This window comes from Salmo trutta, chromosome 17 (genome assembly GCF_901001165.1).
Source record: "Salmo trutta chromosome 17, fSalTru1.1, whole genome shotgun sequence".
In the NCBI taxonomy this organism is placed as follows: domain Eukaryota; kingdom Metazoa; phylum Chordata; class Actinopteri; order Salmoniformes; family Salmonidae; genus Salmo; species Salmo trutta.
In genome coordinates this window covers 54,056,927-54,307,963 of record NC_042973.1, presented here as the reverse complement: position 1 = coordinate 54,307,963, position 251,037 = coordinate 54,056,927, and the positions used below count along the sequence as shown (strand labels likewise).

General features: G+C 42.8%; 2 protein-coding genes across 5 annotated transcripts; both read left to right on the top strand.

Moving 5' to 3' along the window:
* The first annotated feature begins 97,501 nt into the window (after nt 1-97,501).
* LOC115152432 (tetraspanin-18) lies at nt 97,502-209,392 on the top strand. The gene is made up of 9 exons (XM_029697309.1): nt 97,502-97,801; nt 169,587-169,666; nt 184,887-184,982; nt 197,772-197,966; nt 198,360-198,434; nt 198,570-198,668; nt 206,374-206,550; nt 207,682-207,765; nt 208,301-209,392. Exons 2-9 carry the CDS (start codon nt 169,664-169,666, stop codon nt 208,346-208,348), a joined length of 777 nt encoding a protein of 258 aa, XP_029553169.1. The 5' UTR covers nt 97,502-97,801; nt 169,587-169,663; the 3' UTR covers nt 208,349-209,392.
* A 7,951-nt stretch (nt 209,393-217,343) lies between these two features.
* Nucleotides 217,344-249,829, top strand: caprin1b (cell cycle associated protein 1b). 4 transcript variants are annotated; one of them, XM_029697306.1, is made up of 17 exons: nt 217,344-217,543; nt 223,111-223,260; nt 225,100-225,162; nt 226,159-226,245; nt 226,600-226,847; nt 233,234-233,316; nt 241,216-241,377; nt 241,624-241,676; nt 241,916-241,999; nt 244,478-244,678; nt 245,015-245,188; nt 245,899-246,009; nt 246,254-246,370; nt 247,688-247,847; nt 248,083-248,292; nt 248,609-248,721; nt 249,101-249,829. In XM_029697306.1, the coding sequence occupies exons 2-17, from the start codon at nt 223,111-223,113 to the stop codon at nt 249,188-249,190; spliced, it is 2,106 nt and encodes a 701-aa protein (XP_029553166.1). In that variant the 5' UTR covers nt 217,344-217,543; the 3' UTR covers nt 249,191-249,829. The 4 variants fall into 4 exon arrangements, with proteins under 4 accessions (XP_029553166.1, XP_029553164.1, XP_029553167.1 ...); XM_029697304.1 differs by having other exon boundaries at nt 223,111-223,284; XM_029697307.1 differs by having other exon boundaries at nt 217,345-217,543; nt 223,111-223,284; nt 244,511-244,678.
* The last annotated feature ends 1,208 nt before the right edge of the window (nt 249,830-251,037 follow it).

Below are 251,037 nucleotides of genomic sequence, written 5' to 3'. Positions count from 1 at the left end.
GCCTCGATCCTGACTAGTCTCCCAGTCCCTGCCGTTGAAAACATCCCCACAGCATGATGCTGCCACCACCATGCTTCACCGTAGGGATGGTGCCAGGTTTCTTCCAGATGCGCTTGGCATACAGGCCAACGAGTTCCATCTTGGTTTCATCAGACCAGATAATCTTGTTTCTCATGGTCAGAGTCTTTAGGTGCCTTTTGACACTCCAAGCGGGCTGTCATGTGCTTTTTACTGAGGAGTGGCTTCCGTCTGGCTACTCTACCATAAAGGCCTGATTGGTGGAGGGCTGCAGAGATGGTTGTCCTTCTGGAAGGTTCTCCTATCTCCACAGAATAACTCTAAAGCTCTTGATCACCTCCCTGACCCAAGGCCCTTCTCCCCAATTGCTCAGTTTAGCCGGGCGGCCAGCTCTAGGAAGAGTCTTGCTGGTTCCAAACTTCCATTTAAGAATGATGGATGCCACTGTGTTCTTGGGGACCTTCAATTCTGCAGAAATATTTTGCTACCCTTCCCCAGATCTGTGCCTCGACACAATCCTGTCTCGGAGCACTGAGGACAATTCCTTCGACCGCATGGCTTGTTTTTTGCTCAGATCAATGGAAACAGGATGCACCTGAGCTCAATTTTGAGTCTCATAGCAAAGGGTCTGATTTTATTATTTGTTATATATTTGCAAACTTTTCTAAACCTTTTTTGCTTTGTCAGTGTGGGGTATTGTGTGTAGATTGCTGAGGAATTCTATTTATTTAATCCATTTTAGAATAAGGCTACAACATAACAAAATGTGGAAAAAGTCAAGGGGTCTGAATACTTTCCGAAGGCACTGTAAATGGAGAGCAGGCTGAAATGTGGCCAAGGCAGGATCAGACAGCTGCAATAGTGAACACAGCCAGAAGATAGCAGCATAGGAACCAAAGTCAATGTCTGTCTGCCCCAGCTGACCAAAGAGTAATGCTGAAAGCCTGGGCCTATATTCATAAAGCGTCTGAGAGTATAAATGCTGATCTAGGATCAGTTTTGTCTATTAGATAATAATGGATTAAGATTACATGGACGGAGAAGTCTGATCCTTGATCAGCACTGCTACTCTGAAACGCTTTGTGGATACTGGCCCTGGTGGAGCAAGAGTACAGGAAAAAATCAGAGGGAGGATCCTGGTTTGCTTTGTTTAATTGTTGCCCATGTACAGTATCAGAATAGACCATAGATCATAACTTGCATTAATTTCAAACCTAGCAGAGGGTATGCCTGTAGCCTATTTGTAAGGTGTGCAGATATACAGTTCTCTTTGTTGTAACATATGCAGGTGCCCTCATCTTCAACCTGTGCCCACCCTGTTCACTATGATAACCTGCATATGGTAGGTGTTAACCCATGATTGAACTGACTGAAGTAGGCTATTAGGATCTCATTCATCACTCAACAGTGTTTCAAAGGACTTCTTACTGATGTAATCTGTGTCAATGATAAAAACCCTGCTCCTTTTTTAAAGCAAGAGCCTTGAGGGAGAAAACAGAATGAGAAATGTTGACTGTTTTTATTTTGAGTCCATCTCTGTTTTGTGTTACTCTTTCATTTGTCTTTTTGATGGAACTCTGGTTAGTTTCGTGTCTGGTTTGTGTGTATGTGTGTGTCTGAGGGGTTCTGGATGGATTCAGCAGCACTCGGCCATGGCCACGAGCCCACTCACAGCACAACACTCACACACATCATACACTCAGAGGAAGAAGGAAGGTCTCCTCTCCTCTGTTTCTGTCACTAGGGCCAGGAGGTGGGACACCTGTATTGGCTCTAAACGATCCTTCAGACAGAGCATGAGATAATGGGAAGGTTATAGAGTGGTGAAGGCTAGAAGCCTATGAACAGTGTACAATCTACTCTTTTGAGCATGTAGGAACAGTGCTATGGTAGAGGTGTGAATGTAGCAGGTTATATCAGGTTTATAACCAGTGTGTAGATATATTTGATGTAAGTTAGCAATGCTAAAGTTTTAACATGTAGCTAAAATTGAATCTAGCCAATGGCTGCAAGGGTCAGGGTTAGTTGTAACAAGCCTAAGGAGTGCAGTGCTGGGAATGCAAATGATGGACCCACCAAGCCTGTACCCCAGGACTACCATACCACTGTCACAACTGACTGGTTGATTGAACATGTCTAACATTCACTCACTTCTGGCCGCGGGTCCTATGGCTGTGGGTGATAATCCAACCCGGATGTAGGTATAGGGTTAGTGCTGCTGCCTGCTGCCCCTCTTCCTCTCTCACACACACTTCCACTCCCACAGCAGTGTCCCTTACTATAGTGCTCACTATAGCGGGCATCCTCAGGCTGGACCCCCCTCACGCTACAGTGGTCACCGGTGGCACCCCACCACCTCCACCTGGTGGCCTGACTATATTGAAGCCAAGATCAATGATATAAAGAATGATGGGGGGAAAAAACTTTAGAGTACTTTAAATGAAATTATGAGCAGAAAGACTAATTCAACTCCATCTTTCATTGAATCTGATGGCTTAATCGTCACAAAAACATTTAATGTTGACAATTATTTTTGGCAAAGTGGGTAAACCTAGGCATGAAATGCCAACATGAACAGTGAGACATCGTAATCATGCATAGTAGCAATATCAAAAACAGAAAGTGTCCAGATAAAAATATTTTATAATTATAATTGACTCTTACCCGACATACTTGTCTAAATTGATGGGTCATGTGAAGGAAATGCTATAACCACTCCTCACCCACATCTAGCTAAGTGGATGGGTTACTATTGTCTAGACATGTACACATGTTCATGAAATACAATAGATGGCCTAAATCACCCCCAGACACACCTGGCTATGTAATAATCCGGCCAAAGCGGAGTCTTTTGTTTAGACAAGTAGCTAGCATAATCCCAACTCATACTGCTACCAATACAAACATTGTCATAGCTGTAGTATGAATCTGCAGGAAGCTAAAGCTAACAAACTAGGTTCAATGTCAGCTAGCTAACATTAGGCTATAACTAGCAATGCAAATACATTTCTGATTCAAGTAATATTACTACAAGTTTGTAGTAATATTACCACAAGCGAGCCAGCATGCTAACATTCTCTAGCTAACTAACAGTACACTTTAACTTGCAATAAAAACAATTTTTTGACAAAATTTGAAACTATATCTAAAAATGTAGCAAGACTCTTACCCGCATACATGGATGAACGCTTCAAGGCAGACTGGAACCACTTAACTCTGTTTCGTTTGTAGCTACAGTGTGTTTAACTCTGTTTTGTTTGGCCAGCAGTGTGTTAAGTCACTCTGGTTCACACTTACTGTGGCGTGTGCAGAACGTAGCCCATCACTTTTTCCAACTGACCTGTCAACAGCACCTGCTAAATTCAGGTCATCAATGTTGTTGAGAAAAGTTGCTAAACTTTTGTAGTTCTCGACTAAAGTTATATCTTTCAAAAACAGCGTGGTAGAAAGGACTATCAAGGCCTCTCGAGTGGTGCAGCGGTCTAAGGCACTATGACTGAAGCGTCACTACAGACCCGGGTTTGATCCTGGGCTGTGTCACAACCGGTCGTAACCAGGAGTCCGGCTGTGACACCCCCCCCCCAAAAAAAGGACTATCCACACATACTTGTCACGTCCTGACCAGTAGAGGGGGTAGTTGGGTCAGGACGTGGCAGTGGGGAGTGTGTGTTTTTTATTGTTTCATTGATTTTGGCCGTGTGACTTCCAATCAAGCACAGCTGTAGAGGGTTGTGGTTGATTGGGAGTCACACATAAGGTGCCTACTTTGCCTTGTGGGGTGGTGGGTGAATGTTTTTTACACTGCTTGTATAGCCTGTAGAACTGTCACTGTTGTCACCCTTTTGTTGTTAAGTGAATGCTCTACTCCTTTATTTGAAATTAAATATGAGTATTCACATACCTGCTGCGCCTTGGTTCATTTCAGAAGACAGCCGTTACAATACTGAACAGCTCACGTTACAGACAGAAGCATGCTACATGGCAGACCAATCCAATCTCATCTCCCGGCATGTCCAGCCCAGCCATTATCTCAGCCAATCATGGCTAGTGGGAAGGTTCCTAACTTTTTCCGTGGCTACACCAACTAGGCTTGTAATTTAAATTGTATTTGTATTTACGGATGGAATACAAGTTTGTTATTAAGGCACATAAAGACATTTCAGAAGGCATTTGCTAAAAAAAAAACGTGTTTTGATAAAAAATAAATGTTTACGTTCAAATCCTTCTCCTGTGAAGTAATGATGTGTGACATACACCTACTTTTCTGAAACGAGTCACAAATGACTGATCATTGGTTGAAAGAAATGTATTATAATAATAAGATTGTGGGAGATGTACTGTTACTGTAGCTCAGAATCCATGATATGGTACAGAAATCTATCTAATAGAACACAGAGGGTTTTCTTTAATGGAGCTTCTCTAATGTTAAACAAAGTGGAGTGGAGTGTACTGCAAGGCAGCTCTCTTGGCCCTTTACTGTTTTCTATTTTTACCAATGACCTGTAACTGCATTAAACAAAGCATGTCTCCATGTATACTGATGACTCAACTTTATAAGTGTCAGCAACCACAGCTAGTGAAATCACTGTTTTGGAATGGGAGGCCAGTAATAAACTGGTCCTGAACATCTCTAAACCTCAGAGCATTGTATTTGGTACAAAATACCCTAAGTTCTAGATCTCAGCTGAATCTGGTAATGAATGATGTGGCTGTTGAGCAAGTTGAGGAGACAAAATGACTTGGTATTACTTTAGATTGTAAACTGTCATGGTCAAAACATATTGATTCAATGGTTGTAAAGATTACATTTACATTTAAGTCATTTAGCAGACGCTCTTATCCAGAGCGACTTACAAATTGGTGCATTCACCTTATGATATCCAGTGGAACAACCACTTTACAATAGTGCATCTAAATCTTTTAAGGGGGGGGTTAGAAGGATTACTTTATCCTATCCCAGGTATTCCTTAAAGAGGTGGGGTTTCAGGTGTCTCCGGAAGGTGGTGATTGACTCCGCTGTCCTGGCGTCGTGAGGGAGCTTGTTCCACCATTGGGGTGCCAGAGCAGCGAACAGTTTGGACTGGGCTGAGCGGGAACCGTGCTTCCTCAGAGGTAGGGGGGCCAGCAGGCCAGAGGTGGATGAACGCAGTGCCCTTGTTTGGGTGTAGGGCCTGATCAGAGCCTGAAGGTATGGAGGGGCCGTTCCCCTCACAGCTCCGTAGGCAAGCACCATGGTCTTGTAGCGGATGCGAGCTTCAACTGGAAGCCAGTGGAGAGAGCGGAGGAGCGGGGTGACGTGAGAGAACTTGGGAAGGTTGAACACCAGACGGGCTGCGGTGTTCTGGATGGGGAGAGGTCTGTACATGATAAAGATCCTGAGTATTGTCAAGTGCTGCAAAGAAGGACCTAGTTAAGCTGCATCTGGCCCAGAACAGAGCGGCACGTTTTACTCTTCATTGTAATCAGAGGGCTGATATCAGTACTATGCATGCCAGTGTCTTTTGGCTAAGAGTTGAGGAAAGGCTGACTGCGTTGCTTCTTGTTTCTATAAGAAACATTGTGTTGGAAATTCCAAATTGTTTGCGTAGTTACATATGACCAGGGGTCTTTTCACAGTCCCCAGTTCCAGAACAAAATTAAAGAAGCATATAGTATTATACAGAGCCATGATTGTGAGTAACTCATATAGCATAAGTGGCCTAGTACAATAGCATTACAATAGCAATACCTAGTATGGCCTAGTACAATAGCATTAATACATGCACACACATAGGGGGAATGCACACAAACACACACACACACACACTAGTGATGGACAGGGTAACTCATAACCCGGTTCAGAGCTGGTGGTTTTAGGGTCATGAAATATTGTCTGGATGAAAGGCAGGTGGGTGGCTGGCGGGTTGAATAAAGAGAAAACAATACATAAAACATCCCAAAAATGTATAATTCTTGTGCAATTTATATCTACAGGCTACATTGAGGTTTTTATTTAATTAAATCTGGCATTAGTGTGTAAACCTAAGCTTTAGGACCTAACTGTACAAGCACCAAATAGCCTACACGCCAATGGCCAAATGCTTTTGGGAACGCGCAGAACAAGTATGAACACTAACCACTTTTCCATCTACAGTTTTTATGTGAATAAAGTCATACCATATAAAAAAAAATCACTACAGGAAGTTTTGGGTACAGTTTTATAAATGCAGGCAAATCAGTTCTTCGTTTGACATGGTGGGATCGTTTCGTGTTGATATAATACATTATGTGACTAATGGTGTTGGAAACACCTTTATGTGCAAATATTGATATAATAACCATGATGTGGAAGTAAACTTGGAGTCACTCGATATGGTGTGTGGTCCTCCCACTACGACTCGGGAAGCATCGATCATCATGTCACCAGAATAAGACCCTCAATATTTTTGTAAAGGAGCATCAAGCTCTTCACCTTGCACATTCACCACCCTGTGAAGTTCATCATCATTGATTTAATCAGTAGCCTAATAAACTGCATGCTTTCCTGAGTCGTAGTTTCCACCGCCATTTCTCACATAATTTATTTTACCGACAAAAAAAGATCCTACCATGTCCCAACAATCAACAAATTGTCTGTCGGCATTTATAAAATTGTACCACCATTTCATGTTTCCATCAGCCCGGTCGTGACTTTTTTTATGCATAATGTAATTCATCCACATGAAATGGTTGAATGGAAACATGGCTAGTGGTGGAAAAATTTGCATAGTTTCTTAATGCGGATTTTATAATATTAGCATGAAAATCTGTTGCCAATTGGATGGAAACCTAGCTAGTGTCAGAGTTTAATTCAATAAGAGAAAAGCTGCGAAATTGAGATTTTAAAATAAAGAGAAGGGAGGGACAGAAAAGCAATGTTTGGGAATGATTTAGTGAAGTGATAAAAGAGGATGATAGCAGTGAATGTTACGTGTGATGATTGTGAGACGCTATTCAAATTTGACAGTAACAAGATGGGGACTTCAAATAGGCCTATGGCACGTCAAGCGAACTGTAGCCTACTGTTCAGATGGGTAAAATGGAAACTGAAATCTGGACACTGACTGTAGGTCTATAACCTCGCACATAGCCTTAATATTAACTATCTTTATCACCATCATAAAAGCTGATAGTATTTCAACCACATAAAATATGCATCCAAGCCAAACTGAAATCTTATCAGAAACATGTTGGGTCATTTTTACAGCTTGCTATTTCCTTACAACCAGTCAAACTGATGTAATTTGAAAATGTTGCACAAAGCATCATTCCCGTTTTCTTTTCATTATTGCATTCCCGGTCCCTAAACATCTTTGCTCTGCGAAAGAAGCAGAGCTGACAGAGAACTTTACCGATGTCAACTAGAGTGAAGCATTCATCGATTCATGGCATTATTCAGGTGAGCAAGGGCTTATTTAGTCTTCTAGGGCAACATATAATGACAGAAAAGAAGCAGAAACATCTAAATTAGGCAAAATATATCCTGCACACTGTCAAAATATTGTTCCGCCATCTCTGACTGTAGCATATATTTGCTGTTAAGGTCGGGTGCGGGAATCAGAGTTTCACTTTATCACATACGGGCATCAGAGTATAAATGTATCACATATAGTCGGGCGGTTGCTGATGGGTTATTAGCAACTGAGGGTGGCGCACCACTAACACGTATACACACTCAGAAGCACATGCCTCAAACACACACACTCATATGCAAACATACATACACACATATATACTCTAGTTGTCCAAGAATCACTGCCCTTGCCAGATTTAGATTGCCTTAAGCCTGGAGGTAACAGAGATGTGCTCTGAGTCACTGTCTGAGCTCACATACCAGAGAGAGAAAGAGAGGGAGAGGGAAGAGGAGTCTGAGGAGGGAGCAAGAGAGAGGAGAGAGAGTGAAAGAAAAAGAGAGGGAGGGAGAGAGGAACAGAGAGAGAGATCAGTCTCATTCCATTAGCTGTTTAAATTGTTCCTCTGATAGGCAGTGAGGCATCGTGTCTCGGGTCCCAGATTAGTGGCTGCTCCATAAGCCTCATTTCCTGCTCAGCAGCCCACCATCACCTAGCATGGAGCTCAAAATGACTCACAACACCCTCCCCAATCCCCACACAGCTCCTTTCTTTCTCACAGGGCTACAGTCTGTCCAAAGTGACTTACAGTACAGTGAGTGCATACATTTTAGTATGTGTATGTGATCCCTGCAGGAATTGAACACACAACCTTAGAATTGCTAGTTAGTGCCAGTCTCTTACCAACTGAGCTGCTCAGGACCTGAAAGCAAGATCGCAGTCATCCTTCCTTAACATGCAGCCTCCCTGTCTGTCCGTGTGTGTGTGTGTGTGTGTGTGTGTGTGTGTGTGTGTGTGTGTGTGTGTGTGTGTGTGTGTGTGTGTGTGTGTGTGTGTGTGTGTGTGTGTGTGTGTGTGTGTGTGTGTGTGTGTGTGTGTGTGTGTGTGTGTGTGTGTGTGTGTGTGTGTGTGTGTGTGCGAAATGAATATAGTGTAGCTCCAGCCCTGCCAGATATCAGGGAACATCAGGAATATGAGTCTGTGAAAGCATGCTGTTTGCAGCCTCGCGCTGTAGAGAGGGTGAGAGAGAGAGAGAGAATTGGAGCCAGGTCCAAATGAACACTCCTCCTCTCCTATATATCCCATACAGAGTGACACATGTGCATGATTTACATTTGACTTTATCTGGATAAGTCTGTGACTTTTGATGGATTGACATTGCAGTTGGGTGTTGTTATTCCTGCTTATCTCACCAGCGCTAAAGAAGTCGATTCATTTGTATGGCTCAGATTACACCCAAGATGTATTAAAGCTTCATAAAAGTTCATTTAAACTGTAATGTGATGTGATAGCTCGCAGTTAGGGAGTGTGTGTCTATCTCTTCTGTACAACTCCAACCACATGACACTGATTGATGGAGGTGGGTGTAGAAAGAGTAGAGAGTATCTTGTGAGAGTAGAGTTGATTGCCACTACAGGCAGCAGTGTTAGGATTCTCATTAACCTATGGTAATGCATCTGTCACACTGATCTGATCGGCTGATCGAGCCTCACAGCACAGTTGTAGGGGATGGCTATCCATGCTCAGCTATCTACGCTTCAGTTGTCTCTCTCTCCCTCTCTGTGTGTCTTTCTCTCTCTCTGTTGCATACGCACACACACATATCCCTATATCCCCAGTTCTTCTCCAAGCAGTGTGTGTGTGTGTGTGTGTGTGTGTGTGTGTGTGTGTGTGTGTGTGTGTGTGTGTGTGTGTGTGTGTGTGTGTGTGTGTGTGTGTGTGTGTGTGTGTGTGTGTGTGTGTGTGTGTGTGTGTGTGTGTGTGTATGTGTGTGCCTGCCTGTGCATGCATCCATGTGTGTGTATCCCCTATATTCCCAGGTCACCTCAACACAGCAGCAGCTACAGATTCTAATGTAATCTATGCTCAGTAACCCAATGAGATCCCAGCATGGTCCCAACACAGTAAGCCAATGAGAGAACAGCACGGCTGCATGGTGCCAGACCAACTATAACCTGTAGATAGCAGTCCACATGAACACATGGCTCTGTTTGCTCATGAACTTAAGTTACACCAGGGCCTCACCAAAGTGGCTTACATGCCTTTACACCACATACAGTAATATCTTAGAACCCAGATCCAAATCTTGCACGTACTAGCTAGCTAAAATGTATATTACAGCTGGCTCTCACAGTCTCGTGTCAGAATTAGACATTCAGCCATGTTTCTTAAACGTAAAATGTTGAAGTTGTTCCAAAGGTCAAATTTCGAAGTGTTTAAGGTTAAGTTTAGGCATTAACTCATTAACTTAATTTTTTAAGTTTATGTACCGAAAACACTGTGAGTCGAGAAGCAGCTGCAGGTGAAACATTTAATAAAACAACAAACATGAAACAAGACAACGTATCAGTGGTGTTTACGCATGAACACAGGAACAATACTGACTGAGGAAGGAACCCAAGGGAGTGACAGATATATGGGAGGTAATCAGGAAGGTAATGGAGTCCAGTGGAGTATCACGATGATCTGCAGGAGCGCGTAATGTTAATGATATGAAAGAGAGGTTGAAAAGGCTAGTAATAGGGGTTGCAACAATTTCGTTTGGAGGCTGAGCAGTTGCCATACCAGGCAGTGACGCAACCAGTCAGGATGCTCTCGATGGTGCAGCAGTAGAACCTTTTAAGGATCTGAGGATGGGCTTACAGTAAATAAATAAATAAATAAACGTTCTATCGCTGAATTTGAACATGCAACATTTGACACCAGAGGCAGATGCTTACGCCCATCCACCATCCTTGTACAGCAAAACCAAAACCTACTTGAAGGTAACAGCATTCACTGTTGCCCCTAGTGGTCGGTTTCCACTTCATCTCCCGACATCCTCTGACATTACGTTAACAGTCTGTCACAGGAGACTACACCACATACAGTGGCATCTCAACACTGAGGAGAGGGAATCAGTGCTCGGTGTTGATGTGATGATTGGAAGGACTAATACGTTTGAACATAGACTGTCCTGTAAAAATAAAATCCCTAGAAGAGACAAAGACCCTTTGACCAATATTTGACTGCAGTTGAAACTATTTGTGACTGTCCAACAGGCTCTAATAGAGAAGCTCCAGCCTCATCGCCATCACCAGATGTCTTCCATTTCTCTCTTCTCTCTTCTCCAGGGGGACTGTGTGATTTATTTATCCCATCCGCACAGTGCCAGGAACACACCCAGGTTGGGAGCAGACAAGACCATGGGAATTCCATGGGAATGGTGGGGACAGGGACCAGGTGCAGTGCCTATCAGAGAGTCAGTACATCACACAGAATTAAATAGGACACATACTGTAGGTATGTATCTCTATGGTACATCACTGAGGATATTGAGTGAGTCCGCCATATCCTCCTTGTCTTCCAACAGCGTGTCATATCACAGAAGAAGACAGAAGAGAGACAGAAGGAGAGACAGGAGGAAAGTAGAACATACTATATATGTGCTAAGGGTACAGAGCATTTGGTCTCTTTCTCAATACTTTCTTTTTGAAGTCTTGTCACAATGGCTTGGGGCTTTAGGTGTGTCAAGGCTGTGCTGTCCTCATAAAGGAAAAAGAGAAAGGACAGTCAGTACACATAAAGAAAAGGACATCCTTGTTTCACAGAGACAGCGCTTCCTGCCTTCACCCACGCTTCACTTCCTGTTGTCCCCTATAATGTGACACATCTGACTGACAACCTATTGACCCTCCTTTGTCCTGGATGTTTTAGAGAAATAAACCTGTCTTCCTGTCCTGGCTTGGGCTAATCAAGGTTACTCTCTTCTGTGAAGGCTGTGTTTCTGAGTGCACACATCCTGTCATCTCTTGTTTTGTGACAGGATATAGGCTACATCTTCACAAAGAGACTGCGATTCCAGGTTGTTTTTGTAAAAGATCATTTGTTCTCAATAACTTACCTGGTTGAATAAAGCCAATGAATGAAACGGCAAGAACTGTTTCCCAAAAAACTGCTATAACTTGATTTCTGACTGTACCGCCACATTTGAGTGTCACAGATAATAATGTTCATGAGTGGTTTGGTTCCCTTAATCTCGTAAACTGCAATTTGGAAAGCACAGCTTTGAGCTTGGACTGCGTAACGATTTCAAATGCTCATTTGCAGGCCTAAAATGGTGGAAAAAAATTCCCCGCAATTATCAACCAAGCGTTTATAATGGAGGTATATGAGTATGCAACATGGGCATGGGTGTTTTCTAGTAAGATAAGGACAAGTTATTGTGACTGACAACAGTATGCAACAGTATGTAACAGCTCCATTCATAACAGCAGCTTTCTTCAGGGGACATTTTTTATCAGAACTTTTGCATTTTATGAATTTATGCATTAGTGACTTCTAAATGAAAAGGGGAAGAAAGCAAAATAGAAAGGGTGTTGGAGCGGTTGGGGAGGAGCAGCCATGAGTTCGTAGAATATTCCTGGAGACTGATTAGAGAAGATGTTAATGATATTCATTGGCACAATCTAATATGAACAGAATGGCCCCTGCTGTGACTGTTTGTTCCATCTGTTCTGCCCCCTTCTCTTCCCTCGATCCCTCTTTATCTGTCTCTTTCTCTTTCATGCTTTTGTTCTATCCATGCACCCTCTATCCCCCCCATGGCTCTCTCTAATCTCTCTTTCTCTCTCTCCCTCGCTTCTCCCTTTCTCTGTGGTGTATCATGTTTACAGCTGACTAAACCACCAGGGGATCCTTGCTGCCACATCCCCGTCCTCTCAGCGGAGGCGTTGGCATGTGTGCGTGCGTTCGTCTGTCTTGGTGTGTGTTTGTCCTCTGTGTTCCCGTCCCTGGTTCACAGCGATGTCACCTTTAGTCCCCCACACTACACTGAGCCCCCGTCTTTACTTCTCCCAGCAGGGGAGTGAGGAACAGAGGATGCTTTATAAATGGCACCCTATTCCCTATGTAGTGCACTACTTTTAATTGGCCCTGATTAAAAGTACTTCACTAAATAGGAAGCCATTTGGGGTGCAGACAGACACAACCAGCAGCACTGTACCCTGGGTATTTTGGAGCAGAGCCATGTGATAGGGAGACAGCTGGGCCACATTACATGGAATGACAAACGTGTCACCATGTTGGTTCTCTCTAATGCTGCAATGCATTATGGTACACCCAAGTACTGACTGTCGACGGAGCAGAGTAGTGTGCTCTGAGCTACAGGAATTTTACAAAAGGAATGCTTGGTAAAAATACTAAAGGATAAAGTACTTCTGCGAGGCGATAGATAAGTGTAGCCGATCCTACGCCACTCCAGGTCTAAATAAGAGCATGGGAAGCTCTGCCTAACATACAGTGCATTCGGAAAGTATTCAGACCCCTTGACTTTTTCCACATTTTGTTACGTAATAGCCTTATTCTAAAATGGATTAAATACATTTTTACCCCTCATCAATCTACACATAATACCCCATAATGACAAAGCAAAAATAGTTTTTTTGAAAATGTTGCACATTTATAAAAAAAACTAAAACAGAAATACCTTACTTACATAAGTATTCAGACCCTTTTCTATGAGACTCGAAATTGAGCCCAGATGCATCCTGTTTCCATTGATCATCGTTGAGATGTTTCTACAACTTGATTAGAGTCTGACAATCTGTGGAAAATTCAATTGATTGGACATGGTTTAGAAAGGCACACACCTGTCTATATAAGGTCCCACAGTAAAGACCAAGCCATGAGGTCGAAGGAATTGTCCGTAGAGCTCCGAGATGGGATTGTGTTGAGGCACAGATCTTTTTTTTTATTTTTTTTTATTTCACCTTTATTTAACCAGGTAGGCAAGTTGAGAACAAGTTCTCATTTACAATTGCGACCTGGCCAAGATAAAGCAAAGCAGTTCGACAACATACAACAACACAGAGTTACACATGGAATAAAACAACATACAATCAATGATGCAGTAGATGTGAGATAAGGGAGGTAGCAAATGATGTGAGATAAGGGAGGTAAAGGCAAAAAATGCCATGATCTGGGGAAGGGTACCAACACATTTCTGCATCATTGGAGGTCCCCAAGAACACAGTGACCTCCATCGTTCTTAAATGGAAGAAGTTTGGAACCACCAAGACTCTTCCTAGAGCAGGCCACCTGGGCAAACTGAGCAATGGGGGGAGAAGGGCCCTGGAAAGGGAGGTGACCAAGAACCCAGTGGTCACTCTGACAGAGCTCCAGAGTTCCTCTGTGGAGATGGGATAACCTTCCAGAAGGACAACCATCTCCGAAGCACTACTCCAGTCTGGCCTTTATGGTAGAGTGGCCAGATGGAAGCCACTCCTCAGTAAAAGGCACATGACAGCCCGGTTGGAGTTTGCCAAAAGGCACCTAAAGACTCTCAGACCATGAGAAACAAGATTCTCTGGTCTAATGGAACCAAGATTGAACTCTTTGGCCTGAATGCCAAGCGTCACGTCTGGAGGAAACCTGACACCATCCCTACAATGAAGCATGGTGGTAGCAGCATCCTGCTGTGGGGATGTTTGTCCGCAGCAGGGACTGGGGAGACTAGTCAGGATCGAGGGAAAAATAAACAGAGCAAAGTACAGCTAGATCCTTGATGAAAACCTTCTCCAGAGTGCTCAGGCCCTCAGACTGGGGTGAATGTTAGTCTTCCAACAGGACAACAACCCTAAGCACACAGCCAAGACAATGCAAGATTGGCTTCGGGGAAAGTCTCTGAATGTACTTAGCCAGAGCCCAGAATTGAACCCAATCAAACATCTCTGGAGAGACCTGAAAATAGCTGTGCAATGATGCTCCCCATCCAACCTGACAGAGCTTGAGAGGATCTGCAGAGAAGAATGGGAGAAACTCCCTAAATACAGTGCCTTGCAAAAGTATTCATCCCCTTGGCGTTTTTCCTATTTTGTTGCATTACAACCTGTAATTTACATAGATTTTTATTTTTATTTCATGTAATGGACATACACAAAATAGTCCAAATTAGTGAAGTGAAATGAAAAAAATTACTTGTTTCAAAAAATCTAAAAATACAGAAAAGTGCTGTGTGCCCCTAAATAAGATCTGGTGCAACCAATTACCTTTAGAAGTCATATAACTAGTAGATTGCACACAGGTGGACTTTATTTAAGTGTCACATGATCTCAGTATATATACAGCTGTTCTGAAAGGCCCCAGAGTCTGCATTACCAAGGAGTTCTCCAAACAGGTCAGGGACAAAGTTGTGGAGAAGTACAGATCAGGGTTGGGTTTTAAAAAAAGATCAGAAACTTTGAACATCCCACTGAGCACCATTAAATCCATTATTAAAGAATGGAAAGAATATGGCACCACAACAAACCTGCCAAGAGAGGGTCGCCCACTAACTCATGGACCAGGCAAGGAGGGCATTAATCAGAGAAACAACAAAGAGACCAAAGATAACCCTGAAGGAGCTGCAAAGCTCCACAGCGGAGATTGGAGTATCTGTCCATAGGACCACTTTAACTTTTTAGTGACAGGGGGCAGTATTCGGGAAATTCTGATGAATGACGTGCCCAAATTAAACTGCCTACTACTCGGGCTCAGAATGTAGGATATGCATATTATTAGTAGATTTGGATAGAAAACACTCTGAAGTTTCTAAAGCTGTTTGACTGATGTCTGTGAGTATAACAGAACTCATATGGCAGACAAAAACCTGAGAAATAATCCAACCAGGAAGTGACTTGTAGTTCTTCTATCTAATCCCTATTCAAACTACAGTGTCTGTGGGGTTATTTTGCACTTCCTAAGGCTTCCATTGGCTGTCACCAGCCTTTAGAAACTTGTTTCATCCGTCTACTGTTACTGGGCAGAGAATAGGAGCTCAGTCAATCAGTGGACTGCCTGGGACCAGTGAGTTGTTTACTGCGCGGGCATGTTGGCACGCCTCTCCTTCTTTTTCCTCTGTAATAAATACGCTGTTGTCCGGTTGGAATATTATTGACGTTTTATGTTAACCTCTTGACGGTCGCCTAGGATAGGGGGCGCTACAGCGATTTTTGAAAAAAAATTGTGCCCCTTTTAAACGGCATCCTACTCAAACTCAGAAGCTAGGATATGCATATAATTAATACTTGTGGATAGAAAACACCCTAAAGTTTCTAAAACTGTTTGGATGGTGTCTGTGAGTATAACAGAACTCATATGGCAGTCAAAACCCCGAGACCGATCGTAACAGGATGTGGAATTCTGAATTGCGGACTCAACTTCAGCACCTTGCCTATAAATCACACCGTGAGCAATAGTTCATTGAGCACTTCCTATTGCTTCCACTAGATGTCCCCAGTCTTTACAAAGTGATTTGAGCCTTCTACTGTGAAAACTGAATGAATGAGACGCAGTGGAACGTGGTCACACGGAGAGGGCCATCACCATTATGACGCCGGCGCCCCTGGCTAACCTCCCCTTTCGAAACGTTTTGAAACACAATGCAATCGTCCCCCTTGAATCTTATTGGAGCTCTGGTTGAAAAAGGCCCTAAAGATTTATGGTATACAACGTTTGACATGTTTGGACGAACCTACATTTTTTTTAAATGCATTTTGTTGAGAGAGAAGTCCCGCAGCCGACAGATGTTTTGGAGCAGCCTTCAGAACGCGCTAACAAGAACAAGCTATTGGGACGTAAAGGATTAACTTTTTTGAACGAAAATACATTTGTTGTGGACCTGGGATTCCTGGAAGTGCTTTTTGATAAAGATAATCAAAGGTAAGGGATTATTGACAATAGTATACAAGAGTAGATTTGATATGCGATTGTTCCAAGATGGCGCTGACCTGTAACGGTAGCCTATTTTTCTGAGTATCGCATCCCCTTTTATCGCAAAGTGTGATTACCCAGTAAAGTTATTTTTAAATCTGGCATTACAGGTGCTTTCAAGAGATATTCATCTATAAATCTTAGAATGACAATATTACATTTTAAAAATGTTTTCGAATAGTAATTTAGTAAATTGTAGTGCTGTTTCACCGGATGCATTTGAGGGAAAATAGTTAGTCAACGTCACGCGCCGATGTAAAATGCTGTTTTTATATATAAATATGAACTTTATCGAACAAAAGAATGCATGTATTGTGTAACATGATGTCCTAGGTGTGTCATCTGATGAAGATTGTCAAAGGTTAGTGCTGCATTTAGCTGTTTTTTGGTTATTTGTGATGCATGTGGTTGGTCGGAAAATGGCTATGTGGCTACTTTTACGATATACTCCTCTAACATAATCTAATGTTTTGCTTTTGCTGTAAAGCCTTTTTGAAATCGGACAACGTGGGACGGAGCCCGACCAGGGGAAAGACCCTAACGATTGATTGTAAACATCGTTTGACATGTTTCTATGAACGGTAATGGAATTATTTTACTTTTCGACTCTGGTTCTGCGCTCTCGCATTATGCCTTTGGATTTGTGACCTGAACGCGCGAACAAAATGGAGGTATTTGGAAATAAATATGGAGTATTTCGAACAAAAAGAACATTTCTTGTGGGAGTCCTGGGAGTGCATTCCGACGAAGATCAGCAAAGGTAAGGGAAGATTTATAATACTAATTCTGAGTTTAGTTGACTCCAGAACTTTGATGGCTGAGCTCTGTACTCAGAATATTGAAAAACGTGCTTTCGCCGAAAAGCTATTTTAAAATCTGACACAGCACTTGCATTAAGGAGTAGTATATCTATAATTCTTTCAATAACTGTTGTAAAGTTTATCCTGTTAGGGCTAGGGGGCAGTATTTACACGGCCGGATAAAAAACGTACCCGATTTAATCTGGTTACTACTCCTGCCCAGTAACTAGAATATGCATATAATTATTGGCTTTGGATAGAAAACACCCTAAAGTTTCTAAAACTGTTTGAATGGTGTCTGTGAGTATAACAGAACTCATATGGCAGGCAAAAACCTGAGAAGATTTCATGCAGGAAGTGGCCTGTCTGACAAGGTGTCATTCTTCTTGTCTCTGTTTATTGAAGAGTGAGGATCTTAGCTGTAACGTGACACTTCCTACGGCTCCCATAGGCTCTCAGAGCCCGGGAAAAAGCTGAACGATGACGAGGCAGCCTCTGGCTGAAACACATTATCGCCTTTGCCAAGTGGCCGATCAGAGGACAAAGGGCTTAGGCTCGTGCCCGAGTCGACCCCATGCTGTATTTTCTTTTGTCTGTTTACCTAATTGCAGATTCCCGGTCGGAATATTATCGCTTTTTTACGAGATAAATTGCATAAAAATTGATTTTAAACAGCGGTTGACATGCTTCGAAGTACGGTAATGGAATATTTCGATTTTTTTTTGTCACGAAATGCGCCGTGCGCGTGACCCTTATTTACCATTCGGATAGTGTCTTGAACGCACGAACAAAACGCCGCTGTTGGAACATAACTATGGATTATTTTGGACCAAACCAACATTTGTTATTGAAGTAGAAGTCCTGGGAGTGCATTCTGACGAAGAACAGGAAAGGTAATCAAACTTTTCTAATAGTAAATCGGAGTTTGGTGAAGGCTAAACTTGCTGGGTGTCTAAATAGCTAGCCCTGTGATGCCGGGCTATCTACTGAGAATATTGTAAAATGTGCTTTCACCGAAAAGCTATTTTAAAATCGGACATATCGAGTGCATAGAGGAGTTCTGTATCTATAATTCTTAAAATAATTGTTATGCTTTTTGTGAACGTTTATCGTGAGTAATTTAGTAAATTGTTAGTAAATTCGCCGGAAGTTTGCGGGGGGTATGCTAGTTCTGAACGTCACATGCTAATGTAAAAAGCTGGTTTTTGATATAAATATGAACTTGATTGAACAAAACATGCATGTATTGTATAACATAATGTCCTAGGTGTGTCATCTGATGAAGATCATCAAAGGTTAGTGCTGCATTTAGCTGTCTTCTGGGTTTTTGTGACATTATATGCTAGCTTGAAAAATGGGTGTCTGATTATTTCTGGCTGGGTCCTCTGCTGACATAATCTAATGTTTTGCTTTCGTTGCAAAGCCTTTTTGAAATCGGACAGTGTGGTTAGATTAACGAGAGTCTTGTCTTTAAATAGCTGTAAAATAGTCATATGTTTGAGAAATTGAAGTAATAGCATTTCTAAGGTATTTGAATATCGCGCCACAGGATTCAACTGGCTGTTACGTAGGTGGGACGATTTGGTGCCACCTGCCCTAGAGAGGTTATCAATGTTTATGATGAGTATTTTTGTAAATTAATGTGCTCATTTACTGGAAGTTTTGGTGGGAATACATTTTCTGAACATCACGCGCCATTGTAAAATGGGGTTTATGGATATAAATATGAACTTTATCGAACAAAACATACATGTATTTTGTAACATTGAGTCCTGGGAGTGTCATCTGATGAAGATCATTTTAGCTGTATTTGTGGTTTTTGTGACGCCTGTCCTTGCTTGGAAAATGGCTGTGTGGTTTTTCTTGTCAAGGTGATGTCCTAACATAATCTAATGTTTTGCTTTCGCTGTAAAGCCTTTTTGAAATCGGACACTGTGGTTAGATTAAGGAGAATCTAATCTTTAAAATGGTGTATAATACTTGTATGTTTGAGAAATTTGAATTATGAGATTGTTGTTTTGAATTTGCCGCCCTGCTATTTCACTGGCTGTACCGCAGGTGGGATGCTAGCATCCCACATAGCCCATACTAGTTAAGGAAAAAATAAGCAAACACGTTTGGTGTTCGCGAAAGGCATGGGGGTTACTCTCCAAACATATGGAAGAAGTTATGCTGGTCAGATGAGACTAAAATTGAGATTTTTGGTCATCAAGGAAAACGCTATGTCTGGCGCAAACACAACACCTCTCATCACCCCGAGAACACAATCCCCACAGTGAAGCATGGTGGTGGCAGCATCACGTTGTGGGGATGTTTTTCATCGGCAGGGACTGGGAAACTGGTCAGAATTGAAGGAATGATGGATGGTGCTAAATACAGGGAAATTGTTAAGGGAAACTTATTTCAGTCTTCCAGAGATTTGAGACTGGGATGGAGGTTCACCTTCCAGCAGGACAATGACCCTAAGCATACTGTTAAAGCAAAACTTGAGTGGTTTAAGGCTAAACATTTAAATATCTTCGATTGGCCCAATCAAAGCCCAGACCTCAATCCAATTGAGAATCTGTGGTATGACTTAAAGATTGCTGTACACCAGCGGAACCCATCCAACTTGAAGGAGCTGGAGCAGTTGTTCCTTGAAGAATGGGCATATGTCCCAGTGGCTAGATGTGCCAAGCTTATAGAGACATCCCCTTAGAAACTTGCAGCTGTAATTGCTGCAAAAGGTGGCTCTACAAAGTATTGACTGGGGGGGGTGAATAGTTATGCATGCTCAAGTTCAGTTTTTTGTCTTATTTCTTGTTTGTTTCACAATAAAAAATATTTTGCATCTTCAAAGTGGTAGGCGTGTTGTGTAAATCAAATGATACAAACCCCCTAAAAATCAATTTTAATTCCAGGTTGTAAGGCAACAAAATAGGAAAAATGCCAAGGGGGTGAATACTTTCGCAAGCCACTGTACAGGTGTGCCAAGCTTGTAGCGTCAAACCCAAGAAAACTTGAGGCTGTAATCACTGCCAAAGCTGCTTCAACAAAGTACTGAGTAAAGGGTCTGAAAACTTATGTAAATGTGATATTATACATGTGCAAAAAAATTCTAAAAACCAGTTTTTGCTTTGTCATTATGGGGTATTGTGTGTAGATTGATGGGCGAAAGAGGGAGAGGAGAACCCAGATGTTTGATGGGTGAAGTCCTGTAAGATAGGTGAGAGTAGAGGAGTGAAATGCAGGGGAAAATGAAGAGGGGACAACCCAGATGTTTTCTCTCTCCTATGATGGACCCGAGGGCGAGTAGGGGGCTGGTCCAGACAGAGTTGGAAATCCCGGATGATGTTGGGGACCAGGATGTCCGCCACTGGGACCCAGGAGCACTCCTCGGGACCGTACCCCTCCCAGTCTGCTAGGTACTGGAGCCGACCCCCACGACGTCGAGAGTCCAAGAGTGACATAACAGCATAGGTCCCCTCAATGTCGATGGGAGGCAGTGTGGTGTCATGGGGAACGGCGTCAGCCAGGGGACCTCGCACCACCGGTCTGAGGAAGGAAACATGAAAGGAAGGTGAGATCCGGTAGTTGGTGGGGAGATTGAGACAATAGTTAAATTTTCTTAATTTCACCTTTATTAAACCAGGTAGGCTAGTTGAGAACAAGTTCTCATTTGCAACTGCGACCTGGCCAAGATAAAGCAAAGCAGTTCGACACAGACAACAACAGAGTTACACATGGAATAAACAAACATACAGTCAGTAATACAGTAGAAAAAGTCTATATACAGTATGTGTAACTGAGGTAGGATAAGGGAGGTATGGCAATAAAATAGGCCATGGTGGCGAAGTAATTACAAAATAGTAATTAAACACTGGAATGGTAGATGTGCAGAATATATATATATATATATATATATATATGAAATGTGCCGGTAGATCCCAGGTTACCTTGAAGGCCCCACAAACCGGGGGCTCAGCTTCCGGCAGGGCAGGCAGAAAGGGAGGTTCCTGGTGGAGAGCAAGACAGGATGGAACACCGGAGCCTCACTGCGGTGGTGGTCCACATGATCCTTCTGACGGCGGAACCACTCATCCTCTGCAGGGCGTCAGTCTGGCTCAGAGTCCATGGAGCCAGGGCCGGCTGATATCCCAGGACGCACTGGAAGGGAATCAGTCCAGTGGAGGAGTGACGAAGTGAGTTCTGGGTGTAATCCGCCCAGGGAAGGAACAGGGCCCCACTCACCTTGCCGGTCCTGGCAGTGACTCTGCCAGTACCCGGATGTGAGGCTGACCGTGACCCTCAGCTTATCCATAAAGGCATTCCAGACCCGCAACATGAAACGGGGGACCACAGTCGGAAACGATGTCCTCCGGAAGGCCATAGTACCGGAAGACCTGCTGGAATAGGGCCTCAGTGACCTGGAGAGTGATAGGTAGACCAGAGAGAGGGATAAAATTACAGGATTTAGAGAATCTGTCAATAATGACCATAGTGGTACAACCATCAGAAAGGGGGTGATCAGTTGCAAAGTCTATGGACAAATGAGACCAGGACTGCTGAGGCACGGGAAGAGGAAGTAGTTTCCCTGCTGGAGCATGCTGGGGAGATTTGGATTGAGCACGAGTTGACATTGTAGGTGACGTCCTGCGCCAAGGTGGGGCACCAGTACTTTTCGGAGAGGGATTGGATAATGCGGGTGATACCTGGGTGTCCTGTGTGTCCAGGTCAACAATCGATCTCTTACTCCTGTGGGAACGTAGATGCACTCCGGAGGGCAGGTGGCAGGAGTGTGTTCCCGCTCCAGAGCCTGGCGGATGTATACATCTACATCCCAACACATGGGAGGACCAATTGACGGGCTGGTGGACACTCACAGGACCCTCAACCGGCGTGGAACCACAGGGTACGGGAAAGCAGGTCCTCCGCTATCCTGCTCCCTAGGCGGAAGTTGTCATACTCGACCTTGTGATGGTGGGATTGTGACGTTGGAGCCACGGGAGGCCGAGGATTACCTTGTGTGCAGGTGTGGAGGTGATGAAGAAGGGAGGGCTTCCCATGTGCATGGGTCCCTCAGTGAGGGTGAGTGGTGCGGTGATGTGCATAACTGTGCCGGATTCCAATGGTCGTGTGTCCAGAGCTTGGATAGGAAAAGGAGAGGAGAGCGGGTATGAGGTTAAGTTTAGGGAGGAGGCAAGGGCCTGGTCGATGAAGTTCCCAGTGGCACTGGAGTCCACTAGAGCTGTAGAGACAACACTTGAGGGACAGACAGCCAGTGGAATCTCTGAACAGAGCTATGAACCTCTCATAGGAGCCCAGCTTCTCCTCTCCTCTCTCCCAGATGGCCGTAACCCACGGTCAGCAGGGAAATGACTGTGGCAACCTTGGGCCTCTCGGTGGTGGGGGCTCCTGTCTGATAGGTGAAATAGAGGAAGCACTGGAATAGCAAACCACGGCATTTTGATGGAGTTCCGTCATATTTTTCCAGAAGAGATAGTCGCACATTGCTGACCTGGGCGGACGGCTGTGTAGGCTGGGGGATTGGCTCACTGTGACGACCCGTGGTAGGAGGCCTTCTGATAGGGTTATGGAGAACCTCACTGGTGGTGGAGGCGGTGGAGAATGCGAAGGAGAATGCGAAAGAGAATGCGAAAGACCTCCTCCATGGCCATATCCAGTTGCGCCAGCTGGTCGTTGTGTTCGTTGACCATCTGGAAGATGCTTTTATCCTCTGCTCCTTCTATATTGTTGAGGTGTTCTTCTGTAACGTATACGCTGGGAGTCAGGAAGCAGGTGCAGAAGGTGAGTTTATTATAGAATAGCCTTTGTGTAGAAGCCTATCTCAATCATGATCCCTGGCCTCCCCTGCTCTTACAGGTTAAACCCTTTTGTGCTGCCTAACCAATGGCTGTGCTGTATACAGTGGCACTTCAAGAGGCGAGTCAAAGGCTTCTTTGGCTTCTTTTTTAAAAACAATATCTGTGTGTGGACTTGGCCTACTGATGTCCTATTCAGTTTGACAGGGAGATGAGGAGGACCGGAGTTAAGCTTGCTACTGCTATAATTGATATGAATAAAAACAATATGTTTCATTGCCCATAATGAAGCTATTTATCAGAGTACTTGACCTCACCATAAGCCATATTTGACTAAGTTACATAACTTACAATGAAGCGGCAGCCGTAGAGATGGACAGGCATGGTTGCTGAAGCTCTGGACTGGGAACTGTCGCCGGAAGCTCTGGACTGGGAACAGTCGCCCGGAAGCTCTGGACTGGGAACAGTCGCCCGGAAGCTCTGGACTGGGAACCGGAAGCTCTGGACTGGGAACAGTCGCCCGGAAGCTCTGGACTGGGAACAGTCGCCCGGAAGCTCTGGACTGGGAACAGTCGCCCGGAAGCTCTGGACTGGGAACCGGAAGCTCTGGACTGGGAACAGCCGCCCGGAAGCTCTGGACTGGGAACAGTCGCCCGGAAGCTCTGGACTGGGAACAGTCGCCCGGAAGCTCTGGACTGGGAACAGTCGCCCGGAAGCTCTGGACTGGGAACAGTCGCCCGGAAGCTCTGGACTGGGAACAGTCGCCCGGAAGCTCTGGACTGGGAACTGTCGCCGGACTGGGCAGGCGCACTGGAGGCCTAGTGCGTGGAGCCGGGACAGGTTGCACCAGACTGGTGACATGCACTTTAGGGCGAGTGCGAGGAGCAGGCACAGGACGTACTAGACTGGGGAGGCGCACTGGAGGCCTGATGCGTGGGACCGGTACAGGTGGCACCGGACTAGTGACATGCACCTCAGGGAGAGTGCGAGGAGGAGGCACAGGACATACCTGACTGGGAACACGCACTTCAGGGAGAGTGCGGGGAGCAGGCACAGGACGTACTGGGCTGTGGAGGCGCACTGGAGACCAGGTGCAGAGAACCGGTGCAGGATAAACTGGACCGTGAAGGCGCACTGGAGGTCTGGAGCGTAGAGCTGGCACAATCCGTGCTGGCTGAATGCTCACTTTAGCCCGGCACGTGCGGGGCGCTGGCACAGGACGCACCGGGCTGTGAATGCGCACTGGCGACACAGTGCGTAGAGCTGGTGCAGGATATCCTGGACTGAGGAGACGCACCAGAGAAAAACATATATTTTTTGGGAACTGCCTCTCGGGCTTCCGTCGTTGCCGTGCTAGTTCCTCGTATTGTCGCCGTTCCTCTCTCGCTGTCGCCGCCTGTCTTGTCTCCTGCCATTACCTCCTCCCAGGTCCAGGATGTCCTCAATTCTCTTCTCTCCTAGGCCCAGGATCCCTGCTCTTCCTGTGCACACTGCTTGGTCCTTTGGTGGTGGGAGATTCTGTCACGGCTGTCATATGAACGAGACCAAGGCACAGCGTTCGTATCGTTCCACATCTCTATTTATATGTGAAACTATGCAATACATACAATAAACTATTTAAAAATAAAAAATAAAAAAACTTAACGAAGAGGTACAACATGCATTAACTCAAACAATCTCCCACAAAACCTGGTGGGAAAAACAACAACTTAAATATGATCCCCAATTAGAGACAACGATGACCAGCTGCTTCTAATTGGGAATCATACAAAAACCCCAACATAGAAAAAAGAAACTAGAACCAACATAGAATAAATATACTAGACAAAATCCCCAACATGGAAAAAAGACACTAGAACCAACATAGAAATAAATAAACTAGACAAAACCCCCAACATAGACAAAAGAAACTAGAACCAACATAGAAATAAATAAACTAGACAACCCCCCCAGTCACGCCCTGACCTACGCTACCATAGAAAAATACAAGTTCTCTATGGTCAGGATGTGACAATACAATAGATAAGTACACATTTTTTAATAAATGCTTCTTAAAACAGATAACAAAAAATAATAATTATAAATATACAAATTAATTGATCAGTTATCATTAAAAAATATAAATATATTTGTTTTGTTTAAATATGTGTGTGCATGTGAGTGTGTGAGAGTTAGGCTATATGGAGGAGATTACTGAGTAGTTTGGTTCTTCAGGCTGACCCCCAGTCTTCACTTCAGTTAATGAGGGGTGAGTATGGCCGCGGTTATGGGTGGTCCCAGTAACATGGTGGATAAAGTCCATAGAGCTCAAATGATTCCGAAATTCAATGGCCTTGGAGTCAGTCTCTTTGTCAACATGAATATTAAATTCACCCAACACAATGATTTTATCATAATTCTCAAGGACAATAGACAGTAGTTCAGAGAAATCAGTAAAGAAAGTGAGGCAGTGCCTTGGTGGCCTACAAAGGGTTATGGCCAGCACTGGTGGCTGACATTTAAATAGTATAGGATGATGCTCAAAAGACCCAAAGTTGCCAAATGAAATGTCCTTACAGCTGAGAGCATTAGTAAAAATAGAAGATCTCCCCCCACGCTTTTTCCCTTTTCCGAGCATAAAAAGACTTAGTCCGAGGGGAGGCTTCAATAAGAGCAGCATTACAGTCTGAAGACAGCCATGTTTCAGTGAGAAACATGCAATCAACTGCACTCAGTAATGAGGTCATTCACGAGAAAGGTTTTAGTAGTGATTGCTCTTACATTTAAAAGTGCCATATTCAATGAGTGTGGGCCACTCTGCCCCTCTGGCATCTGCCTAGAGGTAACCAATGGAATAACAACCAAATTATTAATGTTACAACCAGGTAGCCTTGGTTACAGCGTTGGGCCAGTAACCGTAAGGTTTCCGTTTCAAACACCAGTGCTGTGGCATTGAGCAAGGCCCTTAACCCTAATTGCTCCAGTGGTGCTGGATAATTAAATAAAAATGTAGACATAGCCTATTTAAAACAAGTTATTGTTTCATTTTATTAGAATTTCATTAGAATTACTCACTGTCCTTTTAGGTCTTATCAACAGTGAATTTAATGTTGCTCATTGACAAAGTTTGGCATGTCCATGGCTCAGACAAAATGCATTTTACAGTAGGCCTATACCAGTGTGAATGATATGTTAACAATATCTTACATATTGAAGCCATGCAATTACTGTTAAAAAACATGTTCAAAATATTAAGGGAAGATGGGATAAGGCTACATTTTGTTATTTTCTTTCTTAGGCTATTTAACAAGCTAGGCTGTAACGGACTAACATTCAAATTGGAGTTGATGACAATGCAATACACAACTTGAAGCAACCACATATTTAGCCATGGAGCACATTCTGATTGGCCAGTGAGGGGTCAATCCTCGCCACACCTTCAACTTGTTTATTCATCAAAACCCAGCCCTTTCACGCCACCATCAGCTACTGCGCCTATAATTCTGGTTGTGAAAATAAGAAAAATATTTCTGACACCCCCGAACCAATAGTGCTACCGCCAGCACTTACATTTACAATTGTAAGGTTTGTTAAAGTAAAGCCCTATACGTCCTACAATTCGTATTATATTGTACAACCGTTATTGTACTGAACAAAAATATAAACATAACGTGCAACTATTTCAGAAATGTAACTGAGTTACCGTTATAAGGAAACCAGTCAATTTAAATAAATGAATTAGGCCCTAATCTATGGGTGGGCCTGTGAGGGCATAGGCTCACCCACATGGGAGCCAGGACCACCCATTGGGGAGCTAGACCCAGTCAATCTGAATGAGTTTTTCCCTACAAAAGGCTTTATTTCAGATAGAAAAACTCAGTTTCATCAACTGTCTGGATGGCTGGTCTCAGACAATCACGCAGGTGAAGAAGCCGGATGTGGTTACACATGGTCTGCGGTTGTGAGGCCGGTTGGACGTACTGCCAAATTCTCTAAAACAACATTAGAGGTGGCTTATGGTAGATAAATGAACATTCAATTCTCTGGCAACAGCTCTGTTGGACATTCCTGCTGTCAGCATTCCAATTGCATGCTCCCTCAAAACTTGAGGAATCTGTGGCATGGCGTTGTGTGACAAAACTGCAAATTCTACAGTGGCCTTTTATTGTCCCCAGCACAAGCTGCACCTGTTTAATGATGCTTCTTGATATGCCACACGTGTCAGGTGGATGGATTATCTTGGCAAAGGAGAAATGCTCACAAACAGGGATGTAAACAAATTTGTGCACATTCATTTGAGATAAATAAGGTTTTTGTGTGTATTGAACATTTCTGGGATCTTTTATTTCAGCTCATGAAACATGGGACCAACACTTTACATGTTGTGTTTATATTTCTGTTCAGTATACCTTGATAGGCCAATGTAATGTAACCTAACTTAAAGTAACATATCATACTAAATGGAGAGGCACGGATTTTTGTAAAATATAATATGTTTTGCAATGAGACCAGGATAGGCATTCATTGGCAATTCTATTCTACTACACTATATTATACATTGTGCTCACTATATTATACAACTGCATACCACCAAAAATAATTGAATGCAGCTCAGATATCTCCTGGCTTGGGTCATAGGCACAAAAGGTAAGAAAATGGACTGAAACACGTATGAACTACTATACCTTAACATTTGCCCTAATGAACCTTATTCCTATCCCAGATGGTCTATTATAACGGCAAGGTTATAGGCGAGGTGTTGATCTGTTTTAGGAGAGGTGTGGTGTGGGCCTCTCCTCTGAATGACAGGAGAGGAAACGATAAGCTCATCTCTTAGGTCACCAGTCACTCTTTCCCTTCTTTACCATATATGTCCTTCACAGTCCGCTGGAGCCATCCAATCATAAACACTTTCCTTTCAAAGCCATCCAATCACAAGCTAGTTCCTCTGAAAGCCATGCAATCAGAAGCCAGTTCCTCTGAAATCTGCCCAATCGCTGGCCTGGAGGACTTCTGGAGGCCAGCCTATCATGTGAGGCTTGTTAACTGTTTTAATGAGTGCAGACCAAACAGACAGGGAGAATGGAACCAAGGCAGACAGGGTTTTATAGATTTTTGGGGGATAGTGTGGAAGATAGTGGTGTTCCATCCCAACCTTATTAAAGTCTTCCCCAGGCAGGCTCTCAAGGCCTGTGTCGGGGCCACACTGCACCTGGGGTCTGACTCTCTGAGACTGGACTTAACCCTTTCTCTCCTTTTCTGGCCATCACTATTATGGTGATGTATTGGTTAGTGTCCCATACTACCTCCGAAGGTGGCCTGGGAAAGAGAAATTTGAAACTCCAGTAGATCCGTCTCTTTACACTATAAACGTATTTTGTCCAGGAACTAGTATGTGTCGTCAAAGTAGTGTAGGGTAAAGAGCCTCTTAGTTGGTTAGTGGTTGGCCTTGGTTGGGACAGCACTGGACCTGGGGTCTGGCTCCCTGGCCTTCTGACTTGAGAAATTGACTTACCCTTTCTCTCCTCTGTCCCATCCCATCTCCCCTGTCCCCTCTCCCCTCTCCGTGTGGCTATTGTGGCGAATGAATGGCCACCACTCTTTAATCTGGAGTTTGTGGTAATGAGTTGGTTAGATTAGTTGGTTACTGGCTGTAGTGGTTAGTTGGCTTGAGGTTGCCTTGTGGTCACAGTGAGTGGAGATGATAAGTAAGCACAGCTGATCTTACTGACCCTCCCGACCTACACCTCCTCTCTTTCCACTAACTGTGTTTTATGTGACACATGTGTGCCCATAAAATGTTAAGTCTGTTTCCTCTGAAGGAACACATGGTCCAGTTAAACCTCATAGACTTTATAAACTCTAACCCTCTAACAGGGAAAAAGAGGTTAGACAGCTGGACAGTTTTGCCTGGCTGTTGTACACCTGATTGGGTACTTACCTTTTAAAACTACATGAATTTTGACAGCTATTATTCCTCTATATAGCTATTCTTCTTTGTCGTATTCAAACCTGCCCTTGGCTACCTAGCCAAGATCCCCCCCCACCCCCTTCACCCCCTCTCCCCTTCACCCCCTCTCCTCCCTCTTTCCTTTTAAAGCCAAACCACACACTCCTTCACATACCTGCATATCAAGGACCCAGTCTCCTGCCCAGGGAGAAAGAAGTAGAATGTTCCACTTGATTGGCCTTGTCACTTTGATTCATGTGGGGGTCTGGGCGCCCACCCTCCCCCGTACCTCCCTGTACCCCTCTCTGGGGGAGCGGGTAAAATGGAAATTATAAATTGTGAGCAGCGTATTATTATTTTTTTTGCTTGCTTTCGAATCTGCAGGCGGCTGATTGAAATGTCACTGTCTTTACTGCACTGCAGCTGTGGTGTCTCACAGACAGAAAGAAGAGGGAGAGATGAAAGGAAGGAGAGAGAGCAAGAACGAGAAAGGTAGCTGAGCTTTTCATTGCAGATTGTAGGCTACAGTAGGGTAAATGATGCCAGACATTACAGCCTCTTTTTCACCTTTTCGCGTCAGTGTGTTTGTTTCACAAGCTCAGCAGGCGGTTCTCATCAGCCTCTGTTTGCGTGTGTGTTTATGTGTGTGTGTTTCACAGCTGTGGTGGGGGTTTCTCACCTCAAGAAGAGTTCACACCAAGTCAGGTCAGATGCCTCCCCTCCTCCATTTCTCAGGCTGGCTGTATCATGAGGGTTAACCAATGTGACAGACTTGCTGATGCACTGACGTTACAATCCTCAGGTGTTGTTGCATTTGTGAATGTGTGAATGTCTTTCTTTTGCTTTTCTGGTGGATTGTTTAGCGCAATTAGGGGCATGAAAGGTGAGCTTCTACATTTGCATTGCTTGCTGTTTGGGGTTTTAGGCTGGGTTTCTGTACAGCACTTTGTGACATCAGCTGATGTCAAAAGGGCTTTACAAATACATTTGATTGAATTTGATTGAAGAACAAAAATAATTTTTCATTTTTTTTTTTTTATATATGTTTATTTTATTAAAATTGAAATTGTTTTTATATATACACTACCGTTCAAAAGTTTGGGGTCACTTAGAAATGTACTTGTTTCTAAAAGAAAAGCACTTTTCTCGATCAGAAATACAGTGCAGACATTGTTAATGTTGTTAATGACTATTCTAGCTGGAAACGGCAGATTTTTTATGGAATATCTACATATGCGAACAGAGGCCCATTATCAGCAGTTCCAATGGCAAGTTGTGTTAGCTAATCCAAGTTTATCATTTTTAAAGGCTAATTGATCATTAGAAAACCCTTTTGCAATTATGTTAGCACTGCTGAAAACTGTTGTCCTGATTAAAGAAGCAATAAAACTGGCCTTCTTTAGACTAGTTGAGTATGTGGAGCATCAGCATTTGTGGGTTCGATTACAGGCTCAAAATGGCCAGAAACAAAGCACTTTCTTCTGAAACTCGTCAGTCTATTCTTGTTATGAGAAATGAAGGCTATTCCATGCGAGAAATTGCCAAGAAACTGAAGATCTCATAGAACGCTGTGTACTACTCCCTTCACAGAACAGCGCAAACTGTCTCTAACCAGAATAGAAAGAGGAGTGGGAGGCCCCGGTGCACAACTGAGCAAGAGGACAAGTACATTACAACAGATGCCTCACAAGTCCTCAACTGGCAGCTTCATTAAATAGTACCCGCAAAACACCAGTCTCAACGTCAACAGTGAGGAGGCGACTCCGGGATGCTGGCCTTCAAGGCAGAGTTCCTCTGTCCAGTGTCTGTGTTCTTTTGCTCATCTTAATCTTTTCTTTTTATTGTCCAGTCTGAGATATGGCTTTTTCTTTGCAAATCTGCCTGGAAGGCCAGCATCCCAACTCTGCCTTTCAAAGCACTTCATAGCTGCAAACATGAGTGCTACGTTTCGGTGGTAATTTTGGCAGGTTACCTTCGTGTTCTTGGGCAGAAGGACTATGGTGGTCTGCTTAAAACATGTTGGTATTACAGACTCAGTCTGTGACAGGTTGAAAATGTTAGTGAAGGCACTTTCCAGTTGGTCAGCACATGCGGAGTACATGTCCTGGTAATCCATCTGGCCCTGCGGCCTTGTGAATATTGACCTGTTTAATGGTCTTACTCACATTGGCAACGGAGAGCGTGATCATACAGTCGTCCGGAACAGCTGATGTTCTCATGCATGCTTCAGTGTTGCCTACCTTGAAGCGAGCATAGAAGTAATTTACCTCGTCTGGTAGGCTCATGTCACTGGGCAGCTCGCGGCTGTGTTTCCCTTTGAAGTCTGTAATAGTTTGAAAGCCCTGCCACATCCGACGAGCGTCAGAGCCGGTGTAGTATGATTCCATCTTAGTCCTGTATTGAAATTTTGCCTGTTTAATGGTTCGTCGGATGGCATAGCAGGATTTATTATCAGCATCCGGGTTAGTGTCCCACTCCAGAAAGCGTGAGTTCTACCCTTTAGATCAGTGCGGATGTTGCCTGTAAATCCATGGTTTTTGGTTGGGGTATGTACGTACAGTCACTGTAGGGACGACGTTATTGATGCACTTATTGATGAAGCCAGTGACTGATGTGGTGTACCTCTCAATGCCATTAGAAGAATCCCGTAACATATTCCGGTCTGTGCTAGCAAAACAGTCCTGTAGCTTAGCATCTACGTCATCTGACCACTTCTTTATTGACTGAGTCACTGGTGTTTCATGCTTTAGTTTTAGCTTGTAAGCAGGAAACAGGAGGATAGAATTATGGTCAGATTTGCCAAATGGAGGGCATGAGAGAGCTTTCTGTGCGTCTCTATGTGTGGAGTAAAGGTGGTCTAGAGGTTTTTTTCCTCTGGTTGCACATTTAATATGCTGGTAGAAATGAGGTAAAACAGATTTAAGTTTCCCTGCATTAAAGTCCCCGGCCACTAGGAGCGCTGCCTCTGAATGAGTGTTTTACAGCTCATTGAGTTTGGTTTTAGTGCCAGCATCAGTTTGTGGTGGTAAATAGACAGCTACGAAAAATATGGATGAAAACTCTCTTGGTAAATAGTGTGGTCTACAGCTTATCATGAGATACTCTACCTCGGGTGAGCCAAACCTTGAGACTTCCTTAATATTAGATTTCATGCACCAGCTGTTGTTTACAAATATACACATATCACCTCACCTTGTCTTACCGGAGGCGGCTGTTCTATCTTGCTGATGCACCCCACCAGCTGTATGTTATTCATGTCGTCGTTCAGCCACAACTTAGTGAAACATAAGATATTACAGTTTTTAATGTCCCGTTTGTTGGATATTCGTCATCTTAGCTTGGCTATTTTTTTATCCAATGATTGTACGTTGGCTAATAGGACTGATGGTAGAGGCAGATTACCCACTCGCCGTCAGATCCTTACAAGGCACCCCGACCTACGTCCTCGATATCTTTGTCTCTTTCTCATGCGAATCACAGGGATTTGGGCCTTGTCGGGTGTCTGATGGCACCCTATTCCCTTTATAGTACTTTTGACCAGATCCCATAGCTGGGCCACAGTGACAGGCTAGACTAGCAGTGCATCCCAAATGGCCCCCTATTCCCTTTATAGTACACTACTTTTGACCAGATTCCATAGCTGGGCCACAGTGACAGGCTAGACTAGCAGTATGGCCCAAATGGCCCCATATTCCCTTTATAGTACATTACTTTTGACCAGATTTCATAGCTGGGCCACAGTGACAGGCTAGACTAGCAGTGCATCCCAAATGGCCCCATATTCCCTTTATAGTACACTACTTTTGACCAGATTCCATAGCTGGGCCAGAGTGACAGGACAGACTAGCAGTATGGCCCAAATGGCCCCCTATTGCCTTTTTATATTATACTACTTGTGACTAGATTCCATAGCTAGGGCACAGTGACAGGACAGACTAGCAGTACGGCCCAAATGGCCCCCTATTTCCTAGTGCACTACTTTTGACATAGCCCTGCCAAAAGCTAGGCCCCAGTGACAGGAGATGTCAGTGTCCTCAATTGGGGTCCATTATAAATCAATCATATAAAACCTTATGTTTGACTCCATTCCATTTATACCATTCCAGCCATTACAATGAGCACGTCCTCCTATAGCTCTCCGCACCAGCCTCCTCTGGTCTGTGTGCATGTGTGTATGTGTGAATGCGTGTGGTTAATGGAGAGAGAAAACTCTGTGGAGGACGCCTGTGTTTTTCTAACTCATCTGGCTTAGATTAGGACCAGCCCGCTCTCCACTGTCTCACTGAGAAAGGAGAGGAAGACAGATAAAGAAGGGAGAGAGAGAGATGGGGAAAGGAAGGGGGAGGAGAGGAGAGGAGAGGAGAGAGGCAAAACAGAGAGAGGGGATGAGACCTAAGAAAGAGACCAGAGAGAGAGAGAGTGTATGGAAAAACATTGATACAGGATGAGAGCAGAGTGAGAAAAGGGAAATGGAGAAAGAGGTTTGTGCAGGGTTTAAGGCTTTGTGACAAGAGTTGGCGCTTTTCAAACAGTGCTTAGAGGAAGCCACAGGAATAAACCCTTTAGAAGGCCTTGAGATACAATGAGAAGAGAGAACTGTCTTAGATTAGAACACAAAGGACATCAACGCAACTCAGGGTTTGGCACAGAGCTTACACGAGACAGCACAACAGCACAGAGTTTGACACAGGGTTTATAGGACTAAATAGGATTGTATGAATGTGTGCCCCCTGGCACTTTCCATCTTCATGCCCACTAACTGAGTACACATGCCTGGGCTGGCACAGAAGCCACGTAGGAAAACTTTACCTTTACCTTCAGAACATCCCACCTCCACATTCTCTCCTTCTCCTACTTTCTCTCTTTGTACCACTCGCCTCTGTCATACTCCTCGATTCAGAATCTTCTCTCCCTCTGCTAATTTCCCCTTCTCCCTCTACTGACTCTTTCTATCTGCTCTCTTCCTTTCTCCCTTTCTCCAGCCCCTCTCCCCCTCCCTTTCCCTCCCCCTCTTTACTATTTTGCTAATGGTCTCAAGATTGTTACACACTGTTGTTTCACATGCAGATTGCCTTTGACACCATAAGCTGGCTCTCTGATCCTCTCCAACCTGATCCTCTCCAACCTGATCCTCTCCAACCTGATCCTCTCTAACCCGATCCTCTCTAACCTGATCCTCTACAAATGAAAAAAAAAATCATATCAAATCAAAGCGTATTTGTCGCGTGCAAAAAAGGTATTAGGTGAACAATAGGTAAGTAAAGAAATAAAAACAACAGTAGCGAGGCTATATATAGTAGCAAGGCTGTAAAAGTAGCGAGGCTACATACAGACACAGGTTAGTCGGACTGATTGAGGTAGTATGTACATGTAGATATGGTTAAAGTGACTATGCATATATGATGAACAGAGAGTAGTGGTAGCGTAAAAGAGGGGTTGGTGGGTGGCGGGACACAATGCAGATAGCCCGGTTAGCCAATGTGCGGGAGCACTGGTTGGCCGGGCCAATTGAGGTAGTATGTATATGAATGTATTTTTAAAGTGACTATGCATGGTGTCCTGAGTGGCGCAGTGGTCTAAGGCACTGCATTGCAGTGCTAGCTGTACCACTAGAGATTCTGGGTTCGAGTCCAGGCAATGTCGCAGCCGGCCATGACCGGGAGGCCCATTGGGCAGAGCACAATTGGCCCAGTGTCGTCCGGGTTAGGGGAGGGTTTGGCCGGCAGGGATATCCTTGTCTCATCGCGCACTAGCGACTCATGTGGCGGGCCGGGCGCAGTGCATGGTGACACGGTCGCCAGGTGTACAGTGTTTCCTCCGACACATTGGTGTGGCTGGCTTCTGGGTTGGATGGGCATTGTGTCAAGAAGCAGTGCAGATTGGTTGGGTTGTGTTTCGGAGGATGCATGGATGCATTCGCCTCTCCCGAGTCCGTACGGGAGTTGAAGCGATGCGACAAGACTGCAACTACTACCAATTGGATACCATGAAACTGGGGAGAAAAAAAGAGGTGAAAATACAAAAAAAAGGGACTATGTATATATGATAAACAGAGAGTAGCAGCAGCGTAAATGAGGGGTTGGGGGGGGGTCACACAATGCAAATAGTCCGGGTAGCCATTTGGTTACCTGTTCAGGAGTCTTATGGCTTGGGGGTAAAAACTGTTGAGAAGACTTTTTGTCCTAAACATGGCACTCCGGTACCGCTTGCCATGCAGTAGCAGAGAGAACAGTCTATGACTGGGGTGGCTGGGGACTCTGACAATTTTTACTGCCTTCCTCTGACACCACCTGGTGTAGAGGTCCTGGATGGCAGGCAGTTTAGCCCCAGTGATGTACTGGGCTGAACGCACTACCCTCTGTAGTGTCTTGCGGTTGAAGGCCGAGCAATTGCCGTAACAGGCAGTGATGCAAACAGTCAGGATGCTCTCGATGTTGCAGCTGTAGAACCTTTTGAGGATCTCAGGACCCATGCCAAACCTTTTTAATTTCCTGAGGGGGAATAGGCTTTGTCGTGCCCTCTTCACAACTGTCTTGGTGTGTATGGACCATTCTAGTTTGTTGTTGATGTGGACACCAAGGAACTTGAAGCTCTCAACCTGTTCCACTACAGCCCCGTCGATGATAATGGGGGCGTGCTCGGTCCTCCTTTTCCTGTAGTCCACAATCATCTCCTTAGTCTTGGTTACGTTGAGGGATAGGTTGTTATTTTGGCACCACCCGGCCAGGTCTCTGACCACCTCCCTCAGGAAGTCCAGGATCCAGTTGCAGAGGGAGGTGTTTAGTACCAGGATCCTTAGCTTAGTGATGAGCTTTGAGGGTACTATGGTGTAGAACGCTGAGCTGTAGTCAATGAATAGCATTCTCACATAGGTGTTCCTTTTGTCCAGGAGGGAAAGGGCAGTGTGGAGTGCAATAGAGATTGCATCATCTGTGGATCTGTTTGGGCAGGATGCAAATTGGAGTGGGTCAAGGGTTTCTGGGATAATGGTGTTGATGTGAGCCATTATCAGCCTTTTAAAGCACTTCATGGCTACGGACGTGAGTGCTATGGGTCTGTAGTCATTTAGGCAGGTTGCCTTTGTGTTCTTGGGCGCAGGGACCATGGTGGTCTGCTTGAAACATGTTGGTATTACAGACTCAATCAGTGACATGTTGAAAATGTCAGTAAAGACACCTGCCAGTTGGTCAGCACATGCCCGGAGCGCACATCCTGGTAATCCATCTGGCCCCGCAGCCTTGTGAATGTTGACCTGTTTAGAGGTCTTACTCACGTTGGCTATGGAGAGCATGATCACACTGTTGTCCAGAACAGCTGATGCTCTCATGCATGCCTCAGTGTTACTTGCCTCGAAGCGAGCATAGAAGTGATTTAGCTCGTCTGGTAGGCTCGTGTCACTGGGCAGCTCGCGGCGGTGCTTCCCTTTGTAGTCTGTAATAGTTTGCAAGCCCTGCCACATAAGGCGAGCGTCAGAGCCAGTGTAGTATGATTCAATCTTAGCCCTGTATATATGCTTTGCCTGTTTGATGGTTCATCGCAGGGCATAGCAGGATTTCTTATAAGCTTACGGGTTAGAGTCCCGCACCTTGAAAGCGGCAGCTCTACCCTTTAGCTTAGTGCGAATGTTGCCTGTAATCTATGGCTTCTGGTTGGGGGTATGTACATACAGTCACTGTGGGGATGACGTCCTCGATGCACTTATTGATAAAGCCAGTGACTGATGTGGTGTATTCCTCAATGCCATCGGAAGAATCCATGAACATGTTCCAGTCTGTGATAGCAAAACAGTCCTGTAGTTTAGCATCTGCTTCATCTGATCACTTTTTTATAGACTGAGTCACTGGTGCTTCCTGTTTTAATTTTAGCTTGTAAGCAGGAATCAGGAGGATAGAGTTTTGGTCGGATTTACCAAATGGAGGGCGAGGGAGAGCTTTGTACGCGTCTCTGTGTGTGGAGTACAGCTGATCTAGAATTTTTTCCCTCTCTGGTTGCACATTTAACATGTTCATAGAAATTTGGTAGAACTGATTTAACCTGTTACATCTAGGGGGCAGTAATTTCACGGCTGGATAAAAAACGTACCCGATTTAATCTGATTATTAGTCCTGCCCAGAAACTGGAATATGCATATAATTATTAGCTTTGGAGAGAAAACACTCCAAAGTTTCTGAAACTGTTTGAATGGTGTCTGTGAGTATAACAGAACTCCTATGGCAGGCAAAAACCTGAGATGCTTCTGTTCAGGAAGTACCCTGTCTGAACATTTCTTGCCCTTCTTTATTATCTCTGTCGTTTACAAAGGATCTCTGCTCTTACGTGACACTTCTCACGTCAACAATGGAGTCTCACAGCCCGGGAAAAACAGGAATGATGTCATTCAAAGCCCTGGCTGAAGCACACGAGAGCAAATGCTGAGTGGTCAGTCAATGGACTAAGCCTTAGGCGCGTGACACGCCCCGCCCCCGGCTTTTGGTTTTTTCCTCAGTTTACAGACAGGCAGATTCCCGGTCGGAATATTATCGCTTCTCTACGAGATAAATTGCATAAATATTGGTTTTAAACAGCGGTTGACATGCTTCGAAGTACGGTAATGGAATATTTCGAAATTTTTTGTCATATTTTGCGTCATGCTCGTGGCCGAGATTTAGCGTTGGGATAGTGTCTAGAACGCACGAACAAAACGTCGCTGTTTGGATATAACGATGGATTATTTGGGACCAAACCTACATTTGTTATTGAAGTAGAAGTCCTGGCAGTGTATTCTGATGAAGAACAAGCAAGGTAAGAACATTTTTCTTATAGGAAATGTGATTTTGGTGAAGGCTACACTGGGTGGGTGTCTAAATAGCTAGCCCTGTAACGCCGGGCTATGTACTTACATTATTGCAAAATGTGCTTCATCCGAAAAGCTATTTTAAAATCGGACATATCGAGTGCATAGAGGAGTTCTGTATCTATAATTCTTAAAATAATTGTTATGCTTTTTGTGAACGTTTATCGTGAGTAATTTAGTAAAATCACCGGAAGTGTTCGGTGGGAATGCTAGTTCTGAACGTCACATGCTAATGTAAAAAGCTGGTTTTTGATATAAATATGAACTTGATTGAACAGACATGCATGTATTGTATAACACAATGTCCTAGGTGTGTCATCTGATGAAGATCATCAAAGGTTAGTGCTGCATTTAGATATGGTTTGGGTTTATGTGACATGATATGCTAGCTTGAAAAATGGCTGTGTGATTATTCCTGGCTGGGTACTCTGCTGACATAATCTAATGTTTTGCTTTCGCTGTAAAGCCTTTTTGAAATCGGACAGTTTGGTTAGATAAAGGAGAGTCTTGTCTTTAAATAGCTGTAACATAGTCATATGTTTGAAAAGTGTAAGTTTTCGGATTTAGAGGAGTTTGAATTTCGCGCCCCGCCCATCATTGGATATTGGAGCAAACGTTCCGCTAGCGGAACGTGTAGATGTAAGAAGTTAAGTTTCCCTGCATTAAAGTCTCTGGCCAGTAGGAGCGCCGCCTCTGGGTGAGTGGTTTCCTGTTTGCTTATTTGCTTATACAACTGACTGAGTGTGGTCTTAGTATACTTAATATACTCCACTTCAGGCGAGCAAAATCTAGAGACTTCCTTAGATTTCTTGCACCAGCTGTTGTTTACAAATATGCACAGACTGCCCCCCCCTCGTCTTACCGGAGTGTGCTGTTCTATCTTGCCGGTGCAGCGTGTATCCCGCTAGCTGAATATCCATGTCGTCATTCAGCCACGATTCTGTGAAACATAGGATATTACAGTTTTTGATGTCCCATTGGTAGGATATTCGTGATCGTACCTCGTCTAATTTATTGTCCAATGATTGCACGTTGGCGAGTAATATTGACGGTAACGGCAGCTTTCCCACTCGCCTTTTGCAGAACCTTACGAGGCCTCCCATTCTGTGTCCTCTGTACCTGCGTCTTTTCCTCTTGCAAATAACTGGGATGTTGGCCTTGTCAGGTGTTTGGAGAATGTCCCGTGTGTCCTGCTTGTTGAAGAAAAAATCTTTGTCTAATCCGAGGTGAGTGATCGCTGTCCTGATATCCAGAAGCTATTTTTTGCCATAAGATAAGGTTGCAGAAACATTATGTACAAAATAAGTTACAAATAACGTGAAAAAAACACACATAATAGCACAATTGGTTGGGCGACTGTAAAACTGCTGACCTTTTATAAGGTGTAAGGGAGAAAATAACGACAGACACACAAGTTTTGAGGACATCCACAACCACACGCAATAGTTCCATCCCGGCTCAATCACTCACTTCTGGTTAGTGTAAAGACTTTCTTTCCATACTTTCTCGATTGAGCTTGCCAGTGCGTAATGGAACCAATCGAATAATGCCAAAAGTGCAAACTCCACCCATCTGGCAATCCAGAGGGGCTCAATAAAACTCTCAAAGTTTATGAAAGAAAACAAATTCTATTTGAACCCAGGATGCTGTTCAGTCTCAGAAGGGTCACAGCTTACCTTGCAGTGCAATAAGCAGAATTCACTGCATGTGTAACTAATTGCATGAAGTTGGCAGTAGTCGTTTTGCTGACAAATGCATAGAAAGAGAATTCAAAGGCATTGATTTAGTTGCCTAATTTTGACGTCAACACTCTGCCCATATCTGTATGTTCGTCTGGATGTGTGTGTGTGTGTGTGTGTTTCCATATACTTTTATATATATCGTGTATGTATATAGGACACCCCTTCAAATTAGTGGATTTGGCTATTTCAGCCACACCCGTTGCTGACAGGTGTATACAATCGAGCACACCGCCATGCAATCTCCATAGACAAACATTGGCAGTAGAAATGGCCTTACTGAAGAGCTCAGTGACTTTCAATGTGGCACCGTCATAGGATGCTGCCTTTCCAATAAGCCAGTTCGTCACATTTCTGCCCTGCTAGTGCTACCCCAGTCAACTGTAAGTGCTGTTATTGTGAAGTGGAAACGTCTAGGAGCAACAACGGCTCAGCCACAAAGTGGTAAACCACACAAGCTCACAGAACGGAACCACCGAGTGCTGAAGCATGTAAAAATTGTCTGTCCTCGGTTGCAACACTCACTACCAAGTCAAACAGCCTCTGGTAGCAACGTCAGCACAAGATCTGTTCGTTGGGAGCTTCATGAAATGGGTTTCCATGGCCGAGCAGCCGCACACAAGCCTAAGATCACCATGCGCAATGCCAAGCATCGGCTGGAGCGACGCATGAGACCCTGTCTGAGGCCCTGTCTGTGTGTGTGTGTGTGTGTGTGTGTGTGTGTTTGGGGGGGGGGGGGTCAATGCAGCATGTCTTCTCCATATAGTCCCACTCCCACACACACCAAGTCTAGGTGAATGATGGAAACAAAGGATGCAATCTGTCAAATACAACATTGAAAGAATAAATAAATAATCCCCACTGCTGCTACTGTATATTCTGTCAACTGTCAGTTGTGGAGGAGGAGTGGGCGAGTAGCTCTGAGGAGGATTTGATTTGGAATACATTTCATGTAATAAGATTAACTTTTTATTTTTGTATCATATTTCAGAACAGCAGATTTCTGACTATCTCCTTCTCCACACAGACAGGAAATTGCCCCATAATCCTCCGGCAGGCAGACGGTGTGCGTCTCTATGCGGTGTGCGGGGAGCAATGCTTTGAGAGTTTGCGAGTGAAATTGGAAGTTGGAATTAGTAAGCCTTTCTTTCAAGACCTCTCTTCTCTCCTCCCCTTCCTCTGCTCAGCATCCCAATCCTAGCGGGGCTGCACTGTTCTATCAGAAACACATACACTGATAACACACACACCCCACATAGCGAACCCCATCCCTGTTCTCTCCCAGGGGAGATATAAAAGCAAAGAGAAATCATGTCTGTGTTCACAAAACTTCAGGACTGACAGGCTCACTCCGGAACCCTGACTGAGCTGTGTGTGTGTGTTCATGTGTTTGGGCCGAATTTCCCCCCTACATATTCTCAAAGGCGAACAGCAGTAAATCTTCCACACCTTGAAAAGAGGATGTTTAGGAGTTGTGACTCAAACAGAGAGACTTTAGGCTGTGGACTGTAATGGTGATATCTGGTAATCCTTTACATCTGCTATACACTGAAAACACCGACAAAATATCTTTGTATTTGGATTGTAATCTGGAGTGTAATCCGCATCTGAAATATTTACAAAGCGTTTTCCCCTGTTTCAGTAAAAGCTGAGGGATGGGGCAGGAGAAATGTAATCACTTTCAAATGAATTGACAGAACTATCCATCACTGACCATCCATGATGTCAAAATTATAGTTTTGAGGCTATATAGTGTATATTTACATTTACTTTGCAAACATTGGAGAAAAACAATCTAATATTTTGGGTTTTCATGGAGTGTGACAGTTAAACTAAGCTCATGAGGCATTTATAAGTTTTATCTTTCAAGAATCAATGGGTACACATCATTAATTTATAAGTCTGAAAATAAATGTTGCAACTGCAGATTGCCCCTTTAAGAAGTAGTGGTTTATGAATATTGGTAATAATTTTGACTAGGGGTAGAAACCGGTTCAGGGAACAGAACCGAAATCCAAAGAATAATAACATTTTCTGAAGAATGGAAACAGAACCGGGAACGAAAGTGATCTCTAGTGTTTTGGAACAGGACTGTTCTTTTTAGTAAAAAAAATATTCCTAATGTCTAGTATTTAATTCTGTAATTATGTGAATTTATAATGCTAGTAATAGCCTAAACACATTCCAATTCACGTCATGTAATGATGCTCTGCACTTCAAGCCACCTCCTTGTCCCTTATGTTGTCCCTTACCTGTGAAATTCAGTCACATCTCGCACCTGCACTTATCTAAATAAATAACAATATATGCCATTTAAGCAGACACTTTTATTGTCACGTCCTGGCCAGTATAAGGGTTAATTAGTATTGTAGTTTGGTTAGGACGTGGCAGAGGGTATTCGTTTTATGTGGTTTGGGGTGGTGTGTTTTGTTGAAGGGGCATTTGGTTTAAGTATTCCGGGGTTTTTGGGCACTGTTTGGTTTTCAGGTATTCTATGTTTAGTCTAGTATGTCTGTTTCTATGTTTGGTTAATTGGGGTTGGGACTCTCAGTTGAAGGCAGGTGTTGTCTATCTGCCTTTGATTGAGAGTCCCATATATTAGGGTGTGTTTGTTATTTGTGGGTGATTGTTCTGTGTTTAGCCTTGTGCCTTACCAGACAGTTTTTGTTGATCGTTCATTCTTTGTTATTTTGGTGTTCATTTTGTATTTATAAAAATCAAGATGAGCATACACATACCTGCTGCGTTTTGGTCCTCCTTCACCGACGACAAGCGTGACATTTATCCAAAGAAATGTAAAGTCAGGTGAGCATACATGTTTAACTACAACTACAAGAAATGTCTGACCTCTGTGATTGCCAACAAGGGTTTTGCCACCAAGTACTAAGCCATGTTTTGCAGAGGGGTCAAATACTTTTTTCCCTCATTAAAATGCAAATCAATTTATAACATTTTTGACATGTGTTTTTCTGGATTTTTTGGTTGTTATTCTGTTTCTCACTGTTCAAATAAACCTACCATTAAAATTATACACTGATCATTTCTTTGTCAGTGGGCAAACGTACAACATTTTCCCTCACTGTAGATACCTTATTTACACAAGTATTTAGACCCTTTGTTATGATACTCGAAATTGAGCTCAGGTGCATCCTGTTTCCATTGATCATCTTTGAGATGTTTCTACAACTTGATTAAAGTCCACCTGACGTTGCTTGGACACGATTTGGAAAGGCACTCACCTGTCAATATAAGGTCCCACAGTTGAGGGCGCATGTCAGAGCAAAAACCAAGCCATGAGGTCGGGATCGAGGGAAAGATTGAGCAAAGTACAGAGAGGTCCTTGATGAAAACCTGCTCCAGAGTGCTCAGCACCTCGGACTGGGGCGAAGGTTCACCTTCCAACAGGACAATGACCCTTACCACACAGCCAAGACAACGCAGGAGTGGCTTTGAGACAGGTCTCTGAGCAGCGACGCTCTCCATCCAACCTGACAGAGCTTGATAGGATCTGCAGAGAAGAATGAGAGCAACTCCCCAAATACAGGTGTGCCAAGCTTGTAGCGTCATACCCAAGAAGACTCAAGGCTGTAATTGCTGCCAAAGATGCTTCATAAAAGTACTGGGAAAAGGGTCTGAATACTTACAGTACCAGTCAAAAGTTTGGACACACCTACTCATTCAAGGGTTTTTCATTATTTGTACTATTTTCTACATTGTAGAATAGTAGTTAACACATCAAAGCTATGAAATAACACATGGAATCATGTAGTAACCTAAATATATTTTATATTAGAGATTATTCAAAGTGCCACTCTTTGCGCAGATGACAGCTTTGCACACTCTTGTCATTCTTTCAAACAGCTTCATGAGGAATGCTTTTCCAACAAGGAGTTGCCACATATGCTGAGCACTTGTTGGCTGCTTTACCTTCACTCATTGTTGTCGGGCGTACCACTGTTGTGTCATCAGCAAACTTAATGGGGGTGTTGGAGTCGTGCGTGGCCATGCAGTTGTGGGTGAACAGGGACTACAGGAGGAGACTAAGCACGTACCCCTAGGGAGCCTCCGTTTTGATGGTCAGCGTGGTGGATGTGTTGTTGCCTATCCTCACCGCCTGGGGGCAGCCCATCAGGAAGTCCACGATCCAGTTGCAGAAGATGTTTAGTCCCGAGGTTCTGAGCTTGGATTTGCGCTTGGAGGGCATTATGGCATTGAATATTGAGCTGTAGTCAATGAAAAGCATTCTTACATAGTTATTCCTTCTGCCTAGGTGGGTGAGGGCAATGTGGAGTGCAATAGGGATTGCCTCATCTGTGGATCTGTTGGGGCGGTATGCGAATTGGAGTGGGTCCAGGGTGTCTGGGATGATGGTGTTGATGTGAGCCATTACTTTCAAAGTATTTCATGGTTATATTTGTTTTTTTAGTTTTTTATTGGACCTTTTTTTTAACTAGGCAAGTCAGTTAAGAACAAATTCTTATTTACAATGACGGCCTAGGAACAGTGGGTTAACTGCCTTGCTCAGGGGCAGATGACAGTACCTGCCACTATAGATGTGTGTGCTATGGGGCATTAGTCATTTAGACAGGTTACCTTGGCGTTCTTGGGGACAGGGTCTATGGTGGTCTGATTGAAACAAGTTGGTATTACAGACTGGGTCGGGTTTAGGTTGAACATGTTAGTGAAGACCTCTTTAAAGATCTTAGTCACATCAACTAAGAAGAGTGAGATCAGTCATTCAGAACAGCTGGTGTTCTCATGCATGGTTCAGTGTTGCTTGCCTCAAAGCGAGAATACAATGGTTCCTCCTTTAAAAGTTACAAACTTATGCCTCGACTGTTAGTGGTAGATGGTAGCATTCTGTCATTGCACCACACTATCACAAGGGGGAGTTAGAACTCTGATCTATCGGTAGTCTAAACTGTGGCACAAATTGACTCTTTTCTTAAATTAATGGAGACGTTTTCAGTCTGAGAGTCTCTCTTCTCTGGCACTAGAGTCCTGCATCAGGCAACAACAACAAAAAACTGTTGGTGGTCCTGGAGTTAAGAGAGAACTTGGGTAAATACAATGGGGGAATTACACTTGACATGTGGACTGACGATTTTCGAAAAATAAGCACGGTGGGATTTTGGTTTCTCTCCCTCTAAAACAGAAATAAATAGTTCTAAATAACAAACTGGCTTTATTTACAAATTGGTTAGAATGACTCACCCCATGTTCAAGAATGGCTGTTTTCCCTTTATTCGGATTACAACCGCTCACTTTTGGTAATTTAAAAACTAAATAATCTCCAAAATATCGTTATTTTTTAACAAGCCAGAGAAAGTTGGTTGCAATTTCAGTTTAATCCACCAGAAAAGACAGAACAAATAATACAACAAATATTGTGGTTGAACTCAAATATACTAATTGATTAAAAAAATGTAATCAATTGGAACGTTTATCAAGTGGAAGGGGGGAAAAAGTAAGGAACTTTTCTGTCGGCCTTGCATTAAAGACCAAAATTGGTTAAAGAAAATTGTGATAAATAAAAATATATACCAGTTTAATTTAAAGAAAATTGACAGCTGTGCCATATAGATTGCAAAATAGTTGGGAAGAGATTTTCGATGTACCGATTTCATGGCACATGGTTTATGAATTGACACACAATTTTCTGTTCCTCCTGAAACCCTAATCTGCTAATTTAAATTAATAGAGATCCTCGTCATGGTACGTATGTTGTTACAGCATAATCCAAGTGAGGACAATCAGCGACCTTCTGTATACTTATGGCCTATTGTAACCTGAAAGTCACACCTTTCCAGTACTCCTCACCCTGCCCCAAACTCCACCCTTAACACAGTTACCATTAAAAGACGAGCTGTTTATCTAAAAAAAAAAGACCAAAAGAGAACAGGCGAAATGAACAGTTTTCATCAAGCCAGTTTCTTTCTATGGTGCTACCCATTTCAGGGTTAGGACTGTAACCACCAGAGGACTTGAAAATTATGTTGTAAACTCTGCAAACAATGTTTCCACTTTGAGAATGGTAAATGACTGTAATTAATACATTCATGCAATACATTGGAATACAAAAGAGGCCACCCACGCATGATGGGCTTTTAGCAGGACAATAGACTCTTGCCAAGAAGGATGGTAGGGGGAGCATTGTATTTAAAGACACTGCACAGTAGCCTATAAACATATGCATTTTGAAATAGTGAAAAAAAAATTGAATTCAATAACATATTTCTACCACGGCAGATGCTGTGTTTTTGGTTGAGGGCCAAGGGTTTACCTTCTGAATTAATGATTATATTGAAGATAGAAGCCGCCTCTTAATGAGTTCCAAGAGCCGATCTGTTATCCAACGATAATTACTATTATGATTAACCCAGCGTTATAATTATATAGCCTCTTAGATATTAGACATGTTTCCCACGGGGGACCAGTACGGGAACAAAAAATGTATGAAATGAAATGTATGCACTCACTACTGTAAGTCGCTCTGGATAAGAGCATCTGCTAAATGACTAAAATGTCAAATGTAATGTTTTCAAACACTTGTTTTTCACAAGGGCTATTAACAGGACAATAGGCACGATGTGGTCCCAAAAACACCTCACTGACATAGGGTCCAGCATATCTCTTGATGATGTCATTGAATGTCTCTTTGATCCATGCCTGGGCCTGCAGCACGCAAAGTTCTTTGTCAGACAAATCATTGGGTCGAAACTACAGAACAGTACAAAACAAGAGAACACACATATAAAATGTCTTAGAGCCTTTCCATATGTCCACTCAAGTTTCTTCAACTGTCTTCTGACTGTGATTAGAGCGATGTTGATGTTGTGCCATGATGCCAGCAGATTACAGATGGCCTTTGCTGAACGCTCATCATCTTCATTCATCAGTGAGTTGATAGCTTGAATAGTCTCGCTGGAAATGGAATACAATGTAAAAATTTGCAGCATACAGTAAAGACCAGCAGTCGATTTATTTAAGCATCATCTGGCCTACTTTACAGTACTGTAGTCAATTGGTATAATAGGATTTGAAGCAATAGCCTACCCGGTGTAATCAACTATTTCAGCACCTTTTCGTGCTGCTCTGAGACAAGCATGGGGACTGGTCTTCACAAATCAATTCGATTTTTATTTTCACAGAATTTTTGTTTGGGAACTGGTTAGCCTACAATTAGGGTGTGGAAATGTTAGGATTATTTTGCTCTTCACTCGCAGTCACTTAGTAGCCTACTCCTGACCAGTCACGTTGTACCCTGAGGGTTTAGTTTTTCATTTTTCTTGGAATAGAAATACCATAATATCATATTAATTAAGCTACATTTCTTAAAATCAATCCCATTATACTATGTTCTTACAAAAAAGGTTTTAAATTCTCTAGTAAATTCTCCAATATTAAAAACAGTCAAATGCTTCTCAAAGATGCCCTTGGTGGTCAAACTAGCACTAACTAGAATTAATGGCAACAATGGTTGACACTTAAATAACGTGCCATAGAATTCTGCGGCAGCCCGTAAGCTGTGCTGCAGTACGACACAACTTAAAGGAAGAACCACTGTAGAAGGCATTTAGCTCAACTGGTATGATCGTGTTGCTGGGCAGCTCGAGTCTGGGTTTCCCTTTGTAATCTGTGATAGTTTGCAAGACCTGCCACATCCGTCGAGCATCAGAGGAGCGTAGTTCGCTTCGATCTTAGCCCTGTATTGAGGCTTTGTCTGTTTGATGGCTTGTCGGAGGTCGTAACGGTGTATCGATGTACGTTGAGAGTCGGGAAGCAAGTTCAGGGAGTGATTACATTTAATAAATTAAGAAACACAAACAGCACACCGACATGACAGAAACAATGACGACTGGGGAAGAAACCAAATTGAGTGACATATAAAGGGCAGATAATCAAGGAGGTGATGGAGTCCAGGTGAGTGTCATTATGCGCAAATGAGCGTAACGCTGGTGACAGGTGTGCGCGCTAACGAGCAGCCTGGGGACCTAGAGGCCGGAGAGGAAGCACACGTGACAGTACCCCCTCCCCGACGCACGGCTCCAGCTGCAGGACGACAAAGATGACGATCCTGGGGATTGGGGGCGGACTGGTCACCTGCTAAGGGGCGGGAACCTGTCGATCCAGCTGAGTCGCGGGAACATGATGACCTAGTACGCCGGAGAGAGAGCATACGTGACAGTACCCCCTCTCCGGCGCATTCGGCTCCAGCCGCAGGACGCCAACCAAAGGGACGATCCCGGGGATCCGTAGCGGACCGGTTGCCTCCACTGAGGCGCAGAAACCTGACGAACTGGCTGAGGAGTGAACCTGATGAGCTGGCTGAGACCTCCCCATTGCCTCGGCTGAGGCACGGGAGCCTATCGAACCTTCTGAGGCATGGAAGCCTACAAACCGGCTGAGGCCTCCCAGGTAGCTCCGGCTCCAACACCTGGACACGACGTCATCCCCAACACAAAAAAAACAAAAAAAACTCCCTAATGCTTCCCTTTGTTGAGTCATCATTCTGTAACGATGTACACTGATTGTCGGGAAGCAAGTCCAGGGAGTGAATACATTTAATAAATTGTCACAGGCCGGCTCATAGCCTGTGGCAAAAATGAGAGGACATCAACAACCGGTATAGGCCAATTCAAAAAGTTATTTATTATAAAACAAAACTAATTCTAAACAAAGAAAAAGGAATGAGGTGTGGACATGTCATAGTGTAAGGTGTATGTAGGGTGCATGGACGCGTGAATATGTGTGTGTGAACATGACTGAGTGGAAACTAAATAAACCAACAAAGTAACAAACAAAACAGCATCATACCTGGAGGAGCAGGGAGAGTGAGAGCAAGCAAAGCGAGCCAGAAGAGAGAGAGGTTAGTGGAGCAGTTTGTTAAATACCCTGAGCCCAGGTGGCTCCAATCACACCAGCTGCAATCACTAACGACCCTCCTCTGCCTGCAGGGGGAACCGCCCCTGCACTGCAGAGGAGGAGCCGTGACAAAATAAATGAACAAAACAAGAAACACAAACAATGTACCGACATGAAAAAAACAGAAACAATGACGACTGGGGAAGAAACCAAAGGGAGTGACATATAAAGGGCAGGTAATCAAGGAGGTGATGGAGTCCAGTTGAGTGTCATTTTGCGCAAATGTGCGTAATGCTGGTGACAGGTGTGCGCCCTAATGAGTAGCCTGGAGACCTAGAGGCCGGAGATGGAGCACACTTGACAAACAGGATTTCTTATAAGCGTCTGGATTAATGTCCCACTACTTGAAAGCTCTAGCCTTTAGCTCAATGAGATGTGTGCAAACCTGGTGGCCAACTACAAGAAACGTCTGACCTCTGATTGCCAACAAGGGTTTTGCCACCAAGTACTAAGTAATGTTTTGCAGAAGGGTCAAATACTTATTTCCCTCCTTAAAATGCAAATCATTTTATAACATTTTTGACATGCATTTTTCTGGATTTTTGTTGTTGTTATTCTCTCTCTCACTGTTCAAATAAACCTACCATTAAAATTATAGACTAATAATTTCTTTGTCAGTGGGCAAACGTACAAAATCAGCAAGGGATCAAATACTTTTTTCCCTCACTGTAATTATGGTCTGATTTGTCAAAGGGAAGGTGAGGGAGGGCCTTGTATGGGTTTCTGTGTGTGGAGTAAAGGTGATCTAGAGTTGTGTCACCTATAGTAGCAGGTGACATGCTGGTAAAAATGAGGCAAAATGTATTTCAGTTTTCCTTCATTAAAATCACTGGCCACAAGAAACGTCGCCTCTGAATGTGTATTTTCTGGTTTGCTTATGGCCCTATACAGCTTGTTGAGTGGGTTCTTAGTACCAGCATTGGTTTGTGGTGGTAAATACAGTAGACAGCTAGTATGGTCTGCAGCTTATCATGAAGTATTCAAATTCATGCGAGCAAAAACTTCCTTAACAATAGAGATCGCGCAACAGCTCTTGTTAACAAAGCGACACACTCCTCACCTTACCTGAATCTGTCGTCCGTTCTTGACGATGCATAGAAAAACAAGGTGGGTTGTATATCCATGTCCTCGTTCAGCCACAACTCTGAGAAACATAGGATAATACAGAATTTCAGGTCCCGTTGATAGGACAGTCTCAAACGGAGCTCATCCAGTTTGTTCTCCAGTGACTGCACGTCCGCCAACAAAACAGAGGGCAACATGGTGGTCTACATGCTTGCCGACGTAGTTTCGTCATGACACCACCTTGCTTGCCTCTCTTTCGCCTCTTTTGAGTCCTGGGGATCAGGGCCTGGTCCGGTGGTAAGCAGAATGTCCAGAGCTGCTGAGTCGTTGAAATAGAAATCTTAATCTAATTTGAGATTAGTGATCGCTGTTCTGATGTTCAGAAGCTGTTTTCGGTCATAGGAAATGATGGCGGAGACATTACGTACAAAAAAGTTAAAATCAGCGTTAAAAAAACACTAAATAGCAGAACTGGTCAGGAGCAGCTATCCACTGCAGCATCATCTTTCCATCTTCCTATGAGGTGGACAGCCTTATGTATCAGGACAAAGAGGACTAAATAAGTAAGTAAGATATCATACAGTATAAGAAAGAATGGATTTATTTGATGTGCTTTCCTCTTGTCTCTATGGATTAAAAGTATATGTTTGTGACATAAATACATTAAAAGTATAGTAGAGTACATCAAATGCTGCACTCTTGTTTTGCTTGTGATGTGTACATGTTGTTACTTTTTTTTTCTCAGAGACAGGATCACACATCCTTTGTCTCACACACACACACACACAATCTCACTCACACATCCTTTATCAGAGCAAGGTGTCGCTCTCTACGGTGACAGGGCCAACTCCCCCTTCCTGCCTGGCTCGCTCCATCGCTCGCTGAGTGAACTCTGTTGTCATGGCGACAGAGCCAGTTGTCGTGGCACTGACTTGGAGTGCATCTCCTCAAGAACAAAAAATGAAGACCCATCATCATCGCCATAGCAGCAGCATTATGCATATACTTGCCCCGTTTTTGTTAGTATTCAAGTTGATAAATATTTATTTGGTTTGGATGAGTTAATGAAATGTGTGTGTGTGTGTGTGCGTGCGTGCATGTTTCAGATTGCCCTCTCTCCCTGCCTCTCTCAGAGTACTGAAGAGATATGAGGTATAAGAGCAGCACATGTGTATCTATTTCAGGGGTGGGCAACATACAACCCATGTAATCCGGCCCGGGGGACATTTGAGTAAAAAATTTATAAATACAAATGTTTTTTGTTTCTTTGGAAGGAAATTATTATTTTAGGTTAAACAAAAACTCCAGACCACTCTTGAATGTTTAAAACTAGATAGAAAGTATGTTGAATTTACAATGGACCTATACTGTACGTTTTCAAATTACTGCCCTTTTCGTGGCCTGCAAATTGCTTTTGATGAACAGTCTGGATAAAAATCTGTGCGGAGCTGTGGCCCCCAGGTTGAAATGAATGCACATCCCTGATGTATTAGGATACATTACTGTTTCCTTACAGTTATAATGGGGAATCATAGCACAGTCACAAGGGCTACACAACATTTCAGTGTTTACATTGCCATTTGTAAGTGCAAGTGAAAACATTGGAATTTATCTGTGATCAGAGTTCAATAGTAAAAAGGAGTAGAAAGAGATAAAAAAAATCTTATCACTTTATAAGTAAATACAGATCTCTGCTCCCCTAACTTCACTCCCCCACTGTTCCTTTGTCTCTGTATTTACGATGCATAATAACAAACTAAAAACTGTCCACGTTTATTTTGTACACAGATGTGCACAGATAAAGTCCACATTTAGAGTGCCCTCTCCCAATATTGGGCATTCAAGATTAGCCAAGTGAACTGTTCTATATTTCATGTGTTGCACACTTAATTGGAAGTGGCTTTTGCCTCTCTCTCTTACTCATTTATTCTCCCTCTCTTTTTCTCGCTCCCCTCCACCTTCTCTCTCTTTCCTTTTCCCTCTTTCTCATCTCTCTCTCTATCTCGCTCTCTTACCATCTCCTCCTCGCTCAATTTTCCTCTTTCGCCCTCTCACACACACAGGACCTATATTCTCTTCTCCTCTGTCCCTGTTGGACTCAGTTAAATCTGTTCCATTATTTGACAGGAGAGTGCAGAAAGCGAGTCACCCCCTAAAGGCTCTCATGCTGTGTTCACTTCTCAGGCAGATTAAATCATAAGCAGAGCCTGTGGAGTCTGCTCCATCTGTGTGTGAAAAAGAAAAAAAGAGGCTTATTTCATTTGCATGTTTTTCTCATCACTCCTCCCGGTCCTCTCTTTTCTCTTTTTCTTCAACATGACCCGCCTCCTACGGCAGTTTGACAATACATCCTTTCTGTAATGACTAATTTAAATGTCTTCGATAATCCGTTAGTGTTATGAATTAAATAGACATCAGTCAAATTTCACTGAGAGAGAAGTGGAGGAAGGAGGATGTGGCATGAGACTGAATAGTGTGGTCTCTCTCTCTCTCCCCCCCTTTTGCTTTCTCTCTCTCCATATCACTCTCTCGGTTCTTTCTTTCTCTCTCTTCCCACCATCTCTCTCGATCCACTGAGAGATCAATGTCCTATTCTGTTCCATTTTTCATCTGTAAAACAAAAGGTCTCTATAACAATGCCATTGGTTTTCCCTTTGTTTCAATGCTACTTTCTACAATGTAAGGTTCACAGTCACAAACCGAACATAGGAGTCACAGATCTGGGACCAGGCTTAAGGTATCCTCTGTGTCTAAACCCTGAGTGTCAATGACTTGGGGTGAGGGATTTAGCATAGAGGCCTGTGAAACTAAACAATTAAGGGCACAATAAAAGGCATCTATCCTTGTTTCAGATCAGTTTGTGTTTTCGAGCCAACTGTTGTCTATACAACTTAAACTGGGACCAGGCTAAAATACATCCTGTGTTTTTTGAAGGGTCATGATAAAAGCCTCCATAAGCCTGTATCTCAAGTTAAATCTGATAACTGATGTAGACTCCTGGGTGGTCTTGTGTTCAGTACAGTAGGTGTTCCAGTTTGCCAGCTTGCCCAGTGTTGTGCAGTCTGTCACAAACCCTCCAGGAGAGGAGGGGAAACCAACCGGCTTCCATTATTAAACAAACCCCTCTGGCGACCCAGCAGTGTGTCTCTGTGTGTGTTTGTCTGTCTGACTGTGTGACTGTGTGTTGTTAGCAGTAATTAACAATGCAGTGTTCCTTGAGGGTAAACAGTTTAGTAGGAGGAAGGAAACAGGAGATGGTAATAGAAACAGCAACAAGACGGTAACAAACTGTAAGGTGGGCTAGGATTTATGAAAACATGTCTTCCTGGTAAAACTGAAAAGGAAGATAGAAAGAAAGAGTTTCAGTTCAGAAAGGTTTTTCTGTGCTTGTGCCAAAATCTGTGACTTGATGATGAGCTCTGGGATCTTGGTCTCTACCTTTGATGTTAAAATGAACCTTTATTTAACTTAAACTGATCCAGTCAGGTGATTCCCGTGAAACTACCCTACTGGGTTCGAATGGTTCCAACACAGAGACATAGTAAACGAAAGCTTTACACTTTTTCCTTTTTCATGGATTTGTCAGAACCTTTTATAGGAAAATAATTGTGAAAATGATTATACTAAAGCTTGCATAGTCAACAATACTATGATTCATACTAGTGTGTATAAGGGTGTCTTAAAGATGGAGTAGAGAAACAGCGCCATTGTCCGCCCCATTACCTTTGGTATTGTTTTGGTTTTGTTGGCGTAGCAGAGATGAGGAGTGTTGTGTAACGTGCAAAAAAAAATTGCAGTACATATTCTATTGTTCTATCTCTGTTCTTACACACGTGCAATGACGTCCGAGGGAAAAAACCTGTGTTTGTTGTTTGTAGTCACTTCTTTGTTAATATCACAAGCTGGAATGGCAGTTTCAACATTAAGGACTCCAACTTTGACACCACTGATCCAACTGAAGGATAAATGCTAATTTCAGACTCTCACACCTTCACCTTGCCTGTCTCTGTCCTGTTTATAATTAATCCTTTGTGTTGTGGCACATTTCCTCTACCTATCTCATTACAATGACAAACTCTCGCAGCCTGTGACAACATTTTTAATCAATCAAGGACGTTATCTTGGAAATTGGAATGTTTACACACAGTGTGTGTATAGGCTGGCCACAGATCCAGTTGTTAATGAATGTGTCACAGACACATCAGACATAGGGAGTCATCTGTGTTCTGGTGGACACATAATCGCCAATAGTGTGGAGGTCCTGTCCATCTTGTCACTCAATGATAGGAAGAGAAGGAGTCATAACCTTCAAGAAACAGTCAACAGCTCACATGGAGCTGGTAGTCATGATCCATTATCCCCACATCAACATGATCATCATTAGTAATGCTTCATACCCTTAAAAGGGAAGCAGCTGTGTCCTAGAGTTATTTCTTGGTCACTGACTTTAGGTATGACATCACCATCCCTTTCCTTTCCATACAGTTCCTGTGAATGTATAGACAAGTTAACATTCTTCTTCTATTTTATTATAATTTTTCTTCCTCCAATAGCACAACTGTATCTCAACTATAACACAATAGAGTCATTATTTCAGTCTTGTGCAATTAAACTTATGCTATGATTATAATCCAGATGATTTTATATACATTCATCACACAAGAGGAGCAAAATATTTCATGCAGTTAGTTTATGAGTTAATGTTGATATGCAATGAAACTTTGTTTTGTCATAGCAATCAGATGACTATATCCATGACTATTCTCTAGGGATGTTTGTGGTGTATCCTTTGTCTGTGGTAAGGTATTTACACCCTGATGGTCTATTGAGTTCAAAGCGTTGGTATAAAGTGCCATTTAATCTGTAGAGCTTCAATATCACCAGTGTGCTGGAGTTTCTTTTCATTAAAGTGTTTACGTTCATGAGAAGACAGCTGTGCTTTAGTTTGATGAGCAGAGCTTTTGTCTGTGTTGTTCTTGCCCACACACAGTGGTCGCTTTCGAGCGGATCCCTTTTGTCAAGTCAGTGACCATCTTTGGTCACCACCTCTCAAAGTGTGTTGCATTATCGTGACAAAAATGATTGGACTTGCGCCTACATGTCGACTGCGTGAACTTTACATAAATCATGTGATCAAAGCTCATGACATTTTGACTGCAAGTTTCTGCAGTTGCTCTTCACCAACTTCATCCTGCAGAAATCGGCTGTATTGTGGATGGCTCTATCGTCAACCAATCATTAGGGTGTTTTTGTTGGACCTAAACGAATGTGACCAAGGACGTGACTGAAACTGGAACCAACTTTGCTGGCATTAATGTATACAGTGGATATATACAAATTAATGTGATATTTTTAACTCTGTATCACTAATTGAATACACACATTTGATTTCAATTTGTGAGTGTGTGATATGGGATTTGGAGGCATGTTTATTTAAATATCATAAAGAAAACCTTTTATTAACAATGTCAACACTGCCATGTTGATCTGAGCTGGTTGGAAAACCACATTGGTGTCCAACTTTCGGTTGTTGCAGATGCACCTCCCCAACTTTACTCCTCGACTTTCATCTACAGTCGGTTACTTCAGCCTTACCACTCAAACGAGCCCAAACACTCTCATAGGTTTTGTGAAATGTGTTATTTTACAAGGTCAACCATAGTAGAACGACACCCCTGGAGCAAATTAGGGCTAAGTGCCTTGCTCAAGGGCACATCGACAGACTTTCACCTTGTCGGCTCGGTTACTGGCCCAACACTGTAACCACTAGGCTACCTGCTGCACCACACATCCACATGAAAAAATACAATAGTTTACTATGGTCTAAATACTGTAGTATTACTATATTTAGTGTAGTGTTTTTGCGGACTTACTGAAGCATTCACTGTAGTGTTTTTGCAGACATGATGAGTATACTACAGTATTCACTGTAGTGTCTTTGTGGACATGACTGTAGTATACTGTAGTATTTACTGAAGTGTTTTTGCGGACATGATGGTAGTATACTATAGCATTCACTGTAGTGCTTTGCGGACTTTACTGTAGTATTCACAGTAGTGTTTTTGCAGACTTTACTGTAGTATTCACAGTAGTGTTTTTGCAGTGTTTTTGTGGACATGGCTGTAGTATTATAGCATTCACTGTAGTGTATTTGCAGACTTTACTGTAGTATTCATTGTAGTGTTTTTGTGGTCGAAGACTGCCCGGAAGCGGCGGGTGAACTCCTCGAAGTGGTCCAGCGCCGCATCTCCTTCTACCCACACGGCGTTAGCCCACTCCAGGGCTTTCCCCGAGAGGCACGAGACAAGGGAGGACACACTCTCACGTCCCGAAGGAGCCGGGTGGACGGTCCCCAGATACAGGTCCAGCTGCAGCAGGAACCCCAGGCAGCCTGCCGCCGTCCCATCAAACTCCCTGGGAAGGGCGAGACAAATCCCACTGGGACCAGGTGCAGTGGAGGCGAGTAGTGGAGACCCCTATTGTGCTGGTGGGGGCGCTGGAGGGACTCCCTGTCTCTCCCAGCGGTCCATAGTCTGGACAATGCGGTCCACGACAGCGCTGAGATGGTGAAGCATCGCCATGTGCTCCTGGACGCGCTCCTCTACCCCTACAACAGGGGCACCCGCTCCTGCTGACTCCATTGATCGGTGTGGAATTCTGTAACGGGGTGAGTGACTGGTTGCCGGGAAGTCAGGCGCAGGAGAGCAGAGATGGATGATAACAGGAGAACTTTAATATACACCCTGGCCCAAAGGCACAGGTGAGGCAGCACAAAGCACAACCACGGTAACATGAACCGAATTAAACAAAACAAACAAACCTAGGTTTGAAACAAACCTGGTGCAAGCCAGCCTGTAGCGTAACACACTACATAAAGAACAATTCCACACACAGACATGGGGGGAACAGAGGGTAATATACATTTAGTCTGATGAGGGAATGTGAACCAGGTGTGCGGGAAAACAAGACAAAACAAATGGAAAATGAAAGGTGGAGCGGCGATGGCTAGAAGACCGGTGACGTCGACCGCCGAACGCCGCCCGAACAAGGAGAGGGACCGACTTTGGCGGAAGACAACTTAACCAACCCTAAAAATGTTAACAAAATGATTGAACATTAATAAAGGTAGTTGTGGCGTCAGCAACTTGAACCAACACTAAAATATATATTTAGCAGTAAGATTAATTTATACCCCCCTTGTTCCTGCTTATTCCAGGTTGAAGGACATCCCACCAGGGCTGGCGTTATGGGCGGGCCTTAGGGGGCCTGGCCCACACTACTGTACCTCCTATCCAATCCAAATAAAATATTGATCATTTATTTGACCGAGATGCACGCCGACAGAAACAGCGCCTCTGTCTCTGTAGGTGCAGATCATGTATTTGATGCGGCCTTGACCAAAAGAGTATGGCATGTCATAGTATTTCTGGCCAGACAGCATCAGGATATATGGGCTACACATAGAGGGTTGCTGTTTCATTTCTTTTTTTGCTGAGTTTATACACCTGTTCTGAAAGGCCCCAGAGTCTGCAACACCACTAAGTAAGGGATTACCCCCCTGATTTGGACAAAATAACATGGCAACATATTGGCATAGCACGAATCATACACACGATTGAAATAACCACCCAAATCGGCCCATCTCCGGGCCAATCATATGGCAATTTTCCGATGGCAATTGCCAATTGTAACACCCCAAATTTCCTTTAGATGGCGAGCGTGCTCCACCTTGGTTTTTCATACAGCAAATGATACCCAATTCTTACCCAAGTCTCAGATTTTGATAAAATGATATTTTTTTTGAAAACGTAGCATCTTGTAAAAAAGTGGTTTCTGGACCGTTTTTCGAATTTTTTTCGATTGTTATGTCAATTACACATGTATAAGAGCTGTATGAACATGCTTCTGACGTTTTTTATTGATGTCGTTTTTTGGGTTGCTTTTGCTTGTGCGCAAGGCATATGATTTGTGCATTTTGAATATGATTTCATAGGAAAAAAGTGACATTTTTTTTTTCATTTTTTTTGCAAAATGACATATCCAATGCTTTTTTTTGTCACTTGTGGAAGTATTGCAAGTGCCAAATTACAGCAAATATCCAAAAGATAGCTAGAGCTCTCCGCAGTGAATTTTCATATTGCAAATGTAACACAATTCAAGTCCCAAGTGTCAAATTTTGAAAAAATGACATATTTTTTGAAAACTTTTCAACCCTAAAAAAGTGGTTTCTGGACCGTTTTTCGAATTTTTTTTGATTTTTATGTCAATTACACATGTATAAGAGCTGTATGGACATACTTTTGACATATTTTATTGACATAATTTTTTGGGTTGTTTTTGCTTGTGCATAAGGCATTTGGAATATGTTTTGTGCATTTGGAATATGATTTCATAGGAAGTCAAAAGTGACATATTTGCTTGTGCATAAGGCATATGATTTGTGCATTTGGAATATGATTTCATAGGAAGTCAAAAGTCACATATTTATATTTTTTGCCAAATGCCATTAGAAATGTGCAAATTAAATGTCCAATTCTTTTTTTGTCAATTATACATGTATGAAAGTATTGAATGTGCCAAATCAGTATGTTTGTCCGTTTGCCATGTACGATCATAGGAAGTCGGTTTCCAAACCCAAAAGTCAGTGAACCATGGTCCAAATGGCATTTATACTGCCCAAATGATATGTATCCCTATGTTGAGCCATCAATCAACGCAGATGGTCTACTTGTCATGTATGATGAGGGAGAAGTGGGACTCTGTTGCTTTTAACATTTTTAACAAATTTGACATGCTCAGAATGCATAATTGACTGGCCCGATGATCTCGGGATGGCCGTGCAGTGACTGTGGTTCCTCTCCATCGCTCGTTGTGTTGATTTCATCATGTCAACTTTGGTGATATTTTTTGCTGTTGAATCATCTTGCAAATGCGCGTTACATTTGCAATATTGCGCGTTACGTTTGCAATATGATTCAATGGGCATTTAGCATCACAAATTTAGGCATGCTCAAAAATACTGCAGAAATGCATTATTGACTGGCTCGATGAACTCGGGATGGCCGGGCAGTGACTGTGGTTCCTCTCCATTGCTCGTCACCCAGCAGTCAGCGTCCATCAGTCAATTAGATGTCATTTTGACACCAAACTGATAGCATCTGACACCAAATCCACTTTTTCCAACTCGTATAGAAGCCAACTATCACATATGTCAGAGAAGGCCCATAATTCACAGTGCTTTCAATTTTAACCATAAAAAAACCTAAAACACATAGTTACGTTATAGCTGCGGGTCCAGCTCTGACATTATGTGTAGGCCTATGTGAGGCGACCCCGAATCCCAAGTTTCGGCTCGATAGGTCATTCGGTGCCCGAGCAATGGCCTAATTGGTGCTGAAAATCCACTTTTTCAGGGCGTTACTACGGGGTCCCTGAATAAGCTATCGGACAGAGACATTGGGGTCCGTCTCTATGGGCCGAGGCGGTTTCAATGCACCTAGTCTTGCGACTCTGGGACATTTCTACATGTCGCCATGTCCGTGATATTCAAAATGAATTGAAAATATTGCAAATGTACGAGGCGGTTTCTCGGTCAGAGAACCTTCTAGAGCCCCATAAATCACCGTGCACTATCGACTTGAGCTCTAGAACAGGTTTCTAAAATTTCGGAGCTCTAGGTCTGACGGTTCTTGAATCGTTTGAACGAAAGTAACTATTGAAGGCGGTATAAGCCTCTAAGCCCCACACTATGTACCTATGGCCAAATTGTGTGTGTGTGTTTTTGTTTTTTTTGCAAAAAGAATAGACACACGTTGTCTTTGGGGTAGGCATATACAGAATCCTGAATATGAAGTCTCTACCTTAAGAATTGACTGAGTAACAGATGGTTGAGTTGCGTGATTTTCACTATCTGCAGGTGGCAATATGACAATAGCTCTTGGGTGTTTTTAACCACTTCCGGTTGTCACAGGAAGCTCTTGCTTCACACACGTTGTCTTTGGGGTAGACATAAACAGAATCCTGAATAAGAAGTCTCTACCTTAAGAATTGACTGAGAAACAGATGGTTGAGTTGCGTGATTTTCACTATGCGCACTTAATATGACAATAGCTCTTGGGTGTTTTTAACCACTTCCGGTTGTCACAGGAAGCTCTTGCTTCACACACGTTGTCTTTGGGGTAGACATAAACGGAATCCTGAATAAGAAGTCTCTACCTTAAGAATTGACTGAGAAACAGATGGTTGAGTTGCGTGATTTTCACAATGCACACGTAATATGACAATAGCTCTTGGGTGATTTTAACCACTTCCGGTTGTCACAGGAAGCTCTTGCTTCACACACGTTGTCTTTGGGGTAGACATAAACGGAATCCTGAATAAGAAGTCTCTACCTTAAGAATTGACTGAGAAACAGATGGTTGAGTTGCGTGATTTTCACTATGCGCACGTAATATGACAATAGCTCTTGGGTGATTTTAATCACTTCCCGTTGTCACAGGAAGCTCTTGCTTCACAAACGTTGTCTTTGGGGTAGACATAAACGGAATCCTGAATAATAAGTCTCTACCTTAAGAATTGACTGAGTAACAGATGGTTGAGTTGCATGATTTTCACTATATGCAGGTTGTCCATATGACAATAGCTCTAGGCTGTTTTAACCACTTCCCGTTGTCACAGGAAGTTCTTACTCAACACACGTTGTCTTTGGGGTAGACATAAACAGAATCCTGAATAAGAAGTCTCTACCTTAAGAATTGACTGAGAAACAGATGGTTGAGTTGCGTGATTTTCACTATGCGCACGTAATATGACAATAGCTCTTGAGTGATTTTAACCACTTCCGGTTGTCACAGGAAGCTCTTGCTTCACACACGTTGTCTTTGGGGTAGACATAAACGGAATCCTGAATAAGAAGTCTCTACCTTAAGAATTGACTGAGTAACAGATGGTTGAGTTGCGTGATTTTCACTATATGAAGGTTGACCATATGACAATAGCTCTTGGCTGTTTTTAACAACTTCCGGTTGTCACAGGAAGCTCTTACTTCACACACGTTGTCTTTGGGGTAGACATAAACAGAATCCTGAATATGAAGTCTCTACCTTAAGAATTGACTGAGTAACAGATGGTTGAGTTGCGTGATTTTCACTATCTGCAGGTGGCAATATGACAATAGCTCTTGGGTGTTTTTAACCACTTCCGGTTGTCACAGGAAGCTCTTGCTTCACACACGTTGTCTTTGGGGTACACATAAACAGAATCCTGAATAAGAAGTCTCTACCTTAAGAATTGACTGAGAAACAGATGGTTGAGTTGCGTGATTTTCACTATGCGCACTTAATATGACAATAGCTCTAGGCTGTTTTAACCACTTCCCGTTGTCACAGGAAGTTCTTACTCAACACATGTTGTCTTTGGGGTAGACATAAACAGAATCCTGAATAAGAAGTCTCTACTTTAAGAATTGACTGAGAAACAGATGGTTGAGTTGCGTGATTTTCACTATGCGCACGTAATATGACAATAGCTCTTGGGTGATTTTAACCACTTCCGGTTGTCACAGGAAGCTCTTGCTTCACACACGTTGTCTTTGGGGTAGACAGAAACAGAATCCTGAATAAGAAGTCTCTACCTTAAGAATTGACTGAGTAACAGATGGTTGAGTTGCGTGATTTTCACTATATGCAGGTGGCAATATGACAATAGCTCTTGGTTGTTTTTAACCACTTCCGGTTGTCACAGGAAGCTCTTGCTTCACACACGTTGTCTTTGGGGTACACATAAACAGAATCCTGAATAAGAAGTCTCTACCTTAAGAATTGACTGAGAAACAGATGGTTGAGTTGCGTGATTTTCACTATGCGCACTTAATATGACAATAGCTCTAGGCTGTTTTAACCACTTCCCGTTGTCACAGGAAGTTCTTACTCAACACATGTTGTCTTTGGGGTAGACATAAACAGAATCCTGAATAAGAAGTCTCTACTTTAAGAATTGACTGAGAAACAGATGGTTGAGTTGCGTGATTTTCACTATGCGCACGTAATATGACAATAGCTCTTGGGTGATTTTAACCACTTCCGGTTGTCACAGGAAGCTCTTGCTTCACACACGTTGTCTTTGGGGTAGACAGAAACAGAATCCTGAATAAGAAGTCTCTACCTTAAGAATTGACTGAGTAACAGATGGTTGAGTTGCGTGATTTTCACTATATGCAGGTGGCAATATGACAATAGCTCTTGGTTGTTTTTAACCACTTCCGGTTGTCACAGGAAGCTCTTGCTTCACACACGTTGTCTTTGGGGTACACATAAACAGAATCCTGAATAAGAAGTCTCTACCTTAAGAATTGACTGAGAAACAGATGGTTGAGTTGCGTGATTTTCACTATGCGCACTTAATATGACAATAGCTCTAGGCTGTTTTAACCACTTCCCGTTGTCACAGGAAGTTCTTACTCAACACATGTTGTCTTTGGGGTAGACATAAACAGAATCCTGAATAAGAAGTCTCTACCTTAAGAATTGACTGAGAAACAGATGGTTGAGTTGCGTGATTTTCACTATGCGCACGTAATATGACAATAGCTCTTGGGTGATTTTAACCACTTCCGGTTGTCACAGGAAGCTCTTGCTTCACACACGTTGTCTTTGGGGTAGACAGAAACAGAATCCTGAATAAGAAGTCTCTACCTTAAGAATTGACTGAGTAACAGATGGTTGAGTTGCGTGATTTTCACTATATGCAGGTGGCAATATGACAATAGCTCTTGGTTGTTTTTAACCACTTCCGGTTGTCACAGGAAGCTCTTGCTTCACACACGTTGTCTTTGGGGTACACATAAACAGAATCCTGAATAAGAAGTCTCTACCTTAAGAATTGACTGAGAAACAGATGGTTGAGTTGCGTGATTTTCACTATGCGCACTTAATATGACAATAGCTCTAGGCTGTTTTAACCACTTCCCGTTGTCACAGGAAGTTCTTACTCAACACATGTTGTCTTTGGGGTAGACATAAACAGAATCCTGAATAAGAAGTCTCTACTTTAAGAATTGACTGAGAAACAGATGGTTGAGTTGCGTGATTTTCACTATCTGCAGGTGGCAATATGACAATAGCTCTTGGGTGTTTTTAACCACTTCCAGTTGTCACAGGAACCTTAGAATCGACACAGGTAGACCTCACAGTAGCCTGATGGATTGTTGTAGAAGACAGGTTCATAAGGCATTCATAACCCACATAGGCTTCAGGTTGAATTTTGGAGAATAGTCTATGTGTTCCTATGGGGAGAGAAGTCATTGCACACAGTTTGATCTAAACACCTTCTTTTCACTGTGAAGGGTTAATGCCACAGGGTCAAGGTTGGCTTGCACAGATCGGGAGGACCTCAGGAACGCTCCTGGTTCCTCTCCATCGCTCGTTGTGTTGATTTCATCATGTCACCTTTGGTGACATTTTTTGCTGTTGAATCATATTGCAAATACACGGATGAGCATTTGCAATATGATTCAATTGGCATTTAGCATCACAACTTTGGCATGCTCAAAACCACTGCAGAAATGCATAATTGACTGTCCCGATGAACTGGGGATGGCCGTGCAGTGACTGTGGTTCCTCTCCATCGCTCGTTGTGTTGATTTCATCATGTCAACTTTGGTGATGTTTTTTGCTGTTGAATCATGTTGCAAATGCGCGTTACATTTGCAATATTCCATGTTACGTTTGCAATATGATTCAATGGGCATTTAGCATCACAAATGTGGCATGCTCAAAACCACTGCAGAAATGCATAATTGACTGTCCCGATGAACTGGGGATGGCCGTGCAGTGACTGTGGTTCCTCTCCATCGCTCGTTGTGTTGATTTCATCATGTCAACTTTGGTGATGTTTTTTGCTGTTGAATCATGTTGCAAATGCGCGTTACATTTGCAATATTCCATGTTACGTTTGCAATATGATTCAATGGGCATTTAGCATCACAAATGTGGCATGCTCAAAACCACTGCAGAAATGCATAATTGACTGTCCCGATGAACTGGGGATGGCCGTGCAGTGACTGTGGTTCCTCTCCATCGCTCGTTGTGTTGATTTCATCATGTCAACTTTGGTGATATTTTTTGCTGTTGAATCATGTTGCAAATGCGCGTTACATTTGCAATATTGCGTGTTACGTTTGCAATATGATGCAATGGGCATTTAGCATCACAACTTTGGCATGCTCAAAACCACTGCAGAAATGCATAATTGACTGGCCCGATGAACTGGGGATGGCTGTGCAGTGACTGTGGTTCCTCTCCATGGCTTGATGGTGAGTTTTTTTTGTGATTTTTGGAAAAATGTCCAAAATGACTAGGTGCGCCCCATACTGGATGGGCACTGATGGAAGGTGCTCCCTACCCAACCGCGGACCCCTTGCACCACCCTAAAGTCATTTAAAAGCCTTCTAAAAAAATACTCCTGGTAACCCATTTCGGGTCACCATGTGCACTGATGCGCATTTGCAATATGATTCTATGGGCCTCAACATCACGAATTTGGCATGCTTAAAAACACTGCAGAAATGCAAAATGAACTGTCCCGATGAACTGGTGATGGCCGGGCAGTGACTGTGGTTCCTCTCCATGGCTTGATGGTGACATGAGAGAAGTGGGATTGTCGTTTTTTAGCAATTTTTTTGAAAAATGTCCAAAATGACTAGGTGCGCCCCATACTGGTTGGGCACTGATGGAAGGTGCTCACTACCCAACCGTGCACCCCTTGCACCACCCTAAAGGCATTTAAAACCATTCTAAAAAATTACTCCTGGTAACCCATTTCGGGTCACCATGTGCACTGATGCGCATTTGCAATATGATTCAATGGGCCTCAACATCACGAATTTGGCATGCTTAAAAACACTGCAGAAATGCAAAATGAACTGTCCCGATGAACTGGTGATGGCCGGGCAGTGACTGTGGTTCCTCTCCATGGCTTGATGGTGACATGAGAGAAGTGGGATTGTCGTTTTTTAGCAATTTTTTTGAAAAATGTCCAAAATGACTAGGTGCGCCCCATACTGGATGGGCACTGATGGAAGGTGCTCACTACCCAACCGTGCACCCCTTGCACCACCCTAAAGGCATTTAAAACCATTCTAAAAAATTACTCCTGGTAACCCATTTCGGGTCACCATGTGCACTGATGCGCATTTGCAATATGATTCAATGGGCCTCAACATCACGAATTTGGCATGCTTAAAAACACTGCAGAAATGCAAAATGAACTGTCCCGATGAACTGGTGATGGCCGGGCAGTGACTGTGGTTCCTCTCCATGGCTTGATGGTGACATGAGAGAAGTGGGATTGTCGTTTTTTAGCAATTTTTTTGAAAAATGTCCAAAATGACTAGGGGCGCCCCATACTGGATGGGCACTGATGGAAGGTGCTCCCTACCCAACCGTGCACCCCTTGCACCCTCTAAAGGCATTTAAAACCCTTCTAAAAAATTACTCCTGGTAACCCATTTCGGGTCACCATGTGCACTGATGCGCATTTGCAATATGATTCAATGGGCCTCAACATCACGAATTTGGCATGCTCAAAAACACTAAAGATATGCAAAATTGACTGTCCCGATGAACTGGGGATGGCCGGGCAGTGACTGTGGTTCCTCTCTATCGCTCATTGTGTTGATTTCATCATGTCAACTTTGGTGATATTTTTGCTGTTGAGTCATATTGCAAACGCACGTTACGTTTGCAATATAGCGCGTTACGTTTGCAATATGATTTAATGGGCATTTAGTATCACAAATGTGGCATGCTCAAAAATACTGCAGAAATGCATAATTGACTGGCCTGATGAACTGGGGATGGCCGGGCAGTGACTGTGGTTCCTCTCTGTCGCTCATTGTGTTGATTTCATCATGTCAACTTTGGTGATATTTTCTGCTGTTGAATCATATTGCAAACGCACGTTACGTTTGCAATATAGCGCGTTACGTTTGCAATATGATTTAATGGGCATTTAGCATCACAAATTTAGGCATGCTCAAAAATACTGCAGAAATGCATAATTGACTGGCCCGATGAACTCGGGATGGCCGGGCAGTGACTGTGGTTAATCTCCATTGCTCGTCACCCAGCAGTCAGCGTCCATCAGTCAATTAGTTGTCATTCTGACACCAAACTGATAGCATCTGACACCAAATCCACTTTTTCCAACTCGTATAGAAGCCAACTATCACATATGTCAGAGAAGGCCCATAATTCACAGTGCTTTCAATTTTAACCATAAAAAAACCTAAAACACATAGTTACGTTATAGCTGCGGGTCCAGTTCTGACATAATGTGTAGGCCTATGTGAGGCGACCCCGAATCCCAAGTTTCGGCTCGATAGGTCATTTGGTGCCCAAGCAATGGCCTTAATTGGTGCTGAAAATCCACTTTTTCAGGGCGTTACTACGGGGTCCCTGAATGAGCTATCGGACAGAGACATTGGGGTCCGTCTCTACGGGCCGAGGCGGTTTCAATGCACCTAGTCTTGCGACTCTGGGACATTTCTAAATGTCGCCATGTCCGTGATATTGAAAATGAATTGAAAATATTGCAAATGTACGAGGTGGTTTCTCGGTCAGAGAACCTTCTAGAGCCCCATAAATCACCGTGCACTATCGACTTGAGCTCTAGAACAGGTTTCTAAAATTTCGGAGCTCTAGGTCTGACGGTTCTTGAATCGTTTCAACAAAAGTAACTATTGAAGGCGGTATAAGACTCTAAGCCCCACACTATGTCCCTATGGCCAAATTGTGTGTGTGTGTTTTTGTTTTTTTTGCAAAAAGAATAGACACACGTTGTCTTTGGGGTAGGCATATACAGAATCCTCAATATGAAGTCTCTACCTAAAGAATTGGCTGGATGACATAGGGTTGAGTTGCGTGATTTTCACTATATGCTGGTTGACCATATGACAATAGCTCTTTGCTGTTTTTAACAACTTCCGGTTGTCACAGGAAGCTCTTACTCAACACATGTTGTCTTTGGGTTAGACATAAACAGAATCCTGAATATGAAGTCTCTACCTTAAGAATTGACTGAATAACAGATGGTTGAGTTGCGTGATTTTCACTATATGCCGGTTGACCATATGACAATAGCTCTTGGCTGTTTTTAACAACTTCCGGTTGTCACAGGAAGCTCTTGCTTCACACACGTTGTCTTTGGGGTAGACATAAACAGAATCCTGAATATGAAGTCTCTACCTTAAGAATTGACTGAATGACAGATGGTTGAGTTGCGTGATTTTCACTATCTGCAGGTTGCTTATATGACAATAGCTCTAGGGTGATTTTAACATTTTCCGGTTGCTCCAGGAACCTTAGAATCGACACAGGTAGACCTCACAGTAGCCTGATGGATTGTTATAGAAGACAGGTTCATAAGGCATTCATAACCCACATAGACTTCAGGTTGAATTTAGGAGAATTGTCAATGTATTCCTATGGGGAGAGAAGTCATTGCACACAGTTTGATCTAAACACCTTCTTTTCACTGTGAAGGGTTAATGCCACAGGGTCAAGGTTAGGCTTGCACAGATCGGGAGGACCTCAGGAACGCTCCTGAGGTTGAATTGTGCTTCTAACCCTAATGGTTCTCTCACTGTCACCCATAAGCACTTGACATATTGGTGCAGGCCTCATTTTGGGCCTAGTTTTCTCACGGTCGCTGCGCTCATACCGAGCAAGCTACGGTCAAGCGGGGCGTCTCATTGAACTCGTCTCAGCCTAGAGATAATGGTAATGCCATTGCAGGCTCTTTGTGTCTTTAAGCACCGCTCTGTGTCACTCCGTCCTTGCTGTGTGTGTGTGTTTGAGAGAGCTTTTCTTTGACATCTGATGGGATAAATGACTGATTTACAGTTCATGAGGGTTGCCTAGTCACACATATGAAGTTGTGGAAAGATCTGACCTTTTTAACCCTTCAAAGCAGCCCCTATGACACCATTATAAGGCATTTCTGGTTGACACAGGAATCTGAACGTTAGGCTCTTATAGAATATTGAGTTTTAAGTGTTTCTGTTAAGAACTGACTTATTTACAGAGGGTTGAACAAGTGTGTGTTGTTTCAGAAAATCACAGAAATCTCGCAGAGCTCCGAAACCTGCCTTAACGGACTCATCTGAACACGCTGCAACTGGATATGTAACTTTTTTGAAAAAAAAACCTCTTGTTGTTGAATATCACCAATGTGTCATTGTACAATTTCTCTGAAATGAACATTGGTAAATGCATGGTTCCTTTTCTCCTGACACCGTAGGCTCATGTAGTTTGATGTGAAGTGGTCAAATCAGCACTCTATTTTCCTGTTTGACTTTCAATCCCAGAAAAATAGCCTTAACTCGAAAAGCGTCGAGGCCTCGACTCCATCCTGTTCGGGGCCAACTGCCCATTATGCCAAACCCACGCAGACCGAGTTTCGTCTTCGAATTGTCTTCGGTTTAGGAGAAAAAGCCGTGTCGCATTTGGTGATATATGTTACATTTGCAATATGATTCCATACGCCCTCTCGTGGAATAATCCGGGACTGCAAGAAAATGACCAAAATTTGAAAATTTAATTAAACGGAAACCGAAGGTCCGAGAGACTCCGTTCGATGACTTCCTGGAAGATCCGGCCCCCGCGATCGGCCCGACGCCGTCCGCGGATTTATCGGACGTGGTCGGACGTCTAGTAAGGGAGGGTACATTTGCAACATGGACTTTCTCACTAACCATACGGATGGCGCACGCGACGTCCCTTCATGTATGCAAGGGGTACCACCAAGAAAGCGGCACCATGAGGACCAAGGAGCTCTCCAAACAGGTCAGGGACAAAGTTCTGGAGAAGTACAGATCAGGGTTGGGTTACAAAAAAATATCAGAAACTTTGAACATCCCACTGAGCACCATTAAATCCATTATTAAAAAATGGAAAGAATGTGGCACCACAACAAACCTGCCAAGAGAGGGCCGCCCACCAAAACACACAGAGCAGTCAAGGAGGGCATTAATCAGAGAGGCAACAAAGAGACCAAAGATAACCCTGAAGGAGCTGCAAAGCTCCACAGCGGAGATTGGAATATCTATCCATAGGACCACATTAAGCCGTACACTCCACAGAGCGGGGCTTTATGGAAGAGTGGCCAGAAAAAAGCCATTGCTTAAAGAAAAAAATAAGCAAACATTTTTGGTGTTTGCCAAAAAGCATGTGGGAGACTCCTCAAACATATGGAAGAAGGAACTCTGATCAGATGAGACTAAAATTGAGATTTTTGGCCATCAAGTAAAATGCTATGTCTGGCGCAAACCCAACACCTCTCATACCCTGAGAACACCATCCTCACAGTGAAGCATGGTGGTGGCAGCATCATGCTGTGGGGATGTTGTTCTTTGGTGGGGACTGGGAAACTGGTCAGAGTTGAAGGAATGATGGATGGTGCTAAATACAGGAAAATTCTTGAGGGAAACCTGTTTCAGTCTTCCAGAGATTTGAGACTGGGACGGAGGTTCACCTTCCAGCAGGACAATGACCCTAAGCATACTGCTAAAGCAACACTCTAGTGGCTTAAGGGGAAACATGTAAAGGTCTTAGAAGGGCCTAGATGAAGCCCAGATCTCATCCAATTGAGAATCTGTGGTATGACTTAAAGATTGCTGTACACCAGCGGAATCCATCCAGCTTGAAGGAGCTGGAGCAGTTTTGCCTTGAAGAATGGGCAAAAATCCCAGTGGCTAGATGTGCCAAGCTAATAGAGACATCCCCCAAGAGACTTGCAGATGTAATTTCTGGAAAAGGTGGCTCTACAAAGTATTGACTTGGGGGGGGTGAATAGTTATGCACGCTCAAGTTTTCAGTTTTTTTGTCTTATTTCTTGTTTGTTTCACAATAAAACATATTTAGCATCTTCAAAGTGGTAGGCATGTTGTGTAAATCAAATGATACAATTCCAGGTTGTAAGGCAACAAAATACGAAAAATGCCAAGGGGGGTGAATAATATTTCACAAGCAACTGTACTGTTTAATAAGGGTAACACCTAAACCAGAACATTAGACACACAGATTCTTGACAGGCCACCTATTGAGTTGGGTCAACAGTTCTGAGCAATGCAATGGACAAGACAACACCATAGCAAAGACAGTTAGTTAGACAACACCTTTAACAGTATAAATCATCAACAATCATCAGACAACCAATAATACGTACCCATATAGTGGCTTGCTTTACTCAGACAATCATAAATATGCTAGGTATTTGAAATGATCCTCTTTGACGGTATGATATGTGACATGAAGTCCTACGTTTTTATGATTGTCTGAGTAGAGCAATCCACTATCTAGGTATGTATTATTAATTGTCTGATGATTGTAGATGATTTATACTGGTAAAGCCAAAAGGAAGTGCCAGTTGGTTTTTAACCTGTTATGGCTAGGGGGCAGTATTTTCACGGCCGGATAAAAAACGTACCCGATTTAATCTGATTATTACTCCTGCCCAGAAACTAGAATATGCATATAATTATTGGCTTTGGATAGAAAACACCCTAAAGTTTCTAAAATTGTTTGAATGGTGTCTGTGAGTATAACAGAACTCATATGGCAGGCAAAAACCTGAGAAGATTCCAAACAGGAAGTATCCTCTCTGACCATTCCTTGAGCTTCTTGGCTCTGTTTAAAGAAAATTTCGGATCTTTGCTGTAACGTGACACTTCCTACGGCTCCCATACGCTCTCAGAACCCGGCAAAAAGCTGAATGATGTAATTCCAGCCGCTGGCTGAAAAACTTTAGCGCGTTTGGATGGTGGTCGATCAGAGGGCCATCAGACTGAGGCTCGTGCACGGGGGGATCCCATGTTCTTACTTTCTCTCTCTTTGTACTAAAAAACGATTTCCCGGTCGGAATATTATCGCTTTTTTACGAGAAAAATTGCATAAAAATTTATTTTAAACAGCGGTTGACATGCTTCGAAGTACGGTAATGGAATATTTAGAATTTTTTTGTCACGAAATGCGTCGTGCTCGTCACCCTTCTTTACCATTCGGATAGTGTCTTGAACGCACAAACAAAACGCCGCTGTTTGGATAAAACTATGGATTATTTTGGACCAAACCAACTTTTGTTATTGAAGTAGAAGTCCTGGGAGTGCATTCTGACGAAGACAGCAAAGGTAATAACATTTTTCTTATAGTAAATCTGACTTTGGTGAGTGCTAAACTTGGTGGGTGTCTAAATAGCTAGCCGTGATGGCTGGGCTATCTACTGAGAATATTGCAAAATGTGCTTTCACCGAAAAGCTATTTTAAAATCGGACATAGCGAGTGCATAGAGGAGTTCTGTATCCATAATTCTTAAAATAATTGTTATGTTTTTTGTGAACATTTATCGTGAGTAATTTAGTAAATTCACCGGAAGTTTGCGGGGGGTATGCTAGTTTTGAACGTCACATGTTAATGTAAAAAGCTGGTTTTTGATATAAATATGAACTTGATTGAACAAAACATGCATGTATTGTATAACATAATGTCCTAGGGGTGTCATCTGATGAAGATCATCAAAGGTTAGTGCTGCATTTAGCTGTGGTTTGGATTTATGTGACATTATATGCTAGCTTGAAAATGGGTGTCTGATTATTTCTGGCTGGGTACTCTGCTGACATAATCTAATGTTTTGCTTCGTTGTAAAGCCTTTTTGAAATCGGACAGTGTGGTTAGATAAAGGAGAGTCTTGTCTTTAAAATGGTGTAAAATAGTCATATGTTTGAAAAATTGAAGTTTTTGTATTTTTGAGGAATTTGTCATTCGCGCCACGCCCATCATTGGCTATTGGAGCAGGTGTTCCGCTAGCGGAACGTCTAGATGTAAGTTAATCTTTGTACAGAATTCTCTGCTCGGTGACGTGGATGCAGGGGAGGGCATTCGTGGCAGGTGTGTAAGTCGCTCTGGATAAGAGCGTCTGCTAAATGACGTAAATGTAAATGTAAATGTGTGCACTCTACCCATTTCTATGGTCACGTAAGGACGGAAGGCACTCGTGGCAGGTGTGCCATCTATATAACTCTATGGCAAGGTATTTATATGGGTAGGTTCGAGAGTACATCCTTTCAATCCGTGTCCTTCACCCAGACAGAGCTGAGTAGTTATGCACGACAAACAACTCTCACAAACAACAACCAGTATGTGTCATTGAAATATGAGTACAAGCCTTTTATTTAATAGAAGAGGAAAATAAAAGGATTCCCTCACCATTGTTTGTTTTGTATAGTTGATATCGGCCACTAATGACTGCGAAATGCATAATGGCTCAGTTAAACATCCATTTTGAGTCTATTGATCTGTTCTCTTTGGTACTCGTAGTGTTAATGGCATCACGTTAATTGTTGCACTTTTTGTGCATTGCCTTTGTTATGTAAGTAGGCATAATTTATGCCTATGCCTGCAACTTTTGTTAGTTTTGTAGTGTTCATTTGCTTGCCATGCTATGCTTTGTAGCCATTGATAAATTAGCCTCATAACTTCAGCCTACCATGCCACCTGCTGTTGCACCCCCTTTCTGGCCATTCATTGTTAACTGCTGCGATATTTATGATTAGCTTTACCTATTTATATGCTTACTGCATTTGCAAATTGTCATGGATTACTGCCATTAACAGCTGATTAATTATATATGATCATGCTGTTATTATTATTTTCACTTTTCTGTGTCTCCTTTTAGATAAACCATACTCCATAGAAAGCCAACCAAGTCTCAAATCAAAAACAAGTCATGTCAACAACTGTCAGTCATTCCCTGCCATGTATCATCTCCATTACCTGAATCTATAAAGACTCTTAAACTGAACTGCTTCTCTGCGCCCGCCTGCTCTTTAACTGGAGTCCCACAGTAGATGGACATCACCATAACCATCACCTACACCACAATCTGTTGCAATCGTTTAACTGAAGAATATTGTGTGACAGCCAAGGAACCAAAGTTTTGGTCAGTGTTTCCCTGGGCACCCTTATTAGGGACAGAGTTGCAGGAAATGTATTAAATAACCCCTTGGTCATGTTCATCAAAGTAGCAGAGACAGAGAGCAAGAGGAGCGACAGCTATCCGTCATTCTAAAAGAGCAACCCTTTAAGAGTAATTCCTAGTTCCTTTCTCCTTTTGGGACAGCCATCTAAGCTACCGCAAACCTACAGCTCTCGGTGTTCTACCGGATCGACCTCAAGCTACCTCAACCCAGCCACAAGGCGCTTGATTTGATCTACTTTTGCGCAAGGTATGGTTGCCTGGCTACCCAAAGTCCTTGTTCTGGCCAAAGGCTACATCACGCCCATGTCCGGTTTCTTCTCCGCAATGAGTCTGGATCTGAGTACCTCCCTGACGATTTCTAGAATGCAAACACATTCTAACTGTTCTGATTGGTCCCAGAAACCGATGGGTTGAGCCCGGACACACGGCGTCAAGAAGTGTTTTGAAAATTCGTCATTGGCTTCGATACTCTGATTGGTTAGAGATGATCCAATCGCTGATTTGTTTTGTACAAAACCCCTAATTTTGACGTCACCTCAAACAACTTCAACGATAGCAGTCTCAGATTAAAGCATGTACCGAACACGAAGCAGCAAAATAATTAGTTTGAGTTATCAGGCAAGAGGTATGGAGGAGCGTGGTTGATTAATGGGACTTGTGCAATCACAGCCACTGTTTTGCACCGAAGCACCTCCTCATTCACTGTCGGCACCTAACACAAGCCAGTCCCCTAACTTCTGTATTGTCACGTTCCTAAGAACATTATTGTCACCCGGCAATTTAGCACAGCCATTAGCACTTCGTCCCAGCAATAAATCAATAACATATTCACACCGTAGCTTACCCTCTGACCAGCCTACATAGGCTATTGAATGTTTTAAAATACATTTCCTGGCAGGATTTTATAACTAATTACTGGTTTTATACAGTTCCATCTAACATGCTTTCTACAGCTTGGTTTTATAGAGTAGAGATTTACCCCGTTTTAATAGAGTATTTTCTTAAATTCTGCTGCGCAACGCTGACATCCTTCCTCCCATAGACGGTCTGCCTGTACAAGCACCACCAAAACTTGACACAGCTAGACAAACTTATCTTTTTGAGAAGATCAGGGACTTTTGCAAAAAAGAGGCTATGGACACCAACGTCAAGGGCAGGACAGAAACAGGCTCTCAGATGGAGCAGTCATCAGCACTATCTGCAGTGCCACTATTCAAATGACTCTCTCCTAACACAAACACCATACGTTGCTGCTACTATTATTTTTTATCCTGCTGCTCAGCCACTTTACCCCTGATTGTATGTATACAACTACCTCGTCTCACTATCGTTAATGTTTATGTACATACTGTATATTATTTTATTTAAATTGACACTATCTACAGTTGAAGTCGGAAGTTTACATACACCTTAGCCAAATACATTTAAACTCAGTTTTTCACAATTCCGGACATTTAATCCTAGTACAAATTCCCTGTCTTAGGTCAGTTAGGATCACCACTTTATTTTAAGAATGTGAAATGTCAGAATAATAGAAAAGAGAATAACTTATTTCAGCTTTTATTTCTTTCATCACATCACCAGTGGGTCAGAAGTTTACATACACTCAATTAGTATTTGGTAGCATTGCCTTTAAATTGTTTAACTTGGGTCAAACGTTTCAGGTAGCCTTCCACAAGCTTCACACAATAAGTTGGGTGAATTTTGGCCAATTCCTCCTGACAGAGCTGGTGTAACTGTGTCAGGTTTGTAGGCCGCTTTTTCAGTTCTGCCCACACATTTTATATGGGATTGCCCTTAAGCCATTTTGCCACAACTTTGGAAGTATGCTTGGGGTCATTGTCCATTTGGAAGACCCATTTGCGACCAAGCTTTAACTTCCTGACTGATGTCTTGAGATTTTGCTTCAATATATCCACGTAATTTTCATCCCTCAAGATGCCATCTATTTTGTGAAGTGCACCAGTCCCTCCTGCTGCAAAGCACCCCTACAACATGATGCTGCCACCCCTGTGCTTCACGGTTGGGATGGTGTTCTTTGGCTTGCAAGCCTCCCCCTTTTTCTCCAAACATAACGATGGTCATTATGGCCAAACAGTTCTATTTTTGTTTCATCAGACCAGAGGACATTTCTCCAAAAAGTACGATCTTTGTCCCCATGTACAATTGCAAACCGTAGTCTGGATTTTTTATGGTGGTTTTGGAGCAGTGGCTTCTTTCTTGCTGAGCGGCCTTTCAGGTTATGTCGAAATAGGGCTCGTTTTACTGTGGATATAGATACTTTTGTATCTGTTTCCTCCAGCATCTTCACAAGGTCCTTTGCTGTTGTTCTGGGATTGATTTGCACTTTTCGCACCAAAGTACATTCCTCTCGCGTCTCCTTCCTGAGCGGTATGACTGCTGCGTGGTCCCATGGTGTTTATATTTGCGTGCTATTGTTTGTACAGATGAACATTGTACCTTCAGGCGTTTGGAAATTGCTCCCAAGGATGAACCAGACTTGTGGAGGTCTGATTTCTTTTGATTTTCCCATGATGTCAAGCAAAGAGGCACTGAGTTTGAAGGTAGGCCTTGAAATACATCCACAGGTACACCTCCAATTGACTCAAATGATGTCAATTAGCCTATCAGAAGCTTCTAAAGCCATGACATAATTTTCTGGAATTTTCCAAGATGTTTAAAGGCAGTGTATGTAAACTTCTGACGCACTAGAATTGTGGTACAGTGAATTATAAGTGGAATAATCTGTCTGTAAACAATTGTTAGAAAAATTACTTGTGTCATGCACCAAGTAGATGTCCTAACCGACTTGCCAAAACAATAGTTTGTTAACAAGAAATTTGTAGAGTGCTTGAAAAACGTGTTTTAATGACTCCAACCTAAGTGTATGTAAACTTCAGACTTCAACTGTTTTTCTGATATTGCAACTATGCACGAACCCATTTGCTGTACCGTTCACACCTTCTGTAAAGACTCATCCACTTAGCAAGGCTTACCAATATATTGATATATAAAATGAATTTTGATATGTATGTTCGTAACATTTTGTTACATACCACACAGACTCACTAAACACAAATGCTTCATATGTAAATTATGTCTGAGTGTTGGAGTGTGCCCCTGGCTATCCGTCAATAAAAAGAGATTGGTCTGTCTGGTTTAAGGAATTTGAAATTATTTATACTTTTACTTTTGATACTTAAGTACATTTTAGCAATTCCATTTACTTTTGATACTACCACTTTTAGTCTTAATCTTTACTACACAGCTCACTGTTTAGCACTTGACCTCACATGTGAATCCTTAAAGAGATGGGTGGGGCTGGCTTAAGAGGGTGTGAACAATGCTGAATGGGTGTAGACAAAGGAGTGCTCTCCAGTAGGTACCAAAACATTCAAAGCCCTTTTCTCAAAAGTGAGTTTACAAGTGTATCAACTTTCAAAGCAGAATTACTTTCCCATTGTTCCTCAAAAATGCAGTGTATGATATACCATTTTGTAGCTCTGAGTCTCTACTTTTTACCAATGTAAAAAACCCAATTTCAAATTTTGCTACATATAAGACCGAATCCAGGTGGTGAGTCACAACTACCAAAGCGCATAGGATCATCAGCCTAGCCACACAGCAACACACTACCTTCATCTGCATTCACTTTAGGATTAGGAAGCTGGCCTACCACTTGCGGGGTTCTACATGGATTATTTCCACTTCAGGGTGGAAAGAGCACAACCACCACCCACCAGCATCAAACAGTTCCACAAATGCCTAGAATTCATCCACAAAGCCACACACTGCAATAAGGTCAAATGCCTCCGATGTGCAGAAAACCACCACTACAAAGAATGCCCCAAAGAAAAACAAGATGCAAACTCTGCCAACTGTGGTGGCCCTCACTCATCGGCCTCCAGACCATCACACCAAGCCTCTCCAGCTCTTAGCCCCCACAGCCACCTCTAAGAACATTGCCCACCTGCAGAATGGCCTGAAGAAGATATGTGCTGATGGGGAGATGCTGAGAGTCTTAGAAAAGACACACAACCTTTTAACCAGTCTTAACTTCTTAACTTTTACCCATCCTACATAGTTTATTCCCTTTTTTATTAGATGGCTTCTTCAACCACCTGTTTACATGCATACATCAGAGGCATACGGGGGCACAAGCAGGAGCTGATCCCGCTACTCGAAGAAAAACAAGTGAAGATCGCCTCCATCGATGAGACCAAAAAATATATATATAAGATTTCGCATTCCCTGGTTGTAACATTTTAAGAAATGAACGGCCAGGGGGATTCAGAGGGTGTTGCATTGCTCTTAAAGGAAGGCATTGAGTACTCAGAAACAGTTATTAACCTCACAGAAGAAAATCACGATAAGAATGAGTACATAGCAGACAGAATCGATTTCAACGCATACACCCCTCTCCTGTCCACCTTCAATAAAACCCTCAGAAAAGCTGATCACTGCCATACTTTCATCATGGATGATTTTAATGCCAATCACACCAATTTTAACTGCAACACTACAAACCACTCGAGAAGAACATTAAGGGAAATTCTCAACAACACAAACCTCACCATCCTCAACACCAATACACATCAAATCAAATCAAATCAAATTTATTTATATAGCCCTTCGTACATCAGCTGAAATCTCAAAGTGCTGTACAGAAACCCAGCCTAAAACCCCAAACAGCAAGCAATCCATGTGAAAGAAGCACGGTGGCTGGGAAAAACTCCCTAGGAAAAACTCCTGAGAAAGGCCAAAAACCTAGGAAGAAACCTAGAGAGGAACCAGGCTATGAGGGGTGGCCAGTCCTCTTCTGGCTGTGCCGGGTGGATATTATAACAGAACATGGTCAAGATGTTAAAATGTTCGTAAATGACCAGCATGGTCAAATAATAATAATCATAGTAATTGTCGAGGGTGCAACAAGCACGTCCGGTGAAACAGGTCAGGGTTCCGTAGCCGCAGGCAGAACAGTTGAAACTGGAGCAGCAGCATGGCCAGGTGGACTGGGGACAGCAAGGAGTCATCATGCCAGGTAGTCCTGAGGCATGGTCCTAGGGCTCAGGTCCTCCGAGAGAAAGAAAGAAAGAGAGAAGAGAGAATTAGAGAGAGCATATCCACACATCCACTCCTCCACCTCCACTGCAGACACCCTCGACCTTGTCCTCTGCTCTCCGGACCTGGCTGCCAAACCCCTGAGCTTCTCCATCAGCTATGAAGTGACTACCTTCCCCTCCTTGCCTCCTTTTTCCTTAAACTAAAACAAGCACCTGCCAAACTAAAGTACAACTCCAAAAAGTAAACTGGGATAAATAGAAAAAAGACATGTAACATTACAGCAACAACACAGGACCCCCAGGAGCTGGCCCAGGTGGCAGAGAGGCTGGGAAGTGTCCTCATTCAGGCCCGGTTAGGGACTATTCCCCTTACTACTACCACCACAACAACACAGGACCCCCAGGAGCTGGCCCAGCTAGCAGAGAGGCTGGGAAGTGTCCTCATTCAGGCCCGGGAAGGGACTATTCCCTCCACACATCCTCAGCCTTATCAAGCAGAATAAAAGATACAGAGAGGTTTCATCAGAGCAAGAGCACCCCAGCCAGCTACAGAACAATATCAGACACCAACTTACCCTTCATAAACAGAAACAGTGGACTGCCTTCTACCACAAGCTAGACACCGACACCAATCCCCGGACCTTCAGGCAAAAAAATCTAAAGCGGTAACCGAAGACAAGGCCAACAACATCAAATCAAATCAAAGTTTATTTGTCACGTGCGCCAAATAAAACAGGTGTAGACCTTACAGTGAAATGCTTACTTACAGGCTCAGACCAATAGTGCGAAAAAAAAGGTATGTGTGCGCGCGCGTGTGTGTGTGTGTGTGTGTGTGTGTGTGTGTGTGTGTGTGTGTGTGTGTGTGTGTGTGTGTGTGTGTGTGTGTGTGTAGGTAAGTAAAGAAATAAAACAACAGTAAAAAGACATTTGAAAATAAGAGTAGCAAAGCTATATACAGACACCGGTTAGTCAGGCTTATTGAGGTAGTATGTACATGTGGGTATTGTTAAAGTGACTATGCATATATGATGAACAGGGAGTAGCAGTAGCGTAAAAAGAGGGGTTGGCGGGTGGTGGGACACAATGCAGATAGCCCGGTTAGCCAATGTGCGGGAGCACTGGTTGGTCGGGCCAATTGATGTAGTATGTACATGAATGTATAGTTAAAGTGACTATGCATATAAGATAAACAGAGAGTAGCAGGGGGGCAGGGGGAGGGCACACAATGCAAATAGTCCGGGTAACCATTTGGTTACCTGTTCAGAAGTCTTATGGCTTGGGGGTCAAACTGTTGAGAAGCCTTTCTGTCCTAGACTTGGCACTCTGGTACCGCTTGCCATGCGGTAGTAGAGAAAACAGTCTATGACTGGGGTGGCTGGGGTCTTTGACTATTTTCAGGGCCTTCCTCTGACACTGCCTGGTGTAGAGGTCCTGGATGACAGGCAGCTTGGCCCCAGTGATGTACTGGGCCGTACACACTACTCTCTGAAGTGCCTTGCGGTCGGAGGCCGAGCAATTTAAGTACCAGGCAGTGATGCAACCGGTCAGGATGCTCTCGATGTTGCAGCTGTAGAACCTTTTGAGGATCTGAGGACCCATGCCAAATCTTTTTAGTTTCCTGATGGGGAATAGGCTTTGTCGTGCCCTCTTCACGACTGTCTTGGTGTGTTTGGACCATTCAAATTTGTTGTTGATGTGGACACCAAGGAATTTGAGGCTCTCAACCTGCTCCACTACAGCCCCATTGATGAGAATGGGGACGTGCTCGGTGCTCCTTTTCCTGTAGTCCACAATCATCTCCTTAGTCTTGGTTACGTTGAGGGATAGGTTGTTATTCTGGCACCACCCGGCCAGGTCTCTGACCACCTCCCTATAGGCTGTCTCATCGTTGTCGGTGATCAGGCCTACCACTGTTGTGTCGTCAGCAAACTTAATGATGGTGTTGGAGTCATGCCTGGCCATGCAGTCGTGGGTGAACAGGGAGTACAGGAGGGGACTGAGCACGCACCCCTGGGGATCTCCAGTGTTGTGGATCAGCGTGGCAGATGTGTTGCTACCTACCCTCACCACCTGGGGGCGGCCTGTCAGGAAGTCCAGGATCCAGTTGCAGAAGGAGGTGTTTAGTCCCAGGTTCCTTAGCTTAGTGATGAGCTTAGAGGGTACTATTGTGTTGAACGATGAGCTGTAGTCAATGAATAGCATTCTCACATAGGTGTTCCTTTTGTCCAGGTGGGAAAGGGCAGTGTGGAGTGCAATAGAGATTGCATCATCTATGAATCTGTTTGGGCGGTATGCAAATTGGAGTGTGTCTAGGGTTTCTGGGATAATGGTGTTGATGTGAGCCATTACCAGCCTTTTAAAGCACTTCATGGCTATGGATGTGAGTGCTATGGGTCTGTAGTCATTTAGGCAGGTTGCCTTCGTGTTCTTGGGCACAGGGACTATGGTGGTCTGCTTGAAGCATGTTGGTATTACAGACTCAATGAGGGACATTTTGAAAATGTCAGTGAAGACACCTGCCAGTTGGTCAGCACATGCCCGGAGCGCACGTCCTGGTAATTCATCTGGCCCCACAGCCTTGTGAATGTTGACCTGTATAAAGGTCTTACTCACGTTGGCTACGGAGAGCGTGATCACACATTCGTCCGGAACAGCTGATGCTCTCATACATGCCTCAGTGTTGCTTGCCTCGAAGCTAGCATAGAAGTGATTTAGCTCGTCTGGTAGGCTTGTGTCACTGGGCAGCTAGCGGCTGTGTTTCCCTTTGTAGTCTGTAATAGTTTGCAAGCCCTGCCACATCCGGCGAGCGTCGGAGCCGGTGTAGTATGATTCAGTCTTAGCCCTGTATTGACGCTTTGCCTGTTTGATGGTTCGTCGCAGGGCATAGCGGGATTTCTTGTAAGCTTCCGGGTTAGAGTCCCGCACCTTGAAAGCGGCAGCTCTACCCTTTAGCTCAGTGTGAATGTTGCCTGTAATCCATGGGGTATGTACATACAGTCACTGTGGGGATGACGTCCTCAATGCACTTATTGATAAAGCCAGTGACTGATGTGGTGTATTCCTCAATGTCATCGGAAGAATCCCGGAACATGTTCCAGTCTGTGATAGCAAAACAGTCCTGTAGTTTAGCATCTGCTTCATCTGACCATTTTTTTATAGACCGAGTCACTGGTGCTTCCTGCTTTGATTTTAGCTTGTAAGCAGGAATCAGGAGGATAGAGTTGTGGTCGGACTTACCAAATGGAGGGCGAGGGAGAGCTTTGTACGAGTCTCTGTGTGTGGAGTACAGGTGATCGAGAATTTTTTTCCCTCTGGTTGCACATTTAACATGTTGATAGAGATTTGGTAGAACTGATTTAAGTTTCCCTGCATTAAAGTCTCCGGCCACTAGGAGCGCCGCCTCTGGGTGAGTGGTTTCCTGTTTGCTGTATTTCCTTATACAGCTGGCTGAGTGCGATCTTAGTGCCGGCATCTGTCTGTGGTGGTAAATAAACAGCCACGAAAAGTATAGCTGAGAACTCTCTAGGCAAGTAGTTTGGCCTGCAATTATCACAATATACTCTTCTTCAGGCGAGCAAAATCTAGAGACTTCCTTAGATTACGTGCACCAGCTGTTGTTTACAAATATGCACAGACCGCCCCCCCTCGTCTTACCGGAGTGTGCTGTTCTATCCTGCCGGTGCAGCGTGTATCTTGCTAGCTGAATATCCATGTCGTCATTCAGCCACGATTCCGTGAAACATAGGATATTACAGTTTTTGATGTCCCGTTGGTAGGATATTCGTGATCGTACCTCGTCTAATTTATTGTCCAATGATTGCATGTTGGCGAGTAATATTGACGGTAACGGCAGCTTTCCTTGTTGCCTTCTTTAGGTCCGGACGAGGCATCCCGCTCTTCTTCCTCTGCGTCTCCTCCTTTTGCGAATAATTGGGATGTCTGCCCTGTGGGGTGTTTGGAGAATATCGTGTGAGTCCTGCTTGCTGCTGTTGTTGTTGTTGAAAAAATCTTTGTCTAATCCGAGGTAAGTGATCGCTGTCCTGATATCTAGAAGCTCTTTTCTGCCGTAAGATACAGTTGCAGAAACATTATGTACAAAATAATTTACAAATATCGCGAAAAAAAACACATAATAGCACAATTGGTTAGGAGACCGTAAAACGGCGGCCATCTCCCCTGGTGCAATCATACCTGTACTTAAATCCCATCATCAACTCAAAACAACAACAAAGATAAAGCAATACTATTCAGAAACCAGCTACAAAATGTCCACCCTTGCCCCAGCGAGCCACACTTTGACCAAGACTGGAAAAACATTGACAGAGAAATAGAGAACACAACACTTACCACACAGCTGTCACTTACCTCTATCCTGGCACCAGCTGACCATCCTATCCGTCACTGTCGAAGAAACAAAGATCCACCTGAATTTTTTGTCAACAAAGCATATAGGCATATATAAAACAAGCACCTGATGAATATCTACACCTCCTCTCCAACCTCTTCACTTCATGTCTCACCCACAGCCACAGCCACTTACCCAAACCCTGAAAATCTGCACTTATCACCATGATCTACAAACCCAGTCAAGACCCATACACCCTGCTGAAAAAACATGATAGATTTCAAACTGGTCCATGCTGGCTTATGTTGGTCAGAACTGATCTGATGCTGGTCAAGCTTGTCTGACCAGCATGGGCTAGCTAGTTATGCTGGCAGACCAGCATGGTCTAGCTGGTTATGCTGGCAACATTCGTTGTGTTTTTGCTGGTGATCAGCATTCACTATGTTTTTTCTGGTGACCAGCCTTCGCTGTGTTTTTGCTGGTGAGCAGCCTTGGCTGTGTTTTGGACACTGGTGACCAAAGTAAGTGGTGTTGGAGGGCCAGTAGGAGGCACTCTTTCCTGTGGTCTAAAAAAATATCCCAATGCCCCAGGGCAGTGATTGGGGACATTTCCTTGTGTAGGGTGCCGTCTTTCTGATGGGATGCTGAACGGGTGTCCTGAGGTCACTAAAGATCCCATGGAACTTATCGTAAGAGTAGGGGTGTTACCTGATAAAATAAAGTATTCAGACACGTTCCCTTTTTCCACACATTTTGTTACCTTACAGCCTTATTCTAAAATTGATTAAATACATTTTTTTCCTCATCAATCTACACACAATAGCCCATAATGATAAAGAAAAAAAAGATACCTTATTTACATATGTATTCAGTATGCATTCTAAAAACATTGGAAAAGGCAAAATATGATAACACAAGTGATGGCAGTAGCTAACTACTGTAGCTAACTATCCAGCAAACCTCTGTAGCTAGCCAGCAAGCTAGCAAGCAACGCTAAAGGGATAGAAAACGGGTTAGCATAACTCTAGCCATCGCCAAAAAAAGTGTCATTATTAGCTAGCTAGCATTTGAGTCCAGCAAACATGTTCCTCAGAGGCTAGGAACGTATTTCCTCCAACACAATAATGAAAAGGTGCTTCTCGGTTCCATCCAGACTGAGGAGAAATCCACACACAATGCATCCTGAAGTGGTCAGCCAGATCTGAACACAATCAGACCACAAAGCGACTTTTGTGCGTCTAGACCCGTCTTTTCAATGCAATCTTTGTATTCTGATAGCAGAAGTCGCATGTAATGTGTCAAGTGTAGACACAACCTCATAATCATTCCTGCTCACCTAGGAAACATCTATGATACTTGGCTTCGCCTCGTACCAATGACTGCAGCAAAGCCGTGCTAAAAAAGTTGCTTAGCACGCCCTCTCATGTACAATTGCAATATTGGAGTCCTCCAGGTTTATGCCTTAATATGCCCTGAAAGGTATTGGTACCACTAAGTGGAGCCAGCAGATCTGTTCATTTTTAATTACATTTTTTATTATTAACCGATCCACCACCACCCCTCTTCGGAGGACACATACCTTTTTTAGATTTTTTACAGCTTTTCTGCTACATATACATACATTTTGCATACACATTTTCCATATACATTTTACATACATGGTACTTTAATATACAGCAATCACATAACAATAATACATTACTGAACACATGCTCTTTAATCCCACCTCTCAGCCACTCTCAGCCCATCCCACCCATCACCAAACCGTTTGGTTCCCATGTGCCATATATTTTTCATTTGTGCTGTGATGTTTAACATACATTTTGAACCTTTATAATCGTATAGTATCCACAGATTGTGAGCTAAAGATGAAAACCTTTCCTACCATTATTATAATATTATTTATTGACTGACTATGGCTTTCCAGATCGCCAAACACTGCTATTTGTAAGGTTCATTTTAAGTGTATGTTGTGCTTTTTTAACCAATCCTGAACCTGTGACCAGAAACCAGCTACATGGGGCAATACAATAATAAATGATCTAGTGATTCTGTCTCTTCGCAGCAAAATCTACAGAGCTGAGATTGTTGTATGCCCCATATATATAGTATTCGTTGGTGTCAATAATTTTGTATAATTTAAATTGAAAAACTGGAAGTATTGAATCAAGTGTTGTTTTTTTACATCAGTTTCTAAACCATGTGCCATGGAATCAGTACATCGGAAATCTCTTCCCATTTATTATTCAACCTGCATGGCCAGCAGATCTGTTGGTTGGTGGCCTTTCACACTGTTTTACAGGTTTGTAATGTATAACTAAACAAAATATATATTTCGCTAACTATTTCATGGGTTGTGGGATGTTTAAGGTGCGTTTTTTTGTTTTTGTCCAAGCTAGAAAATGCTGTCCCCATTATAGGATTTAACATGGAGGTGAAGCTAACAAAATGGCATCACGGACTCTTTGATGTTATAAATATTTTTAAGCTCTGGATGACTATGTTTATTAAATTCTATTGAGAGATATTTTCTGAAACCAGACAACTTTCTCTTGTCTCATAATTTAGCTTTTTACAGGAAATTTGCTTTAAAACTGCAAAGTTTTCTCTCAGACTCATGGCAAAATGTATAAAATAGCTATAAAAAAGCACATTTTTTCTCTCTGCCCCATAACATGTTGTTGTTATGTTATCTGGCTGACACTACCACACATTCATGAACATGACCTGTGCTAAATTTATGGAATTTTTGGAGCTTTTTGAATAATCCCTTTCTTATATTTTATTGATGATTTTGAACTCCTACTCAGATGAAACCTCTCTCTTGGATGACACAATTGATCAGTCACTCATCCCCCATCCTCCTGGCTGGCTGAATTAGTACTACATTGCCTATTTGATCAAATGCAAACACAACACTATTCAGGATATTTAGTTTATTCGGTATACTCACTCGCTTTTGAAATAAATCCTGAACATGCTGCAAAGCAATTGGGGTCTAACAAGAGACCATGTTTATAGTATCTGTAGGATATCCAGGGATTAAAATAAAATTCTAGACATAACTACTATACATGTCCACAACTGAATTTATTTTACCTTTCATGCTACGCAAAGATAAATAGCACACATGTTTCTAAACTAATACAATCTGTTAGTTCGCGGCTTCCGCGGCTTCCCTGTTCCATCTATTGCTGTTCACTGGACCCTATGATCACTTGGCTACATAGCTGATGCCTGCTGGACTGTTCATTTATCACGGTACTCCACTTTGTTTACTTTTGTTTATCTGTCGGCCCTAGCCCCGAACTCAGGCCCTGTGTGTAGTTAACTGACCCTTTCTGCCCATTCATCGCCATTTTACCTGTTGTTGTCTTAGCTGATTAGCTGTTGTTGTCTTACCCGTTGTTGGTGATCTAAACTGGATATGTTTAACACCCCAGCAGTCCTACAATCTAAGCTAGATGCCCTCAATCTCACACAAATTATCAAGGAAACCACCAGGTACAACCCTAAATTTGTAAACACGGGCACCCTCATAGATATTATCCTGACCAACTTGCCCTTTAAATACACCTCTGCTGTTTTCAATCAGGATCTCAGCGATCAATGCCTCATTGCCTGCATCCGCAATGGGTCTGCGGTCAAATGACCGACCCTCATCACTGTCAAACGCTCCCTAAACACTTCTGCGAGCAGGCCTTTCTAATCGACCTGGCCCGTGTATCCTGGAAGGATATTGACCTCATCCCTCAGTCGAGGATGACTGGTCGTTCTTTAAAAGTAATTTCCTCACCATCTTAAATAAGCATGCCCCTTTCAAAAAATGTAGAACTAAGAACAGATATATAGCCCTTGGTTCACTCCAGACCTGACTGCCCTTGACCAGCACAAAAACATCCTGTGGCGGACTGCAATAGCATCGAATAGTCTCCGCGATTTGCAACTGTTCAGGGAAGTCAGGAACCAATACACACAGTCAGTCAGGAAAGCAAAGGCTAGCTTTTTCAAACAGACATTTGCATCCTGTAGCTCTAACTCCAAAACATTTTGGGACACTGTAAAGTCCATGGAGAACAAGAGCACCTCCTCCCAGCTGCCCACTGTACTGAGGCTAGGTAACACGGTCACCACCGATAAATCCATGATAATCGAAAATGTCAATAAGCATTTCTCTACGGCTGGCCATGCTTTCCTCCTGGCTACCCCAACCCTGGCCAACAGCTCCGCACCCCCCACAGCTACTTGCCCGAGCCGCCTCAGCTTCTCCTTCACCCAAATTCAGATGGCAGATGTTCTGAAAGAGCTGCAAAACCTGGACCCGTACAAATCCGCTGGGTTAGACAACCCTTTCTTTCTAAAACTATGCGCTGCCATTGTTGCAACCCCTATTACCAGTCTGTTCAAACTCTCTTTCGTATCGTCCGAGATCCCTAAAGATTGGAAAGCTGCCGCGGTCATCCCTCTCTTCAAAGGGGGTGACACTCTAGACCCAAACTGTTATAGACCTATATCCATCCTGCCCTGCCTTTCTAAAGTCTTCGAAAGCCAAGTTAATAAACATACCTTCTCTGCTGTGCAATCCGGTTTCCGAGCTGGTCATGGGTGCACCTCAGCCACGCTCAAGGTACTAAACGATATCATAACCGCCATTGATAAAAGACTACTGTGCAGCCATCTTCATCGACCTGGCCAAGGCTTTCGACTCTGTCAATCACCGTATTCTTATTGGCAGACTCAATAGCCTTGGTTTCTCAAATGACTGCCTCACCTGGTTCACCAACTACTTCGCAGACAGAGTTCAGTGTGTCAAATCGGAGGGCCTGTTGTCCGGACCTCTGGCAGTCTCTATGGGGGTATCACAGGGTTCAATTCTCGGGCCGACTCTTTTCTCTGTATATATCAACGATGTCGCTCTTGCTGCGGGTGATTCCCTGATCCAACTCTACGCAGATGACACCATTCTGTTTACATCTGGCCCTTCTTTGGACACTGTGTTAACTAACCTCCAAACGAGCTTCAATGCCATACAACACTCCTTCCGTGGCCTCCAACTGCTCTTAAACGCTAGTAAAGCCAAATGCATGCTTTTCAACCGTTCGCTGCCCACGTCCGCACGCCCGACTAGCATCACTACTCTGGACGGTTCAGACCTAGAATATGTGGACAACTACAAATACCTAGGTGTCTGGCTAGACTGTAAACTCTCTTTCCAGACTCATATTAAACATCTCCAATCCAAAATCAAATCTAGAATCAGCTTTCTATTTTGCAACAAAGCCTCCTTCAATCACGTCACGAAACTTACCCTAGTAAAACTGACTATCCTACCGATCCTCGACTTCGGCGATGTCATCTACAAAATAGCTTCCAATACTCTACTCAGCAAACTGGATGCAGTCTATCACAGTACCATCCGTTTTGTTACCAAAGCCCCTTATACCACCCACCACTGGGACCTGTATGCTCCAGTCGGCTGGCCCTCGCTACATATTCGTCGCCAGACCCACTGGCTCCAGGTCATCTATAAGTCTATGCTAGGTAAAGCGCCACCTCACCTCAGCTCACTGGTCACGATAACAACACGATAACAAGTAGCACGCGCTCCAGCAGGTATATCTCACTGGTCGTCCCCAAAGCCAGCACCTCCTTTGGCCGCCTTTCCTCCCAGTTCTCTGCTGCCAGTGACTGGAACGAATTTCAAAAATATCTGAAGCTGGAGACTTACTTTTCCCTCACTAACTTTAAACGTCAGCTATCTGAGCAGCTGTACATAGTCCATCTGTAAATAGCCCACCCAATCTACCTACCTCATCCCCATATTGTTTTTATTTACTTTTCTGCTCTTTTGCACACCGATGTCATTACTTGCATATCATCATCTGCTCATCGATCACTCCAGTGTTAATCTGCTAAATTGTAATTACTTCACTACTATGGCCTATTTATTGCCTTACCTCCTCACGCCATTTGCACACACTGTATATAGACTTTCTTTTTTTATATTGTGTTATTGACTGTACTCTTGTTTATTCCATGTGTAACTCTGTTGTTGTTTGTGTCGCACTGTGTAACGCCCTGGCCATAGAGAGGGGTTTTTTGTTCTTTATTTTGGTTAGGCCAGGGTGTTACATTGGGTGGGCGTTCTATGTTCCTTTTTCTATGTTTTTGTATTTCTTTGTTTTGGGCCGTGTGTGGCTCCCAATCAGGCACAGCTGAAGCTCGTTGTTGCTGATTGGGAGTCACACATAAGGAGCATGTTTTTCCCTTTGGGTTTTGTGGGTAATTGTTTCTGTCATTGTGTTTCACCTGACAGGACTGTTTGGCTGTCAGCTTCTTGTTTTGTAATTGTATAGTGTTCCGTTTAAGTATTAAATATGATGAACACTAAGTCCGCTGCGTTTTGGTCCACTCTCTTCAGACAGCCCTTATACACTGCTTTGCTTTATCTTGGCCAGGTCACAGTTGTAAATGAGAACTTGTTCTCAACTGGCTTACCTGGTTAAATAAAGGTGAAAAAATAAAATTATAATAATTGTTGGACTTTTTGTACCCATTAGTGAAATGGCTGTTCCAGTCTAGATGGTTTAGGTAGTCTAATTTATGAATCTTTCTAACCCTGGCAGTCATTCTGAATGCAGATTGTGGGTGAATACAAGTTGAAATGTTTTTGATATCCCCAGTCAGGCTGGATTCCAATAGGAATTAGATATCACTTTACACACCAGCATAATGTGATGCTAGTTTTGCGGGTGACCAGTTTGTGTCCAAAACACAACGAAGGCTGCTCACCAGCGAAAATACAGCGAAGGCTGGTCACCAGTAAAAACACAACGAAAGGTGGTATCCAGAGAAAACACAACAAAGGCGGGTCTCTAGACCATGCTGGTCTATGCTTTTTTTCAGCATGGCAACGTCACAAGCTATAGACCAATCAGCCTCTCCAGCCACGTTGGAAAATTCTTTGAATGAATACTCACCCAAACCCTCAGCAATCACATAGAAGTCATGGGCCTCCTTGGAACCCACCAGGCTGGCTTCAGAAAGAAAAGGAAAACAGGAAATATATTAAGACTTTCTGAAGATATTCACCCTGGCTGTCTTCTTTTACATAGAGAAACCGTTTGCGGCACAATGGGCTGTGCTACAGGCTCTGACTCCAGCCTCAAACTCCCACCAGAAACATTATCACCAGCTTCCTCCACAATCGCACAATGAAATGAAGGGTCTCCACAGCAATTTCCCCATTATTCACCCCCAAGCAGGTGTCCTGGAGGGGTCGGTCCTTAGTTCATTACTCTGCCTCCTCTACATCTGACATCTATTACCCCCCAACCTATCATTGACAAAGTCTCCAAATTAGCGTATGACCTTTGCTATTGGACCAGCTCTAAATGTCCCCAGCTAGCAGTAAAGAAGCTACACCAGTCTATTGCAGATTGAGAAATGGTCCAACAAAACAAGCCAAAACATAGCAATAAAAATGGCCTACAGACTACCAAGACAACCAATACATCCACAGCATATCTGTGCAGCATCTGAAATAAATGGTTCAATCTACGGAGGATGTTCATACGGACAACATTGATTCTTCGGACGAAGCTAATTGGGAGGGAGATCCAGGTTCGGAGATCATTCTTGATTCGATCCAGGAGTGGGAGATCATTTTCCTTGAAAAGGCAATTCAGATCTGGTGTTACAAATATCCCAAATGTATCATATCCTGAAAACTTGCCGTACTGAGCAATTGTGTCTAAAATGGGAGGGATTTCTCAGGGTTGGATATGTAGAGCAAGACATTATCCAAGGGTGGCAGGTAGCCTAGTGGTTAGAGCGTTGGGCCAGTAAACGAAAGGTTGCTGGATTTTATCCCCGAGCTGACAAGGTAAAAATCTGTTGTTCTGCCCCTGAACAAGGCACTGTTCCCCGGTAGGCTGTCATTGTAAATAAGAATTTGTTCTTAACTGGCTTGCCTAGTTAAAACATTTTTTTAAATTGCGTAGAGTGAAATCTTGTGCTGAAGTCTGCCTGCAGAAACACCCATAATACTTGGATTGCTCCTTATCAACTCTGCCAAAGGCTCTGCCCCTAACAAGTAGAGCAGGGGGGAAAGCGAACATCCTTGTCTTGTGCCACGTCCCAAAGGGAATCTGTCAGAATTCAGACTGTTAGTAGTTACCATGGCATTTGGATGAGAATATAGGGACTTCATCCATTTAATAAAGTTTGGGCCCATATTGAACTTTTCTAAGCCTGAGAACAGAAAGCTCCACTCCATCATGTCGAATGCCTTCTCAGCATCCAGTGAAGCCAGCAGGACAGGGTTCTTCTGTGTGTTTACTTGTTCTAGAATATCAAAAAGATGCCCAATGTTATCAGAAGAGTACCTGTTTCTAATAAATCTAGTTTGGTACACATTTATTATTTTGGGAAGAAGAGTGTTTAGTCTTTTAGTGAGCAATTTGGTAATGATGTTGTAGTCGAAATCCAACAAGCTTATGGGTCGGAAGGACGAGCAGGACAGAGGGTCCTTGTCTTTTTTGAGCGACACTAATGCGGGCTGTGTACAGAGTCTGGGTGAGCTCCGTTTCTGGCATGAAAATAGGGCTAAGCTGGGGCCAAAAAGCTTTAGTCATTTGTATTTCTCAAATAGCGATTGTTTATGTATATGCAGTAGCTAACTGTTCTTCCTTTTCTACCATCAGAAATACAGTTTTTCATCATCTTGTGAACTTGGTCAGCTGAATCTCTGAAAGCGCTATTTCACAAAGCTACCTAGTGGAAATAACAGCTCTAAGTCATTAAACTAGCAAACATAATCCTCTAAGTTTTAATAAACTGTGCTTGTTCTTTATATCTGCCTCTGTACTGTTTCCCTTTATTGGGCCTAGAACCGGTATCTAATATTTAGATGTTACAATTGTAATAAAACATGTATATTTTTGCTCCCCTGGCAGCCCAGGGGACTCAGAGGTGAAACTCACAATAATATTAGACAGTGGGAGACAGTTTTGCAGTGCTCCAACAAAAGTTGTTATTTAATAAAGGTTGGGGGAACAGGGAGGGGAGAAATACAACTGAAACACCTTTCTTTCAGGTGTCCGGCGTGGCGGCTTCTCGGACCGCCTGTGGTAATGGACAAAAAGAGAGAGAGAGAGCGATGAGTCCCAGGAAAGGGTCCTCTTCCTTTGGGGCAAAGAAAGGAAAGAGAGGAAAGGAAAGAGAGAGAGAGAGACAGGTGAGTCAAACATTGCCTAGTATCTTTTTTGGTGTCTGATCAAGGTGCTTATCACACTCACTCTGGTTCATCTAAGGTCTAGGTGTACCTTCTGCCTGTCTGCCCAACCGCCCGAGTGACTGGGCCTCTACTTATATTCATTTGGGGTAATGAAGGACAGGTTGGACCAATTCCAGGTGCCAATTGGTTGCAGAACCTGCACTGGGTAGTATTGGTGTTGAATCACCAGCCCCTGTTGGTGCCTGTAGAGCTGTCCACAGTGATGACTCACCTTGGCCTCGCTAGCCCTCTGGAGCTGACAAAGGTCCTGCACCTTCCTTTGTAGCTCCCTGCCGGCCCCCGGGTTGCCACACTAAGGTGTTGTCTGGTCTGTTGCATTGCTCAGAACTGTTGACCGAACTTAACAGTTGGCCTGTCACGAACCTGTGCCTTATGTTCTGGTTGAGGTGTTCCCCTCATTAATCCCCTTGTAATATGGTAGTTGTGCCAAAAACACTACAGTTAATACTACAGTATACTCCAGTAATGTAGTCAAAAACACAACAGTAAATACTACAGTAAAGTCCTAAAAAACACTACAGTGAATACTATAGTATACTACAGCAATGTCCGCAAAAACACTACAGGGAATACTAAAGTATAATACAGTCATGTCCGCAAAAACATTACAAAAACACTAGTGAATACTACAATAAAGTCTGCAAAAACACTACAGCAAATACTATAGTATATAAAATATAGTAATACTACAGTATTTAGATCATGGTATACTATAGTCTTTTTTCATCTGGGTTAGCTGTAAATGTGTAACGTTTGATGTTTGAACTAGACCACAATGGAAATAAAATGTGAACTTTTTTTGTGTTATTCTCTACAAATGTCTAAATGTAAGTAGGAGTAAGAAGGAACAGTAATGAGAAAAAGGAATAACAGTGTTCCATCAATAGCTGAGCCACGAAGTTTCTGTCTCCTGTCTGCATCACACAGGCACACACACACACCCACACACACACACGCACACACACACACACACACACACACACACACACACACACACACATACACATACACACACACACACAGAGCTTCTTTCTGCATCACATATACAGAGCATTTGGAAAGTATTCAGACCCATTGACTTTTTCCACATTTTGTTACGTTACAGCCTTATTCTAAAATGTATGAAATTATTTACACACAATACCCCATAATGACAAAGCGAAAACAGGTTTTTAAAACATTTTGTCACAGTATCTAACGAAGGTGGCGCCCCTCCTCGGTCGGGCGGCGCTCGTCGTCGCCGGCCTATTAGCTGCCACCGATCGTTGTTTCTGTGTCTTTTGATTTTGTCTGTCTATCCCGCACCTGTTTTGTGTTTGTCATTAGTGGGGGGTTATTTAGTGTGTATTTTCAGTTGGGGTTCTCTTGTGGGATTGTTTATTGTCCACTCAGGACAGTTGCGAGTGTAAGCTGTTCTTTCGCAATTATTGTCCATTATATTGCCGGGCTGCACCCTGTGCGGTTTTTTTTCAGTGCCCTTATTTTGGGAATGTGTTTTCCCCTGGCGGACTTCGCCACGCGCCCTGTGCCCTACGGCTATTGCGTTTGAAATTATTATTATTAAAACACAGTTGCTCCGGCCCTCTGTCTCCTGCTCCTGATTCCACATCTCCACTGGTCCTAGACAGCCGTGACACATTTTGTAAATGTATAAAAAAGAAAAACAAATACATTATTTCTATATGTATTCAGACCCTTTGCTTTGAGACTCTAAATTGCACTCAGGTGCATCCTGTTTCCATTGATCATCCTTGAGATGTTTCTACAACTTGATTGGAGTAAATTCAATTGATCGGACATGATTTGGAAAGGCACACACCTGTCTATATAAGGTCCCACAATTGAAAGTGCATGTCAGATATATATGGTATGTCCTCGCTGTGGAAAATGAAAACCCCACATTAAAATTCCATATGACACAGAAATGAATCATTCCCCAGCACTGAATCTGATTTCTGGGGCTGGAGGAGAGAGGAAGAGGGAGGGAGGATGAGGAATGAGGAGGGGACAGAGTGGTGGTGATTCCCCTGCCCTACTTTCCTCCATTCACCAAGCTTCTCCTGGGAAAAGAGGAGGGGGATGGAGGGAGGATGGAGGGAGGCTCTTCTGCCACGCTTGGCCTGTCACTACGAGATGCCACATAGCTCAGCAAGCCCACCACACCATACTGCTCTCTCTAACTCTCATGCTCCAACGGTCAGTTTCCCAGACCCAGATTAAGCCTATGGTCCTAGCAGCTTCATTAAATAGTACCCACAAAACACCAGTCTCAATGTCAACAGTGAAGAGGCGACTCCGGGATGCTGGCCTTCTAGGCAGAGTTGCAAAGAAAAAGTGATATCTCAGACTGGCCAATAAAAATAAAAGATTAAGATGAGCAAAAGAGCACAGACACTGGACAGAGAAACTCTGCCTAGAAAGCCTCCCGGAGTCGCCTCTTCATTGTTGACATTGAGACTGGTGTTTTGTGGGTACTATTTAATGAAGCTGCCAGTTGAGGACTTGTGAGGCGTCGGTTTCTGTGTGGGTGGACCATTTCAGATTGTCAGTGATGTGTACACCGAGGAACTTGGTGTACACATCACTGTGTACACCTTCTCCACTGTGGTCTCGTTGATGTGGATAGGGGTGTGCTCCCTCTGCAGTTTCCTGAATTCCACAATCAGCTCCTTCGTTTTGTTGACATTGAGGGAGAGGTTATTTTCCTGGCACCACTCTGCCAGGACACTCACCCCCTCCCTGTAGGCTGTCTCGTCTTTGTTGACAATCAGGCCTACTACTTTTGTGCCGTCTGTAAACTTGATGATTGAGAAGGAGGCCTGCGTGGCCACGCAGTCATGCGTGAACAGGGAGTACAGGAGGGGGCTGAGCATGCACCCTTGAGGGCCTGCTGTTTTGAGGATCAGGGAAGTGGGGGTGTTGTTTCCTACCTTCACCACCTGGGGATGGCCCGTCAGGAAGTCCAGGACCCAGTTGCAAAGGGAGGGGTTCAGACCCAGGGCCCTGAGCTTAATGATGAGCTTGGAGGGTACTATGGTGTGATGAAGGCTGAGCTATAGTCAATGAACAGCATTCTGACGTAGGTATTCCTCTTGTTCATATGGGATAGGCCAGTGTGCAGTGCAATGGCTATTGCATCGTCTGTGGATCTATTGGGGAGGTAATCAAATTGAAGTGGCTCTCGGGTGTCAGGTAAGGTAGAGGTGATATGATCCTTAACTAGCCTCTCAAAGCACTTCATGATGACAGAAGTGAGTGCTACAGGATGATAGTCATTTAGTTCAGTTACCTTAGCTTTCTTGGGTACAGGAACAACGGTGGACATCTTGAAGCATGTGGGGACAGCAGACTAGGATAGAGAGAGATTGAATATGTCCGAAAACACTCCAGCCAGTTGGTCTGCGCATGCTCTGAGGACGCGGCTAGGGATACTGTCTGGTCTGGCAGCCTTGCGAGGGTTAACACGCTTAAATGTCTTACTCACGTCGGCCGCGGAGAACGAGAGCCCACAGTCCTTGGGAGTGGCACTGTGTTATCCTCAAAGCGGGCGAAGAAGGTGTTTAGCTTGTCTGAGAGCAAGATGTCGGTGTCCGCGACTTGGCTGGTTTTCCCTTTGTCGTCCGTGATTGTCTGTAGACCCGGCCACATACGTCTCGAGTCTGAGCCGTTGAATTGTGACTCCACTTTGTCTCTGTACTGACGTTTTGCCTGTTTGATTTTCTTAAAGAGGGAATAAGTACACTGTTTTGTATTCTACTATATTCCCATTCACCTCGCCATGGTTAAATGAGGTGGTTTGCACTTTGAGATTTACGCAAATACTGCCATCTATCCACGGTTTCTGGTTTGGGTAGGTTTTAATAGTCACTGTGCAAACAACATCGTCAATGTTATTCTCAGAGGCTACCTGGAACATATCCCAGTCCGCGTGATCAAAACAATCTTGAAGCATGATTGATCAGAGCAGCGTTGAATAAACCTTAGCATGGGTACTTCCTGTTGCCTATAGGAAGGGAGGAGCAAAATGGAGTTCTGATCTGATTTGTCGAAGGGAGGTCGGGGGAGGGCCTTGTAGGCACCTCGAAAAGGTGAGTAGCAGTGGTCTATTGTTTTTCCTAAGCAAGTACTACAGTCAATGTGTTGATAGACTTTCAGTAGCCTTTTCCTCAAATGTTTTTGTTAAAATCCCCTGCTACAATAAATGCGGACTCAGAATATGTGGTTTCCAGTTTGCATAAAGTCCATTATAGTTCCTTGAGGGTCGTCGTGGTATCGGCTTGAGGGGGAATATACACGGTTGTGACTATAACCAAAGATAATTATCTTGGGAGGTAATAGGGTTGTCATTTTAATTGTGAGGTATTCTAGGTCAGGTGAACAAAAGGACTTGAGTTTCTGTATGTTATCACAATCACACAATGAGTAGTTAATCATGAAACATACAACGCTGCCTTTCTTCTTCCCAGAGAGTTTATTTATTCCTGTCTGCACAATGAACTGAGAACCCAGCTGGCTGTATGGACGGGGACAGTATATCCTGAGAGAGCCATGATTCCGTGAAACAGAGTATGTTACAGTCCCTGATGTCTCTCTGGAAGGAGATCCTCACCCTGAGCTTGTCTTCTTTATTATCCAGAGACTGGACATTAGCGAGTAATATACTCAGAAGCGGTGGATGGTGTACTAGCCATTTCAGCAGGACAATGACCTAAAACACAACAGTGAATGTTCCTGCGTGGCCGAGTTACAGTTTGACAGAGCTTGAAGAATTTTGAAAAGAATAATGAACAAATGTCGCATAATACAGGTGTGCACTTACCCAGAAAGACTCAAAGCAGTAATCACTGTCAAATGTCAGACATGTTGAATAAGTCAAAGGGTATGAATACTTTCTAAAGGCACTGTATAGGGAATAGTGTGCCATTTGGGACGCAACCTGAGAATCAGCCAGTCAGTCAGTTAGTTAATACCAGACACTGTATCCATTGTTAGAGTGTGGACACCAATGCTATGATTTTATATTCTGAAAAACAGTGTTCAGTTGGTATTCCAGTAGTCATTGCCTGTACACATCTATTTTATCATGTTTAAACTTTCACTTTAGTTAAAGTTTTACGCTTTATAACTTGTTATAAGCATGTATGAGCCTTTATAATGTCTCATAAGGCTGATCATATCTTCGCCCTATGTCTGTGTAGTGACATTCAAACTGACTCAAAATTGCTAGCATTTAGTCAGGATCTTTAGTTTCTCCTCTGTGCTAGTTAATGTACCACTATATATATGTCATTCTGCATAACCAATGCCCACAATAGCCTATCTATGCCCTTTTGCCATTCACTTCAAACACAGTGAAGTTAAAGAGTGACCCAGCCCGTTACTGAGAGTGTGGTCCCTCACTGTGACAGAGTAAACACAGAGTTTACAACTCTATTGCACAGAGCCATACAACTCAAGGACCATGGAGTCTGCATCCCTGATACCACCCTATTCCCTATGTTGCGTACTACTTTTGACCAGAGCCCATTTGGGCCAAGCCCTACTCAATTCTTTGTTTCCTCTCAGGGTTAATGTGATCAATCAATATTGTCTGAAACAGTCAACTCACCCCAGGTTCTGATGACTGGAGAGTAGAGGAAAACCCAACAGAACTAACTGATCTGGTGGACTTCCCCAAAAACAGTATTTTGACCGTATTGTGTGTGACAAGTGTGGACCCCTGTCCTCTCTGAGCCCTGTGCCTAAAACACCAGACAGCTGCTATCATGTAGCTGCTATAACACACACACATACCCACATGCACACACAACACACACACTTCCATTTTGATGGTCATTTAACAAGTAGTTTCTTCTACTCAAGATCCTGACACTTTCTCTCTGTATTGAAATGTTCTTGTTAGGGTTAGGCAAGTAGAGGGGAAAGGGACAAGGAAACACACTAGTAAAAGACAAGGGCATGCAGTTGGGGGTATCACCTATGCCACAGGGGATGTCAGTGTCACGATCTTCTGAGATAAGGAAAAAGATCAGTTTGGATACCTGCTTACCTTGCTCTCCCATCTGTAGTAGATTTGTGACATTAGGGACACGCCGGAAAAGAAAACACTTCCATCACCCCAGCCGCACCTCTCTAAATAATCAGGGACCCAAATTGCATTTAATTTATCATAGTCTTTCACCTGTGAGTAAAGTTATCATTACCTTGTGTTTAGAAGATACAATCTAATTCAAGCTAAAATAAAGGAGTTAAAGGGGGCGTGTCTTACAGGCTGAGTGCACGCCCCCGGGGGCTGAATAACGTGTGCAATGACTCCAGAGCTTTACAGCATGTGGTTAGTTCAGTGAGTTAGGAAGAAAACTGTTTGCATACCAATCTTTCTCTCGTCTGGAAGACAGCATGACCAAATTGGGGCTATAGTTATCTTCGGCTCTGGAATTTATTTGTTGAAGACTGAAGTCTAAAGGCTTGTTGTTCTTTTCTTGGACACAGCCCCTACTTGGCTATTTTCTTTGAATATTTATTTTGTTTTTTTCTGCTCTGATTTTAGTGCATAATTCTAGTATCGGACATATTTTGTGGAAATAACACCAGAAAGCTTGCGCAGAGGTGTTGGACTAAGCTGCAGTTTTGAGGTAAGAACAGTCAATGTAGTCTCTCTCTTTAGTCGATCTCAATAGAACAACAAAACTATTGCGACCTGTGGAATTTGAACCGAATCCGAATGTGTTACTTGAAAAGCAATTATAGAGAGCAACATGAAGTGATGGAGAAAACTGTTATGTAAACAATGTTGTCCCATCTCTTCTAATCTTGCAACGGGGTTCTGTGGTATAACGTTGCAATATTGATAAAAATGGTACTATGCTATTCATGTCTCATTAACTGTCTATGTTGTGCGCAATGTTTTGGATTAGCCTAATGGACTAATGCAGCTGTCGACTATTGTTCTAGTTTACTCAAGTATAGGTTGTTTTTCTGACCGTCGTATGCACACTTTATTACACCACCACAACGTTTGTTCAATAATTTTAACAAGTAAATGGCTATCTGCTGAATGAAATGTCAGTTTTCCGCAAAGGAAATCTTGGCTACATATTGGAACGTTGGATTCATAAATGTATCCAATTTCTCCGGCGTCGAGCAGCGTGCATTGTTCAAGACTGTATCAGTATTAACTCAGATGAATGGATATCATTAACGTTAGGTGTGGACGTGGAGTCGCAAACGGAATTATAAAAATGCCTGTTGAACTTTCAACAATCGATTTTGCTTTAGCCTATACCTAGCCGCATTTTTCAAGATATAAAGCTTATTGTCAGTGGAGTGCATACATCATATTGAACATAATATAGCCTACTTTAACACTGTAGAATAAACTAATGATAGGATACATTCATTTTGTATGACCAATACATTTATGATGCTACCATTTATCTTGCAAGACTAAATTCACATTTAATCTCTGGCATGAGGAACACCGTTGACATATTTACCAATTAGCTTGCCTTTGAGAGAGCAGGCAGCCGGCCGATATTGGAGAGTTGAGAGTGAAAGCCGATGTTTGCCAGTCAATCAGTACATCAGTCTTCAAGATGGCATCTTTCCCACACGAAGTGACAGCGTAACGCGGGCGGCCCAGGGGTTCTGTCATAATGTGGGCCTGTCGCCCACGACGCACTTGGTAACAGATGGGAACGTCTGGAGCTGTCTCAGTTGGAGGCACCTTGGCTTGAGGGCAGGAGTTTACTAACAATTAACATTAATCAAAGACTAGCACACATGGGAGGGAGCCCTTTGATATTAGATGTAAACTGGAGTACAGTATGATAGCAGAGAGGTTTGAAACCTCTATATAGACTCCAGCCACCCAAGTCAAAGACTGTTCTCTCTGCTGCAGCACAGCAAGCAGAGACCCTGAACATCTTCTAGCCCCAAGCCGTAAGAATGCTAAATAGTTAGTCCAAGTAGCTATGGTTAACTATTTAACTATCTACATTGCACTAACTATTTTGACTCATCACATATGCTGCCTCTACTTTTTATTATCTATCCTATTGCTTAGCCGCTTTATACTTAGCTATATGTACAGTGCATTGCGAAAGTATTCATCCCCCTTGGCGTTTTTCCTATTTTGTTGCATTACAACCTGTAATTTAAATGGATTTTTATTTGGATTTCATGTAATGGACATACATAAAATAGTCCAAATTGGTGAAGTGAAATGAAAAAAATAACTTATTTAAAAAAAAGAAAAAGTAAAAACGGAAAAGTGGTGCGTGCATATGTGTTCACCCCCTTTGCTATGAAGCCCCTAAATAAGATCTGGTGCAACCAATTACCATCAGAAGTCACATAATTAGTTAACTTCTTTGGGATAGGGGGCAGTATTTTCACATCCGGATAAAAAACGTACCCAATTTAATCTGGTTACTACTCCTGCCCAGTAACTAGAATATGCATATAATTATTGGCTTTGGATAGAAAACACCCTAAAGTTTCTAAAACTGTTTGAATGGTGTCTGTGAGTATAACAGAACTCCTATGGCAGGCAAAAACCTGAGAACATTTCATGCAGGAAGTGGCCTGTCTGACAAGGTGTTGTTGTTCTTGCTTCTGTTTATTGAAGAGTCAGGATCTTAGCTGTAACGTGACACTTCCTACGGCTCCAATAGGCTCTCAGAGCCCGGGAAAAACCTGAACGATGACGAGGCAGCCTCTGGCTGAAACACATTATCGCCTTTGCCAAGTGGCCCATCAGAGGACAAAGGGCTTAGGCTCGTGCCCGAGTCGACCCAGTGATATATTTTCTTTCGGCTGTTTACCTAATTGCAGATTCCCGGTCGGAATATTATCGCTTTTTTACGAGAAAAATGGCATAAAAATTGATTTTAAACAGCGGTTGACATGCTTCGAAGTACGGTAATGAAATATTTAGAAATCTTTTGTCACGAAATGCGCAGTGCGCGTGACCGTTATTTACCATTGGGATAGTGTCTAGAACGCACGAACAAAACGTCGCTGTTGGAACATAACTATGGATTATTTTGGACCAAACCTACATTTGTTATTGAAGTAGAAGTCCTGGGAGTGCATTCTGACGAAGAACAGGAAAGGTAATAACATTTTTGTTATAGTAAATCTGATTTTGGTGAAGGCTAAACTTGGTGGGTGTCTAAATAGCTAGCCCTGTGATGCCGGGCTATCTACTTAGAATATTGCAAAATGTGCTTTCACCGAAAAGCTATTTTAAAATCGGACATATCGAGTGCATAGAGGAGTAATGTATCTATAATTCTTAAAATAATTGTTATGCTTTTTGTGAACGTTTATCGTGAGTAATTTAGTAAATTGTTAGTAAATTCGCCGGAAGTTTGCGGGGGGTATGCTAGTTCTGAACGTCACATGCTAATGTAAAAAGCTGGTTTTTGATATAAATATGAACTTGATTGAACAAAACATGCATGTATTGTATAACATAATGTCCTAGGTGTGTCATCTGATGAAGATCATCAAAGGTTAGTGCTGCATTTAGCTGTCTTCTGGGTTTTTGTGACATTATATGCTAGCTTGAAAAATGGGTGTCTGATTATTTCTGGCTGGGTACTCTGCTGACATAATCTAATGTTTTGCTTTCGTTGTAAAGCCTTTTTGAAATCAGACAGTGTGGTTAGATTAACGAGAGTCTTGTCTTTAAAATGCTGTAAAATAGTCATATGTTTTAGAAATTGAAGTAAATGCATTTCTAAGGTATTTGAATAACTCGCCACAGGATTCCACTGGCTGTTACGTAGGTGGGACGATTTGGTGCATATTTAATTAAAAGAAATTCATGTTAGCAGGCAATATTAACTAGGGAAATTGTGTCACTTCTCTTGCGTTCAGTGCAAGCAGAGCCAGGGTATATGCAGCAGTTTGGCTCATTGCGAACTGTGTGAAGACCATTTCTTCCTAACAAAGACCGTAATTAATTTGCCAGAATTTTACATAATTATGACATAACATTGAAGGTTGTGCAATGTAACAGCAATATTTAGACTCATGGATGCCACCCTTTCGATAAAATACGGAACGGTTCTGTATTTCACTGAAAGAATAAACATTCTGTTTTCGAAATGTTAAAAGGAACCACCAGCTTTCATATGTTCTCATGTTCTGAGGAAGGAACTTAAACGTTAGCTTTTTTACATGGCACATATTGCACTTTTACTTTCTTCTCCAAGACTTTGTTTTTGCATTATTTAAACCAAATTGAACATGTTTCATTATTTATTTGAGACTAAATGGATTTTATTGATGTATTATATTAAGTTAAAATAAAAGTGTTCATTCAGTATTGTTGTAATTGTCATTACAAATATATAATATATATATATTAAAAATTGTCCGATTAATCGGTATCGGCATTGAAAAATCATAATCGGTCGACATCTCACTCTCTCACACACACACACAGCAAATCAGGTTTCAATTAGACCAGCACTTGTGTGTGAAGAGATTGACTCCGGTGAATTCATTACAGTAACACAGCTCTCTGGTCAGGTGTGTGTGATAGTGCTGGACTGCTCAGCCTCTTGTAAATCAGATTCACTTATTCAGGTTTTCTGTCTCTCTGAGGCCAGTCTAGCTAGCAATACTCTCCAGCCTGCAGGGTGAGACCAAATGAGGTTAGAAAGACAATAGACTAGGTTATAGATAGCTGGCTCTGAAAGACTGACTGAGGATTGGAATCCCCTCACATCATGATTAATGGACAAAACAAAAAATGTACACCAGCAGTATATTCAACTGTACATGGCAAACAAAACTCAGGCTAAGTCAGTGGTGTAGGTATAATGTTCATTTATTCAGTGCGTGCCTATCATGGGGTCAGTGTAGCGATAGAAATCAAATATATTCTATTACTTCTATTTCTATGGGTGTAGCGCTCCATCCACATTGTAGGGTGAGAACAAAACAAGGAAAGAAGACTAAGTATTATTCAACAATTCACTGGCTCTGAATAGCTGTGAGTGACTCAGATCACATCCCCTATGATGATTAATGTGTTGGGCTAGGATCATGTACATACCCACATTTGTTTTCTCACTTTCCTTCTTTTTCTTTCTCCTTCTTTCTTTCCCAAATGTCTGGGGGCTTTTTGAGTGCTTTTTGAGGGGTGAGACACACACACACACACACACACACTGCAAAGTGCAAACAGAGGAGTGTTTTGTTCCTTGTGTGTGTTGCGGCTGGGTGGGAGAGCATTTGCCTTGTTAAAGAAAGAAAAAATAGTAGTGTGATGATGGTAGAACAGCTGCCAACACGGATGACTGAACACACACACTCTTACCACCGCCGAAAGCCTTTCTTCTCTTAACTTTCTTCACATGAGTGTTGTTGGAAAATTGTTTTGCTGCCCAGATACAGAAGTTAAGTCCACAGGATATAAAAATGCTAATGTCAACACAGTTCACAAACCCTACAATTTACACAGTCATATGCGTCAGAGAGTAGCAAAAATGCATTCAGTTTCCTCAACGGACCTTCTAATTTTATTTATTTTATTTGTATTTATTTAACTTTTATTTAACTAGGCAAGTCAGTTAAGAACAAATTCTTATTTACAATGACGGCCTACCTAATATAGCAGTGGACCCTGTAAGATAGCAGGAGAGAGATATGTGAGAATATATCTCATCTCTACCTAACAAGCCTGCATTGATTTTGCCTGCACTGCAGGGATGAACTGGATTTTTGCCATCAGTGATACCATTATACTTGTGAAACACACAATCAGCCAGAAAGAGACAGACTGGGAAAAGGGACTGTGCCGATGTGTGTTCTTTGTCCCTATCCAATCTAGACCAATCCAGGTATGGGTAGGAGATATTAACGTGTGAAATGCCCATGGCAATAATAATAATAATTTGGTGGATGCTTATTTTTGTCCTGGAGCAATTAGGGTTAAGTGCCTTGCTCAAGGGCACATCGACCTATTTTTGACTTTGTGGGCTTGAAGGTTTCAAACTAGGAAATTCTCAGTTACTGGGCCAACCCTCTAACCGATAGGCTACCTGCCACCGATCCCTTCCTGTTGCAGCTGATGAGGGAAGGGGTGACAGTGGTGTGCGCTAGCTGCCCTGGCTTAGTATCACTCATAAAAGAGCTCAAATTAAAGATGCACTCTGCAGTAATCGCTCCGCCATTTCTTGGTTGCTAAAATTCTAATAGTTAGACTAATTTAACTTTAAATGACAAAACAAGCAAGCATAGTGTAGAGAATCATTGGACCACCTAACTGCTGTGAAATATTTTTTCCAAAACGAAAAATATTGTATTTTCAGCTGTTTGAAGCAGGTGTACAAAACAAACTACAAAACCGAAAGTAAAAGAAGCAAAAACGAAACTTAAAAATGGAAATCAGAGAAATAGTGCACATAAAACAGATCTACTGCTTCTTAAATTTACTTTCAATGAGAATGACAGATCTATAACACATATATTAATTTTGTTTGGTTGCTCAAAAAGTTACACATTGTAGCTTTAATCAATCTGCGGAGGTTCCACATGGCGGGGCTAAGAGTCTCTGCTCTCTCTCTCTCTCTCTTTCTCTCTCTCGTTAATAACTGCTGATGTGGCTGTCCGCTTGGCCGGGTGTCTGATCGCTGCATGGCCCCGTTTTCACAGCCCTAATCACACCACATGATTCATACTAATTCCCCATACCCACTACCTTTCTCCTTCTTTCTTTCTCTTTCCCTCCCTCTCACTTCTATCTCTCCCCCTCTCTCTCTCTCTCTGGCCGGTCGTTTGATTGCTGCATGGCCCTAATCAGACCAAATGATTCATACGAATGCACCATACCCTTTCCCACTACCTTTCTCCTTCTTTCTCTCTCCTTTACATATCTCCATCTCTTTTCTTCCTTCCTTATCCATATCTCTCTCTTCTTCCTTACCACTTTTCTCTCTCTCTCGCTCTCTCTCTCTCCCTCTCCCCCCCACTCTCTCTCTCATCCAGCCTGAGGGCACGTCTGTATCAGTAGCGAGGGGGCAGGCAGAAAGGGGAAAATCAGGCCCGGTGGGTCATCTCTGTGCACTTTGCTTCCCGGTATCGTATCAGCCCCACTGCTCTTCACTCCGGCACCATCCACCATGCTGCAGTTCACACACGCAAGCGCACCACACAGGCACGTGCACACACACACGCACGAGCACACACACACCGTCCTCTGAGAGCTCGGAACTAAATGGTGTATCTATATATTGGCTCAATGTGAAAATTGCTTTTTTCGATCGCTGGAGGTACCTTCATTTAATGTGTGTGATGTAGGAGAGCAGAGTAGCCTGTAATGGGTTCCGTATCTTTGTTGTCGAGAGACACCAGGAAAATGACATTTGCTTTCCAGTGTTGTAGCAGAAATAATTTACACAGTCGAGGTGAGAAAAGGAGAGGAAAGGTGTGTAATTTTCCGGCACCTTGTATAAAAGGGAATAGGTGTATGTTTCTGGGGTTTTCACACACAATACATGCATTGGAATTGCACCTGTGTTCTTGCAATTGATTTGATGTTCAAAGACATAGTGGGATTTTGTAGTCTTGCTATTTCTTTAAGCTAAAGGTCACGTCATGCTGCAATTGCTTTCATTGCTGCCCAGTTCTTAAAACAATAACGCTGCCCAGTTTTAAAAACAATAACCAGTTCTTAGAACAGCCTATAGAGAACAATGGATGTTTATGTCTGCTTTTTAAATGTGTGAGGTTTGCTATGAATATGACTCCCATGAGCATGATAAAAAAATATGGAGGAAGTCAAGGACATGCACATACTGTACAGCAGGGATCATCAACTACAGTGAACAAAAATATAAAAGCAACATGCAGCAATTTCAAATATTTTACTGAGTTACAGTTCATATAAGGAAATCAGTCAATGGAAATACATTCATTAGGCCCTAATCTTTCGATGTCACATGACTGGGAATTCAGATATGTAGTGTACAGTACCTTAAAAAAGGTAGGGGCGTGGTGTCACGACACCGACGGATGGTGGCGCCCCTCCTCGACCGGGCGGCGCTCGGCGGTCGTCGTCGCCGGCCTACTAGCTGCCATCGATTCTTTGTTTCACTTTCTGTTGATTAGGTCTAGGTAGGCACGCACCTGTTTTGGATTAGTTATTAGTAGGGGGGGTTATTTAGTCTAGCAAGGTATGTCTGTGTTTGTGCGTGATTATTTTCATCAGGTTGTATGTCTGGGGAACAGGTGGTTTTTCCTTCTGCCTGTGGGTTTTGTGGCAGTGTGTTTTGGGCTGCGTCCCTACGCTGTGTTCGGGCTGTTAATGGGTATTTGTTTTACCTTGCCCTACCTGTTTTTGGCAAGTGTGGATTATTTATTAAAGACGAGTGTTCACGGACTTGTGTCTCCTGCGCCTGACTTCAACTCTCCTGCTTCCTTGAGCATTCTGACACGTGGATCAGAAAACCAGTAAGTATCTGGTGACCACCATTTGGCTCATGCAGCGCGACACATCTCCTTTGCATAGAGTTGATCAGGCTGTTGATTGTGGTCTGTGGAATGTTGTCCCACTCCTCTGGATATTGGTGGGAACTGGAACACGCTGTCGTACACATCGATCCAGAGCATCCCAAACACGCTCAATGGTTGACATGTCTGGTGAGTATGTAGGCCATGAAAGAAATAGGACAGTTTCAGCTTCCAGGAATTGTGTACAGATCCTTGCGACATGGGGCTGTGCATAATCATGGTGAAACATGAGGTGATGACAATGGATGAATGGAACGACAATGGGCATCAACATTTCTCTGGTAAGAAGAAGGGCGGGGGTGTATGCCTTATGATTAATGAGTCGTGGTGTGATCATAACAACCTTTCAGGAACTCAAGTCCTTTTGTTCACCTTACCTAGAATTCCTTACAATCAAATGCTATTCTCTTCGATTATAATCACAGCCGTGTATATCCCCTACCAAGCAGACACCTCGACGGCCCTGAAAGAACTTCATTGAACTCTGTGTAAACTGGAAACAACATATCCTGAGGCTGCACTTATTGTAGCTGGGGATTTTAACAAGGCTAATCTGAAAGCAAGGCTCCCTAAATTTCATCAGCATATCGAATGCGCGACCCGGGCTGGAAACACCCTGGATCATTGCTATTCAAATTTCCACGATTCATACCAAGCTCTCCCTCGCCCTCCTTTCGGCAAATCTGACCACGACTCCATTTTGTTGCTCCCAGCATATAGACAGACACTAAAACAGGAAACGCCCGTGCTCAGTTCTGTTCAACGCTGGTCCGACCAATCCGATTCCACGCTTCAAGATTTCTTTGATCACGTGGACTGGGATATGTTCAGGATAGCATCGGACAATAACATTGATGTATACACTGATTCGGTGAGCGAGTTTATTAGCAAGTGCAACTGTGATGTGGTACCCACGGTGACCATTAGATCCTTCCCCAACCAGAAACCCTGGATTGATGGCAGCATTCGCACAAAACTGAAAGCGCGAACCACTGCTTTTAACCTGTTAGGGCTAGGGGGCAGTATTTACACGGCCGGATAAAAAACGTACCCGATTTAATCTGGTTACTACTCCTGCCCAGTAACTAGAATATGCATATAATTATTGGCTTTGGATAGAAAACACCCTAAAGTTTCTAAAACTGTTTGAATGGTGTCTGTGAGTATAACAGAACTCATATGGCAGGCCAAAACCTGAGAAGGTTTCATGCAGGAAGTGGCCTGTCTGACAAGGAGTCGTTCTTCTTGTCTCTGTTTATTGAAGAGTGGGGATCTTAGCTGTAACGTGACACTTCCTACGGCTTCCATAGGCTCTCAGAGCCCGGGAAAAAGTTGAACGATGACGAGGCAGCCCCAGGCTGAAACACATTAGGGCGTTTGCCAAGTGGCCAATAAGAGGACAAAGGAATTAGGCGCATGCCCGATTCGACCCCGTGCTGTATTTTCTTTCGGCTGTTTACCTAATTGCAGATTCCCGGTCAGAATATTATCGCTTTTTTACGAGAAAAATTGCATAAAAATTGATTTTAAACAGCAGTTGACATGCTTCGAAGTACGGTAATGAAATATTTAGAAATCTTTTGTCACGAAATGTGCCGTGCGCGTGACCGTTATTTACCATTGGGATAGTTTCTTGAACGCACGAACAAAACGCCGCTGATGGAACATAACTATGGATTATTTTGGACCAAACCTACATTTGTTATTGAAGTAGAAGTCCTGGGAGTGCATTCTGACGAAGAACAGGAAAGGTAATCAAACTTTTCTAATAGTAAATCTGACTTTGGTGAAGGCTAAACTTGGTGGGTGTCTAAATAGCTAGCCCTGTGATGCCGGGCTATCTACTTAGAATATTGCAAAATGTGCTTTCACCGAAAAGCTATTTTAAAATCGGACATATCGAGTGCATAGAGGAGTTCTGTATCTATAATTCTTAAAATAATTGTTAAGCTTTTTGTGAACGTTTATCGTGAGTAATTTAGTAAATTGTTAGTAAATTCATCGGAAGTTTGCAGGGGGTATGCTAGTTCTGAACGTCACATGCTAATGTAAAAAGCTGGTTTTTGATATAAATATGAACTTGATTGAACAAAACATGCATGTATTGTATAGCATAATGTCCTAGGGTTGTCATCTGATGAAGATCATCAAAGGTTAGTGCTGCATTTAGCTGTCTTCTGGGTTTTTGTGACATTATGTGCTTCTGGGTTTTTGTGACATTATATGCTAGCTTGAAAATTATTTCTGGCTGGGTACTCTGCTGACATAATCTAATGTTTTGCTTTCATTGTAAAGCCTTTTTGAAATCGGACAGTGTGGTTAGATTAATGAGAGTCTTGTCTTTAAATAGCTGTAAAATAGTCATATGTTTGAGAAATTGAAGTAATAGCATTTCTAAGGTATTTGAAAATCGCGCCACAGGATTCAACTGGCTGTTACGTAGGTGGGACGATTTGGTGCCACCTGCCCTAGAGAGGTTAATCATGGCAAGGCGACCGGAAACATGACCGAATATAAACAGTGTAGCTATTCCCTCTGCAAGGCAATCAAACAAGCTAAGCATCAGTATAGAGACAAAGTAGAGTCACAATTCAACGACCCAGACACGAGACTTATCTGTGGCAGGGTCTACAGTCAATCACGGACTACAAAAAGAAAACCAGCCCCGTTGCAGACGCCGATGTCTTTCCCCCAGACAAACTAAACAACTCCTTTGCTCGCTTTGAGGACAATACAGTGCCACTGACACGGCCCACTACCAAAACCTGTGGGCTCTCCTTCACTGCAGCCAACGTGAGTAAAACACTTAACTTGTTAACCCTCGCAAGGTTGCCGGCCCAGACGGCATCCCTAACCGCGTCCTCAGAGCATGCGCAGACCAGCTGGCTGGTGTGTTTAGGGACATATTCAAACAATCCCTATCCCAGTCAGCTGTCCCCACATGCTTCAAGAGGGCCACCATTGTTCCTGTTCCCAAGAAAGCTAAGGTAACTGAGCTAAACGGCTATCGCCCCGTAGCACTCACTTCCGTCATCATGAAGTGCTTTGAGAGACTAGTCAAGGATCATATCACCTCCACCCTACCTGCTTACCGTTCCAATAGGTCCACAGACGACGCAACCACACTGCACACCACCCTAACCCATCTGGACAAGAGGAATACCTATATAAGAATGCTGTTCATCGATTACAGCTCAGCATTTAACACCTCGACCCCGCCCTGTGCAGCTGGGTCCTGGACTTTCTGACGGGCCGCCCCAGGTGGTGAAAGTAAGAAACAACATCTCTACCCTGCTGATCCTCAACACTGGGGCCCCACAAGGGTGTGTTCTCAGCCCTCTCCTGTACTCCCTGTTCACCCATGATTGTGTGGCCATGCACGCCTCCAACTCAATCATCATGTTTGCAGACAGTGATAGGCTTGATTACCAACAACGATGAGACGGCCTACAGGGAGGAGGTGAGGGCCCTCGGAGTGTGGTGTCAGGAAAAAAACCTCACACTCAACGTCAACAAAACAAAGGAGATGATCGTAGACTTCAGGAAACAGCAGAGGGAGCACCCCCCTATCCACATCGACGGGACAGTAGTGGAGAAGGTAGAAAGTTAAGTTCCTCGGCGTACACATCACGGACAAACTGAATTGGTCTACCCACACAGACAGCGTGGTGAAGAAGGCGCAACAGCGCCTCTTCAACCTCAGGAGGCTGAAGAAATTTTGCTTGTCACCAAAAACACTCACAAACTTTTACAGATGCACAATCAAGAGCATCCTGTCGGGCTGTATCACCGCCTGGTACGGCACCTGCTCCGCCCACAACCATAAGGCTCTCCAGAGGGTAGTGAGGTCTGCACAATGCATCACCGGAGGCAAACTTCCTGAACCCCAGGACACCTACACCACCCGATGTCACAAGAAGGCCAAAAAGATTATCAAGGACAACAACCACCCGAGCCACTTCCCACTATCATCCAGAACGCGAGGTCAGTACAGGTGCATCAAAGCTGGGACCGAGAGACTGAAAAACAGCTTCTATCTCAAGGCCATCAGACTGTTAAACAGCTATCACTAACATTGAGTGGCTTCTGCCAACATACAGACTCAATCTCTAGCCACTTTAATAATAAAAAATTGGATATAATAAATGTATCACTAGTCACTTAAACAATGCCACTTTATATAATGTTTACATACCCTACATTACTCATCTCATATGTATATACTCTACTCTATACCATCTACTTCATCTTGCCTATGCCGTTCGGCCATCGCTCATCCATATATTTATATGTACATATTCTTAATCATTCCTTTACACCTGTGTGTATAAGGTAGTTGTCACGACTTCCGCCGAAGTTGGTGCCTCTCCTCGTTCGGGCGGCGTTCAGCGATAGACGTCACCGGCTTTCTAGCCTCCACCGATCTACATTTCTTTTTCCATTTGTTTTGTCTGTATTTTTCATACCTGGTTCCCATTACGTTTTAATTATTTCCCTATCTGGAGCCATCATGGTTTTGTGCGTGTTTATTGTGGTCAGTTGTCTCGTTTATGTGATTCTGGATTTTTGTTCTCCTTGTTGGAAGATTGATTTTGAGTAAAGTTACTATTAGTACTCATCTCTGTGTCCTGCGCCTGACTCCGCCTTACCCACATCTCCTAGACTCTGACAGAAACACGCACCATCAAATGGAGTCAGCAGGTGACACAGCCCTCCTCTACCTATGGAGGAGCGCGTCCAGCAGCACGAGACTATGTTGCAAAGTCTCGGCACAGCCATGGATCGCGTGCTGCAACCATGGAGCGATGGGAGAGAGGGGGTTTTCCAGCAACCTCATCATCACCCCAGCTCCCACAACAACCCACACCGCTGTCCACCCCTCCTTCACCTGGATCCAGTGGGATTCGGCTCGAGCTCCCGAGGGTATACGATGGAATGGCTGCCGGGTGTCAGGGGTTCCTACTCCAGCTGGGGCTCTACCTGGCAACCGGGAGAGCGGCGGGGTAACGCTTGTATCATCTCAGACAGGGGATGAGGAGCGCACAAGACTTCGCTCTCGACTTTCAAACTCTGGCCGCCAACGCGGGATGGAATAAGCGGGCCCTGATCGACCACTACAGGTGTAGTCTACGAGAGGACCTTCGTAGGGAGCTAGCTTGCAGAGACACCACCCTTCCCTTTGACCAGCTGGTAGACCTATCCATCAAGCTGGATAACCTGTTGGCCTCCCGCGGACGTCCGGATCGGGGTCCGTCAGTTCCATCCCCCAGCACCTCAGATCCGACACCAATGGAGCTCGGAGGTGCTGTTATGAGGGGGACCGGAGGGGGGACCATTCCCTGCTCCACCTGTGGCCGCAGAGGACACGCTGCTGGTCAGTGCTGGGGAGGTTCTCCAGGGAGTCGAGGCAGCAGGCAGGGCACTGGTGGATCATCCCAGGTGAGTAGGCACCCGACTCACCCAGAGCTTCCTGTTTCGCACATGTGTGTATATATAACATTTCCTGAGTTTTCCCCGCATTCCCAGCATAAGGCGCTAGAAGATTCAGGTGCGGCTGGGAACTTTATTGATCGTTCATTTGCAATTAGAATAGGGATCCCTATTGTTCCTGTTGATGTGCCCTTCCCTGTATATGCCTTAGATAGTCGTCCTTTGGGGTCTGGACTGATCAGGGAGGTCACAGCTCCACTATGTATGATAACGCAGGGGGATCATAAGGAGAGAATTAGTCTCTTTCTGATCAATTCACCTGCGTTTCCTGTGGTGTTGGGGCATCCCTGGTTGGCCGATCATGACCCCGCTATTTCGTGGAAACGGGGTTCTCAAGGGATGGTCACGTCAGTGCTCGGGGAGGTGTGACCGTAATTAATGTGCAAGAATTGGACATAATTATGATATAACATTGAAGGTTGTGCAATGTAACAGCAATATTTAGACTTAGCGATGTCACCCCTTAGATGAAATACGGAATTGGTTCTGTATTTCATTGAAAGAATAAACGTTTTGTTTTCGAAATGATAGTTTCCGGATTTTACCATATTAATGACCTAAGGCTCATATTTCTGTGTGTTATTATATTGTAATTAATTCTATGATTTGATAGAGCAGTCTGACTGAGTGGTGGTAGGTGGCAGCAAGCTCGTAAGCATTCATTCAAACAGCACTTTCCTGCATTTGCCAGCAGCTCTTCGCTGAGCTTTAAGCATTACGCTGTTTATGACTTCAAGCCTATCAACTCCCGAGATTAGGCTGGCAATACTATAGTGCCTATAAGAACATCCAATAGTCAAAGGTATATGAAATACAAATGGCATAGAGAGAAATAGTCCTATAATAACTACAACCTAAAACTTCTTACCTGGGAATATTGAAGACTCATATTAAAAGGAACCACCAGTTTTCATATGTTCTGAGCAAGGAACTTAAACGTTAGCTTTTTACAAGGCACATATTGCACTTTTACTTTCTTCTCCAACACTTTGTTTATGAATTATTTAAACCAAATTGAACATGTTTCATTATTTATTTGAGACTAAATCAATTTAATTGATGTATTATATTAAGTTAAAATAAAGTGTTCACTTAGTATTATTGTAATTGTCATTATTACAAATATATATATAAATATCGGCCGATTAATCGGTTTCTGCTTGTTTTGGTCCTCCAATACTCGGTATCGGTGTTGAAAAATCATAATCGGTCGACCTCTACTTAAAATTCACTGTATCACATTTCCAGTGGGTCAGAAGTTTACATACACCACGGAGACTGTGCCTTTAAACAGCTTGGAAAATTCCAGAAAATGATGTCATGGCTTTAGAAGCTTCTTATAGGCTAATTGACATCATTTGAGTATATTGGAGGTGTACCTGTGGATGTATTTCAAAGTCTACTTTCAAACTCAGTACCTCTTTGCTTGACATCATGAGGAAATCAGCCAAGACCCCCCCCCCAAAAAAAAAAATTGTAGACACAAGTCTGGTTCATCCTTGAGAGAAATTTCCAAACACATGAAGGTACAATGTTCATCTGTACAAACAATAGTACGCAAGTATAAACACCAAGGGACCACGCAGCCGTCATACCGCTCAGGAAGGAGACGCATTCTGTCTCCTAGAGATAAACTACGTTGGTGCGAAAAGTGAAAATCAATCCCAGAACAACAACAAAGGACCTTGTGAAGATGCTGGAGGAAACAGGTACAAGAATATCTATATCCACAGTAAAACGAGTCCTATATTGACAAAACCTGTAACGCCGCTCAGCACGGAAGAAGCCACTGCTCCAAAACCACCATAAAAAAGCCAGACTACAGTTTGCAACTGCACATGGGGACAAAGATCGTACTTTTTGGAGAAATGTCCTCTGGTCTGATGAAACAAAAATAGAACTGTTTGGCCATAATGACCAAACAGGCAGGATATAACCCCACACACTTTGCCAAAGCACAGCCCCCACACCACTAGAGGGATATCTTCAACACCAACTTACCATCCTGAGACAAGGCAGAGTATAGCCCACAAAGATCTCCACCACGGCACAACCCAAGAGGGGGCGCCAACCCAGACAGGAAGATCACGTCGGTGACTCAACCCACTCAAGTGACGCCTCCCTCCTAGGGACGGAATGGAAGAGCACCAGTAAGCCAGTTACTCAGCCCCTGTAATAGGGTTAGAGGCAGAGAATCCCAGTGGAGAGAGGGGAACCGGCCAGGCAGAGACAGCAAGGGCAGTTCGTTGCTCCAGTGCCTTTCCGTTCACCACACTCCTGGGCCAGACTACACTCAATCATAGGACCTACTGAAGAGATGAGTCTTCAATAAAGACTTAAAGGTTGAGACCAAGTCTGCGTCTCTCACATGAGTAGGCAGACCATTCCATAAAAATGGAGCTCAATAGGAGAATGCCCTGCCTCCAGCTGTTTGCTTGGAAATTCTAGGGATGGTAAGGAGGCCTGCGTCTTGTGACCGTAGCATAGGTGTAGGGATGTATAGCAGAACCAAATCGGAATGATAGGTAGGAGCAAGCCCATGTAATGCTTTGTAGGTTAGCAGTAAAACCTTGAAATCAGCCCTTGCCTTAACAGGAAGCCAGTGTAGAGAGGTTAGTACTGTAGTAATATGATCAAATTGTTTATTTCTAGTCAAGATTCTAGCAGCCGTGTTTAGCAATAACTGAAGTTTATTTAGTGCTTTATTTAGCTTTGAATCTTCTTGGGTATGACGCTAAAAGCTTGGCAGATCCTCTCAGGCTCTGCCAGGTTAGATGGGAAGCAACGCTGCACAGCTATTTTAAGGTCTCTCCAGAGATGTTCGATCTGGTTCAAGTCCGGGCTCTGGCTGGGCTACTCAAGGGCATTCAGAGACTTATCCCGAAGCCACTCCTGCACTGTCTTGGCTGTGTGCTTATGGTCGTTGTCTTGTTGGAAGATGAACCTTCGCCCCAGTCTGAGATCCTGTGCTCTCTGGAGCAGGTTTTCATCAAGGATCTCTGTACTTTGCTCTGTTCATCTTTCCCTCAATCCTGACTAGTCTCCCAGTCCCTGCCGCTGAAAAACATCACCACAGCATGAGGCTGTCACCACCATGCTTCACTGTAGGGATGGCGCCAGGTTTCCTCCAGACGTGACGCTTGGCATTCAGGCCAAAGAGTTCAGTCTTGGTTTTATCAGACCAGAGAATATTGTTTCTCATGGTCAGAGTCCTTTAGATGCCTTTTGGCAAACTCCAAGCGGGCTGTCAAGTGCCTTTTACTGAGGATTGGCTTCCGACTGTCCACTCTACCATTAAGGCTTGATTAGTGGGGTGCTGCAGAGATGGTTGTCCTTCTGGAAGATTCTCCCATCTCCACAGAGAAACTCTGGAGCTCTGTAAGAGTGACCATTGGGTCCTTGGTCACCTCCCTGGCCAAAGCCCTTCTTTGGCCGGGCGGCCAGGTCTAGGAAGAGTCTTGGTGGTTCCAAACTTCTACCATTTAAAAATTATGGAAGCCGAAGATTTCTTGGGAACCTTCAATGCTGCAGAAATTATTTGGTACCCTTCCCCAGATCTGTACCTCGACACAATCCTGTCTCGCAGCTCTACGGATAATTCCTTCTACCTAATGGCTTGGTTTTTCCTCTGACACGCACAGTCAACTGTGGGACCTTATACTGACAGGTGTGTGCCTTTTCAGATCATGTCCAATCATTTGAATTTACCACAGGTGAACTCCAATCAAGTTGTAGAAACATCTAAAGGAAGATCAATGGAAACAGGATGACTCTGAGCTCAATTTCGAGTCTCATAGCAAAGGGTCTGAATACTTATGTAAATAAGGCATTTTTTTATATACATTTGCAAAAATGTCTAAAAACTTGTTTAACCCGGCATCACAGAGCTAGCTATTTACACACCCACCAAGTTTAGCACTCACCAAAGTCAGATTTAAGAAAAATGTTATTACCTTTGCTGTTCTTCGTCAGAATGCACTCCCAGGACTTCTACTTTAATAACAAATGTTGGTTTGGTCCCAAATAATCCATAGTCATATCCAAATAGCGGCGTTTTGTTGTTCGTGCGTTCAAGACACTATCCGAAAGGGTAAATAAGGGTTACACGCCCGACGCGTTTCGTGACAAAAAAATTCTAAATATTCCATTACCGTACTTCGAAGCATGTCAACCGCTGTTTAAAATCAAATTTTTATGCCATTTTTCTCGTAAAAAAGCGATAATATTCCGACCGGGAAAGCGTGTTTACGTTCAAAGAGAGTGAAAATAAAAACATGGGATCCCCTCGTGCACGAGCCTCAGTCTGATGGTCCCCTGATAGAGCACTTACCAAAGGCGCTAATGTTTTTCAGCCAGCGGCTGGAATTACATCATTCAGCTTTTTCCCGGGTTCTGAGAGCCTATGGGAGCCGTAGGAAGTGTCACGTTACAGCAAAGATCCTACGTTTTCAATAAACAGAGCCAAGAAGCTCAAGGAATGGTCAGAGAGGGTACTTCCTGTTTGGAATCTTCTCAGGTTTTTGCCTGCCATATGAGTTCTGTTATACTCACAGACACCATTCAAACAGTTTTAGAAACTTTAGGGTGTTTTCTATCCAAAGCCAATAATTATATGCATATTCTAGTTTCTGGGCAGGAGTAATAATCAGATTAAATCGGGTACGTTTTTTATCCGGCCGTGAAAATACTGCCCCCTAGCCATAACAGGTTAAAACCTGTTAAGGATAGGGGGCAGTATTTTCACGTTCGGATGAAAAACGTGTCCAAATTAAACCTTATCCTACTCAGAAGGTAGGATATGCATATTATTAGTATTTTGATTTGGATAGAAAACACTCTGAAGTTTCTAAAACTGTTTATATGATGTCTGTGAGTATAACAGAACTCATACGGCAGGCAAAAACCTGAGAAAAATCCAACCAGGAAGTGGGAAATCTGAGAATTGTAGTTCTTCTTTTGAATCCCTATTGAAACTACAGTGTCTGTGGGGTTACGTTGCACTTCCTAAGGCTTCCATTGGCTGTCAACAGCCTTTAGAAATTTGTTTAATCCGTCTCCTGTTACTGGGCAGAAAATAGGAGCTCAGTCAATCAGTGGCCTGTCTGAGGACAAAGGAGTTGGTTATGCGCGAGCGCGCCGTTCCTTCTTTCTCTTCTTGAATGAATACGCTATGGTCCGGTTGGAATATTATTGACGTTTTATGTTAAAAAGACCCTAAGGATTGATTGTAAACAACGTTTGACATTTCTACGAACGGTAATGGAACATTTTGACTTTTCGTGTCTGGATTTACGCTCGCGCGTTATGCCTTTGGATAGTGATCTGAACGCACGAACAAAACGGAGGTATTTGGACATAAATATGGAGTATTTCGAACAAAACAAACATTTCTTGTGGAAGTAGGAGCCATGGGAGTGTATTCTGACGAAGATCAGCAAAGTTAAGGGAAGATTTATAATACTAATTCTGAGTTTTATTGATGCCATGACTTGGCGGGTAACTGTATAGCTTGCTTTGATGGTTGAGCTATGTACACAGAATATTGAAAAATGTACTTTTGCCGAAAAGTGGGGTTTTTGGATATAAATATGAACTTTATCTAACAAAACATACATGTATTGTCTAACATTGAGTCCTGGGAGTGTCATCTGATGAAAATCGTCAAAGGTTAGTAATTCATTTTAGCTGTATTTGTGGTTTTTGTGACGCCTCTCCTTACTTGCAAAATGGCTGTTTGGCTTTTCTTGTTTAGGTGATGTGCTAACATAATCTAATGTTTTGCTTTCGCCGTAAAGCCTTTTTGAAATCGGACACTGTGGTTAGATTAACCTGTTTGGTATAGGGGGCAGTATTGAGAATTTTGGAAAAAATATGTTCCCATTTTTAACGGCCTCCTACACCAACTCAGAAGCTAGAATATGCATATTATTGTTCAGGTTTGGATAGAAAACACTCTGAATTTTCTAAAACTGTTTGAATGGTGTCTGTGAGTATAACAGAACTCCTATGGCAGGCAAAAACCTGACAAGGCTTCAAGCAGGAAGTACCCTGTCTGACAAGGAGTCGTGCGTCTTACCTCTTTTTATTGAAAAGTAAGGATCTTAGCTGTAACGTGACAATTCCCAGGGCTCCAATAGGCTCTCAGAGCCCGCGAAATAACTGAAGGTTTACGAGGGAACCTCAGGTTGAAATATATTATCGCCTTTTGTAAGTGGATGCTCGGAGGACCTTTCAATGATGCGCGTGCATGAGTCGCTTCTGAGGAGAAATTTTATTCGGCTGTTTAGGCTCAATGCATACTCCCGGTCGGAATATTAACACTTCTCTATGACATAAATGGCATAAAAATTGGTTTTAAACAGCGGTTGACATGCTTCGAAGTACGGTAATGGAATATTTAGACATTTTTGACACGCCAATGCGCCATGCGCGACACCGCGAAAAAGCATTCTAGAACTCACGAACAAAACGTCGCTGTTGGAACATAACGATGGATTATTTGGGACCAAACCAACATTTGTTATTGAAGTAGAAGTCCTGGCAGTGTATTCTGATGAAGAACAAGCAAGGTAAGAACATCTTTCTTATAGGAAATGTGATTTTGGTGGATGCTGACCTGGGTGGGTATCTAAATAGCTAGCCCTGTAATGCCGGGCTATGTACTTAGATTATTGCAAAATGTGCTTCATCCGAAAAGCTATTTTAAAATCGGACATATCGAGTGCATAGAGGGGTAATGTATCTATAATTCTTAAAATAATTGTTATGCTTTTTGTGAACGTTTATCGTGAGTAATTTAGCAAACTGTTAGTAAATTCACCGGAAGTTTGCGGTGGTTATGCTTTTTCTGAACGTCACATGCTAATGTAAAAAGCTGGTTTTTGATATAAATATGAACTTGATTGAACAGACATGCATGTATTGTATAACACAATGTCCTAGGTGTGTCATCTGATGAAGATTATAAAAGGTTAGTGCTGCATTTAGCTGTGGTTTGGGTTTATGTGACATGATATGCTAGCTTGAAAAATGGCTGTGTGATTATTTCTGGCTGGGTACTCTGCTGACATAATCTAATGTTTTGCTTTTGTTGTAAAGCCTTTTTGAAATCGGACAGTGGGGTTAGATTAACGAGATTCTTGTCTTTAAATAGCTGTGAAATAGTCATATGTTTGAGAAATTGAAGTTATAGCATTTCTAACGATTCAAAAATCGCGCCACTGGATTTCAGTGGCTGTTACGTAGGTGGGACGAGTTCGTCCCACATGTACTAGAGAGGTTAACGAGAATCTTATCTTTAAAATTATGTATAATACTTGTATGTGTGAGAAATTTGAATTATGAGATTTTTGTTTTTTGAATTTCGCGCTGTGCTATTTCACTGGCTGTTGTCAAATCAATCCCGCTAACGGGATTCACGTGTTAAGGGGTCACTAACAGGTTAAACGCTTTCCGTTTCATTTTTCTGTATTTATTTCTGTATGTATTTGTATTCTTTTTATTGCTCTAGGATTATTATTATTATTGCTGGTAGAGCTGGGCGATATGGCCAAAATCTCATGTCCCGATATTGTACATTTCATATCCCAATAACAATACATATCATGATATAGCACATTTAAATAGTTATATAAAATGACCACATGTAAAGGCCTATTTCTTATTATATTTTGAAATATACTCAACAAATAAAAGATACTTACTCATATTTGATTATTTCTCCTTTTATTCAGAACCTTTGTGCAAATTTTCAATTAAGCATTTAACAAAATATTAAATATTAATGTATAAAATCTAAAAAGGTAAATAGAAAACACTTCAACTATAGTTGCAAACAAAATAAATATAGTCCTAAAATATATATTTTTTGGGGCTTGCCTGTTTTGCATGTTATTTTGGCATTAATACGTGTCACATATCAATGTGCATCTGGTACCTGGGGTCGAGTGTTAGCACCAACTCATGAACCCCCCGTTTCTCGACCATGTAAATTGGGGCCATGTCTTTGCAGATGTAAGTTGTAACGGCAGCTGTTATCTCCTTCCATCTTTGTGATTCTTTGCCATATGGTGTGCCGCGGGGCAAAAGCCTCTTGCAACGTCTGAGTCAGGTTTGTTTTCAGCACTCGATTGTACTTTTTGGGGTCTCATCCGCAGACTCTCTCCGTACTGTTTCACATGATTCTTGCGTAGGTGGTAATAGAGGTTAGTGGTGTTTGAGCCTGTTGTCGGGACAGGCCAGCGGCATATTTTGCAGAGGACTGTTTTCTGGTCTGTGTCAGACTTTTCATACCCAAACCACGTTCATGCGACCGAAGTAGCCCCTCTTTTAGGTATGAGCTCCGTCTCTCCAAGCCCTGTGTCACGTTCACTCTCCTCCGTGTTTGTTTGTGTTGCAAATTTCCTTCCACAAGGCACGTGTGATCTAAGATTGGGCGCAGCTGGAGACCCCAGAGTTCACTGAGAATGGGAGGAAAGACACACACACGCAAAGGAAGTTTGTCTGTCCAGGGGCCTCTCTCTGAGACTCCCTCTTTATCTAGTGGAAACATGCTTGTTTGTCCTCCGCCTTGCTCCTCGTCTCAGCCACCCGGCCTAAGGATTCTTGGTGCTTATCTCACACTCTCCCTATTTCCCTTCAATAATAGCCTGGCGGAGACTTGCGGAGAGCAGGTAATTAGGTAAAAGGTATCTTACTGACAAGCTGGACCGGACAGATAGTAGCTGAAGCTGGGAGCAAGGGGAGATTGGATTCTGACAGGCGAGTCAGACGGTTTGTAGAGCGAGGAGTCATTTGTCTAAGGATGTTGAAAAACAACATGTCCACAATGTTTTTTAGTCTTAATAAGCCGTGCCACTCATGTGTCTGTTAAAGCCTACAGCCAAGCAGACAGAGGAGATGAGAGGGGAGCCAGTGGTCATTATAGAGACTGAGCACACAGAGTAAATCCTTGCTAGGCTTCATCTCTCATGTCTCCCACTAGTTTATTCATCCCCTAGGCTCAGGGCTCAGTCAGAGAGCCAGTCTATGTCCAGAGAGAGGCTTAAAGAGAGCAGGGTGTCAGCCGTCTGATAGGCATGTGTCTGTCTGGGGGTTAGATGGGATTGGTTGACTGTGGGAGATTACCTAAATGACTGTGGAAATTATCCTGTGTGATGCTGAAGATTAGGGTTGGGCGATGTCTGGAAGGACATATTGGTTATAACAGAACATTGATTTGGTGCATAATGTCATTCTTGTTCATTTAAATTGTTACAAAAGCCACAAACAATAGCATTACATGATTGTTAGGCCTGATTATGTTTTATCTAGTTTAGGCTGCAGAATGATTTTCAAATTGGTAGGGGTATTATTACTTCATCTTGATTATCTGGGTAAGCGCATTTGTGACATTCCTTATTCCATTAGGCTACTTTTAACGACAGTTTCAGACTGTAAAAACATTTCACTTAGTAACTATAGTATAACCTGCCTTAGCTAAATCAGAAAAAAACTATGGCTGTTGGGAAAGAAAAGCAGGTCTTTGCCTGTTTAGCGGTCCTTCGTTTTCAGGCCGAATGATGAAGCTGAGCCAGAAGACCTGAACCAAGTCACTTGCAGAATATGCTACAAGATTTATCAGGGCAAAGGATGGACAAACTACAAACCTCCATCATCCTGCTGAGTTCACTAATATGGGGTGAACATGCTGGTGTTCCTTGTTATGAAGAATGTTATACGGATTTGTTTTATCTGATTGTATAGTTAGGATTTTTACAGGTCAATAAGCAAAAGGCAGAGCCTTTATTTGTTTTTAGGCTAAGCCAATGTTCATTCAAGCGTTATAAAGAATGTTATAGTCTAAATAATAATTTGTTTTATCTGATTGTTGTTGACTTTTATATAAATGCACAATTTGTAAGCTATTCAAAATAAAGTTTTGTTCCCGCTTATTGAAAGTGCTTCTGAGGGAGCATTTGCTCGTCGCGCAATTCAAGGACATTAATAAACACTTTGACAATATTATAAATGTTACTGTATAAGTGTAATGTTTACTGCAACTTTTATTGATAGTAGTCTATGTGTAGGCCTATATTATTGGCTGTTTTGTTTGCAAGGAGGGATTTTCTGATAGCACAATTTATTTTGCCTACACTTTGTCAAGTAAAGCAGTAACAAGTCAGGTTTGTTTAAATTTCCTATTTGATTAGTCTATCTTGCAATTGTTTGTTATTTCTCTCATTATTAAAACACTACGTTTTTATTTAGGCTATTCACAAACAACTTTCTGAGATTGAACTCCGTTAGGTCTATAGAGTCATTCAGTGGTTGATCATGAAAGAGTAGACTAGGCCTAGGTCAACAGGTCACATTCAAATCAAATGGGGATTAGGGAGTAAAAGGGAAATTAAGATTTTAAAACAATAAGGCAGATATCGGATTGTCTGCTGCAAAAGCCGGCCCATGATCATGCTAATGCCAATAGCTAGCTAAAAGCCATTTATCTAAATGCACTAGTTAGGGCAAAGCAAACGTTGGCTCTAATACAGGTTGCTATCAGTGGTGGTGTAGATCAGCATGTTGTTTGTGCAACGGCATGCTCTTTGTCTAAGTGCAACATCTATTCAAATGTGATTAGGGTCCCCTGGGAAACACTGACCAAAACTTTGGTTCCAATCCTGTCATAACTCCTACCTGGCTTTTTCATTTGTTGTCATGCCAAACAACACCAACCGTAGAATTAGAATAATCATTATATTTCTGTGATTCCAGCAGTTTACCCAAGTCTTTTGATCTATTATCGCAAGTCAAACTTTTTTTGAAAAATCTCAATTAGATTTTGGCCCATATCATGCAACCCTACTAACAACCTGGTATATGCAAACATTTGGTGGCACAGAAAGAAAGGAAAAGGGATATCTTCTTTATGAGGTGTGCTTCAAAAGTAAGTAGGATTTATATAGGCCCAATGTAAGCTATATCTCAAATCAATTAAAACATCTATGTTTCTGGTACTCCTAAATTTGATTTGGTGCTTCTAACTTTTCTAAGTTAGGAGTACCAGTGCAACAAATGAACCGTTTTCATTTAAAGCCCTGTATATCGTAATGTTCTAGTCACTACCATTCTCCAACAGGACACAGTGGCTTGTATTGAGTAGATGTTCAGTGTTGAAAACAAGGGGAATCCCAACTGTGTTAATCCTACAGCACTGTCTGTGAGTAGGAACTCCTATTAAGCCTTTTGATATCTGATTGTTTTCCACCTGCTCCCTTTAACACTGTAGTCTTTCACTCAATGTCCTGTCGTGCCAAAATTGGCAACTTAAAAAAAGTTTAATTAAGATAAGCAGTGTAGCGACGCCACACTTCGACACTGAGTTTAATAGCAGTGTCGCCTCCCACTGCCCTTGCACACACCGTCTGGTCAGGAAGGATACCTCCTACAAATCAACACCAAGATGAAGATCGGTCGACCGTCTTCATCTTTTACACCGGATTCTGTGTGTCATCATAATTGGAGGATTGTCTCTACCCATTTAAAATGTGTATCACTGAATTAATATAGTGAAGAAGTGGAGCTTTAGTGGAATACGGCAGGCTTAGGCACAGTGTATAATTAACCATTAATGCCTGAGAACTCCTGAAGGGCAGTTCTGAGGCCCGAGGCGAAACCAAGGGCCGGGATACAGCCTTTGGAGAGTTCACACCAAAATTCCTGAGTTTGAGGGCATTATTGCTTTTATAAAACAGTTGGCAACATATTTATAAAAATATGAATCTTTCATAAATATTACATTTATTTTTGCACTCTGAAGGGCTGATCATTAGTTATTTTTTCATGTTTCGACCCAGTTATTAATGAATTAATAATTCTATTCATTTGAAGTTGCTATGCTAAACAATCATTGGCATGTACCTAGCTAGCACAGATTCAATGATGATGAGAGACAAGAACATCAATAAATAATGATTTAATAAATATCCAATAGACCTACATTCAGTAGGAAACTATTATGGTTGGCGAGTCCGAGCTAACCAATCTTGTTGGTGATGTTAACAGTGGCATTTCCGTTGATGGCACAAGAGTGGAAGAACAGCCAGTGCTTGCTTCTTATTTGGTGGAGAATCAGACATCCTACTCACATTGTTGCCAGCTAAAATGGCACTTCAGAGCTTACTGTTCTCTATGATAGGGGCTGCCAATAACTCTTGAGTGAGTTCTCACACCGATGGCCACTCAAGATAAATAAATAAATAAATACAGTATGGGGATGAGGTAGTAGATAGATGGGCTGTTTACAGATGGGCTATGTACAGGTGCAGTGATCTGTGAATGACTAAAATGTAATGCAAATGTTTGTGCCACTAGTCCTCTCCTTTCCTCTGGTCTGCTAGGCGGATGCTGTGACTGTGAGCCAGTCCTTTTTTTTACTTCCTCTCCCTGTTATGTGACTGTGACTCACTGGGCCCTAATGGCTCCATTCGCCTTCCCCTGACACACACACGCGTGTGCCCACACACACGTGCGTCCACACACATGCACCCGCGCCCACACACATACACACATATCCCCTGACTCTGGTATTCTTCTAATGAAATGGGACTCTTCTCTTCCAGCTTCTGGTCTTTTTTCTATTTCCCCAGCCACAACTGTGTCCCAAGTCTTTCCCCCTTTCGCTTTCAGTCCTTCCTCTCTCTTTATCTCTCTGGGTTCTAAAGAAGTGCCTTTGGAATGCTCTTTCAATCTGTAGTTGAGTGCAAGAAGAGTGTAGCAGTGCAGACAGACTTACTGTAGCTCAGTCATTGTGGGCTTTGTGTGTTTGTAGCTCATAGTGGTTGTTCTGTACTGGGATGCTATTGTTTTGGCATTGTAGCACTCCACTTTATACTATTGTACCTTATGTACTAGTATAATTTTTCCATAAGATAACTTCTATCAAGACTCCTGCATCTATGTAGCTGCTTATTTCAAATCACACACTAGGGCTTCAACTTTAAGTACTCAGTCACACACTCATGCTTTAGTATGCTGATTTCACTAGACACCAAACAGTTGTCTTACATGCTGACGTATGTTGATTTTGTCCATCCACACCAGACACCAGGACACGCAGGTTGAAATATCAAAACAAACTCTGAACCAACTATATTAATTTGGGTACAGAACACATTAAATATTCATGGACATTTATCTAGCTAGCTTGCTGTTGCTAGCTAAATTGTCCTGGGATGCAAACATTGGGTTGTTATTTTATCTGAAATGTACAAGGTCCTTTTTTTGCTGGATCTTTGTAGAATATTGACCCATTTTGTGTCACAAAAAATCATGTGTTTTCTACTCCAACAATTCATCCACCGATAAGTAATCTCTCCTTGTTCAGTCTTCTTCTTCTTCTGTGGATTTTAAATGGTGGTTGGCAACCAACTTTAAGGTGCATTACCGCAACCGACTGGAGTGAGGATCTCGTTCATCTTTCAGGCACCTATGTGGGTATATGCTCCTAAAAACCAATGAGGAGATGGGAGAGGTGGGACTTGAAGCGCGTCAAGCGTCTAAAATAGAACCAATTTCTATTTTAGCGCCTGGCTACGCAGACGCGCGCAAGCAGTTTGGATGAAATTATTGAATAACATGTATGTGTACATTTATTTTGCAACACTCGTGTATGCATCGCGGCCAGTGTGGTCAACATGTTACAGGGATGGATGGTTGTTAGTGATGACCCTGCCAATTAGCCTAATATTCATTCAAATTAATTTAAACACGTTTTCCAAGATTAATACTGATTTGGACCTGCCAAATGTTCTCCATAGAACACACACACAAACACACACCAGGGTTTCTGTTAGCCGGTAATTGCTGGCTTTTGGGCGATAAATTGTAGCTGTCCAAATTGTCCGGGCCTGTCTCTCATGTCCCGATTCTCATTCCTTGAGCGCTGACTTACCTGCATGCTCTGCGCCTGCTGCTGAGGTGCAACTTTGGGACCTTATATTAACAGAAGTTTGGAACCACTGAGACACTTCTTCCTAGAGCTGGCCGCCTGGCCAAACTGAGCAATCGGGGGAGAACGGCCTTGGTCAGGAAGGTGACCAAGCACCCAATGGTCACTCTGACCGAGCTGCAGAGTTCTTCTGTGAAGATAGGAGAACCTTCCAGAAGGACAACCATCTCTGCAGCACTGCACCAATCAGACCTTTATGGTAGAGTGGCAAGACGGAAGCCACTCCTCAGTAAAAGGCACGACAGCCCACTTGGAGTTTGTCAAAAGCACTTAAAGCACTCTCAAACCATGAGAAACAAGATTCTCTGGTCTGATGAAACCAAGACTGAACTCTTTGGCCTGAATGCCAACCGTCATGTCTGGAGGAAACCTGGCACCATCCCTACGGTGAAGCATGGTGGTGGCAGAAGCATGCTGTGGGGATGTTTTTCAGCGCTAGGGACTGGGAGACTAGTCAGGATAGCGGGAAAGATTAATGGAGCAAAGTACAGACAGATCCTTGATGAAAACCTGCTCCTGAGTGCTCAGCACCTCAGACTGAGGTGAGGGTTCACCATCCAACAGGACAACGGCCGTAGCACACAGCCAAGACAATGCAGGAGTGGCTTCGGGACAAGTCTCTGGATGTCCTTGAGTAACCCAGCCAGAGCCCAGAATTGAACCCGATCGAATATGTCTGGAAAGACCTGAAAATAGCTGTACAGCGACACGCCCCATCCAACCTGACAGAGCTTGAGAGGATCTGCAGAGAAGAATGGGAGAAACTCCCCAAATACTGATGTGCCAAGCTTGTAGGGTCATACCCAAGAAGACTCAAGGCTGTAATCACTACCAAAGGTGCTTCAACAAAGTACTGAGTAAAGGATCTGAATACTTATGTAAATGTGATATTTCAGGGTTTTTTTCTTTACATTTGCAAAAAAATCCAAAAAACTGTTTTTGCTTCATCATTATGGGGTAATGTGTGTAGATTGATGAAGGGGAAAAACAATTGAATACATTTTAGAATAAGGCTGTAATGTAACAAAATGTGGAAAAAGTCAAGAGGTCTGAATACTTTCAAAATGCACTGTACTCAGCTATACGCCACTATATTTTTTTGTGGGCATTACGACTACTCACTTCTTAATGCCGAGGATGCATATCAAAGTAGTTTAGTGGAGGTATACTCTGTATCAATTCACCTCTCTGGGCTAGGTGGGACGCTTGCGTCCCACCTACTCAACAGCCAGTTGAATCCCGTGGCGCGTTATTCAAATACCTTAGAAATGCTATTACTTCAATTTCTCAAACATATGACTATTTTACAGCATTTTAAAGACAAGACTCTCGTTAATCTAACCACACTGTCTGATTTCAAAAAGGCTTTACAATGAAAGCAAAACATTAGATTATGTCAGCAGAGTACCCAGCCAGAAATAATCAGACACCCATTTTTCAAGCTAGCATATAATATCACATAAACCCAAACCACAGCTAAATGCAGCACTAACCTTTGATGATCTTCATCAGATGACAATCTTAGGACATTATGTTATACAATACATGCATGTCTGTTCAATCAAGTTCATATTTATATCAAAAACCAGCTTTTTACATTAGCAGGTGACTAGCATGTGACTAGCATTCCCACTGAACACTTCCGGTGAATTTACTAAATTACTCACGATAAATGTTCACAAAAAACATAACAATTATTTTAAGAATTATAGATACAGAACTCCTCTATGCACTCGATATGTCCGATTTTAAAATAGCTTTTCGGTGAAGCACATTTTTCAATATTCTAAGTAGATAGCCCGGCATCACAGGGCTAGCTATTTAGACACCCAGCAAGTTTAGCACTCACCAAAGTCAGATTTACTATAAGAAAATGTTTATTACCTTTCCTGTTCTTCGTCAGAATGCACTCCCGGGACTTCTACTTCAATAACAAATGTTGGTTTGGTCCCAAATAATCCATTGTTATATCCAAATAGCGGCATTATGTTCGTGCGTTCAAGACACTATCCGAAAGGGTAAATAAGGGTTACGAGCACGACACATTTCGTGACCAAAAAATTCTAAATATTCCATTACCGTACTTCGAAGCATGTCAACCGCTGTTTAAAATCAATTTTTATGCCATTTTTCTCGTAAAAAAGCGATAATATTCCGACTGGGAAATCTTTTTTTAATACAAAGAGAGTGAAAGTAAAAGCATGCTATCCCCTCATGCACGAGCCTCAGTCTGATGGCCCTCTGATAGAGCACTTGCCAAACGCGCTAATGTGTTTCAGCCTGGGGATGGAATTACATCGTTCAGCTTTTTCACGCCTTCTGAGAGCCCATGGGAGCCGTAGGAAGTGTCACGTAACAGCAGAGATCCCCTGTTTTGGATAGAGATGATCAAGGAGGGCAAGAAATGGTCAGACAGGCCACTTCCTGTAAGGAATCTTCTCAGGTTTTTGCCTGCCATATGAGTTCTGTTATACTCACAGACACCATTCAAACAGTTTTAGAAACTTTAGGGTGTTTTCTATCCAAAGCCAATAATTATATGCATATTCTAGTTACTGGGCAGGAGTAGTAACCAGATTAAATCGGGTACGTTTTTTATCCGGCCGTGCAAATACTGCCCCCTATCCCCAACCGGTTAACAAATGAGGAATATTCCAAATGTGCACTTAAAAATCATAATCATTTTAATCAAAATACAGCTGTAGACAGAAGTCAAAGATCAAACACCAAACATACAACTGATGTCTCTCATGAGTTCCGCAAAATAGGAAAAGTCAAAGTTGCTTTTAATATGCTTGCAGTGAACCCCAAGTGATGTAACTGCCTACGTCGACACCTTCTACTCATGAGACCAAGCCCATGTATACAGTTGAAGTCAGAAGTTTACATACACCTTAGACAAATACATTTAAACTCAGTTTTTCACAATTCCTGACATTTAATCATAGTAAAAATTCCCTGTTTTAGGTCCGTTAGGATCACCACCTTATTTTAAGAATGTGAAATGTCAGAATAATAGTACAGAGAATGATTTATTTCAGTTTTTATTTCTTTCATCACATTCCCAGTGGGTGAGAAGTTTACATACACTCAATTCGTATTTTGGTAGCATTGCCTTTAAATTGTTTAACTTTGTTCAAATGGTTCAGGTAGCCTTCCATAAGCATCTCACAATACGTTGGGTGAATTTTGGCCCATTCCTCCTGACAGAGCTGGTGTAACTGAGTCAGGTTTGTAGGCCTCCTTGCTCACACATGCTTTTTCAGTTCTGCCCACACATTTTCTCTAGGATTGAGGTCAGGGCTTTGTGATGGCCACTCCAATACCTTGACTTTGTTGTCCTTAAGCCATTTTGCCACAACTTTTGGTCATTGTCCATTTGGAAGACCCAATTGCAACCAAGCTTTAACTTAATGACTGATGTCTTGAGATATTGCTTCAATATGTACACATAATTTTCCTTCTCATGATGCCATCTTTTTAGTGAAGTGCACCAAATAGAGCTATGGTCAGATTTGCCAAATGGAAGGCGAGGGAGAGCTGTGTATGCGCGTCTGTGTGAGGAGTAAAGATAGTCTAGAGTTTTTTTCCCTCTGGTTGCACATGTAACATGCTGGTAGAAATTTGGTAAAACAGATTTAAGTTTCCCTGCATTGAAGTCCCTGGCCACTAGGAGCGCCACCTCTGTATGAGCATTTTCTTGTTATCCTATTGCCTTATATAGCTCATTGAGTGTGGTCTTAGTGCCAGCATCGGTTAGTGGTGGTATATAGACAGCTACGAAAAAGAGTGTGGTCTACAGATTATCATGAGATACTCTACCTCAGGCGAGCAAAACCTTGAGACTTCCTTAATATTAGATTTCGTGCACCAGCTGTTATTGACAAATAGACACAGACCGCCACCCCTTGTCTTACCGGAGGCAGCTGTTCTATCTGGCCAATGCACAGAAAACCCAGCCAGCTCTATGTTATCCATGCCGTCATTCAGCCATGACACGGTGAAACATAATATATTACAGTTGTTAATGTCCTGTTGGTAGGCTAGTCTTGATCAGAGCTCATCCAGTTTATTATCCAATGACTGCACGTTGGCTTATAGGACGCATGGTAGAGGCGGATTACCCACTTGCCATCAAATTCTTACAAGGCACCACAACCTATGTCCCCAATATCTCTATCTCTTCTTCGTGCGAATGACAGGGATTTGAGCATTGTTCGGTGTCTGAAGTACATTCTTTTGCTTCTGACTCGTTAAAGAAAAGATGGTGGTTGTTGAATGTCTTGAACTTATGTACCTGTGTCACGGCTGTCCAAAGGAGCAGACAAAGCACAGCGTGGTTGTAGTTCCACATTTTTATTAAATCTGTGAAACTTTGCAATACATAAATAATTGAAATGACAAAACAACAAACCGTGAAGCAGAGAGAAACAAACACTTCTCAAAATATAATAACCCACCAAAACCCAGGAAGAAAAACCGCTACTTAAATATGATCTCCAATTAGAGACAACGAGGACCAGCTGCCTCCAATTGGAGATCAACCCCCCCCAAAAAACATAGAAATACAAAAACTAAAACATAGAAATAGAAAACATAGACAAACCACCCAAAACACCACCTGTCACGCCCTGACCTACTCTACTATAGAAAATGACATCTTACTAGGGTCAGGACGTGACAACCTGTTAGACCACTCCAGTCTGGGTCTCTGCGGGTAACCTTGTCTGCACACTCTCTACTGTTGTCTGTACATTTTACTCTTCTCTTCTTTTAACCTCTATGGGACCGGCGGGACGAATTTGTCCCACCTACGTAACAGCCAGTTGAATCCTGTGGCGCGATTTTTAAAACGTTTGAAATGCTATTACTTCAATTTCTCAAACATATGACTATTTTACAGCTATTTAAAGACAAGACTCTCGTTAATCTAACCACACTGTCCGATTTCAAAAAGGCTTTACAACGAAAGCAAAACATTAGATTATGTCAGCAGAGTACCCAGCCAGAAATAATCAGACACCCATTTTTCAAGCTAGCATATAATGTCACAAAAACCCAAACCACAGCTAAATGCAGCACTAACCTTTTATGATCTTCATCAGATGACACACCTAGGACATTATGTTATACAATACATGCATGTCTGTTCAATCAAGTACATATTTATATCAAAAACCAGCTTTTTACATTAGCATGTGACGTTCAGAAAAAGCATACCCCCCGCAAACTTCGAGGGAATTTACTAACAATTTACTAAATTACTCACGATAAACGTTCACAAAAAGCATAACAATTATTTTAAGAACTATAGATACAGAACTCCTCTATGCACTCGATATGTCTGATTTTAAAATAGCTTTTCGGATGAAGCACATTTTGCAATATTCTAAGTACATAGCCTAGCCATCACGGGCTAGCTATTTAGACACCCACCCAGTTTAGCCTTCACCAAAATCACATTTCCTATAAGAAAAATGGTCTTACCTTTCCTGTTCTTCGTCAGAATGCACTCCCAGGCCTTCTACTTCAATAGCAAATGTAGGTTTGGTCCCAAATAATCCATCGTTATGTTCCATCAGCGACGTTTTGTTCGTGCGTTCTAGACACTATCAGAATGGTAAATCACGGTCGTGCGCATGGCGCAGAACGTGACAAAAAAAATCTAAATATTCCATTACCGTACTTCGAAGCATGTCAACCGCTGTTTAAAATCAATTTTTATGCAATTTATCTCGTAGAAAAGCGTTAATATTCCGACTGGGAATCTGCAATTAGCTAAACAGCCGAAGGAAAATACTGCACGGGGTCGAATCGGGCACGCGCCTAATTCCATTGTCCTCTGATGGGCCACTTGGAAAAGGGGATTCTGTGTTTCAGCCTGAGGCTGCCTCGTCATCGTTCAGGTTTTTCCCGGGTTCTGAGAGCCTATTGGAGCCCTAGGAATTGTCACGTTACAGCTAAGATCCTGACTCTTCAATAAACAGAAGCAAGAACAACAACACCTTGTCAGACAGGGTACTTCCTGCATGAAACCTTCTCAGGTTTTTGCCTGCCATAGGAGTTCTGTTATACTCACAGACACCATTCAAACAGTTTTAGAAACTTTAGGGTGTTTTCTATCCAAACCTGAACAATAATATGCATATTCTAGCTTCTGAGTTGGTGTAGGAGGCAGTTAAAAATGGGCACATATTTTTTCCAAAATTCTCAATATTGCCCCCTAGCCCGTAGAGGTTAAATGCGATGTCATGTCAGACTGCCTAATAGGCCCGATGTTTAAACAGCAGATTTAATCTACATGATGTAGATGGTTATATTTACTGTACACCCAGGGAGAGACGATTACAGAGCAAGGCTGAAGTAAAGAGAAAGTTGCCTCATGATTTTTTTATGTCGCTTTATAAAAGATTTAGCCCGCCGCCACTTTAAAAGTGCGCTGCTCCAGGCTTTACTGTTTGTGTGCTAAAATGGTCTTAGAGTACAGCCTTCTCTGTCCTCTGGGTACTGAGCAGGTCAATGTGTGTCTGTACAGCCTTCTACAGAGGAATAACAAGTCAGTATGTGTCTGTGTAGTTCTACTACAGAGAAAGACCATGATTTCAATGTACAGTTAATAGAGGTGCAATGTGTTCTAGTTAATTCTGTGGTATAGACCTACAAGTACTACTGTCAGTGGCTCTGTTATTTAGTAGTATGCCATTTCTCTCCACTTTCAGAAGAAATAATTGTCACATCCACCAGATAGTTGTTGTTTTAAAGGGTCAGCCATAGTATTACTGCGAGAGAGAGGTAGAGAGAGAGAGAAGGAGAGCAAGAGAGAGAAGAGCGGGAGAGAAAAAGAGAAGCCACCAGACTGTTTAATGTAACCATTTGAGACATTTGGAAGGTGTTTGATATTGTTATGGCAATGTATTTCATCATCCAACCAACTAATGTTTCTGACAGCAGCATCTGTCCTCCACCATCGCTAGCTGTGTTCGCCAGACATAACAAAAACATTGCAGGTGTCCTTCCCCTGATGCCGAGGAGGATGAGAGTTGAAATTGACTGCAGTCTTCTCTTCATCGATTTAAGCAGAGTAATTAAAACAAGATTGAGCTCTTACACACACACACACACACATACACACACATACATACACATAGACACGCACACACTCTCTATTTCTTTTAAAGGTTTTATTTTCAACTGGAAGGTCAGGGAGAGAGGATGCCTTGGATGTGTTCCCAATGATTACTCATGACCTGTCCCTCTTCCAGAGAGCAGAAAGTGAAAATGGTCTAACCTATTCATCACTGTGTGTGTGTGCGTGTGTGTGTGTGTGTGTGTGTCCTTTGCTAATCAGAAAGTGAAGGCAAAAGGGCCAAGAGAAACCAGACAGTTTTAGGCAGTGCTCCAGCAGCAGTGGTGGAAAGGGTACCCAATTGTAATACTTGAGTACTTTTTAGCAAACGAGACGGCACAGTTTTATTTTTTAAATGTATTATTATTTATGGAAAGCCATGGTGAACACTCCAACACTCAGACATCATTTACAAGCGAAGCATTTGTGTTTAGTGAGTCCGCCAGATCAGAGGTAGTAGACATGACCAGGGATGTTCTCTTGATACGCGCATGAATTTGCCAATTTTCCAGTCCAAGCATTCAAAATGTAATGAGTACTTTTGGGTGTCTGAAATATAGGTATGTCTGTCTATTTTGCCCAATATCTCGCAATGTGTATATTTAGATTTTTTCAAATTGGACAACATTTGAATCATGGGAATCTCCTCTTTCTAATTATGTAAGGTTGGGAAGCGTACTCCGTTGTCATCAAACACTAGCCCCGAAATACCTTTTGCCCTTGGAACGCTGAGCTCCCCCCATGGTTTTCCTATGGAGAGGCATGCTGGTATATTTCGCAAAATATCTCGCAATGTGTATATTTAGATTTTTTTCAAGTCGGACACCATTTTAATCAGGATAATCTCCTCTTTCTAATTACATATGGTTGGGCAACGTACTCTGCTGTCATGAATCGCTAGACCAGAAATCGCTAGGCCATTTTTTCCCCTACTTTCTCGTTATGCAGACATAAGCACACTTGGGACCATCGAGGTGCGGATGTTTACTTTCTACACAAGTTGTTATTTTTCAGTTTCGTCCTAAGAACAGATTGTAGTGGTAAAATAAAAAGGGATACATTTTCTTGGGCCATTTAAGGGAAATGGAATTCTAAGCGTCACACCAGTCAGAAGAGGCTCTGCGAACATTCGATTCCATTCATTTGCTATAGGCTCGCGCTAGTGTTCTAGCTTAGCCAACATTCTTTTGCAATTTTTTCAGCCTTGGGTGAATTTTGACTCGTTCTATTGTCCAGCCTAACGTTATATCCTAATTTGACTTTGGTGCAGGTCATGTTGTTCCTCATATTACCGTGTCTGGTAAACACATACTATATCAAATAAAATCAATGTTTATTTGTCACATGCATGGGATACAGAAGGTATAAACGGTGACTTGCATTGTGGAGTCTTTTTGTTTAGACATGTAGCTAGCTAGCTAAACAATGAACCATAATCCCAACTCATAACATTACTACCCTGCATTAATCTGCTGGTATCTAAAACTAACCAACTGGGTTCAGTGTTATCTAGCTAACATTAGGCTATAACTAGCAATGCAAATGGCTCTAAGATACGAATCATATTACTACACAGATCATACACGTAATGTTAGCTAGCGAGCCAGCCAGCTAACGTTAGCTACCTAGCTTCTCTCTAAAAACCACACATCCATCTGTAGGTGACACTTTAGAACCACAAAATTACCAGGTGGACAGTAGGCCTCTTGAAGCGATAGAGGAAATCAACAAGATCCACAAGTATTCTTTCACAATAGCTGGCCTTATGTTATCAAATCAAATTGTATTTGTCATATGCACCGAATATAACAGGTGTAGTAGACCTTACAGTGAAATGCTTACTTACAAGCCTTTAACCAACAATGCAGTTTTAAGAAAATACAAAAAAGTAAGAAATAATTAAAGAGCAGCAGTAAAATAACAATAGCGGGGCTACAGTTGAAGTCGGAAGTTTACATACATCTTAGCCAAAAACATTTAAAAACTCAGTTTTTCACAAATCCTGACATTTAATCCGAGTACAAATCCCTGTCTTAGGTCAGTTAGGATCACCACTTTATTTTAAGAATGTGAAATGTCAGAATAATAGCAGAGAGAAGTATTTATTTCAGCTTTTATTTCTTTCATTACATTCCCAGTGGGTCAGAAGTTTCCATACACTCAATTAGTGTTTGGTAGCATTGCCTTTAAATTGTTTAACTTGGGTCAAATGTTTCGGGTAGCCTTCCACACAAGCTTCCCACAATAAGTTGTGTGAATTTTGGCCCATTCCTCCTGACAGAGCTGGAGTAACTGAGTCAGGTTTCTAGGCCTCCTTGCTGGCACACACTTTTTCAGTTCTGCCGACAAATGTTCTATAGGATTGAGGTCAGGGCTTTGTGATGGCCACTCCAATACCTTGACTTTGTTCTCCTTAAGGCATTTTGCCACAACTTTGGAAGTATGCTTGGGGTCATTGTCCATTTGGAAGACCCATTTGTGACCAAGCTTTAACTTCCTGACTGATGTCTTGAGATGTTGCTTCAATATATCCACGTAATTTTCCTCCCTCATGATGCCATCTATTTTGTGAAGTGCACCAGTCCCTCCTGCAGCAAGCCACCCCCACAACGTGATGCTGCCACCCCCGTGCTTCACGGTTGGGATGGTGTTCTTTGGCTTGCAAGCATCCCCCTATTTCCTCCATACATAACTATGGTCATTATGGCCAAACAGTTAGATTTTTTTGTTTCATCAGACCAGAGGACATTTCTCAAAAAAGTACGATCTTTGTCCCCATGTGCAGTTGCAAACCGTAGTCTGGCTTTTTTTATGGCGGTTTTGGGGCAGTGGCTTCTTCCTTGCTGAGCGGCCTTTCAGGTTATGTCTATATAGGACTCGTTTTACTGTGGATATAGATGCTTTTGTAGCTGTTTCCTCCAGCATCTTCACAAGGTCCATTGCTGTTGTTTTGGGATTGATTTGCACTTTTCGCACCAAAGTACGTTCATCTCTAGGAGACAGAATGCGTCTCCTTCCTGAGCGGTATGATGGCTGCGTGGTCCCATGGTGTTTATACTTGCGTACTATTGTTTCTACAGATGAGCGTGGTACCTTCAGGTGTTTGGAAATTGCTCCCAAGGATGAACCAGACTTCTGGAGGTCTACCATTTTTTTCTGAGGTCTTGGCTGATTTCTTTTGATTTTCCCATGATGTCAAGCAAAGATGCACTGAGTTTGAAGGTAGGCCTTGAAATACATCCACAGGTACACCTCCAATTGACTCAAATGATGTCAATTAGCCTAACAGAAGCTTCTAAAGCCATGACATCATTTTCTGGAATTTCCCAAGCTGTTGAAAGGCACAGTCAACTTAGTTGATGTTAACTTCTGACCGACTGGAATTGTGATACATTGAATTATAAGTGAAATAATCTGTCTGTAAACAATTGTTGTAAAAATGACTTGTCATGCACAAAGTATATGTCCTAACTGACTTGCCAAAACTATAGTTTGTTCACAAGAAATTTGTGGAGTGGTTGAAAAACTTGTTTTAATGACTCCAACCTTGGTGTATGTAAACTTCCGACTTCAACTGTAGATGTACTCACTGTTTCATTGCCATTGAGTCCTAATAAATACTCACTCACAAATCATCAGCTGGTGTCGAGACCAGCAAGACCATTGTCATAGTTATGTATACAATGTGCTGTTTACTGAACAAGAGAGTCTGTTAATCAGAGAAAGACTACATGGTGTAAAAAGTATGTGGACACCTGCTTGTCAAACATCTCATTCCAAAATCATGGGCATTAATATGGAGTTGGTCCCCCCTTTGCTGCTATTACAGCCTCTACTCATCTGGGAAGGCTTTCCACTAGATGTTGGAACATTGCCACGTGGACCTGCTTCCATTCAGCCACCAGAACATTAGTGAGGTCGGGCACTGGCGTTGGGTGATTAGGCCTGACACGCAGTCAGCATTCCAGTTCATCCCAATGGTGTTTAACAGGATGAGGTCAGGGCTCCGTGCAAGCCAGTCAAGTTCTTCCACACTGATCTCAACAAACCATTTCTGTATGGACATTACATTTTAGTCATTTAGCAGACGCTCTTATCCAGAGCAAATTACAGTAGTGAATACATACATTTCATTTCCTGCATTTTTTTTTTTTTTTTGTACTGGCCCCCCGTGGGAATCAAACCCACAACCCTGGCGTGGCACACACCATGCTGGCGTTGCAAACACCATGCTCTACCAACTGACCCACAGGGATTGCTTTTTGCACAGTGTCATTGCCATACTGTAACTGGAAAGGGCCTTCCCCAAACTGTTGCCACAAAGTTGGAATCGCAGAATGTCATTGTATGCTGTAGCGTTGATTTCCCTTCACTGGAACTAAAGGGCCTAGCCCAAACCATAGAAAACAGCCCATGGAAAACAGCCCAAACAGCCCATTATTCCTCCTCTACCAAATGTTACAGTTGGCACTATGCAGTCGGGCAGGTAGCGTTCTCCTGGATTCAGCCAAACTGACTTGTTGGAAAGATGGCATCCTATGACGGTGCCATGTTGAAAGTCACTGAGCTCTTCAGTAAGGCCATTAAACTGCCAATGTTTGTCTATGGAGATTGCATGGCTGTGTGCTCAATTTTATACACCTCTCAGCAACAAGTGTGGCTGAAATAGTTGAATCCACTAATTTGTCCACATACTTTTGGCCATGTAGTGTAGTTTAATTTTAAACTCATATGCATGCACACTAAAATATGAACGCTGTTGATCCCCATTTGCCTCAAACTAAGCATTCAAGCACTTCAGCTATTTAATTTCACTTTACATTTCCTCAAATAAACCCTTCCAAAGGTTTAAGATCAGGCTAAACCATGAAGTTATGAATTCATTGTAACTTATTTACTCTCCCATATGGGAGCCTTTCAATAAATACATTCTGGACACTGGTATGACTCCAGGCCATGTTGTCTTCCTGTCTGCTATCCCATCCTATCTATCATGTTTTGTGGTGGAAACCTATTGACTTGTGTTCCTTCAGGGACCTAATCTTGGACCTCGTCCAAATGTCTCAGTTCCCTCCCTCCCCCTCTCCCTGCCTCCCTCTCTCACTCCCATACATAAATGTGATGTAATTGTGTAAACTCCCTTTCCCACAGTCTGGGACTCAGCGAGGCTGTGCATTCTCACAGTGTGTTTGTGTGTACACATTCTCACAGTGAAGTTGTCTCAGAGTGGGCTAGTTAACCTCAACCCCATGTCCCAGAAACTGTCCCTCTGGGTCTGGTGAGGCCATGTCAGATCACTCCTATTTCCCCGGACTGCCTTGTAAATAAAAACCTAACATATTGTAACATAGCCTTTTAAAGTCTTTTGTTTGTGGCCCTTTTCCCCTTTCCCTCCATTCATGATAAGTTTTGTTTTGTTTTCCCAGGCTGGGAGAGAAGGTTTGATCACTCTGATGTCCCCGGCCTGCCTTGTGAATGAAAATCAAACTATTTTGGCCTATTTTTGTGTTTTTGAGCTGTTGCAGTGCAGAAACATGCAGCGGTTTTGTGTTGTGTGTTTTTTATGTTTTGTTTTTCCAGGCTGGGAGGGGAGGGAATGATCGGGAAGTGAACTTTCTTTCTCACATTTGACTCAAAGTGTTGATGTCAGGTTCCCTGCTTTTCTTTAGCTGCTCGGCTCGTAAGATTAAATCTAATTTCTCTGAGTGCTCTTTGTGTCAAAGCCAAGCGTGATTTTTGATTCTCCGTCTCTCATCTTGTGGCTTTCTCAAGGCTGGCAGCGGAATGCTCTTAAAAGCCTCTCCTCGCTTTTTTGAATTTTCATGAGATTGTAGCCTCACGGCTGTGGAAAATGTTCAGAGTCCAACCCCTTTTTCCATTCCTCCACCTCCTCTTAGCTTCAGCTCGTTTCCTCTCCAGACTCAGTAAGACTCAGTAAGAGAAGCAGGATACGTACAGTATGTCCTTAAGGATATCTTTCAACTCCTTGTCCATGAAGGATTGAGCTTAGGCCCTATTCCCACTATGAGATATGAAGGAAAGTCTGAGGAGCGAGGTGGCAAAAGAGAATGTTCAATTCATATTACATCCTTGTCTCTTACCTTTCGTTGTGGATGGCAACGCAACATTCTTGATCAGCAGCTCAAATTGACCGTAAATATCACAGTAGCCACTACAAGCCGGTAACCACAAACTATTCAACAATGACAGAAATGTTTCTTCTAAAACATATTACATTATTGAATAATGCAATCAAACAATATTACACTCTTGAATAATGCAACATTTCACAAGAATGTACAGTATGTGCAGACAATTAAAGGGTTTATTTTCTCATCTGTAGGCTACAGTCATTACATTTTAGCTTCAAGACAAAAGCACACAGTTGTTAAAATGTCTTCATCAAGTAACGTTAGCCTATCAAAAAGGAACAGTTAACCCTCTCGCACAAGTATTAATGTACATTAGGCCTACCTTACAACATTTACAACAAACCAGGGTTAATTTTGATCAATATTATGCAAATCATTACATGTGGAAAAAGCTAATTGTGACTGAAAACATGGGCATAAGGGAATTAACCATGATGAGCTGTTTTTATGGAAGCCTATACCCTCCACCAACATTTTTTTATAAAATGAAATGCCTCATGATTTGTCAACATGCACAATTAGTCTGTGCTTCAGTCTGATCACCTGTAGCCTACTGATAACAACCACAGCTGCAGGTAGCCTAGAGAAGCCTATGTGCTCTAATCCTGTCTGTAATGTCATGTTTTTACAGCCTAAGCTATGTATTTAAAATAGGCCTATTTTATTTTTCTTCTGAGAAAATGTGAACGTGATCAAATTTGGTTTATATTCACACTTCGGGTGGCTAGGCTATCTAGGCCTGTTTACTCCAAAATGATTTACTGGAAGGAATCAATCAACAATAATGAATACATACTGTAGGAGTATCTTTCTAATTATAGATGCAAAGGCCTGCATGATGCGACCCTGCATACAGCGAGATCAGCCCTGTTAGTTTTTGTCCGTTCACAGTTGTTTCTTTGTCTGTAAAGGGTTTTAATGTTTTCATCCTCCCTAGGGCCAGGATTTTTACCAGGATTTAAAAATAAAAAAATGTCCTATGACCTGACTCCAAAAATTATCTGGTCCCATCATAAAACATATAACATTTTTTTACAGCTAATTTATTACTATGTCATACGCTACAACTAGGGTCTGAAGTTGGTTAGGTTAGCCTAGTACCGGTTCAGGAAAAACTCTAAGCCCCAGGAAAACAATCCCCCCCCCCCACCACTCTGGGACTACACAAACATATCCTATTTGTATGAGCTACATTTTACATGTTTTTGGTGGTGGGGATGTAACAGAATGTAACAGGCTGTTACTGAAATTTCAGGTAAAAACTCAATAAAACAAGCCTCAAATATTAGGAAAATGTCTATACATTTCAGCTGTTTTCAAAAACAATGCTCTGCTATAGGCTCTATGCATTATACCACCTCCAACGTTCTAATTTACTTCCGACCGGGTTGATGACTTCCAGAACTGTTGTCGATGCATTTCTGACTGAAGTAGTTCGCAATGACTACGTTTAAATTCCAGCCCCGCGAAGGAGGTGCTAAATGAACATTGTTCAGTGCCTCTGTTCAGTTTCTTCCAAATGTAACGTATTGTGAGCTTCCATAGTTTCCCGGTCGACGTAGAGCTCCGAAAAAGGTGGTTGGTGGCAGTACGTCATGACAACTTTACTGTCACCAAACACACAAAGGTGTGTAGTACACATTGTCGAGAGTGATTTTGTTGAGGTAAAAATTGGGGGGTGACAATACCTAAAAAGAGGTGTTGTTCCTACAGTCTTCACGTGGAACTAGCACATTCAAAAGAGACCTGGTGTTTGGGAAAGAAGACTGAAACCTCCTGCCCCGACTGAGGAGGATGAAGAACAAGGTGCGCTGCCTATGGAAATGCCAGCTCTGATCCAGTCCACTCCAGACACTTGATTACTGTGCAGTCCCTGAAACTGCAGCCCTGGACATGGCCCTAATGGCAAACCATGAGCACGTAAGAGAAATTGAGGCGCTTCGAGCCAAGCTGGAGAAACTGACCGCCCAACACGGCTTTGGTCTACAGCGTGTTGCTGGTTCTGACGAGGATATACGTTTTTACACAAGGTACAGTAATGATTTATTATTATCCAGCATTATTATTGTTTATTATTTACTATTAATTATTATTATTATCCCAAAGTACATCTTACCTTTAAGAACATGTTCATTATTATTTAAAACTAGGCTAGCATATCTTAGCATAAGTAGGCACATTGAATGTATATTGTCTTTACATTAGTTTTCAGTTAACCCCCAAAAATGCTACCAGGTCGTTGCTGCAAATAAGATTTGGTTCTTAGTCAACTTCCCAGGTTAAATAACGGAACATTTAAAACAAAGTCACTGCTGTGATGATAGCTGCTGTGAATTACAGTACGAATTGCAGTAACAAGAAAAACAGGCTACAATAGCAGCTAGGTCATGTCTAGTGCTAAATGATGCTTAAAGAAGATGGGCAATAATAGCACAAGTGTAACTCGAAGAAAACCAGTAAGGGACAACTTCATTAAATACTTAAGAGAATATTATTTGATCTTACTTTAATTGTGGGGCGGCAGGGTAGCCTAGTGGTTAGAGCGTTGGACTAGTAATCGAAAGGTTGCAAGTTCGAATCCCAGAGCTGACAAGGTACAAATCTGTCGTTCTGCCCCTGTTCCAAGGCTGTCATTGAAAATAAGAATTTGTTCTTAACTGACCTGCCTAGTTAAATAAAAGTAAAATTATTGTTAAACATTTACTTTTTGTTATGGATCGAACATAAGGACTATATTGTACTAAAACGGTTTTCTTTACGTTCAGACACTGCCATCAATTGACGAGGTCTTCTTGTTTATGACTCTTCTGTCGCTGGGTCTGAAGCAGAAGGATTTGGCCCATCGGTTCAGCATCCACCAATCGACAGTGAGCCGGATTATTATCTCTTGGACCAACTTCCTCTACTGTCTGCTTGGATCAGCACAGATATGGATCCCCAAGGAAACCATCAAAGCCTATCTGCCACCTGAGTTCAAGGACTATCCAGACACCCAGGTAGTGATCGACTGCACTGAACTCCGCTGCCAGACACCATCTTCACTACTACTGCAGAGTGAGGTGTTTTCTTCCTACAAGTCACACTGTACCTTTAAGGGCATGTTGGGAATGTCACCACATGGAGCTGTCACTCTTGTGTCATCGTTGTATGCTGGATCTGTGAGTGACAAGGAGATCTTCAAGCAGTCTGGAATTATTTCCTTACCCTGACATGGCCATTATGGTGGATAAGGGCTTTCTTGTAGATGACATTGTTCCATCTACCAGCCTTTCTGTCAAGATGCACACAGATGCCAGCGCATGAGGTTAGGGAGACCCAATCCATTCCCAGGCTGAGAGTGCATGTTGAAAGAATGATCTGCAGAGTAAAGGAGCACAAGCTGTTTGACAGTCATCCCCCTGACCATCTCAGGCAGCATCAACCAATTATTTGCAGTGGTGTGCCTGTTGGTTAACTATAAAAACAGACCTTTGGTCAGAGCATGGGCCAAGCCAGTGTAAATGTACATGTGTTTATTTGCTAGCAGCAAAATAATAATTTGTTTATCTCTGACATGAATCAATCATTTGTGTTTTAGTGAATATCAGTTTGTGTGGAGCTTGTATTGGCTTTAATTAGGCAATGAGTTTAGGGGTGGGGGAAAGAAATCAAGTAAACACAGAATAGCCAGAAATGCAAGATTGAATACAGTGTTAGAGATGTGTAATTGATTAACTGAACTGTTCAACATTTGCTGAAATACATTTTTTAAAACAAATCTATTCTACTGTAGTTTTCTTCACAAGAACATCAATACTTATTTTTCATGAAACCACTAAACTTGGCACCCATGCATGGGATCCATTCACATGCGAGAGACACTGATGTAAGTAGTGGTAAAAATAAAAGTGGTCAACCTTCTCTCTTTTTTGAAACCTGTAGACCTTTATATATCCTTTCAACTAGGATGTCCTTCTGTGCACAGATGACAAAGTCACACCAGCTACAACCTGTGAGAAGGATTGGACCTTGCACCTGCAAGTAGTAAGCATGTGATCTCTTCAACTTCAGCTCTCCATTCTGTATCTTCAGGTAAGGGCAGTCAACATAACTTGGTAAATTTGGGCACTTGACCTCTAAATCCAAAGTGTGGTCTCACACAGGGATCAAATATGATGCCATCTGGAGAGGATCCTAACCACGGAGCATCTGGGTGCACTACGAAGCCACACGGAAAGAAGTTAACATTCTTCAGTGTGCAGTAATCCTGTACAGCCACTGGCTCCATGGCTAGCCCCCTCTTCATCTCCATGGTCTGCATACCAGATCCCTTGAACATCCGCTCAGCTAGGCGGTCAGCTGAGGTCTCTCCCTGGACATGGCAAACCTCTCGGAAACGAGAGGATGTTATTCTCATTTTCCTGAGCTGATGCCATTCCGGGCTGCTGCTCTGCTCCCTTGTAGCAACCTCGACTTTGTGTGACATCTCGTAGGTTGTCTCTAATGTCTTGATGTGGAACTGCTCCTGATGGCTAAGGACATAAGCACACTGGGAAGACTGAAGCCTGTAGCCATCTAATGGAAGTTTTGGAGAAGGGGCATGGGCAATCTTCCCAATATCACGGGTCTTTGGCTGTGGAAGTTGACAGGACAGCACACTGTCAGTTGCACTGGCCCAAAGGTGGACTCAACCAAGGGCACGTCAGCTGACATTTCCATTGTTGTCACAGGAGGGGCAGTAAGTGGAGAAAAGTTGGCATACGTTTATGAGACGCGGAGAACGTCCATGTCAGGCATGTATCCATTGAGTGCTTTGTAGAGAGAACCTCTGCAAAACATTTTAAAACCTTAACATCAGGTTGGAGAGATTACTATGACAAAGACTCATGTAACTTTTCCAGAAACAGCACAAGCCCAAAAGTTCAAATAAAATGAATTAAAATATAGAGATTATACATTTCCCTCCAGTCTTTGTCCGAAACATTTGTCATTACATCGTAATGACATGTTTAGGCTGTGTAGGCTTATCAACTGGATACAAAAAGAAATCACCAGAAAATGTTTTCTAAAATGTTTCCATTCTAGGAACCTCCAACTTACCTTATTCAATCAGCACACGAGTTAGCAGGTTTACGGAACTCTATCCCATCAACCGGACCTGGCTTCACACCCTAATTAAGGATTTACTGTTACATAGGGAGAATACTTTTCAGATGCATTTTTTTATGGATATTGATAGACTCACAAGTGTTCTTGGCTTGTGCCAATGCTGTTCTGTGTCTGTGCAGCTGTGAACTGGTGGTGCAGCAGGAATGTTTAGTTGTGAGTAGTGCACTGTCTGGTAAAGAAGGGCCACCAGATGATTGCATATGGCACTTCCTGCAACACAGGAGCTACCACAATCACTGGCATGGAGTGCTTTAACACCATCTGTGAAGATAAGTGTGATAAAAGACTGAAGTGAGAAACAAGAATGATGTGGCCCATAAATAACAATAAACATACAGTTGAAGTCGGAAGTTTTCATACACCTTAGCCAAATACATTTAAACTTTTCACAATTCCTGACATTTAATCCTAGTAAAAATGCCCTGTCTTAAGTCAGTTAGGATCATGGCTTTATTTTAAGAATGTGAAATGTCAGAATAATAGTAGAGTGATTTATTTCAGCTTTTATTTATTTCATCACATTCCCAGTGGGTCAGAAGTTCACATACACTCAATTAGTGTTTGGTAGCATTGCCTTTAAATTGTTTAACTTGGGTCAAACGTTTCGGATAGCCTTCCACAAGCTTCCCACAATAAGTTGGGGGAATTTTGTCACATTCCTCCTGACAGAGCTGGTGAAACTGAGTCAAGTTTCTAGGCCTCCTTGCTCGCACATGCTTTTTCAGTTCTGCCCACACATTTTCTATAGGATTGAGGTCAGGGCTTTGTGATGGCCACTCCAATACCTTGACTTTGTTGTACTTATGCCATTTTGCCACAACTTTGAGTCATTGTCCATTTGGAAGACCCATTTGCGACCAAGCTTTAACTTCCTGACTGATATCTTGAGATGTTGCTTCAATATATCCACATAATTTTTCTCCCTCATGATGCCATCTATTTGTGAAGTGCACCAGTCCCTCCTGCAGAAAAGCACCCCCACAACATGATGCTGCCACCCCCGTGCTTCACGGTTGGGATGGTGTCCTTCGGCTTGCAAGCCTCCCCCTTTTTCCTCCAAACATAACGATGGTCATTATGGCAGAGGACATTTCTCCAAAAAGTACGATCTTTGTCTTCATGTGCAATTGCAAACCGTAGTCTGGCTTTTTTATGGTGGTTTTGGAGCAGTGGCTTCTTCCTTGCTGAGCGGCCTTTCAGGTTATGTCGATATAGGACTCGTTTTACTGTGGATATAGATACTTTTGCACCTGTTTCCTTCAGCATCTTCACAAGGTCATTTGCTGTTCATGGATTGATTTGCACCAAAGTACGTTCCTCTCTAGGAGACAAAACGCGTCTCCTTCCTGAGCGGTGTTACAGCTGCGTGGTCCCATGGTGTTTATACTTGCATACTATTGTTTGTACAGATGAACGTGGTACCTTCAGGCGTTTGGAAATTGCTCTCAAGGATGAACCAGACTTGTGGAGGTTTAGAATGTTTTTTCTGAGGTCTTGGCTGATTTCTTTAGATTTTCCGATGATGTCAAGCAAAGAGGCACTGAGTTTGAAGGTAGGCCTTGAAATACATCCACAGGTACACCTCCTATTGACTTGACTCAAATGATGTCAACTAGCCTATCAGAAGCTTCTAAAGCCATGACATAATTTTCTGGAATTTTCCAAGCTGTTTAAAGGCACAGTCAACTTAGTTGATGTTAACTTCAGACCCACTGGAATTGTGATACAGTGAATTATAAGTCTGTAACCAATTCTTGGAAAAATGACTTGTGTCATGCACAAAGTAGATGTCCTAACAGACTTGCTAAATCTATAGTTTGTCAACAAGACATTTGTGGAGTGGTTGAAAACCGAGTTTTAATGACTCCAACCTAAGTGTATGTAAACTTCCGACTTCAACTTTATTAGTGTCTAGTCTTCTTAACTAGGGGCTCATTTAACTATACAGGAATACATTGTGTCTCAGTAACACAATTACCAAACACTGCATCAACAGATCTTTACCAATAACCTGTTAAGTGGGCTATTCTAAACTGGGATTGGGACCCATCATTATTATCTATATATTGATAAGATTAAACGTTGAGGAGATGTTTAACAAGGTCCCTAGTAGCTATCTATAACCTTTCCCTACTCTCAAGCTGTGCGATTTTTCACTCTTGCTCATGGACCTGTAACAGGCAGCCCCCACGCGGGTCTCCCCATGTCAATGTATCTTTGTTAGATACTGTGTAGAAGACATGAATAACAATTATTTTTAGCTAGCAAATATAGTTAGCAAGCATAACTTAAAATCTGTTAAGGACAGAACCAGCGTTCCGCCTGCGGAACCCCTAGCCAACAGCCAATGGCCCCTAGCCAACAGCCAATGGCATCGCACGGCGCGAAATACAAACCCAACTAAAATACCACAATTCAATTTTCTCAAACAATCAACTATTTTACACCATTTTAAAGATAAGACTCTCGTTAATCTAACAACATTGTCCGATTTCAAAAAGGCTTTACAGCGAAAGCAAAACATTAGATTATGTTAGGAGAGTACATAGACACAAATAATCACACAGCCATTTTCCAAGCAAGCATATATGTCACATAAACCCAAACCACAGCTAAATGCAGCACTAACCTTTGATGATCTTCATCAGATGACACTCCTAGGACATTATGTTATACAATACATGCATGTTTTGTTCAATCAAGTTCATATTTATATCAAAAACCAGCTTTTTACATTAGCATGTGATGTTCAGAACTAGCATACCCACCGAAAACGTCCGGTGAATTTACTAAATTACTCACGATAAAAGTTCACAAAATACATAACAATTATTTTAAGAATTATAGATACAGAAGTCCTTTATGCAATCGCGGTGTCAGATTTTAAAATAGCTTTTTGGCGAAAGCACATTTTGCAATATTCTGAGTACATAGCTCAGCCATCACGGCTAGCTATTTTGACACCCACCAAGTTTGGGGCTCACTAAACTCAGAATTACTATTATAAAAATTGGATTAACTTTGCTGTTCTTTGTCAGAATGCACTCCCAGGACTTCTACTTCAACAACAAATGTTGTTTTGGTTCCAAATAATACATAGTTATATTCAAATAGCTCCGTTTTGTTTGTGCGTTCAGGTCACTATCCGAAGGGTGATGTGCGAGCGCATTTCGTGACAAAAAAATTCAAAATATTCCATTACCGTACTTCGAAGCATGTCAAACGCTGTTTAAAATCAATTTTTATGCTATTTTTCTCGTAAAATAGCGATAATATTCCAACCGGGCAACGTTGTATTCATTCAAAGGCTGAAAGAAAAAAATGGAGTAGTCTCGTGAATGCGCATCTCAGTCTCGCTGTCCCCAGGCTGACCACTCACAAACTCTGCTGCTGTTCTTTGCCCAGAGACAGCAGACACCCCATTCCACTTTCTGGCGGCTTTAGAGAGCCAATGGAAGCCTTAGAAAATGTCACGTTACAGCACAGATGCTGTATTTTCGATAGAGATGCAACAGAAGGACAACAAATTGTCAGACAGGGCACTTCCTGTACAGAATCTTCTCAGGTTTTTGCCTGCCATGAGTTCTGTTATACTCACAGACACCATTCAAACAGTTTTAGAGACTTTAGAGTGTTTTCTATCCAAATCTACTAATTATATGCATATTCTAGTTTCTGGGCAGGAGTAGTAACCAGATTAAATCGGGTACGTTTTTTATCCGGCCGTGAAAATACTGCCCCCTATCCCAAAGAAGTTAACCAAGCTAATGAAAATACACACATTCTCAGGTAGATTCTGTCAACGTTACATCATTTTACGAAGTAACTAGCTAGCTACAGTTAATAGTTAAATTAGCTAGCTAATATGATTGTAGCTAGCTAACGTTATCTGTCACTGACTTGGTACTCACCTTCATAGTTGTCTATGTAGCTTCCTATATACATCTTGAACCCCTTTTCATTCTTGCTAGCTGGAGCCTGAGGCTGATTTAACAATTCGATGTACATCATTAATATTCATTTGAGGCAGGTCCTGAAGACACCAAGTAAAAAACTGCGACATAGTGGTAGCAACGTTATATCGCCAATAACAACTAGACTGACTTCCGTTCTATAGTATGCACCACCGGAAATTGCCATGCCGGTAGGAAGTGTGTTTAGAACTTTCGATCATGGAATGTGCATAAGGGCTCTTGCAATTTATACTGTAGTGTTGGCTCAGCAAGACAATTCTGTTCACACTGCCATGCTTTAAGGGGGGTCAACTGTCGGACGAGAGTCGTGCGCTACCTCCAAAGGTAGCGGTCGAGATGTAGCAAGTACGGAAGTTTACATTTGAGTAATATGTGTAGCTGACGGTATTTTTACCAAAAGTGTAGTAAGTGTGAAGAGGCTCTTAGAGTAAACCAAGAGATTGGAGGGAGTGCAACCTGGATTGTTTCTCTCGCTCTCTTTATCGCCCCCACCCTCTTTCTCTCTCACTCTCTCTCACCCCCACCCTCTTTCTCTCTCTCTCTCTTTCTGTATATCTCTCTCCCTCAGTATCTCTGTCTGTCTCTCTCTGAGTGTAACTTCAGACAATTTGGATGGTGGGTGTACAAGTATCTTTAAGTAAAGGGAGAATGGTATAACTCTGGATCACACTGTTGAGTGTCCTGATTTATCCTGGTTTCATATTTCACTGCTGAGATAATCCTGCAGATAGTACTGTCACAGTGGGCATACCGATGACATACTACACCTCTGTCATGTCAGACAGGGTAAAGCTACCGCCGTCATGGTGTGCGCTGTCATATGGACCCCTGCCCTGCTGCAGAGTTGCCTGGGAAATCAGACATAATCCTGGATTATTGTCTGCCATAGTGGGTACACCACAACTGTGTCACACTCACACTGCACTCTGGCGACTGTCATGTCAGACAGTGTAACGACATCACTGGCATGATGTGCTCTCTCATATGGTGCTTTACTGTCACAGTCAACCCTTTGTCAGAAGAACACACATTTCTGTACACAAGACACTTAGCTGGTCCAAAGACAGAAGGAGGAGGGGTCTAGATTAGAATCATAGCCAGTCCAAAGAGATGAGGAGAATTGTAAAACTCCTGGAATATGTTCTTCCTCCATTCTAAAGCGATAAGGAAAGTTCTTGGACCATTGTACATATGTTTTTTCCATTCTAGTTTCCACTTAAAGAAGGAGAGTGCAGGAATCCTCAGGCCTCTGTTAGTTATCCCTGATCCCTGAAGTCAAAGCAGTCTCTTAAGCACATGTTATACCACATCTGTTCTCCATTTAAACCAGGGTCTCATTTAAATCTGGTCTTAACATAACACATCAGTGGGTGATGTTAGAACATGTTGGGACTGAGAAGACCATAAAGGTTCACCAGAACTAATACCAAGAGAAGTGAAACAGTCCTTATCACCATCATTTTGTTGTAGGGAGACTAATAGATGTTTTGAAGCCTTGCAAACCATTTGCATTATTTTCCAATTTCGAATGTTTTGTTTGTTTTGTGGGGGGACACCAAGATAAATATATACAGTATGCTACTATTGTTGTTGTTTTCTGGACAGACCGACCTGTCTCTAGGATGACCTTATTCCTCTCTTCCACTTTTCTCTCCAGTCATTCGGGGGCTCACATGGTGTTTGTTTAGCTGTGCTGACTAACAGTGTGGTAAACATCTGATAACCTCAAAGACCAGAACAGACCAGGACTGAGGGAGCACTAAAGGGGAAACACACTTTCTGTCTCTGAGGGACCATCTGCCACTCACTCTCATAATTAAAACCAGTAGAAGACCTTTGTGTTTTTGTTCTTTTACAAACAGGCCTAATTTTCTTAAAGTCCTTCTTGGCAGCCCATATGTATCACAGACTGCAACAAACACAGGGATTGTTTAACTGTTAGCAGACTGGACATGCTATGGTCATTCCAGACCTATAGCTATCTCCATCCAGATCTATAGTCATCTGTCCTGAAATGTCACAGCACACACAAACCCATTGTCCTCTTTAAACTGGGATAATAAGAGATGACAGACTACTGATCTATCCCAATTCTGTATCTACAAGGTATAGGCTACAGCAATACCGTGCATACAGAACAGTAATGACAGGATACACTTCATTGACCAGTACAGTGGCAGAATAAATCACCTATTTACCACACACCCTAACATACTGTATGTAAAGGAAATGTCACCAAGAGCATTTGCCAATAATCAATCATGTATAATAATAATCGATTATATGGAAAGCCAGCTTTATGTATTGAAAGCTAGGTAGTGCATTAGGCCTAGTACCAGCCCACTACACGCCCTGTGTGTCTGGTTGTCATTGTTCATGGTTTTCTCTGCATACCTCAGTGTGTGCACCATGAAACCAGCCCCCATCATCTCTCCTCTTTTCTTTTCTCATCTTCTCTCTTTCCATTTCCACTCCCTCTTAAGAGTTGCAGCTGAGCAAGCTTTCTAGACTGAGCATGACTTGCAAGAGGGAATAAAAAAGAAGAATGCAGTGTAAACAACAGTAGGTAGCAAAGACCTATTAGAGACTATAATCAATCTCATGTGTCCTAAATTTACAATGATCAGAAATGTTCCTCAGTGAGCTGGATAGAGAGGAATGTAGAGGCCATAGGAGGGCATTTCACAGACTCTCAGCTGAGGGCATAGATGATATTCCAGGATTGACTAGGATAAGACTGTAATACGCAAACCACACCGGCAAAGTTGCGTGCGCGGGTGTTTCAAAATAAAGTACACATAAGTTATTCAATAATTTCACCCACACTGTTTGCCCACTTGAACGAGTGTCTGCGTAGCCAAGCGCTGAAATAGAACTTAGTTCTATTTGAGACACTCCACACGCTGCAAGTCCCCTCCTTATTGGCTATCAGGAAGATACATATTCACATGGATGCTTGAAAGACAAACGAGGAGAGCTTAATGAAAGATTACTAACTAAAAACTCACTAGGTTTCCTTTGTTATCTGTGGATTAATCGTCAGAGTAGAGAAACACGATTTTATGACTCCGGGTCCAAATTCTACAAGGATCCAGCTAAAAAGAGGACCATATGTGACCCATTTCAGGGAGCTAAGCATATGTCTCACGTCACTACTTCACATGTTCCAGAGGCAGAATTATTATTTTATCAAAATGTGGCATTTTTTGGCAGAAATGCCTCTGGAACATGTGAACTTTCATGTGCCTTAATATGACATCTGTAAATACAAATAAAATTGTTAAATTACGAGCCTGGTTGGTTTAGCCACGGAAAAAGGAAGCAACATTCCTGCTAGCCATAATTGGCCAACATAATGGATGGGCTGGACATGCCGAGAAAGGAGTTTGGATTGGTCTGCCATATAGCGTGCTTCTGTCTATAACATGAGCTGCTCAGTATGTGTAGATAATCCTTGAAATCACAGCTTTTTTGAAAGATATGTTATCCATGGAGATCCGCAAAAGTGTTGCTACTTCTCTCAACAAAGATCAATAGCAGAAGGTTGTGATGGACTACTTTCTGCACACGGTAAGTGTGAACCGGAGTGACTTGACACAACGGCACAAACAAGCTGTAGCTACAAACAAAACGAAAACAACACAGGACGTCTTACTTAGTTAAAGGGTTCCAGTCTGTCGTGAAGCATTCATCCATGTATATGGGTAAGAGTCTAGCTACATTTTCATATATTATACGTTTCTAATTTTGGCAGTCGTTTTCATTGCAATTTAAAGCGTACTGATAGCTAGCTAGCGAACATTAGCTTGGTGGCTCGCTAGCTAATGTTACGTGTATGATCTATGTCGTAATATTATTTGTATCTCAGAAATCCATTTGATTTGCTAGTTATAGCCTAATGCTAGCTAGCTAGCTAGCTTGCTAACATTGAACCTAGTTCATACTACAGCATTTCATGCATGGTGACTAGCTATGACAATCCGTTTGTACTGTATGGGTTGGGATTATGGTTCATTGTTTAGCTAGCTAGCTAGCTACAGGTCTAAACAAAAGACTCCACATTTCCAGATGATTACATGACCCATCATGTTAGCCAGGTGTGTCTGGGGGTGATTATGGCTATCTATTGTATTTCATGAACATGTCTTGACAATATTGATCTATCCACTTAGCTAGATGTGGCTGGGGAGTGGTTATAGCTTATCTTTCACATGACCCATCAATTTAAACAAGTGTGTCTGTGTAGCATCATCTAATAACTATCCAATATTTATCCAATATTTTTCCAGACACTTTCTATTTCTGATATCGCTACTATGCAAATATGCAAGAACCCATTTCACTGTACCGTTTACACCTGCCTCAGCCCTCAGCTCTTCGAGAAGGACTCAGTCAGTCAGTATGTCATAGTCTCTGTGATGTTTTAAGCTATGTACCTCTGAAGCTTTATAGCTAGGGCTTAAGGCTCTAGCTGTGATGGAAATGGTTAAGGTGCTCCTGTTCAACATCATCTTGCAGGGCTGTGGGTGGGGAAAGAGTGAACTAAGGAATGGGGGAAGAGTTTAACTTCCCCAGCCCCCTCTCAGTCTGTGGTAATGAACTTTTACTTTGGGGTGGGTAGAGAGGGAGGGAGAGGTAGGGAGGGAGAGTTGGGTGGAGTGAGGCTGTTTCTAGCTCCCGGCAACCTTGCTTGCTATGTTTTTGTAACCCTCTCTCTGAGAGTTCCAACTCCTAATTGTGTCCTACGGGCCCATGCTCTCACTGTTCGCAGCAATCTGCTGCCCCCCTCTCCTTCACCCTCACCCTCCCCCCGTCCAACATTACCAACATTCATTCAGTTGTGATGCCCCCCAGTCGTTCCTCTGGGCACACCACGTCATTGCAACCTGAAAATGTCTATCACTGTGTTTTCAACAATTTAAAAGCACAGCAAACTTCAATTGGTAATACAATGTCAGATATTTTGTTTATTTATACAACAGATTGTGTTATAACTGTGCTTCATCTAATAGCAAAATCAAATGACCTAGATTGCATTTGAGATTACATTAAAGGTGCAATATGCAGAAATTGCTCTGCCATATCCTGGTTGCTAAAATTCTAATTGTTTTGCTAATTTGTGTTTATGTGACAAAACATGCAATGTGTAGTGTAGAGAATCATGGTACCATCTAAACTGCTGTGAAATATATTTTCAATAACCAAAAATCTTGTATTTTGTGTACAACACCGAAAGTAAAACACGTAAAAACAAAACTTAACGGGAAGCATAGAAATAGAGCACATAGAACATATGTATTTTTTGTTGTGTTACTGCCTGAATTTTTGTTGTGTTACCAAGTGGAATTAAAATGGATTTAATTGTCTTTTTTTTGTCAACGATCTACACAAATACTCTGTCAAAGTAGAAGAAAAAGTCTAACTTGTAAAAAAAAAAAAAAAAGAAGAATAAACATTTCAACCCCCTGAGTCAATACATGTTAGAATCACCAGTGATTACAGCTGTCAGTCTTTCTCGGTAAGTCTCTAAGAGCAGTGCACCGGAATATTGCAACATTTACCATTTATTATTTTCAAAATTCTTTAAGCTCTGTCAAATTGATTGTTTATAATTGCTAGACTACAATTTTCAGATCTAGACTTAGATTTTCAAGCAGACTTAAGTCAAAACTGTATCTCGGCCACTCATGAACATTTATTGCATCCTTGGTAAGCAACTCCAGTGTACATTTCCCCTTGTGTTTTAGGTTTTTGTCCTGCTGAAAGGCGAATTAATCTCCCGGTGTCTGGTGGAAAGCAGACTGAACCAGGTTTTCCTTTAGTATTTTGTCTGTGTTAGCTCCATTCTGTTTATTTGTTATCCTGAAAAACTCCCCAGTCAATAATGATTACAAGCATACCCATAACATGATGCCGCCACCACTATGCTAGTAAATATGGAGAGTGGTACTCTGGAATGTGTTGTATTAGATTTGCCCCAAACATTACTTTGTGTTCAGGACAAAAAGTTAACTGCTTTGCCACTTCATTTGCAGTATTACTTTAGTGCCTTGTTGCAAACAGATGCATGTTTTGGAAGAGGTGTGAATACTTTCTGAAGGCACTGTATCTGTATGGTTCCTCGTCAATCAGTGAATTTCAAACACAGATTCAACCACAAAGACCAGCGAGGTTTCCCAATGCCTCACAAAGAAGGGCACCTATTGGTAGATGGGGGGGGGGAGCAGACATTGAATATCCCTTTAAGCATGGTGAAGTTATTAATTACACTTCGGATGGTGTGTCAATACAACCAGTCACTACAAAGATGCAGTCGTCCTTCCTAACTCAGTTGCCGGAGAGGAAGGAAACCACTCAGGGATTTCACCATGAGGCCAATGATGAATTTAAAACAGTTACAGAGTTTAATGGCTGAGGATGGATCAACAACTTTGTATTAATTCCACAACACTAACCTAATTGACAGAGTGAAAATAAGCCTGTACAGAATGAAAATATTCCAAAACATGCCCCCATTAGTAAGGCACTAATGTAAAACTGCAAAAAATGTGGCAAAGAAATTCACTTCATGTTCTGTATATATAGTGTTATGTTTGGGGCAAATCCAGCACAACACATCACTGAGTACCATTCTTCATATTTTCAGGTATGGTGGTGGCTGCATCATGTTATGGTTATGCTTGTCATAATCAATGATTCTGGAGTTTTTTGGGTATAAATAAACGGAATAGAGCTAAGCACAGTCAAAATCTGGTTCAGTCTGCACACAAATTCCCCTTTCAGCAGGACAATAACATAAAACACATGGCCAAATATTCACTGAAGTTGCTTCTCAAGACGACATTGAATGTTTCTGAGTGGCCTAGTTGCAGTGTTGACTTAAATCGGATTGAAAATCTATGGTAAGACTTGAATGGCTTTCTAGCAATAATCAACGACCAACTTGACAGAGCTTGAAGAACTTTAAAAAGCATAATGGGCATATTGTAGCTCAGTTGGTAGAGCATGGTGTTTGCAACACCAGGGTTGTGGGTTCGATTCCCATGGGGGACCAGTACGGGAAGAAAAAAAAAAGGTATGAAATGTATGCATTCACTACTGTAAGTCACTCTGGATAAGAGCATCTGCTAAATGACTAAAATGTAAAAATATTGTACAATCCAGGTGTTCAAAGCGCTTAGAGACTTACCCAGATTGACTCAACGCTGTAATCATGACTGCCAAAGGGGATTCTAACATGTATTGAATCAGGGGTGTGAATACATTCTGTATTTCATTTTCAATACATTTGCAAACATTTCTAAAACATATTTCACATTTTCATGATGGAGTTTTGTTTGTAGATGGATGAGATTTTAAAAATATTGAATCGATATTGAATTCCGGTTGTATCACAACAAAATGTGATAAAGTCCAGGGGTATGAATACTTTCTGAAGTGCTATTTGCCTGGAAATTGCAGACTTGCTTTTACAGAACTCCAGCTATACAAGGGAAATGCAGTCATGCAGGTACAGCCCAATGTTGGAGAAGGTGTGGAAAGACTAGAGAACACACTCTTGTTTGAATGGGCTGGGCGTCACTGCCGTTTTGGGTCGGTAGCATGGACCTTTGCTGCCCCATTGTGAATAGGGTTGGACTTAGACACCACTACTCTAACTACAATGTACTGCAACTTTTGTTTGTATTTTTATGCAATTGTTCAGTGTTTATGATTATTTAGATGATGTGATATGTTTTTTATTTGAACATATACACTATCTATACAAAAGTATGTGGACACCCCTTCAAATTAGTGGATTCAGCTACACCTGTTGTTGACAGGTATCAAATTGAGAACACAGCCATGCAATCTCCATGGACAAACATTGACGCTTTAATGGCCTTACTGAAGAGCTCAGTAACTTTCAACGTGGCACCGTCATAGGATGCCACCTTTCCAACAAGTCAGTTCATCAGATTTCTGCACTGCTAGAGCTGCCCCGGTCAACTGTAAGTGCTGTTATCGTGAAGTGGAAACATCTAGGAGCAACAACGGCTCAGCCGCCAAGTGGTAGGCCACACAAGCTCACAGAAGAGGACCACCAAGTGCTGAAGTGTGTAGCCCGTATAAATGGTCTTTCCTCGGTTGCAACACTCACTACCGAGTTCCAAACTGCCTCCGGAAGCAATGTCAGCACAAGATCTGTTTGTCGGGAGCTTCCTGAAATGGATTTCCATGGCCGAGCAGCCACACAAGCCTAAGTTCACCATGCACAATGCCAAGCGTTGGCTGGAGTGGTGTAAAGTTTGCCGCCATTGGACTCTGGAGCAGTGGAAACGCGTTCTCTGGAGTGATGAATCACATTTCACCATCTGGCAGTTCGACTGACTAATCTGGGTTTGGCGGAAGTCAGGAGAACGCTACCTGCCGAATGCATAGTGCCAACTGTAACGTTTGGTAGAGGAGGAATAATGGTCTAGAGCTGTTTTTCATGGTTTGGCCTTAGTTCCAGTGAAGGAAAATCAACGCTACAGCATACAATGACATTCTGTGCTTCCAAATTTGTTGGACAGTTTTGGGAAGGCCCTTTCTGGTTTCCGCATGGCATTGACCCCGTGCAAAAAGCGATGTCCATACAGAAATGGTTTGTCGAGATCGGTGGAAGTACTTGACTGGCCTGCACAGAGCTCTGACCTCAACCCAATCGAACACCTTTGGGATGAATTGAAACGTTGACTGTGAGCCAGGCCTAATCACCCAACATCAGTGCCTGACCTCACTAATGCTCTTGTGGCTGAATGGAAGCAAGTCCCCGCAGCAATGTTCCAACATGTAGTGAAAAGCCTTCCCAGAAGAGTGGAGGCTGTTATAGCAGCAAAGGGGGGGACCACCTCCATATTAATGCCCATGATTTTGGAATGAGATGTTTGACGAACAGGTGTCCACACACTTTTGGTCATGTAGTGTATATGTAAATTATTGACCTGCTATCTTTGCCATGACTTATCTCAGTCCTCAGTAAAATGACATTTTAGCAGGACAGTGTGTTTTTCGATCAATGTTTTAATGCTTCTGAGGAGCACCATCTGGTGTTGTGTTGACACCTGTAATCCATCTGAAAAGTACAGAAGAATTTGACAAGTAAATAACCATTTAAGACTTGAATTTATTGCTGTTGCATGCATTTATTGAGTGTAAAAACCGGTCTGAGCGCATTCCATTCTGTTGATCATGTAATTTCACTACACTCAGAAAATCTAATAGAGTTGGAAAGGAACAATACCAGGGCTGCTGAAGTTGTGGACCTACTGTACCTTAAAAATGATCTGTTGCCCCTTCCTCAGTCTGGTCCTCTCTACCCTCCATGTCACATGTCGATCCTTGGTTCTCTTCACCCACTGATGTACCTCCTACACAGATGGATATTCTGAGAATTGCCTGAGTCTTGGTGGTCTTCAGTTTAATGTGTGTTCTCATAAGAGCAAAAATTGTAGTCAAAACCATCAGCCCTATGGTAGAAGTCTAAAAGGGTTTGTGAGGAGTTTGTTGAATTTTGACATATTACATACATTGTGTTTTTTATCCTAGGAAGGGTGGACAACATTCGCACTTGGGTTACTTCATCACAAACGTACAGTGCATATGGTTATGGACCTACATCTGTAGGTTATAGGCTACAATAAAGGATCATTTGGACAATGTAGCCTACCTTCAAGTGAGGATAGTCACATATGGATGATGGGTTCACAGTTTTGAACTGTTCCTTGTTGGGAATGCAAGGTGTCAAGTGTTGATTCCCTTTCCTGGCACTTTCACTGAAATAGTAGCGCATTACCCACTTCCATATAATGCCAAAGAAATAATATATCATCTTTTAGGAATGCCCCCACATTTCTGATGAACATTAAGAGGAAAGGAGGAGGGGCATAGGAAATGACTTGTCAGTTTGTCTGATGGACGATGAATGAAGAGAGTATGGATAGATGAAGAGAGCAGGAACAAGAGGGAGAGAGACAGACAGGGAGATGGGGCTTAAGAGAGATTATGAGATGTGAATAAAAGAAGGGACAGACAAACAGAGAAGTCATTTCCTATACCCCTCCTTCTTTCCTCTTAATGTTATCCATGCTCTCTTCATTCATCTATCCATGCTCTCTTCATTCATCTATCCATAATCTCTTCATTCATCTATCCATACTCTCTTCATTCATCTATCCATACTCTCTTCATTCATATAACCATCCAAGACTCAGTAGATCAGGACACTCTCTCAGTACAAAAAAAAAAAAAAAAAATGCATGAAATGTATGCATTCACTACTGTAAGTCGCTCTGGATAAGAGCGTCTGCTAAATTACTAAAATGTAAAATGACACACTTCACCAGCCTTTGGCCCAATCCCAAACTGACCTTTGCCCTTATGGAGATCTGAAAGGATCTGATTGGCATCTTTGATGATGACATGTTCTAGGGGTGAACTTCAGAGCCGCCCTAGAGTCCCTAGATAGACCTTTGTAATGTTTGCTTCCATTTGCCTCCATCTTTGAAAAGAGGAAGATATATTTAGATACATTTGCATCTTTACTGAAATGCATGGAATGCCTGACAATATTCCACAAATGCATGGCTTATGATATCTAGTAGCCAAAGTGGTTTCTAATTCGGCTTCTTAAATTACATTTTACGCATTGATCAATGGAGAAACATTTTTTGTCCCACCAAACCAAAATTTGGGAAGTGATAGAATTTAAATTGTGATGGGGAGAAATTGATTGCACCTAATTGTAACATTCTGTGATAAAGAGCACATGTTCAACTTCATAATCACAGAGGGAAGTACAGATAAATACTTTTTAAATTTGTATTTATTACATATGCACATGAAAGACATGGAGTCACTACATGACTGATAATGTATCATGTTTGTAGTCATTTCAATGCATGTTCGTGCTTCTGGTATGTGTCAAGTAAAATAAAAATGCATTTTGGCAAAATGTGTTGTAGCTGCGGCAGCGTATTAGAAGACTTGTAGGGATGACTTTGTCTTATCTTAGGAATTTTTGGCCTCCCATGAGATGGATTGTCATGCCAGTTAATGTGTTATGTTGAGTTCTGTGATTAACCTGTCTGGGGTATGTGGGACGATTTCGTCCCACCTACGTAACAGCTACTGGAATTCCAGTGGCGCGATTTTTGAATCGTTAGAAATACTATAACTTCAATTTCTCAAACATATGACTATTTCACAGCTATTTAAAGACAAGAATCTCGTTAATCTAACCCCACTGTCCGATTTCAAAAAGGCTTTACAACGAAAGCAAAACATTAGATTATGTCAGCAGAGTGCCCAGCCAGAAAAAATCTGACACCCATTTTTCAAGCTAGCATATCATGTCACATAAACCCAAACCACAGCTAAATGCAGCACTAACCTTTGATGATCTTCATCAGATGACACACCTAGGACATTGTGTTATACAATACATGCATGTCTGTTCAATCAAGTTCATATTTATATCAAAAACCAGCTTTTTACATTAGCATGTGACGTTCAGAAAAAGCATAACCACCGCAAACTTCCGTTGAATTTACTAACAGTTTGCTAAATTACTCACGATAAACGTTCACAAAAAGCATAACAATTATTTTAAGAATTATAGATACATTACCCCTCTATGCACTCGATATGTCCGATTTTAAAATAGCTTTTCGGATGAAGCACATTTTGCAATAATCTAAGTACATAGCCCGGCATTACAGGGCTAGCTATTTAGATACCCACCCAGGTCAGCCTCCACCAAAATCAAATTTCCTATAAGAAAAATGTTCTTACCTTGCTTGTTCTTCATCAGAATACACTGCCAGGACTTCTACTTCAATAACAAATGTTGGTTTGGTCCCAAATAATCCATCGTTATATCCAAACAGCGACGTTTTGTTCGTGAGTTCTAGAATGCTTTTTCACGGTCCCGCGCATGGCGCGTTGGCTTGTCAAAAATGTCTAAATATTCCATTACCGTACTTCGAAGCATGTCAACCGCTGTTTAAAACCAATTTTTATGCCATTTATGTCGTAGAGAAGTGATAATATTCCGACCGGGAGTATGCATTGAGCCTAAACAGCCGAATAAAATTTCTCCTCAGAAGCGACTCATGCACGCGCATCATTGAAAGGTCCTCCGAGCAGCCACTTACAAAAGGCGATAATATGTTTCAGCCTGAGGCTCCCTCGTAAACCTTCAGGTATTTCCCGGGCTCTGAGAGCCTATCGGAGCCCTGGGAATTGTCACGTTACAGCTAAGATCCTTACTTTTCAATAAAAAGAGGTAAGACGCACGACTCCTTGTCAGACAGGGTACTTCCTGCTTGAAACCTTGTCAGGTTTTTGCCTGCCATAGGAGTTCTGTTATACTCACAGACACCATTCAAACAGTTTTAGAAAATTCAGAGTGTTTTCTATCCAAACCTGAACAATAATATGCATATTCTAGCTTCTGAGTTGGTGTAGGAGGCAGTTAAAAATGGGAACATATTTTTCCAAAATTCTCAATACTGCCCCCTAGCCCAGACAGGATAAAGGTTAAGCTTATTCTTGTTCTGCAGTCTTAATGATAATGACATACAGTGTCTTCAGAAAATATTCGTACCCCTTGACTTATTTCACATTTTGTTGTGTTACAGCCTGAATTAAAAATGGACTGGGTTGTTGATCATTGCAAGGCAGCCATTTTCAATTCTTGCCATAGATTTTCAAGCCGATTTAAGTCAAAACTGTAACTAGGCCACTTAGGAACATTCAGTGTCGTCTTGGTAAGCAACTCCAGTGTATATTTGCCCTTGTGTTTTAGGTTATTGTCCTGCTGAAAGCTGAATTTTTCTCCCAGTGTCTGAAAGCAGACTGAACCAGATTTTCCTCTAGGATTTTGCCTGTGCTCAGCTCTATTGCGTTTATTTTTATGAAAAGAAAACTCTAGTCATTGCCGATGACATACCCATAACATGATGCAGTCACCACCATGCGGGTGGTACTAGGTGATATGTTATGTTGGATTTGCCCCAAACATAACACTGTATTCAGGACATATAGTTCATTTCATGCCACATTATTTAAAATGTTACTTTAGTGCTTCATTGCAAACAGGATGCATGTTTTGGAATATTTTATTCAGTACAGGCTTCCTTCCTTCTTTGGATTAACTGCAATGTTGTTGATCCATCTTCAGTACTCTCCTATCACAGCCATTAAACTTTGTAACTGTTTTAAAGTCACCAATGGCCTCCTTGTGAAATCCCAGAGTGGTTTCCTTCCTCTGGCAACTGAGTTATGAAGGAATCTTTGTTGTGACTGGGTGTATCGATACACCATACAAAGTGTAAATAATAACTTCACCATTTTCAAAGGGATATTCAGTGTCTGATTTTTTATTTTTACCTATTTACACTACATGGCCAAAAGTATGTGGACACGTGCTCGTTGAACATCTTATTCAAAACTCATGGGCATTAATATGGAGTTTTGCTCCTCTTTGATGGTATAACAGCTTCCACTCTTATGGGAAGGCTTTCCACTAGATGTTGGAACATTGCTGCGGGGACTTGCTTCCATTCAGCCACAGAAACATTAGTGAGGTCAGGCACGGATGTTGGGCAATTAGGCATAGCTCGCAGTCGGCGTTCCAATTCATCCCAAAGGTGTTCAATGGGGTTGAAGTCAGGGCTCTGTGCAGACCAGTCAAGTACTTCCACACTGATCTCGACAAACCATTTCTGTGTGGACTTCGCTTTGTGCACAGGGGAATTGTCATGCTGAAACAGGAAAGGGCCTTCCCCAAATTGTTGCCACAAAGTTGGAAGCACAGAATCCTCTAGAATGTCATTGTATGCTGTAGCGTAAAGATTTCCCATCACTGGAACTAAGGGGCCTAGCCTGAAAAACAGCCCTAGACCATCATTCCTCCTCCACCAAACTTTACAGTTGGCACTATGCATTTGGGCAGGTAGCGTTCTCCAGGCATCCGCCAAACCCAGATTTGTCCGTTGGACTGCCAAATGGTGAAGTGTGATTCATCAGTCCAGAGAACGCGTTTCCACTGCTCCAGAGTTCCTCTGTCCAGTGTCTGTGTTCTTTTGCCCATCTTAATCTTTTCTTTTTATTGGCCAGCCTGAGATATGGCATTTTCTTTGCAACTCTGCCTAGAAGGCCAGCATCCCGGAGTCGCCTCTTCACTGTTGACATTGAGACTGTTGTTTTGCGGGTACTACTTAATGAAGCTGCCAGTTGAGGACTTGTGAGGCATCTGTTTCTCAAACTAGACACTCTACTGTACGTGTCCTCTTGCTCAGTTGTGCACCGGGGACTCCCACTTCTCTTTCTGTTCTGGTTAGAGACAGTTTGCGCTGTTCTGTGAAGGGAGTAGTACACAGCATTGTATGAGATCTTCAGTTTCTTGGCAATTTCTCACATGGAATAGCCTTCATTTCTCATAACAAAAAAAGACTGACGAGTTTCAGAAGAAAGTGCTTTGTTTCTGGCCATTTTGAGCCTGTAATCAAACCCACAAATGCTGATGCTCCAGATACTCAACTAGTCTACAGAAGGCCAGTTTTATTGCTTCTTGAAGCAGCGTGACAGTTTTCAGCTGTGCTAACATAATTGCAAAAGGGTTTTCTAATGATCAGTTAGACTTTTAAAATGATAAACTTGGATTAGCTAACACAACGTGCCATTGGAATGCAGGAATGATGGTTGCTGATAATGGGCCTCTGTACGCCTATGTAGATATTCTATAAAAAAAAGAACTCAGCCGTTTCCAGCTAAAATAGTCATTTACAACATTAACAATGTCTAAACTGTATTTCTGATCAATGTTATGTTATTTTAGTGGACCAAAAAATTGCTTTTCTTTCAAAAACAAGGACATTTCTAAGTGACCCCAAACTTTTGAACGGTAGCGTATATTTACTAAATATATTGATAAATACGTGTTAAAATATATTCTAACATACATTCTTTAATGTATTTCCGAAAGTATTTTGAATTACAATAAATACATTTTCTGATGCATTTAACATATTGTGATACATTTATATATGCACATTTTAAATAAATTCGGTAATATATGTTGGAACGTATATTTATATATATTTTACATGTATCCAAATGTTTTTTTTATCTAAAAAAATATATATATATTTTATATATATATTTATTTTTTATTTTTGTCTGCTTTAAATCAGCATCAAACTCCCCCTAAACACGTATTCAAGGGGCTGCTGCTGAAATCTCAGGTTTCCCATCGCCCCTCAAAACATTAACACTGAGAAGACAGAGGACAGCGTAATGAGTTCAATCAGAATAATTTAAGATGGGTGATTGAGTTCAATATGTAACTGGAATGAAAGCCTGAGAAGACAGTGATGTTGTGGAAACACACCTTTTTATTTTGTGAATATGGTTTACCCACCTATTATTCTAGATACGTGTTTGTTGAGTTAGGGTTTACCCATCTGTTTACCCAAGGTACTCACTGTTTACCAATCTATTGAGAGCTATGGCCAAAGAGAGGGGAAGGTAAATTAATTATGAGTTTTCTGATTCAATCAGATGTGTGTGGGGATTGAACCTCCAACCTCAGCAGTTTATTCCTGTCCGTCTGTCCCTGGCAGTTGATTTATACACTGTAGATCAATAAATCTGGATCTGCTAGAAGAGCCATAAGTCTGTCTCAGCACTCTGCTCATTAAAACCTGTGACATCCAGGAGAAATATAGCTGAAAAAGCTCTTGCTCTATTGCTATGCTCTTTGGGCTGTGTCCGAAATAGCACCCTATTCCCTATAGTGCACTACTTTTAACCAGAGCCCTACGATCTGTCAGAATCTTAAGGTTGTTTGGTGGCTGTGGAGCTGGTTCTTAAAAGTCATAATTTTACAGCAATAGAAGTCCTGCTTTGGGTGTACAGTGGGAAAAAGTATTTGATCCCCTGCTGATTTTGTACATTTGCCCACTGAAAAAGAAAGGATCAGTCTATCATTTTAATGGTAGGTTTATTTGAACAGTGAGAGACAGAATAACAACAAAAATATCCAGAAAAACACATGTCAGAAATGTTATAAATTGATTTGCATTTTAATGAGGGAAATAAGTATTTGACCCCCTCTCAATCAGAAAGATTTCTGGCTCCCAGGTGTCTTTTATACAGGTAACGAGCTGAGATTAGGAGCACACTCTTAGAGGGAGTGCTCCTAACCGCAGCTGGTTACCTGTAAAAAAGACACCTGTCCACAGAAGCAATCAGATTCCAAACTCTCCACCATGGCCAAGACCAAAGAGCTCTCCAAGGATGTCAGGGACAAGATTGTAGACCTAAACAAGGCTGGAATGGGCTACAAGACCACCACCACGCAGCTTGGTGAGAAGGTGACAACATTTGGTGCGATTATTCGCAAATGGAAGAAACACAAAAGACCTGTCAATATCCCTCGGCCTGGGGCCCCATGCAAGATCTCACCTCGTGGAGTTGCAATGATCATGAGAACGGTGAGGAATCAGCCCAGAACTACACGGGAGGATCTTGTCAATGATCTCAAGGCAGCTGGGACCATAGTCACCAAGAAAACAATTGGTAACACACTACGCCGTGAAGGACTGAAATCCTGCAGCGCCCGCAAGGTCCCCCTGCTCAAGAATACATATACATGCCCATCTGAAGTTTGCCAATGAACATCTGAATGACTCAGAGGATAACTGGTGAAAGTGTTGTGGTCAGATGAGACCAAAATGGAGCTCTTTGACATCAGCTCAACTCGCCGTGTTTGGAGGAGGAGGAATGCTGCCTATGACCCCAAGAACACCATCTCCACCGTCAAACATGGAGGTGGAAACATTATGCTTTGGGGGTGTTTTTCTGCTAAGGGGACAAGACAACTTCACCGCATCAAAGGGACGATGGACGGGGCCATGTACCGTCAAATTTTGGGTGAGTACCTCCTTCCCTCAGCCGGGGCATTGAAAATGGGTCGTGGATGGGTATTCCAGCATGACAATGACCCAAAACACACGGCCAAGGCAACAAATGAGTGGCTCAAGAAGAAGCACATTAAGGTCCTGGAGTGGCCTAGCCAGTCTCCAGACCTTAATCCCATAGAAAATATGTGGAGGGAGCTGAAGGTTCAAGTTGCCAAACGTCAGCCTCGAAACCTTAATGACTTGGAGAAGATCTGCAAAGAGAAGTGGGACAAAATCCCTCCTGAGATGTGTGCAAACCTGGTGGCCAACTACAAGAAACATCTGACCTCTGTGATTGCCAACAAGGGTTTTGCCACCAAGTACTAAGTCATGTTTTGCAGAGGGGTCAAATACTTATTTCCCTCATTAAAATGCAAATCATTTTATAACATTTTTGACATGCGTTTTTCTGGATTTTTTTGTTGTTATTCTGTGTCTCACTGTTCAAATAAACCTACCATTAAAATTATAGACTGATAATTTCTTTGTAAGTGGGCAAACGTAGAAAATCAACAGGGGATCAAATACTTTTTCCCCCCACTGTAGCTCGCTCGTCCAACAGCGGGTCAGTGGTCACAGAGAGGAAGAGGCGAAGTGAGCGAGAGGCGAAGCGAGAGGCGAAGCGAGAGGCAAAGCGAGAGGCAAAGCGAGAGGCAAAGCGAGAGGCAAAGCGAGAGGCAAAGCGATGGGGGTGGATGGACAATGCTCAGAGTCAGAGGAAGTGATCCCACACAAACATGGAATGGAAATCATTTATTGGTTTTAACTCCTCTTCTATCTACGTTTAAGTCATCTGGTACTTTTCAAAGAATGACAAAAAGAGAAGTGTAACCTGTTATTGAAGAGCGCTTAGCCGTTTGTAAGATAGAAGTATTGTCACATTGCAAGGCCATCTGCATAGGAGTGCCCTGAAATAAATGAGGTAGGGTTGATCAAAGTGTGTAAGATGACATTAGATCCCGAACAAGGTCCCAAACCACATCCTTGTGGTACTCCACAGCCGATTTTCAATGAGTCTAACAGTAGATGCAACAATAAACTCACTCAGAGCCTGAATATCAACAGACACTATTCAATTACCTACAGGCTTGATTTGTAAATCTCTCACACAGCGGTCGATGCTTAAATGTCAACGATTGGAGAGTAAAAGGGATTTAGAAGCCCTACTTGAAAGGGTTTATTTTGAGTGGATGTAGATGAAACCTTTTGCCCGTGGTAGAAGTCTTTCATTCTCTATTTTCTCTCTTTCACTCGGACCCTCAATGGCCTGGCCTTTCTAGTCTCCCACGAGGCAAGGATCTATACTATACCGCCGCCCTTTTGTTGTTGCTGTGTGTGTGTGTGTGTGTGTGCGCGCAAATGTTGCCGATCTCCCCCTCACCCCACGTAACATACACTTGATACCGCCGACTTGCTGAGTCTCTCTCTCTGATCCTATTGGTGCTCCACTTTCCCCCTGTGCAAGGTTACCATGGAGATCTGAAAATAATGCAGACCCTCTCTACTGTTGCCTTCTCTCCACCAGCTACTCTAGCAGATAATAATTAGGTGGGTGCTTACATGTGTCCTATTTCATGGGTGTATTATACATGTGTTTTTTTGCATATCCCACTCCTCCTGAGACATCCTCAGAGAGTGGGGTCACAGCTAGGGATCAGTCATTATTGACAGCAACCTTGGAGAAATGAGGGTCAAGTGCCTTGCTCAAGGGAACATCAGCCAAGTTTTCACCCAGTCAGCCCAGGGATTCAAACCAGCGACCTTTCGGTTACTGGCCCAAGGCCCTTAACCGCTAGGCTACCTGCCAACCACAATAGCACTAAGCACAGGGCATTGGAGAGGCTTTTTTGCTACCAGCTTGGCAGGATAGATAGACGTTGATCCCTTTTGTTTCAGTACACACTTCTAAGTATGACTGCTATTGATATATGGGGGGGGGGGGTTAGGTATTGATAGACTTGCCTGATAGAGAGACAGATCTATTGTCTGTCTGTCCAAGAAGCAAATAGAGCCAATGATATTGGATTGTTTGTAAACAAGTAGGCTGTAAAATTGGTTTAAAAAACCTCTGTTGCTCTCCTAAAGATGGATTTTGGTTCCACATACTATAGATGTGTGCCTCTATATCCTCTGTACCACTGTGGAGGTTTATTGATTCCCTAGGTGTTTACTGTGAAGAGTCTCACAGTGCAAACCCTGTGATAACAGTGTATAATTTCGGAGCATCTCTTCCTCGCTAGTTACCTACTCAGGCTGTGATTGCATTGTGTAGTGTGTAGATGTAATCACGAAATGTGTGTCTGTGTGTGTATGTGCGCGTGCGCATGTGCATATGCTATATGAGGGCTGGTGTGAGTGTGTTTTTGTTTTTGTTCTATGGGTGGTTGGTGAGCTGCAAGTGTCAGTTTGGCGTCTTGTTGATTCTGTAGGATACTGCTGGCAATATGGTGTGGAAGGATAGAAGGATGATGATGAGTACGGTGATGGCTTAGGCTCTGGTTCCAGAATACTCTCAGGACATTATGATTCTCCATTTTATCTCAGCGTCTGTAAGAGGTAGAATACATACAGCCTGGAATTGTACATCTAATGGAGGAGAATGTCTCTACAGACAGCTAACGCTTCTATCTATAGATATTTGATGTTACAGTTGTCAAAGCCACTGTCAATCACTTTGAAATCCACTCCAAAGTATTGTCATTCCATCAGAATAGCTCCTCTGACTATTTTTGCATTAAGTTCAAGCAGGCAGGAATAGCTACTAGCAGTAATGTAGTTGGCTCTCCATTGCGCTGCCATATAATTATTTTCAGCTGGGACTAACTTAGACACTTGTGACAAAGAAAGCAAACTGAAAAGAACAGAAGAGCGAAGTAGGAAAAGTTAAAAGCATTTAGGCTCATTAGCCACACTAAGTTGAATATCCATTTTGACAGTCAGTTATTGCTAGCAACGTGTATTTAGCAATGTATGCTAGTTTACCTATGTATAATGCATGAGATGCTAATCAATGTTAGCATCAGATAGAACCAGTATGAGGAGAGAGAGAGAGAGAGAGAGAGAGAGAGAGAGAGAGAGAGAGAGAGACTGTGTTACACACAAATAAAGGACCAATTAACTGAACCGTATGGTTCAAGGGGATACCTTTCCCCTTATCAGCTCTGGGTTTCAATCCAGCAACCTTTTGGTTACTGACCCAACACTCCTACCCTCCAGGCTACCTTGGCAGCAGGCATTACAATTTTACTTGACTGGTGACGGGCACGGGCACACGCACGCGCACACACAGAATTGGAACTATTAAAGGCGGCAGCTGCTTTTTTCTCTGTCCCCTTTTATTTCTCCCTCCAGCTGAGTATCAGTGTAATATTCCCAAGGTGTAAAACGCTGGCACAGTCTCTGTGATTGGCTCGCCAAATCTCACCGTTTGAAATGTCTTATAGAGGCTTATTTAATACACTTAACTAAAATAGAAATGCAACATGCAATAATTTCTAACATTTCACTGAGTTATAGTTCATATAAGGAAATCAGTCAATTGAAATAAATTCATTAGGCCCTAATCTATGGATTTCACATGACTGGGAATGCAGATATGTATCTGTTGGTCACAGATAAAGTACCTTAGGGGAAAAAAAAGTAGGGCCGTGGATCGGTAAACCAGTCAGTATCTGGTGTGACCACCATTTGCCTCATGTAGCACGACACATTTCTTTCGCATAGAGTTGATTGTGGCCTGTGGACTGTTGTCCCACCCTCTTCAATGGCTGTGTGAAGTTGCTGGATATTGGCGGGAACTGGAATATGCTGTCATACACCTCGATCCAGAGCATCCCAAACGTGCTCAATGAGTACGTTTGGTGAGTACGCAGGCCATGGAATTCTGAAATATGAAGTGATGGCGGTGGATGAATGGCACAACAATGGGCCTCAGGATCTTGTCACAGTATCTCTGTGCATTCAAATTGCCATTGATAAAATGCATTTGTGTTCATTGTCTGTAGCTTATGTCTGCCCATACCATAACCCCACCGCCACCATGGGGCACTCTTTAAAAACGTTGACATCAGCAAACCGCTCACCCACATAGCGCCATACACGCTGTCTGCCATCTGCTCGGTACAGTTGGAACCGGGATTAATCCATGAAGAGCACACTTCTCCATCGTGCCAGTAGCCATCAAAGGTGAGCATTTGCTCACTGAAGTCGGTTACAACACCAAACTACAGTCAGGTTAAGTCCCTGGTGAGGACAACGAGCACGCATATGAGCTTCCCTGAGACAGTTTTTGCAGAAATTATTCGGTTGAGCAATCTCACAGTTTCATCAGCTGTCCGGGTGGCTGGTCTCAGACGATCCCTCATTTGAAGAAGCCGGATGTCGAGGTCCCGGGCTGGCATGATTACACGTGGTCAGCAGTTGTGAGGCCAGTTGGATGAACTGCCAAATGATCTAAAACGATGTTGGTGGCGGCCTATGGTAGAGAAATGAACATTCAATTATCTGGCAACAGCTCTGGTGGACAGTCCTGCAGTCAGCATGCCAATTGCACGCTCCTTTTATTGTCCCCAGCACAAGGTGCACCTGTGTAATGATCATGCTGTTTAATCAGCTTCTTGATATGCCATACCTGTCAGGTGCATGGATTATCTTGGCAAAGGAGAAATGCTCACTAACAGGGATATAAACAAATTTGTGCACAACATTTGAGAGAAATAAGCTTTTTGTGCGTATGGAACATTTCTGGTATCTGTTATTTATTTTAGCTCATGAAACATGGGACCAACGCTTTACATGTTACGTTTATATTTTTGTTGAGTGTACATGTTCTTAATACCCGGGTCCTACAGGTTTTCAGCACAGAGAAACTGACTCTCATTATTGTGGTTCAGCACATGTTCTTTGTGACTGTTCTGTAGACAGTTCCTCTGTAATTTAGTAAAAATAGAGAAACTGTAACCATTAGGGTTCTGCACGTGATCTATGACCCCTGACCTCTGACCTGTGTCCGTCTTTTTGCCCACAGCTAAATGAAAACAGGAGAGGAGGGGAAACAGAGAAGTCATCTGCTTCATCTGAACGAAGACGCAGAAACAGAAACTCATGGTATGTTGCTGTCACTTCCATCCAAATCTCAACTCATGATCTCTCAGCATATAGCTTCAACACTGAGTTTGCCTGACTCATACTTTTCTCTCAAAAACACTTCATTTCTCAATTGCCCATTTCTCAAAGCCTCCTCTCCCTCTGTGTTTTTCTCACATCAGTTATTTCCCTGTGCATGTCTATCTTAGCCCAGAGAATTGTGGAGGTGTTTAGGCCCAAACTGCTATCCTCTTCCTCCAGCCCCAGTTTAATCAAGCACACTTAGGTGTGTGTGTGTGCGTGTGCGTGTGCATGTGCGTTTGCACATGCGTGCGTCAACAGGAGGCATGGAGGTTTGACCAAGAATCTTATACACACCACCAGTTGGCTTGGAGAAGGATGGCTGGGTCTTATAGGCTTGGAGAAGGATGGCTGGGTCTTATAGGCTTGGAGAAGTATTCTGGTGAATGATCTGAGTCTCAAGCTTTCTACAGAGATTACCAACAGTCTGCATTCCATTGCAACATACTGTACATCCGTGCCTTGATATGAACTAAGGGAATGGCAAGGGATAGATGGGTCTTACGCACACCACCAGAGCTCAGAGAAGGATGACTGGGTCTTACTAAGACACCACCAGTGGGCTTTGACCCCTCAGCCTGTCACAGCGGTGCAGTGGGTTAGGGTTAGACCCTTTATTAACATAGAGATTTATAGCATTAGCATTCAAAGCACGCCTCGGCAGCAGACATGCATAGATCGAGAGGTTAAAGTGGACTTCAGACAAAGCCACAACATAGCCTGCAGACAGACATGGAAACCTTTCACCATACAGCTTTACCTTTAAAGCTAGAAAACAAGTGTGTGTGTGTGTGTGTGTGTGTGTGTGTGTGTGCGCACGCGCGCATGTGTGTGTGTGTGTGTGTGTGTGTGTGCGTGTGTGCTTGCACGTGTGTGTGTGTGTTTTTGCCTGATAACTTTTATGGATGAAATAATGTATTTCCATTTCCAGATGGTAGCCTAGAGCAATGGTTCCCAACTCTCAGGTGTGCCATAACTTTTGAACACTGACTTATAAACGTGATCTGTGGAATGCACTATGCACATGGAATTTTACTTGTTTTATTTAATAAGTGGTGTATTTAAGTGTGTAGCAGATGGCCATCTTCCTTTTTCTTTTGAGACACAAACACACGCCCACACACACTTTCTCCAGGCTTTGGTTTTGACTCCCTCAAAGGTACAACCTGTAACACAACTAGGCCCTGCTGTTGTTGTTTTTACCTTTTCTCTTTCCATGCACTCAGTCTGATCCCTCTGTATTGTATTGTCATGAATATTAATGTGTCCCTTCAAAAAAAGCTTCACGGTGAGAGGCTTAGCTAACAAACCAGCAAAGTAAACAGTAACATGTTTCAGGCATGGTTTGGCCTGTGGTTCTGGTCCTCTAACTAACATATGGCCTGGTAATAGGGAGCAGAGCCGCGTGAGTGATCACTCATTAGACAAATGGCCATCCAAGCTGTTCCTAACTCTAAAGTTCTTCCGCAGCTCTGATGTGCTGTGCTGTGCTTTGTTGGTGTAGGGTGAATTTACCCCTAGATGCTGATCTTGGGTCAGTTTAGCATTTTCCTCACTAATGGTTAAGGTTAGGATTGGGGCAAGGGAAGCTGATCCTAGATCTGTACCTAGGGGAAACTTCACCCTGGAGTTCTTTGTTTGCAGTAACAGGAACTACCCCCTGGGCACAGACGTCAATTTAACGTCTATTCCACGTTGGTTCAACATAATTTAATTAAATGGCGTGGAAACAAAGTTGATTCAAACGTGTGTGCCCAGTGGGTAGTATTAACTGGAGATGCCAAACAAAATACACTCTCTCCCCCTCCCCACAGCACACAACACCTCAGCCCATGCTCAGTCTTTTATGCAGAGCTCGTAGTCTTGGAAAGTTTTCAAAATGTTGTCGAAAATCCCAGGGGGATATTACGATTAAAAAACGGTCATAGAGTCCCATGTTACATTTTCACCCCTTTTTTATGTTCACTCTGTATTTGTTTTTTTATGGATTATAAAACAGACATAAAGGGGCAGTTTCGCAAACAGATTAAGCCTAGTCTTGGACTAAAAAGTATGCACTGTGCATCAACAACACTGTAGATTCTTACCCCTAAAAACGTGTTTACATGTTTGCCCACTCTGGGCTGACTACTCAGCCAGGAGTCTTATGCTATTTAGAACAAGATCTGTCTCAGTTCCTCTATTGCACTCTACGTATAACCCTGCCAGAAGTGTGTGTGCGTGCCTGCGTGTGTATACTAGCGTTTACTGCTCTTGGACAGAGGGGGTTGTCCGTCCCTATAAGGACCTGTTTCTGCCACTGTTTACTTCCATCTTCGTTGTTTCCACATAATTTCAACAACAAAATCTATCTGATGACGTTGAATTAACGTGGAAAAACTGATTGGATTTCCAAAAAGTTATCAACGTAAGGGAATTTAGTCTTTTTTTCACCTAACTTGTAACCTAAATCTCAACCAAATATAATTCAAAACTAGACGTTGAAATGATGTCTGTGCCCAGTGGGTTTTGTAAGGGTCGACGCTGGAGATGAGAAGCAAGTACAGGGAGTGAACATTTAATTAGCACGGACATGGAACAGGACAGGACAGCGTCTCAACTTAAACACATAACGACATTAATGCAGACACAGGGAACAACCAGGGGAGCAGGAAATTAGATTGGCCAATCAACAAAGGGAAGGAGTCCAGGTGAGTCCAACGAGCGCTGCTGCGCGTAATGATAGTGACAGGTGTGCGTGATGAAGGGCAGCCTGGCGCCCTCGAGCGCCAGAGAGGGAGAGCGGGAGCAGGCGTGACAGGTTTACTGGACTAGCTTGGTTGCTATTACAGTAGTATCTAGATTTTGGAAGTAGCAGAAGACCGTTTTGTGATAGTAGATGCTGTGGGTCATTCTGAGAAAGTTCCAATGTAATGATGTGTGTTCTTCGATTTGGACAATATTCAAAGGAGTTTGTAATGCAATGAACGATGTGTGTGCTTTGATAATCATTGATTCTATCAACACATGCCTAGGCAGACAGTCCATTCCCAGAGCATTCCGGTTCAAATGGTCTGAACCCAACAGGAATGCAGTCAGTCTAATAATATACCCCATTGTCATCAACTCATTATCATTTCACACATGATTTACATTGACTTAGAGCTCATTCTCATGGAAAGCCCCAGTGTGTGCGTGTATGTATGCATGTGTGTGTCTACAGCCCCCTTGGGAACACCCTAGTTGCGCCCTAACAGGCCTTTGTGTTGAAGTGTTTGTGATCCCTGTGGGAATTAAACCCACAACCTAGTCGTGTGTTGCTAGATACATCCTGTTACCAATTGAGCCACACAGCAGACCACAGATGTTTGTGTTCATTGTTCACCACTACTGCATACACAGAGAGAGAGAAAGAGAGAGAGAGGACTAAGGAGGAGAGGGGGTGATTCAGTGGATCAATGCCCATTGACCGTCTGCCATCCCTGGGCTATGAATCGATCCATCCTCCCTGAACATGTTACTATCTCCACTCTGTCTGATACAGGTGTTGACACTATTAAGCGAGAACTGGAGCAAAGCCTATGCATCTGCTGTATGAAGGAGAATGTGGAGGAGGAGATGGAAGAGGGTGGGATGAGGTGGAGGAGGGAAAAGACGGAGGGGGTTTGACGGAGGAGGGGAGGGAAAAGACTGAGGACTAGGAGGGGGAGGAGGGTGAGGGAGGAGTAGGAGGGAGAAGATGAAAGAGGACAAGGATCACCACCACACCGAGCATGGATATCAGCCAGGATCTTTCCCCTTACTCCTGAGGTTGTATTGAATTTAAAAATGCTAGATGGCAGAGACCTTGGCCTGCATTCTTGTTGATATGCTATCAGACCATATGCTATCAGACTCATCTCTCTCTCTCCAATTCAATTCAAGGGCTTTATTGGCATGGGAAACATATGTTAACATTGCCAAAGCAAGTGAAGTAGATAATAAAAAAAAGTGAAATAAACAATAACAATTAACAGTAAACATTACACTCACCGAAGTTCCAAAAGCTGGTTCTCTCTCTCTCTCTCGACTGGGAGGACTCTGTGTCCAGACTGGAAAGACTGTTAGTAAATCAGACTATTGTTCACAACTGTGTCAGCTGCTTGGTCAGAGGACAACCTTTATCCTTGGGCCTCAGACTTACTCATTGGGACTGTACCAGCATGAAAGGTGCTCCCTAGAGGCAATAAAGGGGATTACTGTTCACTGTACACTGGTATGCTGCAGTTTCTGAAATTGTAATACACATAATACCTTTTCCCAATAGCGGTTTTGTCTCCAAATGCCTTTACTGATTTTTTTTCTAGTCTTAACAAACATTTTTTGTACAATGAATAGAAGTGATTAATGGGTCTACTGAGCGAGGATAACTGAGACCAATCTTACCCACTTGTCTTGGTGTACAGTACAGCGCCTGCAGAGGCCATCTGTAAGATCTCATTTTACATCTATAAGAGCTATATTGTATAGCCTTCTCTGAACCAATTAAAGTACCTTGCCTGATGGCACAGGAGTAGCAGTATTGTATGTTTCCACCTGGGCTTTTAACCAGCATTTGGGCTCTGGCCAGCCAGCCACAGCCAGTTTCCCTAACAACCAGACCCAAAGGAGTTACAGTTTGACCGTGAGAACACTGTATCCTCTCTGTGAGTCCCATGCTGTGAAGCTTGAAGCTTCACACTTTCTTCATGTGAGATCTGCTTATAGAACTTCCCATTCCCTGAGTGTTCAGTCAAAGTTGTCTGTCTGTCAATCTTCCTTTGACAAAGATTTTTTTCTACAACAAGCAGGACGCACAAGACATTCTCCAAACACCCCACAGGGCCGACATCCCCGTTATTTGCAAGAGGAAGAGGCGCAGGTACAGGGGACACAGAGCCGGATGTCTCGTGAGGACCCGCAGAAGGCGAGTGGGAAAGCTGCCGTTACCGTAAATGTTACTCGCCAACGTGCAATCATAGGACAATAAATTAGACGAGGTACGATCACAAATATTCTACCAACGGGACATCAAAAACTGTAATATCCTATGTTTCACGGAATCGTGGCTGAATGATGACATGGATATTCAGCAAGCGGGATATATGCTGCACCGGTAAGATAGAACAGCACACTCCGGTAAGACGAGGGGGGGGGGGGGCGGTCTGTGCATATTTGTAAACCACAGCTGGTGCATAAAATCTAGGGAAGTCTCTAGATTTTGCTCGCCTGAAGTAGAGTATATTGTGATAAATTGCAGACCACACTACTTGCTTAGAGAGTTCAGCTATACTTTTCGTGGCTGTTTATTTACCACCACAGACAGATGCTGGCACTAAGACTGCACTCAGTCAGCAGTATAAGGAAATAAGCAAACAGGAAACCACTCACCCAGAGGCGGTGCTCCTAGTGGCCGGAGACTTTAATGCAGGGAAACTTAAATCAGTTCTACCTAATTTCTATCACCATGTTAAATGTGCAACCAGAGGGAAAAAAATCTAGATCACCTGTACTCCACACACAGAGACACGTACAAAGCTCTCCCTCGCCCTCCAGTTGGTAAATCCGACCACAACGCTATCCTCCTGATTCCTACTTACAAGCAAAAATTCAAGCAGGAAGCACCAGTGACTCGGTCTATAAAAAAGTGGTCAGATGAAGCAGATGCTAAACTACAGGACTGTTTTGCTATCACAGACTGGAACATGTTCATGGATTCTTCCGATGGCATTGAGGAGTACACCACATCAGTCACTGGCTTTATCAATAAGTGCATTGAAGACGTTGTCCCCACAGTGACTGTACGTACATACCCCAACCAGAAGCCATGGATTACAGGCAACATTCGCACTGAGCTAAAGGGTAGAGCTTCCGCCTTCAAGGTGCGGGACTCTAACCCGGAAGCTTACAAGAAATCCTGCTATGCCCTTCGACGAACCATCAACAGGCAAAGGGTCAATACAGGGCTAAGATAGAATCATACTACACCGGCTCCGACACTCGTCTTATGTGGCAGGGCTTGCAAACTATTACAGACTACAAAGGGAAGCACAGCCACGAGCTGCCAATTGACACGAGCCTACCAGACGAGCTAAATCACTTCTATGCTCGCTTCGAGGCAAGCAACACTGAGGCATGCATGAGAGCATCAGCTGTTTTTCCGGACGACTGTGTGATCACGCTCTCCATAGCCGACATGAGTAAGACCTTTAAACAGGTCAACATACACAAGGATACGGTGCCAGACGGATTACCAGAATGTGTGCTCCGGGCATGTGCTGACCAACTGGCAGGTGCCTTCACTGACATTTTCAACATGTTCCTGATTGAGTCTGTAATACCAACGTGTTTCAAGCAGACAACCATAGTCCTTATGCCCAATAACACAAAGGCAACCTGCCTAAATGACTACAGACCCGTAGCACTAACGTCCGTAGCCATGAAGTGCTTTGAAAGGCTGGTAATGGCTCACATCAACACCATTATCCCAGAAACCCTAGACCCAGTCCAATTTGCATACCGCCCAAACAGATCCACAGATGATGCAATCTCTATTGCACTCCACACTGCCCTTTCCCACCTGGACAAAAGGAACACTTATGTGAGAATGCTATTCATTGACTACAGCTCAGCATTCAACACCATAGTACCTTCAAAGCTCATCACTAAGCTAAGGATTCTGGGACTAAACACCTCCCTCTGCAACTGGATCCTGGACTTCCTGACGGGCCGCCCCCAGGTGGTGAGGGTAGGTAGCAACACATCTGCCATGCTAATCCTCAACACTGGAGACCCCAGGGGTGTGTGCTCAGTCCCCTCCTGTACTCCCTGTTCACCCACGACTGCATGGCCAGGCACGACTCCAACACCATCATTAAGTTTGCAGACGACACAACAGTGGTAGGCCTGATCACCGACAACAAAGAGACAGCCTATAGGGAGGAGGTCAGAGATCTGGCCGAGTGGTGCCAGAATAACAACCTGTCCCTCAACGTAACCAAGACAAGGAAATGATTGTGGACTACAGGAAAAGGAGGACCGAACACGCCCCCATTCTCATTGACGGGGCTGTAGTGGAGAAGGTTGAGAGCTTCAAGTTCCTTGGTGTCCACATCAGCAACAAACTAGAATGGTCAAAACACACCAAGACAGTCGTGAAGAGGGCACGACAAAGCCTATTCCCCATCAGGAAACTAAAAACATTTGGCATGGGTTCTGAGATCCTCAAAAGGTTTTTCAGCTGCAACATCGAGAGCATCCTGACTGGTCGCATCACTGACTGGTACGGCAATTGCTCGGCCTCCAACCACAAGGCACTACAGAGGGTAGTGCGTACGGCCCAGTACATCACTGGGGCTAAGCTGCCTGCCATCCAGGACCTCTACACCAGGCGGTGTCAGGCCCTAAAAATTGTCAAAGACCCCAGCCACCCCAGTCATAGACTGTTCTCTCTACTACCACATGGCAAGCGGTACCAGAATGCCAAGTCTAGGACAAAAAGGCTTCTCAACAGTTTTTACCCCAAGCCATAAGACTCCTGAACAGGTAATCAAATGGCTACCCGGACTATTTGCATTGTGTGCCCCCCCTCTTTTACGCTGTTGCTGCTCTCTGTTTATCATATATGCATAGTCACTTTATCTATACATAAATGTGCATACTACCTCAATTGACCCGACTAACCAGTGCTCCGGCACATTGACTAACCGGGCTATCTGCATTGTGTCCCGCCACCCACCAACCCCTTTTACGCTACTGCTACTCTCTGTTCATCATATATGCATAGTCACTTTAGCCATATCTACATGTACATACTACCTCAATCAGCCTGACTAACCGGTGTCTGTATGTAGCCTCGCTACTGTTATTTTTCGCTGTCTTTTGACTGTTGTTATTATTTCTTTACTTACCTATTGTTCACCTAATCCCTTTTTTTGCACTATTGGTTAGAGCCTGTAAGTAAGCATTTCACTGTAAGGTCTACACCTGTTGTATTCGGCGCACGTGAGAAATAAACCTTGATTTGATTTGATGCCCTGTATAGTAGTGTGTATAGGTTTGTGCAGTAGTTACATAGAAGGAGTGTACTATGTCTGTCAGTGAGCTGTATGCCCTCTATAGGAGTGTGTATATCAAGTAGCTAGTTAGCAGTTTAGCATGCACCACCACTTTACCACAGTTTGACAGTAGCACAGCAGCATTCTTTCTTAATTGGACAGTCATTAAGGGACATTCTGCTCTTCAAGGGAGAACTATTTATTTCAACCGCTCTCTTTCTCAGTGTCTGTTTCTATTTGTTTCTGTTTCTTTCTCTATTTTTCTCCCTCCATTTCTTTCATATGTTTGTTCTTTCTCTATCTCTTTCATTCTGGGCTGTTTACTTATTAAGACACATTTAAAGGAGTCAGTGCTAGAATATGAAAATGAGTATTTCATTGAGATGAAGGGTGATGTTACAGGTGTGTGTCTGTGTGTGTGGTCCTCCCTCTGCGTCCGTATCAGGAGGTATTAGCATTATCATCCGTGTGTGTATGTGTGAAGAGTGTGTGTGTGTGTGGTGTGTGCACCTTCTGTATCCAGACTGATGCAAACAATGTACCACACACACACACACACACACCTGCTCCCCCTGCACGGTGGAGAGGGGACAATCAGCCTGGTCCCTAGGGGTCAATTATAGGTGATCATTTAAGAAGTCAATGGCATTTTAGAGGGGTCAAGTTCCATCCTCATGATCCCAGCAGTATCTGATGGGTTAATGATGACTTGCTATGCAGCCTCATGGCTCATGGTCTAGGCTGGGGTTTGAGGAGGGAGGGAGGGTAAGGAGGGTGAGCAGCAGGGTGGGGGAAGGTGAGGGAGGGAAGGAGGGTGGGTGCGGATTTGGTATGCAGGCTCATGGTCGGGGTTGAGGGAGGGTGAAGGTGGCTGGGGGAGTTTGGCTCAGATCAGACACAGTTACCTCCCAAATGGCACCCTATTCCCTATATAGTGCACTACCTTTGACTGGGCCCTGGTCAAAAGTAGTGCACCAAATAGGGAATAGGGTGCCATTTGGCTCAGAGCAGACACAGTGTCCTTGTCCTGCTGGTACATCTGTCCTGAATGGGGGGTAGGGGAGAGATGGGTGAGATGAGGGAGGGAGGGGGAGAGACGGAGGAGATGGGGATAATAGTCACTTCATTACTGTCCTTGGTCAGGAGAGAGGGATGATGGGAGGAGAGATGGGAGGATGGGGGAGACGGTGGAGAGGAGAGATGGGGAGGGAGGGCAATAGAGTCACATCATTAGTTGAGCTGAAAGTGTCACTCTCAAGGAGAAACCACCATGTAGCCAAGTGTGTTCAGTTTTGAAAGAGAACCCAACCATTACCATTAACTCCCCCTCCCCATCTTCACCATCTCCCCCATCCTCCTTTCTTGTAACCTTTGCAGGTTATTTTCATTGAGATAAAATATATTTTGTAAGAGAGGCCAGTTTGTGTGTTAGTGTCTCTTACCTTTTTCATAAATAGGGGGAGAGGTTTGAGAGACTGTCACTGGCTTGGTCTGTGTAGTGCAGAGATTATTGCCTGTAGAGCAGATCGATCATATGGAGAATGTGGAGCAGATGGTGTGAAGCCATGTGCCGAGCCATGGCTTCCCAAATGGTACACTATTCCCTATATAGTACACTACTTTTAAACAGGGATGACATGAGAGACATCCCCAATATTACAAGGAGAAATATAATGTAAGTCATGGTATATAATGTAAGTCATGGTATGGGGCGGCAGGTAGCCTAGTGGTTAAAGCGTTGGGCTGGTAACCGAAAGGTTGCTAGATCAAATCCCTGAGCTGACAAGGTAAAAATCTGTCGTTCTGACCCTGAACAAGGCAGTTAACCCACTGTCTTATTTGTTCTTAACTGACTTACCTAGTTAAATAAAGGTTATAAAAAATTGAATGGCACTACAATGGATAGCTTCTGTTTTACAGGCTCCTCACCAATTCTGCTAGGTTGTGTTTTTTTGTGCTGATCATAACTTTTTTTGTACATAATGTTACTGCCATCATTTCCTATGACAGAAAAAGAGCTTCTGGACATCAGAACAGCTACACTATATATACAAAAGTATGTAGACACCTCTTCATATCAGTGGATTCGGCTATTTCAGCCAAACCTGTTGCTGACAAGTGTATACAATCGAGCACACAGCCATGCAATCTCCATAAACAAACATTTGCAGTAGAAATGGCCTTACTGAAGAGCTCAGTGACTTTCAACGTGGCACCATCATAGGATGTCACCTTTCCAACAAGTCAGTTTGTCAAATTTCTGCGCTGCTAGAGCTTAGCTCAACTGTAAGTGCTGTTATTGTGAAGTGGAAACGTCTAGAAGCAGCATCGGCTCAGCCACAAAGTGGTAAGGACGAATATGGGTTTGGCGGATGCCAGGAGAATGCTACCTGCCCGAATGCATAGTGCCAACTGTAAAGTTTGGTGGAGGAGGAATAATGGTCTGGGGCTGTGAAGGGAAATCGCTACAGCATACAATGACATTCTAGACGATTCTGTGCGTCCAACTTTGTGGCAACAGTTTGGGAAAGGCCCTTTCCTGTTTCAGCATGAAAATGCCACTGTGCACAAAGCGAGGTCCATACAGAAATGGTTTGTCGAGATTGCAGAAATATTCCAACATTTAGTGGAAAGCGTTCCAAGAAGAGTGGAGACTGTTATAGCAGCAAAGGGGGGACCAACTCCATATTAATGCCCATAATTTTAGAATGAGATGTTCGACGAGCAGGTGTCCACATACTTTTGGTCATGTAGTGTATGTTGACTTTGATGTTAGCTAATAATGGTGATAACGATGTAGGTTGTGTGTAGTGGTTAGCAATTATAATATGAAGGTTTGGTGATGTGTTGTGTTGTGCACTGAAGTCCACAAGCAAAGGGAAAATGTGAGAGGAGGAGAGCGCGTAGATGCGAGAAGGAATTATAGCTACAACGATCAAAGTGATCATGCTGTTTATATGTGGCTGCTTTGTAAGTGAACTGTGTTTGCTTGTGATCAGGGGTGTATTCTTTCAGCCGATTTTGCTTTCTTAAATGGAAGCAAACGGAACGAAACGGGGATGAACATACCTGAGTTTGTCCAATAGAAACTCTCTTTTGCAACCGTTGGACTAATGATTATACCCTAGATAAGCTAGATGCAGGCAAGAGTGTGCAAGGTGTTATTGAATGTGTCACTGTCTGTCACCTTGATTATACAAATTTCTCTCGACCTGTGCACCTACGTTGTATATTTTCATTCATAGGTTAGGTTGTAGTAACCTCATGATAGGTATAGGGAACATTTTGGTTTCATGTAGTAGCCTAAACCTATTGATGTTACATTAAGCTGGGTGAATGGAATCTGAATGACAGTCATCCAATATGCTGTAATAGAAATAAGGCCATGCTCAAGCAAAACATTATCATCCTCCCTCATCTTAAATGGTACCAATCGCCACTGGTGTCAGAGGTAAAACCAACAAAAACAAAAGATTTTCCCCGACATGCCCGTATTTATTTCACATATAAGCGACGGTACTTAACTCTTCCGAGACAGCTAGAAGTAAATCTACCTTTAGGGAGTGTAGGAGTTATGAATAGACCTGGTTTGGGCAACCAGACAACTCCTCACAGACACTGCCAATCTGTTAAAAAAAGTTGAAATGGCTTCCATTTTCCCTGTCTTCCTTTCTAGCTTCAGACTCCTAATCTTCTAGCTGCCTTTTCCTCTAGCCTTATTTGCTGTGAAAACTCCTCTAGGCTATCTCCATTTCTCTCAGGAACTCTGAGTCAGTGGTTAAAACCAGGGCAATATCTACCAATCCAGGGCTTGATGGTTTTAAGCTATCAGGGGAAAAGCTTGAAGCCTCAACTGTGTTTGGGCCTGAATGTCTGATCCCCACTTCTGTGACGTTCAAAGTCTATGTACAAACAGTAAATTATTTTTGAATCAAATCAAGTTTTATTGGTCGCGTACACATATTTTGCAGATATCGCAGGTGCAGCAAAATGCTTGTTTGTAGCTCCAAAAGTGCAGTATACCTAACAATACAAAATAATACACACAAATCCCCAAAATAAAAAAATAAATATCAGAACGAGCAATGTCTGAATATTTCAGTGTAAACTTAAACGACTAAAAACAGATAAAGTATGTAGAAAAAATAATGGACCTATATATGATTAAATAAGAGCATCTTTGAGAACTAACAATCACCAAAATAAAAGCTAGACAGTCAGGGAGAATCTTACATTAAAAAAATTATGCATTCAGGAGTATTTTGTTCATGGCTTATGTTTGTAGCTCCAACAGTGCAATTGATTTTGTCATAATGTTTAGAGTCACTCCGATAGCATGAGCCATGGCAGGATATGTAGATTTACAGGAAATTAGCTTTAAAACAGCTCCATTTTGTCACTGCGGCCAACAGGAAGTCCTATAATTCCCCTGCCACGCTCATTACCTAAGCCCCATTTTGTTTCAGAAAATACCCTGGGAGGGGCCGATACTAGCAAAGTTAAACACTAACATACGTTGTCAGTCACAATTTGGGGGCCCACCGAGTTGTGTGCCATGTCAGGTTGTGTGGTTCTAACACTGCGACACTATGTTGTCCCAACCTATACTGTAAGTTTCTGGTTTCTGGGATAGTTCAGAAAGTGTTGCTGGTGCAGAATGATTTTGGTGTTTTTCTGTTGCGATTAGCGATAAATAGCGATAAAATTAATCACTTACCTTTGATGATCTTCATATGGTTGCACTCACAAGACTCCCAGTTACCCAATAAATGTTTGTTTTGTTCGATAAAGTCCCTCTTTATTTCCAAAAACCTCCGTTTTGTTAGCGTGTTTTGTTCAGTAATCCACTGTCTCAAACAACATCCGGTGAAATTGCAGAGCGTGAAACTCAACAAAACAGAAATTGTCATAATAAACATACATAAAAGATACAAGTGTTATACATCAGCTGAAAGATAAACTTCTTGTTAACCAACCGCTGTGTCAGATTTCAAAAAGGCTTTACGGCGAAAGCAAACCATGCGATTATCTCTGAACAGCGCCCAGCAGACAAATCATTACAAACAGTAACTAACCAAGTTGAGGAGTAACAAAAGTCAGAAATAGCGATAAAATGTATCACTTACCTTTGATGATTTTCATATGGTTGCACTCCCAAGACTCCATGTTACACAATAAATGTTTGTTGTGTTCGATAAAGTCCCTCTTTATGTCCAAAAACCACCGTTTTGTTTGTGCGTTTTGTTCAGTAATCCATTTGAACAAAGCGTGGTCACAGCAGGCAGACGAAAAATCTAAAAAGTACCATAAAAGTTCGTAGAAACATGTCAAACGATGTTTATAATCAATCCTCAGGTTGTTTTTGTCATAAATAATAAATCATATTTCAACCGGACAATAGCGTTGTCATTAGAAAAGGAAAAACAAGAAAGGCACGCTCCCGGTCACGTGCAGGACTCATTTCTGGAAATGTCCACTGTCCTCTCATTGAAAGTGATGTTTCTCCCTCATTTTTCAGAGTAAAAGCCTGAAACAATGCCTAAAGACTGGCCACATGTAGTGGAAGCCAAAGGGATCGTGAACTGGGTCATAAATCTTTGTATGGTGGATAGGCTTACAATGGAATAACAGCCATTTCAAAATAATAGCATTTCCTGGATGGATTCTCCTCAAGTTTTTGCCTGCCATATCAGTTCTGTTATACTCACAGACATTATTTTAACAGTTTTGGAAACCTTAGACTGTTTTCTATCCAAATCTACCAATTATATGTATATTCTCGCTTCTGGGGCTGAGTAGCAGGCAGTTTACTTTGGGCACGCTTTTCATCCAAAATTCCGAATGCTCCCCCCATCCCAAAAATTAAGACATGAAGGTCAGTCAATACGGAAAATTTCAAGAACTTTGAAAGTTTCTTCAAGTGCAATCGCAAAAACCTTAAAGCGCAATGATGAATCTGTCTCTCATGAGGACAGACACAGGAAAGGAAGACCCAGAGTTACCTCTGCTGCAGAGGATAAATTCATTAGAGTTACCAGCCTCAGAAATTGCAACCCAAGTAAATGCTTCACAGAGATCAAGTAAGACACATCTCAACATCAACTGTTCAGAGGAGACTGTGTGAATCAGGCCTTCATGGTCTAATTGCTGCAAAGAAACCACTACTAAAGGACACCAATAAGAAGAGGAGACTTGCTTGGGCCAAGAAACACGAGCAGTGGATATCAGACCGGTGGAGATCTGTCCTTTGGTCTGATGAGTACAAATTTGAGATCTTTGGTTCCAAACGCTGTGTCTTTGTGAGACACAGAGTAGGTGAATGGATGATCTCTGCATGTGTGGTTCCCACCGTGAAGCGTGGAGGAGGAGGTGTTATGGTGTGGGGGTGCTTTGCTGGTGACACTGTCAGTGATTTGTTTAGAATTCACGGCGCACTTAATCAGCATGGCTACCACAGCATTCTGCAGTGATACGCCATCCCATCTGGTTTGTGCTTAGTGGGACTATCATTTATTTATTTTTCAAAAGGACAATGATCCAACACAACTCCAGGTTGTGTAAGGGCTATTTGACCAAGAAGGAGAGTGATGGAGTGCTGCATCAGATGACCTAGCCTCCACAATCATCCGACCTCAACCCAATTGAGATGGTTGGTGATGAATTGGACCGCAGAGTGAAGGAAAAGCAGCCAACAAGTGCACAGCATATGTGGGAACTCCTTCAAGACTGTTGGAAAAGCATTTAATGTGCTGGTTGAGAAAATGTGAAGAGTGTGCAAAGATGTCAATGCAACAGGTGGCTACTTTGAAGAATCTCAAATAAAATATATACTTTGATTTGTTTAACACTTTTTTGGTTACTACATAATTCCATATGTGTTATTTCATAGTTTTGATGTCTTCACTATTATTCTACAATGTAGAAAATGGTACAAATAAAGAAAAACCCTTAAATTAGTAGGTGTGTCCAAACTTTTGACTGGTACTGTATATTAGATGGGCTGAACTCATGAAAAAGTGAGTGCTGGGTTTTGTGTTGTGTGTATTCTTTCAGAACAAAATCAGTTTAAATGACTGCTCTGTCTCTGTGTGTTCTCTCTCTCTCAGGGGCTGGGAGAGGCTTCAGCGAGAGGGACAGCCATGGACAGAGACTGTCTCAGCTGCATCAAATACCTAATGTTTGTCTTCAACTTTCTCATCTTCGTAAGTAGTCTCTTACGCCCTATATTATAAGCTGTCCTCCTATATACAGTACACTGTATATATACTGTATATCCTATATATCCTCCTATGGTATCTAACAGTACTCTTTCCATCTCTCTATCGTGGTCTCACATGTATTTAATAAGACACAGGGAGGCATTTTTTATTCTATTAAAATCGTTGAATTGATTTTGGTGATGACACATATTTACAGTTCCACTGGGTATGCAGCTTGCAATTTACGTTTTGCTTGTTCAGTTTTGATCAGACAATCAAAGGTAACTCCAGAGAGAGCCAATAACTGGGGGTATGGGGGTAGTGGTGAGGAGGGTCATATAATTAAATTTAGTGGGGAGGGTTGAATAACTTCTCAGTAGCAACCAGTGACTGTTACCATGTCCAATCCTTTGTTTATACTCTCAGACAATTCTACCCTCCCACCATCCCATGAGACAATGGTTGCCTCTATAGCTCTAAGATCTGCCTTTGACAGAACGTTTTCTTGGACATTTATTGAAAGACAGGTTCTTTCCCAGGAGGAAGGGAATGGTGTGAGGATGAGTGTGTGATGCTCATATCTCTACCCCCTCTTCTCCTTTCCTTCCTATCCCCCTTCTCCTAATCACTAAAGAGTCACCCACTGGTGCTGCAGATAGGGTTTAGTGAAAGCGGGAGGATGGAGATAAGAGAATGTTCCGGAGGGAGGAATGGAGGGAAGGGTGGATTCACTTTGAGAGGTAGAGGAAAGGGGGCAAAGGCAGTTAGCTGAAGCCCCCCACTGACCTACCTTACAGTGCCTTGAAAAAGTATTCATACCCCTGGACTTATTCCACATTTTGTTGTGTGTAGTTGTGCAAGAAACAAATATATGTAAACCATTTTAAATTCAGGTTGTAACACAATACCCCATAATGACAAAGGGAAAACATGTTTAGACATTTTTGCAAATGTATAAAAAATGTATTGAAAATAAAATATCTAATTCAATTATAAGTATTCACACCTCTGAGTTAATAGGTCTTAGAATCAACTTTGGCAGCAATTACAGTTATGAGTCTGGGTAAGTCCTTAAGTTCTTTGCACACTTGCTGTCATATACTTCTTCGTCTGAGGAGGAGAAATCATCGGACCAATATGCAGCGGTTAAGGTGCTCATCTTCTTTTTATTTAGAAGGGAAAAGAATACTCATACAAAAACAAACAACGAAAAAAACAGTCCTATAAGGTGCTCAGACTATACGAGGAAACAACCACCCACCAACACAAGTGAAAACAAACACACTTAAATATGGCCTCCAATCAGAGAAAACAACAAACAGCTGCCTCTGAATGGAGGTCATTGACAAAACTAACATAGACATAGAAAAACTAGAAAACCCACATAGAAATAGAAAACATCAACCAAAAACCCCGAAACACACTAAACAAACACCCCCTGCCATGCCCTGACCAAACTACAATAACAAACAACACATTTTACTGGTCAGGACGTGACACTTGCATTGTATAATATTTGCCCATTATTCTTTTCAAAATTCTTCAAGCTCTGTCAAATTGATTGTTGATCATTGCTAGACAACTATTTTCAAGTCTCAGATTTAAGTCAAAACTGTAACTCAGCCACTCAAACATTCACTGTCGTCTTGGTAAGCAACTCCAGTGTAGATTTGGCCTTGTGTTTTAGGTTATTGACCTGCTGAAAGGTGAATTCATCTTTCAGTTTCTGGTAGAAAGCAGACTGAACCTGGTTTTGCTCTAGGATTTTTTCTGTGCTTAGCTCCGTTCTGTTTCTTTATCTTGAAAAACTCCCCAGTCCTTAACGATTACACACATACCCATACATGATGCAGCCACCACCATCGCTGAACATATGGAGAATGGTACTTAGTAATGTGTTATGTTTGGGGCAAATCCAATACAACACGTTTTATTCAGGACAAAAAGTGAATTGCTTTGCTGTATTACTTTAGTGACTTGTTGCAAACAGGAGGCATGTTTTAGAATATTTTTATTCTGTACAGGCTTCCTTCTTTTCACTCTGTCATTTAGGTTAGTATTGTGGAGTAACTACAATGTTGTTGATCCATCCTCAGTTTTCTCCTATCACAGCCATTATACTCTGGAACAGTTTTAAAGTTACCATTGGCCTCATGATGAAATCCCTGAGTGGTTTCCTTCCTCTCTGGCAACTTAGTTTGGAAGGACACCTGTATATTTGTAGTGACTGGGTTTATTGATACACCATGACAATTATTGAACACGGAGTGAGTCCATGCAACTTATAATGGGAATTGTTAAGCACATTTTTACTCCTGAACTTATTTAGGCTTGCCATAACAAAGGGATTGAATTGACTCAAGGCGTGAGCTTTTCATTTTTAAATCATTTGTAAAATAAAAAATAAAAAACACAATTCCACTTTGACATTATGGGATGTTGTGTCACGAAAAGTCTCAATTTAAACAATTTTAAACTTAGGCTGTAACACAACAAAATGTGGAAAAAGTCAAGGGGTGTGAATACTTTCTGAAGGCACTGTATATGCCTTAACCCACCCCCTGCTCTGGCATAAAGACTACAGATAGACTTATTCACACTGAATGGAGTTATTGGGATGAAATGTATATTTACATAATATGCACATACACTTTTCAATTCACATTAGCTACGGGAATGTCAAGAGCCTAGAGAGGGTTCGGTTGGTGTTCTTGCTTCGCAGCTCAAAAGTACCGTAAATGTCACAGTAGCCACTAGCCAGGAGGCTAAGTATTACAAACTATTCAACTATTAAACTAGCTAGCTACTAGCTAACATTAAGCAAGCAATTCTTCATGCATCTACCATATTACACTCTTAACGCAACAATTCACAAACATATGCAGACAATTAAAGTGTTTTCTTGTCTTTACATTCATTACATTATAGCTTCAAGACAAAAGCAGAGTTACTGCTAGCTAAAGCTTCATCAAGTAATGTTAGCCTATAAAAAAATGAATGATTACCCTTATAATACAAATATAAAAGTACAGTAGGCCTACCTTACAACAAACCATGCTTCATTTTAATCAATATCATGCAAATCATTGGGCTATGTGGTAAATGCAAATTACGACTGAAAATGGGGGTATAATAGGGTGACCATATTTTAGTTTTCAAAAAAGAGGACATGTCCGGGAAAAAGAGGACGTATGGTCACCCTAGTATCAGCTGTCTCATTTGGAGTGTTTTTAACTTCGACTAATTTACTTTGCATGCCACAATTCTTCCAATCAAAATACTGAATAAGCAGAGGGAATATTTTCACAGCACCGTGATTGCTCCCATCAGTTGAAACACCACAGTAAGGTATGTCTTCTAGTGCTTTCTGAACTATGTCGACAGAATGTGGTGCTATCACAGCGTTAACAATTGCTTCGGTCTTAGTACGAGCGCTTGAAAGTTTTCGCGCAGTCTCGGAATCAGGGAAAGCCTTTTTTAACAAGGCAGACGTGCAGTCCATTGATCTGTAGCTATTGTGATGCTTCGTGTTGTGGAATGCAAAAACTCCCTCCGCAGCAGTAACAGCATCTTCTGTTTTACCTGCTCTCACAAAATAGTCAGTTCATTTACCTGACGAACTCTCTCCTTTAGCTGCAATTTTGTGTTTTGCGGAGCTTATCTGGGCTTCTAGGTCGCTAGCACCTTTATTTGACACTGACACGTACATGCCAGCTTTGCAGGTCATGCATTCTGCTTCACACGGATCCCGACCAAGACGAAAACACGGGAATTTTCTCTGTAAATCGTCTGTGAATTTACATTTGCGTTTGGGCATTTTTACGCTGTTCTGGAGCCATGTGCCACTGTTGACAAGCATGCTGCTGCTCTGTCTCTTGGCTGTTGCCATGGTGAGGGTAATGATTGAGATGCAGTTTGAACAATGTTTGCGTAGGCCTACATGACCCACCAATGGTGGCGTGTGAGAAGGCGGGACTTAAAGAGAAAGGTCAAAGCAATGCAAAACCCCAAAAACGCACACAATGAATGGCGACTGTAGAAAGCAAAAGCCGAATGCCGGACATTTTGGGCGATTTAGAAATCCCGGCCGGACGCATTTTTTTAGGTCCAAAAAGAGAACATGTCCGGGAAAAAGAGGACATATGGTCGCCCTAGGTATAATTCACTGGGTAGTTGACATGAGGTGTTTGTATCGATGCTCATTCCAGCAACCCAAAAATAAGATACATATAAATCATACATGTAGGTTGTTTCTTAATTTGTTGCAGAGATCAGCACAGCAGTACGTGTGGCAAGCTGGCATTTGCCCCAGCACTTTTGATTCGGTTGAATAAAAAAATAGACAAAAAGCGTTGAAAAGAGGGACAAAGTACTGTTTAGACTGATTTGCCTCACGACTTGTTTGACAGGATTTTCATGTTTTAATCCTCCCTAGGGCCAGGAGTTTTAACAGGAGTAAAAAAAAGCATATGACCTGATTAGAAGAAATCTGGTCCCATCTGTCCCTCTCCTTGTTCGGGCGGTGTTCTGCGGTCGACGTCACTGGTCTTCTAGCCATCGCCGATCCACCTTTCATTTTCCATTTGTTTTGTCTTGTTTTTCGGCAAACCTGGTTTGCATTCCCTCATTACTCGTCTTGCATATAACCCTCTGTTTCCCCCCATGTCTGTGTGTGGAATTGTTATGTGTAAATGTACGTGTACTCCAGGATGTGCCGTGTTTTGTTCGCCTCAATAAAGATCTGCGTTTGCTACGCATTTCTGCTCTCCTGTGCCTGACTTCCCTGCAGCCAGTTACGCACTCCATTACAGAATTCCACACACGAATTATGGAGTCAGCAGGAGCAGGTACCCCTGGTAGCGGAGTCGAGGTGCGCGTCCAGGAGTATGGAGCGATGCTTCACCATCTCGGTGCCGCCATGGACCGCGTTGTCCAGACGATGGACCGCTGGGAGAGACAGAGAGTCCCTCCAGCGCCCCCACCAGCACAACAGGGGTCTCCACTACTCACCCCCTCCGCACCTGGTTCCAGTGGGATTCGTCTCGCACTTCCCAGGGAGTACGATGGGACGGCCGCACGCTGCCAGGGTTTCCTGCTGCAGCTGGATTTATACCTGGCGACCGTTCACCCGGCTCCCTCGGGCCGTGAGAGGGTGTTCGCCCTCGTCTCGTGCCTCTCGGGGAAAGCTCTGGAGTGGGCCAACGTTGTGTGGGGAGAAGGAGATGCGGCGCTGGACCACTTTGAGGATTTCACCCGAGGGTAGAGTGGCGGGTGAACGTCTCTTACACCTGAGGCAGGGGACGAGGAGCGCCCAGGAGTTTGCGATGGGCTTACGGACCCTGGACGCCGGCGCGGGATGGAACAACAGGGCCCTGATCGACAACTATCACTGCAGTTTGACCAGCTGGTGGAAGTGTCCATTCGGCTGGATAACCTGCTGGCTACCCGCGGACTTCAAGATCGGGATCTGTCGGTTCCATCCCCCAGCACCACCGCTCCGATACCCATGGAGCTGGGAGGTTCTGCGCTCAGGGAGACCGGAGGAGGTTCCTTCACGTGTACCATCTGTGGACGCAGAGATCCGCCGTGGTCGGTCCCTCGTTCTGGCGGTGTTGGGCGGTCGACATCACCGGTCTTCTAGACATCGCCGATCCGCCTTTCATTTTCCATTTGTTTTGTCTTGTTTTGTCTTGTTTTCTTTTGAAAAATGTTTTTCAAAAGATTTCAAAGAAAAGGAAAGTAGACAATGTTCCAGCAAGAGTGGACATCGAAATATGTCTTTATTGAAGTATCAAATCAGTTTATTTGTCACGTGCGCCGAATACAACAGGTGTAGACCTTACAGTGAAATGCTTACTTACAGGCTCTAAACAATAGTGCAAAAAAAGGTGTTAGGTAAGTAAAGAAATAAAACAGGAAAAAAACAGGCTATATACAGTAGCGAGGCTATAAAAGTAGCGAGGCTACATACAGACACCGGTTAGTCAGGCTGATTGAGGTAGTATGTACATGTAGATATGGTTAAAGTTACTATGCATATATGATGAACAGAGAGTAGCAGTAGCGTAAAAGAGGGATTGGCAGGTGGTGGGTGGCGGGACACAATGCAGATAGCCCGGTTAGCCAATGTGTGGGAGCACTGATTGGTCAGCCCAATTGAGGTAGTATGTACATGAATGTAGAGTTAAAGTGACTATGCATATATGATAAACAGAGAGTAGCAGCAGCGTAAAAGAGGGGTTGGCAAAATAGTCCGGGTAGCCATTTGATTACCTGTTCAGGAGTCTTATGGCTTGGGGGTAAAAACTGTTGAGAAGACTTTTTGTCCTAGACTTGGCACTCCGGTACCGCTGCCATGCGGTAGTAGAGAGAACAGTCTGTGGCTGGGGTCTTTGACAATTTTTAGGGCCTTACTCTGAAACCGCCTGTTATAGAGGTCCTGGATGGCAGGCGGCTTAGCCCCAGTGAGGTACTGGGCTGTACGCATTACCCTCGTAGTGCCTTGCGGTCAGAGGCCGAGCAATTGCCATACCAGGCAGTGATGCAACCAATCAAGATGCTCTTGATGTTGCAGCTGTAGAACCTTTTGAGGATCTTAGGACCCATGCCAAATCTTTTTAGTTTCCTGATGGGGAATAGGCTTTGTCGTGCCCTCTTCACGACTGTCTTGGTGTGTTTGGACCATTCTAGTTTGTTGTTGATGTGGACACCAAGGAACTTGAAGCTATCAACCTGCTCCACTACAGCCTCGATGAGAATGGGGGTGTGCTCGGTCCTCCTTTTCCTTTAGTCCACAATCATCTCCTTAGTCTTGGTTACGTTGAGGGATAGGTTGTTATTCTGGCACCACCCGGCCAGGTCTCTGACCTATACCACTGTTGTGTCATCTGCAAACTTAATGATAGTGTTGGAGTCGAGCCTGGCCATGCAGTCATGGGTGAACAGGGAGTACAGGAGGGGACTGAGCACGCACCCCCGAGGGGCCCCAGTGTTGAGGATCAGCGTGGCAGATGTGTTGCTACCTACCGTCACCACCTGGGGCGGCCCGTCAGGAAGTCCAGGATCCAGTTGCAGAGGGAGGTGTTTAGTCCCAGGATTGTTAGCTTAGTGATGAGCTTTAAGGGTACTATGGTGTTGAATGCTGAGCTGTAGTCAATGAATAGCATTCTCACATAAGTGTTCCTTTTGTCCAGGTGGGAAAGGGCAGTGTGGAGTGCAATAGAGATTGCATCATCTGTGGATCTGTTTGGGCGGTATGCAAATTGGAGTGGGTCTAGGGTTTCTGGAGTAATGGTGTTGATGTGAGCCATTACCAACTTTTCAAAGCACTTCATGGCTACGGACGTGAGTGCTACGGGTCTGTAGTCCTTTAGGCAGGTTGTCTTTGTGTTCTTGGGCACAGGGACTAGGGTGGTCTGCTTGAAACATGTTGGTGTTACAGACTCAATCAGGGACATGTTGAAAATGTCAGTGAAGACACCTGCCAGTTGGTCAGCACATGCCCGAAGCACACGTCCTGGTTATCCGTCTGGCCCCGCTTGCCTCGAAACGATCATAGAAGTGATTTAGCTCGTCTGGTAGAGTCGTGTCACTGGGCAGCTCGTGGCTGTGCTTCCCTTTGTAGTCTGTAATAGTTTGCAAGCCCTGCCACATAAGACGAGCGTCGGAGCCGGTGTAGTATGATTCAATCTTAGCCCTGTGTTGACGCTTTGCCTGTTGATGGTTTGTCGCAGGGCATTGCAGGATTTCTTGTAAGCTTCCGGGTTAGAGTCCCGCACCTTGAAAATGGCAGCTCTACCCTTTAGCTCAGTGCAAATGTTGCCTGTAATCCATGGCTTCTTGTTGGGGGTATGCACGTACAGTCACTGTGGGGACGACGTCCTCGATGCACTTATTGATAAAGCAAGTGACTGATGTGGTGTACTCCTCAATGCCATCGGAAGAATCCCAGAACATGGTCCAGTCTGTGATAGCAAAACAGTCCTGTAGTTTAGCATCTGCTTCATTTGACCACTTTTTTTTATAGACCGAGTCACTGGTGCTTCCTGCTTTAATTTTTGCTTGTAAGCAGGAATCAGGAGGATAGAGTTGTGGTCGGATTTACCAACTGGAGGGCAAGGGAGAGCTTTGTACACGTCTGTGTGTGGAGTACTGGTGATCTAGAATTTTTTTCCCTCTGGTTGCACATTTAACATGGTGATAGAAATTAGGTAGAACTGATTTAAGTTTCCCTGCATTAAAGTCTCCGGCCACTAGGAGCACCGCCTCTTGGTGAGTGGTTTCCTGTTTGCTTATTTCCTTATACAGCTGACTGAGTGCGGTCTTCGTGCCAGCATCTGTCTGTGGTGGTAAATAAACTGCCATGAAAAGTTTAGCTGAAAAGTCTCTGGGCAAGAAGTGTGGCCTGCAATTTATCACTACTATACCCGGTGCGGCGTGTATCCCGCTAGCTGAATATCCATGTCGTCATTCAGCCACAATTTCCTGAAACATAGGATATTACAGTTTTTGATGTCCTGTTTATAGGATATTCTTGATCGTACCTCGTCTAATTTATTGTCCAATGATTGCACGTTGGCGAGTAGTATTGACGGTAAATGCAGCTTTCCCAGTCGCCTTCTCCGGGTCCTGACCAGGCATCTTGCCCTTTGTCCTCTGTACCTGTGTCGCTTCCTCTTGCAAATAACGGGGATGTCGGCCCTGTGGGGTGTTTGGAGAATATCTTGTGTGTCGTCCTTGTTGTAGAAAAAATCTTTGTCTAATCCGAGGTGAGTGATCGCTGTCCTTGATATCCAGAAGCTCTTTTTTGCCGTAAGATGCGGTTGCAGAAACATTATGTACAAAATAAGTTACAAATAACGCCAAAAAACCCACATAATAGCACAATTGGTTGGGCGCCTGTAAAACTGCTGCCATTTCTTCCGGCGCCATTTTTTCAGGGCTTGCCTTCCCCGTGCACATCATGGCCCTCATGAATGAACTGAATTCCAAACTACAAGGGAAGGGCCTTTTTGCACATCAGATGTACAGCCTTGTCAAAGCTTTCAAAGGAAAATTACTCCTCCTGACCCGCCAAGTTTAGGCCAACAATCTCACCCACCCTCCAACACTACTAGTCTGTTCCCGATCAGATGATCAGCGGGAGAAGTAAACTACGCCTCTAAGTGCTTTGAATGGTGAGTTTTCTTGTCGTTTTGAGGATTTCAAAGTGTTGGAAAATGACATGCTGTTGGTTTCCTCTCCTTTCACCTTCAATGTGGATAATGCTCCCACTAACCTGCAATTTGAGTTGAACGATCTTCAGTCTGATGCAGTGATTGTAGAACTATTCAAAACAATGTCCCTGTCGAGGTTCTATGCATCTCCGATGAACAAAACTTTCCAAAGATTAGGATTCATGTTCAGAAGATGTTTGTACTGTTTGGGTCAACCTATGTATGTGAACAGACATTTTCAGTGATGAAATATAACAAGTCAAGGCACAGATAATCTCTTACTGACTCCCACCTCTTAGCAATCCTGCGCATAGCAACGTCAGAAACTATACCTGACTTCACTGCTTTAGTCAATGCCCATCAGACTTCACTCCTCACACTGGTTTAGTCGTTTAAATGTAATGTTGAGCTCTCTCTCCTTGTGTTTTTGTGCATACCCGTTAACAAGAGTTCTGTCCGTGGTGCTGAATGCGCAGTGTAATTTTCTCTCCGCGCAGTTCATTGCATGTTTAATAATGAAAATACCTACTAAAAAGAAAACATGTAAATAAAAAAAAGTTTGTTTATTTCTGTGCATGTTAAAAACGTTAAGTAGCACATCTGGATGTGATTTACAGTAGATATAGCTGTCAACAGTCATGCACATTATGTATAATCCTGTAATATGATTCTGGCCCGCGAGTGCAAAAATATTATAATGTGGCCATCCATGGAAAAGAAATGCCCAGGCCTGATCTACTATCTAAAATGTTTTACTTATGTAGTTTGACAAACTTATCACAAAACGTAAATAAAAATGATAGTGGTGGGAATGGGATTCAATAGTTTTACGTGGCCCAGTGCAGCCGAGAAGTGGCAGCTACCGCGATAGGCAGTTACTCCAATTTCAGTTAAAACAAGTCTCAAATATAAGGAAAATGTCTGTACAGCTCTTTCAAAACATTGCTCTGCTATTACCATTTATACTGTAGAAGTGTTGAGCTCAACGAGAAAGTTCTGTTTACACTGCACTGCTTGGAGGGGGGTGAGTGTCGTGAGGTAGCGTTCGAGAATTTCGCAAGTTTACACAACAGTATTGTTTCTCGAGAACCGCTCGAAAATGTCCCTTTGCGTTATAACAGTGTCAAAACAGTCATAGGAGATATAACCAGTCTTTTGCCTCTCCTTCACCCCACCTTTCCTTATGTCCTCAGATCTCTACTCCCTTTCATCCTCACGAGTTATCTACACTGAACAAAAATATAAATGCAACATGCAACAATTTCAAAGATTTTACTGAGTTACAGTTCATATAAGGAAATCAAAATTGGAATTGAAATCAATTAATTAGGATCTAATCCATGGATGTCACATGACTGGGAATAGAGATATGCATCTGTTGGTCACAGATACCTTAAAAAAAAAAGGTAGGGGCCGTGGATCAGAAAACCAGTCAGTATCTGGTGTGACCACCATTTGCCTCATGCAGGGCGACACATCTCCTTTGCATAGAGTTGATCAGGATGTTGATTGTGGTCTGTGGAATGTTGTCCCACTCCTCTGGATATTGGTGGGAACTGGAACACGTTGTCATACACATCGATTCAGAGCATCCCAAACACGCTCAATGGTTGACATGTCTGGTGAGTATGCAGGCCATGGAAGAACTGGGACATTCAGCTTCCAGAAATTGTGTACAGATCCTTGCGTCATGGATCTGGCCGTGCATTATCATGCCGAAACATGAGGTGATTGGGCTGATGAATGGCATGACAATGGGCCTCAGGATCTCATCACAGTATCTCTGTGCATTCAAATTGCCATAGATAAAATGCAATTGTGTTCGTTCTCCATAGTTTATACCTGGCCATACCATAATCCCACCGCCACTCGCCCACACATCTGCCACGTGAAGTTGAAACCGGGATTTATCCTTGAAGAACCCACTTCTTCAGCATGCCAGTGGCCATCGAAGTAGAGCATTTGCCCACTTAAGTTGGTTATGACGCAGAACTGCAGTCAGGTCATGTCCACCTAGTCATCCCCAGTGTCCAATTGGCCAATTTATTCACCAGGTTGTTGCTGTGAATGAGAATGTGTAATAGAAATAAACATTTCACTGCACCTATTCGGTGTATGTGACTATATATAAACTGTATATTTGTTTTATCACCCCTTTCTTTATCGCTACTCTTCCCTATCTCTCCCCCTCACCCCATCCCTCTCCCCACCCCCTACAGTTTATGAAACAATAAATGAAAGAGCAGAATCCTAAGTGTTGATTTAACCCCTTACCTCAGTAGTTATACCCCACCCTGGTCACCTCTTTTACCCTTCCTTGGCTTCCCCAAACCCACTTCCATGTGTCGGTAGTACTACTTTAAATGCATTCCCCCACTCTCTGTTTGTGTTAGCAAGTCAGAAAGCCAACAGAAATTATTACCACACGGCAATAAACTGGTTTTCTCGTGGAAGTGGGTGAACGATGCTAGGAGTTGCCGTCTCCGTAGTTACAGACGACAGAGATCCCTGTTTGTCAGGTAGCTGGCAAAGAAAGTGGAGAGGTTTCTATGGCAGAGAGGTGGGCAGGGCACTCAGGGCTGATGGAAAGCTGGAAGATTGGCTGGAGGAAGCAGCCGGCTCTACACCAGCGACTTCTCTCAGAGGTGGGAATATCTCCCAGAGACTGCTCTTGGCTTGCTATGACTTTTCATTGAAGCCTTCAACATTCAGTTACTTTGCCATACTACCACATAAGGAAACTGTCACGCCCTGACCTTAGAGAGCTGTGTTTCTTCTCTATTTGGTTAGGTCAGGGTGTGGGGTGGGCATTCTATTTCTTTGTTTTCGCCGAGTATGGTTTCCAATCAGAGGCAGCTGTCTATCGTTGTCTCTGATTGGGAATCATACTTAGGCAGACTTTTTCCCACCTGTGTTTGTGGGTTGTTGTTTTCTGTTTTGTATAGAGTACCTGACGGAACTGTTGGCTTTTCGTTTTGTTATTTTTGTTTGAGTGTTTTGATAATAAAAATCATGAACACGTACCACGCTGCGCTTTGGTCCCCTTCTTCTGGCGACAGCCCTTACAGAAACATAAGGAACACAAAACATTTTACATGTTACTCCCCTGCAAGGGGTATACAAATGTAACAGATTGGTACATATGAAAGAGCTGAAATGATCTCTTGGGGGAACAGTTGCAAAGATAGGGAGACCAGAGCCAGAGACACCATTAGAGGGAGTGCTGACCCAATTTCCTCCTCCCACAGACTTCCTCAGGATCTACTACAGAGCCAGTGACACTCTGACATACAGTCATCATGTAAATATTACTTTTATAGCTGATAAGATGGACATGGAGCCAAGATGGAGGAGTCACATACAAGGAGTTCAGTACCATATTCAAAAAGTAGAGGTTGTGACAGTGATTTAACTCTCCCTCCATCCCTCTTTGGTGAGGTTTTCATAAGTCTCTGTTAGGTTTCCTACCTCAACTGCACGTGTTCTGTTTCTTCCATTAATTGTAATTATTATATGCAGATAAACTAAACTTAACCCTCTCTCTCCCACTTCCCCCCCTCTCCCCTCTTTTTCCCAGCTGGGAGGCTCCTTCCTCCTGGGTGTGGGTGTGTGGGTGCTGGTGGACCCTACAGGCTTCAAGGAGATCGTAGCAGCCAACCCTCTGCTCTTCACAGGAGTCTACATCATCCTGGCCATGGGGGGAATGCTTTTCCTATTGGGCTTCCTGGGCTGCTGTGGAGCCATCCGGGAGAACAAGTGTCTGCTGATGTTTGTAAGTAGGCCTACACTGTGTTATATTATAGAGTAATTGTGATAGTACAGTAGGTCACAGTGTTATAACAGTGTTATAAACATTCCTTTGCTGCTGTGGAGTCATCATTGAGAACAAGTGTCTGCTGCTCTTTGTATGTGAGCGAGAGAGAGAGAGTCATGCTGGCCTGAGATAGATGGAAAATAAATAAGCCATAATAATTTGCCTTCGATGCACCAGGCCACATGCATAGTTAATGTTGAATTTTTTGTGACGCACTCACTTTTGCTGATACTAACTCTGTTACTCGTTCTCTCCCTTTATCTCTCTCCGTCTCTCCTCTCACTAAATTTCTTGTCCACCACCCCTGCCCCTCTCTCTCTCCCTCCTGCCCTCTCTCCTGTGTCCCTGCAGTTCTTCATGCTTATCCTGGTCATCTTCCTGGCGGAACTAGCTGCAGCCATCCTGGCCTTCATATTCCGGGAGCATGTGAGTAAATTCTGTCCTTATAGATCCTATGACCATCCACTGTAGTGTGCAAACACTGTCCCCTTCATCATGGTGATACAGTAAAACCTCTGACCATACAGAACTAATACTAACATTCTCCATGTTCCTGTATAGCTGACCAGAGAGTACTTCACTAAGGAGCTGAAGAGGCACTACCAGGGCTACAATAACACTGATGTCTTCACTGGAACGTGGAACGCTATCATGAACACTGTAAGGCTAAAATATTGTACTTTCTAAGCTTGAGGTCAATTCCATTTCAATATACTCAATTCAAGTCAATTCTAATCAGTTCACTTCCAGAATTGACTGCCTTGAAAGGGAATTGACCCCAACACCGATACTTGCTTTTGGTAGACATACAAAATACAATAATCTACTTAGCAGGTGTCTTCTTGGACATCTTCAACCTGTCCCTGTCTCAGGCTGTAGTCCTCACTTGATTAACCTAGTCAACAGCCAGTGGAATCGCGTGGCGCGGAATACAAATACCTCATTTATGGAATTAGTGCTACAGGAAGCAAATTTCTGTTTGAAAAAGCTAGCCTTTGCTTTCCTAACTGACTGAGTGTGTATTGGTTCCTGACTTACCGCGGGGGCTATTCGATGCTAATGAAAAACACCACAGGATGTTTTTGTGCTAGTTAAGGGCAGTCAAGTCTGGGGGGAACCAAGGGCTATATCTGTTCTTAGTTCCACATTTTTTGAATGGGGCATGCTTATTTAAGATGGAGAAGAAACTTTTGAAGAGCAATCCAGGATACCCGGGCCAGGTCGATTAGAAAGGCCTGCTCGCCGAAGTGTTTTAGGGAGCATTTGACAGGGATGAGGGGTTGTCGTTTGACCACGGACCCATTACGCACGCAGGCAATGATCGCTGAGATCCTGGTTGAAGACAGCAGAGGTGTATTTAGAGGGCAGGTTGGTCAGGATGATATCTAAGGGAGTGCCCATGGTTACGGATTTAGGGTTGTACCTGGTAGGTTCCTTGATGATTTGTGTGAGATTGAGGGCATCTATCTTAGATTGTAGGACGGCCGGGGTGTTAAGCATGTCCCAGTTTAGGTCACCTAACAGTACGAACTCTGAAGATAGATGGGGGGCGATCAATTCACATATGGTGTCCATGGCACAACTGGGGGCGGAGTAGAAGCTCGAATTGTTTGGGCACAGACCTGGATAGTATGACAGAACTCTGCAGGGTAACTCCGCCCCCTTTGGCAGTTCTATCTTGTCGAAAAATGTTATAGTTAGGGATGGACATTTCAGGATTTTTGGTGGCCTTCCTAAGTCAGGATTCAGATACGACTAGGACATCCGGGTTGGTGGAGTGTGCTAAAGCAGTGAATAAAACAAACTTAGGGAGGAAGCTTCTAATGTTAACATGCATGAAACCAATGCTTTTTAGGTTACAAAAATCAACAAATGAGAGCGCCTGGGGAATGGGAGTGATGCTGGGGGCTGCAGGGCCTGGTTTAACCTCTAAATCCAAGAGGAACAAAGGAGGAGTAGGATAAGAGTACAGCTAAAGGCTAAAAGAACTGGTCGTCTAGTGCGTTTGGAACAGAGAGTAAAAGGAGCAGGTTTCTAGGCGCGGAAGAATAAATTCAAGGCATAATGTATAGACAAGGGTACGGTAGGAAGTGAGGACAGAGGAGGTAAGCCTAAGCATTGAGTGACGATGAGAGGTTTTGTCTCTAGAGGCACCATTTAAGCCAGGTGCGGTCACCGCATGTGTGGAGGTGGAACATAAGGGCTAGCTAAGGTATATTGAGCAGGGCTGGAAGCTCAACAGTCAAATAAGATAAAAATTACTAAACAAAACAGCAATAGACAAGGCATATTGACATTAGGGAGGGGCATGTGTAGCCGAGTGATCATAGGGTCCAGTGAGTAGCTAGGCGAGCTGAAGGCACGGCAATTCAGACAGTTAGCAGGCCACGGCTAGCAGATGGGCCTCAGGGGGACGTCGCAACCGCTAGCAGTGGCTAACTGACTACTAGCTAGTAGCTAGTTAGCTGGCTAGCTCCAGATGGGGGTTCCGGTTCAAAAGTGTAAAAATAGCGGATCCATACCACATTGGGTGAGGCGGGTTGCAGGAGAGTATGTTCAGTCCATAGATGGACAATTAGATAAAAAATATATACGAAGATAAAAACGATATATACAAGGGACAGGACAAGACAATCAAAACAGACTGCTCCCACTGCTACGCCATCTTGGATTATGAAAATAGCTGTGCAGCGACGCTTCCCATCCAACTTGACAGAGCTTGAGAGGATCTGTAAAGAAGAATGGGAGAAACTCCCCAAATACAGGTGTGCCAAGCTTGTAGCGTCATACCCAAGAAGACTCAAGGCTGTAATCGCTGCCAAAGGTGCTTCAACAAAGTACTGAGTACTTTACAAAATGTGCAACATTTCTAAAAACCTGTTTTTGCTTTGTCATTATGGGGTATTGTGTGTAGATTGATGAGGGGAAAAAAGAGAATTTAATCAATTTTAGAATGAGGCTGTAAAGTAACAAAATGTGGAAAAAGTCAAGGGTTCTGATTACTTTCCGAATGCACTGTGTAATGTTTCTATGTGAAAACTACTTCTAAGATGCATACATTCAGACTCACTTTTAATCTGCATATTCCTTCTTCAATTTTGACCACAGGCCGATTAAGATAAGCAGAGTAAGGTGTTTACATGACTATTGCATAAACTGCCTACTGACATAGTTTAATATTTAATTATTGCTGTGCATGTAAATGTGCTCATTGACAGTTTATCTACAAGCCATCATACTGGTTAACACTTTGAACAGGACTGACCACCTGTACTGACTCTCCACACATGCACTCACTCACACACACACATACATTCATGATACACACATCACAACTGCTGCTACCAGACTCTTATTAGTATTACTAAGTTCTGCACAATTTAAACGCTTGCCCCCAATTCCCCTTCCCCAAAACACATGTAATTATTGGGCTATAAATTGTGCCTTCCTGTATTATACTTATACTAAAATGTTTATTATATTTTCTGAGCCATTTACTTTGTTTGCATTTCGTTGGACGGTGTATACCATGTGTATGCTGTACATACGACTAATAAAGCTGTTGTGTCAAGTTGGCTGGATGTCCTTTGGGTGGTGGACCATTCTTGATACACATGAGAAACTGTTAACCTTTCAAGGTATAGGGGGCAGTATTTTCGATTTTGGATGAAAAGCGTGCCCAGAGTAATAGGCCTAATACTCGGGCCCAGAGTCTAATATTTGCATATTATTAGTAGATTTGGATAGAAAACACTCTGGAGTTTCTAAAACTGTTTGAATGATGTCTGTGAGTATAACAGAACTCATATGGCAGGCAAAAACCTGAGAAAAATCCAACCAGGAAGTGGGAGATCTGAGAATTGCAGTTCTTATTTTGAATCCTTATCAAAACTACTGTGTCTGTGGGGTCATGTTGCACTTCCTAAGGCTTCCATTGGCTGTCAACAGCTTTCAGAAAGTTTTTTCATCATTCTCCTGTTACCGGGCAGAGAATAGTAGCTCAGTCAATGAGTGGACTGCCTATGGACAAAGGGCTTGGTGATACTCGATCCCGCCAGCGCGCCCCTCCTTTTTCTCCTGGAATGAATACGCTATTGTCCGGTTGGAATATTATCGCATTTTTACGTTAAAAATACCCTAAAGATTGATTGTAAACAACGTTTGACATGTTTCTACGAACGGTAATGGAACTATTTGACTTTTCGTCTCTGGTACTGCGCTCGCGCGTTATGCCTTTGGATAGTGATCTGAACGCACAAACAAAACAGAGGTATTTGGACATAAATATGGAGTATTTCGAACAAAAAGAACATTTCTTGTGGAAGTAGGAGTCCTCGGAGTGCATTCTGACGAAGATCAGCAAAGGTAAGAAAATATTTATAATACTAATTCAGAGTTCTGTTGATGCCAGAACTTGGCGGGTAGCTGTATAGCTTGCTTCGATGGCTGAGCAATGTACTCAGAATATTGAACAATGTGCTTTCTCCGTAAAGTTATTTTGAAATCTGACAAAGCGGTTGCGTCAAGGAGTAGTGTATCTATAATTATTTCAGTAACTGTTGTAAATTTGATCTATGTTTATAATTAGTATTTTTGTAAATTGATGTGCACATTCACCGGAGGTTTGGTGGGAATACATTTTCTGAACATCACGCGCCAATCTAAAATGCTGTTTTTGGATATAAATATGAACTTTATCGAGCAAAACATACATGTATTGTATAACATGAAGTCCTTTGAGTGCCATCTGATGAAGATCAAAGGTTAGTGAATATTTTAGCTGTACTTTTGGTTTTTGTGATGCATGTCCTTGCTTGGAAAATGGCTGTGTGGATTTTCTTGTGAAGTTTATGTCCTAACATAATCAAATTTTATGCTTTCGCCGTAAAGCCTTTTTGAAATCGGACAATGTGGTTAGATTAACGAGAGTCTTATCTTTAAAATGGTGTAAAATAGTTGTTTGAGAAAATGAAATTGAGATTTTTGCTGTTTTGTATTTCGCACCATGCTATTTCACTGGCTGTTGAATAGTGTGGGACGGTCACGTCCCACCTAGCCCATAGAAGTTAAGCCTGAAAAACCCAGGAGCGCTGCAGTTCTTGACACAAACAAGTGCGCCTGACACCTACAGTGGGGAGAACAAGTATTTGATACACTGCCGATTTTGCAGGTTTTCCTACTTACAAAGCATGTATATGTCTGTAATTTTTTATCATAGGTACACTTCAGCTGTGAGAGACGGAATCTAAAACAAAAATCCAGAAAATCACATTGTATGATTTTTAAGTAATTCATTTGCATTTTATTGCATGACATAAGTATTTGATACATCAGAAAAGCAGAACTTAATATTTGGTACAGAAACCTTTGTTTGCAATTACAGAGACCATACGTTTCCTGTAGTTCTTGACCAGGTTTGCACACACTGCAGCAGAGATTTTGGCCCACTCCTCCAGACAGACCTTCTCCAGATCCTTCAGGTTTTGCTGCTGTCGCTGGGCAATATGGACTTTCAGCTCCCTCCAAAGATTTTCTATTGGGTTCAGGTCTGGAGACTGGCTAGGCCACTCCAGGACCCTGAGATGCTTCTTACGGAGCCACTCCTTAGTTGCCCTGGCTGTGTGTTTCGGGTCATTGTCATGCTGGAAGACCCAGCCACGACCCATCTTCAATGCTCTTACTGAGGGAAGGAGGTTGTTGGCCAAGATCTCACTTCACGGTTGGGATGGTGTTCTTGGGGTTGTACTCATCCTTCTTCCTCCAAACACGGCGAGTGGAGTTGAGACAAAAATAGAGGTTTTTGGTCTTATCAGACCACATGACCTTCTCCCATTCCTCCTCTGGATCATCCAGATGGTCATTGGCAAACTTCAGACGGGCCTGGACATGCACTGGCTTGAGCAGGGGGACCTTGCGTGCGCTGCAGGATTTTAATCCATGACGGCGTAGTGTGTTACTAATGGTTTTCTTTGAGACTGTGGTCCCAGCTCTCTTCAGGTCATTGACCAGGCCCTGCCGTGTAGTTCTGGGCTGATCCCTCACCTTCCTCATGATCATTGATGCCCAACGAGGTGAGCTCTTGCATGGAGCCCCAGACCGAGGGTGATTGACAGTCATCTTGAACTTCTTCCATTTTCTAATAATTGCGCCAACAGTTGTTGCCTTCTCACCAAGCTGCTTGCGTATTGTCCTGTAGCACATCCCAGCCTTGTGCAGGTCTACAATTGTATCCCTGATGTCCTTGCACAGCTCTCTGGTCTTGGCCATTGTGTCTTGGCCATTGTGGAGAGGTTGGAGTCTGTTTGATTGTGTGTGTGGACAGGTGTCTTTTATACAGGTAATGAGTGGAGAACAGGAAGGCTTCTTAAAGAAAAACTAACAGGTCTGTGAGAGCTGGAAATCTTACTGGTTGGTAGGTGATCAAATACTTATGTCATGCAATAAAATGTAAACGAATTACTTAAAAATCATACAATGTGATTTTTTGGATTTTTGTTTTAGATTCCGTCTCTCACCGTTGAAGTGTACCTATGATAAAAATTACAGACCTCTACATGCTTTGTAAGTAGGAAAACCTGCAAAATCGGCAGTGTATCAAATACTTGTTCTCCCCACTGTACTACCATACCCCGTTCAAAAGCACTTCAATATTTTGTCTTGCCATTCACCCTCTGAATGGCACACATACACAATCAATGTCTCAATGTTCTCAAGGATTAAACATTTATTTAACTTCTTACGAATCAAATCCCTTTAGCGGGATCGATTTGACAACAGCCAGTGAAAGTGCAGGGCGCCAAATTTAAAACAGCAAAAATCTCATAATTAAAATTCCTCAAACATACAAGTATTATACACTATTTTAAAGATAAGATTCTCATTAATCCAACCACCGTGTCCGATTTCAAAAAGGCTTTACGGCGAAAGCATAGCATTAGATTATGTTAGGACAGCACCTAGACAAGAAAAACCACACACCATTTTCCAAGCAAGGAGAGGCGTCACAAAAACCAGAAATACAGCTAAAATTAATCACTAACCTTTGATGATCTTCATCAGATGGCACTCATAGGACTTCATGTTACACAATACATGCATGTTTTGTTCGATAAAGTTCATATTTATATCCAAAAATCTCAGTTTACATTGGCACGTTATGTTCAGTAATGTTTTGCCTCCAAAACCGCCGGTGACTTTGCAGAGAGCCACATCAATTTACAGAAATACTTAAGAAATACTTACTTATCATAAACTGACAAAATATACAAGTGTTATGCACAGAATTAAAGATACACTTCTCCTTAATGCAACCGCTTTGTCAGATTTCTAAAAAGCTTCACGACAAAAGCAAACTTTGCAATAATCTGAGTACAGCGCTCAGAAACCAAAAGAAGCTATACAGATACCCGCCATATTGTGGAGTCAACAGAAGTCAGAAATAGCATTATAAATCTACACTTACCTTTGATGATCTTCATCAGAATGCACTCCCAGGAATCCCAGTTCCGCAGTAAATGTTTGTTTTGTTCGATAAAGTTCATCTTTATGTCCAAATACCTCCATTTTGTTTGTGTGTTATGTTCACTATTCCAAATGCAAGGCACGCGCTTACTAAATCCAGACGACAAAGTCAAAAAAGTTATACTACAGTTTGTAGAAACATGTCAAACGATGTATAGAATCAATCTTTTGGATGTTTTTATCATAAATCTTCAATAAAATTCCAACTGGACAATTCCTTTCTCTTTAGGAATGAAGATGAACTCAGCTCGCTCCCAAGGTAGCGAGCGTTTTCTGAGCTCGTGCCTTTTTTTCGGATACCTAGTTCCATCAGCACTTATTCTCTACCCATTCACTGTAGAAGCCTGAAACAACGTTCTAAAGACTGTTGACATCTAGTGGAAGCCTTAGGAAGTACAATATGACCCCACAGACACTGTAGTTAGGATAGGGAATCACTTGAAAAACTACAAGCCTCAGATTGCCCACCTCCTCGTTGGATTTTTCTCAGGTTTTCGCCTGCCTTATGAGTTCTGTTATACTCACAGACATCATTCAAACAGTTTTAGAAACTTCAGAGTGTTTTCTATCTCAATCTACTAATAATATGCATATCCTACCTTCTGGGCCTGAATAGCAGGCAGTTTACTCTGGGCATGCTTTTCATCTGGACGTGAAAATACTGCCCCCTATCCATAAGAGGTTTTAACCTGTCTCCTCCCTTTCATCTCCACTGAAGTGGCATCAATAAGGGACCATAGCTTTCACCTGGATTCACCTGGCCAGTCTATGTCATGGAAAGAGCATGTGTTCTTAATGTTTTGTATACTCAGTGTAATTTACCCACCTCTCCTCTCCTCCCCAGTTTGACTGCTGCGGTGTGAACAGCCCGGTGGACTTTGAGGAGAGCCTGTTCAGACGGATCAACCCTAATGAGATGGTCCCTGCGGCCTGCTGCAGGAGGGGTAGTCACCCCGGAGACTCAGCCTACATCCCCCAGGAGGAGTGTTTGATGGGGAACATGCTGTTCAGAAACAACAAGGTGGGTACTGGTACTAGACTACTTCATACTACTATGAACCCTTTAATAATCTTTATTGACCCATTCAACAAAGAGAATGGAGAAGAAAAAAAAAAAAATCGCCCCTGGAGCAGGACCTCCAGAGCAGGGCACCTAGAGCAGTTCCCACAGAACAGGTAGTACATCACACCAGCAGTAGGTGGCACCTGAGATATCTGGTAGCCCTCCACATTCCTACCCTAGGATTTGAACTGGCTACCTTCCAGTTGCATGTTCGTCACTCTAACCTCGAGGCTACCACTGCCCCCTCTCTCTGTCACACTGGGAGACAAAACCCTCCTTTGGCCTATCAGCTAAACTAGAGCAGAAGAGTGTGTGTTGGAGTGATGATATAACGCGACTGCTTCTCTACTGGCACTGTCCTCATACCGGTAGACTCATTAGTGCTTTTCTATGTTCTGGCTGTTAAGGAAGTATGTTTTACTGTGTAGTGTAGAGTAGTGCAGTGTGTGTGTGTATACTTATGCATGCTTGTGTTTGACTATGTAGATTGGAGTAGGGTAGGGTAGTGCGGGCGTGGAGTAGGGTAGGGAAGTGGGCGTGCAGGTGTGCGTGTGTGTGGAGGGAGAAACATACAGTATTTAGCCATATTGACAAACGGATTTAGCCATATTGACTAACGGAATGCACACGTTTGTGTGCTTGTGTGTGCGGGTCTATATTTATCTCTGTGTGTGCTTGCCTGTTTTAATGACTGTCTTGAGAGTGAAATGTAATTACAGTGAACACTGATAGGAAAGAGAGGCTCCGACTGTTGTTGTTAAGGCCTGTGGAACAATGCAGTATCTCCGGAAGGCGTCTGTCTCTCGCTGTCTCTCCCATTCACACACAGAGCCTCATTAAAAGCCAATGAGGCCAGGGGCCCTGTCTCAGTCTCTGTCTCTCAGCCCATTCATCTAGTCTATTGTTCACTGACGCATTCAGTTATAGCTCTGATGCTATTTATATTATCCATGCATTTCAGCACACACACACACACACACATGCACGCACGCATGCACGCACACACAGACACACACATTTCAATACTCTCTCATATTGACTCATACTAATGAATTGTGACTGAGACTCTTCCTCTCTGTGTGTTTTCAGGGCTGCTACTCAGCGGTGGTGGACTACTTTGAGCTGTACATCTATGTGGCTGGAGCGCTGGCCATCGTGGTGCTCACCATTGAGGTAGGATTCAATATTTTGTGTCTTATAATAAGCGCTTTGTGAGTAGCCTCAAAAATCAACACATTTTTTCCTTATCAGTTGGTGCGATTGGTAATGTAAGCTGTTTAGAAAAATCCATGTAGCTTATCTCCCCCACACACAGTACACAGCAACGGAATCTGAAATACTGGAGAATATATAATTTCAAGCAAGTGCTGGTCACTTCCCTGTTTATAGTACGATTGCCCCACTTAGTGGAGAATATTGGTGTTGCAGGACTGTTACACACCATACATTACATAGGATAATTTACTGAGGAGGCATCTCTGAAGTCATAATTATAGATATGGCAATCTAGTCGATTTATTAGGTTAAGCCAGAGCTGAATTATCTAATCGTCATCATGTAGATAGTTTGGTTTATTTTGTTTAGTTTCATCATCATCGTTTGGCTGCAGAACAGTCGACCAGTTTAGGCTAGCAGAATTTAAACACTTACTTGTGTCTTGTTCTCTGTCCTGACTGCTGTTCTGACACTCCTCTGTTCTTCTCCACAGCTGTTTGCCATGGTCTTTGCCATGTGTCTCTTCAGAGGTATTCAGTAGGATTACCGCACCACACACCGGACAGGAGGACTTTTTGGAGCTAGAAAAGGGAAATCAGGAGAAGGGAAAGAAAAATGTACACTTGTAAATGTATTGTTCTCTTTTATATCTGCAAAATTGATTGATTGGTTGGAAAACAAACAAAACTCAGAAAACAAACTAGTACTTCTCAGCTGGACTTTTGAGGTACTTGGTGACAAAAAAAAGAAACGATAGAAAGAGAAAAAGAATGACAGGAAAACGGCAAGAAAACGTATGTAAAGTGATTTGTGTGTAAAGTGAAACAGATGTTTCATGGACCAGGTCTAACACAGACCGGGTGTATAGTAGTGGAACGTGAAGAGGACCTGGGTGAAACCAGGCGTGGTAAATAAGAGGACCCGGTTGAAGCTTGCCCTGCAGCAGAAGTAGCTTGAGACCCAGATCTGTTTGTGCTGTCTTGCTAGCTAACTGGGACTCAGGCTAGAGCAGAAGACACTGCACTGACTTTTGGATGAAGAATATTTATACTTACTGAGTAAAAAGTTGGCTTGACTAATATAGAAATATGTGTTTTGTGTACACTTTAGCTGTTCCTTCCTATTACCACTTCTCCCTCCCCCGATCCCCCACCCTTCCATCTACTGCTACCACAATCCCTCCTTCTTTCCCACTCCCTCCCTCCACATACTATTGTTAGAGCCATACCTCTTTAATGCTGTAAAAAGTCCCATCTATATGTGTGTGTGTGTGTGTGTGTGTGTGTGTGTGTGTGTGTGTGTGTGTGTGTGTGTGTGTGTGTGTGTGTGTGTGTGTGTCCGTGTGTGTGTGTGTGTCCGTGTGTGTGTGTGTGTCCGTCCTTGTATGAATGAATGCATGTGTGCATGTTTCCCCTTTTTGACCATCCGTGCTTGAAAGCCAACTTCTGATAAAATATTGTATTTGTATTGTGATGTTCATTGCAACAGTGGTTACATGTGGCTTAGGTGAAAATAAATGTATTTGTATGCATTTGTATTAGATTCTTGAAAAGACAATGACATTAAAATGGCATTCTAAAATGTTGTCCATGTGGTGAATTCCTTTCTGATGCTTTTAAAAGTATGTACCCAGTAAAGCAGGATAGAAGGCCTAGTCAGATGCTCTTTGGCAAGGGCGTAGGAGGGGTCCCCAATGTTTGAAGCAGGTAAAATTGTCCCCCCCAAAATACAGTACCAGTCAAAGTTTGGACACACCTACTCATTCCAGGGTTTTTCTTTATTTTTACTATATTCTACATTGTAGAATAATAGTGAAGACATCAAAACTATGAAATAACAAATATGGAATCATGTAACTCAAAAAGTGTTAAACAAATCAAAATATATTTTAGATTTTAAATTCTTCAATGTATCCACCCTTTCCTTGACAGCTTTGCACACTCTTGGCATTCTCTCAACCACCTTCATTAGGTAGTCACCTGGAACGCAATTAACAGGTGTGCTTTGTTAAAAGTTAATGCGTTTGAGCCAGTCAGTTGTGTTGTGACAAGGTAGGGGTGGTATACAGAAGATAGCCCTATTTGGTAAAAGACCAAGTCCATATTATGGCAAGAACAGCTGAAATAAGCAAAGCGAAATGGAATATTAGGAAAATGAGGGAAGATTATGAAAGGGAAAATTATGAAAATGAAAACTCTCAATGGGAAGAAAATCCCAAGTCATGTCCCTGGAGCTTCAGCCTAGCTGAGTGGTGTCATTTCTGGGGTTCCACTATCTATGTCCATAGATGATATAAAATAAAATGCAGAAGGGGACGTAGTGGTTGAAGCCAAAAGGCTGTTCAGTACTATTAATGTTTGAGAATGTTTTGCCTAAGAAAGTACAGATGGACTACCTGGCTTTCACTGTTATATAGTTTGTCCCACAATCAGACCTCAGCATAAGACCCAGATGCAGACAATTCGAATAACATATGTTTACTAACAAAACGGGGCAGGCAGACGACAGGTCACGCGCAGGCAGAGGTCAGAGGGCTGTGAGACAGCGGTGTAAAGTACGTAAGTAAAAATACTTTAAAGTACAACTTAATATAGCCTAGGCCTATAGCATAGGCTATGGATAATTTGATTAAGACCACTTGAGGTGCGCCTAGCAGAGAATTAAGGCTGAGGGGCAGCATCAGGCACACATCGAGATATAATAACTATTTCTCAAATATTGAGCTATATGTAATTTAATCGATTTACAAATTAAATGACTCTCCCCTCCCTTACGAAAAAAGATTGCAGTCAAAGTGCAGTACACTGTAGTATAACTGTAGTTAGAGTGCAGCATAACTGCGGTTATTCTGCAGTTACTGCGTCCAAAATACCACAGTCGACTGCAGTTACTGCACTTTTACTGCAGTTTCAAAACGGAAATATTTTTTGTAAGGGATGGAGTAAATTAAACAATTTTAAACCCTCCTCCTGACTGAAAACGAAAAAGCATGACACTCACCCACTTTTCTCCGGTAGAAATTGTGTCACGCCCTGACCTGAGAGACGTTTTATTTTGTTAGGTCAGGGTGTGGGGTGGGCAGTCTGTGTTATATTTCTATGTTGTCTTTTTCTTTATTGGCCTAGTATGGTTTCCAATCAGAGGCAGCTGTCTATCGTTGTCTCTGATTGGGAATCATACTTAGGCAGCCCTTTTTCCCCACTTTCAGTTGTGGGATCTTGTTTTTGTACAGCTCAGTTAGCCTGCAGAACGTGATGTTCATTTTCTGTTGTTTATTGTTTTGTTTTAGTGTTCTGAGTTAAATAAAGAAATATCATGAGCACTTACCACGCTGCACTTTGGTCTACTCTTTCCGACGACGATCGTCACAAATTGTGTAAATGTTGACTGCTCTCGAAATAAAATGAATTATTCGAACAACAGTGCAGAAAGTGTGGTTTTACATAAAACTATTTTCAAAATAGTGTGCTTCAACGAGATTCAACCTCATCCCTAATAGTTCCCTACTCTACCTGCTAAGCTACGCATCAGGTGAAATGACATGAACAAAATCCTAACTATATTTATAAGTACGGTATCCAGTAGAGGTCGGTGTTTTGAAAGCAGCTTAATTGAAGAAAGCACCGGAACCACGGCGAAATCTGTGGGATCTCGCAACACATGGTTTGAAAAAGCACTTGATCAAACGAAGCTTTGGACATGACTGATGAAGTACTTCTGATAAAGTGATACAGGCATCGGCACTCTGCTTCGAAGTTAGCTGCTTAGCAATTTTGATGAATGTCTCATAGCTACAGTATCAAACATAACATCACTAGTATTTACTTTGCAACATGTATTGTCATTGACTAGAACAAAATATATTTTTATGAGCTATGCATTTGTGTACCACCGTTTTGTATCCCTCTACTACTAGCTAGATGGGGCATTCCATTCTCCTTGCTTTCTTGACTTCGATACAATTTGTCGTCACGCATTTGTGCATGCACACTGGTAACTGTTATAGCTATTTTTCTAGGTAGGTAGCTCATCAAACTGTATTTTCTTTACACTTTCTGCACGACGGCACTAATTAAAGTATTGAATCTCATAGGGACCTCACTGTCACCACTGGTCATATAGCTAGACAAGTATCCAGCTGGGTTGCATCGGTTTCTGGAGCTTGCTAGGCTGTCTAGCTATGTAGCTAACACTAGCTAGCTAGCTAATGTCGATACACCATAGTCGTGGGTCTGCTAAATTAAGCAAATGGTACTGAACTCATGTCAAAATCCTGTTTCGACATTGTAATGGCTATTGATGTTTTGGTTGTTTGTTTTTTTGCTTATTGACATTGTGGATATCATATTTTTGGCATTAACTCTGATTTAACTACCGGTATGTATGTAATCCGATCCTAAGTCCCAAATTCCCTAGAGAATTTGCACACTCACGGATACAGAGCCATTGAAAAAATAGATCCGTTTACGGTTTAGGAGCCACTCCCTTAAAAGCAAAACTTTTTTGTACATTTTATAACACATTTCATGCAATACTACTAATTTTGACATTTGACAGACAGAACATTTTGCAGTTTTAAAACACATTTCCTGCAATTCTACCCATTTTGCCATGGGGTGGAAATAAATTATTGCAATTTTAAAGCAAATTTTCTGCAATTTTACACATTTTTCCATGACTTATGCCATGATAATGATATCTGAGTGAAAATGACTAACAAAATCAATGGGGGGCCCCTGTGCATGTGCCCCAAGTTTAGATAACTGGCTAGACTAATTTACCAATCTAAAAATTGTTAGCTGACATGGGTAATTGAGTAACTGTCAGTGACTGACAAAACAAGAGAAAAAACTGCTGATGCACAATGAAATTTCAAACTTGCACCTTGTATATTTTACTATTCTAACTTTCAACAGTAAGTTGAGACCTCAGGGACCACTTATGCCTGCAGCTGGCCCAGCTAATGATATATGGTTTCAAAAGAGGGGTTTGCAAAAGAGAGGTTACTTCAAGAATAGCAACATGATTAGACCAAAAAAGGTTGAACATCTGCTCTAGAGTTATGAGTGTGTCAGACTTGGTTACCTTGTCTCCCCAAAGACTGAAGTAGATGGCGCAGAAGAGGTGGACAGGGGGAGACAAGGGCTGATTTAGGAGGGTTATTTGGCACGAGGTAGTCCCAGTGTGGAGGCCCATGTGGAACTCTGGAGGCCCCTGGAGGCTGAAGGAAATGGTCCAGATGCAGCAGGACTCCTGGCTCCTGGCACCCGTAACCCAGTGGGAACCCTGTCCTAATCCTCCTGTAGAAAATCTGTAACCCCTGCCTTCTTGTTCTGCTGCAGAGCTGCCTGTGAAATCACCAGAGACCTACTACTGTCACAGTGGGCACGCCAATGACATACCACACCTCTGTCATGTCAGACAGGGTAAAGCTACCGTCGTCATGGTGTGCGCTGTCATATGGACCCCTGCCCTGCTGCAGAGCTGCCTGGGAAATCAGACAGATTCCTGGATTGTCTGCCATAGTGGGTACACCACAACTGTGTCACACTCACACTGCACTCTAGCGACTGTCATGTCAGATAGTGTAACGACATCACTGGCATGCTGTGCTCTCTCATATGGTGCTTTACTGTCACATTGTCAACCCTTTGTCAGAAGAACACACATTTCTAGACACTTAGCTGGTCCAAAGACAGAAGGAAATGCAAACTTGTAGTGTATTTAAATTTTCAGACTAGATTTGCCCTAACTAAAAATCTATCAACCCGTACAAAAATGTCCATTAATTATAATCCACTCATGCTGTAAGAAACTGGTCAAAATAAGATCCTTAATATTGAGAATTAGGCTAAAGTTGACTTGTTTGTCAGCACTCGTCTCTGGTAACAATATGTTTATACAGCACTTTGTAACACCCCTAGAGATGTTTGTTGCCCAGTATGCCTTGTTTTCTTCTAATTAAAAAAATGTATCTACTGGCAAGACAAAGTGGTACTCGATCACAGACTGTCTAAACACGCGCACACACACACACACACACACACACACACACACACACACACACACACACACACACACACACACACACACACACAGAGAGAGAGAGAAAGGCCTATTTCCTGTAACAAGGCAGAGTGCTCTTCACTATTGACTGTGATAACTGCAAACTCTGGAACAGCAATAGCCAGGCTACTGCTTTCTGTCTATAATCTGATGCAAACTCATTATTGGCTCCTTATTCAAAGCCTGAACCCCTTCTGAAGTTCAGTTCACCTCTCTTAAAATGACATCAATATGATTCATAATGCATTATTAGGCTACAATGGTGAACTTTTAGTGAAGAGACTGGAGAGAGAAGAATTGAGTTGATGGCTTCACAAATGCCACTAAGGTCAGAGCTTTAGCAAGGGTCGTGTTCATTAGGCATCAAAAGGAAGAAATCGGTATGAAACAGGAAGGGACTACCTGAACTTGTCCAATAAAAAACACAAATTGTCCTTATTGCTTGCCTTAATGAGCATTACCCAGGCCTTTCTAAAGTAATTTTGAAAACAAGTCAGCCCTGCTGTCTAACTGAAACACAGCAGGGTGCCGAACGGAAATAAGTCACTCATTCAAAGGGAGTTTTTCTTCCCTTAGACATCCTCCCACAATCAGTATTATCCCTAAAAGAAAACAGCCTTTCAATGGGCCAGTGCAATCAAAGAGCATGGTGGCCATGTTAACGGTTTACTGTATATTTTTTTTATTTTACCTTTATTTAACCAGGTAGGCCAGTTGAGAACAAGTTCTCATTTACAACTGCAACCTGGACAAGATAAAGCAAAGCAGTGAGAGACAAACAACAACCCAGAGTTACACATGGAATAAACAAACGTACAGTCAATAACACAATAGAAAAGTCTATATACAGTGTGTGCAAATGAGGTAGGATTAGGGAGGTAAGGCAATAAATAGGCCGTAATGGTTAAGTAATTACAATTTAGCAATTAAACACTGGAGTGATAGATGTGCAGAAGATGAATGTGCATGTAGAGATACTGGGGTGCAAAAGAGCATTTAAAAAACAAATTACAATATGGGGATGGGGTAGTTGGATGGGCTATTTACAGATGGGCTATGTACAGGTGCAGTGATCTGTGACCTGCTCTGACAGCTGATGCTTAAAGTTAGTGAGGGGGATATGAGTCTCCAACTTCAGTGATTTTTGCAATTTGTTCCAGTCATTGGTTTTGGGGGTGACCAGTGAAATATACCTGCTGGAGTGCGTGCTACGGGTGGGTGTTGCTATGGTGACCAGTGAGCTAAGATAAGGCGGGACTTTACCTAGCAAAGACTTATAGATGACCTGGAGCCAGTGGGTTTGGCGACGAATATGTAGCGAGGACCAGCCAACGAGAGCACACAGGTCGCAGTGGTGGATAGTATATGGGGCTTTGGTGACAAAACAGATGGCACTGTGATAGACTACATCCAATTTGCTGAGTAGAGTGTTGGAGGCTATTTTGTAAATGACATCGCCGAAGTCAAGGATCGGAAGGATAGTCAGTTTTACGAGGGTGTTTGGCAGCACGAGTGAAGGATGCTTTGTTGCGAAATAGGAAGCCGATTCTAGATTTAATTTTGGATTGGAGATGCTTAATGTGAGTCTGGAAGGAGAGTTTACAGTCTAACCAGACACCTAGGTATTTGTAGTTGTATAGTATTCTAAGTCAGAACCGTCCAGAGTAGTGATGCTAGACGGGTGGGCAGGTGCGGGCAGCGATCGGTTGAAGAGCATGCATTTAGTTTTACTTGCATTTAAGATGCCAAACACACTGATGCAGACTGATTTCAATTTTTTTTTAAGAAACCTAGTTAGTTTGCTCTGATAGTTTACTCTCTAATCTAAAATAACAACAATCAGGATGGATTTATGGGGAGAGGTTATTCTCATAGGAATAATGGAGAAGAGACAGAATAGAGAGGAATAGTTTACGAACTCAAGTGCATGATGTATAGATTTAAAGAAGGTTCTCTGGTAGGCCTACATTGGGGACATGAAAAAGGTGAGGAATTATATCCAAATCATCCATCATCTGATGTTGAATCAACAGGAGGAAAGGCCTGATAATCAAAGGAATAGCCAAATATGAACAAATGTAATATTTCATATCTGGTGGATTATTAGAAAAGTAGGCAAGCCCTAGTAGTAGGCCTATATATTATCATCCCTCATTTGATTCCTTGTCAGGTGGACAAGTAAATAGGCTGGTTATCTATGAAGGAGGTGTATATATATGAGCCTGAGGTTCCTTAAGTCTGCCATCAAAGTGCACAATGAAAAAGGATCATGTCAACTGGTAAAGAATTGATGTTGAGTGCCTAGCCACCAATCTATCTATTTATGGGACAGAGTGGCAAAGCGGCCTAAGGCACTGCATCACAGTGCAAGAGGCGTCACTACAGACCCGGGTTCGATTCTGGGCTGTATCACAACCGGCCGTGATCAGGAGTCACATAGGGCGGCACACAATTGGCTCAGCATCGTCTGGGTTAGTGGAGGGTTCAGCTGGCGTAGGCCGTCATTGTAAATAAGAATTTGTTCTTAACTAACTTGCCTAGCTAAATAAGGTTAAAATAAACATCTGGTACAGTCAAATAAACCTAATAATTATGCATACAGTACCGTTAATTTACATGGCACTTTACTGCCCCCTGCTGATGTACAGTAAATACATTAATAGAGATCCTCATCACTGTCCTGTTCAATCTGACAAAATTTGAACCTAAATCAATGCATTGATTAAACACAAAATCAGTGCAAGACAGCAAGAAATCTACAACGCCCATACCTTGAACAAATCAATACAAGTGATTTTGCAAAGATTGGCTATGCTTATTTATGCCCGTCTAAGAAATATACAATCTGTTTTGTAAATGTTAATATTTCATCAACATACGAGTCTACAGTTTGTATTTTACCATGAACTCTTACAAAAGGCGAAACAATTTTGTTTTTCATCCCGTGTGTTTGTTTGGTTTGTTCAGTCTGGCATATTTTGGACAGCCGAAAAAGGACCTTCTTTATAAAGAGTTCCTTCACCAATCAAACCATAATGAGCCAGATATTTTATCGGACGTATGAATGTGAAGCATCCGGTGGCGTTTCCACTCACTACCAAATATGGTGATGAGAGGAAGCTCAGTGGCCGGCTGTCGGAGAAGATGGAGCGTGATGGATTTTGAACGACATTCTGCTAATTTTCTCATCGATGAAACTTTTGATCTCCACACAGTTTATTTTTTACACAACTAAAATCTGTAATACACAGAGTGGACTGCGTTTTGTAGACTTTACCCTTTGCAAAAGTTTCTAAAAATGGCGCTGTTTAGAAGGAGTGCAAGGGCGAATTGAGTTACTACACACGCACACTTCACAAAGTAGGCGTTCCCTAGCGGAAATATGCAAATAAATGATAGAACGCACCAATAGGATCTCACTAGATCGTGCTTGGCTCTTCCCACCTCCTTGCTTGTTTTACCCACTATTTGCTCTATTGGAAACGACAGGCTCTGGTCTATCTTGGGTTAGTTCTAAAAAATATTTGATCAAACCGTCTCAGTTGTCGGTGAGGCCGGCTGGGCGGATCCCACGGTATTGAAAGAGAAAATAAAGCAACACGATAAAAACACCTTGGATATTCAATTTCTCTGGTGAACAAGCTTTCTTGTGGATACATAGAGCGTAAAGGTATGCAAATGTGTAGCTAGCCAAATTAACACATTAGCTAGATAAGGGGGCACAACTATGCTAAGCTAACTTTAGCTAGCTGAGTGAGTTATCATTGGCCAGTGTCAGAGTTACCGTCTCTGGCAGCTATCTATATCTACATTGAATAATCGAAATGATTTATCCTATTTGGTCATTTGATTTAGTAAATGTTAGTTAGCTATCTTGGCAATCTGCGTCCGCGGTGTGCTGCCTGGTTGAAAATCTGCTAACTACCGGCAGGTAATGTTGCAGGCTTTATGCGATGATAGGCGAATTAACGTTATCTGGCATCTCGGTAAGATCCAGCTGCCTGTGATACTTAACGTTAGTTAGTTAACTTAGATAGGTTAACTTATGTTTTTGAACCTGGTTAGCAAATTCATGAGCTATTTAAATAGTTCGGCGGGCGCGGCTGGCAACACTTGATCTGTTGAATCAAGTGTGGACCATGTAACTAACTCGGTTCGATTATTCATTGTGTGTTGATGAACCTAGCTAGCCACCCTAGCTAGCTAACAACCGAGCCTGACACAAAACATTGCGCACTTCACTTGGTACCTTCGTAGGCCCTCAGACTAATATTCCACCACGTTGCCCATTGTGCTCAAAGGCTAGATAGTGTGCACCACATTAAATCAAATCAAATATATTTATAAAGCCCTTTTTACATCAGCAGATGTCAAAGTGTTTATACAGAAACTCAGCCTAAAAACAGCAAGCAATACAGATGTAGAAGCACGGTGGCTAGGAAAAACTCCCTAGAATGGCAGGAACCTAGAGAGGAACCAGGCTTTGAGGGGTGGCCAGCACTCTTCTGGCTGTGTCAGGTGGAGACAAGACTATATTGCCATTAAGGCCAGATCGTTGTTCAAGATGTTTAAACGTTCATAGATGACCAGCAGGGTCAAATAATAATCAATGATTGTAGAGGGTGCAGCAGGTCAGCGCCTCAGGAGCAAATGTCAGTTGGTTTGCATAGCTGAGCATTCAGATGTGGAGACAGCAGGTGCGAGAGAGGGTCGGAAACAGCATGTCCTGGACAAGGTAGCATGTCCTGCGAACTGGTCCGGGTTCCATAGCCGCAGACAGAACAGTTGAAACTGGAGCAGCAACATGACCAGGTGGACTGGGGTCAGCCAGGAGTCATCAGGCCAGGTAGTCCTGATGCATGGTCCTAGGGCTCAGGTCCTCAGAGAGGGAGAGATGGGAGAATTAGAGGGAGAATCACAATCAAGTTCACACTGTGGCCCTGGCAGATGATACCCCAGGACAGGGCCAACCAGGCAGGATATAATCCCACTCACTTTAACAAAGCAAAGCTCCCACACCACTAGAGGGATATCAACAGATCACCAACTTATTACCCTTAGACAAAGATCTCCACTGAAAAAGCCCGAGGGGGTGGAAGACCGAACAGGAAGATCACGTCAGTGACTCAACCCACTCAAGTCGATTATAGTGGGAAAAAAGCATGGCACGGCATGGAAGAGCACTAGTAAGCCAGTGACTCAGCCCCCTTTAGAGTCAGAGAATCTCAGTTGCGAGAGGGGAGCCGGCCAGGCAGAGACAGCAAGGGCGGTTCATCACTCCAGTGCCTTGCTGTTCACCTTTGCACCCCTGGGCAAAGCTACACGCAATCATAGGACCTACTGAAGAGATGAGTCTTTAGTAAAGAATTGAAAGTCGAGACCGAATGTGCGTCTCTCACATGGATAGGCAGTACATTCCCCAGCTGTTTGCTTAGAAATTCTAGAGACAATAAGGAGGCCTACGTCTTGTGATCGTAGCGTACGTGTAGGTATGTACGGCAGGACCAAATCGGAGAGAGGTAGGAGCAAGTTCATGTAATGCTTTGTAGGGTAGTAGTAAAACCTTGAAATCAGCCTTACTGTTAAGTGGAAGGCAGTGTAGCGAGGCTAGCACTAATTGAAGTTTATTTAGTGCTTTATCCAGATAGCCTGAGAGTAGAGTATTGCAGCTGTCTAATCTAGAAGTGGCAAAAGCATGGATTAGCTTTTCTGCATATTTGGACAAACGGTGTCTTATTTTTGCGATGTCACAAAGATGGAAAAAAAGCTGCCCTTGAAATATTCTTGATATGTTCGTCAAGAGAAATCAGTGTCCAGAGTAACGCTGAGGTCAAGGTTTATTTGAGATGACTTTGCAACCGTCAAGATGAATTGTCAGATCAAACAGCAGATCTCGTTGTTTCTTGGGATCTAGAAGAAGTATCTCTGTTTTATCCGAGTTTAAAAGTAAAAACATTTACGCCATCCACTTCCTTATGTCTGAAACACAGGCTTCCAGGGTAGGCAATTTTGGGGCTTCACCATGTTTCATCGAAATGTACAGCTGTGTGTCGTCCGCTTAGCAGAGGAAGTTGACATTGTTTCTGAACGACATCACCAAGAGGTAGAATATGTAGGGAAAACAATAGTGGTCCTAAAATGGGACCTTGAGGAACACTGAACTTACCATTGATTTGTCAGAGGACAAACCCTCCACAGAGACAAACCGATATCTTTCCGAAAGATAAGATCTAAACCAGGCAAGAACTTGTCCATGTAGACCAATTAGGTTTTCCTATCTCTCCAAAAGAATGTGGTGATTGATGTTGTCAAAGTGGCGCTAAGGTCTAGGAGCACGAGGACAGATGCAGGGCCTTGGTCTGACACCATTCAATAGTAATTTACCAGCTGCATGAGTGCCGTCTCAGTACTATGATGGGGTCTAAAACCAGACTGCTGCATTTCGTATATATTATTTGTCTTCAGGAAGGCATTGAGTTGCTGCCTAATTGCTTTTTCTAAAATGTTTGAGAGGAATGGGAGATTCGAGAGATGCCAATTGTATTTTTCTTTTTTTTCTAGGTCGGTTGGCTTTTTCAGGAGAGGTTTTATTACTGCCACTTTTAGTGCTTTTAGCACACATCCGGAGGATATGGAGACATTTTATTTATGTTCAACATAGGAGGGCCAAGAACAGGAAGTATCTCTTTCAGTAGTTTAGTTGGAATAGGGTCCAGTAGGCAGCTGCAAGGTTTAGAGGCCATGACTATTTTCGTGAATGTGTTGAGAAATACAGGATTTAAAAAGGCCATCCTCTCTTGGAGAATGCTGCTTTTTAGTTAGCTTTGCGACAGTATCAAAAATACATTTTGGACAGTTTTTATTCTCAATTAGATTGGAAAAGTAGGCTAATTGAGCAGCAGTGAGGGCTCTGCGATATTGCACGGTGCTGTCTTTCCAAGCTAGTCGGAAGACTTCCAGTTTGGTTAAATGCCATTTCCATTCCAATTTTCTGGAAGCTTGCTTCAGGGCTCGGTTATTTTCTGTGCACCCGACGTCCTTGGGTAAGTGCAGGGAGTCTGGACGGGCATCTAGGACTCTTTGGGTTGCCTGAAAATTTATAGCGTGTCTTTTGATAATCCTTAGTTGGGGTCTGAGCAGTTTATTTGTTGAGATTGCAAACGTAATAAGATGGTGGTACGATTTAGTCCAGGATTATAAAGAAAAACATTTAGGTCCAGAATACTTATTCAAAACTAGATACAGGGTATGACTGTGGCTTTGCTTAGGTTCAGGGACGTGTTTGACAAAACCCACCAAGTCAACGATGACTCCGAAAGCCAAGAATGTGAATGTTATCTGCCATGACTACAAGGTACGATAGGAACTCAGTGAGGAACACTGTATACAGCCCAGGAGGCCTGTAAACAGTAGCTATAAAAAGTGATTGAGTAGGCTGCATAGTATTCATGACTAGAAGCTCAAAATACAAAAATGTTAGCCTTTGCGGGATGCGCGGGGGGATATGGTCACTAGTGTAACCAGGAGGAGAAGCCTCATTTAACACAGTAATTTCATCAGGCTTGAGCCATGTTTCAGTCAGGCCGATCACGTCGAGGTTATGATTGGTTATTTAGTTTATTGACTATGACTGCCTTTGAAGTGAGGGATCTAACATTAAGTAGTCCTATTTTGATATGTGAGATATTATCACAATCTCTTTCAATAATGACAGAAATAGAGTAGGTATTTATTTCGGTGATATTGCTAAGGCGAACACTACCATGTTTAGATTTGCCCGACCAAGATTGAGGAACAGATATGGTCTCGATGGGAAAGCTAGCGTAATACACTGACTATGCTATTGGCAGACTCCACTAACCAGGCAGGCTGGCTAACATCCTGCTGCCTGGCCTGCACCCTATATCATTGAGGAGCTAGAGGACTTAGAGCCCTGTCTATGTTCATAGATAAGATGAGAGCACCCCTTCAGCTAGGATGGAGTCCGTCACTCCTCAACAGGCCAGGCTTGGTCCTGTTTGTGGGGGAGTCCCAGAAAGAGGGCCAGTTGCCTACAAAATTACATTTTTGGGAGGGGTAGAAAAGTTTTCAACCAGTGATTGAGTTGTGCGAGTCTGCTGTAGAGCTCATCACTCCCCCTAACTGGGAGGTGGCCAGAGACAATTACTCCATGCCAACCCATATTTCTAGCTAAGTTACACGGTGAAGTTATGTTGCGCTTGGGGACTTCTGACTATTTTCCCATCATCGTTGGTACTGACGTGGATAACAATATCCCTATATAGTATCTACACTCAACAGTTTTAGCCTCAGCCAGCACCATCTTCAGATTAGCCTTTACGTCAGTAGCCCTGCCCCCTGGTAAACAATGGATCGCTGGATGATTATTTTTAAATCTAATATTGCGGGTAATGGAGTCGCCAATGACTAGGGTTTTCAATTTGTCAGAGCTAATGCTTAGTCGGGAAAACCGGTTGAACGTTTCTGTCGGCTGAATGAGCGACACCAGTTGAGCATGCCAAAAGCCTTTCTTTCCAGAAGCCATGAGAATTTTTTTGGGCTTCAGGGACTGTGCAGGGGGATTAACAATACTACATGTATTCACTCGTGGCACAGACGCTGTATCATCCTTTCCTACACTTAAATTGCCCTTGCCTAACAATTGCGTCTGAAGCTGAGCTTGCAACTCAGCTATCCTCACCATAAGATGATAGTTCTCCTGTATATTAAAAGTTCATTATGTTACTGAGCTTTCTTTTTTTCAGGTGGAGGAGGTCTTGCAGATCTATGTCCAGATAAAGTGTCAGGGGTGAGAAAATGTAATACAAAAAGGTAGTGCATGGACAAAACTAAGACCTTGGTCGAATTGTTAAATACAACGTTTGATTTAAATAGTTAAGAGCAAAAAGCAAAAAAGTGTGGCAGGTAGCTAAGTAGCCACAAACTGCACAGCAGTACAGAGACAAAGTGGAAGTGCGTTGCGTTGTGTCACCAGTCATGTTACCGTTTATGTCACACAGATGGGCTTCCTTTCGCTCAACCACAATTGAAAGTTGGCTAGCTACACCAGCAATTATTTAGTTAGATGAGATGATGCACTTGGGGGCGACGTCCTGGACCAAAAAGCAAGCTCCATGGAGTATCCAGGAAACTGCCCCTTGGTGATATAGCCAGAAATTGTTCCTTGTCGTTACCTCCATAACTAACTTAATGATATTCGTCTCTCTTTTCATTCAGATGCCCGCAGCGATGAACGGCAACAGGACAGTGCAGTCGGCAAGCCCGGACGTGGGATCCACTCCTGGACAGATCACCCTGGGTGGAGGGCAGTCCTCTGGGGCCCAGACCGAGGCCATGAAGCAGGTCCTTGGCGTCATCGATAAGAAGGTCCGCAACATGGAGAAGAAAAAGGTGTCTCCTTTTATTTTTGTGGAATGAAACCTTCACAAATCTGTGGCGTAAAAGTGACTCCTGGGGGTATTGGCGTAATAGTTAGTTTGCTTCTATTGATACCTCCATCTCAGGTGCCAAGTACTGCCATTTTGCCTTTGAGCAACGTACCTAACCTACTTCAGGGGTGCTGCGACTAACCCTGTTGCTTTTATCACCCCTTGTGTTGGGGGAGCCCGGAAGTTAAAAAGGCAGAACAGACTGCTTTTTTTTTTCAATTTTAAGATATAGTGTACTCTATTCAATTGATCAATAGTGTGTGCTAGTGCTGCTCTGTTTCAGTGCCAACAGCATTGTGCTGGTCATGATAATGACAGATCTGTCTCCTCTCAGACTTAGAAGATCAATCAATGCAATTTTTTCAGACTTTGTATAGAGGAGGAAAGAGGAGAGGATACTTGGAGAGGGAGGAGGAGGAGCTCTAAAATGGACACACTGCTGTCTCAAGTCAACCAGAACTGCGGACACAGCATCTTGTTTTGCTTTCAGTGCTTAGTTGCACCATGAGCTCATCTTCCTCAAAATTAGCTAGAAAGCACATTAGGTAGATGGTCAATTAATACAATGCCTTATTTGGATGGGTGTGTAGACCCATACAAACATACAGTGCATTCGGAAAGTATACATACCCTTAACCTTTGTCCACATTTTGTTACATTACAGCCTTATTCTAAAATGTATTTTTTTCCTCATCAATCTACACACAATAAAGACAAAGCGAAAACAGTTTTTTAGAAATGTTTGCAAATGTATATAATTTTTTTTTTTTAAGATACCTTATTTACATAAGTATTCAGACCCTTTGCAAATTGGTCTCAGGTGCATCCTGTTTCCATTGATCATCCTTGAGATGGCTCTACGACTTGATTGGATTCCACCTGTGGTAAATTCAATTGATTAGACATGATTTGGAAAGGCACACAATTTTCACTTTGCAAGATGCAAGTCCTAATTTAAGCTAGCAAGTGTTCACCATGTAACTCTATGGTGTTTACTCATATTGCCATTTCCAAGCCCTGACTAGATTGTTACACACTTGTGATGTTTTCCTAAGCTTCTCTGAAGGAACTGCCTATCGGTCCATCTCATTAATTGCACATTGCAGATATTGCGCTGCCATTTCCTGGTTGCTAAAATTCTAGTAGTTCGCCTAATTTCAGTTTGTGTGACAAAACAAGCTATTATAGTGTAGAGAATCATTGTGCAATCTAAACTGTGCACATTAAATGTATAGCATTTTCAGCTGTTTGAAACTGGTGTGTAAAACTGAAAGTTAAATATTTTAAACAGGAAGCATATAGAACAGATCTACTGCTTCTTAGACTTGCTTTCAATGAGATGGAGAGATTTCTATGTGAATTTGGTTGGGTTGCCCAAAAAGTGACACATTGCAGCTTTAGCTGTCAGGCACACTTGTGTATGTTGAGATGTATTGCCGTTGCTCAGAGGTATCAACAACCACATTGATATGTGGTCAGTGCTTGCAGTAAACTGTCATATTTTAGTGTAGAGAGTTCCTATATAATTAGTCATTTTAGCCTAGGCCCAAGGTTACCGTAGAATATCTGTTGCAGGTTTTTATGTATTTTGGACATAATCATACATTTTCAATTACAAAAATCTCACTGGTCAGGTGACGGCATCTGCTTCACTCTGGATCACCACATGAGAGATTTTACTATAGAGAATCTGTTAATTGTTATTATGCTATCAACCTTTATTTGGATCATTTTCACCTCTGATGAATGCATGTAAATCCTGACCTCTGTCTCACAGGGCAAGCTGGACGATTATCAAGCCAAGAAGAATAAAGGGGAGCGTCTCAACCAGGACCAGCTGGTGGGTCAACAACATACACTGTATATGAGTCCTATGTGGTCTGATCTGACTACTTCCTTGAAGTAGTCACTGATCTGTCATTATTGGGTTGTGAAAGCAAGCTTTCCATTACATTGCTCTCATCAGTTAGCCTATGTCGTCAGTTCAGTGATTACTTTAAGGGAGCAGGAAGGAAGGGTGCAATGCATTTTAAGACTTTGATCATTATATGTTTGGCTTTTTTGTGTTACCTAGTCCCTGCCCATCTTCCGAAAACGTCTGAAACCTATACTACCGTTCAAAAGTTTGGGGTCACTTAGAAATGTCCTTGTTTATGAAAGAAAAGCACATTTTCTGTCCATTAAAATAACATCAAATTGATCAGAAATACAGTGTAGACATTGTTAATGTTGTAAATGACTATTGTAGCTGGAAATGCCTACATTTTTTTTATTTTTATGGAATATTTACATAAGCGTACAGAGGCCCATTATCAGCAACCTAGAAGGCCAGCATCCCGGAGTCGCCTCTTCACTGCTGACGTTGAGACTGGTGTTTTGCGGGTTCTATTTAATGAAGCTGCCAGTTGAGGACTTGTGAATCTGTCGTTTCCAGCAACAATAGTAATTTACAACATTAACAATGTCTACTCTGTATTTCATGGGCAATAAATGTGCTTTTCTGTAAAAAAAATAAGGGAATTTCTAAGTGACAGCAAACTTTTGAACGGTAGTGTACTTCTTCAACGTGTATCTAATATAATCCCACAGCACCCCCCTCATATTCTCCCTCCACCCCCCAAAAAAAGCTTTTGTGAACTAACACTTGTTTCCCCCTTACTAGCTCTGACTTTGCTGATAGCTACTATTGATGAAAAATGTACTTACTATGACTGATATGTGGTTGTCCCACCTAGATATATTAAGATGAATGCACTAACTGTTAGTCGCTCTGGATAAGAGTCTGCTAAATTACTCCAATGTAAACCAGTTTTCTCTTGCTCTGTTATCTCTGCAGGATGCCCTGACCAAGTATCAGGAAGTGACTAATAATCTGGAGTTTGCCAGAGAGCTACAGAAGAGCTTCCTCGCACTGGGGCAAGATGTAAGAGTATCTAATGCAATGTGTCCTTGTCTGTAGGAATGTGACTGATTTGGGTCCCCCTCTCTGGTGTCATCCCTGTTTGCATTAAAGTGGCCAACGCCCGGGTTGCGTTTTGTTTCGGGAGGATGCTTTCTCCTCCTTCATGGATGTGAAACAACTAGGTGTAAGCAGTATAGCTCCACCTAGTTTCTCCTGTAATGCTTTTACAAATGTAGTCCTATCAAATCTGTGAATGTGGGTGAACAAAGGCGGATGGGTGGAAATGGCTTCCTGGTGACCTGGCATGAAACGCAACCGAGAGGTCCTGCAGTGTTTGATTCTGACTCCCTGGTCTCGTCTCTTCTGTCTCTGTAGATCCAGAAGGCAGTGAAGAAGGCAGTGCGGCGGGAGCAGCTCCAGAGAGAGGAGGCTGAGCAGAAGAGACTGAAGACTGTGCTGGAGCTCCAGTTCCTCCTGGACAGGCTGGGAGAGGACAGTGTAAGGCAGGAGCTGAGACAGGGGGCTGCTGGGGGGGGCACACCCTCACTCCTCACAGACTCAGAGCTCACCACCCTGGATGAGCTTTACAAACTAGTGGGGCCAGAACGAGACCAAAACACCAGGTTAGTAAAACGCATGCACACACAATGTTCAGATTTTGAGCTAAAGGTATATATTTATTTGTACATAGTAAGTGTAATACTGGAAGTGATGAAGAATCAACAGAATATGTTCAGGAGGGGTATAAAACATTGGCTTTCAGCCTCTCATGAAAATGTTCCTTGGTTTTAGAGCTGTTACGGTGACGGTATTACCGCCACAGGGCAGTCATGGCGGAAGTCAAATTCCACATGACCGTTTAGTCACTGGTATTAGGCTCTGATGCTGCTGATGGTCATTGGTATCCTACCAAACTTGCTAACTGCCTGGTACTCAGCACTCTATTGTCCCTCTAATCACTCTGACATCAGTGCAAATGTCATCGAAAATCTAATCAAACATGCGCAACATTTCTATAGGCTATGAAATTGCATGAGAAAAGAGTTTTGATGGCCTCTATTAAAAAGAGGAGGAACCCATCAGCTTTCTTTAGGCTAGGCCTACTATATTTATTTCTCAACTTTCCTAATATTAATCACAGTTAAACAGGAGTATAGCCTACCTGGCTGGCATGAAAATGAACCATGGGAAACCGTCCTCCATTCGCTATTTACAGTGCGTTCAGAAAGTATTCAGACCCCTTGACTTTTTCACTTTTTGTTATGTTAGCCTTATTCTTATCCCCAACTACAACATTTTCCGTCAAGATAGAACTGCCAACTGGGGCGGAGTTGCAATCTGTCTTACTATCCAGGTCTATGCCCAAACAGTTTGAGCTTCTACTTTTAAAAATCCACCTTTCCAGAAATAAGTATCTCACTGTTGCCGCTTGCTATAGACCCCCCTCAGCCCCCAGCTGTGCCCTGGACACCATATATGAATTGATTGCCCCCCTTCTATCTTCAGAGTTTGTACTGTTTGGTGACCTAAACTGGGATATGCTTAACACCTCGGCCGTCCTACAATCTAAGCTAGATGCCCTCAATCTCACACAAATTATCAAGGAACCTACCAGGTACAACCTTAAATCCGTAAACATGGGCACCCTCATAGATATCATCCTGACCAACTTGCCCTCCAAATACACCTCTGCTGTCTTCAACCAAGATCTCAGCGATCACTGCCTCATTGCCTGCATGCGTAATGGGTCCGTGGTCAAATGACCACCCCTCATCACTGTCAAACGCTCCCTAAAACACTTCTGTGAGCAGGCCTTTCTAATCGACCTGGCCCGGGTATCCTGGAAGGATATTGACCTTATCCCATCAGTAGAAGATGCCTGGTTGTTCTTTTAAAAGTGCTTTCCTCACCATCCTAAATAAGCATGCCCCGTTCAAGAAATGTTGAACTAAGAACAGATATAGCCCCTGGTTCACTCCTGACTTGACTGCCCTTGACCAGCTCAAAAACATCCTGTGGCGTACTGCATTAGCATCGAATAGCCCCCGCGATATGCAACTTTTCATGGAAGTCAGGAACCAATATACACAGTCAGTTAGGAAAGCAAAGGCTAGCTTTTTCAAACAGAAATTTGCATCCTGTAGCACCAATTCCAAAAAGTTTTGGGACACTGAAGTCCATGGAGAATTAGAGCACCTCCTCCCAACTGCCCACTGCACTGAGGCTAGGAAACACTGTCACCACCGATAAATCCACGATAATCGAGAATTTCAATAAGCATTTTTCTACGGCCGGCCATGCTTTCCACCTGGCTACCGCTACCCCGGCCAACAGCTCTGCACCTTCCGCAGCAACTTGCCCAAGCCCCCCCCGCTTCTACTTCACCCAAATCCAGACAGCTGATGTTCTGAAAGAGCTGCAAAATCTGGACCCCTACAAATCAACTGAGCTAGACAATCTGGACACTCCCTTTCTAAAATTATTCGCCGCATTTGTTGTAACCACTATTACTAGCCTGTTCAACCTCTCTTTCGTATCGTCTGAGGTCCCTAAAGATTGGAAAGCTGCCGCGGTCATCCCCCTCTTCAAAGGGGTAGACACTCTAGACCCAAACTGTTACAGACCTATATCCATCCTGCCCTGCCTTTCTAAAGTCTTCGAAAGACAAGTTAACAAACAGATCACCGACCATTTCGAATCCCGCCGTACATTCTCCACTATGCAATCTGGTTTCCGAGCTGGTCATGGGTGCACCTCAGCCACGCTCAAGGTCCTTAACGATTTCATAACCGCCATCGATTAAAGACTGTACTGTGCAGCCGTCTTCATCGACCTGGCCAAGGCTTTCAACTCTGTCAATCACCACATTCTTATCAGCAGGCTCAATAGCCTTGGTTTCTCAAATGACTGCCTCGCCTGGTTCACCAACTACTTCTCAGACGGAGTTCAGTGTGTTAAATCGGAGGGCCTGTTGTCTGGACCTCTGGCAGTCTCTATGGGGGTGCCACAGGGTTCAATTCTCGAGCCGACTCTCTTCTCTGTATATATCAATGATGTCGCTCTTGCTGCTGGTGATTCTCTGATCCACCTCTACGCAGACGACACTATTCTTTATATATTTGGCCCTTCTTTGGACACTGTGTTAACAAACCTCCAAACGAGCTTCAATGCCATACAACACTCATTCCGTGGCTTCCAACTGCTCTTAAATGCTAGTAAAACTAAATGCATGCTCTTCAACCGATCGCTGCCCGCACCCGCCCGCCCTACCAGCATCACTACTCTGGACAGTTCTGACTTAGAATATGTGGACAACTACAAATAGCTAGGTGTTTGGTTAGACTGTAAACTCTCCTTCCAGACTCACATTAAGCATCTCCAATCCAAAATGAAATTTAGAATCTGCTTCTTATTTCGCAAAAAAGCCTCCTTCACTCATGCTGCCAAACACACCCTCGTAAAACTGACTGTCCTACCGATCCTTGACTTCGGTGATGTAATTTACAAAATAGCCTCCAACACTCTACTCAACAAATTGGATGCGGTCTATCACAGTGCCGTCCGTTTTGTCACTGAAGACCCATATACTACCCACCACTGCGACCTGTATGCTCTCGTTGGCTGGCCCTCGCTACATATTCGTTGCCAAACCCACTGGCTCCAGGTCATCTAAGTCTTTGCTAGGTAAAGCCCCGCTTTATCTCAGCTCACTGGTCACCATTGCAACACCCACCCGTAGCATGCGCTCCAGCAGGTATATTTCACTGGTCATCCCCAAAGCTAACAAAGCTCCTTTGGCCTTATATCTTATGTCTTATATCTCCCTCTTTAACTTTAAGCATCAGCTGTCAGAGCAGCTTACCGATCACTGCACCTGTAAATAGCCCACAGCCCATCTGTAAATAGCCCACACCACTACCTCATTCTCATATTGTTATTTTTTTGCTCTTTTGCACCCCAGTATCTCTACTTGCACATCATCATCTGCACATCTATAACTCCAGTGTTAATGCTAAATTGTAATTGTTTTGCACTATGGCCTATTTATTGCCTTACCTCCCTAGTCTTACTGCATTTTCACACACTCTATATAGATTTTTCTTTTGTGTTATTGAGTGTACATTTGTTCATATCATGTGTTACTCTGTTGTTTTTGTGTTACTGCTTTGCTTTATCTTGGTCAGGTCGCAGTTGTAGATGAGAACTTGTTCTCAGCTGGCCTACCTGGTTAAATAAAGGTGAAATAAATTCTAAAATGGGTGATTGAAAAAAATACAATCTACGCACAATACCCCATTCTTCTCTGCAGATCCTCTCAAGCTCTGTCAGGTTGGATGGGGAGCGTCTCTGCACAGTTAAATTCAGGTCTCTCCAGAGATGTTCGGTCAGGTTCAAGTCCGGGCTCTGGCTGGGCCACACAATGACATTCAGAGACTTGTCCCGAAGCCACTCCACTCCGTGGCTGTGTGCTTAGTGTCATTGTCCTGCCTCAGTCTGAGGTCCTGAGTGCTCTGGAGCAGGTTTTCATCAATGATCTCTCTGTACTTTAATCTGTTCATCTTTCCCTCGATCCTGACTAGTCTCCCAGTCCCTGCCGATGATAAACATCCCCACAGCATGACGCTGCCACCACCATGCTTCACTGTAGGGATGGTGCCAGGTTTCCTCTAGACTTGACGCTTGGCATTCAGGCCAAAAAGTTCACTCTTGGTTTCATCAGACCAGAGAATCTTGTTTCTCATGGCCTGAACTCCCAAGTGTGCTGTCATGTGCCTTTTACTGATGAGTGGATTCCGTCTGGCCGCTCTACTATAATGATATGATTGTTTGAGTGCTGCAGAGATGGTTGTCCTTCTGGAAGGTTCTCCCATCTCCACAGAGGAACTCTAGAGCTCTTTCGGAGTGACCATTAGGTTCTCAGTCACCTCCCCAGAAATAAGGTATTTCTGTTTTTTAGTTTTAATGAATTTGCAAAAAAATCGAAATCTGTTTTTGCTTTCATTTTGTGGGTATTGGGTGTAGATTGAGGGGGGGGGGAATAACAATTGAATCAATTTTAGAATAAGGCTGTAATGTAACGAAATGTGGAAAAAGTGAAGGGGTCTGAATACTTTCTGAATGCACTATATTTTTGTTTTGAAACAGGTGCATGATAGTGGTTTGTTTTAAATCAAATCAAATTTCACACATTATTTAGTATAGACGAGATTAAATCAAGGATAGTCTGATGTGTGAAAATATTAGCCTATCACTTGTTAGTGGTGCCCAGCTTGTGCCGTAAGGCAGCTTATGCAGTAAAATATTAAGAACGGGAAGTATAGAAATGACGCACAAAGAAAATATCTACTGCTTTTTAGACTTGCTTTCTGTGAGATTGACACACATTTCTATGTGAATTTGGGTGGGTCACCCAAAAAGTTACATATTGCAGCTTTAACTCTCTAGCTGTCTGGCACATTTGTAGAAAATATGTCAATCATTATTTGAATATGTTGGTAACCAGTTGTGTAAAAGTGATAATGCCCTTGAAGCTGTTGTTTGGAGGACTTATTGGCGCTGTTTGCCAGCCCTAGAGTTGTGCCAATATATCCTCCAAACACCGGCTTCTCGGGCATTTTCACTTAATTGTGATCTATCGCATCCCACAACTGTCCCAGACTATGCTTGGAATATTTATTTATTGCACAGAATAGAATAGGTCAGCTTGTGTACTATGGGGGATAGTAGATTGATATAGGCTATTGCTTTGACATAGGCTATTGTTTGTTAGGCCTTCTCATCTTGTTGGCTGACGAAAAGTAAATGTGGACAGTTCTTCCAGTATCTTCAATATGTACCTCGGAATTCGAAAAGGATGCGCGCAGTTGCGTCCCCGATGTGTCTTCACTTGTAGCCTGTGAGAAGGACCCGATCATGTGACGGGCATTGGCTAATAAGAATTAAGATGTCTTAGAGAGCCATGTGAGTGAGAGGTGCTTCAGGGAGCACAGCCGGGAGAATGGAATTATAATTATTATATTCAACACAAGGGTACACTGGCCACAAAAGGCATGGATTTTTTTAGGGGGGGATTACGGCCACACAAATGGAATGCCGCTGGGAAATTTGAGGCATTATTAAGTGCTTGTCATGCCTTTTTCATGCAATTTTTTATTTTTTTTTGCATCGTGGAGCCGTAGAATGTATTAAAAATCAAAACATATAGCCCAAGGTTTGTATCACAACTAATGTTACGTAAATAACTCTAAATGAAGAATATACTGTAGGAGGACCTGTTTCTTTGTTAACCGCTCAACACAGAATAGCCGCATGTGCGCACTCCCTCAAATCAATTGGAGAAGATATCCTTTCAATTTTATTAAGCTATATTCACTTGTATTCTTCATACTATAAAATAATGCCATGGAATTCTAAGCAAATCTTGTCTGCTAAATGAACTAGTGTTGCCCACAGACATATGGCATAGCCAGATCAGGAGTATGCTATTCTGTTCTTCTGAAATAGACTACATGTTTCTTTTGACCTGTCTAAAATAAATGATGGATTTACTGTGAAGTTGTAGGCTACATTACATGGATTTATTAGACTTGTAGATGTTCCAAAGGTTGTCATCAGTGGCTTGTAGGCTATGCGTGGAAGTCAGGAGATGCTAAATGAGTTTGTTAATTAAAGGTCATTTACCATGAGACCGGCAGTTATTCGCTTGACAATCACCAGCCTCAAAATTTCATGACAGCCACAGCCGTACTTGGTCTCAGGTGAGAACTTGAACATGACACCATTTGTCAAATACATGCATAAACATGATGTTCAACTGGGATGTTTAGAAGTGGGGGTTTCACTGTTTCGCATTGACTTGATGGACAAGAGAGCTTGAGATGGGCGTTATAACTCGAGCGTGACGAAGACTTCTGGGTCTAAATATTGCACTCAATAAAACTGCAGGAGCATTCAACAGTGTACAGGTATCTTTCTTTCCCAAGTTACAACTGTACCTCTCCTGTTGCAGGTTGTCTGACCAGTACGAAGAGGCTTCTCAACACCTCATGGATCTGTTGGAGGGGAAGGACAAGGCTGTAGCAGGAACAACATGTAAGTTTAACCAACTACAACTAGGTGAATTCACTACTCAGTGGTCTGAAACGTTCTGAACATTCAAGAAACCGATAGAAATGGAACGAATAGAGCTGACACGATTCCCAATCTCTAGTCTGACAGACAATTATACAGTACAGTACCAGTCAAAAATATGGACTCACCTACTCATTCTAGGGTTTTTCTTTATTTTTACTATTTTCTACATTGTAGACTAATAGTGAAGACATCACAACTATGAAATAACACATATGGAATCATGTAGTAACCAAAAAAGTGTTAAACAAATCAAAATATATTTTAGGTTCTTCAAAGTAGCCAACCTTTGCCTTGATGACAGCTTTGCACACTCTTGGTATTCTCTGAACCAGCTTCAAGAGGTAGTCAGCTGGAATGCATAAAAATTAACAGGTGTGCCTTCTTAAAAGTTCATTTGTGTAATTTCTTTCCTTAAAGCTTTTGAGCCAATCAGTTGTGTTGTGACAAGGTAGGGATGGTATTCAGAAGATAGCCCTATTTGGTAAAAGACCAAGTCCATATTATGGCAAGAACAGCTCAAATAAGCAAAGAGAAATGACTGTCCATCATTACTTTAAGACATGAAGGTCAGTCAATCTGGAAAATGTCAAGAACTTTGAAAGTTTCTTCAAGTGCAGTCGCAACTGGCTCTCATGAAGACCGCTACAGAAAAGGAAGACCCAGAGTTACCTCTGCTGCAGGGGATAAATTCATTAGAGTTAACGGCACCTCAGATTGCATCCCACATAAATGCTTCACAGAGTTCAAGTAACAGGCACATCTCAACATCAACTGTTCAGAGGAGACTGTGTGAATCAGGCCTTCGGGGTTGAATTGCAGCAAAGAAACCACTACTAAAGGACACCAATAAGAAGAGACTTGCTTGGGCCAAGAAACCTGAGCAATGGACGTTAGACCGGTGGAAATCTGTCCTTTGGTCTGAGTCCAAGTTTGAGATTTTTGGTTCCAACCGCTGTGTCTTTGTGAGACGCAGAGTAGGTGAACGAATGATCTCTGTATGTGGCTCCCACTGTGAAGCATGGAGGTGGTGTGATGGTGTGGGGGTGCTTTGCTGGTGGCACTGTCAGTGATCTATTTAGAATTCAAGGCACACTTAACCAGCATGGCTACCACAGCATTCTTCAGTGATACACCGTCCCATCTGGTTTGCGCTTAGTCCCACTATCATTTGTTTTTCAACAGGACAATGACCCAACACACCTCCAGGCTGTGTAAGGGCTATTTGACCAAGAAGCAGAGTGATGGAGTGCTGCATCAGTTTACCTGGCCTCCCCAATCACCCGACCTCAACCCAATTGAGATGTGTTGGACCGCAGATTGAAGGAAAAGCAGCCAACAAGTGCTCAGCATATGTGGGAACTCCGTCAAGACTGTTGGAAAAGCATTCCAGGTGAAGCTGGTTGAGAATGCCAAGGCAAAGGGTGGCTACTTTCAAGAATCTGAAATATATTTTGATGTAACACTTCTTTGGTTACTACATGATTCCATATCTTCACTATTCTACACTGTAAAAAATAGTAAAAATGTAAGAAAAGCCCTTGAATGAGTAGGTGTGTCCAAACTTTTGACTGGTACTGTATATCTGTTCTTCACGATACATTTCTATCTGAACGTTTTGTGACGTTACATCCTCCTGGACAGGCCCCTGGGCAATTATTTTTGTCTGTGTTGGTGGAAGCTCCTGAAAAGCAGTCATTTTTCCTTTATTTGTAAAAATGTGTTATTCTAAATGTGTTGGTTGTCAAGTAGTGTTTTTAAAAAAAGTGTCTTCCAGTTTGGCCATAGCCTGCTCTCAGATCTATTTGTGTTGTCATGTAATGCGATCTGTACACTACAGGACTTTCAAAATCCAACATTGCTGAGCCTCTTACATTACACAACCGTCTTTCTTGTAGTTTTTTGACTTGCCAGCATAGTGGTATGCATATACATTTTGAATGAAATAACATTTGCTTTTCAACTTCAGAACTGTTAAGATTTGACACTGGCTTTGGTTAAAGGGAAGTACAAACTAGTACTAGCCTAGTCATCGCTCCTGCTCAAGAGTGTACACGTTCTGGGTGATGTGATACAATGTCATCTTTGGCTTCTCTGGTGAGCTCTCATAGGCTATTGCTGATCCCCATTCTCAAAACGTGTTGTTGCACGTCTCGCACTACAAGATGATTGCAGATTTTGTGCCGATTTTAAAAATCAAATGTTTGAAAATATCGGGATGTCTGGGTTGGCTCAAAGACAGGATTGGTAGCCCTCAGATTGCGTCTCTGACCCACTCGCAGTAAATGCGCATCGGTGACGGCCGCACACCCTGAGGAGGCAACGACATGGGGATTTTTTTTTTCTCAAACTTGTCTGGAACAGCTAAGTCGGTGCCAAAATCGTGTATTGTATGCTCGGCTTAAGGATATGGCAAGACTGCACAAACAGATCTGGGACCAGGGTAGTTTGGCCAGTTACTTGATCTAATATTTGTTCTCTAGACAGGAAAGACATTTAGTTATTTGGCAGGACATTGTGCCAATGACAGTAGCTATCCACTCAGTCTGTCACAACTCCTTAGATGACAAGATTTGAGCTGGATATACCAGAGGGGGTGTATTGATGGCTGGAAGTTGGATCGTGGGGGGCATAAGGCAGGTAATGCAGAGCAGGACTGTGAACAGTACTGAGGCTAGGGCTGTGACGGTCATGGAATTTTTGGTGACTGTAATTGGCCAGCCAATGACTGCGATCGCCGTAATAACCGTTCAAATAGCAACAAAGGAAAACAATATATAATCACAAATCTTCCCCTCGGCCCTCCATTTGCGCATTCACGTGCGCCTCCGCCATTTGCACAAGTCAAATCATGAAATGTTATTGGTCACATGCTCTGTAAACAACGGGTATAGACAAACAGTGAAATGCTTACTGACGGGCCCTTCCCAACAATGCAGAGAGAATAATAGAAGGATAACTCAAGGAATTAGTGTTGCATGGTATACCGGTACCACGGTAATATCACCTTACCAAAACATAATAGTACTAATATCAATTCAAAAACAAAACAAATGTCAAGAGTGAACATTATTACAAGAGTTAATATGACTGTAAATATAAAACATGTTACATACACAATAAATCAAAATACTAACAATTAAAAAAAAAAATATATATACCAACATTTTAGAGAACCATTTCATATGATACTACCAACATTTTCCGCCCTACCGATCTAAAGACCCCACAGGTGCCTGTTTATAAAATGTTTAAGTTCAGTTAATTGTGTAAGCAACAGCAACTAGTCTACTGTATGCACCAGTCCAATAATGTCCACTTCACTTTTATGCGCATATCACGTGTGGCAGCTCTGATTTACATTTTAGTCATTTAGCAGACGCTCTTATCCAGAGCGACTTACATTTCATTTCATACATTATTATTATTTTTTTTTTCATACTGGCCCCCCGTGGGAATCGAACCCACAACCCTGCCGTTGCAAACACCCATGCGTTGCAAACACCATGCTCTACCAACTGAGCTACAGGGAAGGCCGATCAACCAGCCGCATCCCCCTACCCGCCCTCACTCACTTGCTTTTCTCAGAATCCCCCTACCCGCCCTCTCTCACCTGCTTGTCTCAGAATCCTCCTACCTGCCCTCTGTCACCTTCTTCTCTCAGAATCCCCCTACCCGCCCTCTCTAACCTGCTTCTCTCAGCATCCCCCTACCCGCCCTCACTCACCTGCTTTGCTCAGCATCCCCCCCTACCCGCCCTCACTCACCTGCTTCGCTCAGCATCCCCCCCTACCCGCCTGCCCTCACTCACCTGCTTCGCTCAGCATCCCCCCCTACCCGCCCTCACTCACCTGCTTCGCTCAGCATCCCCCCCTACCCGCCCTCACTCACCTGCTTCTCTCAACATCCCCCCCCTACCAGCCCTCTCACCTGCTTCTCTCAGCATCCCCCTACCAGCCCTCACTCACCTGCTTCTCTCAGCATCCCCCTACCAGCCCTCTCACCTGCTTCTCTCCATCTGCTCTTCCTGCACATTTATTCCTCCATCAGTTTTTCAAATAGAATTTAGCCTTTATGGCGAGCTGGGATTGTGACCCTGATCAGTCTTTTGATACATGGTGAAATTATATACAAAGAGCACAGGCCAGTCTGAATATAGGCTTTGCGAGTTGGTTGTCACGCAGGAGTGCCAGAGAGGAAAAACAGCTAAGTGACATGCATGCTTTTGCAGCTTTACAGCAAAGAAAACATTGCCTCTACCTCAAACGGTAAAAAAACATACATTGCGATTTCACACGCATTTGATAGATTTTCACAAAACATGTCGCAGTCGGGTTTAAACTAATTCCGGCCCGCAAATGATTGGTTTGATAACAAACAATGTTGTTCAGTCATGTTACCTAGCAAGCTAACAACCTGGTAACTTGACTGTAGGTCTAGGCAAATTTGATTGGCCCAGGAAAAGAAAGGAAAAGGTTCTGCTACTCATGCGATGTTCTTTGAAGGTAGGATTCATATAGGGGTAACTATATAGAAATAATCGTTCTCTTTCTGTGGCTCCCTCTGTTTGGTGCCTAACGTTTTTAAAGTTAGGAGCAGTGTGTGTATGTTTGGGAGAGAGAGGGAGAAAGAGTGTGTCTGTTACCTGAATATTAGGGTTCATGCAGTTTTTCCATTTACTGCCACAATGACATGCAGATCATTAAACATTCGGTGCCTTCGGAAAGAATTCAGACCCCTTGACTTTTTCCACATTTTGTTAAGTTACAGCCTTATTCTAAAATGGTTTAAATAGAAACAATTTCTCAGCAATCTACACACGATACCCCATAATGATAAAGCACATTTACAAAAATAGATAGCAGAAATTCCTTATTTACATAAGTATTCATATCCTTTGCTTTCAGACTCAAAATTGAGCTCAGGTGCATCCTGTTTCCATTGATCATCCTTGAGATGTTTCTACAACTTGATTGGAGTCCACCTCGGCTAAATTCAATTGATTGGACATGATTTAGAAAGGCACACACCTGTCTATATAAGGTCCCACAGTTGACAGTGCATGTCAGAGCAAAAACCATGCGGTAGAAGGAATTGTCCGTAGAGCTCCGAGACAGGATTGTGTCGAAGCACAGATCTGGGGAAGGGTACCCAGCATTGAAGGTCCCCAAGAACACAGTGGCCTCCATTCTTAAGTGGAAGAAGTTTGGAACCACCAAGGCTCATCCTAGAGCTGGCCGACCGGCCAAACTGAGCAATTGGGAGAGAAGGGCCTTGGTCAGGGAGGTGACCAAGAACCCGATGGTCACTCTGACAGAGCTCTTGAGTTCCTCTGTGGTTATGGTTGTCCTTCTGGAAAGTTACCTCATCTCAGCAGCACTCTAACCAATCAGGCTTTTATGGTAGAGTGGCCAGACGGAAGCCACTCCTCCGTAAAAGGCACATGACAGCACGCTTGGGGTTTAGTAAAAGGCACCTAAAGACTCTCAGACCATGAGAAAGAAGATTCTCTTTTCTGATAAAACCAAGATTGAACTCTTTGACCTGAATGCCAAGAGTCACGTCTGGAGGAAACCTGGCACCATCCCAAAGGTGTGTCATGGTGGTGGCAGCATCATGCTGTGGGGATGTTCTTCAGCAGCAGGGACTGGGAGACTAGTCAGGATCCATGCAAAGATGAATGATCCTTGATGAAATCCTGCTCCAGAGAGCTCAGGACATCAGTCAAAGGTTCACCTTCCAACAGGAAAATGACCCTAAGCACACAGCCAAGAGAACGCAGGTATGGCTTCGGGACAAGTATCTGAATAAGACTGCTTGTTAACCTTTTGACTCGTCACATAGGCTGCTGTTTATTATTTATCCTGTTGCTTAGTCACTTACCCCTACACATACACTACCGTTCAAAAGTTTGGGGTCACTTAGTAATGTCCTTGTTTTTGAAAGAAAAGCCCTTTTTTTTTGTCCATTAAAATACCATCAAATTGATAAGAAATAGTGTAGACATTGTTAATGTTGTAAATGACTATTGTCGCTGGAAACAGCAGATTTAAAAAAAAAAAAAAAAATGGAATATCTACATAGGCGTACACAATTGCATTTTGTAGATGGCAATTTGAATGCACAGATATACCGTGAAGAGATCCTCTGGCCCATTGTCATACCATTCATCAGCCGCCATCATTTAATGCTTCAGCATGATAATGCACGGCCCCATGTCGCAAGGATCTGTACACAATTCCTGAAAGCTGAAAATGTTCCATTTCTTCCATGGACTGCATACTCACCAGACATGTCACCCATTGACCATGTTTGGGATCCTCTGGATCGACGTGTAAGACAGTTTCCGCCAATGTTCCAGTTTCCGCCAATATCCATCTATATTCAATTCTGCTTATCACGCTATACCACAATCAACAAAGTTCAAATTCTAAGACTCTGAGGCCATTGAGTGATTTTGAAGTGAGATGTTGCTGCCAAAATCTGTAGCCCATCTCCACTGCGCTTTATCAGCAAAATGGACAGAGCCCTACTCACTAAAGCAAGGCTGTTTTTGGTAATGAATATAGGCTACAAGATTGATAGGCTGTTTGCAATAAGTGAATTACCCTTTGTGAATGCAGCTGTACACACAGCTGTCTTACCAAAATAGTGCAAACTAAATGCTGAAAGTAGTAGCATAGTTATGCATGCAAACAAAAATACTGAATAGCAGTTTGGCTTAAAATACTGACAAATGCAAACGAAACGGCGGCACCAAGTTAAACCTAGTAAACAAAATATCGCATTGATAAAGGCATGACACAATCTATATTTAGGTTGTATAGTAAACAAAAGGTGAATGGCAATTCAAATAACCAAAACAACCTACTACAGTGATGCAGCCACGCACAGCTGTCTTGCCAAACAAATAGGCCTATAGGCCCGCTTCAGACATGGAAAACCATGCCACTCATGAGCTCAGCAACACGTTGTGATATGGCACAATACACTTCTCTGGATTAAATTCAACCCACGTAATCAATTAAGCAATGCTAGCCTACCATAAACATGTTTCCTGAGAATTGAGATTTGTTCAAATATGTAGTTGTTATTCTCTGAAAATATGCACATTTAAATGAACATCAACCTTTTAGACCCTCACCAGTTTGCATCCCTTGAGTCTCTGGTGTGTAATTTTAACTGACTTGCCTGAAAGGACCCGTACATATCCGAACGCGACTGCTGCAGTAGATAGTAATTGTATAATTTATGCATGACATCCGTAATTGTCGGTTATATAGGGCTGGCACAATTACCATATAACTAACTGAGGTGTTGCAGATGGATGGAATGGTGCATTCTGAATGCTGAAGTCTTGTAAATGTACAGTTCTGTAATGTGAATCATCTGGGCCTAGGGGTACAAGCTATAGGAGTGGTGCATTCTGATTGACGTGACCTTGAGACAGACACAGACACAATGCAGTCTGCCAGGACAGAGGACTGAATGTTGAGGGCTTCTCCTGATTCAGCGTGGCATTGGGGCAGGTTGCCAAGGTCTGGGGCAGGGTGCCAGTGGACCTATAGCCTGCCCTGTGGTCCCACTCACAGGACCCATTCTCACACACAGAGAGACGGAGAACTGGCTGTCTCAGCATTATGGGTCTAGAAAAGCCAGTCGCGTCACCAGCACCACCACCTCTTGGAGAACTGGGTCATGTTCAATAGAGCACTTCAATGGGGGGGTGGTTCAGTGCTCAGACCGCAAGACGATGAGACATACTTTGGCCAGATGTGTCCACCATATTTTATTGTAGATTGATACATCATAATACCGTTTTTTGTGATGCTGATGGTTCTCTGCCCTTCCCCTCCCCAGACAAAGCTCTGAAGGACAGCCTGGACCGGGTGCTGCTAAGCGGGTACTTTGACAAAGCCCAGTCCCACCAGAATGGAGTGTGTGAGGAGGTGGAGGAGGAGGATGAGGAGCAGCAGTTGGAGGCAGTAGTGGAGTCGGCAAAGGAGCAGACCGTCGACCAAGGTCAACATTTTTGACATTGACGTTAATGTGCACTTTTGAGTTATAAATTGAAAAAGTTATATTTTGATAGCTCAACTGGTCACGTTCCTTTGCCATCCTTAGAAATGTGAGATTTTTTTTGTTAACTGTTCGCTCCTTAAAGTTACGTTTGTTGCTGTATTGTTTAGTTTTCCAATTGTGACAATAAAGATGTTGATTAATTGAACATCTTTCGTCCTGCATTCTGAAAATTATTTTTCTCTTCAGAGGGTGAAATAGTTGAAGAGTACATAGAGCCCATTAAGGTGGAGGCTACAGAGGTGAGAGGACTTACTATCCTGGGTCGTGTTCATTAAGGCAATGTTTTACTACATTTTGCAATGGAAATGAATGAAATTAAATGAAAACAAGTGCTTCCAATTGGACAAATTCAGATAATGTATACCTGTTTTGGGCAGTTTTCTTTGATTTCCTACCTACTGAACACTACCCTGTTAATTCAGTTATTATCATGTCTCGGCTGCTTTGTGACGGTGGGCATCTTGTTTATGTTTTTCAGTTCGTAAACAGACAGTTCATTCCAGACACCACGTACAGCACCAGTGACAAGGAGCAAGGAGACAAGTGGATGACAGAAACAGAGGTATGATGCTCAGTGTTTTACACATTACACAAATCATGGTAGGGCTGTCCCAGACAAAACACACAATTGGTCTACAGAGTCATCTGTTCTTTCAACCAAACAAAATGTTTAAATGTGTATATTTTCATAGACACATCCTATGTGTTTTAATCAACTATTTGCACTAAGCTTGTCTGATGCTTTAAGTTAGATATAATTAAGACATGATAATGACTAGAGTCCAACCGCAATTGATTTAATTGGTCCGGGCTCAGACTTGCTGCGTGGTGTGTAAATATAGAAATTACAGTGAGTGACTGTGGGACTAGCACCTGTTGTCTCTCTCTCCTCTCTGCTGCAGTGACCACCACAGAACAGTGTTTATCGTGCTGTCTGTGTTGCTGCAGCGTAATTAGCCATTTCTGACTGAAAAGTTACCGAAATCCCTAATTGTGTTTAGGAAAAACATTCCCTATTCCCTCAACCCTTGCTCTCTTTACGTGACATGCATGTATCACGTGCACGTGACCAATATAGCCTGACCTATAGCCTATCATACTCAAATCAATAAATTGGTTATAACAAACTCTGAACACCGTAACACACAGCAAAATGGATGCAGAGGACGAGACAAATCAACTAGAAACGGGGGAATGTTTACTGGTTGCTCAGGAGGTAAAGGGGAAGTCAGATGTGCGGAATAAATGTGACTAGACGTGGAAATACTGCCGATCAAGAAAAAGAAGGTAAGGAGCAAGCGCTGCATGCATATTATGTGTGCCCAACAGGTGCTGTTAAATTACATTGTAATCTTTCTGACCGTTTGGAACAATGATAACGACACTAAATAAATTATAAGTGTACCGGAGAGTGTTTTGTAAAGACTTTATTACAGAAAATACTAAAGTTGCATTCATTGCTGAATGCAATTTTACAAAATGGAACGGTTTATTTGTTTACGCTTATTATTAAATGGTCGCTTTATTTTAACTTTAAATGCTTGATTTCATTTCAAATCATGAACAACTCGTACGCTGTGTGATGACATGAAAAGTTTTATGATTGACTATTGTATAACTATTGTTCTTAGGCCTACAGCTGGATATACAAGGCTGCTCTATACTAAGCCTACTAGTTATAATGACATTACTTATTATTATAATGACGATCATCATAATAACAATAAGGAGATCAAGAAAAATAAGGGTTATTATTATGAATATAGTTTTTCTGACAATTTGAAACATTGTAAACAACACTAGATAAATTATCAATAATACCAGAGGCTGTTCAAACAAGAAAAGCCTTTATTACAGATGAACAAAGATTAAAAACAGACGAAATGGTGAAGTTGTTTATCCGACATGCGTGATGTTTGGTGCTCGTAGAGGCAGTAGACTATTAAACAAACGCTCACAGGCAACAGAAGCAGGATCTGTTTTAATTCTGTAGTTATACAGTACCAGTCAAAAGTTTCGACACACCTACTCACTTAAGGATTTGTCCTTATTTTTCTACATTGTGGAATAATAGTGACGATATCAAAACTATGCAATAACACATGGAAACATATTGTAAACAAATCAAAATATATTTTATATTGGAGATTCTTCAAAGTAGCCACCCTTTGCCTTGACAGCTTTGCACACTCTTGGCATTCTCTCAACCAGCTTCATGAGGTAGTCACCTGGAATGCATTTCAATTAACAGATGTGCCTTCTTAAAAGTTCATTTGTGGAATTTCTTTCCTTAATGCGTTTGAGCCAATCAGTTGTGTTGTGACAAGGTAGGGGTGGTATACAGAATATAGCCCTTATTTGGTAAAAGACCAAGTCCATATTATGGCAAGAACAGCTCAAATAAGCAAAGAGAAATGACAGTCCATTACATTGACTGATCTTCATGTCTTAATCTGGAAAATGTCAAGAACTTTGAACGTTTCTTAAAGTGCAGTTGGAAAAACCATCAAGCGCTATGATGAAACTGGTTCTCATGAGGACCGTCACAGGAAAGGAAGACCCGGAGTTAACTCTGCTGCAGAGAGTAAGTTCCATAGAGTTACCAGCCTTAGATTGTAGCCCAAATAAATGCTTCACAGAGTTCAAGTAACAGATACATCTCAACATCAACTGTTCAGAGACAAAAAAGGTTTTGCATTTTAAAGTATTGGCTGTCAACATTCAGTAAAAAATAAAACGGTGTCATCTAATATAAAACTTGTGAAACGGCCCGTAACTAACGGGTTTTACCGTCCTGTAAGTCCTCCGGCATGCGATCAAAGCAGCAGGAGATGTATATAAAATTAAATTTTGTATTCATGTATTGATTTAGTCATACCCGATTCCTTTTTATCAAGATATGTTACGTTTAAGAATTAAGACGTCACCTAAGTTTCAAAAAGTGTAATTTGGACTATATCTTAAATGACCATTTTATGTAATTGTCTAGTGAAGAGATTATTGGACTGGATACAGAAGGGTACTTTCATAGGGTATACAGCCTCTGGCCTTGCCTCTTGTTCTTCCCCCTCAGGTGGTGAGTGTCATCCAGCAACAGCCTGTACAGTCGGCCCTTCCCCCCAATGACTTGGAGACCCACTCCCTGAATGTGGCCACACCCACAGTCACACCCCCGGTGGTCAGGAAGCAGGCAGTCCAGGACCTCTTGTCACAGATGCAGGGGCCTTACAACTTCATGCAGGTGAAGATTCGAACCACCACCCTCTTCAAGACTGTTAGCCCACTGAGCTAAAGTCTAGCCATTAGCTGTGGTTGCTGTGAGGCGGTTTGGACCTGAATACTAGGCATTTGGTCCAAGCTAATGCCTGGGCCTGGACAATGGATCTAGTGGCTTTTAGGGGACCATGGCTTTGAACCTTAGTCAGTCACATATTCAGCATAGTGCCATAATAACATTGTTTGATTCCCTCAGGACCAATGCATTTTGTGGAGTTGTCAGAAGATCAAGGAATCAAAGATGTGAGGAATAAAGGGAAGAGTTTTGTTATTCAGCCATATTTTCTGCTTCCTCCCTCAGGACTCTATGCTGGAGTTTGATGGCCAGCTCATTGACCCAGCCATCGTGTCAGCCCAGCCCATGAAGCCTGCCGCTCAGAACATGGACCTTCCTCAGTTGGGCTGTCCCCCAGTCCATCCAAAATCACGCCTCTCACCACACAACACCGTCCCGGTACAGCCTGAGCCCATGCAGGTGATATTATTAAAGGATGATGGCAGGGGCTTCTTTTAATAACATAAAGTTGGCCTTGTTCAAATACTTGAAAAATGTACCCTTTTTTAATTTTACATTTTTTAAATTATTTTATCCCTTTTTTCTCTCCAATTTCGTGGTATCCATTTGGTAGTAGTTACTGTCTTCTCTCATCGCTGCAACTCCCGTATGGACTCGGGAGAGGCAAAGGTCGAGAGCCATGCATCCTCCGAAACGCAACCCAACCAAGCCACACTGCTTCTTGACACAATGCACATCCAACCCGGAAGCCAGCCGCACCAATGTGTCGGAGGAAACACCGTACACCTGGCGACCTGGTCAGCGTACACTGCGCCCGGCCCGACACAACACAGGAGTCGCTAGTGCGCGATGAGACGAGGATATCCCTGCCGGCCAAACCCTCCCTAACCTGGACGACGCTGGTCCGCGAGCGGGAGGCCCCGTGGGCCTCCCGTTCGCGGCCGGCTGCAACAGAGCCTGGGCTCGAACCCAGAATCTCTGGTGGCCCTAAAATGCACCCTTAAGTAATCACTGATATGACTTGTCTGGATTAGTCAAAGGTATTTTAGATGAGTGATAATTCCAGTGAGGTTGGAAGATGCATTTGATCTGTTTTAAATGGGGCAGTCCTCTGTGGTGAAGAGGTTAGGAATCTTGATGTCTGAATGAGTCCGCTCTTTCATCCCCAGGTTCCCATGGTGTCCCCCACGCCTGAGTCGTACGCCACGCCATGCCCCATGTACCAGTCATCACACACGCCAGAACCTTGCCCACATGCGGACTCCATCGACACTATCCAGGTAAAAAAGTATAAAAGGATAATACATGCCACTTAACAAACACTTTTATCCATTATACAGCAACTTGCAGTTGACTTGTGAGCAACTTTTAAGTTGTGGGTTACATTTCCACAGTGATCACATATAAAAAAAGAAATGATCGACTCACTGTGGTAATTGAACCCACAACTTTTGTGTTACTAGCGCCACACTCTTATCAACCTAAGTACAGGATCAGTGTATCTGATGGTACTGTTCTCCCCAGGCATCCATGTCCGTGTCATCAGAGCAGCAGCAGGTCTTCCAGTCTGTCAACGTCTCCAAACCCCCACACATCTCCGGCATCAATGTCAATGCAGCACCATTCCAGTCCATGCAGACAGTAAGGCCTTAGTCAAAACGCAAACAGTCTCTCTTTGGCAGGCAGGCAGGAGTCTTGAGTTGAATGTTCATCATCGTTATTGTATTTCCATATTGTTCATATGGTCTGTCTTTGGGTTTTTTCTTTCACTGTCTTTATTCATCCATTTTTATTAATTTCGATTTCATCTGTCAGGCAGTCGGGCGGGCAGAGTCGGGCGGGCAGAGTCGGGCGGGCAGAGTCGGGCGGGCAGAGTCGGGCGGGCAGGCAGACAAGCTTGCGCGCAGGCAGACAGAGAGACAGGCGCGCGTGCGCAGACGGAGAGGCAGGCAGACAGACAGGCGCGCCCGCACAGACAGACAGGCGCGCCCGCACAGACAGACAGGCGCGCCCGCACAGACAGACAGGCGCGCCCGCACAGACAGACAGGCGCGCCCGCACAGACAGACAGGCGCGCCCGCACAGACAGACAGGCGCGCCCGCACAGACAGACAGGCGCGCCCGCACACGCCACACAGAGAGACAGAGACGCACACGCCACACAGAGAGACAGAGACGCACACGCCACACAGAGAGACAGAGACGCACACGCCACACAGAGAGACAGAGACGCACACGCCACACAGAGAGACAGAGACGCACACAGAGAGACAGAGACGCACACGCCACACAGAGAGACAGAGACGCACACGCCACACAGAGAGACAGAGACACCAAATACTAATTGAGTGTATGTAAACTTCTTACCCACTGGGAATGTGATGAAAGAAATAAAAGCTGAAATAAAACATTCTCTCTACTATTATTCTGACATTTCACATTCTTAAAATAAAGTGGTGATCCTAACTGACCTAAGACAGGGAATTTTTACTAGGATTAAATGTCAGGAATTGTGAGAAACTGAGTTTAAATGTTTTTGGCTAAGGTGTATGTAAACTTCCGACTTCAACTGTATATACAGGGGGTACCGGTACAGTGTCAGTGTGGGGGGGTACAGGTTAGTTGAGGTAATTTTTACAAAAAATCTTACCATTGTTTCAACTGCGAATTGGCCCTTTCATGACAATGCTTATAGTGCAGAATCTCTATTTACTACTACTGCCGGCACTCATATGCAACCTACTCTCAGAACTGGAAGCATTTAACTGGGATTCTTACAGCACTCCAAACCATTCTGTGATGGTGGCAGGGATAGTATTGGGCTGAAACACAAATCTCAGATTGTAGCTTTAACTCTTGATAAGCCTGTGAGTGACAATTGTTCCTAGCATTGTTAAACCAGGCTGAACACTCCGCACACCATTGTTTTAATCAGGCTACCTTGCTCCCCACCCTCAGGTGTTCAACCTCAATGCCCCTGTCCCGCCGGCCAATGAGGCGGAAGCCTTGACCCAGGCCAGCCAATACCAGAACAGCTACAGCCAGCAGGGGTTCAGCAGCCAATCACAGCAGCTCCCTGTGGAGCAGACAGAGATGCAGACAGACCAGCTGCAGTCTGGTGAGCTAGCAGGGCTGGAGCAGATTTTTCCCCTTGTCATACTACAGAGCAAAACCAAGTCGAGCTGTACCACACTGGCCTGGTTATGCATTTACCATAGTGCTACTGGAACGGTCCTGAAAAGGGCAATGTGAACAGGTTGAACAGCGCTAGATGGTGTGGAAAGAATATTTCACTAACTTTATTATGACTGTCTTAAGGCCATTTTACTCAAACTATGTTTCCCTGTCTGTAGTGGTTGGTGCCTTCCACTCCCAGGACCCATCCCTGCCCAGCCAGGCCCTGCCCCAGGGGCAGCAGCCGGGTCAGCAGGGTCCAGGGTTCATCCCCGCGGCTGGTCGCCAGGCCCAGTCCTTCTACAACAGCAGAGGCATGACCCGCGGAGGCCCCCGTAACGCCCGCGGCATGGTCAACGGATACAGAGGCCCCTCCAACGGATTCAGAGGTACGGTAGCCTGACCTGTCCTTTACTGTCACAAACTAAATTGTGCAGGGCCACACATCAGCTTCAAGATACACTAGAGCTTTCTCTTGTCTGTAGTGTAGTTAGTTAAATAGATGGATTGAGCTGAGTGTTGTGTATGGGAGAAAAAGCCTACATCTTTTGGATTTGATCTCAACTCGTCTGACATTTGATATGACATGCTTGTTGCACATGTTGGTGTCATCATGGTCTTGATGCTGTTTAATAAGCGAAAGAAACAACCTATGCTTTTTTACTGAATGACTGCGTCTAACTGGAGTGTAATAATCCATTACAGGTGGATATGACGGTTACCGGCCTCCCTTCGCCAACACTCCAAACTCTGGATATCAACAGGCTCAGTTCAACACCACTCGGGACTACTCCAATGGTGGCAACTACCAGCGGGGGGTAAATAACCTTTGACCTTATCACTTACACAGGGTTGGAGGACGGCTTGGGATGGATGTTGAGCTAACATGCTCAGGGCCGGCTTCCCGGACACAGATTTAAGCCATGGAATTAAAAGTACTTTCAATTGGGGGAGTTTCTCCGTTGAGCATTATTTTTCGAATTCAAGAGTAGGCTTAATCTAGGTCTGGGAAGTTGGCCCGCCCTTACCATAGGGGATCTTGGATTGTCTCATATCTGTTAGGCATCTAAAGGAGTTGTTGCATTACATGCCTTATAGGGGGCATCACTGGATCGTCTCCTTTTATTTGTTAGGAATCTATGTAGGAGTATTCTATAAGAACGGTTAGTAGTAATGCTTTCTTTTTCCCTGCTTCAGGATGGTTATAATCAGAACTACAAGCGTGGAGCAGGCCAGGGATCCAGAGGGATGTCTCGAGGAGGCAATGCCCAGGCCATGAGGTCCTGATCGGGCCTGTGTTTGACTGTCCCAATTCACCCCTTCCCCTTGGCCCTAACATTTCAATGTTTGCAGAAACGTCTGGTACGTATAACGGTGTAGTGGTGGACTTATTTACTTGGTTATATTTTTCCTAGGTGGGGCAAATTGAAGGGTCAGGGCCAAGGTGGGGGTGGGGTAAGGAACGACTGGAACAGATTTTGACTGACAACTTTCCACACCACACTAAACATTCAAGATATCCAGAATGCATTTTGCCCCATCACTTTTATTTGTCCTTTTTGTTTCTCAGTGGTATTTTTCCTGGCTTTTGCTTTGATATTGAAAAAAGATTAATGTTTTAAAATGACTGAATACACAAGCCGATCTGTAAATCCTTAGTGTTACAACGGTTTTAAGCAAGCCTGTAAACTTGAAAGATTTCATTGATTTATTTTTTTTATAAAATAAAACATGCCACTGCTGGTCCGAGCCCCCGGGAGTGTTTCTTTCTCTTGCCCAGTCCCCCCCCTTTTTTTTGTTTTGTTCACATATCATCTTTGTTCTAAAAAGCATTTTTGTTATGTTTATAAAAGAAGCTCCCAATTCCTCAGTTTGTAAATTGATGTTGCTTCAAGAGTTTCAATAAAGATGTTGCATTACCCATGATTTGTTGTGATTGTGTCCAGTGTCCTTTATTGTTGGGTGGTGAAAGTGTTGCCAGTGTTAGACAAGATGGTTTTGACTTGTGATGGAAAGTGCAGTGTATTGCATTCTCTGTAGAAAACGACACAATCTGAGAGCAGGGTAGGGAACATGGATGAATCAAGACTACATTTCCTATCTACGCTTCTTATTAGCTCAGAGGCTAAATTAAACCGCTTTACTATGGTGGGTTACTTGTTGAGAAAGACCTTGAAGTGGTGATTTTATTAAGTGTAGTCAAAGATTATAGATATACTGACATTGTCAGGGCAGAAAGACATGTACCATGGGAGTCTTCATACACAAAGTGCCGCTTCTGTCTAGCTCCCGCCTATTCTTTCTTTGGATTGTTGGATACATCTCATTATTGCAATCCTCTTATGAATATTCGATGAGGGTTGTTGACGTCAACCGCCTGTATTCAAAGGAGACAGATGCTATGCTACTAGCCTCATGCCATGAATATGCATAGACATTTTTTTCTCTCAAAGTTGTCGGGATGTCACATAACACAATTTATTTGATCAAATAAACATCACGTAGCAAATAAGCCATTCATTTGTTTGTTGACCAAATTTGAGACGGTCACTGACCTCCATACAAAAACTCATTGCTTTGGTGGGAGAAACAACAAAACGCCAACTGTTGGAGGGAGACAGATTTTCTGCCGAATTGAGCCTCTTTATTTTTCTCTCTGGTGTAGTGTAGAGATGAGGCGGTCTGGTTATAACCAATATTTTAAACTGGGTGGTTTTAGCCCTGAATGCTGATTGGCTGACAGCGGTGGTATATCAGACCGTATCCCATGGGTACAACAATACATTTATTTTTCACTGCTCTAATTGCGTTGGCAACCAGTTTATAATAGCAATAAGGCACCTTGGGGGTTTGTGATATCTGGCCAATATATCACGGCTAAGGGCTGTGTCAAGGCACTCGGCGTTGTGTCGTGTTTAAGAACAGCCTTTAGCTGTGGTATATTGGCCATATACCGCCTCGGGCCTTATTGCTAAAATAACCCCTCTTTTTAGTATTGTCAGAGGGGAGGAGAGGCTCAACTCGGCAGAAAACCTGTCTCCCTCCAGCAGGTGGTCTTTTTTTTCCTCGTTTCGCCCACCAAGCAAGGAGGTCAATGAGTGTTGAATTTGGTCAACAAAAAATGTATGGCGTAT

Bases quoted from the DNA above. Each gene is read 5' to 3' on its own strand.
- LOC115152432 (XM_029697309.1), top strand. The intron at 197,967-198,359 runs GTAAGTAGGCCT...GTGTCCCTGCAG, and splicing joins ACAAGTGTCTGCTGATGTTT to TTCTTCATGCTTATCCTGGT. The intron at 198,669-206,373 runs GTAAGGCTAAAA...TCTCCTCCCCAG, and splicing joins GGAACGCTATCATGAACACT to TTTGACTGCTGCGGTGTGAA.
- caprin1b (XM_029697304.1), top strand. From the start codon at position 223,111: ATGCCCGCAGCGATGAACGGCAACAGGACAGTGCAGTCGGCAAGCCCG. The intron at 226,246-226,599 runs GTAAGAGTATCT...CTGTCTCTGTAG, and splicing joins TCCTCGCACTGGGGCAAGAT to ATCCAGAAGGCAGTGAAGAA. The intron at 226,848-233,233 runs GTTAGTAAAACG...CTCCTGTTGCAG, and splicing joins GAACGAGACCAAAACACCAG to GTTGTCTGACCAGTACGAAG.